The following is a 266,022-nucleotide window of genomic DNA, read 5'->3' on the forward strand; positions in this document are numbered from 1 at the left end:
ACATACAAACAAGAGTAATTTCTCCCCTCAAACATACTGTTCCAGGTTAAAATACACAGCGCTTCTGAACATAAACAAACCAGAGAGAACTGTGTATCCACGCAATCATAGATGTTCCCTTTAACTGGGTGCAATTGGCAGTGACCAAATAAGTGAAACTAAAATTAGACAAAAATATTAAAATTAATTGATAAAAAAGTCAAATAAAAAAAAATTCAGTCTGTTTATTCACCCCAAAAAAATGCCAGTAAACAGAAATTGTTACAGTTTTAACCAACTGTCTGTATACATATGGACTTTCCATGTACACAGCAAGAATTACTGTTTTTCAAACCCACTCCACAGAGTGGAGCAAAGCTCTGGATAAACCATCTGAGCCTCAAATGTGTGTAACCAGCAAATGGCCTGCTCAGAATAACTCTGTGATTTTGCCAAAGCTTTCAGGCTGGATGAGGATGAAGGAGGGCTGAGCTCACAGTGTTCTCGCCCAGAGTCCAGTTCTTCGCAGAGGGCTGTTGGTTTGGAGAGGCTGGAGAGCAGGAGGGTGCTGGACGCTGGCTGGTTAAGCCTGAGCTGCTGAGAGTGGCAGAAAGAGCAGCAGATGGCTCGGTCATGGCACAACACCAAACTGGCAAAGAGGAAACCATCCCATCACACAGCAAGAGCCCAGAGTGTCTTCTCTTGGATTCCTGCCTTCTGGAGTTTTAGCCTATGAGACAGAGCAGAGCTTTCAGCCTGTTTGAGTGTAGAACTGAGGAGTCTTAGGAGTCATGAAAGATTTGCACACAGGTTTAAAGTGTATCTTTCAACAAAAGATTTCGGCCTGATGCACAATCGTTTTATTATTGCAATTTGAATAGAAAATCTGAGGAATAAGAAATAGTAATAAATAGATAACAGATTCAAATAATTACTTATGGACACATAGTTCATAAAAAAGACATAAGCCTTGTTTTTCTTTTGTTCGTAATCTCATTTTCAGCAGGCATTTCCTGAGCAATTTATTATGAATATATTAATAAAATAAATTCAACAGGTTTCATAACTTTTTATACACACCTAGTACACAGAGGCACAAATACACATGTACATACCTTATATTATATTAAAAACACATTACTATGATGTGTGATTTCTTGCTTTAATCAATATCAGGATCGGAATAACTTTATTGGCCACTGTGCTTGCACACAGAGGAATTTGTTCTCTGCATTTAACCCAATTTGTGCACTGAAACACACTAGTGAACACTAGGGGGCAGTGAGCACTCATGCCTGGTGCAGTGGGCAGCCCTAGCCACGGCGCCCGGAGAGCAGTTGGGGATTAGACGTCTTGCTCAAGGGCACTTCAGTCATGACCTGCCAGCTCTGGGGATCGAACCAGCAACCTTCTGGTTACAAGTCCCTAACCACCAGGTCATGGCTTCCCACATGTAAACAGCTGCTTAGAACCCACTGAGAAACAAAGAAAATCATCTTGTGAATGCTTTACCTCCAAAATCAACATTATCTTATAACATTTTCTTTATTTTTATATTTATTAGTGTTACTTTTTACATTTAGCCATCAGCTACTTAACCTGTTGCTGAGGACTCCTACGAAATTCACACAATGGGAACCAAATTGGGAAGGTGAGACAAACACAGGCATCATCTGAGACCTGTGGAGACTACGGCCTCTTTTTGAACTCCTGCTCACACCTCACCACTGGACAGCTCAGCACTCTTGTAGAGGAACACTAATTGCCCAGTTCTGTAATGCCATTGCTGTTCCAGATACCCACACCGACTATTGCGCTGAGTGATGTGGGGAGAGGGAGGGCTATCCTTCTCACCGAGAGAGAGCGAGGCCAATTGTGCTGTCTTTGACTTCCAGATTTAGATAATGATGTTATAATAATATGACTGTGGTCCACTGAGTCCCTTCGGATTGGCATGCATGCTGTCCTCTGTACATACTTAGCGCTGTTAGCACAGCAGTCCATAAATCCGTATACTGCACATCTGCATAGTTTGTGCAAATGCTTATATTTTGCTTTGTTTATCTTTCTCAGTAACTCTCAGTAAATATTTTCAGACGCATAGTGTTGAGTTGTCATCTTAGAGTAGAAGAATAGAGTGTATTTCAGCACTGGAAATGAAGCAAATGAATGGATGTTCTCAGTTTGCACAGAATATGTAAAATAAATATTTTTGCCTTTTACAATTTTAAAAAGTGAAATGTAAAGTTTATGTCAGGAAATTCTGTCATTTTCAGGACATATATTTGTCCTAAAGGGTATGAAAACACACACACAAACACATCGTCATGATTAGAATCAGGGGATTATCTGTAATACATCAAATTGACAGCAAGCAGCCTGCTCACCTCTATACGATAGGGGAGAAAATCTAATCATTAGACATGCTAAAAATAACCCCTTCATCTTTCTCTCTCTCACTCACACACACACAGACACACACATATGCAGAATTCACTGCACTCTCTCTCTCCTTTTATCTGCTGCCTCACAGCGTATTGTCTCTTCCTGCCGCTTGCTTGAGCCACTGTTCTTCTTCAAGTCTCTGCCAGCAAATCTCTCTCTCTCTCTGTCTCCACCACAAACAACCACACAGACAAGTGTATGACCATAAATACAATTGATAACGCTGTCTATATATAGGTGACAGCGTCTAATGTAAAGATGGTTTTGATTACTAACCTTTCCACTTATTGCCACCTGTGAAATCTGCTGGTGCTTTTTAGACAGTAGGGGGCAACAGAGGTACAGACAATATCATGGTCAAACTCGCCTGTTTATCCTCCTTTTCTCAGTGTCAAGTTTCTTAAGTTCACCCTCAGCAACAGATGGTTCGTCCCTGTAGCCTTTTAACTTTGATCGATTTCCTTTCACATATGTGGCCACCGAAATCCCTGTCAGAACACCGACAGCTCACCGATGTGGCTTTTGTTTAAATGTACGGTCTGCAAATGACACAAGAAAGCTGTTTTGATGGCACCTTCACGTCTTTGTTGGCTTCAGTGCTCGGTGGATTGAGCGTGATATTTCTCAGAATTTCTCCATACTGAGTGAACAGCACTCTGACAGGTCCATTGAAATCTACACAGGCACTGGACCGTTACTGTTCCAGCAGAACAATGGGCTCCAATTATAGAAGACTCAGCATGTAGTGCGTTCAGGCTCAGCCCCATCTCACTTATTCCATGACAGCTATCATTATTTTCTTTCTCTCTCTCTCTCTCTCTCTCTCTCTCTTTAATGCTCCTGCTCTTCCACAACACGAGTCCTAGTATTTCAGAACAAAAATGTGTGTGTGTGTGTGTGTACACTTGTTGTCTGAAAAGGGTAAGGTGCACTGTGAGAAAACAGATGAGGAGAAAAAAAGAGATGAAAAAGAGAGAGAGTGCATGTCCCTATAGGCCCACGGGGCAAGGACACCACTCTCATCCCTCAGACAGATATTACCATACTCATAAATCATTCAAATCATTCAGCTGTGACACTCTGCTCAATAACACACACACACACACACACACACACACACACACACACACTGCCAACCATAGTACAGTGGCAGCACCCTTTTAAAATCCCACAAACTAAATGGGCATCAAAGCTAAAAAAATAAGCATTTAATGTCATTTACTAGTGCAGTCAGTCTGACTTGTTTGATAGAATTCACATGTTTTCCTCTGTCAGCTTTCACTACAAAACCTTTTATGCGTCACATAAATACATAACTGCACATCTTGACATGACACTGCTCAACAAAGTGTCCAAATCTTTTGTCTTTGCAGGCCAAAATGCAATATTTGTGGTATGTTTGTTAGTAAAACAACTCTTTATATAGTATGTGTGTTTATATGTGTTATTTTAGTAGGTTTATCTGGCAGGCCACACCCAAATCTGGAGGTTAATGAACAGGTCTGGGGTGATCTAGTAATATACAGCACAGAACTCAGTTGGCCACTAACTTTTTTTTCTACATTAAAACAATTATTCTTTCAAAAATATAGTTAGTAGTCAATCAGTAAATCCATAAAAACAACCTTAAGTCAAAGCAGTTGAAGGAACAATGTACACCCACCTTCGAGTCGCATCATCAAAGTTGTCAATTCACTTTACAGAAGAACACCTCAGTCTGCAGCGCCAATGTAGAACTGTTATTGATCTTAGAGCATTTTTACAGCACACGGATTCATTTTTCCGTTTGATTCTGAATGAAACCTATAACTGTTTTTATGCCAACACATAACTACATGTCAAATCTCATTATAGTTTCAGTTCATCATAAACTCCTGCAAAACGCTGTTTAAAAACAGACATAGCCTCTGGTTTAGAAATATACAGTGTGCAGTTTAAAGGAGAAATAAAGGGTTTTTATGTCTGTTTTAAGTCATTTTTAAGGGCGTAAATGCGTTTCAGTAGTTCGACATGAGCCCCCACTGCTATTAAGCTACTTTGTGGAGAAGGGGAGAGGAGGGGGCTGGTTGAGCTAGAGATTGTGCTTTTGTTTCACCACAGGGGGCGAAAAACTCTGTATAGAGCGGGAGAAGAGGGGAAAGAGGGAAGAGGAGGGAGAAGAGGGAGGAACAGTCAATGAGGATTTTTTTCCCCTGCTTCTCAGCTAGTCGCCTTACTTTTTCCTCAGTAAGGTGAAACCGCACGAAGGCACACGGAGCTCGTGTGTTTTGGACTAACTGCACTCTCTGGTTTTAGTTCGGACTTTGAGGCGAGGTCGACTTCGTCTAAAGGAGGAAAACTGAATATTCCTGGGGCGAAGAGGCGGAGTGGTTGGTGGGTCTCTCTCTCTCTCTCTCTCTCTCTCTCTCTCTCTCTCTCTCTCTCTCTCTCAGGTGTTTTAGGTATGTGCTTCTCTGAATGTACCTGTGTCGATATCCTCGTCATGTGATCTGTGCCTGAAGATTAGAGACTCGTTCAACTCACTGTAGTTCATTGAGTTTCTGTCTGCGAATTTAATTTACAAAACACAACCCCTCGGCTCCCGGAGACTGTTTTCTTTAAACCAGCAGCTTGTTTGGGAAGAAAGAATGATGTAAAGTTTATGTTTTTGTCTCGGAGTTTGGTGTGGTAGCTGTCTGAGGACATTTACGTCAACTTTAACTGAAGGTAAATCCTCGTTTAACTTGGACCTTTTCGCAGTGGTTCGCAAACGACTGTTACTTTACAAATCTCTCTCTCTCTCTCTCTCTCTCTCCTTTCAAAACGAGCCAAGTTTTCGCTTCAGTGACTTACCTCGTATCTCTCTGTTTCTTTGGTAACGTGCTCCTAATCCCCACGACGTATTTGTGTGAACGAGTTTTTGATTTGCTCATATGCAAAACAGCTGCTACGCTTTTCATTATCGTGGGCTACGTTTACATTGAACGCCACCCACAAACATGGCTTGTGTCCATGTTTTTTTAATTATCTTTAGTTATTTCTCTGTTTTTAAACCTGTGTGTCATGTGAAGCTGTATATCCTTAGTTTTTTCAAACTGCATAATTTTACACAAGGCTTTTGGCTAATTTGCTTACATTTTAAAACCGCTTCATATATGGATTTCAGAAAGCTTTTCAAAGGCTTTATTCCCCACGTTTTTCAGCTTAACTCCTGCTTGCATTCAGTTTCCAAGCTTTAGTTTCGGTTGGTTCATTTGTTTTAAGTGACAGTATCCTTAAAGAGCTATTGTCTTATTTTTTTATTTATGTTAATGTTTTTCTCTGAGATCTACTTGCAACGTTTGGGTACTAATGTAACAAAAACCTTCATCATAATTTCATAGTCATATTTCCAGTCTTATGTTGTGTCTTTGAAGGACATAAGCCTTTTTCCTTTTTGTAATCCTGATTTTACCTACAAAGTTCTGATTGCCTGGTATCAGAAAGTCTTTTTTTGGAGTCACAAAATGTAAGAATTAAAAACCGACTTTTTTGAGCCATAGTTTTCAAGCTACTGCCCTTACACACTGGGGAGGAACTTGTATGCGTAACAGTGTTCACATAAATATGTTTTAGTGAAAATCCACAAAATGATTATATCTTTGCCCATTATATGAACCTTTTCAACATTCCTCATTCTTTCTTTACTAGCTCAGCCATACTCTGAACCTCGTTTCAGTGATCCATGCCTTATTGTCCTCCGACCTTTTATGCTGTGTAATATATTCAGTCTGCATAGAGATGCTTTTATAATTAAAAATGAAATCTAATTAGGTTTTAATCACATTTATATTTATTGCGTAAGTGAGCATTAGCAGAATTGGTTTATGGTGGTCATATGAGATGTTTTTAGCTCTATGATTATAATTGTGAGTTAATGTCTTTTTACTGTCTACAGTGTAATATATTTGTTAGTGATATTCAAACTTTGTAAACAAATGTTTTATTTCCACCCTTGTGGGTGGCTAAGATGCACACTGAACTATATCTTGTTGTGAAGTGTTTTTATGTTGGGGCAAGTGGACACTGGAGACCTTCAGATATTTCAGATAATGTTTGCTTAAGCCAAACCTCATAATTTAAATTCTATCTCTAAATCCTGTCATATCTATGAAGAAGGCGGCACGGTGGTGCAGCAGGTAGTGAATGTGTGTGTCTCTGTGTTGCCCTGTGAAGGACTGGCACCCCCTCCAAGGTGTATTCCTGCCTTGTGCCCAATGATTCCAGGTAGGCTCTGGACCATCGCGACCCTGAACTGGATAAGCGGTTACAGATAATGAATGAATCTATGAAGAAGGGCAAAGGCCATTGGCCTAACTTTGGGCTAAATCATTTAAAGTTACATAATGGAAAACACCTGGTAAAACTGTGGTGGTATTAGCTTAGTTTGGACTTGAGCTTTAAAATCAGTTGAAGACATAAACATGCCGTTGTCTAGGTTGCTTCTTTAGTTTTACTTTCAGTTGTTTGCTTTGTTCAATTTTAGTTCAATGTTTTAACTTTAGGCTTTAGAAGGAATTAAGGACATTTTGGAAACAGAAACCATAAAACCACCTAGTTTAGGTAGTAACAATAGTTTAACATTTGGAAAAAAAAAGGTTTTATTCCACTGTAAATTGTTATTTCAGACAGATATTGTACAGCCCATACCCCACCTTCTTGGATTTAGGATTTCTATTGTATATTTTGTTTTGAAAAGGTACAAATAGGCACCTCTCCCCCTGGAAAATGGAATGTAGTGTAACCTTTCGGCTGCTCCACTGCACCTTAAGTCCATTGTTGTACTTTTTGAGGGACCATTTGCACGGCTTGTACATTTGAACCTGCAAGGTACCCTTTTTCCTGACAGTGTTGTGGATGTCTCTTGAGCTGGCTGCCCTTCAACAGTGTCCTTTAAAAAAAAAATTACAAGACTGAACACAGTACCTGATTGTGACTGATTGTGGCACTTTGGGGCACTGAACCCAAACAGCCTTAAGGAAAGTAGCTAATCCGAGAATGCAGTGGAAACATCTGTGGCGATTTGTCCAAGTATGGCCTGGGTGCCACTGCTCTGACAGAGATTCAGGAGAGATTGAGGAGAGGAAGTACTCGTCCCCCTTAAGGTCATAGAGCAGTGGTCCAGTGCTGAGACAGAGTGAGCTTTTCTCTTTTTTCCCCCTTTCTCTGTATCCCTTCATCTCTGGGAGAGATCATGAGTAATGCCTCTGTTTGTTTGTCTTTCATGCCGAGAAACATGAAGACCATGCACAGTGGCCCCATTCATGTGTTTCCTGTGGCTCTATGTGTGCGCGCTAAACTCCATTCTTTGCTCTGTTTGCAGCTGTTAAATATCTGCTTATTGTTTATATTGATTTTCCTGATGAACCAAAAGCTGTTTGGCCAGTAGGGTTTGCATGTTCATGCATGTTTGTGTGTTTTTCTTCCAAGCTGCTGGACCAGTGGGTCTCTTAGATAATCTATGGATTGGACGCTCCCTTTTTTATCAACAATCTCTGAGCAGCACATTCATGATGAGCTAATCCAAAGGCCTTTCTCAGCCCTTGGGACCCTTTTTGTAATGCTTATTTACAATGAAGAGTAGGCCTGATCTAGAGACTGATATCTATATGGGTGGTACTGATAGCAGAGTTGCTGTTCAATGTAAAATCATGTGTAATTAATATTTTATTAAATATTTTGTTGTTGGCTTGTGTTTATAGTTGAATTTTCTTATTGAAAAATCTTAATATGGAAAAGATTAATATGATATAATATACTGTGAATGTGAGAAGCATGATTATTTCTATCATGATCAATAAAATCGCACTGTGCCACCCTCACACCATTTTGCAATTAGCTTTTCTGAACACATTATGGTTGTTTTTAGTAATTATATTGGAACATTTTAAGTATCATCATCTACAGGTATGAAATTCAAACATTTGAATATTAGCTTTGTCCCAGTCCCATTATCTGTGACTCCCAGAGTGTAAGGTAGGTTGAAATGGAAATCAATGTTGCAAGCCAGTGTTCAGTCTTTGTTGAAGTTTGTTTTCTTACACTGATCTTGTTAACGTCCTAACAGAAGCCTAGTTGACAAACAGGCCCTCAGGCAATGTAGAAAACATTGGGTTTGCTCCCAAACACTGGCCCACCCTGTCCCCCCTGCATTCCAGCAGAATGACTCCTCCATGCCGCTCTCCTGTCAGCCAGTGACACTGCAGAAATCATCTTGTCACTGTGAAAAGAACTGGAAGCATTGAGTTCTTGTGTTCGGCAGCGGTAATGGCTCGCTGCGAGCTTTAATTCAGGCCTGTGTGAAGCAAATGGATATTCTGCTGGCGGATTGTGTTAAGCACAATGAGAAAGCAAACAAAAGGTCAGAGTCTGCTGAAGAGATGGCACTGCCACACAATGGGGAAGACAAGTGCAATTTTCTCCTCAAATTAAGTTAATTTCCTCCAGCACATAGTTTCTCTTCATAGCAGCTAATTGCGGAGGATGAGATGATGGTGAAGTGTGGGCTAGGGACATGTCTGGACATGCAGAGATGCAGCGGCGATATCTCTAATGGTTTGAGTTTGTTCAGTGCTACTAATATGGAAATGTCAATCAGTTTACCTCTGCTTGGTTTTTTTCTGACTGTTCATGACATAACACCTCACATTAATAACTAACCCACATTAACTTACTATGGTGTTGGATGCAATATTGACCCATAATAACCCATATATTGCTCAGTTTATAAGCAGTGGCACATTGGACAATGAAGTGTCCATTGTCACATTTAATTTGAGCTATTTCCAACTACCTATATAGGCATTCATATTTTGGGGAACCTGAAGTTAGGCTAGTTTTTTGGCCATGTCTTTGTTTTTTTTGCAGGAAAATGGGTGCTTTTCAGAAAACCTGACAGATAATACTAAAGAAAATACTGATACATATAGCAAACCTTAATTCTGATACTGATTTACTGATATATTTAACAATATATACTTTATATATATATTAAAATACACATAGATGTGATTTAAAACTGAAATGAGTGTGAGGTTTTGGAAGTGGATGATGTATAGTGCAGGGGAATTTAGGGTGTGTTCATTCTTGTAGTAAGGATTCCTAGGTCCAGACCAAACAAGAAAATGATTTTAGTGATTTTTGGTTTCTTAGCATTCACACTGACACATTTACAGATGACCCAGAATAACTGATGGGGAGGTGAATACCTAGTGGCATTTTTACTGACTGGAAACTGGAGTTGGTAAAATGGGTAAAAAAGTTAAAGTGCCAGACACTCTTCATTGCTTCAGGTTTGTCCTCGGTTGATTATTTGTTTTTAGGGCGCTGTTCTCTCGTGGCACATTTAGCGTTGCATCATGTGACTTCATGTCCTGCTTGGTTAGTTTTAGATCTTTTTTATACATGTTATGTTCATACTGGAAATTAATCACATTAGTTAAAAATGGACAAAGACAGGCCAACTCAGGAGGTCCCTGTCTGCTTGTTTGGTAAAAAAACAGAATGAACCACACTAACAGAGAAATGGAACCAAGGTGCGTTTTAACTGAGACAAAGCTGACAAGTGTAAACATACCCTTAGACTAACAAAGCAATGCTTAATTTGGTGTGCATTTTATGGTAAATCAGCAGTAAATATTGAGTCAAGGATAGTGAAGCAATTGGACTTAAGAAAAAAAAAAAAAATTCAAAACCATATGATCAGATTTCCCAGAAATGTATTAGCCTAAACGTTTGCTGATGGGCTGAATTGCAATATCATTGGTGACCCACTGTATGTGTCAATGGGAATGTTTGCTATGATGAAAAAGCTACACACTTGTCAGTTTGATAGTAGCAAACTGGCAGACTACAGAAGAACACCGTGGGTGGGCTGGGAGTTGAGGAGGTCAGCACGGTGTGAGACACAGTATTTTTACTGCCACCTAAATTGCTGAACCTTTTGGAACCAAACCACTCGATTGAATTTGTTCCAGATAGCAGCATATGTCCATGGATTTTGGCACCTACGTGTTTCCAAAGACATTGTGATAAACCTGTGGCTGCTGTTCTTTCTACATGAAGATATGTGACTTGTTCTACCTTGTCAGATTTCTTCCTTTTACAGCATAATCCTACTCGTAAAAACCTTCAGAACATTGTCTTTAAAATGCTCATTTAATGTTTCACTGTCATGCCCAAAGCAGTTTTGCAGTTGTCTGGTTTAAGTCTGGTTTCGATTGGGCTCATACTTGGTAAATGCTTTTGAGACTGTCCTTAAAACATAACATGAGTCAGTGTATGGGAATGTTTGTGAAGTTGTGGGTGGATGTTGTGTGTTTGGTGTCATTATGTCCTCTTCGCACTGTCAGCTCATGATTGAGTCACTATAGTAACAATGCTGGGCGCTGGGTACAGTCAGTGGAATCAATGAACCATTAGAAACACTCAGGCGTTACGTAAGTCTGGCCTTGTCTGTGGTGGACTTGTCTCATTCTCAGCTGCCCAACTGGTCATCTGATTCTGTTTTGTTGGTGGCATTGAGTTTGTCTCCTTATAAGTGATTGCTCTAAATGGCAATATTGAAGGTAGTGATTTAGTTGCATTAACTTGAGAATGATACATTTTGGGAAATGCTCAGTTTTTAATAAAATAAATCTAATTTTGGGATCTGATGATACATGTATCCCAAATATGAAACTCTGCATACATCCTTGTGTTAATACAAGGGTATAGAAATTAATCTGCTGTCTAGTATGGTTGAGCAGGTAACGATAATAACCATGGTATTTTAAAATGTGTACGGTATCTTAAAATGATGGTGGCATTTATGGCTTGTGTGTGGTGTGTCAAATTTTGGTTCTGTGTCTTTTAAAAGTCGGCTAAAATGTGCATGTGCATTTAAGAGAGCCACAGGGAGGGGGCACTGGGGGAGCTCAGTGACTGCTGATGTCACGGTGTGAAAATATTGGAGAAAAGTCCTTTAACCCACCGGGGGGGGGGGGGGTGTAAGTTTAGCACTGAGTTTGGGTTAAAAGAGAAAGGAATTAAGCTGTAAACAGCTATAATTCTCAGAAAATCCTTCACTCGACTTTGTGCTGCTCACCGGTATATGGCTTCATCCTCTAAATATGTGTGTTTTGAGCCTCAATTCGCTGAAAAATCTGCTGTGCTGAGCTAAACCACAAGTGCCCGTTAACGCCAGCTGTGCTTCTAAACAGTGTACACGTCATATTTCGCTTATTTTCTGGTCCTTCAGCACCAGTTGCTGAAATTTGCTTTCACTCAGAAACAGGTTTTTATCATCAACATGTGTGTCGGTGTGCACTGTTGGGCTGTGTTTAGCTAAAGTCACTCGACCTGGTGCTCAAAGATATAAGGCTCAGCATTGCATGACAGAACACCCCCCCCATCCCCATGGTAATACAGTATGCCGAGATAATATTTTCAGGTGGTATTACGGTATGAAAAATGTGGATACCGCCCATCCCTACTGTCTAGTTTTGTTCATCTTTCAGGTCCTAGTCCTTTAGTCTCAGCCACAGACGCTCCACCCCTAAGTTGATACTCTCAGTTTGTGAAGTTGGCCACAGTGCCAGTTGCGTTCTGATTGGCTGTCTGCCTCCTCTTATACGTCATGCCAAAATAACAGACATGTGATTGGTCCTTTTGCGTGTCAGTCAGATTTCTTTTCCTGTAGTAGTTGTCAGTTCTTGGTCACTTTAAGTGGCAAAAGGTACCAGACTCTCCCTCTAGAGAGTCTATCAATACGAAACTACAAACCGGATTCCAAAAAAGTTGGGACACTAAACAAATTGTGAATAAAAACTGAATGCAATGATGTGGAGATGGCAAATGTCAATATTTTATTCGTAATAGAACATAGATGACAGATCAAAAGTTTATTCTGAGTAAATGTAACATTTTAAAGGAAAAATATGTTGTTTCAAAATTTCATGGCGTCAACAAATCCCCAAAAAGTTGGGACAAGGCCATTTTTTACCACTGTGTAGCATCCCCCCCTTCTTACAACACTCAACAGACGTCTGGGGACAGAGGAGACCAGTTTCTGAAGTTTAGAAATAGGAATGCCCTCCCATTCATGTCTAATACAGGCCTCTAACTGTTCAATCGTCTTGGGCCTTCTTTGTCGCACCTTCCTCTTTATAATGTGCCAAATGTTTTCTATAGGTGAAAGATGTGGACTGCAGGCTGGCCATTTCAGTAACCAGATCCTTCTCCTACCTAGCCATGATGTTGTGATTGCTGCAGAATGTGGTCTGGCATTATCTTGTTGAAAAATGCAGGGTGTTCCCTGAAAGAGATGACATCTAGATGGGAGCATATGTTGTTCTAGAACCTGAACATAGTTCTCTGCATTAATGGTGCCTTTCCAGACATGCAAGCTGCCCATGCCACAAGCACTCATGCAACCCCATACCATCAGTGATGCAGGCTTCTGAACGGAGCGTTGATAACAACTTGGGTTATCCTTGTCCTCTCTGGTCCGGATGACATGGCGTCCCAGTGTTCCATAAAGAACTTCAAATCGTGACTCATCTGACCACAGAACAGTCTTCCATTTTGCCACACTCCATTTTAAAAGACTCCTGGCCCAGTGCAAACGCCTCAGCTTGTGGAGCTTGCTTAGAAATGGCTTCCTCTTTGCACTGTAGAGTTTCAGCTGGCAACGGCGGATGGCACGGTGGATTGTGTTTACTGACGATGCTTTCTGGAAGTATTCCTGAGCTCATTGTTATTTCCTTGACAGTGGCATTCCTGTTTGAGGTGCAGTGACGTTTAAGGGCCCAGAGATCACAAGCATCCAGTAGAGTTTTACGGCCTTGACCCTTACGCACAGCAATTGTTCCAGATTCTCTGAATCTTTTGATGATGTTATGCACGGTTGATGATGAAAACTTAAAAGTCTTTGCTCTTTTACGCTGAGTAACACCATTCTGATATTGCTGCACTATCTTTCTGCCCAACAATGGTGGAATTGGTGATCCTCTTACCATCTTGGCTTCAGAGAGACACTGACACTCTGAGAAGCTCTTTTTATACCCAATCATGTTGTCAATTGACCTAATTAGTGTTAATTGATCTTCCAGCAGTTCGTTATATGCTCAATTTCCTTTTTCCAGCCACTTATTGGTACAAATCCCCAACTTTTTTGGGATTTGTTGACACTGTGAAATTTTGAATCAACATATTATTCCTTTAAAATGTTACATTTACTCAGATTAAACTTTTGATCTGTCATCTATGTTCTATTACAAATAAAATATTGACATTTGCCATCTCCACATCATTGCTTTCAGTTTTTATTCCCTATTTGTTTAGTGTCCCAACTTTTTGGGAATCCGGTTTGTACTTTGGACTATATTGGACAATATTTTGGGGGTGGGAAGGAGCAGTACAAAAGTTTTCTAATATACTTCAACACAAGTGTTTGCAGAGTGTCCTGATTCCTGCAGACACACTGCCAGCACATGCCACACTGTGCATGCTTTATCTACTTAATTATTAACCCTGGCTCTTGCTGAGTGTTATCACAGGCAGAGATGAAGTGAATGACCTCTGTGGCCTGTTGAGAGAAAGTGGGAGAGCGAGAGAGAGGAGGGGCGAGGGGGTAGGTTGGTTTGCAGTGATATTCTGCGGACTGTGGGGTTGATTAGCAAGCTGTTTCTGCAGATACCTGAAGAGTGTTTGGTGCCAGCAGGTGACACAGGCCCATGCCTGTTAGTGTGTAGTGGATTATTAATGGTGTGTTTTGAGGTGTGTGTGTGGTGCTGAAGTGTGAGGAGGTGCTAGCGGTTTCTGTGCTAACAATCAACTGCAGGTGAGATTACACTTGTTCTCCTGTGTGTGAGTGACAGCTGTTCAGTTTCTCCCTGTCTCCTTTGCATTTGTGTATGTGTGTGTTTATAAATATATATCATTTTATATATATAATTTTTTTTCTCTCTGTCACTGTTTTCTCTCTCACACACTCCCTCTCCTCTCCCCTGTGTCACAAACAGTGGCACTCCCTCAATTCCCAGCTGTACCTTTGTCTGCTTTGTCTGTGTAATGTTCAGTATAGTTCTGCTTGTTTTGAATGATTAATAACGCCTAGGCAAATTACATCTGAACACATTCTTTATTTGATTTTGATCAAATGTGTTTGACCTAGCATTCTGCAAACTGATCTCTGTAAGTGGTATTGATGTGTGTGTGTGTATATAATGAAGAGCCATGGACAGAATTTTTGAGGTGTTTCTTAGTAATCAGACAGAAATTAGAAAACTCCCAGTTTACTTAAAATGGCATCAAGTGAGCTTTTGCTGTATTGCAGTTTATAAAGATTTATGTAAAACTGAACTTTTATAAAAGTATACAAGCACATGCAAACAGCATTTAGTTGTTTGTTCTTTCTTTTAGAAATGGTACAGTTTTACTGGTTTAATGGTACAGTACAAGTTTGCTTTTGACTTTGCTGAATTAGAATTTGTTTACTGTGGTATGTAAAGTTTGGGCTCCTAGTCAAATGACAAATGTGAAACTAAAAAGTAGGGAGGGAAAAAGAAGCTTTTATTACAACTGTACAGCAGTACAATGAGCATTGGGACTCCATATTTAACTCATTCATGGAAGTGAACAAAACACATTTGGACACATCCTCTCCTTAGTCATTGGTGGAATAGGGCTATTCACTGTATAGAACTGTGTACCAGCCCCTACCTCTGCACAAACCATAGTTTAATGTATTCCATATTCATTAATAATGTAGAAATTAATAATAATATTAAATAAGAAAAAATATTGAAGATGTGTCCACAACTGGTACTGTACATTCACAATATGTAAAAAATGGCCCAAAATAAGGAAACCCTTCCTGAGTGGGTGTGTCCAAACATTTGACTGTGACCAGGGAGCAGTTGGTGTTGCCCTTGCTAAAGGGCAGTTCAACCAGGGATGTTGAAGGAGGAGAAAGTATTAATTTTCTTCATTTGCTGGTGATCTTCCTGTCTTTAGATAATTTCTCTAATCTTTATGCTATGGCTACTCCCCAAACTACACATCCTCTACAGAGAAACCTCTGCACTTTTGAATGCAATTACTGTTTTTGCTGAATATAATATAGAAGCACATGTATGTTTATTTTTTTTATGTCATATAAAGCAAACATTTAAACTGCTGTATTATTTAGCACTACAAATCTAATCAAGGCACCTTCTAATACTATGTACCCAAGTAGATGTTCATTTTTGTCCACCACCTGTAATTGTTTTTTTAAAAAAAAGTCCAGTAGAACCGTTCCTCTCCAGTAGGTGTTCCTTTAAGGAAGATGCAGTGTGACAGGAGAGCTAGTGAAGGTAAGAGCCCCTGTTCAGCACTCCACTAATGTCACTCAAGTACTTTGGTTTGCAGCACTTCAAAGGAGCTTCGTTTAGCTCCATCTGATTTGGACATGGGCGCTTTGCATAGCAGTATGCTTCTTTAGAAACGGTCTACAGTTCAGACAAGTTGTTATGCATCAGTTACATAAACACTGCTCTGGGGGCCATGCAATACAAACCTCCACACCTCAGCTTTCCCTGAGACAATGAAGGCAAAGTATGATAAGAAGAGCAGAGCCATAGACTGCATTCATTATTTACAGCTCTGTGTTGTTACAGAGATTTCAGGTGAAAGTAAGCTTGATGCCGAGTTGGTCTGCAGTTATTTGGTTGGTGGCGTGAATTGTGGTGGTGGGTGATAATAGTAGCCCACAAGAGCCTATGGCGACATGTGTGTCACAAACCCTTTTATAAGGTCCCAATAGTTCCCTACACAGCTATACCCTTCACTTTAAATCATGGTGTCCTAGATGCAGTCACACAACAGTTTGGGAAATTGTTTATGTAACCGCCTTTACAGAATGATGGTGTGCTTGTTAAGTACATAGAGACCATAGAAATGCTTATTTTAAAAGCACATATTTCTTTCTAAAAGGTGTGTTCAAATGATTTCAGAACCTGTCCTTTGTTACATACAACCTATTCTGATTTCATTTCAAGAAGAAAATATTGGAATGCAAATTACAAATTTGTTGTTGTGATATTTCTGTAACATTGGTGTTTTAACCCATAATTAATTACAGAATTTGGCAAGAAATGTGAAAAAATTCCACATTTTTTCTTTGGTCTGTTTTAATTTTCTCAATTTTGGTTTATAGTGATTGTTAGTCTGAGCTCCTATAGGTTAGATTAATAATCACAATCTTATTTAGTTGCTGCAGTCAGTAGTCAGTGCAGCAGTTACCCATACAGCCATGGTGCAAAATAACAACAATAAACTTTTCTCATGGCAAACCATATCTCTACATCAAAAATCGTAATAGATAAAGATAGCTATCATCCACTAAACGTTCCACTTGAAGGTTGTAAGACGTTCATATTGTGTTATTTATGAGTTATTTAATTGGTATGTTGTTTCATATTGTATCATTCATTAAATCTTTAAACGGCATGATATCAGAGAAGCATGTTAGACTAGACCTCTGTGTGTTCTAATATTTGTGATTTCCAGTACACACTACTGGTACCTGCACATTCTTTTCTCCCCTATTTCCCCTTCAGGGCCCTTTATTAATTATGTTGAGCATTTTAACTTGGCATGTATGATTGTAAATCAGGATTTAAAAAAAAAAATTAATACCTTCCATTTTGAGTTTAATTCCTGTTATGCCTAGGTCTAACCTAAAATAAAGCTTAGACAATGTCCCCTTCATTATGCTGTGGATCAGACCTTTGTTTGTTTTGAACACTCTGAAATGTTTATCTACTTATTAATCTTATTTCCAGGCTGGATAAGCTGTGGAAAATTAGGATTGCTATGTACTTGTTTCTTGCTGAGATTTGAATAATCACCCATGTTGTGATTTCTTCATTGGTTGTGCACTTTGAACTAATCAGCTTTGAAATGTGTACTCTCATGGAATAAGAGAAAAGAAGGGCTTGCTGGCCTCTAGACATAAGTCCTTGTTTTTGGGTAAATACATATCAGTAGACTGTGCTTCCATTAAATGCACAAGTAGGACAGCGTGGATATAAAAAGAAAAAAAGCTAATATTCCCTTTCGTATACATAGCTATTTGACAGAACAGGCAATCACAGTGACTGGACTGGTCCACGCCGTGAGGGATGTTCCTTAGAACTTCACATGATTATTAGTATGCTTTTCCCCTGTGATTAACTGTGAATGACTGGGTTTGAGGCAGTAGTGCTGAAGGGGAGGCTATATCTGTAGCCTTTTACGAATAACTAAAGGCAAACGCCTGAATAATTATCTGTGAGGGCTTGACAAAAAGCATCCTTCATTAAGGATGTTGAGGACTAGAGGGGGATTCCCAGAGTCTTTTATTTTTATGTTGACCTCTGAAATACTAAGCATAGAAGACTTGTTCTGCATCATTAAGCCAATCAAATTGGTGGTCTTTACCTCAAAAAATTCTGCCCCATAGACGCAAATTGGCAGATGGCTAATTCATGGATTTCTACCACCGCTCAGGATTTTTAAAAATTTGAAGCTTCTTGTTGTGAGTGTTTTTTATTTATTAAAGTTCTTTTTCCCGTTCTGTCATCTGGCCGCTCTGGCTGTCTCCAGGTTATGAAGGATTTGACAAAAGCTGCTTAAGGTGTCTGCTGGGTGGCCTTTGTGTTGGGGATGTGTAACAAGGGCTTGCTGCTTGATTAAGATGCATTCAAGCAGGGGATTTAATTTGAGCACGAACATGAGCAACGTCGAAGCTAATCCTCAAAGAGCCCAATTTCTCCACATCTAAAAAGGCCGCTAATGTTTCATCCCGCACGCACTGTCAATAACCTTGTGGGATAAGGCCTTCTTTTGTCGCATTAAAAAGAGATAGGTGGGGTATTTTGTGAATGAAATATTAATTATGGACTTGTCACTGCTTGGCTCCAAATGAGGATAATATTTGTATAAATATGCGTTATTGAAGAGCTATGGAAATGGTTAAAGGTATTGAATTTTGAAGGGTTTTTCTCACAGGTTGGCAGTCAAGGTGTGCTCTGAGGGGGAGCTAATGTGGCAATATATTTTCACAATACATGCCTTTCTAAGCAGGGCTGTTGTCAGGAGACAAATACACTGATTGCATAAAAAGATCCTAATTAGCTCTATATTGTTGGTTTTTGTGCAGCACAGGATGTGATGTATTGAATAAAAATAATTGTATTCATAATACCTGTTAGATTTAATGTGGCATTATTTATCTGTTCCTACATATTACTCCCAAAAAAGCCATGCTGTGTTTTAAGGTATTATACTTTTCTGTTGCCCATAGTGATTAATACATTTCTATTGCCTGCTAGGGAGTGTAGGTAGAGGACCATTTTCAACAGTTGTACTTTGCTGTCTTTAATTGTTCTTTGGCCACTTTTACAACTCATCCTGTAAACTTGTTACGTTAAATGAATAAAAATATTCTGTAATAATATTACAGATGTCCCCTCCAGGGTGTATTCCCGCCTTGCGCCCAATGATTCCAGGTAGGCTCTGGACCCACCGTGACCCTGAAATCTGTTGAGGATTCTGCCTCTAAAACCCTGACTTCAGTTCTCCAGTGGTGTATTTAAGTTGTTGTCAGAAACCAGCCGGAAAAGACATTTTCTGCATATCACTTTTAACACTAGGGCTGGGCAATATGGCCAAAATTTATATCACGATATATTTCTGAATTTTAGTTGATACGATATAATTCTGATATCAATATAAACAGTATAAAATCTACTGAAAAAAATCTAAGAACAAACAAGGAACATGACCTCAACATCAAACACCTATTGGCTTTGCCAATGTTAAAATTTTTAAACCAAACTGAGTGTGCTGAACCGACAACAGTGCCCTGTAATGAATATCATGTGACGTATGCTGTAAATAACATATATTGAAAATGTTTTAAAACTATCACTGTTATTGAAACACTTTATATTATGATATGTATTGATATTGAATTATTGTCCAGACCTATTTAACACAACCTCACTGTGGCCTCAACAGGTATCTAATCAGATAGTAGTGTTGATCTATTTCTGTTACAATTTCCCTCATTTTGTGTGTGCGTTAGGGGTGGGCGATATTGCCTAAAATATTATCATGATATTTCAGGGTATTTTGGCAATAACGATATTCTTGGCAATAAAAAAAAATCCAGATTTCCAGAACACACAATAGCAACATGATAAATTATATTCATTCATTCATTATCTGTAACCGCTTATCCAGTTCAGGGTCACGGTGGGTCCAGAGCTTACCTGGAATCATTGGGCGCAAGGAGGGAATACACCCTGGAGGGGGCGCCAGTCCTTCACAGGGCAACACAGACACACACACACTCACACATTCACTCACACCTACGAACATTTTTGAGTTGCCAATTCACCTACCAACATGTGTTTTTGGACTGTGGTAGGAAACCAGAGCACCCGGAGGAAACGCGGACACGGGGAGAACACACCAACTCCTCACAGACAGTCACCCGGAGCGGGAATCGAACCCACCACCTCCAGGCCCCTGGAGCTGTGTGACTGCGACACTACCTGCTGCGCCACCGTGCCGCCCTATATATTATAATATATTATATTAAATAATTTAATATATTATATTAAATAAATTCAATTTATAATATATATATACTGCCCCGTGAAGGACTGGCGCCCCTTCCAGGGTGTATTTCTGCCTTGCGCCCAATGATTCCAGGTAGGCTCTGGACCCACCGCGATCCTGAACTGGATAAGCGGTTACAGATAATGAATGAATGAATGATATATATACTATCTTATTTAAATGATTTTGATATATATAACATTTTATTTTCATACAAATCTAACAATTTCCAACATTCAGAAGGAACAACAAATAAATGTGTAAACAAATTCAACTTACCAAGGTTCTGACACTGTATAAAATATATATAATATAATAGAATATAGATATTTTATTTCCAAACCACCTCCACATGACTGAAGTCGCTCATCTTTTGGAGCAAATTCTTTGAACGCAGAGCAATTTTCTGTGCCTAATCACTGTTCCTAAATAACTCATGTAATGAATGTATGCCACAGTATGTGGGAATATCAAAATAATCATGAGATATATATATATATATATATATATATCGTTTGAAAATATTTTGTGATATTATTGCACACCATACAATATGGCACAATCCTAGTGTGCACGCGTTTACTCATTCCCAAAGTTGTAATGGTGTAAGATATTAACTGGTCAGCCCCCTTGTGCCAGTTTCTGTGTTTAACTCTGAGTAAATCACTTTTCTGGTGCCTACTGAAAGCCCAAGGTCAGGAGTAAATGTCCAAGTGTGCTGGTGCATACATAGGCACACTGCGGGGTTTGTTTTACACATCACTGATAGACACACAAACAGATCTGTAAAAAAAAAAATAATAATAATAACAATAATAATAATAAAATGTAAGTAGTTAAACAATATTAATGAGTTGAAGAAAATGACAGTAACTATACATAATAATGCAGGTCACAGGGTTTTAAAAAAACCCAGACAGCTTATGTTTAGGTGGTGTTCAGCTTTGTTGAAAAAGTGTGTTGTTAGAAAATGGGACATTCCTGAGAGAGGTATTACTGGGGTTTTTGATGTTGACTTTGTGCTGCTATGGCTGGCTTCATGGAAGTTTTCTGAGTGACTTAATTATATTTGTATATACACACATGCATTCATTCTTGTAATGGCTCTGATGCACATCAATTTAAAGGAATTCCACATTTTGTTTCAAATTTTATGTAAAACAAGTCTTTCAGAGTGATTTATAGTGGTTGATTGTAGATAAACTGACATTTCTTTACTGTGGTGGTGAGAGGAGCTAGAGGCTACAGTGTCCATACCTCATGTATAGCTGTTTATTTACTTTAAAAAAAAACAAAAGCCGAAGCTACAGGTTATGTTGAAACTGAAAAGTAAATTTTTTTTGGGTACTACCTAGGCCTTACCATTTCCTCCATAAATATATTTTAGAAATTATATTTTGTGTGTTTTTTGAGAAGTAAAATTTTAAGACATTTTGTCAGATCAGTGAGATGATTGAACTTTGTAGACTTTCTGATCCCTTTGTATTTGTATATACGAGATGAAATGGAGAGCTGATGATATGGTTGGAACTGAACCTAAGCCAATTTTATGTCTAGATGCTCAATATAAACAGGATATTTTAATTAATGTGTGTGTATGTGAGAGAGAGCGAGAGAGAGCCCTTTGGCTGCTGGACTTAATTTCCTGTATATTGGCTTGCTGCCTTTCTTGATGCTTGCCATACTCACTCACTCACACACACACACACACACACACTCTCTCTCTCTCTCTCTTCTCATTCTGCAGCAATGAGTATAAAGCAGTCCCCATAAAACGGAAGTCGCTTTTTCCCCATGTTGTACAATATCACAACAGCATCAGTATGAAGTTCAAACCTCAAAGATTCAGTTAGTATTGGCACTTTTTAAACAGTGTCACTTTATGCTATTTTTCCATTGCATGGAACCTACCCGACTCTACTTGTCTCGGCACGGCTCTTTTGCTTTTCCACTGGTCAAATCTAGTCCTGGTCCCTGGAACCGAGTAGGATTTCAGTCTCGGCTCGCTCTGGGTTCCAACCGTGCCGAGTAAGTACTAAACGGTGATGTGTAAACCCTGCAGAGTGCTGAGTGGCCAGAGCCATGTCAATCACCACGAAATGCAGAGCTCATTCAAATCCAGCACAAACCACCACTCTTTAAATCTTTTAAGTTATAGCAGCTTTCACATTTATTTTGATTGGACTCACAACAGCTGCTCGTAACTTTACCTCAAGTTGTTTTTGAAGAGGTTTATAAGCTCCTCGGGCCGGTGGCTGACAAAAATTTCCAGTGAATGCCGAACGTGCAACAAGTAAAACTGATCTGTGGGAACGGGGGCGCAGAGCCGTGTTTATTCCATAAAACAACATGCGAATACACAATGAGTAAACAGTGCCTAAGTTCACCACCAAGGTTTTTGTGGTTTTCAAAACCAGTGATTCCTAGAGACGGGGTTTTGCAACGTCACCAGCTTCGTTTCGCGGGGGAGCCCTGCCAGTGGAAAAGCTACAAGCTTTAGGCATGTCGTGTCGAGTCATGTAGAGCCACATCCATCAGTGGAAAAGCACCATTACTGACCATGCCCACCGAATCAGAAGCACTTGTTGGAATAACTGGCATATGTCATTAAATACAGTAGGTCATCTGTTGCATTTGTCACTCTCTAATTTATCAGTGGGTAGAATCAGATTTGTGTATGGGTCAATAAATATCCAGCCACCACACACACACAAACCTGTCACTACAGTGCCCATGTCATTGTCCCTGCTGAGAATGATCCACCCAGTTAATAATTGCTGAGTGGTGGGATCCTGTGGATGCTTCTGACAAATTATGCAGATTTTAATGACAAACAGCATGCTTATAATACATTGAAGATAATTCTGTAATGTATTAATATGCTGTCACATGCTTTTAGTTGTTGTGTGGAGCACATTCATGTCATCTTCATATATCCAAAGACATTTATGGAAGACCACGATAGTCAATAAATGCTTCTCAAGCAGGACGTTGTGTCAATTTGCATATTCTGCACCTATTCACACCCATCTTGTCCACCACCATGGTGTTTTATTTGTTTGTTCAAAAGGATATGGACTCTTCAGTGCAAGTATAGTGAGATATAGAAGGAAGGGTCACTCCTCACCTCTGTCCACATTTTAAGATAAAATCTTCATTCTGAATTTAAATGGATGTCTCCCAACTTGGCACATAAATTCCTGACTATTATAGTAATTAGTCATATGGCGTTGGTTTATAACACTCTAGTGGAAAACCCCAATCTGCTGTGCCAGCACTTCTTTCTTCTTTAAAGAATGTCCCCACTTTCTTTTTACGCCATTACTGTCGATGCTCACACATACCTGGTTTTAGTGTTTTCCTGTGGATCACTGAAGCAGTCTTAATTTTATATCAGGTCATTAATAGCCCACATTGACACTGGGAGTTTTTTCAAGGCAATGTTTTCAGCTTCATTTCTGCAGACTTGCTGCTTTGCATGGTTTGTTTTTCCTGATCTAGCAGGCCTGATTCCGCTTATCAGGGCTTGATGAGTAAACCGTTTAATCTGCAGAGGTGAAGACAGTGAGAGCAGGGAAAACCACTGGGCTAAGCAGTGGGTCTATGTTTACAGAATTCTGTTTATAGGACTTCAGTAGTTTATTGCTGGTCGATTCTTACAGTGCTCAATATACTGTGGTCACTCTTCCAGCAAAACTGATCTTGATAGGCCTGAAAGCCAACTGATGAGATTAGTCATCCAATTTCTCAAAACCACTGTGGCTTTTAAGGGTCAATTCACCACCTTTCTGTCCAATAAAATCCAAATATCTCTGCTCTCTGAAAAGGCAACACAAACAACTTAAATTACTCCAGGAAATTAGATTTTCACAAACAACCGTCCTATGGCCTCCTTGAGGTATATCTGTGAAGCAGTTTCCATAATGCACTACATTCCTGAAAGATGTCACAATCAATAGGAACCAAAATAAGCACAGACAAATTAGGGAAATTAACAATAAATGTGGAATATCTGAGGTGTTTGCCCTTTTAGGTGCATGATGGACTGGGTAGGCGAGGGGTGTTGTAATGTTATTGTGTTTATAAATTATCTTTACTTTGTATGGAAGGTGTAGTTGATGTATCACATAAAGCTCACATGGAACTGGTGCCACTGGGGCTAGGTACATCCTTATTCACCATAAAGGCTATTGTGTATTTGCAGTTGTTAATAGTGCAAGCAGTTGGTGTGGTGTGTAAGTCCACATAGGTCTGGTAACACTGAGTACATATTAACAGTGCCAATGGGGCTTGGTATGCCTTGGGCATCAGTGAGGCTTTATTGGATCTGTATATGAGGATGGTATGTGTGTAAAGTGAGTCCGGATGGGATGGGTCAGGGACACCCGACCTCACTGTTGAGGGCTACGGAGGTGTCGTGGGCTTCATTAATTGAAACACAGATGAATAGAAGTACATACCTGATGATCACGATATTGTTGCTGGTAGGATGAGAGTTGGCTGGACCCCATGTGAAGCTGTAATTCTCTGACATAGGATGTTTTTTATGTTATACTGTTCATCATTTCAATGTGCTCTGCACCAACTAGGTACTTAGACACTACAGACATTTGTGATTTACTTGAATCTTTCATTGTGTGTGCACTAAGTAATAAATAAAAATAAATTGCAGTTCTCCTTGATTGGTGAATAACATAATTAACAACAGGTCTAATACGCCATTATTCAAAAATCTAAACACACATCCATCTTGTGTTATGTTAAATGTACTGGTCAATTTCACAATAGCGTTCATTTTGTAGATGAATAGTATTCCTTCTAAAAGTGGTGAATGACCACTTGTTCGTCCTTTTTTTATAAAGTCAATAGCTGCTAGGAGATAAATAAAGAATAAATATTGCAACAAATACATTGCACCTCTGCAGACATTGGTGAACAGCTACAGAGGAAACATCAAATTCTGTAAACTCACTACTTGTTTCCTCTGCTCTCAATTCTGATTCCCCACTTTCTGTCGAATTTCTTCAGGACTTTACATCCAGAAAGCTGTTAAAGCTGAGATACAGTTCTCCGAGGATCCTGTCAGAAGCTGTAGTCATGGTTTCTGGCATATATCCACTTTAAAGCAACAGTTTGAAGTGAAATCAATTCTAGACTGGTAAGTGTAGCTGGGAAGTTGAGTCATAGACATAAAGCAAGTTTTCATTAGTTTTCACTGGAACTACGTGGCTCATGTACCTAACAGGTAATAAACCAAAGTTATACTAATGTTTAGGCTTGAAGATGGTCACTACTTCTGTACTTTAGCTTTTTTTATTTATTTATTTATTTATTTTATGTTATTATTTCTTTAAAAAAAGTATATCATATACAATCAGAGAGTATTTTTCATTACTTTGCTTCATTGCTTCTGTTTGAGATGATTTAAGCATGCACTTTAGCAGTGGCAGCCTCACACCCCTGCTATGCTTTTGAATGTGAAAAGACAGAGAGTGCCAATAAACACCAGATCCAAATTTATTTTTACTCTCTACTCGCATGAATGAAATGAAATACAACCTTCAGCATCACTTAACACTCTTGCTATCAGTTTTCTACTGCTTCAGGTCTAGGATAGTAACATGGCCTTAGTATTTGTTTACCTAAAGACAGGCTGCCTTTCTCCAGTCACAGAACCTACTGTGGCTTTCTTTGGTCTCTAAATGGCGTTAAAGTGATGGAGTACTGTCAGAATGCTTTCTGCGTGTTATAGTACGTTGCACTACGGACTGAAGAGTCATACAACCCCTACGAGCATCAAGGGGCAATGCCAGTGCCAGCACTGGTTTGGTATGTTTGGGGTTGTGACTGGGTTTGTTACATTCAAATGTCTTTTTTAATTTTTATTTATTTATTTTAGAAGACTATACAACCTGTCAAACCTAACATAGCTATTTTAATCGAACATTCTCTCATCTCTCCCAGTATACATTGCTTCAAATTAAAAGCCCTCTGCAGGAGGTTGTATTTGGGATTTCCTGACATTGCATAATATTCTGAAGGGTTTAACATAGCTGCTGGCACTACAAAATAAATGTGGCGGAAACGCTACATTTTTTTTGTTTATTGTATTTAACCTGCCTACCTGCCAGATGTAGTGCATCCTGAATCCTGACCAGTGCACTAGTGGATTGCATTTACTTTTACAGCATTTAGCAGACACTCTTATCCAGAGGGACTCATAAAAGTGCTTAGCGATCAGACAGAATGTGTATCATAGCTAGAACAAATAGGTTAGGGTCCAAATTCCCTCTCAGACGCTTGTTAGAACAAGGGCCAGTGCTGATACCTAGAAAGAACAAAACATAGTAAGTGCAAAACACAGTACAATCTAGTCAGTGCTCAAACCTAGAAAGAAAGGAGTAAAGTACCGTAGAAGTGCTGGTCCATTCCTGGCTTTGTAGGCAAGCATGAGAGTTTTAAACCTGATGCGGGCAGCTACAGGAAGCCAGTGAAGAGAGTGCATCAGTGTAGTTATGGGGTGAACTTTGGAAAATTGAAGACAAGCCGTTCAGCTACATTCTGGATCAGCTGAAGGGGCCTGAGGAAGACCAGCCAGCAGGGAGTTGCAGTAGTCAAGTGTTGACATGACTAGAGACTGGACAAGCACCTGGGCAGCTTCCTGGTCCAAAAACGCACATTTGTAGGTGGATTGGCTCCACAAAAGTGAGTGAATGTGTGAGTGTGTTGCCCCGTGAAGGAGTGGTGCCCCCCCAAAGGGTGTGTTCCCACCTTGCACCCAGTGATTCCGGGTAGGCTCCAGACCCACCATGACCCTGAACTGGATAAACGCTTACAGACAATGAATGAATGAATGAATGAATTAAAGTAAATTGTACTAGTTCGAACATTAATTAAATTAATCTATTGGTCCTACTAGTAATACAGAGCCAGACAAATCTATATCCAAGAGAAGCATGCACACCTTTGTGAACAACCCCTCGGATACAACGTCAGTTTACTTTAGAGCCTTGTCTCCAGTGTCTATACCGCTGGTATATTCAGACTTATCAGCCATTCCACATTCCAGCACGATAAGACACCCAGCAGCTCCTATCAGCATGGAGTGTGTGCATGTGTGGGAGTGTGACTTAGTGTGGAAAATCACTTTTCGTCTGTTGCATGGCCTAGTTTAGCAGTGGCTTGTGTTTATTGGTTACGCAGACCTGGACTCTCCTGTGGCCAAAAGTTCACTGGCGGATTCAGAGCAGAACCACATAACCAGACTTTGGTTTAGAAGAGTAATGAACTGAAAAACATGCTTTCTTGGGGGGGTTTAAGTGATGTAGAAGCTGAACTCCAAATCCCATGAGTCGGTAGTTAGAGTATAACGAACATTCCTATTCATGTATGAGCTCTGGCATGCCTGTGTAACAAATGCAGTGTACAGACAACGTCAAACATTGCAGGGTTGTTCTGTGTAGCTGAAAGGAAATCCGGTTTATTGTCTTGGGAGCATTAGTGTGATATAGAAGCAACGGCCAATGTTTTGGGGCATTATATATATAAACAGAGATTTTTTGCAGAAACATGTTTTTTGCGGTTTCAGCCTTTTGTTCTTCTACTGATCTACTATTTTGAACAACAGTGTTTTTATAAATACAAAATAGTAAGTAACAACGTATAACTTAACTCAAAGCAAGAAGTCAAGATTTTTTTGTGTACATTGATATTTTTATAGATTTATTCTATTTATTTTTTATTTATTTATTATTCATTAATATTCATTCATTTTAGTCAATGTTAATGCCACATACTGCTCTGATTTTTAGTGTTACAAACCACCACCACCATGGAAAAGTTCATCAAAACTAGCAACATGCTAAAACAAAATCTGGTGAAAAACTTGATAAATAAAAAATGCCAAAAGTAATTATTAAATGTAAAACATTGATTTTTGGGGTTAATGAATGGGAGTAATGATTGTATTTTTTAAGCATTTAACCCTTATATCAATTTTTCTTGTGTGGTAATTGTGTGACAGAAACCAGCAGCTGCTTTTAGCTGGTATTATTTAAACAGACTCTGTTTAAACACCAGCTAAGGGCAGCTATTGGTTTCTGTCACACAATTTTTCACACAAGTTGTATGTCTGTGTCGGTCTGCATGTCCCATAACAAACTGTTACAAATATTTTTTCCTCTACCTTTACTGGCATGGCCTGAAAGATTGGGTATCACTGCAGCCTCTTGAATCCCTCATAACCCACTATGTGTTCTGATCAATAACGTAATTCTGGGGCAGGCGAGTACAGAGTGTGAATCCAATCTCACCTGCTCCGCCCTGGACTAACAAGGTTCTGCTGCCATGTCCTTGAGTGTGTGTGTGTGTGCGCGTGTGTGTGTGTCTTCTCCCTGTGAGAATGGAATGGCAGAATATCATTAGCAGGTGAGATAGAGGGGAGGATCCTGCGATGGGGCGATGGTCACAGATCTATGATTAAGGATGCAGTACTGCTCAACCATGAACAATCATTCACTCGCGTACACAGATACACACACACACACACACACACACACACACTCACTCCAAGCAGAACCTAAGAAATTCCTCTTATATTTCCCAAGGACAAGTTTTCTCGCTGCATTCTGATGTTATCTCAGTAGGAATATCCGAGGCTGAGTAATGCGCAGTAGTTTATGCAGGGGTTGACAGAGGGCACTCCATGACACTGCAGCCTTACCTGCTGCTCCCACTTCCAATTACTCACCATTACACCTCTCTGTGCACACTGGGGAAAAATAAAGGAAAATAACCTATAGTTTCATTAGCCTTTTATCCCTTAGTGTCTCTCTGAAGCACTTGTTTATCACTTTCTCTTTGTGTCACTTCTTGTGTAGGTGGTATGGAGTGTTATGTGAATTGATATGGATTGTTTTTGTATATAAATAAACGCTTTGTTTTCAGAACATTTTACATTATATTTACAATAATTACCCAATCTTCAGTTTCTTAAACAAAATGGTCTTAGACTAAATTTTATACTCTGAGAGTTCAAATTAGCTGTGAGCACTGTCATTCTTTAAACGTCACAGCATACAACAGGAATGTTAAGTATCACTGGTGCTTTTCTTAAGTGGGGCCCCATGATTTCAATGATGTGGAGAACACAGACATCAAGGAATTGTGAAATAAAAACAGAATTCAGATGTAAAGATGAAGATGCACAGAAACTGACAACAGAGAAAACAATATTCTTTGCAATAACGTTCACATATCAGACAAAACTATTTGTTACATTTTGCTATTGGTAAATTATAGCAGCAGTAGCCATAGCAGGTGTCATTTTTGTTATTGTTTGTACTCTCAGTATTGTCTTATATAAACAGAAATGGATTTATTAGGGCTAAAGTGTTCTGCCCCTGAACATGCAACCGCTTCTCCTATCATTTAAATGAAATGACTTATCAATACATCAAAGGCTGCAGCATTCTTTTATATGCATTCATTTAGTTAAAAAGGTTTTATTTTTCTTAAACTCAAAACTGAACTGTAAAAATAAGACGCGTATCCTGCTGATGAGGGTTCATATAGTTCTTTGGTTGGTTTGGTAATAACATCCAATTATGGAGAATTTATTAAACTATAACTTAAATGTTGTTGTTACAAGAAATTGTATACAATTTATTTTATATATTAATGAATGCCATTAGATGAATAAGTAAAAATCATGAAAAAGTAAATGGAAACATAAGTAATGGAAACTTTTTTTCAGGTTTGTAGTTATCCTGGTATGAGAGTGTGTACGTGTTAAATGAAGTGGTGTGTATGTAAATGAGTGGTACAGAACTGCTAAGCTGTCAAGTGCTGGAGAGGTATTTCACTGTGAGGATGATGTGGAGTTGTGTACTGTTAAACACACACGCACATGACTCTTGTCAAACACTTCAGTTTGATTTGTATTTTAAATGACATTTCACACATCAAAACAGGCAACACTTTGCACAGATGCAGCTGTCTTCTTTGACAGATGTTTTCTGAATGATATTATATGTAGTGTATGTAATCCGTTGACATCGCATAAACTGTATATAATCACATGCAAAATTTGAGTTCCCTGGATGATTTTCTTGATTTTCTAAGCGAGAATAACATATCAACTGCACAGTATGCACGTCTTTGTCTCGTCTAATTACTCAATTTACCATACAGGAAAAACAATAATGCATACATTTATAATAAATTTGACCTTTGTTAACTTATGGCACTGTATATTTTGTAAAAGTTTTTTTCTAATACGTTAAATAGATTCCCTGCCCATACCAGATAGAGAATGTCTTAATGTGTCTCTCTCTCTGTGTGAGAGTATCCATCCATGTGGGAGTTTGACGGTTGTGTAATATTTACAATATTGGGTCTGGGTCTGTGCTCTTCTGGACTGTGGGCAATAATTTTATTCCTAGAGTCTGTTGAAACACTTCTAGTTTATTGTTATATATCTGAGCACTGAGAGTGGGAGCTCTAAATGAACCAGAACTAATATGAAACATTTATAGTTTTCTGCTTTGGTCCAGGCCAGTGGAACCCAACCCCATGTATAAACCTGTTAGCTTTATTTCTTGTACAAAAAGCCAGGGTATCAAGAGTTGAATGAAAGCGACAACAGCTTTCAAGTCAAACTGGACCTGCTTCTTATATGACAGCTCCTGCTGCTCTGGAATGACGTGCTGTGAGTGTCCCCATGACAACAGTCCATTTTCCAGCTCCCAGCAGGGCTCTGGTTCTGCCCCTCTGCTCAGCAGGACTTCATCAGCCATCTCCGGCCTTTGCTGTCACTCCAACTGCAGTGACCACCTTTCTGTCCATAATTGCAGGGCTGTAGTCTGTAAACGCTGAGGGGAAGGAAGCTCCCAGTGTATTGCAGAGTTTGGAAGCAAGTATTTTTGTGCAGTGTACCTGAGCACCGTTGTGTGCTTTGAGGATTTGGAATTATTATTATTTTTATTTTGTGTGTGTGAGAGTTAACTAAGGCTTCACATCAACCTGAGCATAAAATCACATTTCCACAGAGTGAATGCAGCTACCAGTTGTCCGGCTTAAATGCAGCTCCTCCCAGATTGTAGCCTGTCACACTCACTCCCATTCATGCGGTTTGCGGACACTTGTTACATCTACATTTACAGCATTTGGTAGAAAGGCTTTTCCAAAGCAATGTTCTCTAGTCTAAATCTGTTACAGAGAGGCAATGTGTAAGAAGTCTAGTCCAATGACTCCTACTGGAATAGCTCACTATTCTGCAGAAGAAACTGAGTCCTAGTCTGCTGTTTGGAGGCAGCAGTGTTACCCAGTGCACTACACCAACCAGTGGAGGCTTTAGAACAAAAACACATTGATCAAATACAGTAGCAATGAAAAAAAATAAGTGCATATTCTCTACAGAGTGAAAGTACTGTCTCATGAAAAATGTATTTGCAACATAGGTAGAAAACAAACTAGCGTTGCACCGATACCGGCACGAAAACACAGTATCAGTATGAGCTACAGAGAGCACCGATAACATAGGTGTGTTTGAAAAGCCCCACAACTCACTATTCCCTACATGTAGTACACGGGGCACTTTTTGGGACACACTTCATGAAGCAGATACTGATGCGCATACACGCCGCTAGATGCCGCTTGAATTCAAGTCGGAGCAGATTGTAAACAAACTGGGTATTTCACACTACACGACCCCAAACTGCCCAACCAAACACACAACTCACGTTTCTTAGGAGACACATACATATGGACATACAAGTCTCTGTTGCTGCTGTTTGTATAGATTCACAAAGAAATAAACATGTAAAAATAGGTTGATGAAAATATCATGAAATATCGGTATGGGAAGGGAAAAAGTGGTATCGGTGCATCCCTAAAACAAACGTTGTTGAAAGTGTTATTTCAGATACCTTTTAAACAGTTGTACCACTGGACCACGGTTCAAATGGCAAAAAAATAGACTTCCACAATTTGACAGTGCACTACATTAGGCATATACTTAATAGTTGAGACCCTACTAATATACACTGTGTCATTTACAGATGAAAGGCTGTGAACACATTTTCTAGCAGCATCCTTCATTTTCTCATTACATTCTGCTGTTTCAGAGCCGTGGATAAACAGATTGTTTTTGATGTGAGAAGCAGTGAGATATTTCTTCTCTTGTGCCTGTGGGCAGTGCTGTTTTCTTTAGTAGTTTGTTTACTCTAGATTTGGCCAGGATTTTCTTGGTGAGTAGCCATATCCATTACTAGAACAATCTCAGTATCTAGTGGAAGTGCATTAAAGCATTTCAGTATTGGGACAGAGGCCCTTGCTTAGATAGTATGAGTATTCAGTATTATTTCCCTTATAGTGCATAGTGATACAGAGAAGATAACAATTGCCTATGGCCTAGATTCCACCTTCAATAGCCTGCTTCAAAACGTGTAGGATGGTTATTTTTTTATTTTTATTTTTTAGTTCTTTTCAGATTAGATCAGCTCCTGTATCTGTGGTGAAAATGAACTTTTAATATGAGCTAAGCTTATGATTTCCCTTTGAACAGGTAAAGACATTCAGTGAGTTATTTTTTTATATACTCTTCTATTTACTCCATTTCATTTAATGTTTAAATATTTTTTCCATTTAGAAAATGTAGATACATTAAGATTTATGCATATTTAACCACATATGCTACTTATTAATTATCATCATAATCTGATGATGAATGTGTACTATGGCTCATCTACGTTTGCAGTCATTCCAAAGTTTTGCGTAAGTAGATACAAACACATATGGAAGGAAATGAGGAAATGAATGTAGATTTATTGAATTCTGTGTTTGACCTGATTCTGTATTTTTTCTTGATTCAGAGCCAGCTCTCACCATTTGGAAATGGGCTTTTACCATGCATTTGAGAGGTATTTTCATATTAATAGTGGAACATTAATCAAAGAACTGAAATCGCTAAATAAAATGGTGAAACAATTTGTTTGTGATGAATATGGAATAGTGAATTATCTGAAATAAAGGGATATGGAATCTTATCCCTCCCTGTGCTCAGGTTTCTTACCACAGTCCAAAAACACATGTTGGCAGGTGGCCTGGTTATACAAAATTGTCCATAGGTGTGAGAGTGACTTGAGTGAGTGTCTGGTGCCCTGTGATGGACTGGCACCCCATTCAGGTTGTGTTCTTGCCTTGTGCCCAGTGATTCAGAGTAGGATCCACATCCACCACAAGCTTGGTCAGGATGTAGTTACAGAAGGTGAATGAATTCGATTTTAAAACATATGGAATGATTTGATTTGAGGGATGTTGTACAGGTGATTTGAGCCTTGAACATTGAGTGTAGTGTACTAGATTTTCATGAGCTTTATGCTATAAAGGTAGAAAGTTCCCCACTTAAAACACGACAGTGTTGAATCAAGTTGAAATGTAGGATTTAAACCAATTAATCATTCAGGTTCTGCAAAACAACCCCTTCTTCACAGGCTCCGAGTGCAAAGGGAGGCTGTAGCATGTGCCGCCGTGTGTGTAACAATGTGTGATTTGTGCCTTTCAAATATAATAACTATGTGAGTCATTTCAGCCTCATTATTTATTCTTTCTCTCCGTCTCTCAGACTCTCTTTCTCCCCTCTCTCTTCTCGTTCCTTAGATTACAGTACATGGCAGCAGTAGTGTGCTGGGCTCTGATTTAGAGGGCACTGTATTCTCTATGTGTTTGCAAGGGTATATCTTTAGCTTGTGGTTTTTGTCAGATGTTATGCTGCAATTAACAAGCTTTACTTAATCCACTATGACCTCTACGTGTTTACTGTGTGGTTTAATGCTGTCTTGGAAGGTTCCAGCTGCAGAAATCCTCTCTGCTGCGGTCGAGTACTACATCTGCTTTAAAAATTCATGGTTCTGATGACAATACAAAAGCGTGGGATTGTTTGTATTCTGAAGCTTTAAATTAGCAAGGACTAAGAGGACAGACTCCAGCTGCAGCTCATATTGCAATCTCAATGCAACAAAGGGAAGGCTTTCAGAGAGAGATGCTTTCTGTCGCAGTAAAATTTTATTTTATTCAATTAATTTTGATTTCATTTTGTTTTAAGTTATACATTGTTGATTGAAATACTGGACACGGCACAGAATTCTTAATCACGTACACTCAGTATGAACTTGTTTAAATTTACTTGACCACTGTTGTGTACTTTTGAAAGTGGATTAATTTGACTTATAATGATGCTGAAGTCCACTCTAATATCTCTGTCTCTGATATGTTTGTTTTTCCTGGACAGAAATGCAGAGAGCCGCTTTAGAAACTCAGCTCACTTCTGTTTCAAAGCCCTTTTACAGTGCTTTCTAAAAGCCAGGACATGGTGGGAGGAAAAGTATTGAACACAAATGTCTTAAAATGTCAGAACGTGGTTTGGCCGTGTCAAGAATAACAGTAATTTTAGGAGTTGTCCAGGGGTCATGCAGTTTTGGGCATTAAATGTCCATTGTAGTGGTATTCAGTCCAGCTGTCCCACTATTACAAGACTATTAAAGAGGAATACACCACTGACAGACTGGGCAGTGTGCCCAGTCTAGACATATGAGCGCTCCATAGTCCATCTTCAGCACCTCAGCGTGCCTTAATGACCATTTAATGACCCCCATGGCCATCATTACTGCCACCATCAACAGTTTGTAGCCCCAGGATTCCTTTCCCGATGATTGTTGCACTATCTTTCTGATTACCTTTTTTCCCGCTCTGTAATAGCGTCTGACCTCTTTTTCAGCCCCAGATGGAACGCAGTTCATGCATTCATATGAATAAATTACTCTTAAGTCCATTGATTTCTAGGTCATGTATTCTAGTCGACTCTCGAGAGGTCCTTAGCTTGTTCCTGTTGCACAGAACTCAACGAGTGGTCACAAACACAGCCAGCCACACAATATGTTTGATTGCGCCGATTGCAGTTTTATTAGAGGGATTTGTTACCATGGTTTCACCATCTCTTATGGAGGGCTGTTAAGGACGGATTCTTTTGGTGACCAGACTTGACGTTGTGTCGTCATGGTCTGTCTGGTGTATGTACACTGAACGATCACTGGATTAGGAACACCTACCTCGTACCAACACTCATTGTCAATTTTATCTGAACCCCCACAGGACCACCACAGAGCAGTTATGATTTGGGTGGTGGCTCATTCTCAGGTGGTGGTGGTGGTGATGTGTTACTGTGTGTTGTGCTGTGTCTGATTGTTGTGTTTTTTTGTTTTGTTTTTTTTTGTTTTTTTTGTTTCCCCTCCCCTCTTCTGAGTTGACCTGACCACGCCATTGTAAGCATTTGTATTGGGCTTTGGAATCTACGTCGCTCTGCGGTCACACCGTCAAAACACATCTCAAATCATACCTGCTCTGTGGGGGTCCTGAACATTGAAGAACATGGTGAAATGGGGATAAGAATGTATGCAGAACAACAGGTGGACTGTAATTGTAGAACTACAGAGTGCTCCTCTGTAGTCAGTGGAGCTGATAAAAAGAACAGTGAATGTGGATACAGTCCCAATCCAATGATCGTTCAGTGTATATTTAACCTCTTGTCCAAGTATCCAGAGAAAGAGGGTGGACCATATTCTTGAGAGAATACAAGTGGACATATTCTCACTGAACTCAGGAACCTACATAATAGACACTGAAAAAAAATTCTAAATGGTTTTAGTTTTTTGTGTGTGTCATTCCTGGAACACCCTATAACAGGACTTTAACAATATGTTCAGGGGAATTCCAATGGTTTTCAAATCTATTGCGTAATGACAGTGTGCACAATTGAATTCACAGTGATGAATTGTGAGATTCTTTGTAGAAAACCTTCATTACCTAATAATTGTATTACAATCATTTTGTGGTAATATTTTGAACGTAATTATTATTATTATTATTTTTAAACTATTGCTTAAAGATGCTGTATGTAATACTTGAGAATAACTTGATATTTGAACTGAAGAGCTAAAACAAGCACATCCAAATTCACGCATGCACTTTGCCAACATAAACACATTGATCTTGTGGGTTAAAAGAACCCCGCCCCCCAAACTGTTCATTGGTAGGAATAGTGCTTTTATTTTTATCGGCCTGAGACACGTTGTTTCCCATTTTCACAGCCACTGAAATCATATACAGTACCTTTAATGCTGGACAAGAAGTGTCATAATTTACCACTTTTACACCATTGTGAACCTTACATATTAGAAGACACAAATGTTCACTGATAATGTTTTGAGTATTAAACAAGAATATATTTAAAATATTATAAAATGTAAGTCTTTAATTGTCAGTAATAACTTTGGTTAAATCCAATGATCTAATAATGTTGAAATATTTTAAATAATTAAATAATAGGAACTGACCTTTGAAAAGGCTCTTGATATTCACACCCATTTATAGATTATTATTATTTTTATTTATTTATTTTTGTTTGTTTGTTTTAGAAAACCATCCATTGGAAGGTTATTAACAGAGTGGTTCTTCTATGGCATTGTTCCAGAAGTGGAACCTTCACTTTTGTGTGTGTGTGTGTGTATACACTCTTCTCTCCCAGATTTAATTAGTTTGTGGCCTGCCTGTCTCTGGATAGGAATGTGAGTTATTTTAATAAGATCCCAACAATCGCCTTCACTTCTGCTGGCCAGGGCACCAAATTTATTCAGCTATCCTTATGAACATCAGCATGTAAATTAACTCTGTTTATGTGAAAGTGTCAGAGGGAGAGAGAAATAGAGATGAAAACATACATACATAATGAGTATAATTTATATTTCAACACTTTTAATTCATGGTTTTCATACCTGTTCCCGCTGTAGTTTATTCTTGGGTTTTCTACATTCCGGTATGTTGTATATGTAAATCATTGCTTTTCTATGCTTAGAATGGTTAGAATGTATATTACTATACAGTATTTCCAGACCACTTAAAAACAGGCTGCATCATAACACCAGATTTAGACCAACTATAAAGGCCTGTAAACATCAAGAACAACAGTTACCAGTGAATAGTAAGTGCACAGACTGTACAGAGATAAACAGCTGACTGGATGCCAGCCTAGTATTCTGTTATTTTAACATCTTCTTTTCATTTATTTTCAGTGGTAGTTGATGTAATACTGTTTTGCATACCAACAGTTTGGCTTTGCCACTCAGTCTTTGGCTGACTAAGAGCTTTCCTCATGTCGGCCGGAGTGATGTTTTACTGCGAGGCTCAGAGCCCAGTCTTTTCTTCTAGCACTTCAATGCATACTGCAGTGATCTGAAGTGATTGAAATGTTGTGAGAATATGAGAACAGTGTCATAGTCAATGGCAATTAAATGATTGCCTTGTTCTACACTGAATTAACATAGAAGATATGAACATTCACATACAGATCTGTGTCATTAATTGAGTGTCATTTATTTTTTCATTCAATATTTGGAAAAACACTACTTTTTCAAATGGTGAATGGCAGTAAATATACACACACGCACAAGTGATTAGTGGCTGTGCTCTGACACCAATTTCTTCAATGTTTCCACCATTTTCTACAGAGTTGCTACTATTATCCACACAATGTAGTGTTGTTTGATGCTTTTCGGGCATAAAATAATATCAGTGTTGCCTGTGGCTTTGACAAAAAAACACTACCCAACCTCAAGTGTTTGTCTATATTAATTAAGATGTTGCATCAGGGCATTCACCAGCTTTTCTGGACACTTTTGCCTATTTGTGTAGTTTAAGTGCTGTATCTTGCAGGGCTCAAGGTTGCACTTGGTAAAGTGTGCAGACTGGTAATGAATGGATGGGGCAGAGAGAGTGGGACAATTGATGGATGGAGGGAAGAATAAATGGGAACAGAGTGTAGCGAATCTTATCTGGAGTGTCCTGGCCTTGGGCTAAACCATCTAGTATACACATTAGGGGAGGCAGGATGCCACTTTTTCTTTTCTGATACTAACACTGAAACCTTGAACATCAGTTGATGTGGTGTCATTTTGGTAGTTTTTTTTTTCTTTAAAAATGACTATACTCTTAAATTAGGGATAGGTGGTATCCACATTTTATCCACAAAATATTATCGCGGTATATGGTATTACTGTGGGGAGAGGGTGCTTTGTTGGGCTGCGCTGAGCCTTATATCTGTGAGCACGAAGTCAAGTGACACAGCCCAACAGTGCACACTGAGACACGTGTTGATGATAAAAACCCGTTACTGAGAGTGAGCAAATTTGGAGGAACAGAAAAGTTTGAAAGTAAGCAAAATAAGACGGTGTACACTGTTTAGAAGCACAGCACTTATGGTTTAGCACAACACAGCAGATTTTTCTGCAAACTGAGGCTCAAAACACACATATTTAGAGGATAAAGCCATATACCTGTGAGCAGCACAAAGTGGAGTGAAGGATTTTCTGAGAATTTTGTCTGTTTACTGTTTTCTTCCTCTCTCTTTTAACCCAAACTCGACGTTAAATATAGAACTGCTGTGGGTTACTGGGCTTGTGCTTTTCTCCACCGTTTTCAGGCCGTGACATCAGCAGTCATTGAGCTCCTACAGCGACCCCTCCCTGTGGCTCTCCTTAAATGCACCTGAACATTTTAGTTGACTTTTAAAGACACAACCGAAATTTGACACACCACACACAGAAGAAGATGAGAATAGAAAATAACTTTAACTCGGTGATAGTGACGGTAAAAAGATTTTATTCTGAGAACAGCAGCTGCTGTGTTCAAATGATGCAGTAAACTAACAACTGACAAAAATTTACATCTTTTTCTTTGGAAAGCAATGCTTTATTTTTTCTCCTCAGTAATGCCTTCTTAGAAGCATCTTTTCAAACCCATATGTTGTAGAGTGGTTTTCTCACTGGAGGAATACATAGAAACCCCAGTGGATTTATTCATAACAGGAGTGGAGCTCATTATATTTGTTTTTTGTTCCGAATTTTGCTTAAATGTGAAAGTTTTAAATACTGTTTGTCTAATGGTCTGGCTTTTTAAGTGGTTTGATGGGTCAGTTTAAGGATAGTTTTTTCCTCTATCTTTTGAACGCTCCTGTTAGCACACATTGCTGCTGTTCATTCTTATGCTTGTGGATTTTTTTGTATCTAAGCTCAGAAATATGAACATCTGCAAATTAATGGCTGTTTTGTTGGGGATGAATGTTGCTTCAGTCTTTTGAACACTAGTGCAGATCTGATATACGAACATGTGCTCGATTTATGAGGTGCATCTGTTTTATAGGTGGATGTACCTGTAGAGGTGAACAATCACAGACTGTAGCCCATCTGTTTTCATGCACAATTTGTCAGCCTCTTTCTATTCCATTCATCACTGGTCAGCTTCTGACCACAATTATGTTAGTATCTGTCAGTAATGTATTTCTCTTCCTCAGGTCTCTAGAGAACAGTGCTCTTTTTCTCCAGCACTGAGTGACAGCCTCTTTACTTAAGTACTAATAATCTGTCTTTGCTTTGAATCCTTTTCTGAAGTTTCTGAAGTGCAAAAGTCTTTGTTAGACATTTTATGCACTGTTTGAATCCAGGAGCCATTATTTTAAGACCTTAATAGTGGACTGGTAGCCATTTGAGGTTTGGCCTTTTTTTTTTTTTTTCCATTTTTCATTCAATTGGCTTTTTTAGCTCTGGCCTTACCTGACTCCTCCTACTGTTTTTAACCTGAAGTCACATCTAATTGGTTAGAAGTGATCGGACCTTTGGTTTGATTGACAGCTCTTTGAGGAAGTAGGTTGTGTAAAGATCTCCCCAACTCAGCACGAAGTGCCCGGCATTCAAAAGATCACACTGAGCATGGTCTCATTAAGAGTTCCCCTGGGCTTCGCTGAGCCAGACTAAGGACATATAAGGAGGGAGAAAAGAGCGAAAGAAGAATGAGAGTGAGTGAGGTAGGAGATGGAAGAAGATGAAGAAAGAGGGCAAGCAGAGAGGGGAAGAGCGTGTGAGAGGAGGAAATCCAGTGAAAGAGAGCTCAGCTGAAATCCCTAAAGAATCCCCTCAGTTGGAGATGGAGCTGATTCAGAGCTCTGGTGGGTTGGATTGACAGCCAAGGCCAGAGGGGTCTAATGCGTCTCTATCAGGCTTCAAATCTGCTGGATAACCACTCTCTTCCTCTCTAGACATCTGGGCCCATGTGACCCGCTATGGATATGAATAGATGTTGGAATGCTAGGCCTTAAGCATTCCCATGGCTCAGGACAGCGGGGCAATGTTGTGTAGTCAATGAGTTGACTAGGAAAGTCAGTTTGTTTACGTGACTGATTAAACCGACTCAAGTTATAAAATGTTTTTCTTCTGCTAAGTGGGAATATCACTACCAAATTTTACCTGGTGTGTAATTGTTCCATAATTACAATTAACAGTTTTATTCTTCTATGCATACTGTTGCTATCCAAAGAAAAACACGCATCTCCATTTTTGTCGATTTTAATTTACTGCATCATTTGAATGCAGCAGTTGTACCTCACACTGTGACAATTTCTTGATGAATGTACCAATAAAAATGCTCCAGAATTACTTGGAATTAAATCTATTTTTCATTGATTTCCATTGAAAGTTAAAAGTGTTTTGTTTCCTTCTTTGTAAACTATTTTGGAAACGAATGTTTTTCTTTGAACAATGGTGATATACGGCTATATTGGCTAATTAGCCATCTTACTTCCTAGCTACGTTTACATAACTGCTGAAGCCGGTTTATCCTCCCAAGGACAGCATTACAATGACTTTTACAACACTTTTGTGGCAATACACGCACTTTCAGGTACATCTTTACAGTTACTCACACTTGTGTAGATTCAAGCAATTGTGCAGTTGTGAAAATGTGATAAGCGCTTACAGTTGTGTAGTTATACTAGTTATACAGTGCTTTAAAATGTAATGGATTTCTAAATTATTCAAAACATGAGCGGCCCTAATGTGTTTGTTAAATAAAACAATCAGTTTACTACTATTTACAGTAAAACAATCAGTTTACTAGTATTTATGCTATTGGTAATGCTTTGGAGATCATATTATAGGAGCTTTACATTGTTTTCAGTAGTTATGTTCTGACATTGAATGGTTGCAGTACTGTTTTGCATCTCTTACAAATGTGTTTAAATTATTATCACTGTTTCTAGCTATAACGTATTCTTGCACTGTATTACATGTAGTATCTCATATATATTGCACACTACCTTTTTCATCTGTGCGTATTTCACAGGTTAGTAATAATTTAATATGTTCCTTTATCTCACACAGGTGGGCCTTTTATCCCAGTACATTTGTAATTTTATGTGGTTCGGCTGCACTAAGTAGTTTATACTGGTTATTGGTGTGTGTTTGTGTGTTTTCAACTTGCACTGTATGTTGGTCACTATGATAAAGACGAGAGCGTCCTGTTCTCTTAAAACAGCCCCTGCAATCAAACAACCCCCACTCATTAGTTTTTGTGTTTTTCCAGGAACCTTATCATATTATTATTCCTATTTTCTTTTAAATAAACTCCTAATTTGCATAATGCATTAACACATTATTAATTAGAGCTTCAGTTATGACTCCTAAAACTACAGAAAATTACACTTAGAGAGAAGAGAACCTTACTGTGCTCTCTCTAGTGATGTTTCAGCACTGCTCTTTTATCTACCATCTCAAAACACACAATTTTTTTCTTTTTTATTTTCTTATAGCCACAAGTGGACTCTAAGATATATCCGAATGTATGAGTTACCTTAATTAAGTAGCATGCGGTGTGATGTTTGAACGCAGGAAACACATGAATTAAAAAAAGAAAATAACACGAGTGAACAATATCCTGATTTTCGCACCAACAAGAACTCTGCAGTCATAGAAAATAGATTTGTAGCAAGTGGCCTGTATTAAAGTGGTTTTGATTTGTGTTTTTGTTTTGTCTTTTGTCCCCTCCCCCCACCCTTCAGTCAATACCTCCTTCCTCATCACCAGGGAAGGATAGCTAATGGGAGAGCCTGATTATTTCAGAAGTAGACTTTGACTTTTCTGCTTGAATCGAGTTGGTTGGGTGATTTCGCCATTCTCCCCAACACTCCTCAGACCGTGAGCTTGAGGGGAATACACACAAGCTGAAAAGTCCTTTTTTCCCACTAATCTAGAAACCAAGTTGTCTTTAGTAAAGATAAGATAAACTGCCAGAGCAGGTTTCAGATCACTGCCACAGCATTATTGCTTCCCACACAATGCTGAGTCAGTTCTCTTGCTTTGACTAGAGAGAGGAATTTGGGCTGAGTTCTCCACTGTTTACCTAAGTGAGGACATTCTACTATTTCTGGAACTTGAAGTGAGACCACTAGCCATTAAAGTTAATGAAAATGCTTTCTTTAATAGTTGATCATTGATCACAGTGATTTTAGACAGAGAGAAGATAGTAGAAAAGTGGTCAGTAATAGATATTGATAGTGGAGTTGGGGTCTGCATTTTTGGGGCTACAACCAGTGCAGCTGCTACACAACCCCTGGATCCTGGATTGGACTCTTACCTTAAGACACTGTCTATGAGGATTTTGGTGTGTTGTGGACTGTGGGAGGAAACCGGAGCACCCAGAGGAAACCCACACGGACACGGGGAGAACACACCACACTCCTCACAGACAGTCACCCGGAGTGGAACTTTAACCCACAACCTCCAGGTCCCTGAAGCTGTGTGACAGCGACACTACCTACTGCACCATGCTGTCCCATCAGTAAACATAAAAAAAAAAAAATGAAAGAACTGCAATTTCCACTGTTACTTTATCCCAAACTCACTCGATCCTCCTCTGTAGGCTATTTAAAACAATGCTCAGTAGTATAGAAAGTCAAGTGCAGTCGAGTATTTGATGCCACGAGTTCAACCATTTAGGGTTGAACCAAAACTGCGAAAGAGGAGCTGGTATATCTGAGCCACAGACGATTAGTAATGTTAGTAAATAGCAGAAATTAGTATATTCATTCATTTTTTTCTATCTACCAGCTGAACTGATAACATTCTGATATCAGATTCACAGTTCTACAAACAAAACTTACCAGGTTAATTGTATACAATATAACAGAACACAAACCTTGGGCGTTCATGTATGAACATGCCCTTAAACTGGGCTTAGCCTGGCCTGTTTTCTCTCCCCCAAAGCCTTTTTTTTTTTTTTAAAAAAGACACTGCTGGTATATTTTTGTGAAACGTAAAACAGCATATAGTGATATAGTGACTATAATTCCCTGCAAGTTCTAGCTTGACTTGCTACCCTCCGAATTGAGTGGCAACTAATTTTTTCCTTAGGTATTCTCTGTAGTAAACAATATTTGTATATTAAAGTAGAGTATTCATGCATTTTATTCCCTGTTTTTAGCAGTTTGTGTGATTGTGTTGAAGGTCATAGACCAGCTTACTCCTCCACTGCTCCACAATGAGCTAGCTGATCCACCATTGTGATAAAAGATGTGAGTGTTGCATGAGCTTCTTAACTGTTCTCTCGGTTCAGCAGAAAACACCTATGGGTCATGCAGGTGATCGGTGGTGTGGTGCTCTTGCTGGAGCATGTCAGGAGCCAGCACTGAGTCATTCAGCTTCAAGGGCTTTTCAAGTCACGTCAATATGTCTGTTACAGTAAAAGACCTCGCTGAGGATTCCCGCCTTTTCTCTGAGCCTCAGTGGCAAGGAATTGTGAATCATTGTGATTACAAGCTTTTACGGAAATTATCTCAAACACACAAGTGCTTTTCACTGCCTCCACCGAGCTTACATTTCCACTAGAAGTGCTGTTAATGAGGGGAAAATATGTATTACCTGCTCTAGCTCTATGATGGAGACATTTGATCATCCATTCTCCATTTTGTGAGGGGTCTGCGTGTGTAATTGTTTGTGTGTGGCGGTTCGGAGGTGCAGTTACAGTCTGGTGTGAAGGTGCTGGGGTTTGATTAGGCGACTGTGCAGATGGACTCTTGAGTCTGATTGCAGCTCCTTTCATTAGATTTCATCACATTGCTGCTTCTCGCTCAGCCCCCCTAGTTCCCCTTTCTCTCTCTCTCTCTCTCTCTCTCTCTCTCTCTCTCTGTCTCTGTCTGATTAATCACAGAGGGATAGCACCTGAAGGCTGTTGGAGGACACAGGAGACGTTAACTCTATTTGCAGGTGTCTCTGAGGTGAGGCTGGGACAATGACCGATTCAGAGACGTGATTAGGGTTGCCATCTTCAGGGCGGAAAAATTAGGGACATCTCCACAGCTCCTCTACTAAGAAAACGCAAAGAATGTTGAACTCATCCTGCTCCTTTTGTGTCACCTGCAGTGTTCCTATGAGCATTTGTCTGTTTAGAGGGGGTCTGAGTTTGTCTGATGTGTTAATGTATTCATATTAATGTTAATTAATGTTAATGCATGGGCCTTAGTCCAAAGATGTTATGATTAGGAAAAAAAATATTTTTATAATGGTACTGTATCTTCTGGAATCAGGTTTAAAGGTCTCTTCTTATTGAGTGAGAGGGAGAGAGGAGCCTGGTTTTGTATGAGTGGAAATAACTGCCGGGGGGTCTTTGCCAAGACGGCCTTTGACAGGATGGAATTAGCTCTAAAGACTTGAGCCTGAGCCCAGTTGTTTACTGCTTTCTAAGAATTTAGATTATAGATGTATACCACGCTGTCCAATTACTTTATATTTTATATATTCTCTGGCTGTATAGTGAATAACTTGTAGTGTTTGGCCCTGCAAACCACAGGCCAGGTGTGTATTCACATGCCCTGGAGGAATAACGTTTTGTTGCACTGAATACTTGTTATTCTGGTAAAGCACACAGCACTCTCCCTACAGAGGATAGGCACAACAACACAATCCCAACTCCGCACACATAAACATGCACTGAAACAGGAGGGGACTGGTAACACATACTGATACTGGTTTACACTTCCCCCAGTATTAGGCAAATTCCATAAATCACCCTTGCACCCAGTGGTCACCTAATGGACGTTTTTCAATGATTATTATTTTCTGTAGAGATCTGGACACTCAGTTTGTCTTGTGCCTCATGTGTTTTACAGGTGTGTTAATATGGAGTTTGTACCTCTTTACTGCCATAACAACCTTAGCTCTTCGAGAAAGGTTTTACCCCAGATGTTAGAACATTCTGCTGTGAAGATCTTGGGGCAGATACTGGTGTTGCCTGATAAACCCTGGATCACCAAGTGCATTATATCCCACTAGCTTTCAACTGGATTTGAGCATTATAACTTTAGACTGATTCACATCTGCTCATGAGTCCATTTTATTACTGTATTACTACTTTTTGTATATGTATATTTGGGGAAAGTCTTTGTCCCTTACGTTTGGAGGCAGTTTACTTGTATGTTTTTTTTTTCATGTACAGCTCAGATGTTTCCATAAAAGGCAGGTCTTTCAACCTGCAGGGGAAGAACTTTGTGGAAAAGAAGCCAAACAGGTTTTTTTTTCACTTGAACTGTTAGTGTGTTTAAGAGGGAGCATGGTTAATCACTTCAGTGAAGTTGTGGTGAAAGGTAAAACCTGTGTCTCAACAGGGTTCGCTAGTGTGATCCATTTACTTGCTTTTACATAAGGTAAATGAATTCTTTTTCTGTTTCGTATGATAAAGTCACGATTTTCTTTTTAGTGAGGTCCATGTCTTTACTGTAGCTTATTGCCATAAGCCATTATTACAGTGTTAACAAGCAAAGAGGCAGAGCAGCGGTAGGCCTAATTGAAGTACTGGACTTGCATGGTTTGTTAGTAGATATCAGGAGATATTAAGCTAGTTAGCATGTTGGTGTAATCAGAGGTTTGGTGTGCTACAGGACAGACATACATGTATATAGAAGTAGAAACATTCTGGCTTGTTTTTGTGTTAACATGGCCGTAAAGTTCTGCGAGGAATGCAGTTGTACATGTTCTACATGGTGTGCCATTCGTCAAATGATTTCTTTATGCAAATACCTTGTTGCATTGTACAGTTCACTACAGGCAGCAGAGACCTGAAGAGACTTTAAGCTGGACCTACACTACAAATTGCAGATGTTTAAAAGACTATCCTGGCTGATTATATTAAAGAACCATGAAACAAAAGACATTACTTTATCTGGTCTTTTGAGGATAGTTTTAGAAGAAAGGATTAAGCCTGATCTTCAGCAAATGAACTGTACAAATGGTGATTTCCCCATTGGCATTATTATAAAAATTTTTTCTGAAAACTGACTTATCTCCTTATATTTAAGCAAAAGTTATTTGCTTTTACTCAACAAAGGTGTATAATAAATAATTGCCCTAGTAATTTTCCTTCCAGTTCTGGACAAACATTTCCTTTCTGTATAAGTGCATTCACTGTGTCATGTCAATAATAATAACAACAAAAACAAAAAATTGGCTGTTTCAGTAAGGTAGAAAACTGCAGAAAGTGAAGAAATGAGGGCAGGGTAAATGTAATTGATTTGAAGTTTGATTGGTTTGATGTTTATTTTTTTTTACATTGAGATCTCTGTATAATCGTGAGGCCTGAATTATTACTTGTTGCTTATGTAGGTTTGTAGATAGATACTTGAATTTGCAACATTAATGGTGTGGCATTTTCTTTACATCAAGAAAAAAAAAAAAATATATATATATATATATATATATATATATATGTAAACAAAGTTTGTTCCATATCTCTTCTGCATGAAGCAAAATTGTATCTGCCCTTTTTTTTCCTATTACAATGTGCAGTTATTATCTTCTGGCTGAATATCAATACTTAATTAAACCTCAAATTGGAAATCGCATCAAAGCTAAAAAAAAAAAAAGATACAAGGCTCAGGCATTAATATTGATTTGAAAAAGGCAGAATGAGGAAATGATGAAAGCTTCACAAGCTCACCTTATCATTGTGTGTATGTAAAGAATCAAATCTGCTCTAAGTAAAATCACCCCTGTTGGATGATGAGAATGTTGATGGCTGTTCTGCTTTAGAAAGTAGATCCCTTGTTTTGGCTTTTAAGACCCTCATTAGAGGGACATCTGCATCTCACAAGTTCCTCTAAGCCCCACCAGTGAAATAATGGACTTCTCTCCCCTGAGCATGCTCAGCGCAGCTGTTGCTGCTGCTAAACTCAGCCCCTAAGACTCTCCTCTTGATGAGGAGGAGAATAAACAAACTCTTGGCTTTGTCATCATCTCGTTGCAAACTAGGACTCCTAGCGAATTGGTTTGTATTTCCTGAAGGAAGTTTCATTGGGTTGTCTAGGGCCACAGCAACTTGACATAAGTGAACAGTGTTTATTACTGAGGGGGAAATAGCTGACACGTTGATGCATGCATAATCTTTCACTCATAGGTATCTATGGCCACTGTGATTAGTCAACAGTATCAGCAAAACAGATTATTATTACGCAATGCTCCGTTTACCCCCCCCCCCCCCCCCCAAAAAAAAAATTAATAGTAGTAATAATTTTTATTATTTTTTAAATTTATTTTAAAACAGAAAAGAAAAAAACAAAGTATAAAATGTGGGATGTGCAAAATTTATAGGATATATTTGATTTATTTTTATTAAATATTATAGCAGGCAAGTAAATATTGCATATATCTTATAATAATTTTACCTATATTTTAGTATAAGGTGCTCTATAATGATTGTACAATGCATGTCAATATTCTGGCAGATTGTAGTACACTATAAGAAGCATAGGAGGTGATGTGGTTTTGAATGATGGTGGCACTGTGACAGTGCCGAATGAAACCAGGGATGACAGAATGGTTCAATTACACAATTAATTGGAGAGAAGTCATTAGATAAGTCCATTAGAAATGTAATCTGTATTAGCAGCACTTCTCTTGGCTGCTGTAATTTGAATGAATTTTTGCAGCAGTGGTATATGTAAATATTCCGGCTTTGATTAGTGCCACTGCAGCCTGTCAGAAAGCAGCTATGTGCTGTAATTAACACAGCCAGGTGCTTGGCCATGCGTCAGAAAACTGCTCCAAGTCATTGACCGCAGTGATCGCTAGGTGCAAGAGTGATTTATGGAAGCTGCTTTGCTCTGTGGACAGTGTAAAGCATTATCAGTGCCACTCCCCTCCAGTTTGAGTGTGTTTTTTTTTTGTGGGGACTATATGTTGTGTTCAGTGCTGTGTTCTATACCTTGACTTTTTGACACTTTGTTAAAACAATGGTAAATGATAACCAGGAACAAATAGTTTGCTGAAAAAGCCAAACCCTCCTGATTTCTGTGACAGTCTTACTTTGGTGTTTATTCTTACTATTGCCATTAGGCAAAACCAAAAAATCATTTTTATTTCCTTCGTTCATTGTCTGTAACCGCCAGTCCTTCACAGGGCAACACACACACACGCTCACACCTACGGACGATTTTGAGTCACCAATCCACCTACCAATGTGTTTTTGGACTGTGGGAGTAAACCCACGTGGACACAGGGAGAACACACCAAACTCCTCACAGAAAGTCACCCAGAGCGCAGGACTTGAACCCACAACCTCCAGGTCCCTGGAGCTGTGTGACTGCGACACTACCTGCTGCGCCACCGTGCCACCCAATAAATCATTTTGTGTAAAGTTTACTTTCCTCAAAGGACCAGTATGTTGAAGTATTCATTCATTCAGGTCCTGTAATCTGTATATCCCAATCATGCCTGTAGTGGGTATGGAGCCTACCTGGAATATTTTGGGTGCACTGCAGGAAAACACACACACATACATACATACATACATAAATATATCTGTGGACGATTTTACACGGCCAATTCACCAAACAGTGTGTTTTTGGACTGTGGGAGAATACCAGTGCACCCAGAGGAAACCCATGCAGAAACAAGGAGAGAACTTTTCCCAGGCAATGACCATAGGTGGCCCTAAAACCCCAGAACCCTGGCACTGTGTGGCAGTGACACTACCTGATACACCACCATACTACCTGCATTGAATTTTTACGCATTGTATATTTTATATTGAAGTATCGGAATCATAATATTTTTAATAATTTTATTTGCTTATGGTCAAGACAATCACACGCTGCGTCTGAGTCATGTGAAGCTACAGCTGAACTGTCTCCAATTAGAGTTAGTGTGATTGAACAGCTTAACATGCCTGTAGGAGATCAAAAACTGCACAGTTTGTTTTATGTTAAGTGACAGACACATGCAGTGTCTATCATCATACGTAGAGCGAGGGCCGTCATGTTCTCTTTGCATCTGATCTCTCGGCTGCATTCGGATGGCAGACCGAATTCAGCAATAAAATATGACTTATCCACCTATCATGACATTTCACAAGCAAAGACAGAGAGAGCACAGGGGATTTTGGGCGGTGGTGTTCACTTATGGGCAGGAAGTATCTTCTAGGTCAGTGTGGCTCCAATGTTTTTATAAGAGAAAATGGGAAGGAGAATGTCACCAACTTTTACACAGCATTTAAGAGCCAACTGGAAATTTGACTGATGCTAGCTTTCAGGGTCAAAAACAGGCTACAGCAAAGGTTCATTTTCAGAACTGTTCTCATGCTGCAGTTAAATCCTAAGATGCTCTGTACATGTTCCTTATACTATTTCCATTCCGTTTTAAATACATGAGTATTTAAAAGTATTTGTTCAAAGTAGGATAGTGTGGTTTTAATATAATAGCTGGGTTAATATATGGTTGGGTTTGGCCAGTCTGTTGGGTTCAGGTGGGGTTTCTGTTTTCTACAGCTGTTCTTCTTCCTCTCTGCCATAAGCTAGCAGGCTCTCTTCTTAGCCTTTACTTCTGGCTTGTGGCAGTCCAAATAAGAGGATAAAGTCATATCTCCCTGAGGTAGTGGAGCTGTCAGTGATACACACACACACACACTCACAGGCTGCAGAGGAGAAACCAGATGTTTAAACAACACTTCTACATCCCTCTGCAAGCTTGGGACTGTTTGGCCTTTACTGCTTTCCCCCTAAAGTGTAAACACACAGGCAGCGGGACGGCGAGCATGGAGGGAAGGTAGAGATGGAGACCGCAGACGACTTTAATGCAGCCCCTCCACTTCCTCCTCCGTCTGCCTTTCGAGGGCATCTTGATATTAGACCACACACACAAGCTATCTGCTCCTTACTCATGTACCCGTGTGCCGATGCATTTAAATGCAGCAATTTGTATTCATTTAGGCAGCAATAAAACCTCATAATAGAAAAGGTGAATAGCACCGGCACCGTTTGACAGCTGTCTAGTCTCCTTTTGACAGCAGCAAGCCAGACAGAATCATTTAAGTTACCTCTGCTGCAGAGTCATCTGCTGATTTGAAACATCATAATAAAAATGAATCTTCACAATGGCAAATTCTGCGGTTGGCTGAGTTGTGTAAATGTACAGTGGAAAAGTTCCAGTTACTGTCTTTTGTGGTTATTTATTTATTTATTTTTAGTTCCTTTTTAATTAAAAGACCTTTAGTAATGGCCTTTAAAAACAGCAGCTAATGATACAAGTGTCCTCAATATAGCGTGTCTCCTCCAGCCTTTCTTTTGGATCCAAATGTATTAACAGGGAATGTGTTCATTCCCCTTTACTGCAGTAAACACTTCTGCTAATTTCTGAAGGCTTTACACTATATATTGGAACACTGCTGTGCGTATTTGCTTGAACACTGCCACTAGAACTTTAGTGTGCTCAGGTACTGATGTTAGTTGAATAAATGCCACTCAAGCTGATCCTAGTGGTGTTACATAGTGTTCTATCACTCCAAAGATGACAGTTTCACTACTCCTCACACTTTCTGTGGGGACATTATGTTGAGCATGTGTAAATGATCTAGAACATCCCCATTTTGTGTTTTTCTATGGCGAGTGTGTGTACTCAAAATGCAAAACCCCATTGCTAAATTTCTAAAGCTAATCATGCAAGTTGATACAATTTTGCAAATGGAATTTTTGTGCTGTTGAGCTCCTCCTGTGGTCACCATTGCCTGATTCTCCTCTACTTTACACAATAGGAGATGGATCTAGACTGCAGGCAGATCAGTCAAGCAAACACATTCTATGAGGACTTGCATTGTCTTGCTGAAATAACCATGGACTTCCCACAAAAAGGCATGTCTTCTCAAAATCTCAACGATTTCCTCCAAATCAGGCGAAACTTCTCACACATGCATATCACCCATCCCACGGTCATTGATGCATTACCCATAACACGAGAGATGTTGGCTTTGGCACCTTTTGAAGATAAATACCTTGATGGTTCCTTTCGTCATAAACAAAGACATTAATTTTTTCATGAAAATAAGCTAAAACATGGACTCATCTGACTACAGCAGCTTTTTTGCCCCGTCCCATATTATTAGGTTTTGTAGGCATCAAATTCTAAATTTGTTTATATTTACAATATCAACTTTAGTTTTTCTGTGAAAACATTGGAATATATATATATATATATATATATATATATATATATATATATGTGTGTATGTATGTATGTATTTGTTTGTTTTCCTGGAAATGAGATTTATATGTTCAAATTAAATTCAGGTGTTTAATTTTGGATATATAGATATAGTTTTTCAGCTCTTTTTCTTGGATCCTAAAATGGTGTCCACTCCCCAAAGTTTCTCAACTTAATGTGTCCCACTTTTTTTCCTCATCAGAGTTTCTCATTGCATAAACTTGGCTTGCTATGATTTTGTCAGTTTGGGATTCCGTTTCATATTTACGCCTATGATAGCATCTCTGGCATTCAGAGAGCGTAGAGGGAAATGAGATATGACTCGTTTTGAAGAAAATACCCAGCAAAGGAGGTTGACCTTTGTAACCTCACCAAAGCCTAGTCAGCACACTCCGACAGAGCCAGGCTTAGCATCTCTGCCCCCTGAGGCTGAGGCTTTGCAGTTAGACCTGTACTTCTGATTAAAGGGCTTCCAGCCAGACATCATAAAGTTAATCTCAGTGGGGGGTTCACAAATTCTGCATCAGTGCTTCAGCTGGAGTCCGGCAATTCTTAACTTTTTAACAAGGTTTATGAATGTTAGAGCCACAGGTATGGAAGATGTTTCACAAACCTGTTAGACTGCAAAGATAGGTCTTGTTCTTTGACCCCTGGAAGTCTCAGTCTTCAAGTTGTAAATTATTTTTCAATCTTGGCTCATTCAGATAAGCGGAAATTCTGCAGAAATAGTGGAACAAGTATTCCTTCTTATTACCATGTGGTCAGAAGTAGAAGAGATGTTTTGAATTAATGTTTGAATTCTTTTTTGACACAGAATCAAGGGGAAATATTTAGAAATGAATACATAAACTAGTCAATTCTGAGTGGAAATCAAATAGAAAATTATGGAATTATTCACAAAAAATGATTAACTCTATAGTAATATTTTAATTATAATTATAGTATATTAGTACACTATTTGTACTTGATGCAGTTCAGTTTTATCTCCAACTGATACATATTTCAATGCAGTATGAATAAAGGGTGACAAAAAAAGTCTTCAATTAATGAATGTCTGCAACGTTATCTATGTAGCCTGCAATGTTTGAAACTGAAGCATTGCTTTATAATGCAAACAGTCACATGTTTTAGTCATAAGAAAACATCAGTCTTAGGCTAACATGCTAGTCTCAAATCTAATGCTGCATTCCATATGGACGTGAATGTTGGAATTTCCAAGTTCCAAGTAGGAAATTTCAACTGGAAATCCCCCACAAGTTGAAATTCCTACTTAGAAAGTCAGGGGCTGCCTCACCAACCCCGAGTTCAGAATATAAGATGGCTGCCCACATATTAACTGTGTGTAAAAGCATTGGCATCATACAGTTTTATTTTTATGTATTTGTGTCTCATTAAATTAATTGTACATGCATTATTGAAGAACTGCTACATGTAGATTTGTTTCCATGGAGATTAGATGCATATAATCTTACATATGCTGCAATTAACTGTTTTCCTTAAGAATGCTAACATGGAACAAGCTAACAAAGAAAACATAGGTATAGTGTTTTCTAAATTTTGAAATGGAATGCAGACAGCTCAGGTTTGAGGTCATGTCCAGCTCCAACATCCTACTTACAAGGTAAATGGAACGTAGCATAATTTATAATACACAATGTGCTGTGATACTGTTTGACTATGTGTTGTTGTATCTGCATTAATTATCTTTTAGTCATGAAGCACAGCTACATTTAATGAGGCTGAAATTTGTGCCACAGTTGGAATCCGCACTCAATATCCTTGAAATTCCACGAACCCTTGTAGCTAACTAATCTTATTAGGGATTTAAAATTGTTTATTTTTGCTCAGTAGCATGGGTGCACATTCATAAACAGTCTTTTTAAATGTGCTTCTGAATCACCCTGCCTTGTCGTAGTGCTTTAAACCCCCCTCAGTCGGCAGGTTAGACATGAGTTCAGGCTAAACGAATTCCTGTTCGTGGCACCAAAGGCTCTGAACAGCCCACGGAGGAATCTCAAACATCCTGAACATTACCAGATGTGTAACCTCAGCCCCTCATCTCTGCTCCACCCCCATCCTCCCACTATTCCTCTTCTGCTTTTTCTCCCCTCCTCTTCTGGACCAAGCTCAGCCTCCTTGCCTAGGCTGAAAGGTGCTGCTTCTGTTACCTTGCCATGTAAGTCAAGACCAGATGGAAATCTCTATAAATTACTATAACATTGCAACGGAAAGTGGTCCATCACTTTATCAGACCTTAACTGTGTTGAGATCAGTTAATTACCAATTAGTGAATGAAATCTCAAGGCAGGAATGACACTGGATGGTAATGGCTTCACTGTACTTCACTGTATCTTTTTTGGAATTCTGCTATTGTGTATGATTTCTAGTAATGTTCATCCACATTCTTCAAATAACAGGACCGCTCAGATTGCTTGCGCTCTCTCTCTTTCTCTCTCTCTCTCTCTCTCTCTCTCTCTCTCTCTCATATATTCCATTGACCTCATGTCAGGAATGTGTTTGCTTTGGCTTTTTACTGGTCTTTTATTTTCTCTTTCATGCACACTATCAGTTCATCTGTTTTTCCTTCCCCTCCCCCTGCTTCTCTCTGTCTCTGTCTCACTACCCCCCTGGTATTTGGTCATTGCATTGTTTGTTTGGGTCAGTGCTGCCCCCCCCCCATTCAGAATTCCTTAGAAGTCCAGCGGTGTTCTCTCTTAGGAAGTGCTCGTGACTCATCCCCTACAGGAGGTAGTTGATGTTTACAGCTCTCCGTATACATGTGAAAAACACATGCCAAACTGATTTATCTCTTGTTGATTGAGAAATGTGTTTGAGATTAGTTGGCATGCCAGTCTTTGCTGTCCTTTGGAATATGGCAAATATTAGGCGACATATATCTATTGAGCGATAAGTCAAGTCCAATGAGCTGTACGCTGGCATATCCCTAGTGTTTATTTTACTGCTTAATTCTACATGCAGCAGATATGTCTTCTCTCTGCAAGGCCCATTAATCATAACTGCACAGAAGTAGTGCAGACAAGGGTGGTGGCGACAGCTTCCACTCAGAGCCTGGTCAGACTCTGTATCTTGTGCTTTCACTTTTTTTTTAATTTTTTTTTCCTGAAGGCCTCCAGATGACCAGTAGGTCAGCCTATTCTTTGGCAACAGCCTTGAGAGGTCTTGACACTAATGAGCTAGGACCACTTGAGAAAGCTAATGTGCTCTCTCTGTCTTGCTCTCTCTCTTGCTCTCTGTCTCTCATATTTGTGTGTCTGTTTCAAATCCCGAAGTGTTTATTCTGAAGGCTGCAGTGGGGGAGGCTGAGAATGAGGAGGATGATGGTGAAGATGATGATGATGTGGGATATTCTGAACACTCTGAGCCGGAAACAGGCAGCTGTTGATTTGACGTCTCTATGGAATAGAGTTATTCGTCCGTCAGCCTCGAGACGAACCCGACTACCTTCCTGTCCCACAGAAAAAGTTAGATTAGTTTACATAAGGAGTGCTAAGTGGGAGAGCTGAGGAGGAAGGGAGTATTGCTTCTTTTATTTTATCCTTCCATTCTAGTCTTGAGCGTGTCGCTTGCTAATGTTGATGTTGGTTGTTTCCTATTTCCTGTTTTCCTACTTCAGTTTCTATCCAGCTGTGTTTCATCAAGCAGTTTATATAAGCAGATATGATTTTGTGTTTATTTTTCTGATTTGCATGTTAAACACTCTATCAGATTTATTGGATAGCTAAATTGTACTTTACTGACAGATGGGTTCAAAAAATAATAATACTAAAACCCACAAAAAGATGCAAAAAACAGATTTAGGGCAAAATGACCTAAATATTGCAAATATCGCCTGGAATTTTTTGCAGCTTTGTGCTCTGTTTATTACCCGTGCTTTATATTTACTGCTTGTCTTGCATTAGGCTGTGATAGAGAGATTTTTCATACTCTTAGTTCTAGATTAATTTAATGTTTCTTAGCAACACCACCACCAAAAACTGCTGTGATGATAAGAAAAAAATCACCAGTACCAATAGAAGCTTGTAATCAAAACCTGCATTACTCAATCACTTCAGAAACCTCTTTATAGGTTGGAATATAGTCAAAACTTTTCTTTATATTTCTTGTGTAATGTGTAAATTAGGTTTCTCCATGGTTAAATATGGGTAAATATGTAGCAGCACACTGCTGTTACATGTTGTACTTTGTATAACCATTAGGGCCCTTGCTAAAGATTTTCTTGCCATCTACACCTACATTTGTTGCAGAGTTTATGCTTGTGAAACAGTATGATCAGAAGGGTGTATAAAATTAAGTGTATTTTACAGAAGGTCCCATACTCCAGACAAAGATTCCATATCATGAACGGTCACCATTCCATAAATATCTGTCGATACAACCATAAAACACCTTTAAGGTACATTTCTACAATCAGGAGGCACCTGTAAGAAACAGTGTTTGCCCGCAACTTTAGCCAAGGGTTTTTGTCTGGCCAGAAATAGCAACTGGCAAAATTCAAGCAGTCTGCCAAAGCTGTGCCCCTGGGTGAGCAGGTGAGCTGACATGGACACAAGTGTCTGGAAAATGAAGAAGGCTGTGTAGCCAGGTGGTGCTGGCTCTTACTGCAGTCATCACAGAGAAGACAAAGCGTGAATAATCTGATGGCATTAGGATCCTGACTTCTGCTGACCTGTGCCAAGCTCCCTCCTGCCCCTTCTGATGTGGCTTCAAGCAGAGCAGCTTCTGTTCACTTCAGGCAGCAGCTCTATCGACCTGCTTTAGGCGAAGGTGGGACCGAGACCCAGAGATTCTGGCAACCTCAGTGACCACAATTCAGTTCTAATCCAGTCTCAGGCCAAGTATGAAGCAGAATGGAAAGACTTACGTTCTTGCACTGACACTTTAGCCAATTCAGTGTTCCTTTTCCAGTAGAGGTTCCTATTGTTTGGTCTGCTGCTGTACTGCTGGCTAGCCATGGCTTTGAGAAACCTGAAAAAAGAAGATGCGGTAATGGGCTAGATGACTGTACATTGTACATTTTATACCAGTTTGGTAATAACCTCTGTCTTGAGGGATTGTTTCAAATGTGGCCTGTGAGACCTTTAAAGCAATTTTCACTTGGCATTTCTTGTGCTGTGTGTCAGACAATATTGGACCATGCCCTTGCTTCTGTGCATAAATGGAGACAATTGGCAAATCTTCAAAAAGAAGTTTATTGGCTTTACTTTAATTAAAAAAAATATTTTCTAGCTAATATGATTCAGTATCTCAGTTATCACATATTAAAATCAAAAAAGCAACAGAAGTGGTCTATATAATAAATAATGCTGTTATAAGTGGGACAGAGCTAGTCCAAATTCTCTGACATTTTGGTTCCTGTTGATATTTGTTTTTTGTTTTTCATAGGTTTTAGTAGTTTTTATTTATTAATTTTTTCCGTGTGTGTGTTAGAACATTTCTCACATTAAGAGTTGGAATCGCATACTGTTTATGTTTCTGTAATACTAACTGGGATGGCATTTTGTGTTCTAATCCACTATTTAAATATCACCGCTCTCCAGTGAAAAACATGCATCTCCCAAAATAGTAAGTTTATAGGAGAAAGAAAACTTTCAGTGGCAGTCAGTGTTAGAAAGTTTTATTCCTTGTAATTTTTTAGCATTTCGAGCGTAGTCCACTCATCATGAAATATGAAGGACAGGTCCTTTGTTCAAATTACATAATGAATTAAAAATCCTCAGCGACTATATGTATTTGTGTAATTACTATAAAGTAACCAGTAATTATTGACTGATCTTGTCCACTGACTGATATATCAGTGGAATCTTACTTTGCATACATTTGGTCTGACTTTGTTATTGAGGTTAAGATAAGAATGAGGTTGAGGATTAGTCTTACATAGTGAATTATATACATATGGGTCACATCTACATTATTCCTTGTCCTCTCAGTGTTCTGTGTATATGTGTCTGTGACACACCTAGCATATTCTTGTTTTGTTTCTCTTTTTTCTTTCCTAGTCATGTTTGAAATCCTGAAGATGGATCAGAGATGACCAGGCTATTAGCTTCACACCTAAAATTCAAATACTTGGTGCTGTGTTAACTGAATGGGTTGACATAGAGCAAAACTCAGTAAACATCTCTGCCTCGTTAAAGGATGCTTTACTTATCACAAGCAAATCTGTTCTGTTGATATGTTTCATGAATCTTTTTAGAGGGGGATGTTAAGTGCTTTCCATCAGCGGCTCTGTGATCTTGTTTGGGGGTGCTCTACAAAATAGCTGCCGGACCCCTTTAAACATTATTGGTCCTAATGAGAATGAAGGAGGGACAGGAGTAAGGGTGGACACTATGATGTAAATTATCATCACAATGATAACACTCTCTTCTTGTTTTTACTCACCTGTTTCTTTGTCATTTATCACTGAGTGGGTGGTTTGTTACATTACAGGGCAGAAATCAGAGACCATCTTTTTGTTTAATTTGCTATTTTTTCAGCATCAGTGTGGAAATAAAGTAGTAGTTGTAGATTTACTGCTACTATTATGTATGTAAACCAGAATATATTCATGTTACTGCTGATACCCAGCACTCCAAGATGCCCAGAGACTTGCTGCACTGTGTGTGTGTGGTTGTATGGGTGTGCACGTGTGTCTGCAATATGGTCCCACTGTGTTGGATATGTCCATCACACAGCAGGACTCTGAACTGTGCCTTTGTCTGAGTGAGATGAGCTTCTGTTTCTCTCTCTCTCTCTCTCTCTCTCTCTCTCTCTCTCCCTCTCTCTCTCTCTGCCTCTAATTTTTCCCTCCGTCTCCTTCTGTGGTAAATCCTTGTACTCTGCTCCACTACTTAACCACTAAAATCACGAAATCACAAAAGCTTGTATCGACATTAAGGGAAACTAAAGGCACTGCAGTAATTAGTATATTGTGCACGTTAAGTGCTTTAGCTGAATCTGCTCAACAGTTCACTAAGTAATGAATCCGAAAGTGTCTGAGCTCTAAATTGGACACTATGCCTTTGAAATACTCCCTGTGCAGCTGCTAGATTATTGACAGACTGTGAATACGTATCGGCTAATGTAGAGCCACATCTCAAGAGCGGATAAAACATGTTACTTTGATCCCCCCATCCACCCCCACTACATGATCTCCCCATTCTGTATCTCCAGCGGTGCATCATTTATCAGAAAGAACCCGAAAATGTTCATTAAACTGGCTCACCTTGAAATAGCTGTGGACGAAGCTTTGATGCTTTTCAGGCCTATTTTGATAACAGTTTAGCATTTTCTGCCGCCTCGGTATATCCCAACATGCTTTTAGCGGAATGGTCACTACATTTAACAGATGTCCACATGAGATCAAACAAGCAGAATCCTCACTTTTAAAATCTGGTCTAATGGAGTAGTGGTTTTCAAGTAGGAGACTACCTGGGAGGACAAGGCCTGGATCACAATCAATACCAAGTGTACTTGTATCTTCTGGAGGAATGCCCAATGTTTGGTCATTTGAAAAATAATAACGCACTTTTTTTAGGGGCGGCACTGTGGGGCAACAGGGAGTGTCACTTTCACACAACTCCAGGTACCTGGGGGTTGTGGGTTCGAGCCTTGTTCTGAGTGACTGTCTGTGAGGAGTTTGGTGTGTTAACCTTCTGTCCACGTGGGTTTTCCTCCCACGGTCCAAAAAACACTTTGTACGTGAACTGGCTGTAGGTGTGTTCCCACATTGTGCCCAGTGATTCCAAACTTAGTTATTGCCAGTGATTTATTATATATTTGACAGTGTGTGGTACAGAAACTGGTTGGTGGTTTTTGTCTTTGCCAAATATACTTTGGTATAATTATAAGCAGTATCATTTGTTAGTGATAGGAATTAATTTACTAGTTCTAATAAAACAGTACATTCAAAAGCAACTGTAATAAATAGTTTGAAAACAGACAATGGAAGAACATAAATGAAAATGCAATGAACAACAAAAATGAGTGAAATTACAGATATTTAATTTCAGTAGATTCCATAATCACTGGTAATCTATGTGTAATGCTGTGTTGGCCATTTTGCTGTATGCCTATTTCTAAGTAAGAGTAAGTAAATGCACAGTAATTAGTGTTAAAACATTAAAATAGCACATCTTCATAATATAGTTAAACTAGTGGCTGTTATGACAGTTGGTTTGTAGGTGGGCAGTGCATAACCTAAGGTGAGGTTCAGCCAGAGCTAGAGTTGGATGACCTCAGGCTCGTAAACCAAGACCTGCTGGTCAGTAAACATGGTCACCGTCTGCGGGTCATTGCAGTATGCAGCCTTGATATTCCAACTAGAAAATTCAGCTCAACACAAGGGGACTTCTTCACTGATGAGAAAGGAAGGAGTGAAACCTCTATACTGGAGATTAGTTACGCTCCAAAAAATGCTCCCTGAACACTTAAGACTATAGAACACACCTTAAATGGGAGTCGACTGGCAATCCGATCCAGGTGGTCACGGCTTGTAACTTTTCTATCAAGTGATACTTTCTCCAGTGCACTTATACCCTGGTGTGTGTGTGAGTGTCTAACCCTTAGTTTAACAAGTTTGTTTTGCTCTGGTTATCATGGAATACATGTATTGAATGTATTCATATTGCAAGAAGCAAATCTATATTTCAGTGTTATATGTTCACCACACAGTTAAGCCTATATAGTAGCATAATCCAAAGGTGATGTGATGTTCCCATGGGACTGTAATGGATTTGGTAATGCATTTGGTAATATCGTCTTATAATTTATGTTGGTGTACAAAGGTGGTTGGGGCATAACTGTTAATATTTAAAAGCCTAACCGAGAAGTGCTTTAGGTATGCTACAATCTAGTGTTGACATTCCTATTCAGTGCTCATCAGCACTAAACTCTGGGTCCATATTTGGTGATTAAATGTTTTGTATTGGATTCTAATCTTGTCCGTTTCAAAAGTTAATTATGTAATTTAGGAAACTGTTTCTAAGATGCTAATCAATATTGGATCATTGCAGCTGTACACTCTTTTTTTGTAATTATGCTAGTTTTATCCAGAAATTGCATTGCTTGAACAATTCTGTTTTTTCTAATTCTGTTTTCAATCAGGCCCATCACACACACACAAAAAAACATGGCTGTTATTGTATATTTTGTATAATGTTTAGTGATGTCCCAATCAAGTTTTTTTTTTTTTTTTTTTTTTTTTTATGCCCTCAATCCTGATCTGAGTTTTAATATTCAGTATCTGCCCATACCAAGTCCCAATCCGATACTTAGACAGTGCACACTTCAAGTAAACTCAGCCCAGTGTATCTGCTTGAATTGAATATCTTGCATTAAGAAAGAATTTGCCTGCATCCAAGCTGCTGCTTATTTTTTTATAACCCAGTACACAAATGGTATCTTCACAAATTGCTCATAAATAATATTAAATAATTTTTAATCTTATATGAAACCATCTGATGTGATTTTTATTTATTTTATTTATTTTTATTATTATTTTTAATCTATAAAGGATTACTTCATCACAGATGTTTTGAGTGAGAAAAAAATGTTTTTTTTTAAGACACAGTGCTTTATTTATTTATTTATTTAGGACACTGGCCTCATTCTCTCAGCCAAGCCACAAAACAAACCTCTGTAGGCGGGACTGTGATTCCATTGGCTGCAGCACTAAATGATGGACAGCTAATTCTAGCTGCTAATTGGCTTAATGAAAGTGATGACCAATGAGAAGCGCATTCTCTGTTTAGGAGCCATGGAGTATTTGCCCCTCCCTCTGAGAGAGGGAGAGCAACGTCTCAAACAAATCATGGCCTCAACAGTCTCGCATCAAAAATATAGGATAAATGTATCCCATATGGCTCCAAAACACAACACGGCATTTTGTGTTCGAATTCGGGACGGTGGGCAACTCTAATCACGTCCCCTCACGCTCCAGCTCTGAATCCGATTTTTGGGAATGTGCATTTGTGCGAAACACTCAAAGAAGTGTGTCCTAGCAGAGTCAGATCACAACAACATTTACAAGGCTCGCTACATGGGGAGAAGGAGGAGGGAGTGTGAGATTGCCGCCTAAAGGAAACTAAGGTTCGGACTTAAGATTGAGCTCAATAAAGCTGATACAGATCAGTAAAATAATGCTATGATTGACCCTGACACCAATCTTTGAGATCGGATCAGGACATCTCTAGTTTAAGTGCTGTCAGTGCAGGAAAATACATCTGTCATGTAATGGTACACAACTTCCATACTAAAATAGGCCCTTTTGGAAAAAAGAGAGAAAAAACAAAAAGCTCAGAGGTGGATTGGGCTTAGGGTAGTTTTTACCAAGTCCATTAAACTCAAGACTTAATTAGCTCCAATCACTTGGATTGATCTAGGGTTCCTTGTCATACAATTACATGTATTTGTGTTTTTGTATATGCAGCATAGGCCTAAATACTAAAGAATTTGAATTAAACTTGTGGCTGAGAAAGTTTACTCTATTAGTGTGACTGTAGTAGTGTGACTTTTCTCCCTGAGCTTTTTCAGTTCTCTGCACTATAAAGCCACTCAGATGTGAGATATGAGTTATCATGGCTGTCATGTCATGTTTATTTTCTGTCTTTGGAAATGGATCAGATGGCAGGGCTGATTGCCGGCTTTAGGACCTTGTAAGGTGATGGCTGGTATTCGTAAAAACTCTCCCGTGACCAAAATCTAGCTGTACACTAGAGAGGAATCTGATTCCATAAGAGAAACCCCCCAGCCTCACCCTCAGATCCTTTACAAATGCATGGCCTCACAGTTTCAGGACCCTGGCACAAAGCTGACAGCCTAAACAGCTCCACTCTCCCATTTCAGATAATCAGCCTCTCAAATTAGAGCCATATCCAGCCCATTCCAGCTCATTTCAACTCGGCTTCATACCAAACTAAAGGAACAGCCTCCGTGTCAGGGTCCCAGACATCCTGCTAAACATGGCCAGGATAAGAAAGACCTATTAATCGCTAGAAGACCCAGTAAAAGCTTATCTGGATTAGGGTTTGGTATGAGTTTATCCTGCCTTATCGGAACCCAGATACAAAAAACAAATCTTTTGGCACAACACAAATAGTCTCCAAAAACATACTTCCCGAAATAAATGTTATTGCTAAACATGAGTAATATAACCAGTGTTTGTGATCCTTTTTTTGGTGTAAATCAGCGAAAGTATACTCTGGCTAAAGTGGGCTATGCAGTGTGAACAAAAACACATGGCCTGCCATCCTTTTTGCTGTTAACATATATGTGATGGAATAATAATAATAATAATGATGTAAAAATAGACACCAAATCGGTGATGCAAAGCTCTGCTCTCAGAAATCACCATACGCTTTATTAGTGATGTCCAGACTAATTCTTTATAGGGTGCAGACACAACAGTTTCAACTCTCCAGCACACCCCTCAACACACCTGATCCAGAGGTGTTGCTCGTGGGGGCATGACATTTTGATATTTATTGTGTGTAGCTTGTGCCATGAGGCAGCATGTGTGTCCTGACAGCATGGATCCATCATTGCTGTGACAAAGCACACCCTAATTTATAGTTGTCCTTGAGTTTTAAGGCAGAAGATTTAGGATAGATAGGGCCTGTATGGTTCTATGGGACAGAAGACTTGTTTTGCCCCACTTCCTGACCTATCATTGTCATATTGTCTGGAAAAAATGTATGTGGCACTTGTGTTATTCATGTATTTATTAATTTATTTTATACATTTTTTTATATATTTTTTAAAATTTTTAAAGGAGGCCTTTCATTTTCTTCATATGTGGACTAGGGCTGTGTCATATCGTATCATATGCAATAATATCACAAACTTTTCAAACGATAAAAAAAAATGTATTGTGAATATCGTGATATTCTGATATGTTAAGATAATGCAGTTACACATAATATTGCGTACATTCATTACGTGAGTCGTTTAGGTATGGTGGCCCACCTCTAATGTGGACATATTTCTCTCTATTAAAAACATGCACTTTTACACAGGTCACTTTACTGAAAATATTTGAGCTGGCAGATTTTTTTCTTATACATTTAAAAGCTCAAATTAAAGGCACAATATAACGTGCTTCGTTTAGTTCAGGGGGACATATTATGAAAATGGCGTTAGCACATTAATCTAGGGATCTGGAGTCTGCCAAACTGCTTACATTGAAACTATCTGGTTGGGTTTTGTGGTAAGATATCACAGGATAAAATGACCTGTTGAACTTTCATGCTGCTTCTTGCATACAGTGCAGAGACTTCAGAATAGTGCCGCCTCCTCCTCTGTGTCTCTCCAATCACACCATTGGACCCACATTTTATATGAGAGCACAAAATGAGGTTAAACAGAGCAAGACACACAAAAAAGAGTACCGAGAAATAAGCATGCTGTTTAAATGTCAGAAATGTGAACGGAAGAAAAAAGAGAATTGGGCAAAAATGGTTTACACTCCTTACTTCACTCCTGGACTCTGACACTGAGTTGTGGGTTTGTGGGCATTGGTGAATTCCCCTCCACTCAAGTTGAGCTCTAAAATGTAATACTTTTTTAATGTTTTAAAAGTTCATTAAATATTTGAAGTTCATTTATCTATATATTTCTTTCAGTGTGCAAACCTTTCAGAATGTCAAGTCCAAGGCTGGGGAGAGGTGTGTGCTGTGATTTTACACAGAGCTGTTTTATGGAGGTGTGTGTGTGTGTGTGTGTGAGAGTGAGAGTGAGAGAGAGAGAGAGTATGCGAGTATGCTATGGAAGGCAGACCGTGGGCAGTTAGTCTGGACAGTGAGCCGTGGCTGGGTGATGTCACTTAAACAAAGCACAGACACCTCAGCTCGTCTGCCAGCCCTCGACACTGCCATCTACCATTTTATGAGAAATGGGCAGTGAAATAGTTTTATATGAGCATTCGCCTTCTCTTTTTAGCACCTGCCCCAATTCACACGCTGTTTCTCACCCCCCTCCATATGCTCTCGCACACACGCTCTTTCATTCTCTGTGATGAGAAATGAAATTGCTTTCTCTCTGAAGCATTTCCTAAGTGCCAGCTTGACTTTTTTATGTTAGTTTCTGACACATGCGCCACAGCACACACACACAGCTTCTCTGTGTAGCGCTTCTCTGGAGCCTCGGTATGGAGAAAAGCCTGTTTTGTTGACCTCGGTTTTGGTTAGTAAATGAGCCCTTGCCCATGTGCTCTGGCTCTTGTCTGTCTTCTTTGTTTTGCTGCAGACTCAGGGCATGTTGTGTTATTGCGCTAAAGCATGGCCCTGCCTCAGAAGCAGTGAAGGAACACAGTGCTGTTGTGTTGAGCGTGTGTTGTTGAATGTGATGAACAGCACAGAACAGCAGCTCTGCTTTCTCTGCAACCTAGTCTTTTTTTTTTTGGGGGGGGGCTTGCTTTGTCTGTTTAACTATCACACACCACTGATTCTACTGAAGCTTCCAAGTTTAAAATGTCTCCATCCTGAAGGCTTTTTTAAAATGACTCATGCTCTGCCAAGGAAGGGTTTGCCAAAACATTTTGCTTTAACCCAGTTTCTCATTAATTTACCTCAGTTTCAGTTTCAAAATGTTTGTTTCCTTAGATTAGAGTTGCAGCTACAAGGCTAACATTGCTAACACATGCTAGACAGTTAATAATTATCAAAATCCATGTTGTAAAAGTTGTACAGACATGTAGGCGCAACAGAAGTTGTCTAAAATGAGTCTTTACAAAAATACAGTGTATTTACAAAAGATTTAAAGGTGACATTCACGATTTTAATCGAAAAACACTGTTTATAAAATTCTGAGGATGTTTCTAAACTATTTGCTGCTCTCCAGTTAGTTTACTTGATTGAAACCTGTTTAATGTGTTTACGAATCCCATGCCCCCCCCCCCTCTAAACATACCATTCCACATTAAAAGATGTGGCGCTTCTGAGCATAAACAAACCAAAGAGAACAGTATTTCCTCACAAGCTCTCTTTAATTGACTGTTGATGTGGTTTATTTGATGTTAGCATCATAGCTCCTGTGCTAAAATAATTGAGTTAAATTTAACCCCAAATGTGTTGCCCTATCGGTTACTACTGTGGTAAATGTAGTAAATATTCTGCATTTGAATTTACTAACTTTAACACTTTGTCAAAATATGTTCAGTCTGCTGATACTGTCAAACTATAAATACAGTTTTTTTGATGGGAAAACAGGGCTTGTAAGATATTTGTATTCCTCTTTAAAAAGGACCAACTTATTTAACTACAAAAATAGTTCGGCCTGAAGTTTTTCTAATTTTATAAATGGTAATGTCAGCGTTTTCAGGTGTGATTCATTTAGTGGTTTCATGTGGAACTCTATTTTGAGGAAATGCTCTGATTGCTTCATGGAGCTGCTGATGGGGAAACCACAAACCTACATGGGTTCTGATTTGTGTCACTGTTAAGAAATCTGACTTTTTAGTTTCAGTAGAACAAAGCCTTTCACATCAAACTACTCAGTGAATTGGTTTTCTCTTCCCCTTTTAAATCCTTTACCCAAGGAATGGTTTACTGAAGGCTCTTTCTTGCTTTCTTTCTCCTCTCTCGATTTTGCTTACAGAGTCACACTGCTAAGCTCTAACTCACACTGGCATGTTTTGATATCAATTTAAGAGTAATGTTTCCCACATTCCTTTTAGTGGGAGCTCGCCTCTGGACATTCTCTCACATTTGTTGTTTTTTTTTTTTTTTTGAAAACAAAGTAAAACAGTAATGGGGTGCAGTCTGTTACGGATCATTGCGTGTAAAAGCAGGGGTTGGTATCGGTCGCTGCTTTGTAAAGGCCCAGTGCCCGGTTAAGGGAACTGGATGTTTATTAAAGGAAAGCGGTGTAATAAAACGAAGGGATCATGAACCTCGTCTTCATAAAGCACTGCCAAACCACACATGTCCTGCCCTCTCTGACACATCAACTTCAGTTCTCTGTGTGTGTGTTGTACCTCCTCTCTTATCGCTGTCACACACACTCCCACCTGTAAAAACAAGTCCCTCAGCTGTGCAGAAGTTTTGCTGCAGTTGGACGCGCTCTCAGCCGCGAGTTCTGGAGGCCCAGAGCTGGAGCCGGAAGCCTCGCAGCTGGATTGAGTCGGGGGGCGTGCAGGAAGCTGGGATCTGGCCAGACGATTCACGAGAGGATTTACAGAGACTGGCGTATGGGAGTACTGCAGGATTTTTTTTGCTGGAGAACTGTTCTTTAAAGGAACAATAGTTTGGCAATAAAATCAAACACTTCTTACTCCCCTTACTCCACATGTAGTCAATCAGCCAAGACATGTTTGGTTTAACTAGCTACAAGGGTAAAGGGTTATACTGCACTCTCAGTCCGGCCTAGTTTATGCTGCTTGCTTTCAGTCATGATTTATACAAAGTCAAGAAGAGTGTAAGGTATACAGGATTGAGTCATAAACCAGTACTACTGAGTGGGATCTGGATCTATTGTAATGGTCTGTGAGGGTCAGTAGTTTTCTCTGATTACATGTTGTTAATCACCAGTGGAGGTCTAATATGCAAAATAAAGGCAAATGGTAAATTGGCCTGTTAAAATGGATAATAATCAGCTGTGCGCTTTCACAAGTGGTTTCTCTCAGCAGGATCCGATTGTGGTGCATGGATTTGATGTAAATGCACACAATTAAAAGAAAACTGGACACACATTTATTGACACTGTTAAAATGTAATTCACTAAAAGGACAAAAGTGCAAAATTAGCCTAGCTAAAAACTATTAGCAGTCGTTTAGCCTTAATTGTTATGAAACAACCGTGTAAGAAATTATTATTATTATTATTTAATAATTATTTAATTATTGGAGCAACAAGTAGTGTCAGTGTCCTATGGCCCCAGGGTCTTGGGGTTCTAACCTGGCCTCCCTGTGTCCGAGTGGGTTTTCTCTCATAGTCCAATAACACATTTATACTGACAGTGACTGTTAGTGTGTGGTGCCCTGTGGTGGACTGGTGTATCCTCTCGTTCTTCCTTCTGAACCCAGAATGAAAGAGTTACTGAAAAAGAATGAATGAATTTTAACTTAACAACACGTTCACATTTGAAAGCAATTTGTTTTTATTTCTTACTACATCCATAATTGTTTCTATTTTCTCTTCTTTAAAAAAATATGCCAAAGGTAGTGTGAGACTGCTCTGTGCACCATCCAGAGTGACAGAAGTTCTTGCTTGGACCTGTATAGATGAAATGAATGAATGAATACTTGCTGTTTGGCCACATAGACAACTGTCTGCGTTGTGAACGTAGCTGTTCAAATACTTTCCTGTGTGCTACTCTTGTAACTAGATGCTTCCACTAGAGGGCAGACCAGAGAAATATGTGTGTAATTGCAGATTTGGCTCAGACACAGCCTTATTTAAAACGTTCCGCATTGTGATGCTGTTGATTGCCTGCACTGCCCCCTACCATTTACATGTGTACTGCACCTTGCGTATGAATGGCATTTATTTTCTGAGGATGTGTACAACAAAAGCACCAGGCAGCTATGGTGCATATGCGAACGCATATTTAACAGCGAGTATATCTCTACCCTAACACTTTCCAAAAAGGGTACATTAATTAATGGTACTTTAAAGACTTGGCAGTATTAGTAAACGATTAAGTTATGGCGCAATTAATCATTAGGTAATGACAGAAACAAGAACAACCATTTTAGGGATTCATAAATTCCCAAAAAATGCTATTTAATACTTAATGATTAATTGTGACATTACCTCACTATTCAGTAAGGTGTATTAATGTCTTAATTATCTTGAATTATGTACACTTATAAAGTTTTACCAGTGATACCGAAGGGTCACCATGAGCGTTTGAACCAAATGCCACTCTTAAAAATAAAAGTCCAAAATGAGAACCAATGCATGAGCTAATTTATTTTCCCTAATATACTTTCAGTAAATGGTGTGAAAGGTGTGAGATTGTTCTTTAAACTTGTAAAACGTCCTCCACATAAACTTGTGCCTTATTTGTCTAGCCTGATTTTTAAGGGAGCCAATAAGCATTCTTTCACAGCCGTGGCCATCGTTAAACAAATCTTTTTTTCAGTTTCAGAGCCGTGTGGAATGTGTTAGGGGTGGTAATACAATCATGAACCTCTCCACCTTCTCACCCCTTCTCACTCTGCTGCACTTCATTCAGCATTGACCTGGCCCACACATGCTAACCTCACATGCCCCCCTGCTGCACATGTGGGAAAAAACAAAGGCGCAGGAGCACACCAGGCAGCTTGGTAGATCCATCAGATATTCCAGCATTTGTGTGTGTGTGTGTGTGTGTTTGTGAGAGTTATCATTACTTCCAGCAGTGTGTGTGTGTGTGTGTGTGTGTGTGTGTGTAGCACTCTTAGTCTGTGTTAAATTGAGGTTTGAATGGAGCAGTCAGGGAGGAGATTTTTGGTTCTTTTCCCAGCCTCACGTCACCCTCATATGTTTTTTTTTTTTTTTTTTTTTTTTTTTTTTGGTGGGCTAGCACTACAGTTCACATCACTCTTTCATTCACTCCTCCATTCTTTTGGACGGCTACATGGCGTCTTACTAACTGTAGAATGATAGAGAAAGGCCTTGTGAACCCTGACCTCATACGCACTTTCATTGCCAGTGGCATCCATCCACTGGTGGTAGAGAGGCATGGTTGTAATATGGGTGTTTGATGTGTGGTAACAGTAGTTTTGATGTGCCTGCCAGTTCTGGGTGGTGTGGGTTTTATTTTTTGAGGCTACTATTGTGCTATAAGCCAAAACCAGACCGATTTCATCTTTGGGACAGATTAATGGAGCAACCATGTGCTCCCTTCCCCCCAGACAGGTTTTATAAGCCGATTCAGGCCACCCTTGTCTCTTAAAGCATAAACCAGAAATCAATACCTTTTAGGTGCTGAAATAGCTCCCCGTAGCTCTGAATGGGAGTGCGTTCCCCATATAGTCAGCCTTTCTGCTTCACTTCCTCACTCTTGGAGTATAAAGCACCCCAATGCTGACTGCACTGTGTATGTCAGTGTGTAGGGTAGGTAAGTGTTCTTTTGGTGTTTGCATACAGTAAGTGTCTGTTTTTCTCACGTTTTACACTGAGGAAAAAAAAAAACCACGTGTTTTGTAATGAAGTGGCTTGATCTTATTTGCTGCCTCTGAAGCGTATGGTCATTATTATGGACTGTAAATTTAGACAGGTTTATTTGTGTGTAGTGAAATAAAAATCTGCTTTGTCGATACGCACAACTGAAGCCAATGAACCAATTTAGCACCTGCCAGTGGGCTACTGTTAGCAACTGAATCCAAATCAGTTTTATTTTCTCCATCTGTACAAGCGTATAATTGTCCATGATAATCAGCTGGTTGCCACAGGTTCAGTAGATGTGCTAGGGTTCATCTTGTAATGATTATAAAGTTAATGGCTAATGTGGATCTTTCTTTACTTTTCAGTGAAGCACCCTTTTAAGTAAATGGTAGTGGAACCAGCTGGACATGTTTTAAGGGGTTATAATAATAAAGCCCGGACACACCCTTATTAACAGTGCGTGTACAAAGCATTGTGTCCTCCTCTCTTTCCTCTGCCACCTTAAATAAACAATCAGCCGTGCTAAGTCTCTTTCCTCTTCATTCATTTTTCACTGTCACCATGGCAAACGTCCATGGCTGCGTGTCACTCTTGATCCCGTCCTGCTGAGAGGCACAGGACGCCTTCGGAAATCTGAGATGGAATCGAAAAGAAACGAGATTGAAAAGCTCCAAATACTTCTGTGGGTGTGTGCAGTGGAGAAAAGAGGAATGAAGGATCAGGATTCAGGAACACAACTATAAACATCTGTTTCTCATTGGTGGGACAAAAAAAGGGCCAAGTTCTGGGAATTGGCAACACACGTGTGTGTGCACTACATACAGACACACACACACTGGTGAATGCACACAAATGGAGAAGGTTCAGTTTGAGCTGAACAAGTAGTGAAGTTTGGAAACTAGCATGAACTTTCAAGCTCCCATTTAAACTTCTCGCCTCCAGTACTGAAGGTGTGACATCACTCAGCCCAGAGCAACTGCCCCACAGGTCATACACCTCAGTTCTCTCCATGCTACACACACACACACAATAGTTAGAGACAGGATCCCCTTTCACAGAGAAGGGTGTGGATGTATAGGGATTACGGGGGTGTGTGCATGTGTGAGCTCATCATATTAACAGAACGAGTGTTTGGAGAGAGCACAGTGACTTCTGGGACGCTCCCAATGAAAAATGTTATTCCAGAGCAGCTAAGAGAATAGCAGGGAATACTCCTGTGTGTGTGCAGTAGGACAGATGTAATCATTTATTTCTGGAATCTTTTTCTCTTGTCATTTTTGGTCACTTTACTCCAATACCATCATTCATTCCTTCAACACTCTCTCATCATTTAGCGGAGATGCGACGTTAGCTGCTACATTTGGTTGACACCACAGGTTTTCCCGATGGTTATATAATGTATTTACTGCATGCTGGGTAATGTAATAATAAAAAATTAATTAATAAAATTGTGAAAACTTTCAAAACAATGAGATCAGTGTGGGAAAACTCAGTAAATAATACATTAAAATAAAAACTCTTTGAACCAAAATGTCCCTTTAAGCTAATATGCCCCTTTTAAGGAAAATTGTGTGTGTGTGTGTGTGTGTGTGTGTGTGTGTGTACTCTAAAAGGGGCTCTTTGTTATCCCCACATGAGTGACATTTGCACTAATGAGCTGTGTCTGTCATTTAGCTCCATCATGCTGCGCGTGTTGGGTGGTACAGTGTGCAGCGGTGTGTCTGAGGGGGGTCTCCTCCAAAATAATCTCAATTTTACACTCCTAATCATAATCAGCCTGCGCTTTATTAGGAACCCCACGGTCAGGCTTTTATCCACACCCCACGTCGCTACGGCTCCCTCTCGCTCTGTGTCAGTGTCACACACTCGCTGTTCAGGGCCTGACTTTAATCTGAGAGAGGTGTGTGTGTGTTGTGTGGTTGTGATACAGCAAAACAGCTTGCCTTCAGAGACAAAGCTGTCCAAAAACAAGAAAAAAAAAAAGTAAAACCTAACAGAGATGCGGACAGAGAGAAAAAGAGATCAAGATGAACTCAATAACCTTTCTCTTTGTTTATGTACAATTCCACACCCATTGCTAAAAAATATGTATAAAAACATATGAACATGCATTCTGCACAGACAAACATTTGGTAGAAGAATGGATCATAAAGAAGAGTGCAGTGACTTTAAATATGGCAAAAAGTCTGTTACTGACATTTCTGCCCTGCTAGGTCTGCTATGGCCATCTCCAAGTGCTGTTATTGTGAAGTGGAAGCATCTAGTGCCAAGAGTAAAATTTGGCAGAGGAAGAATACCGATCTGGGTTACTTTTTGAGGATTTGGTTTTTTAGTTCCTGTAAAGGGGAAAGTTAATGCTACAGAATAGAAAAAAAACAGTAACTTTTTTTTATTTATACACTTACTGGCTTCCAACTTTTTAACGCCACTCTTGGGACAGCCCTACGATTGAGGGGAACTGCAGTTCTCTCTGGTTTGTTTACGTTCAGAAGCCCCACCTTTTTGAGGTTGAGCGGTAGGTTTGAGGGGAAAAAAACAACCGTTGTTTGTACGTGGCTGATGTTAGAACTTTTGCTCTGTTTACTTTCATGCTGTTAGCAGTCTCCCGAATTTAGAGTGGGTTCCTACCCAAGTTATCTGAAATAGAGAGAATAAGTCAATATTACCCACCTGTGGGACAGGAATAAAGCAATATCCTCATCCCTTTCATGATTTTCAATGTTTGGAGGGCTCTTTGCCATTTCTCTGCCATGAGCAGGGAGCAAGAGGAAGCCTAGCCTGTCTGACTGAGCCACTTTGTTTTTTACTTGTTTACTGACACTAAAGTTTCATAAACACATTAGAGGGGTTTCCAACACACACAAACAGACTGGAGAGCAGCAAATGGTGAGGAAACATCTGAATTTTATTTAAATAAATAAATGTTTTTTGGTTACAATCGTGAATGTTGCCTTTAACTTTTCCATGACTGTCCCAGTTCGCAAAGCAAAGCTTGTAAATGCATAGTGTTGAGGAACTGCAGTGGCCCCCAACTCCATATTAATGTCCGTGAGGTTGAAATTGGATGTTCACCAAGTTCATATGGTGTTGTCCACATACGTTTAATCATATAGTACAAAACAAACAAATAAGTAAATAAAATGTAAGCTTAATCTTCACTAGCTCCCTGTTAAATAGCTCATCCATTTTAAAGTCTTGTTGCTCATTTACAAAGCCTTAAATAAAGGTGCCCCTTCTTACTGGTCACCCTGCCACACCCTTAGACCTTCCAACTCCGGCCTACTATTCATTGCCTCTCTCTCATCTTCACAGCCTTGTCTCTCCATCTCTGGAACTCTTTCCCCCACAAATCCAGCAGTCAAACTACATTCTGTTTGAAATCTCAGCTTAAAATGCACCTATTTTTCCTTGCATTCAACCTCACAGTACCATAAATATTTGTTTAGTTGTTTTTCATTGCAGTGTTGTCTGCCTGCTTTTCTATTGTCTGTGTTACTTGTAAGCATTTTTGGGTTGTTTATAAATATAATAATTTAAGTGAGAGAGTGAGAATGAGTGTGTAATGTAATTTAGGAAAAAGAAACTTAACACTACATGTCTGTATATGAGTAGACAGGTAGAATAATGGAGAAAGAAATACAAAAGGACAAGCAGAAAGAGAATAAGGAAAGAAGGCACAAGATCAGTAGAAGTAAAGGTCAGCTGGATACAGAGAGAGGGATAGGGATGGACCACTTGTTCATTTTGTTGTTGAGTGGAGTAAGTGTGTACTTGGGCTGCAGAAGGAGAAATACATTCTTCAGTAGATGACTGCACACCTGTTACAAACTCACTCTTGTTCAGACATGTGGATGAACAGTGTGGCTTCCTAGAAATTTTCTTTTCTAGGAGAATTTTTTTTTTCTTTTTCTTTCACAACTACACTGTACAAAAGTTGAGCGACAGCCATTATAGCTTGTGAATTTGGCTACTTCAAGATGCACCTATTGTGGACAAAACTGTCATCTTACCATAATTATAACCTTAAATAATCTCCATAGGCGAACAATGATGCTATTTAAGACCAGCTACCATACTGTTCAGGAGTGTACCTACTATGATTTAATTGGCAACCTGGAGGGGGCGCCAGTCCTTCACAGGGCAACACACACACTCACACCTACGGACACTTTTGAGTCGCCAATCCACCTACCAACGTGTGTTTTTGGACTGTTGGAGGAAACCGGAGCACCCGGAGGAAACCTACACAGATACAGGGAGAACACACCAATTAATTAATTTAAAAAATGTATAGTAAAAGTAATTTTTATTACTTTTTTTTGTGAAGAGCAAAGTTTTTTCCAGTTATTCTCTTTGATCATATGGTTTTCATATTGTTACATCGTTAATTTAACAATTAAACATACTGAAATATTCATTAATCTTTAATGGGGTTAAAAGGGCTAAAATCAACACATTCTCAAACAGACTATTACTGCTTACTGCTAATAATGTGACTTGGTTTGTTCTAATATTAGTGTTTCGTAAAGAAACTCTAATAGATAACTTTTTAAATCTCATTTTCTCAGTATTGTGCATGTGAGGCCAATCTAACCAAGCACAATGCTGCTAATGTTCTCATGGCAGAATGCCATCTAAATCTGACACCAATCTTCAGACTTCTCCGAAGAGAAGAAGCTGTTACTGCAGCAATGTTTGGAATGGGCTTTCTCTTTTACCCTGAATTGCAGAACAAATGTTGGATGGGTGTCCATTTTCTTTTGAACATATAGTGACAGAGCTCAGGTTGTATCAAGATTGTGAGCTGTCATGTTCTGTTCATTTATTTGTAGTGTTCTCATTTCTTCTCATGTTTCTCTTTCAGTGTCTGCTGCCCTGTCTGAAAGTGCCACCAAAGAGAAGGAGCAATAAGGAGAGCAGGGGGAGGAGCACAAGTAAGTGAAGAACATGGAGTAATGCAGGAAATCATGGCTGCTCATTACAGCTGCAGGAGAATAGGAGGGTTATTCTGAGAGGCCTTAATTTAATAAAGAGAGCTTTTTACTGGAGAGTGAGAGCACGCAAGGGGAGATGGGTAATTACTCAGAGGGTTCCCTTAAACAGAGTTCCCAGCCTACCTTTACAAACTCCTTTCACCAAGTACACCACTGGCTGCCTCTGCTTCTGTTGTCTACACAAAGCCCACTGGCTGAATGCTCCAGTTTACTCCCCCCCCAAGCAGCTCAATGAAATATGAGGCCAGGGTCTGAAAGTAAAAGCAAAACATATTATTTTCTTTCATAAACACACAATCTTTCTTCACTTTTAGTCTCCCCCACTCTCCTTTGCCTCTCTCCCATTCACTTGCTGGTTGTTGTCCACCCTTTCTCCTCGTCTTGATTTCTGTCTCTTCCTTTCACTTGTCTTGCATTCTCTTTTGCATTCTCTCTATTTCTCCTCTGTCTTGTCTCTTTGGCACTCCTTGCACTCTCTCACTGTTTCTCTGTCTTTGTCTTGCATCATTTTCTTTCTTTTTCTTTCTTTCTTTCTTTGTTAATGTCTTTCACTCTTGTGCGCTCCTACTGAATTCATCTCTCTCTCTCTCTCTCTCTGTGTTGTGTTTTATATTGACAGTCAGGTGCTGTCTCATCAGTTTCCATAAAATAACAGAGTTGCTCTGTTAAGGAAATGATGATTGAAAGGCAGATTAAAAACACCCGACATTACAATGACTGATCTAATCTTGCCCAGAAATCACAGCACTGTAACCTTCCCTCCCTCTTTATTTATTTTATTTATTTATTTTATGGGGAGAGGACTCTCATTTCAGTGGTGGCTGAGGTGGGCTAGGAGGCTGAGTGCATTTTAAACAGAAATATTTATCTTTCTCCCATTTCGAGCTGCCAGGAGCAGACAGAGGCCTTGGTAAATGAATATTGTTTTGCCGTCCTGAAACTGCTTTTCATAAACTCCCTGTACGGTCTCATCCTGAGGCACTGACAGTGATTTATAGCTCCTGCCAATCACAGACTTTGTGTGTGTGTGTGGCTGTGTTGTGTTGTACTGTGATTCAGCAGTAGGAATATATATGGAGGTCATGGTGCAGTATATTAATGCAGGTTAAGTAAATGATACCAGAGCTTCCTCTGGTTAATACTTCCTTTCTTCCGGCTAGGATAATTAACAATATACAAACAGAATGTTTGACTGACAATACACGGAATTATGTTAATGTATGTGTTGTGTGTTGATTGTTTTCATTTTAAAGTAATAAGTTGGCAAATCTTCTAATACACACAGGTTCCTATTTTTACACAAAATGTTGTTCATCATTTTTGGTAAAGTTTGTTTCTTTAGAGTGTTTTTTTTTTTTTTTTTTTTTTTTTTTTTGTGCTAGTTACAAGGTTAATGCTTATTTTGCTTCATTTAGAGCAGTGCAAATAATTAGCAACATTAAAAGCTCTCTCCAGTGCTCCCTCTGCCTCCCAGCTCTAATTTTATTAGGTTTTATCACAACATAATTATAGTCATATTTTCTTAATTTGTATGTTGTTCAAAAGTATTGTGATCCCAGTATTGTTACTGATATCAATTCATGGTTTGATGTTATGGTTACACTCTTTTAGACTAATCTAGCTAATGTGTTCAGGGATAATCAAGTGTGTAAGGAAATATGACTCTGTTCTACATACTTGCTAGTAAACATTTTCTATGGCAACAAAATATAATGCATTTGAGCATGTTGCCAAGAATGAGCTGTGAAGGACGATCACCAAGGATGTGACTTGTGTTGGCATAGATTCCGTTGAGCTTTGGTGCCACATTAGCTTTAATACGGTTAATTCTCTAGCTGAAATTAGGTTCAGTATGAATGATAATACATTTCTCTGACAAAAATCTCATTTCAACAACAGCACGCTCTAACTAGAAACTGCGCGTGTGTTGTGGTGGCTGCAAAACTCCAAATGTTACACAGATACACCCTTAAGGCACACAGTTAGAAAAGCAAGAGCAGACTGTTAGGACCTAAGAATTATAATCCTGTTAAGTTTATAAGTTCTAGATTTAATGCTGTGGCCATAAAAATGTCTATGTCTAGCATGGTTACTAATAGCTGTATTATCACGATAAACTTTTCGGTATGTGTGAATCTGTGTGTATAAAAACCGCACACAGAATCACTTCAAAACACTTAACATTACAAATCTCAAGCACAGTGTGTAGGATCTGCTATCTCAACTTTAAAACTGCTAACTCAAGTTTAAATTAATTTCTAGGTGAAAACATAAGGATTTTATATGAAAATGTTAAGCTGAAAGGATGTTTACTCTGAGAATGAGTGGTGGTGATGAGGCTTACATTACATTTATTGAAAAAGAAAATGTGGAGGATGTTTAGCAATATTAGTCTGAAATTAGACATGGCTGGTCCTGCATGTCCAATATTCCTTTACTACTTTGATATATGCAACCATTTTTTCAAATCTTCTGATCTGTGGTTGAATTGTATAACAGTTTAACACTAGTGGTAAAAAGAGAAAGCCTGCGGCGCTACATTAATTTGGCTGAAGTCTGTTTTATAGCCTTTCCATTACCTGAACATCTGTTCTTTAACAAACAATCGGATATAAAAATCAGTAAGAATGCACATCCCTAGCAGCTAACCTCTTCTATTAGCATTGAGCAAACTGCATGCCTACATCACCACAAGCTTGCCTCAAACTGTGTGGTCCTGCTTATAAAGTGGCTTCTAACCCCTTTTTCATACTGTAGCTGTAAAAATCCAAACACAATGCCAATCAGAGACTAATGGTGGTTGTACTTTTTTTCCATTATATTTTCATACATTATTTGTTAGCCTAGTTTAATAGACTATGTTTAAGAGTTTATAGACCGTCTTTCATATAAAAGAAATAACAGGATGGGACCCTGTAATGCAGCTGCTCAGAGCTTAATGCCTAACATGGGCTAAAATATTCAGATATTTCTACATTAGGTATGTATTCGGTTTCTAACTTTGAGATTCTGATATTTTTGGATAAATGTGGTTATAGATAAAGGCAACACTCCACCACATTCAGACTCCAGCAGGTAAGCTCTCGCCACTCTGCCCGTATTCAGACTCATCAACATAAAAGTCTTTGTGAAAATGAAGCCATATTAAAACAGCCTAACCTGCGGGACAGCCCTAAAATCCTCCTAACTTTAGATGTGGAACACACAAACTGCTTTCTCTGGGGTGTTTTTTTTTTTTTTTTTTTTTTTTTTAATATAAATATTGTTTGTCACTCTTGCACCATCTGACTCTGAAATAATTTTTCATTTTTTTACGGGTTCAGCCACAGTACCTGGCCCGCTTGTGGCCTGCTAGTGGTTTACCGCAGGTTTAAGGGAACATAGAAGTGCAAAGCGTGTGTGGTTTCTCCCGTCAGTGGCTTGAGGTGAAGTGTTTCCCTTTTCTTTTGTCTTCAAATTTTCACTTCCTTTTTTTAAGTTCAAACCACAGGTCACCTCTCAGAGAGGATACCGACAGGTTTGTCTGGTTGTGCGTGGGTGTGCGTGTTATCTGATCTGAGACACATCCCTCTGTGAGCTGGATCAAACCTGGAGCTGTCAGTTCACTGGCTCGGATATAGGGGATTTAGAATTCTGGAGCTGTTTTGGAGGCTTGTGTTGGAGTTTACAGCTCCGAGCAGCTCATTAGAATACCACCCCGCTGTTTTCTGGTGTCTGTGGCACCCTGGAGGCGAGTAATGATCAATTTACATGAAATTAAATCCACTACATGGGACGCTGCTTCTCCTTCACACCCTAGAGAGAGAGACGCGCAAACACACACATTGATCTTTGATGAGTGAGTGATGGTGAGTGACAGGTCATGCTATGAGTTATGACATCACTCATATGCACAGGATTTGTTTCTGTATACAGAACAAAGTCAGTATAAAGTCGACAGTTTGATCTGACTTTTGCTGTATGCAATGGGATCTGAACCTACAATACAGACACGTCATGTTCCAATATTATCTTTTAAATTTATATGGTAATTTTTTTTTTTTACTTTACTGACTAATAATTGTGATTTGTTATTTCCTGAAAAATAATTGTTATTAACTGAAATTAGCAGCAGATTTTAGAACATTTCTGTAAGGGTTGGATAACGTTCTGCATACAGTTATTAAACAGGTCTTGTGCTGTTACTGAAAATTTGTTTGGAATTAGGTATGCACCAATATGGGACTTCTAGTCCGATGGCAGTATTCGATATTATTTTCGATTATACATTATAAACATATGTAACATCTGCATAGCACTACTTTTTAAACAAACTATGCAACTATGAAATCAAAGTTGTATCTTGAGAAAATTGTTAACCATATTCATAGTTCCCTTGTAGACATTTAGCAGTTTAAATGTTCCATAATGTAATATAAGCTTCAGCACTCAGAAGAAGAATCTGAGCCAAATTCATCATTCCAAAATAAATGCTTCAGCAATTACCAGTTTGAAATATTGGCAAAATCAAAGCATAGTTATCTTTTTTCAAAAAGTAATTATCTGCCGATACTGATATAAATACAATATCATTGTGCATCTCTGTTTGGAATCATCAACGCCACTACAACGCCTAAATTAGAATTACTTTGTTGGCCACTGCTTGCACACAGGGGAATTTGTTCTCTGTATTTAACCCAATCTGTGCAGTGAAACACACATTTACACACACTAGTGAACACTAGCGGGCAGTGAGCACACATGCCCTTAGCGGTGGGCAGCCCTAGCCACAGCACCCGGAGAGCATTTGTGGATTAGGTGCCTTGCTAAAGGGCATATCAGTCATGACTTGCTGGCCAATCCGTTTACAAGCCCAGTTCTGTAACCACCAGGCCATGGCTGCCTTTTGGATGTATTGGATAGAGCTCCAACACTCCAGAGAATCTAGTTCCACTGCTCAATACTCCAATACTTGGGGCCTTTGTACCCTTCTAGTTCACACTTGGTATTAGGGATGGTGATGTCAAGCTCATGTGCCACTGCTCCAAAGCATTCAATGCTATTAAATGGTCAATACACGAGCTGTAAATACACAATCAAACATCTGTGTCCACAGTTGGATCTAGAAGTGTTTACAGGTTTGTGTACCACTCCTCTGCAGTTCTATTAATCAGAAAGCCTAAATTTAATTTGCGTGTTGACTACAGTATCCTGCCATCTATAATTGCTGCACTTCTGTGACAGGACACATTCTGTGACACATTTCCATGGTGTCGTTTTCGTTAGGGACCATGCACAAGACAATCGGATATATGACCCTCTCCACAAAAAAGTATCGAACCTCTGCCAGCAGGAATAATGGGCCATTTCGCCTGTCCACTCAATCCACCTGGAGAGCCCTGAGAGAACCAGGGTGCTCAGAAGCCAGTCATATAAAGCCAACAGTAAAGCCTGAGGGGTGGTGAATGTCACTGACGACACATGTCCCTCCCTCCACTCCTTCACAGTCTAAGGCTGGAATACTCATTCCACAGTGATAGCTGCAATAATATTTCCTGATCTACAGTGTCTAATAAAGATGGGAGTATCCTACAACATTAAAAGAAATTAACAAAATCAAAAAATCAGTCATCAATGCACTGTAAAGCCTAGAAAGGACTTCGTTCCAATGTAATTTTAGTCCTTTAGGAAGGCTTTACACCAGATCTTCATGTTCATGTACTGATTTTGAATGATTAGTGCTGTATTGGAATGAGCTAAATCACTCCAGAGAACACAGCGACGTTGCACCACTGCAAAATACTTTTGATGCTTTTGAGATTTATGCAAGATGCACAAGCAACAGTGCTGGGTGATAAGACTTCAAATCTGAATCGCAATTGAACATTGTACCTCAGTTAAGATTATTGTATGATTATTTTGGTTTAATTGCTCTAAGGGTTGTCTATAAACTTTGCATTTGGGGAATATTCTCAAACCAGGAGTATCAGAATCCAGACTTTGAGAGCTACGACACTACAACACTGAAAAATATTGCAGTCTGCTGTTTATTGCAGATCTCATCCACTTTATCAGCCAAAAACAAAGGCCTTCGGGAGCTGAATTCAAAGTGTTTGTAGTGGGAAACCTCGCATACCTCCAGAACTGTGGTCCTCCAGGACGAGAATTTCACAAAGAAATAAGGATCACACACATCCTCATTTTCTAACTTTTTGCTGAACCTACCAAAACACATCAAACACCAAACAACATCAAATGTTTTCCCGTTACCAAGCAACATCAGTAGCAAAAGAACCTGAGAGGTTTAACATCCTGTCACTACTCTTGTTTGCACAGGCACAAAATAAAGGACAGGAATGTGCAAAAACACCTTCTGCTGAGGTCATTTGTGGGGTCAGTATGGTCTGTCCTGACTGCCCATGTGAAAACGTGTTCATCCTGTGTTTACTGTGTTTGCACTCTCGGTTTCTGCAGACTGTTGACTGGATGCATTTGAGTCGCTGAGCCGCTTAAACTAGAGTACACCCAGACTGAAATGAGAAAACACCCGCATGTCTAATATACTCCAACAGGCCTGAGGCTAGTCCGAGAGGCCGGAAATTAAAGTGTCATGTTAGTTTTCAGTGCTGACCATCAACTGTGCACCAAAGTGCAGACTAGGCTTTGTTAATGTTGGGTTAAAATTCCAGGACCACAAGAACATTAGATTTATTTAGACACAAGGAATCTAAAACTGTCCACTTCTTCACATGCCAGGCAGAGTTTATCTGATCCTAGTGGGAGAAAAAAGGGAAGGAATGCAGAGAGGGAGGTAGAAAGACATATTAGGGAGTGGAGAGAGGAACCGTAGTTGGTGATGGAGAAGGGTAATAAGGTGTGTGAGGTGTCTTGGTTAAGTACGGGCCTGCTGCTTGTGTTTAAGTTCGAGGCCCTGCTGTGCCACATACCTTCAGAAGCCAAAGGTACAACTGACAAGGAAAGGCTTCTCTCTACAGCCAAAATGTGACACCGCAGATTGAGGTTTCACATCTGTTTAGAGGTGTGTGTGCCAGATATTGATGTTTCACAGTGATATTGGATTTTAGATTTAGGTATGGGCTACATGATTGTGTTTTTGAAATAATCATATGGGACATGATCAACAGTTTCAGTTTCTGATTAAAACAAATGGCATTTATTTAGTTTATTTACAAAGATATTACAATAATCTGCATTTTCTACATTTGCTGGTGACTTTTGGTGGCAAAACTGTGTCTCTGTCAGGAACTGTGGTCATTGAATAACTCAACAATGGCAGAGGGAACATTTTAACAGTTGTTTAATCATCATATATATATATTGGTATTGCTATTGTTTATTGGAACTGAATAAGCTCAAAAGAGATCAGTGTAGTTTTTTGTTTCTTGTCACGCCATCTGGCTTCTGCTGGAGTCTTTCGTTGGCCACCAGTCCGAGGAGTGTTTGAACCCCTTCAAAAGACCATGACACATTTTATAAGCTGCTGTTGTTGGTCAGATAAAACAAATGTTGTCGCTACTCTAGCTTGAAGATTTTACGATAGGCTAGTTTATGCTGCATGTCTGCATCATGCCCATGGAGTGACAGTTCTCTCTAAAATTGCACGTTAAGTTTTGCCCCCAGTTTGGCTCTCTTGGGACCACCCGCGGGCAGAAGGAGGAGCAGAAAAGAAAGAAATCACAGAGCTCCAGGTATCAGGTACAAAATTTCAGAGTAGAATTAAATGGCCTACAATTGCTACCGTACAGTGGGAAAGCACCATAGGAGACCTGTTTGATTCCCCACATTCCCTTCACACTACTGCGCTTGTATTAACTGTGCGTTACCACTTTCACAATGACATAATTCTAGCACATCATGTATTTTAATTTGATTCAATATGTTATCTCAGCCGTGTTAAATGCAAGGATGAGAGAAGTAATTAATAGAACAGCTGTAGTGATCTTAGAGATTATTAGAACAAAGTGCGACATTTGTTGTGTGTTTCAGATGCTCAGTGGGGTGTGTTCAACAAATTTACTGTTCAAGGAAGGAATGAAAACAAGCTAAAAGAAAACAGCACAGTTTGGCTGTGAGCTTTTCTACAGTTGCTTCCAGTTTGAGTTAGAGATATGTGTGTTTGTAAGGGCTTATGCTGATGATGCTTAACATGATGATGCCCCAGCAGTGATCGTATTGAGGACCCACTTCATGTGCAAGTGCAGAGAGTGTGTTTATTTGCTGTGTCCAGCTTCTGAATTCAAGTGTTGTTACATATGTCCTTTCATGCATTCCCGCTGTTTTCGGAATCCTCTACATTTCAGTAAAGTTTCTGCCCGAAGGGTCACATGACCTCTCCCTCTGGGTAAACAGCCTCTCTTCCTGCCGTCACTCGGTCAGATGATGAAGCACTCGGAGGTCAGAGGTCATGAGAGCAGGCAGTGAGTGGACTCTCGTTAGTGGAGTGTGAGTGAGAGCGATGCACTCAGGGCTGTGCAGTGCTCTCTCTCTCTCTCTCTCTCTCTCTCTCTCAACACACATTTAATTGAGTCGTAAAGCTCCTTCACCGCTCGTCCATGGCTATTCATCCTGCCCTGAGGTCACCACAGGCCTTGTTCTGTGACAGACACTACTGCCCCCCCCGCCCCCACCTCTCTCTCTCTCTCTCTCTCTCTCTCTCTCTCTCTCACTCTCTCACACACACACACACACACAACTCTCACTAGCTCTACTCCTAATTCAGTTCATCTTATTTATTCATTAAGCTTTATTGATCTTTTTTTACCTTTGAAATTACTGAAATGGGCCTGGTCAAATGAACATGTCCAAGATTAATTTACAAAATGAATTCCTTCTTTCTGCCTCAATTTCTCTCCTCTGTTTGCTTTCATTGGTTTCCTTCTCTTTTCTTTTCTCTTTTCTGTCCATTTTTTTTACATGTTATTTTTCATTCTCTTTCTGTCTCACCCTATCTACTACCCCCTCTTCACCTCACTTCCTGTCTTTTTCTCTTGTTTTTTCCCCCCTCTGCTGTGTCTCTGAGACAGGTATGACACATCTGTAGCAATGACCTTTCTGAGTGTCACTCTGGATTTTGATGATAATACTCTCTGTGCTGCTCTCTCCTCACAGCTTTGCAAACAATTAGCTGTCAGTCTGCACCCTACAGCCGCCATGACGACAGGCACAGGGGCTTCGCGCTGACAGCACATTGATTTTTTTTTTCCCCTCCCCCTCCAAACCTTTCTCCTCCTCCTCTTTGCACTGATCTCCATACTCCATACAAACATATAAATATATATACACACACCTACTGCTTTTTCTGTCTTCAGAATAAAAAGTTAATTCTAAGTGCATCTGACTTTGTTTTCTTCTTTCTATCTCTCTATATATCTATCTCTCTATTTCTAGTGGGTGAAATTACTTTCCTTCAGGTGGTAATGCGTCATTGTATTCGATTATTGTATACAATAAATAATTGCACTGCTAGTGAGTGAAAAGGTGTACTACCGTAGACAAATGTTTAGGAACTAGAGGTGTACAAATGCCCAAAATATTTCCATAAAATAGGTCATTTTTTTTGTCAAAAATATAATATGAAATATAGGGTAAAAAATACAAAGAGCTTACGGAAGTACTTGAGCTCAATGGTGTAGTCGTGCGTGACATGTTTTCCTGCGCAGTGCCTGATAAATCATTGATTGTAATTACAATAAGAAAATAGAGATTGTTGCTTTTCCTTTCTTCTTGGATATTTTTATTAGAAATATCAGGTTATTAATCATATAGTTTTGACAACAATGAGAATTGTCTGGATGAATTGGAGGCAATATAGCTTTTTCATACAAAGTGTAGTCATTATTAAAGTCTAATCACAACAATGAAGGCAAGATTAACACTATAGGAGGACCTTCACAAATGTTATTATTTATATATTCTATGTACTCTGAGGATAAGCAGCAAACTTATACAAGATCCCAGTCATGCCAATGAATAAAAATACGTGAAAATGCTGTAATATACTGTGAAACAGCCATAAAACAAAAAAAAAATGCCATGATATACATATTTGGTCGTACCACCCAGTCCTACTTCACTGTATAGCTTTGGGTGAAATGATGAAAGGGAATATATTATATTGGGAGCTCCCACCAACCCACAAATTAAACTCTGAAATAACAAAACCCCAGGGAACTGTGGTAAGTTGTGGAAAAAGGGTATAATATGTACCCTTTATGTTCCATAAAGTTAAATGAGTTAAGTCTGGAAACACTCAAAGGAAAAATGATTTTTCCCACTCTCCCCCTCTATCTGGATAGAAACTGGTAAAGCTAGCTCTCCTATTGGTTAGGATGTCAGAAGTAGGACTGCAAGTCTTAGTGTCAGATCAACTACAAATATCCTAATCCTAAGAGGCTGTTAAATCATTCAGAACATTATGACTTTCACTGGGTAAGACAAGTTTTGAGAAGAAAGCAAGCGCAACTGTGTAGGAGGAGGCCTGTCCAGTGTGTTAATGTTAGGTGCTAAAAATGGAAAACAGTAGCTAAATCCCAGGACTCTTATGTGAACCTGCTACAAGGTAAAATAACCTATATTTTAATCAGTTACAAGCCTCAAATTGCATATGGAATTTCAATAACCAATTTGAAAAGTCCACATTTAATCTAGAACAACCAAAACAATCACCACTAGCTTTAATTTCTGTTAACACCCATGGAATTCTAATAATATGTTTACATTATCACAGAGTGGTGTTTTAACGTTTTTGGACCAAATTAAAGGCTTAAACTCAATAGTCAGTAAAGAACACAAATCCGAATCCCAGTGTTTTGTGTCCATGAATTATAGTACACCAAAATATTGCCTGCTTTTTTCAGTTGCTAAGTATAGCAAGCAGAGCTGAGTATAATTACCAGCTCATTTGAAAATAAACAAGCAATGCAATCTAAAAAATAAAGTTTGTCTACGTTGCTACTGGTTACTTTCTTAAGAATATACTTTGTATTACTTATCAGCAGAAGGTCTGAACTTTCACATCCCCATTAAGCTTTTTGTTCTCCAATTGTATTCTTCTGTAATGTGAAAAAGAGGAAATGTGTTGATCATAGTATTATTATTTTTGAAATAAGTGCTATGAGTAAATGGTGGTATGGAGCAGAATGAGCACATGATGCATACCACCATTAGTGCTATACCATCATTTATTTAAAAAATAATAAAGCTATGATCAGCACATTTCCATCTATCTATCTATCGTGCAAAGATTTTAGGCACCTTTTTATCTAAGCAGTAAGTTTTTATTTGCTAAAACAAATAGAAACAAATAACATCAAACATTAGAATAAAACTAAATAACATTATTCCAGTGAGTGTGATATTTTGTTTGTGAATGTGTTGGTTAAACTTTTTCCAAAGCTCTCCTTATTATTTTATTATTTGATGTTCTCATCCAATACCTAATTTTAACGGTTAATAATGTGTGCTGTTGATTTAACAAATTCGTGCGATCAAGGAGAATCTGAGCAAAACATTGTTCTTTATCACTCACAACAACTACTTTATAGATTATCTTATATTTCTTATTTGTTTTATTATAGTTTTTTTTTTTTTGTATTTTCTATGATTATATATAATTTTATACAAGCACCATGGTTACTGAGAAGGCATTAGTTAAAATCAGTGCTGTGTAGGAATATATACACACACAAACACACACACACACACTGATTATTTTAGGTAGCGACTGTATGGTGGAGGTCTGTAAATATATTGAGCAGTTAAATTAACTATGCAAAATGGCTGGCTGGCTACGTCTACACGTGGCTTTTGTGAAAATGCAGATGTACTACTAAATTTCATTCATTCGTTTAGTCTTGCTTACAACTTCCTATATATACAGCATTAAAGTGTCAAAGTGAGTGTAAAGCAGAATTTCAGGCAGAGTACACATTTACAGCTACCATATAACGGTAATGATTAATATGGAGGCATTTAACTTTTCACATATTGTTATCACCGTTGCTGTAAACAGTTGTGATTTTGCAAGTTTCTCTTGAATGGAAAATATTTTCAAACCACTCTGAATGTCTTTGGTTATACTGTAACCTTGTAATTATGTGGAAACTGTGAGAAATCAAGGGAATTCCCCTTCTACCTTTGGCAATACTGCAGTAGTTTTCACAGGAATGATTACCTGGTCAGACAGTCACTGACAGTCAGGTGACTGTGACTGTGTCTTAAACCAAACATTGAAAGACATCAGGATGATTTCCTTACAGATATTGGTTTTCTGTGATCTCAAATCAGAGCAGACCTAAAGTAGAGCTTGTGTATGTGTGTGTGTTTAGAGCAGTGTTGGCGTACACAGACTGAAGCTTAGTGCAGTCAAGTGAGGAAATGGATGCTTTTATCATACTTTTCCAGAAGCTGCATCTATATGTGTTTGTGTCTCCACAATGTTCCAGCTATCGCACTCTTTCACTTAGCAAAGCCGAAGGTGGATAAAAGGGAAAAACAACTGATCAAATTCAGACACAGGGAATTTCAAAATGGAAATAAACAGAGTTTTAATGTTTCAATAAAAAGTAAGAAGTTTGTTGTGAAAATGTTCTTTGTGTTCCCTAGGCACTGAAGTAATTGTGTGTGTGTGTGTGTGTGTGTGTGCGCTTTCAGACAAAAACTCCTACATTTTGTCCTGGAGTCTGGTGATTAAATGTGTGTGTTTGTGTGTGTGTGTGTGCTGTTGGTGATTACGGTGGTAGAGCAGGAGCAGTGTTAATGATGATTACCGTGCGGAATGAAAGAACACTGTGAAGGTTCGATCACCACTGACCAGACTGAACCTGAACTAGAGCTCATAATCTCTATGGCAACACCAGCTTTCCTTATTTCTTTCTTTCTCTCTCTTTTTCTCTCCCTCTCTTTCTCTGTCTTTTTCTCCCTTTCACTGTCATGCTCTCCTTTTCATGTACTCTTTTAGTCTCAGCCTCCTTCAGTCTGTCTTTCTTAAAGTTCTCGTTGTCTGTCACTTTTTCTATCTATTCCTATTATCTACTGCTTTTATTCAGTTCTCTTGGCTGTGAGTGGACTGTCAGATGTCCAAATATTCAGATTTTTCTTTTTACATAAAAAAAAAATCACTATTAAATGAACAAAATTGGCTTCAGGCCGCGTGCCGATGATCAGGGCTCATAGTGCTGTCACCTCTATCGTCTCCACATTTTTTGGAACCAGTTTTAAAAATGTTCAGTTTGTGTCGAATGAGCCGTGTTTCATGCTGTGGCTTCACGTATAATTTCTTGTACAGGTTGAGACAGTAATTGTCAAATCAAATGAATATCACATAGGAAAGTTCATTCTTCCAGTCACCCACACGCACACTTTCCCATTAACTGTGCACTCTGCACTTTCCTCTGAGCACTCATTCATTGTGTGTTGTAATGCAGATAATTCAGAGCAGTGATTTCCCCTGCCTGCTCACATGAACTACCATGGGATTCAAGCCCCAGACTTGAGTAACAGAAAATCTTTTTTAAACAATAAAAAAGTGTCTTTCCTTCTGTTTATAATAACAATACAGGCAGGTTCTGCTGATTTGCCTAATGGTTATTTAATGTATTTATAGCACGTTTTCCACAGATGTGTTGGTTTTTCTGCTTTCTGTTGAGCATAATTCCATTTCCCTTTCCCATTTGGTGAGTGGGGTGAAAGGATGAGTATAGGAAGTGAGTGAAACTGATTTCAGTGACAGGTTTACCTTTTCATGTTGTGTTATAATGTTCATGTTAGGTCTTTCTTGTTGTGATAACTGCTAAGTAACATGTTCACTGGACAAATTAAGAGCTAGCCATCTAGACAACTGGCACATTGCACTGTACAAATGAATCAGGAATCTAACTTGACAGTGTCAAGAGTTTTATTTCTGTGGTCACCTCATGTAGAAATACCACCAGTGACCACTAGATTCATTAAATTTCTCTTTATCTACATACAGTTTCTTTGGAGAGCTTTATCCAGGAGTTCATTATAAAGGTCTAATTTAATAAAGCAATTTTGCTTCTGTTTATAAACAATTAAATTGCCATTGTGTCACCCTCACAGATCTTTTAAAGAGAGACCAGCTTCATCACTACTCATAAAATTTGATACATTTTTCACTCCTCATTTATTCAATTATTCATCATCTGTAACCATTTATCCAGGAATCACTGGGCGCAAGGCAGGAACACACCCTGGAGGTGTGTCCTTCTTTTCACTCCTCAGTCTTAGACATTTTATTTTAGATGCAGAAGTTCCAGAATAAAGAGTATTGTGAAGTTTACAGAAGTCGTACTGACCAGATCTCTAGCTGCTCTCTCTCTTTCTACAGGGCTCTGGCTGCTCCAGGTATCCATATCAGTGCCCTGTTCACTATATTCTTCACTACATAGTGAGCAATACAGGGAATAGAACAGGGGGCCATTTGGAACACACCTCACCTTATATATGTATATGATGAAAGTATGTTGGGGCAAACCCTCCCAGAACCCACTGAGAATGTACTGAGAAGGCTCTACAGCTTGAAAAAAAAACAGTTTTAACGCAAGAATTTATGAGAGGTGTCTGGGGCAATTTTCCACCATCTTGAAATTGCCCAAAAAAGAGGCGGGACTGTACGGAAACTAAACCTAACACTGATTGAAGTGTGATACTTGGAGGCAGGATAAACCATCTGGCAGAGCTTGGGTAATACAGAGCCATTGGTTTTTACTGTAGAATGAAAGGGGAAAAAAAATTCCTCCCTTTTCCTTTTAGTGGTTCCCAAACTTGTTCTGATGTGCCCTGCCTTTGTAGATGAGAACACATTTAATCCCATCATCTCTTCAGTGACTGGTATGAGCTTGCTTTAAGATATGCCTCATCATATTTTCTTGTTCCCCAATTGGAAGCTGTGGCCTGAGAAAACTCGTCATGTTTCATACATCATGCTGCAAGTTTAGCTTTTACAAACTCGTCCATCCTTTGATATCAGTGCTCAAACGTGCGTAGCTCATTTGCCTTGCCCCCCCCCACTTTGGGAACCACTGCCCTAAGGAACAAACCACCACTGAAAAAAAAAATCAACAATAGTTGCTAATATAGGATATTTGTATTACAACAGCTGGTATTAATTTTTCAGGAGCCACACTACAGAATAAATTGTTCAGTACCAAGTATTTCTGTTCAGATTGCTGAATGTAAACAATTCGTGTAAAATTGTAATTGTGATGGTGTTACACTGTTTAAATGCAGTTATGTAACTGTACATAATTGCTTCATTATCCCTGCATTGACTAACATTCACACTTAAAATTTCTGTCGCTAGGCACAAGTTTGTGCTTCTGACCTTTTTAAAAACAAGTTTATAAGTTTGTTACCAGCAACTCTTCCAATGTACATTCTGAAATCAATTAATAGTTACATCCACACTTTTTTGCATCTTCTACTCTTCTAGTAAGACTGTGAGTATTTAAATACAATCAGCCACAAGCATTATGGTGCTTTTCCATTGCATGGTGCCAACTGGACCCAGCTAGCCGTGGTTTGACATGGCTCGACTTTTCAGCCCTGGACACTTTTGCATTAGCACAGCTTTAGCACATAATGTAGCTGGTTAAGTGAACCTCTTCAAAGACCATGGTGTAATTTCACAAGCTGCTGTTGTGAGTCAGAAAAAAAATATATATGTGTAATCCCTACTCTGCTCACTTTGAACTCAAAAAAGGTACTGGTTCCACATACTATGTACCAGATTTTGCCTAGTGGAAAAGCAATAAAAAGCCTAGATACCATGAAAAAGCACTATTAGTGAAGTGAGGTACTGCTATGAATGACTAGATTTAGAACTCTGAGCTGCCTCATGTCATAGTTATTGAATGCACTTCCATCACTGCAGAATGCAGGTCTGCTGCTCCACACCCCAGTGCCTTGGGGCTTTTACCTCTTCTAGTGTACTCTTAGCATTGTATATAGTGGCTGTATTAGTGAATGCTTTTCTTTGGAGATTATACAAACTGTGTTGGGACACTTGAGCATATGTCAGAAATGGGTGCTTATAGCAGTAGCTAAATTCTCTAGTCCGTGGTCTTTATTTGAAAGTAACAGTCCATGCATTGACAGGACCACTCTTATTTCAGTGAAGTGATAATTAATTTAAAACTTTACCATGCTTTATCACCAACTATAGCTGACTTTTATGGATTAAAGCAGTGCAGAAATCTCAAGGGTGAATCAGGAGCAGCCGATTAGAAATTACTTTTCAAAAACCTGATAAACCGAAGACAGCAAGGTGCACATTTATCTTTGTTTACACTGAGATGAGCACACAGTGAGTCACTAATTGTTTTATTCCTGTGAACTCATGACAGTGTCACGCTGTCGCCACTGTGGCTGGTATCTGATGTCACAAACTGCTGCTCTTCACCTCAGGTGCTCTCTTAGATAGTAATGATTAGCTTAAATGTCTTGACTGCTCTTGAAATTCCACCTATTCACAGACTAACTACACACTTCTACACACACACACACACACACACACACACACACACACACCCTTACAGATCTGCATTCTTAAAGAACTTACGTGACTTCCCAGTAAAAAACAAAAAAAGTCAATGTTCTTACTTCGTTTGCCCCCTTTCCCCCTGTGAAGGAACACCACAGAGCAGGTATGATTTGGGTGGTGAATCATTCTCAGCACTGCACTGACACTGACGTGGTGGTGTGTTATTGTGTGTTGTGCTGAAATTAATGGATCAGACAGCAGTGCTGCTGTCTGATCCATTAATTTTTTTAAGTTTTTAAACCCACGTGTCACTGCTGGGTGACCAACACACAATGTGTAGCAACAGAAGAGCTACTCTCTCTGACTGTACATCCAGTGGTGGACCAAAGTGGTAGAGGGTCTAACTCTAGATGCATTGCTGTGTCTGATCCACTCATACCTGCGCAACACACACAAACATACCACCACAATATATTTTGTCACTGCAGCACTGAGAATGATCCACCGCCCAAATCATACCTACTCTGTGGTGGTCCTCTATGTGACATGGGGATAGGTAAGTATGCAGAGAAAGAAAGTGAACTACAGCCTGTAATTTAAAAATAACGCCTTGTTGCACCCAATACCAATGTTGAATACAATCTGATCATTCCAGTATCAGATTTGTCAGGGTCATAGTTATCAGTAAATAACTGTGCATCTTTTATTGTTTACTTATACATTCATCTATTTACTTATTCTTTCCAGCATATAGTTTGTCAGAGCCCTGTCTTTTAGATATGAAGCGCACACTGTCACAGTGATATGGGCTGTTTGTGAAGGGAACAAGAATGAGAGAATGAATTTGGGAGATAAGAAAGAAAGAGAGCAAACCGGGGCGAGGGGAGTAAGAGCAAGGGGCTGTAACTCCTCTCAGGATGATGAAATGACTGTGTCATCTCGAGTGTGTGTGTTTGTGTGTTTTTATACCGGTTGTGTGTGTGTATGTGTGAGACTTATGAGGCTTTGTCATTTTGCAATAGAATGGGAAACCACAAGAGCAATACACATCCTATCTACTGTTAACAATAAGACAAGATAAAACACTCCCTTCACCATTCTTTTGCACATACACACACTCACAGCATGCTTACTGTAGCACATTTGACTTCTGAGATTTGCTATCAATCAGTGTGCATTCTTGATAAGCATGACACGCTGATGGAATACTGTTTGCAGTTTAAAATGGATATTTGTTTTATGTAAGGGTCAATGCCTTTAGAAATATCAAATGCAATGAATCAGTGATATTTATATGGGGATGACAATTGAAGTTTAATTACTTCATAGTCTTCAATACTGTAGACTATGAACAATGTTTGGTAAACAAAATTTCAATGCCAGAGGATAAACCATCTGGCAGAGCTTGGGTAATACAGAGCCATTGGTTTTTACTGTAGAATGAAAGGGGAAAAATATAATATATAAATATAAAATATAATGCGAAACAGAAAGGGAGGAGTTAGTAATGTCTGTAAAAATAAATAAATAAAATAAAATAAAAAATAAAATAAAATAGAATAAATAAATTAAAATTAATTGGGGAAAAACTATCCAACTGTCTCTAATTTGCTAATTTATTTTATGAATTATTTCTAATTTTAAACTACCAAACCTACACAGCTATGACTGGTATATAGTTATAGTGTCTGAACTATTAGTGTGGCACTCTGTGTAAGGTTTTCTCCTTCTGCATTGATCTGCTAGTGAGCAATGAGTGGTGAAAGGGGAGAAGTCAGAAACAACAGCTGTGTAAACAAATCACGTCTCAACTAAGACAGCCATACAGAGGTAAAACTGGCAGGTAAATATCTGTGTCACAAAAACGATGTTCAACTTGTGTGGTTATTTTACTGGGTAAAGCCATAGTCATGGAATGGTCTGTTAGTGAAAATTAAAAGAATTTTTTGGAACTTGTATCATAACTGAGCTATGTATATTGATATTGGTCAAACCATTCTGGAGATTTCCAGTCGTATCACTCTGCTAATAACAAGGTTTCTGAAAGTTGTAGCCAGTTGAGCTGTTATGGTGTTGTTGAACTGTGCAGAGTGTGATGGTAGCACAGCATGCTGAGCAGACCACATGGTCACACACAGCCCGAGATCACACAATTCCTTAACACTTCTGCTGCTCTGCCACTCCCAACCAGCATAATGTAGTCTGCACATTGTCAGTCCGATGAATAATGTTAAAGATTATGTACACTTTCTAATGGCCAGTGTCTAGGCAAGATGGTGATGTAGGAAATTGAAACATCCTGACTGGTGTGAACTGTAATAAGTTAAATTACTACGAGCAGTGAGAGGAAACATTACAAATTTTCCTATATTTTGCAGTGCTGGTGAATTCCTTTGGAACACAGGGAGCAGTTTTTAATGGTTTCAGTCATTATACCTTCAGGTCAGAGGGCATTTTGTGTTTTCTTACACACTTTCAGTTTGCACAGGACTTATGTATAGGAGGCTGTTCCATACTTAAGGTCAGTGGAGGGTATTTGGAGTCTCTGAGTGTTTTACTGACAGCCTAAGTGCTCCTGACCCGTGTGAGTTTTGAGTGTTTTTAGAGTAAAGCACTATAATCTATGGTAGTCAGCATGGTCAGCATAGTCACTGAACTGTGGTGCTGAGATGTCAGTCTGGAGTGCTTTTGGTCTTTTACGGTCTCAGCCAATTGCTAGTTGTGATCATGATTGTACTGCTCAGTGGAGAGGTCGCTAGTGGCTAATCAGCGTACACCTCACAGTGAGAGAAACAAATCTTTTTGACCAGTGATTCATTAATCTCAGTATGTCACTGAGCTAAAAGCAAGACCCCTGAAGTGCTTCAGTCTAATAACATTCAAAAGCTGTGACAAAGTCCTTTTAACTCATTTCACGTTCTCTGTTTCATAGACTCTCTGAAGCAAAATTCTGTGTGCATTCTGTGTAGAAGTCTGGTATCTAACACATGATACTGAACCCAATTGCAATTTCAGAAATGTTTCAGGAATTTTTCTTTTTTTTTTTTATACATGCAACATTCTGTCATACTGAAAAATAAAAAAAAAAATAAAACATTCTTCCCATTTGCAATGAGTATTGTTTAAAATTCCACAAAATTCCTCATGTCAAGGACTTCTTCATTGTGTAAAAAATAATGTTCACTGGTCGCTTGCATAAAACGTATTAAGTGAATTATGGGTTTGTTTGTTTGTTTTGCTTGTAACTTAAAGGAAAAGTCTAGGATTTTGAGGAAATGCAGTTCCCTCTGGTTGTCCATGTTCAGAAACTCATTATCTTTTAAGGTGGAATGGTGTGTTTAAAAGGGAAAGCAATGACTTTTGTTTAAATGTTTAAATAAAAGTTTGATTTATTGTTTAAATTACCACCAAAACTCATTTTAACTGGAGTTGTTTAGTTGTGTACCGTTTTCAGTAATGCAGTTGGCCGTCTCCTGAGTTTAAAGAAATGTCCACCTTAAGTGTTCCAAAACAGCAAAAATAAGTCAATATGTCCACCTAGGAGTAGAGCAATATCCTCACGTTGATTCATGCTTTTCAATCTTCTGAGTTTTCTTCCTCCAGATGCCTCTGCCATGAACCGAGAAAGAGAGAAAGCCTCTCTTTATATATATATTGCAATTAAGTCTGATGAAACTATTTTTCCCCACCCATAGCTTAGGCTGTATTGCCATGTGAACACTCATTATTTGCTGACTGTTTCACTGTAAATTCCTCTGCAGTGTGAGCAAGTCCAAATTTGTGGGTACAGGTCAAATTCAGGAATTCTCATACCGTGTTGGTTTAATATTGGGAAAGTGTGTGTATACAAGTCATGTTGTTGTTTGAGAATTGTGCATTCATAGCTTATCTGACCACTCCATCCTGTTGGTAGACATTACTGTCAAAGGGCCAGGAATACACAGTGAGAACCAGAGGTGTGGTCTGTTCATAGACTGTATGCAGTCTATGGGTCTGTACATGCAGGTCATGAGTTTAGTAGGCTACAGTAATCCATTCTCCAGGGAACGCGCACACAAGAGGAGAGGAGAGAGGGAGAGAAAGAGGGAGGGAGGGCAAATCTAACCTCCTTTCCAAATGAGCAGGATTTATTTCTTAAAGCCATTTACTTGTTAAATTGGTCACACACACTGTCAGCTGTAGCAGATTTGTATAGAGTGAATGTTTCAAACTGTAATTAGGAGATTTTTTCCATTTGTAAATGGTTTAATATCATCTCACTTATGCTTGGTATAATATTGTAATGTAAGTGTTATGGCCTGTGGCGGCTCTGACTGTGTGTAGTGGCTGTAGAATATGAAGGACATTTGTGGCACGTTTTACAGGCTGATACATGCCTCACTCTTCTGAAATATTTGTTAATCCTCCCATAATCCATCCTTTTCCTTCTGTTAATGCGCAGTGCCGTCTATGCTGTAGTGCCAGGTACTTAGCTAACAATAGGGCTGTGTATGAGCATGCATGTGAATATTGTATTTAAACATAATGGAAATGCACAGACATAACCCAAGTCAGCAGTAAGGCCTCTGGAAGGAGTTGCCCTTGTCCTACTCTTTAGGAGGCCCCACATAATTTCATGGTTGATATTGCAAAGTGGATAACATTGCTACCCTCCAGGCAGGCAGCAAGGGTTTAGTTCCCACCTGGTTTAGGAACACCTCACTACCCCAATAATTTTCTTAAGGGCATACCACTTATACTAACTCTGTAACCGGATCAAACATTACTGGATAAGAGCATAACGCTCTAAATATAAATACACTTCACCCAAAAACAGAAGCAGAAGTCTATGCTTTGTTATTCAGAGGTAAATGCTCTGCTTTGCTTGTTGTGGTGCTTTTTATTTTAACTTCAATTCATGGTTTGGAGCTTTAAGATTTTTTTTCCTGACAAAGATGATATAAAATGTGTTAAATTCTGATCAAGAAGTGATATGGCAATGTTATAAATGATAGACTGCATCATTGTATTTCCTTATTAACAACACTGAGAAGAATCCAAATTCATTCATTTATTTTTGTTTGAATTTCTTATTAAAACTTTGTCTTTACTGGAATTCTGTGAAGCTGCTTTGTGACAACATCAGTTGTAAAATGCACTATACAAATAAATTTGATTTGATTTGGGGCGGCACGGTGGCACAGCAGGTACCAGGATGTTGTGAGTTCCAGTCCCACTCCGGGTGACTGTCTGTGAGGAGTTGGTATGTTCTCCCTGTGTCCGCGTGGGTTTCCTCCCACAGTCCAAAAACACGTTGGTAGGTGGATTGGCGACTCAAAAGTGTCCGTAGGTGTGAGTGTGTCAGTGAATGTGTGAGTGTGTGTATCACCCTCCAGGGTGTATTCCCACATTGCGCCCAGTGATTCCAGTTAGGCTCTGGACCCACTGCGACCCTGAACTGGATAAGTGCTTACAGGCAATGAATGAATTATTTGATTTGAAATAGAAAGAGCTCGTCCCCCTCCAGGGTGTATTCCCGCCTTGCGCCCGATGATTCCAGGTAGGGTCTGGACCCCCCGCGACCCTAAAATTGGATAAGCGGTTACAGATATCGGATGGATGGATAGAAAGAGCTCACATTTTCTTTTATCTCTTAAGGTCAGCACGAAAAAAAAAACACGTCAGGTTTTGAAACCAAATGTATATTAACGGTGTCTTTCACACTGAGTGTGAAACTGACGGACAGTGACGTTGCATCAGATTGTGAATTAGAGGCTGTTCTATTTCCTGTGTTTGATGGATGCATTAAAAATCAGGCTGTGGGGGAGGGGGATGTTCAGTGTGGCATTTAGTTGCAGTGTTTACAGTAAAATGACAAATTCATCAGAGCACTGAGACAGAAAACACATCAGACTTGGTGTGAAGGTTCCACTACTTTTTAAAAACTCGTTTTTTTTTTTTACATGCGAAAAATCATACTTGGTGTGAAAAGGCCTTTAATCACATAAGTATTCTTTTTGTGACCCAACAGGTTCAGCTTAAAAAATATATATTATCAAAGCAAAAGTGACCAAATTAAGAGGCAGAGAGAGATTGAGGGATGAGAAAATGACCTTAAATGACATGTAAAACATCAGAGGAAGGATCAGGACAGTTCTGGTAATGAGGAAAATAAATGAGAGGCAGAAAGCTAGTAGGCCATAAATAGGGAGATGGAAACGAGGAAAAAATTACAGTGTAATATCTTACCACAAATTATATTTGTCCTACAGCAATATGTAAAGATTTGTTTTTAGCAAATAAGACAGGTCTCCTACTCTTTTGGCCCTTCCACTGCTCTCAGAGGTACTTTTTTTTTCATGTGTAAGCTTTGAAACCTGTGCCTTGTTTCATGTCTCTGACTCATCAGTTTCAGTTGTGTTCTTTATTCATAGGTGTTAGGAGAGTGATCTTCCACACTGCTCTTTCGCTTGCTGTTGTCAGCATTGATGAGGATATTAACCAGTGATATTAGACCTTGGGTGCTTACAGCACTGGTGTTTGGGAGCCTTAATTTTCAACTAAAACTGTAGGTAAGTTAGATTTCATCCTTGAGCTTAAGGGCTTCTCATTGGCTACACTGACTTTGTACTCAATCTGACAGTTATAGTCCTTGTAATGCTGAATGCTGGTGTATGATTCGAGTCCTCTTATCAGTAATATATTTCTGGGGTGTTTATACTTGTGGTTGACAGAGACCATAGACAATATACAGTGTAATGTAAGCCAGGCACCTTTAAGTCTTTTATCAGTAATTTTCCTGTCATTAACTTAAGTAAAAAGTTACACTATCATTTTCTGTTCATAATTTCTTGAGTTACCTGATTTGACCTTCATTTTTTTCCTCGATTATGTGGCATTTGTATTTTGTCCATATAGCACTTCTCTGTGCAGTGTGTCTGAGAGTCAGTTGTGTGCCTGCTTATTCACATCAGCCCGCAGGCGTCTACGCCCTGTCTAATTAAGCCCCAGTGTAATTTATTAAATACAATGTACAGTGGGTGAAACCGTTGGCTGCGTGTTTAAGTGAGAGCAATTAAGAATCACATCAAGCAGAAAGGATGCGTTATCACCGCAGTAGTCCCTCTAGCTGCCCTGAGGAAAAGCAAGGAGTGAGAGCGAGGGAGAAGAAGTGGAGAGAGTGAGAGTAATGAAAAGTGAGAAGGGGAGAAAGGACTTAAGCAGCTGATGGAGGGAAGAAAATTTATTTAAATCTATAATACGTTCTAAGACCACATGCGTCCTTATGCACATTCATCTCACTTCTATGACTCTTTTCTCTTATGTGCGCTGCTTGACTTAAACCAGAATCTTTTGAATTCAGGAGTGTAGATCTTGCCAGTGTTGATTATGATATTGTAGTCTTCACACCTGAAGCTTTGCTTTCCCCAAAGATCCCTGACAGGAATCTATAGCTTTGAACTGAATAGAGTGGAACCTGATTGCTTCAGAGTGCTCCCATCACTTCTAATCAGATTTAGACGTATAAACACATGCAGCTCTTCAATGATTCATTTGACCGTGAGACCCTGATAAAAATAAGTTTATGCTAACTACTGTTAAAAAGATTTAATTCACTTTTTTTCATAAATGTCTTGCGTTTACTTGTTTAAAAGGGCAATATTAAGATACTAGTACTCTACACCTTCAGGGGGTTCAACAACACAGTAGGAGCCTCCAGAGTGCAGCTACTGTAATAGCATTGGCTCACTCATTGGTACATTGTGAGTTCGATCCCTGCTGAGGCTTCAGGGACTGGGAATCTAAGAGGGCACAACTGGCCTTGCTCTCCATTTCTGCCACCATCACTCACTGAGATGCTACAATGTCTGTTAACAGAAATGTGTAGTTAGTGTTGACCTTCAAGCTTCTATTCAGCTGACCATTGCAGTAGCACTTCAAAAAAAAAAAAAAAAAAAAAAAAGCAGCATTAGCTGGATTCTCATGACTCAGAGGAAGCATGTATAAGCCTTCACCCTCCCAGCTCCTTGGAGTCTGGAGTCCAGAATGGTGAACAAAGACATAGATAATCCTAAACAGTTGAGAGTTAATTTATAACAATATTGAAGGTCCATAGAGTTTCTTGTGAAGCCAGCCACTTTTACTAACTGCTGCTTACCCAACATCATTGCTCAATATATTTGGAAGAGAACCCTAATTGCCTTGTAAGAATCCCAAGCTAACAAGCCCTGCATTGAATGATAGGATAGAGGGTAGGGGTCAACTGACCCACCCAGAGAGAGCAAGTCCTGTCGGGCCCTGTCCCGGTCATTAAGAAATTTTAATAGATTGGGTTTTTTTGAGGTGTTGAATGTAAAGCTACACGAGTGGTTCCCAAAGTGTGGTTTTGCAGGAGGTTGGTGTACACATATTTATTTTATCCATTCAGCTCTTTCTTTCATGACTTTCCCCTTGAGCTTGGAATCCTGTAGATCTCATCCTGCAGCACCAGTCTCTGCTCTTGTTCTTTCACAAGAGCTTATTTAGCTGCTTGGAAATTAGTGTACAAGTACAGCAGGGATGGGTGGCTGGTAATAGTGGAGTGTAGTGGAGTGGCAGTGTTGTCTTTCACTCTTGCCACAGAGCACAATCAACTCAGAACACACTTACAAAGAGAGCCTTGTTCGGCCTGCGCTGAGCCATGCCTGCCTTTCTTTTCTTCTGTTTTCTTTCTTCACCCTCTCCTCCTCTTCCAAAAGCTCTCCTTTAACACACCATGCTCGCGCTTTCACTTAAGCTGTGTGCTTCACAACTTGCCTGAGCACAGTTTGAGCTCTTTCTTTTCAGTTCAAATACTGACACAAGCCAAACCACATGCAGCGCAAAAGTTTGAACACCTCTGGCCAAATGACAGGATTTGCTGAATTTCTGAGTAAGGTTAACACTTACTGAACACAGAACTTAAACGTGAGGTTATTTCCTGGTAGTTTTAGTCATTACATGCTCTATGTACATGGCCATGACAGACCAGGCCACAGCTCCACTGACCCTACAGGGGTACCTTGTATTTCTACAGCTAGAAATAATAACCCTTCTGTTGTTCTGCATACTTTGTTTACACACTTTTAATCTGTTTTTCAATGCCCATGAGAGTGTGTATATTTATAGCAAATGCCTAATATTGGCTTTAATTGCAAGTACATTTGTGATGTTATCTTGAGGAGTAATTTCAGCAAATGATGCTTGTAGAAGGCATTTACATCTTTGGCATTTTTAAATCTTAGATCTTAGAAGAGAGAGGAACCATATTTGCCTAAAGCTGTGTTCCACTGCTAGACTCTCAAACTTGGCACACACTGTATGATGTTTAGACTTTAAACCCAATTTGGCGTTTTCCTAAACTAAACACCTCCCATTGTTTGACATGTTCTGTGTGGGAGAGTAGCGATGTCTGATTAACTGCCCAAATGGGCAGCAGATGAGTGGTCGAAGGTATGAGCGGATTTCTGTCAGTCACAGCTCCTGCAGTGTGAGCGTCTCAGGAGCAGATTCTCTGTCATATTTCACAAATATCTGTCTTTAGAAACATAACACACAAGCAAACTGGAAATAGTTTGGTATCTGCCCATTTAACATTTCAGCTGAAATGTTTTCAGGGGTAAATATGTAAATATTTGATATATCAGCAAAGATACATGCTTGCACAGCATTTCTAACACACGGGGTGCCATTCAGCACAGGATGGAGAGCTTTGCAACTGCCAAAAATACGCCTTTGTGGTGGTGTTTTGCACAGTGTGTGAGCACCTGTGTCGTATGATGTCCTCTAGACAGATTACATTCATGCAGTGGGAGCAAATTATTCAGGTCCATTGATCGTACATGACAGACAGTGTGTGTGTGTATGTATATATGTGTGTGTGTGTGTGTGTGGTCCAGTATGCTAGGCTTTCTCTCTATATGCTCATGGCAGAGAAATGGTATCTGGAGGTATTTAGATGGCTGAGAGACCTCCAAACATTTAAAAGCATGACCAGAGATAAGTTTGGTGTGGAATTCAGGAGAGGGCTAACTGCATACAATTAAACACAGACCAAAAGTTTCACAAAACTAAAGAACATGAGCTACAAATGAGTGTCTAGGGTAATTCAGACACGGAGGTTTTTTTATTTACTCCCTCAAAGTAAATAACACCTTAATTACACCTTAAAAGACGCTGAGCTTCTTAACATAAACAAATGAGAAAACAGCAGTTCCCCACAATTGTAGATGTTGCCTTTAAGGAATTTAGTATATAAGCATGGGCGGCACGGTGGCACAGCAGGTAGTGTCGCAGTCACACAGCTCCAGGGGCCTGGAGGTTGTGGGTTCGATTCCCGCTCCGGGTGACTGTCTGTGAGGAGTTGGTGTGTTCTCCCCGTGTCCGCGTGGGTTTCCTCCGGGTGCTCCGGTTTCCTCCCACAGTCCAAAAACACACGTTGCAGGTGGATTGGTGACTCGAAAGTGTCCGTAGGTGTGAGTGTGTGAGTGAATGTGTGTGTGTCTGTGTTGCCCTGTGAACCCTCCAGGGTGTATTCCCGCCTTGCGCCCGATGATCCCAGGTAGGCTCTGGACTCCCCGCGACCCTAAATTGGATAAGCGGTTACAGATAATGGATGGAGTATATAAGCATTCTTTGGGACTTATTTCATTACTTGCTTGCATTAAGTTATTATCTGCTTATTTCAACATACCAATAGGAGATAACATTGTTTTCTTGCATTTAGGTGTAGGGTTCTTCTGAAAGCGCTTTATCCTGTTCAGGGTTGTGGTGGGTCCAGAGTATTTGGATGCAAGGCAGGAACACACCCTCCATCACAGGACATCACATTGGCACCCAGACACACTCACACCTATTGTCATGTTTGTATATCCAGTCCACCTACAATGTGTTTTTGGACTGTGGGAGGAAATTGGACACACAGATGAAACCCATGCAGACACAACCCCAGGGCCCTGGAGCTACCTGTAGCTCCACCATGACGCCCACTTTGGATGTTGACACATAATTATAGTTTGAAGTGGAAGTGAGCATTCTCCACTTCTATTTAAAATGATTTTCAATCATACCCTACAACGCACAGGACAAAATCCTTCTGACCTTGAACTGAATGGGGCTCTTCACAGGGATTTGTGTTTTGTGTGTGGAGTTCTCCTGTATTTTATGACACTTGTGTATGTACAGGGGTTGTGCCCAGGGTCAGGTGTTCAGTAAACTGAACATTTGCTCACAGTGTTTAATGGCCTATAATCATATCCTTGGAAAAACACACACTCCCACAAGCTCAGACTCTCTAAAACAAGGGCCGGACGTATAACATATGGACACTTACTATAGTCATTAGTACACAAATGGACATTTAGTTACAGATTAAAGATTAAATCGAGTATAATCAATTGAGATAAATAATAAATACATGAATGATAATATGCCTTAGCTTTTGTAGAGGTACACCGTTCCCCAAAGTGTTGATTCAGTGTATAAAATGTGATAATTAAAACATGAAGAGGGGTAGTCTCTGTAGAGCGTATTTTCTCCAGTAGTGCCAAATCTTTTGCAGTTGCAGACATGTATATTATTATTAATGAGTCTATTGCCAGGTGTGTGTCTGTGTGCGTGCATGTTTCAGGTAAGGGGCTTTATAGAAGCGCTGTGTATTCCTACACTGCTGGAAGCACTGAAGCAGTGAGAGAATTATGAACTCAGCACAATGAAGAGTCAAATTCAATCAGTGTGCCTGCTGTTCCCCACAGCCCTCTGAGAGACCACAGTGTGTGTGTGTGTGTGTGTGCGTGCCTGTGCGTGAGAAGATGAGCTGAGTTTATTTTAAATGATAGAGACAGCAGAGAGGGTGCACACTTGTGTTTATGTAATATGCACATGTAAATGAGGATCTTTAGATCTGTAGTGATGAAGGATTTGAGAGGTGATGAAATTTAACGCTGAGTTTTAAAACAAAGCCATTTTTCTGTCGGTAAAGACATCTCTGCGCCGAGATCCTGACCTACACCCTCAGTGTTCTTTTCTCATTTTATCTGTCTTTCACACACACTGTCTGGCTCTTTCTCCGCCAGTATCTCTCTATCTCTCTGTGTGTGTTTTTCTCACTCTCTGTCCATTACTGTCTTTCTATCAGTCCCTGTGTCTTTTTCTCCATCTCTTTCTCTCATTCACCCAATTTCTCTCTCTCTCTCGTGCTCTCTCTCTCTCTCTGTGGGGTTAATGCAGGCAGCTCGCTTGGCAGCTCTGTAATTAACTGGCCTCGTGCTTAACGAGGAGAGACAGGAATACATTAGCATAACACAGCCTTTAATCAACCTCCGCCATGGCGTGTGTGGAGTAGGAGCTTAAAACATGCAACACACACACCCACGCATGCACGCAAGGGGCTTTGATCCTTCTCCACTTTTGCATAGCGGATGACATGTTACTGACAGATTGCATCATCAGAGGTTGGTGGTGAAGGGACGTTTCTGAATGACTGTGTTTTAGACGCTCGTGCCAAAGTAGGAACTGAAGCTCAAGTCCTGAGGTCTCAGTCTGAACTGATTTACCTCTGAACACTTCAGTCTCCTTTCACTCACTCTGCTCTCTCAAATACAGACTGGGAAGCCAGTCTAAGTTTCCAGCTGCTAAAAACAATAATTTCAAATTTAATATCTTCATAAGCAAACACTGACTTTTAACATCCTCATAGCGGCTATAGTCATCTTAAATAAATAAGAGCCTGACTAAGTGCTTGGCGAAGCCATCAACATGGCAGTACTTGATCACTGGTATCAATAGTAACTCAGTATGAACCTTATGCTTAATGCAATAAAATGCTGGAATTTGGTTAACTGACCTATATATATCATTATATGCTGTTAGCAATTTAAATTTACTGTTGCTGCAAAAGCAGTTTTGTGGTTTTAGATGCAAAGCAGTGTCCTGGAGGTTGTGGGTTCAAGTCCAGCTCCGGGTGACTGTCTGTTTTTGGTGTGGTCCAAAAACAAACATTCGTAGGTGGATTGGCTGCTGAAAAAGTGTCCCTAGGTGTGAATGTGTGTGTCGCACTGTGAAGGACTGGCGCCCCCTCCAGGGTGTGTTCCCACCTTGTGCCCAGTAGTCTCCGGACCCACCACGACCCTGAACTGGATAAGCGGTTACAGACAATGAATGAATCAATAAATAGAATAATAAAAATAATAAAAGGGTAGACAAAGTAATGCAATAAATAAATACATTTCAAATGTATTCTAAAACATTAAATATTAATGAATATTAATAAACAAACAATAAAATGTCTTATGAATGTTTATATGTTTGGAATATATTAGTAAAGCAACTCACAATATTACTGTACTTGTACTTGTATTTATAGTAACTGAATTTAAGCTAATGCATTACGTTACTTAATTCTGGAGAGAAACAATCACAACAACTACACACACACACACACACACACACACACACACACACACTGTGTAGTTATTTGGTATTTCTCCTACCACAAGCATAGGCACACAATCTGAACTCATTTATTTCCCAGCAAGAGTAATTACTTTAACCTTTGTTCCCTTCTTCTGCACGATTGGAACCAGCTGGAAGGCACACACGCGTGTGCGCAAACTCATGTAGGAGGACACATAGGGGACAGGGCCACTAAGGCCATTACCCTTAGCCAGTAAGTACCATTTAGCTTTTCTCAGTGGTAAACCCTTCTACACCCGAGTTCCATATTCCTCCGTCTGCTGGAGTCTGTTCATTATATTCACATTATTTTCAGGATCACACACGTGCACACAAACACTGAGACCATTGTGCTCATTCTATCAATGATCTGCTTTCAACCTTAATTAACCTGGTGCAACTGAACTGTCAGTCATTCTGAGTGGTCCTCAGAGAGAGTATCGTAATTAAAATAAAGAAACTGATAGAGAGCAAGGTGACCATTTAGGGACTGCAGGACCCCTAGCCTTACGCCTCTGTACTTAGCAAATCACTGCCTGCAGTTCAGATCTGTCTCCTACGGCATACCCAGAAAAGAAGAATCTGACAACATCTAACACAGACTGTTGAGCTGCAGAAAAATTTTAGTTGGTGGACTATTTTCAATACAGCAGTGACATTGAGGGGTTTAAAAAGTCCAGCAACACTGCTGTGTCTAATCCATTTGTAGCAGCACAACACACACTACTACATCAGTGTCACTGTAGTGCTGAGAAAACTACCCCAGCTTAAATCATACTTTCCTTCCTGTAATTGTACAACTAAAAAGAGAATGAGGAGTGAGTTAAGAAACCAGGAGGTTGTCATAATGTTATGGCAAATAGGTGTGTGCTTTTACAGTCAAAGTTTTTGTTGCTTCTGTGATTTAATGTTGTTTTGATTCTCCTTCTCTGTTTTTCTTTTTGAAAACGCCTGCTGTTGCTGATGAAGCATAGCTGTATGGTCTTACTCAAGATTTTCAAAACATTCCTCATCCTCCTCCTCTTCCTCCCTTCTTTGCCCTCTCCGCTGTGTGGAATTATGACTCTCATTACTGTACTGCCAGTGACGTTTAACTTCCTCCTTCAAAGGACATGTGTTTGGCAGTTTTTTCTGATGGCCATTGGAATGCAATGTACTTTTATCTTAGGCAAACGTGTGTCATACTTCCTAACAACACCCTCAGTCCCTTTTCTGTAAGAAGAGTACTGGGAGGGAGACATATTCCAACATTAGGTGCTGGTTGGCAGTCATTTGTTATTTATTAGGGTCACTAGACAGTCAGGGCATAATTTAAACATGTTGTGTCAATTCAGATTCTGTTGTACTGTCTTCCTGACTGAAATAATTGAAGAAAATGAAGAAATGAAGTGCTAGAGGCTGTTGGATATCAGCATGAGCATAATATATGTGGATTCTTTAAACTGTAATTTGAGTGCATAACATACATCAGATAGCAGTCAGAGAGTGTAGTGTGTGACACATTTATAAACTTGCGTAGAAAAGAGGATCAGCAAAACAATTTTTATAAACTAGCATATGGCAAACAAAATGTATGTGATTATTAAAAAGTGATTATTTGGGGGGGGGAAATGGCAATTTGCAAAATCAACTGTAAATCCCTCACAAAGTATGCCATTATTCAACTGTTAGCTAACTTTATCTGAGGCTTTGTATAGCCCAATATCATTCTTTTATTTGTTTGTTTGTTTGGTTTTTCCCCTGATTTCATGTTGGGGTTTAAAATATTAGCAAAATAAAAAAAAAAAGCTACAAATGCTAAATTTGCACAGTTCACTGTGAATGAATAGTTGCACTAAAAATATCAGACTAGGAGTTCATTTGGGCACAGAAACATCTTAATAGGTGCCATTTCTGTTTTCTAACAATTCTGTAGGTGATGAGTAATTCCATTAGAAAATTAGAGTTGTGTTTTGTAACTTAAGTAACAAGGGGAATTCCGCTGATATCTCACAGTCTAGTCATATAACAGTTGTATTCCAAATTCTTTTTCAGTTGTTTTCCAATATTAAGTAGTGAAAATAAATATTTTCATTACTGAAACATGGCTGGCAGCTTTGAGCTGAGTAGTAACCCCATGTTCCTGATATGACTGTATGTTTCTACACTCCCTGCTTAAATGTGCTTGTGTGGCTGAATTGCTGAAATAACTTGACAGTATAGTACGTTTTTTTTTTTTTTTTTTTTCTTCCCTTTAATTGAATTTATTCTGGGCACTTGGCCAAGCCCTCGAAGGCACTGAGTGTACGGTAGCGATAAGAGAAAAGCTTTGAGGTTACAATGTGTTTATTGTTAGAGAAGTGCCCTCTCTTCTGCCTTTGGAGTAGTCCAGGTAAAATGTTTTATGCACAGATGGTTTTACCAGATGAAGGGAATGCTCTCAAACCTCTCGTCCCAGCTGCTGGTGGTTTCTTGCTGATTAGGATGTGTTTTTATTCCATATGACCAAAATTCATATAGGATTTCAATATTTTAAAACTTGAACATTTATTTTGTAATAAATATATACAGAGTCCAGTCTTTCTGTCAAAGAAAAAGAACAGTTGCAGAAATTAATTTTGTGGGGCTACATTATACAAGCTGTAACGTGTTTGTTCAACTGTACGCTTCTCTCCTGGTCTAAACATTCCAGTGCAGGTCTAGAAGCTCTTTTCAATATTTTTTATTAAGTCTAATCTTTTATATGCTGTCTATGTGTCTGTTCTACACACTTTAACTCTGCCTTTGCCTAGGAGGCAGCATTAGTGAGAGCTCAGAGAGAATAGGAAAGCTCTTAGGGTGTGTTTGATGTGCACAGAAGAATGGTGTGTACAGACGGAGGGGATTTGTGTGTAAAGGACCTGTCATTGGGTAGAATGGAGAAAAGGTCACATGATTTACTTAGTCCTACCCTGTATAGCAAACAAATGATAAAGTCCGTCAGTGTCTCTGTGTGTGTGTATGTTCATGAGATTACAGTACTATTCATTCATAAGGAATGTGGCATTGTGCTGTTTGGGTTTTATTTTCGTCTTCTTCTTTTTTCAGTTTCCATTGTAATGTGTGTGTGCGTGTATGTGAGTGTGTGTGTGTAATTCCCAGAAGACTCCCACTGAGTCAACAGAAAAGTATCACTATACTTCATCTTATGAGAAGTGGTGACAAAACCTCCTTCTTCCTCTAATCTCACATAGTTGGACTTTGTACCACTTTAAACTTTCTAAACCTGACCAGCTTCTCAGAGGCTTCCAGTGAGAGGCCACTTTGTATTGTGTATGAGAATGCTATTTACAATGTGAGAGAGAGTTCTAACAGGTATTGATATGTGATTATAACAGATGGTTACAACAGGCCATTCTGAGGTGTTACAGTTATAGCTTTGACTTGTTCATTTTTCTGTAGTTTACTGCTGTGTAATGTGTGTGTGTGAATTTTCTTTCATTGGTGGGAGATGTGGTTGTATAGGAAAGCTGTTAGGGTGTGTGTGATTTGGGTGAATAGACGAATGGTGTGTACAGCAGTAGTTTATCTCTACATTGGAAAAGGAGTGCACTACAACAAGTGACTGACCAGCCACCATTTAGTTCAGTAAAGATTTTGTGACTGAATCACAGCGATGTTGGAATATCTCATGTAAAGCCTTTCCAGAGGAGTGTGAGCTTGTAACTTAGCAAAGGGAAACAAACTCCCTATTCTTGTTGGATGATCAGCTGTACAGGCTTTTGGCCTTATAGTACACACCTGGCTTGTGTATAATGTGTTGTATTCTGAAGATTGAAAGCACTCTAATAAAGTAATGCTCTCTGTGTTGGGAACTGACCAGCTTTTACTAAAAATATAAACAGACCAGAGGGCTCCAAGTGCCTTGTATATTTGTATTTACATCATTACATGTTCTAGGACTCGAAAGTAAGGAAACACGAGCTGGGGGAAGCCCGTTAGGCTGTGTCACCTCCCTGCTGGCCATCTTAATATTTTAGATTTAACCTTGGTGTTTACAGATAGGAAGCAGGTGTGTGACACACTAAACTGGTAGAGAATTTAATCAGAAGAACAGTGTTGTTCTTGTAGTCAATGTAACTTTTTAATTCTGAGCTTAAAATAGATTTTTTGTGAAAGGGGAAAATATACCATAGGGGCTACAGAATGTTTTGGAAATGCTGTCCAACTCAGTGCAGGCTTAAGGCTGTCCTTTTCTCCCATTCCTAAAGGACTTTCAACAAAGTATGAATGGCAGCATAGACCTCAACTCTTTAATCGATGCTGATGTCTATGGTCCTGAGATTACCACCACTGATTAAATAGCAATTTTTTCTACCAGTTTGTGGTGTCATAGAAGGTATGATTGTTCTAAGTTGTTCTGATGTTCTGCCCAAAACTATTGTTACATTATTATTATTTTTATTTATTTGTCTGTTGAATACCTTGGGCAGCCTTGGCCTAATGATTGAAGAAAAGGGCTTAGGACTGAAAGGTTCGACAGGGACAATGGAGTGCGGTGGGAGTGAAGGAACAGTACTGTCCTCCTCCCTCAATCCATGACTGCTGTGTTTACAGCCCCTGGTGTATTTGTGTGTGTGTATGTGTGTATGTGTGTATGTGTGTGTGTGTGTGTGTGTGTGTGTGTGTTTTCAAGGCTACAGATGTGGTAAATGTGGAAGACACATTTCATTGTATGTTGTTCAGTGACGCTGGTAGGTGGATTGGCGACTCAAAAGTGTCCATAGTTGTGAATGTGTGCTGTGAAGGACTGGTGCCCCCTCCAGGGTGTGTTCCCACCTTGCGCCAAGTGATTCTGGGTAGGCTCCGGGCCCATCGTGACCCTGAACTGGATAACGGTTACAGACAATTAATTAATTAATGTTTTGTTCTAATCAGAAACTTGCAGGGGATCCTAAAAACATATTCTCCAGAGAAGAGGTGACAAAATTATTTGATTCTTTCAGCTAATCCTCAGCTGAGCTCTCCTCAGTTTAATTTCTTTCCAAAGCATATTACTAAAATTTCAAGTTTTCTTGTTGTTATAAATCAGGGAAAGAAACCTGGATTAAATTCTTTGACCCGTCTGTTTACATTCCCCAAGCACCTCAAATTAAACCAGAAATGCTTTATTCTGAAAGTATATGAACCATTCCCCCATGATGCCATCTGTCTTTTCTTCCTACTTGCTGAGATGATGAGGCACCTGCAGACAGATTGACGTTTAAGCGGCATGAATTCTGATCTGACTGTTCAGTTGCACTGCTGCAAATCAGATATGGATCACATTTCAGTGCCACATGTGCACATTATCACATGAAGAAAAAAGATTGGCTCTGGGACTCATTTTCCTGCTGCGTGAACGTAGCCTTTGTGTCCTTGTTTTAAGTGCTGTTTACAGTCAACAGCCAAGCCAGTCGAAATTGAGTCTTTATTTTTTTTTCTTTTTCCTCAGAAATGTTGATGCTTTTTTCTTTGAAGTTGTGTACACACAAATTGGAGTCAAATGATGTCAGTGATCTTATTGCAGTCAGTTACAAAGTTGTGTATCCGTGTGTGTGTGTGTGTTAGTCTGGCAGAAGAACACAAGCTACAACAGTGGACCACCTGCATAATTTTATCAACCACTCTGTCTGAACCCACCATCTTTGTCAAATGGTGACCTGCACAGCTGTGAAGCTGTTATGAAGGATAATGAGGGTTGTTTACAGAAAGGAAGGGCAGGACCACTGCAGTATATTTTGTTTCACCCCACCTGCTGGGCATTTTCCCCAGCATCCACTGTGCCACCTTTTTCTTCCACTTTCACAGACAGCCCCTCTCAGTCCTTTGATGAGCACTTGACTTCCGTCCTGGTGTTTGAAAGCCACTGAAGTGGCGTGCGTATGGATGAAAGGAACAGGGAAAGAAAAGAATGCCAAAGAGATGGTCTTTGAAAATACCTGCTCTTTTATCAGCCCCTAAGATCATGCAGCAGTCTGCAGGCCAGTATCTCACTGAGGAGACAAGAGCAAAACAACTTATTTAACCTTTCCCATCCGTTCTTAATCTGTACCTAAAAGTACTTAACAGACGTGAATCTTAATTTAACATATTTTTATTTCTTTTCCTCTTTTGTTCTCTTTTTTGCGAGGTTTCATGATCACGTGAATGTGCCTCAGTTTTTAAACATTCCTGAGCACCTTATAATCTTGTTCATAATCTTGACCTGGAATTCATCAAGTCCCCCCCCCTTTAATCTTTTTAATAATTTTTTGAACTTCAGTTTCAGAATGTCACTTCAAGCGGATTATCTCATATCTAATTTTCACAGAATTGAATATCATAATTAATGGCCACTGGAAATTAAATTAAAAAAAAATCTGAATTTTGCACAGTGCTAAAATTACATTTTTAATTATGTAAGTAAAATTTTATTTATAGAGCACATTAAAAACCAAAGAAACCAAATTAATAATTACTTCTGCATTCAAATTGTTTTCTATCGACAGGTTCAAAACTGCCCTTCTAACTCTTTTATATAGTGTCCAGAATACACAGGATGTTGTATTTTATATATAAAAGCAGCCATAACATTATGGTACAAAGCAAATTCACCAGTATTAAATCAATGCAATTATAGTTAAATTAACATGGTGAGTGTTCATTTAACACTATCAGTGTTGATTTACCACTGGTGAATTTGCTGTGTAACTATACTACACTCACTCTCCATTCTCACAGCTCCGCTGACCACACAGGAGCATATTGTAGTTCTACAGTTACAGATTGTAGTCCATATACTTCTCTGCATACTTTGCTTGACCTCTTTCATCCTGTTCTTCAATGGTTAGGAGCCCCACAGAGCAGGTATGATTTGGGTGGTGGATCATTCTCAGTGCTCATTCGCATTTGCAGTGACATTGACATGTTGTGTGTTGTGCTGGTATGAGTGGATCAGATACGTCAGTGTTGCTGCAGTATTTTTAACCCTGTGGCATCACTGCTGGACTGAGAATAGTGTAACAAACGAAAAATATCCAGCTAAAAGTGTCCTGTGTCCACTGATGAAGGACTAGACTGCGACCAAGAAAACTGGTCAGCAACAGATGAGCTACTGTCTCTGACTTTATATCTACAAGGTGGATGTCAGGGTCTCTGCAGCATTGATAATGATCTACGTCCAAAATCATACATGCACCCTGTGGGTCCTGTTTGGGTCCTGATCGTTTGCAATATAGTGTACAGACAGTAATGGTATACCTTTTATTATATGTTATGGCTGAATGCTGTAGGGGTGATATATACATTTTCTTATTCACTGATCTGGTTGTTGATGAGAGGTAAATATATGCATACGGTCAATTAATTCAAATTTTCTCTCTCTCTCTCAGAAATGTTCTGGTGGGGCGTGGCGGCAGTGTTGACACTGCTGTGTGTGGGTCAGTCTCTCTCTGATCAGCAGTCACGTCCCCAGTTTTCTTCTCCCACCATAATTAACACAGTGGCTCAGGACCCTCGCACGGGTCGCATTTACCTGGGAGCGGTTAATGCCATCCACCAGCTGGATTCAGGGCTGCGGAAAGAGAGTATGTCCGTGACGGGTCCCAAGAAGGACAGCCCCACCTGCACCCCACCCATTATTAACCAGTGCCAAGAGGCAGTGGAGAGGAACAACATCAACAAACTCCTGCTGCCCAACCCTGCGAACGGCTCTCTGATAGTGTGCGGCAGCATCTATAGGGGCATCTGCTCTTTGCTGAACCTCAGCCACGTAGAGCAGAACATCTACTATAGTGACTCCAAGGGAGAGAAGACCTATGTGGCCACCACAGAGGAGTCAGTCTCCGTGGTAGGCGTGATTTCCAGCTTTCAGAAAGCAGAGCACAACCTGAGTGTATTCTTGGTGGGGAAAGGCTACGGGGGCTCAGACAGCTCGAAGCTGATCAGCACGAGGTTACTGCAAGACTTCGGTGACATGGACATGTTTGAGAACGTAGTGGAGGCGTCCAGCATGCAGGCCAGTCCCTTAGCCCAGCGCGCCCATGACTTCCGTCATGCCTTTAAAGATGGAGGCCACGTATACTTCCTGTTCTCACGCACGCAAATCGCCGGGGACAAGATCACCATAGTTGCACGACTATGTGACAGCGATGACCACTACTACTCCTACACTGAGCTGCAGGTCAACTGTAGCGTCAATGGGGAAAACTTTTACAATAAGGTACACTCTTCAGCACTCAACAAATGTGCAGAAATTACTCTTACTGGTCACTCATTGTCTGTTTTATCAACTCTACTTTCATATAGGAACACTTACACATTTTGGTGTATCTTTTGCTCTGCATACATTATCACGCCCCTGTTCACCCTGTTCTTCAATGGTCAGGAGCCCCCATAAGAACAAACAGGGGTGTGGTCCATGGCATGTTTCACGCATGATGTTTTGGTTCATATCAGACTTAAATGTCCAAAGGCCTGGAATAAACAATGTAGGTCTAAAACCCTAAGATTATACTGGATTTGTGAACATGCCAAAGGATATGACTAGGTTATCATGTCAGTTGAGCAGTCTCTAGCTGACAGTACCCAGTACAACACTGGATGGTGATGAGGACATGTCTTAGGCATGACATTTGACATTCAGAAGACAGTAATCAGAGTAGTTAGTCTAATCAGCACCAGAGCTGACTGGCTACCTCAGAAAATACATGATTATTCTAAGGCTGTTATTTGTTTGTGAAAATGTGTAATTCCTAGTTTATTCACCCATATATCTTCTTCGTCTTTCCTTGATGAATTAGGTACACTCTCAGAAAAACTCACTGTGGTGATACCTTCTGCTGTCTGGTACAATCAAGGGCACATTTCAGTACCTTCACTTAGGGAACATATTTGTACCATATCCTATAAATTGATTATTTTAAGTTTTAAGTGTTGATTTCATAAGCCTCATTTCATCTAAAGGACTTACGTTCTTTTATTTTACATAGTTCTGTAATGACAGATTACATATATTTACCTTCCTTTCTGGAGAAGAGAATATAATGTAGCGTTGGGGATACAGCTGAACTGTAAAACTACTGTTTTGTAAATTTAGTGACAATGTACATGTACCGTACCTTTTTTCTTTTCTTTTCCTCTAAATGTGTGCCTGAAAGTTGTTTTGAATAAGGGCAACTCAATTAAAAGTACTTGGTTAATTAGCGTACATCAGTAATATTCAGAAAGCCTTATATTTTTAAATTACATGGTAAGTTATTTGAGCACATAATTTATTTTTTTAATTAAAAGCATTATAAGAATTACTAACAACAAAGTTACCAAATTTAAAAAGGTTTTTCAGACAAGTTGTTATTGGAATCATTTAAAAATGTTCTGTTTTATTGCTTTGTTGTCTAATTAAGAAATAGAAAATACAGTTACGTTCCTGTCAGATTTTAAGTTGCCCATTTTCACCTAAAGAATTTTCTTAACTGAAGCTACAGTCATGTTATGATGCTGTTTCTATTATGGGGACAGTAATGCTTTGTTTAATTTTGTTCTTAAAGTTAAAGGTACACTGATTTTTTGTCTTCCCTTTTTGACATTTCCGGGCAATAAACCTACCTTTATTATTTTAAATATTATTATTTTTAAGGTGAAAGCAGCATACCTGGCCACACCTGGACCTATTCTGGCAAAGAACCTCAACTCCTCCAGTCCCAATGATAAGGTACTGTTTGCAGTATTCAGCTCGGACGTGGATAGCTCGAAGTCGGCCCTCTGTATGTACCCTCTCAGTAGCATCAACCAGAGACTAGAGGATGTAATAGAGTCCTGCTACACAGGAGAATCAGAGAGAGTCTACTCACCTTACTCCTCCAAACCAGAGTCCATCTGCAACTCAAAAAGAGAGGTATGCCACTGGGTGAAGTATTTTCTTTACCTTCAATTCAATTTCAAAATCACCAAACATTGTGGAAGTCTGACTTCTGAGGGACTTTTCTCACAAAGTTCAAATAGCTTATGGAGGTTTGCCAATAATGTTTCAGCTTTACAAAACAGATGTGAATAACCTACTAGTTACAATTTATTATTATAATATATAATTCATAAGACTACATTATTCATGTTTGACAAGTGACATAAACCTACGTTAACAACCATAAAGGCTTATTCCAACAAGCCTCATTTGGCATAAAGCCCTATTTATGCCTCTATGCTGAACCTATACTATTGCCAATTCATTAGCTGAACCCTACAGCATAGCCTGATGCACACCTCTCCAAAAATGCAACGACTGTGATTGGTAAAACAGTCTGACAAACATGGGGGAACATTTGAGGAGCAGGACTACATGGGAAAACATGCTGGTTTTTCTAATTGGTTCTTTCCTGGTGTAAAAAGACCCAAGCTCTTGTGCAGGCTACAATGTAGGCTCTGAATTGTGTCCGTGCAGAAGCATAAATCTGCCTTAACGTTTTATAGGCTGACAATAAAACACATTTTAGCGCATAATTAGTGTGCTTGTTAGAATATTTAAGAAAGTTTTTTTTTTTTTTGGTCAGTTGTCTTAAAGGGTTTATATAGGCCTCATGTAGCCTTTTAAAGAGTGTCTTACTAATGTGTTACCTATAATTTTCTGTTTAACCATGTGTAAAGTGCAAAAACCATGTGCAAAATCAAGTAAATTAAGTCTCTATGGAGAATTCCAGTTTAATTATCAAGTGTAAAGTTATTCATTATTCAAATGTTTACAAACTGTTCAGTGTTGGCCTTTTGTTGTCTTTTGTTTTTATAATTGCTTTAAAAAATGTTTCTGAAAGAAGCATTGGCCCAGACTGGTCCAAGCAGTGTATGTAATTCCTAACACAGTACTTGGACTGGATATACAATGCTTATTACTCTGTAGTGGTATTCAGTAAGGGCAGAATACTTCATTATAAACAAATGTTTGAACATGTCTTCATGTTTGTATCCACTGCAGAAAGGTATGATAAAAAATTATCCATGTGGAGCAGAATTCCTGCCATCTCCTCTGGCCAGTAAACCAGATTATGCTCTCACTGTCAACCACACATACTCCAGGAAAGGCATGCTGACTGCTGTGGCTGTCTCCGTGGAAAATGAACACACTGTGGCCTTCCTGGGCACCAGCAGTGGCGATGTGGTCAAGGTGAAAGCTTCTCACTAACAGTTTTGTGTTTTGCTTTGACATTTTGGGGGAAAAAAGCAATCAAGTCAAAATAACATGAAGCCGTGTGAATCTGGCCACTAAGCACTAATTTTTTTAACTTTATTTATATATTTAGTAACATGTTTAAATAATAATGTTTTAAATATCATATTATGACTGTCTACGTTATCATAGAAAAAGAGTATTTATTGAATTTATTATGCTATATATACACAGGCAGGGACAAGTTTGGATATTTTGCCATATGTACAGTGTTATCACGTTTCACATGTTACCTTTTTTTTTTTTTTTTTTTGAGGGTTAGGGGATGTTTAAAATACTAAATTCAGAGGAGGAGCCAAAAAACCTTACTTTTTAATTCAAATTAATAGAGAGAGTGCGCAAGACATTGAAAAGTTAAAGCTGTAATTATTTAACCTTTTGAATGTACCGTTTTATGTGAAATTTTATACCCATAAACAATCCTGTTGACTATGTGCTTAAACCTTATGCAGTGACTTTGCTTACTTAATTTGTTCTCTGATATTTCACATTGCAGGTGCATCTTGGTAAAAACATTGATGCGTATACTAAGGTTCAAGGAGAAGTCACTGATGGTCCAGTTAACAAAAACCTGTTTTTTGACAACAGCTTGGATAATATTTACATTACTACTGCCAAGAAGGTTGGTAACCTGTATACCGTTATGGACCTAAATCTTATATATACAAATTACTGCTTTCAAGCATTTAATGGTTTTAGACTTTTTTTAAATGTATTTATTTATTTTTATTGAACGTATTATTATTATTATCATTATTATTATTATTATTTTATGCCTTGTCCTTTTCATCGCAAAACAAATTCTATCAATGCATTGAGAAATCATGCTGTTAAAGGAGACAAGCATATTAATGAAATAAAGCCACAGAAATATCACGTGATTTCCATAGAACGAATGCCGTCGTCCAAGGAGTTCCAATGAGTGTTCATTTGTATATGCCATAAAAGTACACTTGACGCTTCTAACCCTTCTCTGATTCTCACATTCATTCATATAATTGGTCAGTTCCTATATGGAATTTCTGAAGGGTAACTTTCTTATTTGCTATTACTTCTTTTTAATTCACTGCTCATTGATTTTTACCATTGCTCTCCCACAAGGACTGCCAAGCGTAGTTTTCTCAATATATTTCTTTAAAAGCTGCATTTACTGGAATGTACAATAGCAATATAAGATAAACAAGCAGCTGTGCCTCAGAGAACACTAGAAATGCTGAAGAATCAATGGAAACTGCATAACATTCATAATTTATCATGTTGATGTTAATGTATTTGACATCATTAACATAGTTTAATGACATCATTAATATAAATAAAATATAACACCAAGCATAGAATATATTTTCTGTTTTATTTCTGTTCTCTGTTTTATTCCATTGATTAATGTGCCTTATTCAAATATTCAATTGAATGTGCTTTTTGAACACTTTGGATTTGTTATTTCTCTGTAGATCACTAAAGTTCCTGTGCAGGCATGTGAACAGAAGAAAGACTGTTTGTCATGTGTGACTCAGCGGGATCCATACTGTGGCTGGTGTGTGCTAGAGGGCCGGTGAGTGACCAAGGGTCCAACAAAAAGTAAAAGCTTGTCTTCAGTACACAGTAGTGTTTAAGGGTGTTTACATATGGTCAAAAGTTTGAGTGTTTACATATGGTCTATGTATTATCATGTAATGTTTACATGCCTGGTAAATAAAGGGTTTAAAGACAACAATGATTCTTAACTTTACACAGCTCCAATTGACATTTATATCAGTGTACAATAACGGTGTGGACCACTGGACTGTGAATTGACATAAATCAATATTTTTGGCTCATCCTACAACTGAAAGAGTGCCATTCCAGCTATTGGTGTTTAATGATGTGTACGTAATGATTAGTTCAGGTACAATGGTAAAGCTGCCCAAAGGCTCATTGATTCATTCATCCCCTGCTGTCTCACAGCTGCACTAGAAAGAAGGACTGCAGACGAGGAACAGAGAAGAACGCATGGTTGTGGAGCCCTAACCTGCAGTGTGTAACCATCCAGGCTTTCGATCCACCCAACATCAGCTGCAAGAAGAAACAGCAGGTCAGATTTGTTTATGGTTTTCTTTTTAAGCTTCACCTGTCTTATAAATAATATATAAATTAAGTTTTTAATATTTGCAACTGTTATCTGAGCATAGAGAGCATAGACTTCTATTAATGTAATTGGTAATTTAGAATGTGTCATATTTTTTAAAGGCCCTAAATCAGGATGTAAACTGGTAAATATGTAAAAACCGTATATTCTAATCTAAATCTAAACTAGCCTGCAGTTGATGTCGAAATTATCCCACATGACTCATTAGGTTTAATTGTCACTTTTGCATTTTAATGCTTTCACATTGCACAAGTCCGTCTCTAAAGCTAATCTTTGACTTTTATAAAGCATAAAAACATTGGTTGATATTGTTGTATAATAAATGATAATGTCACAGATAATCCATCTTTTTAAACCATGCGATGATTTTTAATTTGATTTATTTATCAATATTAATCATTTGTTTTGGATCATCACTTCCACCTCAAAGACCTTTTCTTAAATTACAAAACACCAAATATTACAGGCCCTATTTTAGCTCCTGAAATCACTGTCAGTTATAAAAAACTGATGTGGGTCAGACTTTATAAAAGTATCCATTGAGGGTGCTTCAAACTATTCAACCTCTTAAATGAATGAGTGGTTTAGAAAGCCCTCAGCTGAACTTCTGACGAGGCCACCAATTTTTGGAGCATTTCAATCTTCCCTTCTGCCTCTACTGACATCAGAATATGCTTCCGTTTTATTTATAAGTGTTAGGATTTCATTGGATGTAATAAGGCTAGGGCACCTGGTACCCTTGAATTAACTTCATGGGTCAGCTCTAATGAATGAGCTTCACTTATTCACACTTCTGTGCTGAATATCAATTTTCTTGCTGTCTTCTCTCCTTGAATTTTCCCCAATCCTGATTTAATTTCTTTTGACATTGCATTACCCATGAGCATTCTGGATTTCTGTTATGATTTCAAAACTAGCATTGTGATGCCAGCATACTATACGTGTCCTTGTGTAGGGTCATTGTAATTGTTTAATTTTTAACTTTCTTTTCAGGTGAAGATTGATGTCCCTGCACTGCCCAACATTTTACCCAGTGATAATCTGAAGTGTGTATATGATGGTGTCTATTATGGTGCTGTGATGAGTGAAGGCAAGGTTGTCTGCTCTCTTCCTTTGAACATCCCACCCACACCTGAAACCCAAGGTCAGTCTTGCTTCTCATGATAAACTATTACTGACTCTTCACCTGCTCACATCTCATATACCACTGTCCAGTCACTGCATAGGATCCAACAGTGAATATAACCAACTTCCAGCATGAAATTTGAAAATTCAATAAATATGAATGTAAACTAAAGATGTATGAGGGAGTTATTTTATATTTTCACAGATTGTTTTAATCATAAATGACAGCGCTAAACCACAATTCCTGTTTAGTCTGACTTTATCAAATATAGTAACTTGGATAAAGTGACCTTAAAGCAAGTAGAAGCAGCTTGTGCCTGTTTGATACTGAGTTGTGAGTCATTGATTAATCCAAATATGTTACAGCTTTAATAAAAAATAAAAACACCATTATACAGGGAACCAATGCTGATTAAATCCTGAAGTAAATAAGCTTTAGGTTACTATTAATTGCTAAATATATTATGTCCTTATAATTGAATTAATAATAATTTAATCATCTAGTTTATATCATGTCAGTCAGTAATGGGTTTAACAGGGAATTTGTCATGACTGTTGGAAGTTCATATTAATATTTACTCTGTGTTTTTGCAGACTTTGTATCTGTCCCTGTAAAGATCAACGTGAATAACATTGAAGTAGCAGCCAGTGAGTACAGGTTCTACAACTGTGCTGCGGTCGTGAAGAATTCAGCCAACACACCGTGAGTGTTAACAGAAACTAAATGCTGGTCTCCTGACCAATCAAGTGTCTTGTTTATAAAAACAGTCCAGCTGCAGTAAATAATTAATTTATCGTTACACTTATATAGCACTTTTCTAGATACCCAAGGACACTGTACAATCAACACGGCTCAGAACTCCATTCCATTCAACACTCAATCCACACACACACGGGCGAGAAGCAGCAGCCAAACACACACAGCGTACTCTCGACCAGGAACGACCTTCCATCTGGAGGACTGCATCAGGCATTAGGGTTTCACCCTGGATAGAGCGCCAATCCATATCTGGGCATACACACGTTCACTCACACATACAGACATTCATTGATATACACACTCATTCACTCACACAGCAGGACTGTTATTACAGTAGCCTCCATGTTTTTGAACTGTGGGAGGAAACCGGAGACCCCGGAGGAAACCAACGCAGACACGGGGAGAACATGGAAACTCCATCCTTTTAGGACTTGAACCCAAGATCCCAGCTCTGAGAGGCGAACGTGCTAACCGCCAAGCCATCGTGCCGCCAATAGGCAACCAATCAGTAGATTAATTTTATGAGGGAAAAAAATGATTATGTTCTTTAAAGTGTTCTAGACACTCATCATACATAATGAATCCAACGGCTTAGAGGTGCACTTGTCAGACATTCATGTGTTCACACATAGCTTGTATAACCGCCACACGTAATTATGAAACATAATTAGGTTCTATGGGACAGCAGCACATAAGCAAAAGCTCATGGGTCAAGCTTCTGCCAAGCATGGGATAAAGGGTTATAATGCCCTTATTGCCCTTATTATGTATTGTTGAGGAGTAGACCAACTCTGTTTACAACCAACTTTGTGTTGCTTTTTCTTCCCTCACTTGCCCCCCATCCTAATATTTTAGGTGCATCGACTGCGTGAACAGCAGGTGGGGCTGCCAGTGGAACACACAGGAGCACACCTGTAGCGATAAAAACGACTCTGTAGACAACCCCAACATAATAGGGCACAACGAGGTGAGGTTTTGTGATGAATTAAATGAGAGACAACAAGAGACTTCCCTTTACCCACCACTGTGAAGTGGCAGTAGATTAAACATTTAAAACATAAATAACAAATCCTGAGATTAGACCTTCTGGTGGTCCATTAGAGTGAAGGCAACCCCTCTAATGGATAGTAAATTATAATTTTATTACACAATGAGAATATTAAAGATTGTTGTTCTCTTGTTCTTGCAGCAGGGGAAGTGTCCTCAGTTTCAGAATCCAGAGCCTCAGCTCATTCCTGTGGACTTCCCAACCCCTATCACCTTTGAAGGCAAAAACCTGGAGAAGTACACGGTATTGAAACTCATTCCCTTCACACCCTCCAATGAGTTTTCTGTGGTTTAATTGCTAAAGTCATATTTTGAATGTTATGCTGTGTATGATTAATGTTGATATACTTAGTATGCAAAGAAGTGGTAGGGATAAATGGGCTTTAGGATTTTTTTGTTTATTTATTTATTTTTAATTAATCGCATTTTAAATGCCCTAATCCCCATAAAGCTTTCACAGCAGATATGTTTTGTCTGTCAGTAAAATCTTGTAAACACTTCTTATTTTCTGCCTCTCTCAGGGAAAAACCTTTCAGATTGGCACTGAGCTAATGCCGCACGTGGGTGAAGTGACCGTTGAGGGATCAAAGTTTAAATTTGAAGGATATAAGGTCAGTATCTAAGACTTTTCACATTCACCTATGCTCATACCTTAAAGGTAGTGGGTCTACATTGACATACTGTGTCCATCCTTCTTCAATTTGTTCTTTCATTCATTCATTCATTATATATTTTTTTCAGTCTTTCATTTAATCATTTATTCTTCCAGTCTTTCTTTCAGGCTCTCTTATATTATTTAGATTTTTTTTTCATCCTTTCTCTTTCTTCATCTCTGCTGTGTAAAGAGGCTGAGAGAAAACAATAAGGAAAGAAAACAGCCTGAATTTACTTAACTGATTACAACGTATAGCTTTGGTTTCAAGGTAACTTTGTCACCTTGGCATGCAGCATCACTGAAATTGAATCTGCCTTGCAATAATGGAAAATTGGAATTTAAAAATAGTGCTTTGCTGAAGTGAATAGCTGCTGAATAACTAGGTTGGGTAGAATTTTCTACACTGAGACAAATCAATTATGAGGCTTAACACCATTTTGTGACAGTCATTCACTGTGATGTCCCTGTTTTTCTTTTCCTAGTTTAAATATAATAAAACGCCAGAGCTGACTATGCCCTTCTATGTGAAAGATAAGGAGACAGACAAGAAGATTGACAGCACACTGCAAGGTAAGTATTATCAGAAACAAATATGACAAGAGAAATGTTATGTCAGTACTATGCTTCTGACAACCACTGCTAAACGTCATTGTATATTCATGATTAAACTTCTACTTGCTCCATGGTGTTTTTCTGTGTTCAGATGTAAGAATTTACCCTTAAATGCTTCCTGTGGTATTGTAATGTTTTACACAATTGTGTGTGTTCTTTTTTTTAACACTGACTAATAGAAATCCTTTCAGTGTTTGTGTAGTGTTTTGGAGCATTTTTTATGGAATTCTCACATGATGTGAAGGACAGCCGCTGTGTTCAAATGATGTACTAAACAAAAAAAATGGAGATACATGTTTTTAACTTGTATTTGTGAGTGCAGTGATGAATTTTGTCCAATGACAATGGTTTGGGAAGTGTTTCTGAACCCATGCAGTGATTTTCACTCCCAAATTGTGTCTGTTTTTAATGTAGTGCCATCTGAGGTCTTGATTCTGTTGAGGTCCAATCAGTGTGGATTTTGGGCCTTAACTCTTGCATTGATATAAATTTTGGTCATATCACCCAGCCCTATGTACTGTAGATGAAGAAAACTTCACATTCTTGCTATTTTATATTAAGAAATATGCATTTTTGACATGTTGCTGGTGACAAATTAACAATGGGCAAAAAACATATATATATTTGCACATCAATGTGTTCTATGTTTATTTACATTTTTCAGTGTCCCAATGTTTCTCATAATGGAGTTTCTGCTATCAAACCTATAATAGGACTAATTCACCCCAACTATTTCTTGCATGCTCTGTCTCTCTCTCCCTCTCTCAGTGGTGCTGTATAATTGTTCAGTGGGTCGTGAGGACTGCAGTTTGTGTAAGAACACCGATGTGAAGTACAGCTGCGCGTGGTGTGACTCCACAAAGTCCTGTGTCTACAGACAACTGTGTGACAGAGAGCTTGAGCAGTGCCCTGCACCCACCATCACAGATGTGAGACACACACACACACACACACACACACACACACACACACACACAGACTATATCATCCTACATTATAGGGATCACCCAATGTCCATTAGTATCAATGTATTCTTTGGCAGATGAATTAAACCAATTTGTAGTCAGTATACACACTAACATAATTTATCCTCTTTTATTCATACTACATTTTTCCTTCTTACTTCTCAAGAAGAAACTATTACTTTAGACTGTCCTCATTCTTTAGATATTGGATACAAGATAAATATACTCTTTTATTATTAACTTAGCTGTAGGCTCTTTTAATTAAAGTGCAAGTAGTGGAAAAGCCACCAAAACTATTCTAGACAGTTCAGGTGCAGGCTCAGAAGTGTTTCAAGGGAACCTCCTTTCATTTTACTACGGTACTATAGATTAATATATTTGTTTATTTGTGTAACTTCAGTGATATATATTTTTTTCATTTAGGCTTTTTTTCTTTTATTTGTGCTGAAACAATTATGGGACTTTGACATGTTCCTCTTGAACATCCGCTGAAATGTAATAGTAGGCATCTGCCATTTAAACCTGCACCACCTTCTTTATCTGGATGCACACTCATGCTGCTCTTCTGTTCTTTCTTAACCTAGCTAATTATGCTCTTCCTCCAGATTGTGCCACGGTATGGTCCTATGGAAGGCCAGATCATGGTAACTATAAAGGGCTCTAACCTGGGCATAAAAAAGGAGGACATCAAAAGAATCACAGTGGCTGGAGTACCGTGTGTACACCAGGCAGAAAAATACTCCATCTCCAATAGGTGACACATTCACAAATACTGACATGCTCTTTATTTTTATAAGCTATGGCAGAGACAAGTTTGAATTAGTCATTCCACATCAGTTAATCATATTTAAAAATGTTTCTTGTACAACTCAATTTATATATACATAGATCATTCTTATATGTATGTGGGAGAACAAATAATACTGTTTGCCTCAAACTGAAGATGACATTTTGTATTCTCTTTTTCTGTCTGGCTGTATTTATATTGTATACTCTTGTGTCCGTGTCAGTGTTGTGTGTAAGATCGGAAAGTGGGAGAGGCGTCCTATGGATGTCGGAGACCCTGGTACTGCGGGGCCAGTGGAAGTAGAGTTGGATGGACGACCCAGTGAGCCTGGAAAATCAATATTGGACTTTACATACAGGGTAACTTTCTCTGCACACACACGAGTGCACACAAATAAGCAGGCAGCACAGTGGGGCAGCATGTAGTGTCACGGTCACACAGCTTCAGGATCCTGGGGTTGTGGATTCATGTTCCGCTCTGGGTTGGTGTGTTCTCCTTGTGTCTGCGTGGGTTTCCTGCTACGGTCCAAAAACACATGTTGGTAGGTGGATTGGCGACTCAAAAGTGTTCATAGGTGTGAGTGTGTGTGTTGCCCTGTGAAGGACTGACGTCCCCTCCAGGGTGTGTTCCTGCCTTGCGCCCAGTGATTCCGGGAAGGCTCTGGACCCACCACAACCCTAAAATGGATGAGCGGTTACAGACAATGAATGAATGAATAATTACATGTGTAAAATAAGACAAATTAAACCAATCAGGTCATGTTGCACCTTTTTTACCTTTTGCTTGATTAAGAAAAGAAAAACTTGCAGTCTTGACATTTTCCGATCAAAAAGAAAAGTCTGACATAGCTTAAGTCTCTGAGTTACATTTCTGTATGCACAGAGCTAACTGGTACTGGTAAGTGATATGCAGGCTCTGCATGCACAGCAAAACAACAGTCACTATGGATTTGGAACTGGGTTTATTTGCAGCTGTAGTGTGTGCTGTGCTTACTTTCGGATTAAACTGAGATTTCTGTGCTGTGAGGTAATGATTAGCATTTTGCAGAAAACGATGAATTCCCCACACTTGCAGGTTCACACAGGTTTGTTAAATACTGATAGGGCACTTTGGTTTTTAAAATGGAATGATTATGGCAAATGCTGTCCTCTCTGGTTTGTTTACGTATGTTTAGGGGAAATTAATGATTTTTGTTTGTACACGGCTGAAGTTTAATTTCACAGAAACTCATTTGTAATTCGAGTTGTTTTGTTTTTTAGCACATTCAGTAATGCAGTTAGCCATCTCCCGAATTTGGACCTGAATTCCTGAATTTCCACATTAAGAAATTCGAATCCTATGAAGCAGGAATGGAGCCATATCCTCAACTAACTTCATGCTTTTTAAGAACTGAGAAGAAGCCTAGAGTACTTGACTGAGACAATTTATTTTTAAAATAACCATTTACTGACTCCAGGGCTTCATTCTTACCTATCTTAAAAATGTTGTACATCTTGTAAACACTAAATGTGGTAAGATACGTCAACTCTCTCAAATTAGGTGCAAGTAACTACAAGAATGGGAAAGTTATTGAAGGAATATTTACAGGTAAACCAAGGATGATATAGCATCAGGGTGGAAATGCCAAACCGAAATGCATAGCGCAGATGTCAGATTTGTTCTGATATTTTTTTTTCCAGGACCCAGTTCCTGAGACAGTTCAACCCACCAGTGGACCAGCCGATGGGGGCACTGTCATCACCATCTCAGGAACGTACCTGGACACAGCCACCAAAGAAGACGTCAAGGTTTATGTGGGAGGAGTGCCCTGCAAAGTGTGAGTAACAATAAAATGTGCAGAAAACATACCTTTATGTTCTCACCCGTAGCTGATGGGATAGTTATATGAAGATGCTTTTCAATGCCTTGTGCCCAGTGATTCCGGGTAGGCTCCGGACCCTCCATGACCCTGAACTGAATAAGCGGTTACAGACAACGAACGAATGAATGCTCTTCAATATATAATAATAATAATAAGAAGAAGAAGAACCTGAACCTGATCCTTGGGAGTGTATCTCATGCTCCTCTTTTTTCCCTCTTCTTTTCTATATATGTTTCTCTAGGCTTACCTTCGGTACCAGTATCACATGTGAAACAGGTCGTTCTGATGGTCCATCCGGTCCATTGAAAGTCACTGTGAAATATGGCAGCAACACCTCTAAAGATGTGTCTCAGAGTACCTTCATGTTCGCACCCAACCCACAGGTCAAAGCCTACAGTCCTAAAGAGAGCTTTATATGGTTAGTACATAGCATGTACACTGTCAAGTCCGGGAAAGTCCGGGAAAACTTTAAATAATGTTCATGCAGTTTGTCGCTGTGCATTAACTTAACATATTACTTCAGCATTATATCTTTCCAAGATTCCTAATGAGAGAAACCCCATTTTCAGGAAGGTTGGAATGCTGTGCACTATGTACTTAAAAAATTAAATTCAATGACTTTCAAAATATTTAAGCCCTATATTTATTTGGAATTATTATAATGCCAATATTTCCAGTGTTTAAACAAAGAATATATATACCACCAAGCACTGGTCTATATATATATTATTTTAAATATATACACATTTTAAATTTGATGCCAGGAGGTATATTTCTTTTAATTTTGCTGAGTAAAACTTTAAAAGAGAGTTTCAGCATCGGATACAGGAGCTTTAATGGAAGAAATTAAAGCTCAAACATGAGTGAGGTTACAGACATTACAGAAGCTGTGTGCACATGTCTCTGTGTGTGTATAAGAGAGAGTGGAGGCAGGGTAAGCGTGAGATTTAGTTATTATATTTAATGCATATTTTACCAAAACTAAAATGTAATCTACCATAAGATTCAATAGTGATCAACAGTGATCTGATGTTATATGGCTTTATCCTTCACTTCCAGTATTGTTCCCATCCTCTCATTTCCGTTGAGAAGATGGACAATAGGTTATGGAGCACCACAGTGTGTAATGTGAATAGTAAATTGGAAAATGAGCTCAGTATTGGGGTGCAGGTACAGAGTTTGAAAAGGTCAACTGTAAACGTGCTGTATTTTGATTGGACGATGATCTGATCGTGATGATTGGGTGCTAATACCAAGTGTAACCAGGGCCATAGTCTTGGACGAAACAGCAATATCAATAATGACCCAGTTTGTCCAAACTTAACCTGAGTCTGGGAAAGCAGCCCATATTGAAAGGCAGATCTGCTAAAGAGATGGATTGTTGGGGAAGAAGAGGAAACTCGGTGCCATTGAGTGATTAATTCTCCTGGGTTAAATCAGTTGCAAGAGACTCTATTGCATAAAACTACAATGTGGATAGAGATCTTTCAGGAGGGTTGAGGTGGCTCATTTTTTTAAAGGGCAGGGCAGTGTTGCTGTCCCTACCTGGAGTTCATGAAGAGAATTGCACCTTTTTTCCTCAACACTCAGTAAATCTGATTCATCTTGAGTACGCAACACAGACTGCATTTAAATTAAAATCCATCTTTTTACAAAAAACGAATGGCCTTTTTAAAGCTTATCTACAAATTTTCATGTTACATGTTAGATAGTTAGCTCTGTAATATAAATGACACTGAGCTCATAACAAAAGTATTAAATGGAGCAAGTTAACCCCAGAGAACACAAATACTTCATAGACCAGTGCTTGGTGTTTTCTAATGGCTGTCATTGAGCATAATGATTAGCCTTATGTGCAGCTGCTCCAGAACATTTCTGTTTATTTACAAACTAGAGATTATGCAAGCTGTGTGAACACCTGTGGCAGAAGTAATTGAACCATCACACATCTAAATTCACTGTTTATAATACAGGTCTGGAAACTATTGGATGTTAGTTTAAATAAAACTTGAGCGGTACATGTATTCTGTCTCCAACTGAAGAGCGCAACATGCAAGCACATGAGAACACACCCATAAACTGGTCTGACTGCATTGTTTTCTGTGTTGTGTTGCAGTGGAGGCAGGACAATCACAGTAGTGGGGACGGGGTTTGACTTGGTTCAGCGTGCAGTCATACAAGTGCTGCCCTCTACTGACGAGTTCCACTCGGAACCCAGCAATATTGTGGTGAGCTGCTTTCTCATTTAATTAAGTAGATATCTACAAATTATAGCAAATTTAACAATAGTGCTAACAGCTGTCTCGTAGCTTGAATTGCTATTTCTTTATAGAAGAGTATGTTAGAAAACAGATAAGGAATTCTGAGAATGTAACAGTCTGACTTTGTTTAAGGAAAATAAAAATGTTGTGTGAAACTGAATTTTTCTAAAAAAAAAAAAAAAAAAAAAATTATATCAAATTAAAACATTAAATAAATGTAGGATAATTGAACATTACCATATGGGCTACAGTCCTTATTTCTCTCCTATAGGAATTGCCAAGCAAAGCAATGAATATCATTCATTTCCACATTAAATTGTGCTGCAATTACATTCTTGTGAATTTTCCATTGCACCCTAAATAGTGCAGCAGTTACATTTTGGACATTTAAATAAAAAAATAAATAGTAAACATTATTTTAATTTAATTTTTCATTCTTTTAAACAAATATTTACAGATGAAAATCCCTGGAAATAATGCTTTCATTAGATACTGGATTGTGGTCATACCATTTTACTGCACCTTAGTCGACTATATTTAGTCACATAACACATTTGATGCACATATTCATATTCATGCACATATTCTGTTTCTAACATCTAGACGCAAGTTAATAAGTCTTTTCCTCCTAGTTTTCGCAGCATGGCAACATTACTAACGGAACTGTGCTGCAGTTCCTCTCTCCTTGGGTGAATCAAACACTTGAGAGCCAATCTTTTAAGACCATTCTTCAGTTGGACAATGTCCAGGTGAACCTGACAGATTTTGAGTACCACCCGGACCCCAAGTTCCAACGACTCTCCAACAGGGCCATCACTGCAGGCGGCATCATCATAGTCAATGTAAGCAAGCAAATAATTCAACATCTCTCTGTTTATCTATCTGTTTTGTAGGGAAACATTCTTAATCAGGTGTTTTATTCTGTCCCATTGCCACAGGTGTATAATATCAAGCCCAGATACATGAAGTCTGCCTTTACAATTATTTGTGAAAGAATAGTTCACTCAAAAGAGCTCTTTGAATATGAGAACTGTGAATTAGAATTTTCTTTTATTTTTATGAATTTCCTTTTATCTATGATAAAATGTATTAAACTTTTCATAAACAAATTTAAAACTAAACAATGTGAAAGACTGATAGATGTACCCCTTGTCCTGGCTCTGAGTTTAAAACAGTGTCAGTTCTGTCAGTGTGGTGAAGTGCGTTCACATTTCACTTTTCTGCTAAGATGACTCTAGAACCCCACTCTGAAATCATTTTACAAACAACACAAAGGGCACAGCTTGGTATCTGCCACAGTGTCCCAAGATTATGGGGAAAGAATGTTTTTTCTTAAAGAGTGTGAAGAGATTTTGATCTAAAGTAGTTTGAGTCAACTCTGTTTCTAGTGCATGTTGTGCTGTTACGAGTGGATCAGACAGAGCAGTGCTGCTGGATATTTAAACATTGTCCACTCTGTGAGACACACCTCCCTCGTTGGTCCACCTTGTAGGTATAAAGTCAGAAACAATAGCTGCAAGGTTTGTGTTGGTCGTCCTCTAGTCCCTCATCAGTGGACACAGGATGCCGCTGGAGGCTGGAAATTTTTGGTTGATGGACTATTCTCATAAACGCAGTGTCCTGCAGTGACACTGAAGGCTTAATAATCTCTAGCAGCACTGCTGTGTCCACGCACCAGTGTAACCACACACTAACACCACCACCACCAGGTCAGTATCAATGAAGCACTGAGAATGATCCACCACCCATATCACACCTGCTCTATGGGGGTCCTGACCATTAGAAGGACAGTGTGAAATGGGGATAAGAAAGTATGCAGAGAAACAGGTGGACTACAGTCTAATTATAGAACTACAAAATGCTAAATGTGGTTAGTTGAGCTGATAAAATGGGCTATGAGTGTAGATACAGGTAGGCGTCCCTAATCCAGTGACAGTTCATTGTATATATAATAAATTATTGAAATTGTAGAGAAGTATACAATGGTTGCAAATAACAAGTACATTTACATTGATTAATGCTTTTTGCTAGGTATATAGTCCACTAGAGGTATGCATATGTATTATATCTCAAAAGCTCAAAAGGTTATCAGATATGTAATGTTCTCTGTGTGTCACAGGGTGAGGGTCTGTCCAAGGCTATGACAGCTCAGGAGGCTCAGGCATTTGTTGGGGACAAGCCATGCACAGTGACCTTTCTGCATGAAGATAAGCTGATTCTGACGGCTCCCTCCACTCCCCCTAAAGCACGCTCCAGACGCCAGCGCAGGGACACCAGCTCAGAGACCATGGATCTAGTGGTGAGGAAATGGAAGAGATGACAACAACTCAAACTCCTGCTCCTTTAACTTCTAAAAACAACACTTCTCATGTTTTATACAGTGTCTCTACTGATTTTCCTTCTGCATATGTTTCTTCATTTTATGTTTCTCAATGTTTTAATTTATTTTCCCTATTCCTTCACTCTGTTTTTATTTCTCTGTCTCTTTCCCATTCCCCCTTATTGTGATTTTTTTGTCTGTTTCTCTTTGTTTTCTCAATTATTCTTTATTTAACTTTCTTTTTTCTTCCTCACATTTATGCTTTAATTTTCTTTATCCCCCATCCCTCAGATTAAGTTTGGCCATGGAGAATGGTGTGTGGATTCTGTTTACTTTGAGAAGAAGCCTGTGGTACCTCTCGCCATCATCATTCCTGCGGTCATCCTCCCTATGCTGCTCTTCATTGCTGTGTCGGTCTACTGTTACAGGTCAATAAGGTTTAACTAATTAGTGCTTTCATTTAGCCACTTGTCTTAAATGTAATTAAATCCAAACCTCGATGTCTTTGAGGTAGCACTGATGCTACACAAGAGTGAGCTTATAACAGTTTTGTTGGTATTCAAAATGTGTCTGTGTGGGGTTGTGTGTATGTAGGAGGAAGAGTCAGCAGGCAGAGAGAGAATATGAAAAGGTAAAGCAGCAGTTGGAGAGTCTGGAGGAGAGTGTACGTGATCGATGTAAAAAAGAATTCACAGGTATGTGGATAAATAAAAACATCAGTTCAGTCCTTACTGTTTCAAACAAAATACATAATGCAGAATATAATTCAAAACAATTGTTTTTCTATTACTCTCTCAGATCTAATGATTGAGATGGAGGACCACACAAGTGATTTGAGCGAGGCTCGTATTCCATTCTTGGACTATAAGAACTACACAGACCGAGTCTTCTTCTTGCCCTCTAAAGATGGTGCCAATGACGTCATGATCACAGGCAAACGGAACATCCCTGAAAACCGCAGGGTCATTGTAGACCAGGCCCTCAACCAGTTTTCCAACCTGCTCAACAGCAAGACCTTTCTTATCAATGTGAGTCATTGCTTCAATTCCTTAATTTATTTATTTATTTATTTATTTATTTGGTAAGCTCATAAAAAAAGACATATCAATGTCTTTTCAACGCCCAAAACTCCTTAATCCACACCCTACCCACTTCCTTGATGTGGTGGTAGGTCACACAATCAAACAGTCAAACAAAGAAGCGCACACGTATTGAAGGCAAATAAATAATTTAAATAAACAAAAAAATAAATACCATAATAAATTAATGAAAATATATAAACAAAAACGTAAAATGAAGAAAACCTTATAAAACTAAAGAAAAGATAATGTTCTAGGATGAGAGCAACAGAGATTTTACAGAATGCTATCTTCCATGATTCAATGGTTTCTGACCTTTGCCTGGCCTCTTTGCCTAGCATCTTCCAGTATGTAATGGTATCAATTATTGCTGGGATCACTGCTGACAGTGAACTAGAAGAGTCCTGTGATATGAAGATGTCAATTTGTCTGTGCTGCAGTTTATCCGTACTCTAGAGGGTCGGCAGGAGTTCAATGCCAGGAGTAAGGTGTACTTTGCTTCCCTGCTGACTGTGGCCTTACACGGGAAGTTGGAGTACTACACAGACATCATGAGAACCCTGCTGCTGGAGCTGATGGAGGAGTATGTTCACAGCAAGAACCCCAAACTAATGCTGCGCAGGTAAAGGATGACCACTCTTTTTACTCATCTTTCTCCCAGGTGTCTATTCTTCATAGTTTTAGTATTGAGTTTCTGACCCAAAAAAGCAAAAACATAATCATTTCCTCTGGGTAAGTAAAAGACTTCTGATCTCAGAGCTACATCATGCTGAGGAGAGAAAAAGCTTTACAATAGTATTTAATTGTATGAGAAAATCATGGAGTCCTTTCTACACTGATATATTGCTGTTAGATTTTTGAAAAGAACTGTACAGCTAAACTTGCACATTTCTTATGTAAGTATGATCTAGCGCAGAGGTGGTTGGGATCAGTCGGATGAAAAAGACTAAAGCTATCTGTGAGATTGGGAAAATCCAAGTGCTGTTTTCCAGAGAGAGATTTCAGAAACAGGAGAAAATTGGGAAGTTTCAAATAGGAACAGAGGAGAACATATTTAGAATATATATTTTCTTTCAAGATGTAACACCTTCAGTTTATTGGATGGTATGTTTATGTTCATTACATAAATAAATCCTTTCACGTTTGCAATTACTGCAGATTTTATATAAAAATAAAATGTGTTTTATATAGAAATAGGCCATGTCTTTATTTGAAAAGTATGAAGAAATTGGTTCAAGCGGCACGTTTATCATCAGAGTTCGACTTTTGTGATGTAATCTGTATAAACATGGTTGTATTTAAATAATTTTTCTGGACACAAATTTACTTTTAATCATATGAAAATAAATGAAAAATGTGTAATCTGTTGTAAGTTGTTGTGAGAAGTCAGGGATTTTATACCCAATCACATATGGCTACAATATGAAATGTATTAAAAGCTTGCTATATATATTGTCTGTTATGCAAAATGTGAATAAAGGGTAAAATAATATACATTATTATCAGTTTACATAAAAAGTAATAGATTTGGAGAGAGAGCTGGAATGTTACTGATGTTGTTCTGTGTTTGTGTCCTGTCTTCAGATCAGAGACAGTGGTGGAGAGGATGCTGTGTAATTGGATGTCTATTTGCTTGTACCAGTTCCTAAAGGTAAAGCTACATTATCTCCCATTTCAGCACCCTTCATTAACCTAGTGTGTTGAGCATCTATTTTCTGAGCAGGAAACGAGCTGAGTCTGTGTGTTCGCTGTGCTTTTAGGACACAGCCGGTGAGCCTCTCTACAAGCTTTTTAAAGCTATAAAGCACCAGGTGGAGAAAGGACCAGTGGATGCTAAGATGAAGAAGGCCAAATACACTCTGAATGACACAGGGCTTTTGGGGGATGATGTGGAGTACACTGTACTGGTGAGTGAATCCTTTACACCACACTGCATATCAGACCTGAATTCATCCATTTTCTCATCATGTCAGTGTGACCTGATTGATAGCGAGTCATTCAACTACATCCTTTTGCTTCTATATACAGTTACGCAACAAAGACATTTAGAGACATTCTGAGTTATTGTATCTATTACTTTCTGCAGTGAGTTCCATGTAGCTTGAGTGTATTTTCTACCATTCAAGGATTTTAAAGTAAAGAGGTAAACAATTTTACTATTAGCTGCTAGTTGCCTTTTCACTTATTTTATACAGTGGACTGCCAACTTCTCCTGTTGCGGGGTGTCTGGTAGTTTCAGTAGAGAATCTCAGGCTTTGGATCACCTCTCCTGATAAACTAACAAACTGTGAAAATGTGTTAGTGGCACTAAATAATTAAGCATGTTACCAAATTAACTTTGATACACTTCGTTTTCCACTCTTTTATAATAGTGACACTGAACATGCGAAAATACACTTCCTGAAAAAGGGGATACTTATTTATTTATTCATTCATTCATTCATTCAATCGATCGATCTTGAGGTACTGAAAAAATATTTTGAACATTCTAACATTAGAATGAACACAAATATGCAGGCATTACATTTCATGTGATGCGTTTTTGAGTCTGTGCATTTCCAAAGTTCTCTGTTCAAGGAATTTATACTCCCAGTCCAATACCAGCTTCAATAAATCAGTTTTTAAATCAGTTGCTACTGATTGAATTTAACAAATCCACTCAGAGACTGGAGTAAACAGAAATCTAAAAAACTGGAATTTCTCTGAATATTTTAAACAATAATAGTAGCAGTCAACTAATTTCAATCTAAATATATAGTTAGAGTAAAGGCATCATGAGTCACATGAATGTGCACTGTGATCTGCTCTCAGTTTTCATAGCCTGATCAGCCACTCATGCACATTATTATTGGACACTCACAGTGGCTTGATGGTTAGCATGTTTGCCTCCCAGCTCTGGGATCTTGTGCTCAAATCCCATCTGGGTGTAGCTGGCATGTTTATAAACCCATGTCTGTGTGGGTTTTCTCCGGGGTCTCTGGTTTCCTCCCACAGTCCAGTAACATGGTTAGGTGAATTGGCTTTGTATGACTCTTTATGTGAATTCATGTGTATGGGTGTATTCCCAGATAGGAGTACACACATGCTGAACGAAGGGTTGAATCCCTTAGTGCCCGCTGCAGTCCTCCAGGTGGATGGTTGTCCCTTTTGGAGAGTACGCTTTGAGAGTTTGGCTGCTGCTTCTTTTGTGTGTGTGTATGTGCGTGTGTGTGGATTGAGTGTTGAATGGCGTTCTGTGCAGTGTTGATTGCAAAGCATCCTTGGGTAGCTAGAAAGGTGCTATGTAAGTGTAACAAACAAACAAACAAACAATAAATAAGTAAATTTCCTGCATGGTGGATATTCTGGCCTTCAAAATTTTAAGTGAATATGAATCTCCAAATATTCCTCTACCTAAAAATTTCTTCAGCAAAAAATCCTCTGAGAATGAACAAGGCAAGAATCAACACAGGCAGCATGAAGAACACTAAGAGCTGCCGAAGGCCTCCAATGTAACTCTGAATTCTAACTCTCTGTTGTGTTCACGTGTTTAGCAATGTTTGTCTTTTAAAGTAAAGAAAATGCTTAATGTGGCTCAGTATATCAAAGGACCTAGGAACACCCAACTTCTCTCACTTTTTGCTGCTTAAAAGTACTTGCTACTGTTGAAATGATAATACATTTCATGTCAAGCTTTTTCCTTCCCTATTAGACCCATTATAATTTAAATCTTAAAACTAGTGTGTAGTTTAGGGCTGAAAAAGCATTAGGCCACTAATCATTCTATGCACACAAATAACCATTATTTCAGTTGTCAACATGTGTCAGTTCATGTGTCAACAAGCTGTTAAATCTGTAAATAAATTATTTTATTTGGTTTGCTTTTTGCTCTGTCAGACCCTGCAGGTACTGGTGCATGGCGAGGGTCCTGATGTGACTCCTGTGAAGGTGCTGAACTGTGACACTATCTCTCAGGTGAAGGAGAAAATCATTGAGCAGGTTTACCGAAACCTCCCCTACTCTCAAAGACCCATAGTAGAAAGTGTCGCTTTAGGTGAGTCCTCACCCTCCTGTTGATAAAGTGGATCACTACATGGTGTGATTTAACACACATTAGACACAAATGATCTACACTATTTATGTATCCAGGCTTACGATGTCAGTTTAAAACAATATTATAATACACTATACATTTGTCTGGGGATATAAAAAAAATTAATAAAACAAAGAGTTTGGGTGATGATATTTGAAATATAATTTTTGCTTCCCACAGAGTGGCGTCCTGGCTCAACGGGGCAGATTCTGTCTGACTTGGACCTGACATCACAGAAGGAGGGCAGGTGGAAACGTCTCAATACTTTGGCACACTACAATGTAAGTACTAAACCTGTACCAACCAATATATGACACTTGGAAACTGCCTCTGTGTGTGGTTCTTGGAAACATGTTAAATTGATATAATCTAATTTTGAAGTAAAATTGTTATACCTTTATAAACTAACACAGCCCAGATAGCAAAGTATGTTTGGCCCGAATGTGGCCCACCTCTGCTGTTCTCGTTTGGCCCTGGGAGGGTTTGGCTGCCTCAGCTCAGCCACATGTTTACCTTATAGGGGCCAGATGTCGACATTTGGCCCATGTGTGGCCCACACAACGTGCTATAACTTAAATCAAACCCAGCTCATGACATTTGGCCCAAACAACACTTGCCAATGCCATAACTGAGCAGTACGTGTGGCTGCTATCTGGGATCGTATTTAGAGAAATTGTTTTTCGCATTTATAAAAAATTATTCACTGTAAGATTCCTTAACAATTAAAATGAGGTTCTTGTATGGAATCATTCTAAATTATCCTTTTTTCATTTAGTGTTACTGATTAAAACTAATTGTTTTCAAGTAGTAAAAAAAAAAAGCAGTATTTATTTATCTTTCCTTTGCTTTTCTTACACTATGGACAATCACATTTAGAATGCAGGTAGACTGCATCACTGCAAGAAGACGTAAATCATCACTTATTTTGTGATTTTTTTTTTAAATGGGTTTTTAACTAAAGGACTATGTCGTTTTAGGTGAGAGACAATGCCACTCTAGTCCTGTCCAGAGTTCTGCACACTCAACCATCATTCGACCAGAACCAGGACAACCATGAAGAGAGTGGGTTTTCTTTCTTTGTTTCTTTTGTTTTGGTATGCAAGGTTACAAATCATAATCCATTTATTTCACCAAGTAACACACATGCACATACGTACAAGAAACTTTTTGGTTTGGTGAGTTTACACATGTATAACATAAAGCACTGAACAAGAACAACAGGTACACATCCTTTATAATTTTCAAGAAAGATGAACTAAAAAAGGTAGAGTAAATATAGATAAAAGCATATTTTAAAAATTCAGTTGAAGTACTGGTATAAAACACACATGCAAAAAATGCTGTGGAACAAAGTGGGGATGGAGGCAGTGTAGATTATAGTTTGACATTGAATGACATGAACACTATGCTTGGCACAGAGATGCCTTTGTGGAGGTCTAGGCTCCAGTGAGAGAAGTGTTAGAGTTCTTTTAAAGTGTACAGTGTCCACAGCAGTTCATGAGCCCACACCTCTGGGGAAGCAGCTGTTTGACTGTCTGGCTGTGCTAGCTTTCATGGCCCTGAGCTGCCTTCTAGAGGGAAGAGGCAGAAAGAGCTGATGTCCAAGGTGAGAGGGTTCAGTTCAAATCTTGCCAATGTTTTTCAATGTGGCCTTGTTTTTGTTGATGTCCTGTAGCTCTGGCAGACTGCACTTTCCTGAAATTTTATCTTAGACCCATGACATCTATTTATGCACTATGCCCATTCCTTTATTTATATACATCAGCCGCACATGTAAAACACCCACATTTTTGAAAAGTCAATATGTAGCTGGGAAAGCTAGCCATTGGGATCAGCACAACTAACTGGTCAGATTGTATAATTTTTATCAGGTGATTGTGTAATAATTTTGACAGGCCTAAATTTCAGTATGGCTCCACTTTGGGTCGGGCGCTATAACCATAATACCATATACAACGGTGTTTAAAAGCGTGAATGAAATCTCAAAAATGAGGGCAGTATTTCAAAATTATGATATGTGTGGTGTGATTTCTGTTCTGTGTCTGGCTAAGGCCAGTACAAAGCCAATTAATTTATGTGCATTTAAGAGAGTCAGAGGGAAGGCCAGTAGACCCACACTGCTGTGAGTTTAGCATTGAGATTATTAGATGGATAGGATGGGAGCTGAAAACAGGTAAATGTATCTGTTGTGCTGTGCTAAAAACCACAAATGCCTATTAGTTGGCCAGCTAAACTTTTCTGTTCCTCCAGTACCAGTCACTTACGTTTGTTCTCTCAGAAACGGGTTTTTACCATCTACATGTGTCTGTGTGCACTGCCAGGCTGTGTTATGTGTAATACTGTGTATTGTGTTAGTATTTTGAGACTATGAAAACATTGCTACTGTCCATCCCTAGCTCTACTGATGTTTATATATGTGTCATATTTTTGTGTCACTGTTCATAATTGTCAGTGGGTCATACAGAGGTAGAAACTAGACACAAGACTCTTTTACTTAATACCTTTAACTTTATTCAGAATGAGTGACATGGGGAAGGATGTAAGTGTGAAATTGGCTGATACTAACTGCTGGGGAATAAGCCTCCATTACTTTTTAAACTACCTTAGCCTCCAGTGTTTTAAGAAAAAAAAATAATTTAGATGCCAAACATGTCTTGGCTGACAGATTATTGGAACTGAGGCGAACATTTTGTAAATTAGATTTCATTGAACTAAGCACTTAAAAGAATTAAAGAAGTTTGGAGTAGGCTCTGAGGGCTTTGATGTTTAGCTGTTGCTAAAGTGATGCAATGCTAGGGCTCTGTTAACTGTGTCCCTTGTGAAACAGGGCATTGGTGCCAAAGCTGTCAGGGGTCCCTGCAGCCCCTTGAGTTCTGCAGCTGTACAAAAACACACTGCTTCTTCATCTCAGAAACAAACAGAAACCCCAGAGTGCTGTGCAAAGGCAGGAAAGTCCTGAGTGTGCAGTAGTCTAGGGGGAGCAAAGTCCATGCTGGTAATCTCAGGGAAGCCACATTTATGGTGTTCGACTAAGCATGAGATTGATTGATTACAGATTAGAAGCCGAGTGGGTGGAATGAAAGCTTGCAGGTGTGAGTACAGCACTAGGCTTTAGATTGCATTACTGATTAAAATTTGTATCAGGTAATCCATAATGGGATCCATCTTGAAAAAGAATATTCCAAATCCAACATGAAATGTGGCACATTTTAAACATGAAATACTCTAATGCCAGGAAATTGATATTAATTAGTTGTCAGCTATTAGGAAAGTTTAATGAAAGATGGTAATTACACCACTCACATTATGAAACAGTTTGCAGATTGCTGGATCCAATAGTGTAAATTATTTATATATAAATCTACAGCCCTATGTAATTTCATTAATATTACATACCAGTAGCACATTTTTGTTTTATATACTTATTAATTTTAGATATTTAAATTAAACCCATCGTTTTGTTTTTGTCTGCTATGTCAGTGTTTATTATTATGCAGATGGTTCATTTATGAGGCAAGATGGAAAAATCCAGTGCTTTGGGTTTACTTTTTGGTTATTCATAATTGAAGAATGATTAATTCCTTTCATAAACAAAAGAAATAAAGAACAACAAACCAGACTGCAATAATAATGAGCAGCTCATATATTCACACTGCTTTTGCTGTTTGCTCCAAGGAGACAGCAGGAAATCACAGTAGCCATTATAGTGTGTATTTATGTTAATAAAGTGAGTTCTGTATGCCAAGTATGTTCTTTGCCATAGAGGATGGATGAAGCTGGGCCTACTTTAAGGCACTTTAGGGGTGAATTCACGGTGTGATGCATTTTTGCTCAAAGTTTCTTAAGCTTTTATCTTGGTGCCAGGGTTTTATCTGTTGTTCTTTGTGAATTATTGGAGAACTGTTAAACAAACAGGCTTTTCATTAAGACCTCAGTTCAGAAATGATTTTGAACTGCAGTCGAACATACAGAATAAATCAGTTTGTATCAGTGACTCTGCACCTCCATTCCAAATGGCTGTTTCCACAGTCTCACATCTGCCAAGGTTAAGTGGAACATTGTCTCTAGTGGTGAGCAATGAACTGGAGAAATAGCCAATTAATGAATATTAATTATACATACCAGTATGATAGATGTTCTGAGCGTAATGCAACACTGAACAGGATGAAGCATTTACAGAAGATGAATGAATAACTTTACCTAACAATTGTAAATTCCTCAGGGTAGGAGCAAATCATGAATTTGTTTCCTTCCTTTGTGTAATTTCACAAATATGTGTTGGCGATAGCTAGTTTCAGCAGTGTCAACATGCAAAAAAATTAAATAGATATAATTGAGAATTTAGTTGTTTTTTTTTTCTTTTTTTTTGTATAATATAACAAGCCAAAGGTACATTAACAAAACTTGAATGTTAGAAAATTTTACACTTTCCTGAAAACAATTAAGTTAAAAGTACTAAATTGTGATAACATATTTATATTTAAAATGATAAAAACATATCAAGTGTCATGATATCATATATAAAGCCTTTATTGATGCCCATTCTTAATTGTGTCTATAAAATCCTACATGCTCTGTAGTCTTAAGCAGTAATAGGTACATTGTTCATCTTTATGAGCAATGTTATGACAACGTTACGTATTTAATATTGTGCATGTAAGCTATAATTGAGTTGTCATTAGTATGTGTATGCAGACTTGTAGGATCAGTTTCTGTAAGCTGTTATGTGTGCGTGATATAAAAGGTAATGGTGAAGTGTGCTGTGTTTTCCAGGAAGTGCTCTGCTGGAAGATGACAAAGTGTTTCACCTGGTGAGGCCAGCCGATGAGCTGGAGGATGTTAAGTCCAAGAGAGGAAGCATGAAAGACAAAGCCACTACAAAAGCAATCACAGAGATCTACCTGACCAGGCTGCTCTCTATGAAGGTATAATAATAATAACCTGTAATAGCTGTAGAAGCACAAGAATACATAGACCGGTGGTTGGTGACTGATGATTCTTGATATGTAGATATATAATACACTATATGGGAAGAAAGTCTGTGGATATCTGTTCCTCCTGTAATCCTTCAAGAAGGGTTTGAGCCTCTTTTGATGCAGCAACAGCTTCTGTTCTTCTAAGAAGGCTTTACACTAGCCATAATAGGTACATTAGTTCTGGATCAAGCTCCAACTCTCCAGAGAATCCTAATGCTAGGGATCTTTATACCTCTCTAGTAGTGCTGGGCGATATGAGCGCAAATCAATATCATTTTTGTTTTTGTATTTTGGACTCTCATAGTTCAGTGATGAGACTTGTACTGTAAATATGCTCCAGTATTAAATATGGGACATCTTTTTTTTTATGTTGATGGGAGCTTGTTCCTCTCAATTTTTCTCAGTGTTTACATTTGATTTGTTTTTGTTTAGTGTCGTCTTAATTAAAGTCAAAACACAGCACGTCCAAAACACAGACGCTGTGTTTTTCTTTGGTACAAGCTCCTCCAACACTTGGTCAGCCTCAGTATTTAGGTTTCTTCCATGTGGCAGATAGGGGGCAGAATGACGACTGGACATGAACACACAGTGGGGACATAACATTATAAAAATAATCAATATAATTGTTATAGACAAGGTTATTGTCGACTACTCTCTAGGCAATGAGTAACACTGGGCGTGGTGAACTTTTTGAGCTCACACAAATTTTATTAAACCCCTGGTGCTATGAAAGGGATGAATCAGACTTTGTAATTTGTTTGTTTCTGTCTCTGTATGTTACAGGGCACGCTGCAGCAGTTTGTGGATGATTTCTTCCGCAGTGTGTTGTGTTCAGGCACAGTGGTTCCTCCGGCCGTGAAGTATTTCTTTGACTTCCTGGATGAACAAGCACACAAACATGACAATGTTGATGAAGAGACCATCCACATATGGAAAACCAACAGGTCAGTTTCATGGCTTTAACACGGCACCGAACATTAACCAACAAAGCTTGTTTACAATAGTGTATTTATAAGTTATAAGTGCTGTGTTTCTAAACAAGAGAGAGAGCTTTGTTCTCAAGCCTGCAAATATTCTAAGGAAATGTCTGTGAATATGTGCTAACAGCACGACATCTGAGTCTATTTCCAGCATGCAGAGGAGAAAGGTACAGCACAGTAAATACTGACTGAGACTCATTGTAATTCAGTATTCTATATTTTAAACCTAAGCTAGAGACTGAAGAGCCTCTTCATCAATATTCATTTCTCCCAGTGCATTTCTGCACTGTAGGAAATATTGTAGTACTACAACTAATCTTTCTTCAAAACATTTTCAGACAAACTCAGAAACACACAATTTGAAAATGTGTGGGCTTAATTTGCACTTGGTTTGGATGAGTATTTTTGCTTTGATGATTTTTGCTCTGGGTTTAATGAACGTTCTTACAGCCAATGACAACTATAATCCTCATACTTTTGAACTTACGTACATTATGTGTTACCAATGTCCAAAAAAAAAAATATATATATATATATATATATATAAATTACCATGAAAACCTGCAAGAGTTTAATGTAATTAAATAACTTCAAATAACAAACCAGCTACAAATTAACTTTTTGACTGGAAGTACACCTGCTGTGAATCGATCTACTTCCACTAGTGCTGACCATAGAGACTGATCACACTGAACCTCTATCACTGATTCTCTTAGCGCTTGACCAAAAACTCATCTTGTGATGCACCTCAAATCTCACCCAGCCTATCTAAACCCGGCTCAGAAAGAGACGGCCTTCCAGCCGAAGAGACGTGAGCGGAAGAGTTCTCTGAACCCAGTCCAGATTGAATTATTCAGGCTCAAGCGAGTGCAGATGAAATCTTCACGCCGTGTCTTGTTTAGTAAGCGCTGTGGAGATTGACAGGCAGCTTCTCCATCAGCTCACCGGAGTGTGCCCTTCACCAAAACACACACTTCTGTTCCGCTTCTGTCTTGTCTTCTTTTGAATCAGGTGCAGCTGGTGGCTGCTTTAACTAAATCTCCGCATCAATGAGCTCGCAGAACAAAAGAAAGATAATTGCATCCCTTGTTAATGCATTTGGCTGAAGCTGAAGCTGGGGCTCAGAGATGAGCGGTATGAGGTGGATTCACTCCAGCTCAGGACTTGGGCGGGTAGATTTGGCATCAGCCTATAAATTCTTAAATAGCTTGGCCAGGGTTAACCTCCAGCAGCGGCTCATTAGGAATTCACATCCAGCTTTGTGCTGCAGTCCAATGTGGTCATCGCTATTTCTGTGTGATGAGAAAACAGCAAGAGAACCAGAGATGGGCGGTTTTGATGGAGAAGAGATTATATAATGAAATTAAAAAGTCAAAGTGGTGGAGAAGATGAATGATTCAGCACAGGACTACTGCACTCGTGTATGTACAGCCTGTTTAAAACTTAACATTTAACTTTGCAGTCACTGAAGAAACATTACCTGAAAAGCAATTTAAAAAATAAAGCATTTTATCCAACTGACGTTTGCCAAAATCACCTTTACACAATGTCACTGAGGCAGTAACGCAAAGGAAAAACACTGAGAGAGAAATTTCCCATTCTCCATTCCATTTTCTACATGGACCCTGGGTCCTCCATGTTTGTTTTCGGTTGAAGGCTTTTCGTAGGAGGTGCTCAGTCACAAAACCAGGAGACCTCGGTCAATAGCATTCGACATGTGCCTAAAGAGTCTTCTGATTGGTTAGAAAAATTCTACAGGTTTGCAACTCCTGAAGAGATTTTCCCTGTGACTTCTAATTTACTGATACACTTGTGACTATTGTCTACAACTACAAATCTCACTGTCACAGGTGCTCAGGGGTTTTGCTCCAAACATACCTCCATATTACAGGTCTATCATGTCATGTTAAGAGCTATGCTTTATTGTAAAGTGTTATCTCTTATTCTAAGAGTATGTAAAAGCTTGTGTCGTGTATTTGACTGTGCTGTGATGTGTTGCAGTCTGCCACTGCGATTCTGGGTGAACATCTTGAAGAACCCGCATTTCATCTTTGATGTCCACGTGACTGAGGTAGTGGATGCTTCACTGTCTGTTATTGCCCAGACCTTCATGGACGCCTGCACCAAGTCTGAGCACAAACTTTCCCGCGTGAGTATTAGCACAAGATACACGCGTTCTGGAAACCTGTCGTAAAGTAGAAAACAACCCCCCCCCCAAGTCTCTTCTGTAATCCAGGATATTAATAATTGGGGAAGACTTTGCCCCACATGTTGGAACATTACTGTGTGGATTTGATTAAGTTAAGCCTTAAGCGCATTAGTGAGGTCAGATAATGGTTAGTTTTGGATCAGAGACATGAGTCCAGCTTATCCCAAGGTATGGATGGAATTCCATCATTTCGGGAAATAACATGGTCTCAGATTCCAATTCTGTCTGTCCAAGTAGGCTACTAAGCGTGGTGTTCTCAGGCTCTTGTGCAGAGCTCCAGAATGTACACAATGACACCCGTTTAATGAATGTTTACTTTTGCATATATTCCATGTACTTCCATGTTGAGCTGTCTTATTCTTATTATCTCAGATCTCTTATTTTTAACCTTTCCCCACCTTGTTTTTTTTTTTCTTAGGAGTCCCCAAGCAACAAGCTCCTCTATGCCAAGGAGATATCAACATATAAGAAGATGGTGGATGAGTGAGTTTCTCTAGTTGTAAACTTTGTTCTAGGTAACTGACTGGTCCAGAATTCTTAACTGACATGTGAGTACATGTGCATAATTATAGCCATGTATTAAACTATAGCAAAATAGGAACTGAACATTCTCCCTAAGGACTGTAAAAGTGTAATGAAGAAAGGGTTTGGATGAGGAAGGCAGATTGAGGAGGGCTTGTTGGTAAATCAGTTGCATATTTGTTTTGGGTTAGTTAACTTTCATAACGTGGTCAGCTTCTTGTTTCCTGGACAGGCAGGGATTAATTATGCTGCCACTGTGCAACACTACTGCAGCTCTCATAAATACTACAGAAGTTGCTTTATTTAAAAGATGTGTAGACAGCTTTAGTGACAAATATTGTGATTCTTATTGCACTGACCTCTCTTTTCATCTCTGTCTCTCAGTTATTATAAGGGTATTCGGCAGATGGTGCCTGTCAGTGACCAGGACATGAACACATACCTGGCTGAAATCTCAAGGGTGAGTGAAAGCATTAGGGATTGAGTATGTGTGTATTTGTATGTATGTGATCCTGTGAGAACTTATGGCAGTAGTAGCACTGAAATGAAATGTGACGTATGTGCTAATGTTTATTTGTCTTCGTACAACATAAAACAAAAGGCGTCTTCCACATTTAACACATTAGTGGCTGTGAACACACACACACAAACTAGGAGCAGTGAAAACACACCCAGAGCGGCAGGCAGCCAATTTCTGGTGCCCAGGGAGCAGTTAGGGTTTAGGTGCTTTTCTCAAGTGCACTTAATCCATGGAATGAGGGAGGAAAACAGTGCTGTTCCTTCACTCCCACTGTTCCCAGATTCCCTGCCAGTCATGGGAAGTAAACTGGCAACATTACAGTCCCAAACCTGGCCATAAATATTTGCAAATTTGGCTGTGAAACAATTGAAACCATAAAGCTTCATGACCAATGCGTGCTTAGAACATACCAAATGAGCCCTGCTGTAAGCCAATTCAGAACATGCTCAGTAGGCTTGTTTTCTGTTTTTCTGTTGTTTTAGAAGCACGGAGTAAGAAAGTGTGTGTGTGTGTGTGTGCGTGGGCATGCACATCCGCGTCCAACGAAGAGCATGTTGCTGGTGTCTGTCAGATGAAATAACTCATTCCTCTGTTGCTTCAGTCCCATACAGATAAGTTGAACACCCAGATCGCATTGCACCAGCTTTATCAGTATGCCAGCAAATACTACGATGGAGTAAGTAAATCTGCACCCCTCTTTCTCTCTCTTAATTCTCACACTTAAAGTTCACATTATAGTGATATCATAAGCACAGCAATGAAAACTCCACATGTATTAAGATTTAATAATACTAAGATTTGATCAACATTTCTGAAACATCTCTCAGCGCTGTGCAGTTTTTTCACAGTCATCTACAACTAATAATGAACTTGTTTACTCATTTTATTTTTACCTACTCATTATTTGAGACCTGTGATGTTACACAAGACTCGCATACTAATCATCTATTGTAATTACTTGTTTTTATCTTTCTAAAAACATTGAATAAATGTTCTCTGAGTTTGAACTTTGAACAGGTGTATAACTTTGTGCTTGCTCCACAGATCATCTCTTCACTGGAGGAGGATCCTGCAGCTCAGAGTAAGCAGCTGACTCTCAGACTGCAGCAGATTGCAGCAGCGCTGGAGAATAAAGTCACAGATCTTTAGTGTGGAGCTTCAGAGGCTGGCTGGAGAGCAGCTCGCTTCAGCCCAGGACTAAACAGCACTCTCCAGGACTCTCAAACTGAACTAAAAGTCCTCACCTCTCTCAGAGGATGTGGATGAAATGGAGCCCCTATTCTGGATGAAAACAGACAGAAGTCTTGTGCCACGTTAATATGCGTTATAACACATTTTTATCAATATCTTTCCAGCTTGTATTTTTCTTCTCTCTTCTGAACAATCAGTACAGATTGAATGAGCTGAAGGATACAGTAACATACAGTAAAAGACCGTGGAGGGCAAAGGCTTAACTCGTTACGGTACTTGGCCGAACTTCGCTGTGATCAGGAAATCCAGCGGCCATTTCGCAGCTCCCCTTATTATTAGATGTTTATTCTTCTTGTGTGGATGGAATCAGATAGTATTATATGTAAATATATTTTTACATTAAAGGTTGCGTGCAGGAGCCATCATTAAAATTGATTTATTATTGTTCTTGTTGAAGGCCATTACATTCATCTATTTTATTTTTTTATTTTTTTTGTCTTTCCTTGGTAAAGCACAAAACTGTGGAGCAATGTTGTCAGCTGCATACCTTCCTGTGCTATGAGGTCACTTCCTGTGGGATTTTTGTTGCTATTGTCATATCGTTTAACTGTGGGGCGACCATGTGCGTAATCAGGCCTTCAACAAAAATGTGTCATTGCTTTTATGTTCCTCATTTATGTCGCCTTTGATGTTGATTTCCATATGAGCATATATTTTGTCCAATCAGAACTGTCCACAGCTAGTTTACATTCAGAGACTATGTAAGGAATACGACAGAATTCGGACCAGGCTTTCTCCTGCTTCTTTGGTTAAAGGTACTCAAGTAATGTCCTGTGTCTGTTGATTATTGGCTGATGGCATGGCGTGACCAAACATAGGAAGTAGCCAGTGTGGCTGCCCTGCCCACCGCAGAAAAAAGGCACTGTCCCAACTGGGGGTCATCTCTTAGAACATTCCATAAATGTTCAAACGTTTCTTTTTTCTTTCCTCATTCCTCATCACACACCTGTAACTGAAGAGCTTATTTTCACTCAGTAAGCAGATTTTTATACGTTTTATAACATCAGAGCTTTTTATTCATGTATCACAGCACATGGCTTGCCTTACACTTTTTTGGAACATTAGTGATTTTTATATTTTGGAGTCACCGATGTGAGACTTGATGGACTACACTGAGAAAATGATATCATGGCGGGAGTAAACAACTTAAATTGATATAAGATTTTTATTATTTTATTTTAAATCTAGTAAAGATGCTATTTTATTGTTAGAACCATTATTCCTTATTCCTTGTAAGAAGCAAAATCATGTATATAATTTATGACAGTTGAATGGTGAATATTCTTTCAACCATCTTGTAATGAGGAATATGTCATATCCACTACATTTAAGTTGTTATTCACTTGCCAAGCTATTATTTTTTTGGAGTGCAGTGTCATATAGAGCATCAGAGAACTCATTTTGCACATCATGACCTTTGATTGTGTCAGCGAAGTTTGAATGTTATGTTTTTCACCGTCTGCTCTTGTTGAGGCTGATTACAAATAGCTCTGATTGCGAGGCACTGCCAACTGTAATTTGGGTGGAGGAAGAGGAAGTCACTGATTAAACGCATAAAAGGACTCTTAATTCAGTTGAACAATGCCTTCCATTGTGAAGACCTTGCAGTCCTCAGAACTCTCACTGTGGACATGTATGTTGATTGTTGAGCTTACCAAAGTTTAGAGATGTCTTGATCTGTGTGCTTGAGCTTTTTTAGTTCTTCTTAAAGATTTATCATTTTCCTTCTGTGAATTTGTTTGCAACATGCTCAAATAAAACATGATTCCAAATGATCATGATGTAGCTCACAAAGACTGAGTAAAGGTAAATGGAGCTGTAACTGATGACCTGTATTTTGCCTTTTAATTGATGGTACTATATTTTACATACGATGTTCCATGCACTACACATATCAATAAATGTCCATGCTGGGTTTTTTTTTTTTTTTTTTTAACAACGACACAAGACATTACCTCTCTCCATGCCTCCCTTTGATCCCTCACATTCTTCCCATTTTGGCAAATACATTGGCATATCATGAAGCTTCTGTTCTGCCTTTATCTGCCAGGAAGTGCCTTAAAGAAAAACAAGTAATAATAATCAGACCTGTGGTGATTGTGGATGTATTGAATATTGCAATAGTGACTAGGTTTTTGTACAATATGACATTTTATGTATGTGCTCATTGTGAAAACCTTACGAAGAAGTGCCACTTCGGTTTGCTTAATGCAGATAAATATGTTTAAAATTGTGGAGAAAATATGTATTAAAAGTATGTACTTGGCTTTCATATTATGTTTCATCACTGACTAGACACAACACTTCAGCAACAGAGAACAACAGCACATGTATTTCAGCTTTTGAAGAAATAAACTTAGACCTCATACTAATTTACATAGAATTATTTTCCATTCTGTATGTGTGAGAAATCTGTGCTACGTTAAGTAATTTGAAACTCTAGTCCTGGTTTTACATCATTATACACATGCAATAGTAAACTACAACTATAAACTGTATCTTGCATTAATATTTCCTGTTTAATATGTAGTTTATTAAAAGGGAATAGAGGGGGAATTTTTTTTTATGAATTTGCTCTGACTGATATTTTATTAAACAAGTGTTTCACTATGTAGTAACTTCAACAAGGATTCTAGGCCATTTGTCTTTGGTTAACAGCCCATTTTACTAAATATTTCATCAGTGGCTCACACAGGAGCTCTGCAGCAGTACAACCATAACTTCAGAAGTAACTTGTATGGTGTCATTGTTTATTAAAATACTAAACTTAGGCTCTGTAAAAAGTCCTTGGAGTTTTGGAAACTAGATACTGTAAAAGGCAATAGAAGCATTTTAAATAATGAAAATGTTGATATTTATTGTTGTCCTTAAGTCATTTTTCCAAATAACTTGCCATTGGAGCTATTTCTAAACATTTACAAGCTCACTGTAGTGTATTGCTGTTTACTCAGTTAAAGACTTGATGGATTTGTGTGTGTGCGGGCGTGTGCTGAACTGAGAAATAAGGGAATTAAGAGCCATGGGAAATTGTAAGCAGATACCAAAATAGCTTGAGTGGACTGCAGATATCCAAACTCACCCTCACCTTAACATTCAGTTATGATGCTGCTTGACTTGTACGACTGGCTTTGAAAACAAGTTTGAATGAGTGGAAATGTATCACACTTGTGTAATGCACAGTAATTTTATTTTTCTTAGATTTTGCTTTAAACAACGAAATTGATAACTAAATACCAAAATGTCAACAAAAAAGGTTGGCATTTAGGCTTGAGTTGGTGTACAGTATTGAGCAGACCCCACCCAGCTATTGTTCTTAAATTTTAACACCAGTAAAGCCCATTGGAATAGAGTAATAAACATAGGAAACTTGGAAACCTGTCGCCCCCTCCAGGGTGTGTTCCTGCCTTGCACACAGTGATTCTGGGTAGGCTGTTTGGCCATGGAAACCAATTCCAAAAAGCTCTCTATGCACTGTTCTTGAGCTAATCTAAAGGCCACAAGAAGCGTCAAGCTCTCTAAAGATTGACTCGACTGAAAGTTTTTGACCTCTGCACCACCACTATGCACCTCAGCACTCGCTGACGCTGCTCTGTCATTTTATGTGGTCTACCACTTTGTGGCTGAGTTGCTGTTCCTGAATTCCCCCCGTTTTTTCACAAATGTTTGTAGAAGCGGTCTGCTTAGTTTGATACACATGTGGCCACTGAGGTGATTGGAACACCTGGATTCAATGATTTGGAGAGTGTGAGTAAATACATTTGGCAATATAGTGTAAGTGCTTGATAAATCTGGATATGGAAGTCGCTCTGGAAAGTCTACCTCTTTGGTCCACCTTGTAGATGTAAAGTCAGAGACAGTAGCTCATCTGTCGCTGCACAGTGTGTGTTGGTCGTCCTCTAGTCCAGCAAATGTTTTTTTTTTAAATAACTTTCAACAAAAACGTAGAAATCTTAGTATATAATATTGTGAAACAATCCAGAGAAATCTCAGTCCATGTTGGGCATGACCAGAATCCATTGTTGAACGTGCTGTGAACTTTGAGCTCTCAAACAGCATTGCATGAGAAGCCACCATGCTACTGTGATAAATACTGCAATTCGGAAAACTGTTGTCCTCTGATACACGCTAAGAAATACAGCTTAAACTTTTATTATGTAAGAAGAAAGCCATAGGTCAACTTTATGCAGATGATCGGAAAAACAGTGGGAAACGTGTGATGCAGTCACATTGTGAAAAACAGATAATAAAAGGTGAAAAAGCCAACATCTGCCATGGAGTGAGGGGGTGGAGGTTAGAGGGACATATGCTGCCGTCAAGGTAACATATTTTCCTAGGAAGTTCATGGCTATTTCACACACAATCAGGCCTAATTCTGGACATGCTAAACACAGATGGCGTGTGCATGACTTGGCCTCCCTGCACTCTGAAAGTCATCTTATGGGTCATTATGAAGAGTAGAATCAGTCCACTATTACCACAGACTGCTGAGCAGCTGAAGATACAGTATTTAACAAGTCACTTGAACTCTTGAACAGTCAAACCACCTACAGTAGGCACAATATATTGAACCCATATTATATACTGTATGTAACTTTGTATGGAAATGGGGTTGTTTATACAAAACATGGCTACATATTTGAGTAATTTATTAAGTAGCAAAATGCAGAACCAGTATTTATTTGATTTTTTTATGTGTCTTGTAATGGTGGAGGCCATGTTTGATCCTACAATATAAAACGTTTCTTTCATCTCCAGTATCTGATTTGGTTTTTGGCAGTAAATTAACGAACATGGCGATGCTGCCCTCTGCTGTTCAAAACTGGGATTTACATCTCCCACTCCTAATATAGTGACTTCTGAGAGTAGCATTCACAGTCGCTACGGTGTCCCTCAGCTCTTCCTGGTATTGCGGACATGGCCTGAATGAACCTTGGTGCAAGCAACAGATAAAAAATCCAGTCCCACTCCAGTACTCACAATAACAATAACTGAGATTTCAATCAAACAGTTCGGCCTTTAAATAACCAGACCATTGGAGTCCATTAGTGTTGCAGAATGTTGATCTGTGTGAGTGAATGTGGCTGATTATATGGCAGGTTGTCTGGGCAAAGCGGCAGAGTGCTGGGAAAAGGCCATGAGCGTGAGTCACAGTTCTGCTGAGAGACAGAAAAACAGCAGTAGCTGAATGTTTCTGACTGTCCAGTACAGGTTTCTGAAGAAATGCAGCATTATATCCCGGAACAGGGGCGCCGCTAGAAATCATGTGCTATATGAAAGATGCGCTTGCCTATACAAAGCAATACAGTTAAAATAATATTAATAGCCCTCAAAGGCCCCCCCTGTCAGTGCCAGTCCATTTTATCAGCTCCACTTTCCATACACGAACACTCTGTAGTTCTGTTTCTGTACCTACTTTCTTATGCCCATTTCACCCTGCACTTTGATGATCAGGAAGGACCCCCACAGATCAGGTATGATTTGGGTGGTGGATCATTCTCAGTGCTGCAGTGGTTTGTTGTGTGTGTTGTTCTGGCACAAGTGGATCAGACACAGCAGTGCTGTTGGAGTTTAAAACCTGTGTCCACTCACTGCCCACTCTGTTAGAGACACACCTACCTCGTCTATCCACCTTGTAGATGTAAAGTCAAAGACAGTAGCTCATCTGTCACTGCACAATTTGTGTTGGTCGTCCTCTAGTCCTTCATCAGTGGACACAGGATTATATTGGCTGGATATAAAATAAAAAAAATGGACAGATAGGTCTTTAAAAACTCTAGCAGCATTGTTGTGTCTGATCCACTCATACCTTTTATATTGCTTGTTTACTTCTTCCCAAGTCATTTCTGGCAGTCAGAGCAGACAAACATGGAGGACTAGGTATAGTTTTATTGGTTTATATCACAGTAGTTGAACATCTCTGCCCAGCGTGGTCATCGCTTCCTGTTGGTTAAAAACTAATTACATTTATTCTGCTTCAAAGGCAGTGCTGCCTTCAGATCCATTTTGAGTAGTGATTTTTGCACACGAGCTGTTCACAATGGTTGCAACTTAGTGGCTGAAGTGCCATTAGTTCCTCATATCAATTTCTAACATCTACAGTAAAATATTTCTAGAAGATTAGAGGCTGTTACAGCAGCAAAGGGGGAAATCACCTATGATAACTCTTCACTTCAGAAGATGTTTTGGGTATAATCTCAAGTGCTTTTGACCATATAATCTCATGCTGAGAGTTCTGATGTAGTATATTTTATTAACATAGAAATGATGCACACATTTGATTGATGTAAACACAGTGCCTCTGTGTTTCAGAGTATAAATCAGTGACAGTAGTTTTGGGGAGATAAAGCTGGCCCTTAACAGTCAGTTAAATTCATTGTAATCAGCAGAAATTCAATGAGTGCTACTGGTGTTCATTGAGCTCTGGGGATTTAGCCATGTAGGTCAATATAAAGCTGCAGGAAGTCTGGTCTATGTGAGCAGGTGCAGCTGCTGTGCATTGCTCATGACTGTGAACAAAGAGGAAACTAGATTCATATGCATGTGTGCTTCAGAAACAGAAAGCCGTTTAGCGACCAGCTCTCCTAGTCCACACAGTAAAGTTGATCAGGGTAGGCATGACTAACACTGATCAGAGACCAGCAACCTGTATCATGCTGTTATAGCAGGTGAGCTGGAAACACGGCCAGTATTATATTTACCACTTGTGTATAAGCATGTATGTACTTATCATACAATTCCTGAACAAAAAATATCCTGTTTCAATAAATGGCATAATATTTTGCATATGTTTCATGCAACATTTCATGTGGCCTTGCTTGATAACGGACACATGGCTTTTCCTTAGAACCTGAAAATGTTTTACTTGTTTATAAAAAAATTTATTTTTCTTTGGACAACAGTAACCATCTGTAATAGCAACCTCCATATTGTGGAACAGTGTAAAAAGAGTGTGAGTGTGCTGTGACTGAAGTGGGCAGTATAGTTTTCTAATGCCTGTGTGTACTGCCCTGGTTTGTGTATTGGTCATTACTCCATCTCCTTTCGTAAAAACAGTCACGTTTCTTGGAATCAGGCTCTTGCTAGAGACTTATTCCTGTAACTGCTCAAACCTATGGATTCCCTGTAATGAATCTGTTTTTTTAAAAACCCCAACTTCATTTTAAAAGGCTCCAAGATATTTCTAAACAATGCCTGCATTCTATCTGTAGCTCTGTAAAAAGAATTCCTCACTATAGTCCGCCCTCATCACACACATATACATACACACATGCTGACTCTGTTACCTGGGCAACCTAACCAGGGTGGAGGAATACCACTTTCCACCTACATCCCTATTACCCTGTTTCTCCTCCCTCCTGCTCTCTCTCTCTCTCTCTCTCTCTCTCTCTCTCTCTCTCTCTCTCTCTCTCTCTCTCTCTCTCTCTCTCTCTCTCTCTCCCCCCCCTGAAACACACACTGACTCCGAGAGGCTCACTTCTTCTGTCCTCTCCTTTTCTTGTATTTTTTTTTCATGCCTCTTCAGGTCTTTGCCTCTTATGCCTTGCTTTACAGCCCTTTAGTCCCCCTCCCACACACACACACACTTCATCTTTTCTTTCTATCCTCAGTTCAACATCGCTACATATTTTATTTCTTTTCACTCTTGGTGCTCTGTGGGATGGGCTGTGGGAATTCCACAACAACCAGCACTGCTGAAGGTGAGTGACCCTCTCTGGCTTTATGACTGTTTGTTTGTTTGTGTTTTTGTGTGTGTGTGTGTGTGTGTGTGTGTGTGTGTGTGTGTGTTCATGGCCTCAAACTGTTTTAGATGTCATGTTTTATGAATGGCTGTCTCCATGCAGCTGTAGTGAATTTTGTGAGAGGTGGATTTTGCTCATGAATGATCCATACGCTCCAGTCTGAGTGACTGGAATAATTTCTGTGAGGAGCTGCTATAAATGAATTGCTGATAGATAGCTTTTTCCTGCAAGTGCATTTTTTACAAACTAAAGTAATTGTCCTGGAGCCAGATCCTGTCAGAGATGTCAGCTGATGATGTCATGCAAGTGACATTTCTTTTTGTTTTGTGTTTGAGCCTGGTTGTGTGTGTGTGTGTGTGTTGTCCAGTAGCTCTGTCACTCTAGAAGAGTTTGACAACAACCTGAGCAGTGCTTTAGTATGACTCATCCAGTGACATGTACACACAGACACACACACACACACAGAGGGGGGAAAAAGCATGAATGTGTCTGAATCAATATGCATACTTTTTACATTCACCTTTGTACTTGTCCTGACAAATTCAACCTCAATGGATGAGGTCCAAGGAGAAATCCATTATTTACAAACTGGTACAAAACAGAAAGACTAAGGTTTACAAACTACATGGAGCACAATGTTGTGTGGTCAGTTGAAAGTAAAATGAACGGAATCAGATGGTATTCAATGTGTTTGATGTGGACCTGGCTTAGACTAACACAGTAACTGCACAGTGCCAACAATGAAACATGGTCAGGGGTGGCAAGTTCAGGTCCGGAAAGTAAAAATCCTTCCCAGAATTTTGATTCAAATACCCTGACATGTTTGAGGCCCTGTCCAAGCATATCCAGATATATTTTTTTTATTTTAAAGAGAGGACCCACCCCATAAATGTTTTTTGAAAATATACCTGTTACACAAAAATGGCAAAAAAGGAAAAAGAAAGAAAGAAAAAAATCCTTAAAAGACAAACGCAAGCATGCCCGGCCACTCAAAGATATGAAAGATGCCCTTGACATTTGAAAATCGTCTTCCTGCTCTTCAGCAATAACAACAGCTGACACTTTGAACAGGCCTGGTCCAAATTCACAGCTTACAGTAAAGTTTATACCTTTAGGTATGGGAACTGGTTGGAAAATACTGAATGCACCTTCTCACTCCAGTGGCTCGCCTTGTTAGTTTGGATGCAGGTTTCAACTGAGGTTTCAAAAATCTTTCCCCTGGACAGTGTTCTTGAAAAGCTCCCCACGTAGGATGTGGATATGTGCTGCTTGTAATAAGTGGAGTACATATTAAAAATGATAATTTGGTTCACATCACAATACAGATCTGGCCCACATCTGGGAAACACATGGCTTTGCTGGCCATGGAAAACTGGATGTGAGACTAAAGTGGCCCAAAAAAAAGACTTTGGCAACATGTCCCTAATTTGGTGTTTATGTGGGCCTCGAAAATGGGAGACGTGTTCCAGGCCAGATTTTTCTTTCTGTCTGCATCTCTTTTTGGTTTCCTCAGTTGCCATTTTTGTGCACAGAGGCCAAAATGCAGATTAAAAATAAAAAGAATACGGTTGATGAGACATGAAAGTGCTTGAGACGATCAGAAAAGCTAGACAGTCAGAATGAACTAAAGTTCAAGAGAGTGCTTTTTACTTTTGCCCCATCTGAAGATGCTGGAAGTAGTGTGCTTGTGTGGGATGTATGAATTCAGCACGTGTGGAGGAGATAAATGTCAGTGTATACCATTTTATTGAAAGTATGTTCCAATGACCCTAAATACAGAGTGAAAAACACACAACAATTGTTATGAATAAGAAAGTGAAAACCTGGCCAAATATACAGAAGATCTTTTGGAAATAACAGAGCCAAAATAGAAGAGTCTCAGCCTTTCTCAGGCTTGTGCACTATCTGCTTAGTTACATCGTAGGTCTTCTGGTTTAGGTGAACCCACAAGGTTCATAGCAGTGAACATGTTTTTACCTCACCATGTGGCCAATTACCCAGCCTAACAACAGCCGCACACTCTATTATCACATACTAGGTCGTGCTGCAAATTGCCTGTCAACAAGATAGGAATCCAACTTCTACTTGACAACCTATAATAATACTTATTTATTTAAGAAGTTGGATTCTGGTATGTAATTCTCTTTCATTTACCAGCTCAGTGAAGTGGATTAATTACTGTGAATTTCTTTGAAAGTGATTAGAAACAGCAGATTAGAACAGCAAGTTGTGAAAAACAAGCTATCTAAATGTTTATTCAAATTAATAATGCAAATTAATAATGTGTCAAAATGTATTCTAGGACTTTTAAGTAAATATGTGATTTAGTAAGTTTCTATACAATTAACTGTTTAATATTAAGGACTATTTTAAATTTAAAAATAATTTTGCACATCGAGATTATATGACTTTTGTACAATAGGTTGGATTTTCAATTAACTATCAAGAAAAGCAAAAAGTGCTTTGCTTTTAAGCACTGACTCAGTAACATGCACAGTCGTGTTATATGTTATGGCCTGTAGACAAAACTGAACAGCAACGAGATGAGGTAACCTTTAATTACCTTTGTCCACCAAAACCACACACACACACAGAGGCTGTTTGATGACTCATCGTTATGTTGATATAATGTGGACTGGCATAGTGTATGATCTGTCCACAGACTCCATATCTGCCTGACAACAGTTCCCATCACACTGCCAACTGTCATACTATGCCCATACAGTATATTATGCAGAAGTACACATTACATTATTTAGGTAAACAGTACTTTTTTATTCATCATTTGTCATAACCTATACTTTTCTTATTATTGTTAGGATGTTTTTTTTTTTTTTAACTCAATACATTATTCAATTTCAGTGTAACGTTCCAACTGTGTAACTTTCTAAGTGGTGGCACTCTGATCTGGAGATTGTGAGTTTGATTCCAATTTATGCCTCAGCAATCCAAGACCAAGGGTCCAAGAGAGCATAAAAAGCAGCACGCACTTTCTGGTAGTAACAAATTATGATTGTCCACCCTCCCCTACCATGTCACACATAGCATTATGCTAGCTGGCATGGGTGATAGTTAGTATTAGCTGACATAAAATGTTTAGGAAGAAGAATGTGCTGGCCTTGTGGGATTAGCTGAGCCTTAGATAGTGCACGAAATTGGCAACTACTCAAATCTGGGGCAAAAAATACTATATTTTCTCTAATACCTTAGAAAAAAATAATTTCTATGGAGAAAATGTATAACTTCTTAGTGCTATTTAATATTGAAGCACTGAATAATGATGTCATACCCTGCAGAATTGCTTTTAGCACATGCACTTATTTAGGCTATAAAAGTGATGTAATGTTTGTTTTTTAATCTTTCCACAGGTCCAGCTGAAGCTTCCAAAGATGAGTGAGTAGAATTCAAACACACATAAAAGTCCAAGTGTTTGTTAGCCATAGTCTCTCTTAAAGAGAGTGAAAAAAGGCGCATTGGGCAGAGGAGGGAGACATTTCTAGAAGTGGTGTCAATCAATGCCCACAATGGAGCTGAAAACAGTAGGGGTAACAGGGGGTTGTCATTTTCCAAGCAATTCCTAGAATCAGTCCAGACTTCACCCCCCACAGCCCACACAGCCACACACTTCCACACACCCCCAATCTCACTTGTCTCCAACCTTGATGAGGCCCTTAAAGTGTGTGACATGCAGCACTCATCAACCACTGCATTCTGGACCAGTGCTCTCCCATACACCAGACAACAGCCAATCATAGCTCTCCATGGGAGCATTGCAGCCGTCAGCCCAGTGACTTTCAAAACAAGTTCTAACAAATCAAGCACCGCTTGACCTCAGCAACACCTATAATCAGCTGGAGGAAATGGTCTTCACAGCTTTTGGTCGAGCAAACAGTATTTAAAGAGATATTTTACCTAAAACTGGAGTTAACGATGCTTTCTGTATGCATTTGTTTTCAAGTTTTAACCAATAGTACCCATACGTTTCAGATAAGTCAAGCCCAAACTAGCTTTTACTGTGATTTTACTGTGACTGCTGTTTGAGTAATCCATGAGGTCCACCTCGCGTGACTGTCTGTGATTTGGTGTGTTCTCCCACAGTCCAAGAACACGTTAGGTGGACTGGCAGTGACATTGAAAATGTCAATAGGTGTGAGTGTGTGTTGCCCTGTGATGGATGGGACCCCCCTCCAAGGTGTGTCCCTGCCTTGAACTAAATAAGCAGTTACAGACAATGAATGAATGAATGAATAAAGCATTCTCTGTATGAAATTTGCTTATTACTGCCATGCTACTTGTCTTTCTTCTGCATTATTATTATAATAACCTGACCCCAAAAATCCACCTGAAAAAAAAAAAGAACCAATCCACTGCAACATCAGTGTAGCATGTAAGGACACATATTTAGAAAGGATATAATGAATGTTTAAAAAAAATCATGTAATCCTTTAACTGACCCTGTTGTTTATTTGATAGATTACATGCATTGGTTTTGTCTCTGGTTCAGGATTGAAGAGCCATCTCCGGAGGATGAGAAGAGGAAGAACTATGGAGGCGTTTATGTGGGCTTACCTGCTGATCTTATCGGTGTGACTGTAGCTGAAACTTCATCCTCACTTAAAGGTCAGACTGCTATTTCTTCCCGTGACATAAACAACAGCTGTGTGTAAATTACCATTTTCAATAACCTGGAACAAAGACAGAACAGAGCCTTTTCATTTTGTCTTATATTTTTACTGATTATTATATTACACACTTGGGGGCTCATGTTTCTTGCATCCTGCTGGACTGATTCCATCATTGCCAATGAACAGTCCTGTAGACTAGTCTGTACACAAGTATGCACAGTTAAAATACCTGAATGTGATCTTAATAGAGCCCAGACACCCAAAGGCACTGTCAGGGTGTGACCAAAGACAAGACTAAGAGGCACATTGAGGAGTCATGTCTGGACATTTATTAACTCTTGCAAACAGCTACATCTTACAGCCTGTGAGATTGGGGGTTTGGAATTAAAACTCATCATTGACAGCACAATCAGTCCTCTTTTAACACTATGGATCAAACTATTTAATATTCAAGGTGCATTCCCCAGTAACAGTGAATGTGAAGAACTCGACTTAGATGGACAACACTACCACGTTCAATCTCACACTTTACATTACCCATCACGATCTTTCAATATCAAATATCAATGGAGAAATGTTGTAAAATGCCCAGTTAGCTCGTTGTACAACATTGTTTACCCCTTAGAAAGGTTTCTAGTAGTACAGCCCAGATTACCCAGAATTCCAGGCATCTCTATAAAGACAAGCTCAGTAAGCCCACACTTTCTCTAAACCACCACCCACTGAGCCACGCTGCAGATATGGCTCCTGGGATATAGACAAAGTCGTCACCAGAAATATTATGGTGAGATCAATAAAAATGTTAAAACGGTCCCATCCCATGATGTGGCTCTAGTTTACTAGAGTGCACAACTAGTATAGAAAGGATAAGTTTAAAAGATGTTAAATTATTGACCATTTACATAAAATATATGATTTGAACAAAGATTTCAAACTTTTATGAGCTAATCACTTTAAAGGGTTTTAATGAGAAACATTATTAACTATAAAATGAAAAACATAACCAATGTATTCATTCTGGGCTTAGAATCTTAAAATCAGAGCTAGATCTATTACTGCAGTGCACCTAACACAATTAACAATGTACTCTGGACTTGTGCTGAACAAATTAAACTTCATACTTCAATCCGCAAACATACTGCAGCCCTTATTCTTACATGTGGGGATCTTAATGGGCCATCACAGGCACTTTTTGGTGACAGTCTCATAATTCATTGCAAAAGTTGACGAAATAAGACAGACCCATATCAGTCATGGAACAACTACATTACAAAAGCAAAGACAATGGCCCCTATTTTGTTCTGTAAGCAGAGCCGGTCCAGACTTTCCTTGGGCCCCAAGCAAAATTTTGATAAGGGGTCTTCGTACCTGAACTCTGTGAGCCAAAATGTAACCATTTTTTGAGAGTTGCAACTGGCTCTCCACTGGTGTTCTCTCTGCTTCTTTGGTTTAAGAATAAACAGCTATATACAAAACAAAATGGTGTAAACAAATTAAATTCATAAAAAAAACAATGGAAATAAACAGCTGCAGCACTTAAGTGGAATAGAAGAAAAAGAAAATATTTTTGTTCTCCAGCTTTTGTCACAGCTGCAGGGAGACGATGAGGTGGACGTACATGCAAGAGATAATGTTTATTAACAAAACAAAAGCAAACAACAAACAGTGAAAACAAATAAAAGCAGGGACACTAGAAATTAAATAGAATATACTGAACAGTAACAGAACAGAAACAAAACAACCATGAGCTGGTGGTGACATATGTGAACCAGAAACACACATCTCTCCCACACAAGACCAGACAAGGGAGCACTGAAACCAAGGGGTATATATACACAAGGAACACCTGAAAAGAACAACAAGAGGGCCGATTACAAAGGAGATACAGGTGGAACCACTAATGACAAGGCTGGACTAAGGCAGGACTAGGGCGGAGACAAGGCAGGAGTCAGGAAAAAAAAAAAAACGAGTCATATGCTCCTTAGTACATGGCAACAAGGGAACAACAAAGCAGGAACATGCAAGACAGTGCAAAAGCATGACACTTGCAGTTTGGGTCACCTTAAATGATTCAATAATTTTGTCCAGGCACCTGTAAGTTCTTTATTGTTTGAGGTGTAATGAAAACGTCAAATATGCCGGGGTTAGTGTGATTATGTGAATATTGCAGCAGCATTTAAGGTGGAACTGAAATTTCAAAAAACTCAACTTAGCACTTTGAAGTAACTATACATTCATTCATTCATTATCTGTAAGCGCTTATCCAGTTCAGGGTCACGGTGGGTCCAGAGCCTACCTGGAATCATTGGGCGCAAGGTGGGAATACACCCTGGAGGGGGCGCCAATCCTTCACAGGGCGACATACACACTCACACATACGGACACTTTTGAGTTGCCAATCCACCTACCAACGTTTGTTTTTGGACTGTGGGGGGAAACCGGAGCACCCAGAGGAAACCGGAGCACCCAGAGGAAACCGACACGGAAACAGGGAGAACACACCAACTCCTCACAGACAGTCAGCCGGAGTGGGAATCGAACCCACAATCGATCCCTGGAGCTGTGTGACTGCTGCTCCACCGTGCCGCCCATACTTTGTAGTAACTATGTCATTTTAAAATGTGGAATGGAATAGGAAGGACATTTAGATTGTACTGGTGTGTTTGGGGAAGTTTAAACAAGTACTAGACAGTATAAAACATCAATATATGTTCATGCTTCAAACTTTTCTTCTTCAATGTTTGGTTCATGACAGTGTGGCACTACAATGCTTTTAAGTGTGTTTAGTGGGTCTTCTAGAACGGCTCGCCATATGTCATGGCTACTTCAGTCTGATCTGAGATGAAACTCTTGCCTGTCTGCTGATCTTAAAGCCACACTTACCCTGAAACTTATCATTTTTTTGACACAAATGTTTGGTGTTCTGCCAGTAACATCTGTCTTCTGGGTTCCTGTTCTTTGTTCAAGTTCTTGTAGGTCCTATTATGCAAAGTTGCTTGGTACTGACAAACATCACCAGACTGAAATATCATAGTGTGTTTAAGCCAAATTATGCTTATTGTAATCAGCATTTTAATCTTGAATGTAAATCACTGAACTTCAAATAATTAAACAGCAATGCAAGTGGACTTTTAAAAAAATCATACAACGTCATGAAGCTAAGGTTTTGTTGTTTGGATCATCTATGACTGTTGATGAGTAATCTCTGAAAGAAGTTACTGAGTAGCATTTGGTTTAGTCAAGTTCCATGATGTCAATGATTTCTAAAAAAAAAAAAAAATTGGATCTATCCATAACTACCCCACACATGATTGTGTCATACAGAGTTACATAGCGTAACTTAACACAGAATCTAGAAGTGGAGAAAAAAGAGACTAAGCTAATATAGCTGCTGGTGTTGTTCTTTAAATACAGTTACAGTTTTTATGAAACAGATTGCTGATTTATAAAATCTTAATTTTGCTATAAATAATTGAGTAAATTATTTTTGTAAGATGCAGAGTGTATGTACACGTCTTATTTATAAAGTAGTGGAATATTCAGTAAGTTTATTATGTTTTAAAGTGCATGCATTACCTGTAATTATAATATTATGTTCTTGTGTGTGCAGAACATGTGTGCCCATTTTTCCTGTGAGGTTTTCGCTGATGGGACTGAGATATGATAATTGCATAAGTCTCTTTCCATAGGGAGATTACAAATTGCTAAGCAGAAGCATAATTAATCTCTATTTCTCTCAACAGATTAATGATGACTTGGCTGCTGGCTGCAGCACATGTACAGGTTAGTATACATTCAGCCCTTTTAAAAATATCATTAGGTTTTTCTAACAGAAAATATTTGGTGTATATGCTTTGTCCATCAAATGAGTATGTTTTCTACTATGCTTAAACATTACTGGCTAAATTGTAAAATTGAAGGAACAACTGAAAAAAGCCCTACATTTTGATTAATGCTAAACTAAAGTTATTTTACCTTCCTCATATATTGTCAACACTTATAAGCAGGTTAACGTTTGGTCACATAATTATTATAATAGATTTCAGTTTTGGTAGAGTGTCTTTAATATACACATCCAGAATCTTCTACTTAAACTCTTAACAAACTAAATATTCAGTTTAATTCTGTTGGTTTTTATTCCACCAGAGGCATTGCCAGAATGTGGCTACAGAAAGGGGTCAGTCATTTAAAAGACAGTGGGCCTCATTCACCAAGCATTCTTAAGGAGAATTTTCTTCAATAGTTTTTACAAAGATTCTGACATTCACCAATGTTTTCTTATTTGAGGTTTGTCCTTAGGTAAGAACAGAATCTACAAAAACTCAAGAGAACAAAGTTGCAAACAGTTCTGCAGTTTACGAACATGTCATGTATCTGACATTCTTTTTTAGGACATTTTTCAAGAGAAAACTTGAAAAGGACAATATAAGTGAGAGAAACTAATTCATACTAAAGTATAACACATTCATGAACATGATATTTCATGATCATTGGATCTGAAATCAAGTTATTTCAGAACAAGAAAGTCTTACCGAATGTTGGACAGGCATTGCATATACATCAACCCCGAGCACTAACTGTATTCTTTTTACACACACAAACAAACACACACAGGTCTGTCCATTGGGACTTTAGACTAAGAAATGCTGCCTCATGATATCAGCAAAAAAACATCTCGCTGATGGAACAGGACAAAATCCACTGGGAGCCAATCATCTCATCCTTTCTCAGGGGACCACATAATCAGGCCAGTTGAGGTCAAAGGGCATGCCAAGATACAGCCCACAGTTGTGGAACGACACTGTCTTGCTGTTTCTTGCTTTAGATCCAGACTGTACTCTTACACTGACCAAATCTACTGCCGTCTGAACCATTGTGTGGCTGAGAGCAAGTTGTTACTGTGAGCCGAAGAAATGTTTCAAAATTACTTAAAATAAAATTGTATGTACATTACACTTACAACTCCCCCTTTCTCCTATCAAGATACCATTTTAGAATTAGTTATTTCAGCACAGTGGCAATGTGCAAAACTGATCACCCAGGAATGGCCAACCAACACTATCTCAGGACTTTAATCAGAAGTGACTGACCACACACCCTCACACACAAGGAGTAATGAAAATTTAAGCAACTGGGAGCTTCCACCCGTAACTGTCAACGGGCTGGATGTTCTGCCTTCTCCGGTTCCTTAAAGATGCTGCCTTCATTCACTGCCTGAAACAGCTTGTCCAGTGTGATAGGATGTGATTACTGCCACTGCCTTTTCCATGAAAGAACATAAACTCTGTAACTAGGACGCAACAGGCACATGTCAACATCAGGTCACTAAGGACTCTCAGCCCTTCCTCATTTTCTCATTTTTGTAGGTGGGATAGAGTGGAAAATAAAATAATGAGAGAGAAATCTGCTGATTTTAATGCCACATTTACCCTGAAACTTTTCATTTGACACAAGTGTTTGGTGTCTGAAGTTTAATATGTTTGTTTGGTGCTGGAGGTTACTACTACTATAAAAAGGATAACAATCGAACAGTTTGCAGACTGCATTAATAAGTGATTATGCAGTTATCTAAAACTGCACTGAGGTAAAACAATCTGTGTAAGCCATCATAGGTTTGCTAACAGAGGTTACATCATAGGTTTTGCTATGAATTAGTGTCAAATCACGACTATAGATTTAGAGCTTCAGTTCATGCTGTTCGTTTTAAAACCTGTTAAAAACTGAGGAAAAAAAACCCAGCCAATGCTAATATTTAATACAACAATGCTAATATTTAATATCATCCTTTTAAACAGCTCTAAATTCAATGCAGTCACAGGTTGTTCGTGGTTCACCAGTATAAACACTTTCACCATGATTTGTTTAAAGCTTGTAGCAGACATTAATACAGTTTACCTTGTTTACAGTGATTTCTTTTAGGAAAGAGGCATGGCTGCAACTTTTGTTTTTCCACCTCAAACATCCCATCTACTGGAAATCAAACATAATTTCACTTAATGATGAATTCAAGTTACTATTCAATCTGACCTGCCATTCTAGGCAGTCAGATCCACTCCTGAAGTGCTGAAGAAGAAACTTTGCTCAACTGTGCCTGTGTCTAAGGGAGCCATTTTAAAGTGAGCCTGGCCACATCCTCTTGCTGCCATTATTTTGAAAACATAACTGCTAAATGATAGAGGGTGCCCACAAGTTTGTGAACAGAACTAAACAGCCAAAAATAAGCAAACAAACTTGTCATTCCTCAAGGATTTGGGCAAAGATTGTGCATTCCGTTAAAACTGAAAAAAAAGGAACTCTCGGTTCGTAAAGCAATTTGTGTTCACCGTTGTATTCACACAGCCCAGCACCTTTTTCCTTTTGACAACTACTTTTACTTTCGTCCCTGTTGGTTTATTTTAAAAGTGTGTTGGGTGTACAGTGGGGCTGTGGCTCATGCTTCACTGATGTTGATGCTTTATATTTTGTGTGATTACTTAGGCATGTATTTAGCAAACGGGGATTGGTGTGGTACAAACATTCATTAATTACATTTACATCCAGCACAAAACTAAAGAAGCCAACTTCAGGCACCAAACATGTCTTGGCCATTCAGTTTTGGTAAAGGGTAAATAGATTGTATGCCACATTCCTTTAACCATTAGTGTGTTACCTTTTCTGTTGTTTACTATCTCTCAATATCACACTAGAATTGTAATACTTTTGCTATAACACGTTCTCAGATACTCTCACCACTAAGAACATTAATATCTGGCCAGCCAGCAGAGCTCACTCTATTTAGGTGTATATGAAGTGATGAAGTCTGCTTTGCAGAGGTTTTAGAAGAATACCGTTTGATCTCATAGTATATTTATGTCCTGAAAACTTTCAAAATATGTTTTATGAGATGAAATGACATGCTGAAAGGGTACAGCTTTAGCAATCATGTCAGTAGCTGCTACAGGCTACTTTCAGGTAAAAATTCCTGTTTTGTAGGACCAAGAAATGTTGACATACTGGTTCTGAAATGGCTCTGAGATGCATCAGGTGACTGGTGAAAAAAAAATGTATGGCTCAGTTTATGATTTGCACAAATAATGATGACAAGCTCTTTCATTTTATTTTCCGTTTTTAACATGCCTGTTTCTGTGCTTAAATATCCATTTGAATGTGTACTCAGGTAACATTTCTTCTATTGAATTTATCAATTTGTTGGCAGCAATAGATGGCAATTCTTTTAAATGTAGACAGTAGCCCTTATTCTTTTAAATTCCAAATAAATATTTTGAACTGCTATTTATGCTGTTCATAAAACATTAAATTGATTTGAATCCATCAGTGTGCTACTCCTTCATACAGGTGGCTCAAGAGCCAATTCATGCCCTATTTGAAAAAATGTTTCAGTCACAGCATACAGCCATTACACAAGAAAATCTCAAACATTTGTCCTTTATATTCATTACTAATCTTAAAGACTAATGAATGGTTAAAAATGCAAGTCTGCAAATTAAAAATTTGCAAATGGCATTACCAGTTTTCAACCTGAATTCCCTACGACTGTAATAATGTACATTTTTATGTTTTTTTTGTTTTTACATGTATTATTTACATACTGATTTATTTTATTGAATCACATATACAATTTTCATTGCTGAAACATGCAAAATATGAATGTGATAAATAACAAAACTGTGCAACTTGTTTATGCTGTTTTTTTGTTCATGTTTTTCGACAAAACCAATTGTAACTAAGAGCCAGTGTGTCAGGAGTAGTGAGGTCTGGAGTGTGTTTTTTGGGGAAACTACATAGATCCATTGAACTCTTGCTCCAAAGTGGTAATATTGGTTTTAACCACAGTTTGATTATAAAGAGTGCATTTGTTTATGATGTGTTTTTATTAATTTATTTTTCCATGTGCTCATATCCCTTTGGAAAAAAAATACCAGTGAGGACTAGTGAGTTCAACAGAAAGGAAAGAACAGAATAATGTTTTCTTAATTTGGGGGAGATGTGGTTTAAGTAAAAGTGAATTTTCTCCAGAGAATCTGTGTGAATTAGAAATCAAAAGGAAACTATACTGAATGTAAATTTGTGCTTTATATTCAGCTGTATTAATGTAGGTATTTTTTTTCATTCACTGATAGATCTATAGGCCCCTCCAGGGTGTATTCCCACATTAGGCCCAATGATTCCAGGTAGGCCCTGGACCCACCGTGACCCTGAACTGGATAAGCAGTTACAGATAATGAATGAATGAATGAATGAATGAATGAATGAATGAATGATAGATTTATATATGGCTCCATGTGACCTAATGAATAATACATTTTTATGTGCATACATTTAGCTTGATTTTGGACATGATACTCTAGAAGGGTGTGGTGGTTACTGTATGTTAGTGTGAAATATGTGTATTCAAGGCTGTTTGTAAAAAACTATGGGCAATGTACGGTGTCTTGAATAACAAAATCACATTTTTAATAACAATCACTGACACAATCACAGAACCATAGCTAGAACATGGCATGAACTGTCATGGAACATCTTAGTCTCGGTTTTTCAAACATGTCTTATTATGTAAAATGTCTCAAAACTGCGATGTTACAATCAATTAAAATTATTTTTCACTCAAACATTTTTCATATCTCACTTTATACCATTTAAAAAGTTAAAGGTTTTGCTTTTAAAAATGATTAATACCTTGATTTTCTGATTGAGAATGTTTGGAGACAGAGATGTGAAATGCTGAGTGCTAGGTAATTGCTCTATATCAGATCACTTACTTTACATTTACATATACAAATGTAGTTACATCTGCATTTCTTGCTTCCTACCACATAGGAACATCCTCTCTTTCTACCACAACAATTTACACAGATTATCTACAGGGTTGACACACATTCACTCACACCTATGGACACTTTTTTTTTTTTTGAGTCGCCTGTCAACCTACCAACATGTGTTTTTGGACTGTGGGAGGAAACCGGAGCACCCTGAAGAAACCCACATGGACATGGGGAGAATACACCAAACTCCTCACAGACAGTCAACCTCTCGACTTGAACCCACAACCTCCAGGTCCCTGGAGCTGTGTGAGAGCGACACTACCTCTTGCACCACTGTAGAATGTGAATGAGAATGAAAAATGTGTGAGGTGCTTGTTTCCATAGTTGCTGTGGATGAATTCAGTGCTAGCACCGGGATGTATCATTGTTTACACTGAAGAATATACTTCTTCCAGCTGGGAACAAAATTTTGTTTCGGGAACCAATTTATGTTGTTGGAAACATTGTTGTTGGCTGAATGGTTATAAATGATGTTGGTGAGTGGGAGCCACACTGTTTCCATTTTGTTGCAAAAGGACTAACCATCTTTGCTGTGGCACATGACAGCAGTTAACAGTGACTGCATGCACAGACCAGGCTCCTCTTGGCTCACAGGCATTAATACCCAGAATTTTGTTAATGTAATAGAACACAAATAGTAACTCCATTTGACATAAACAAGGAAAAAAGATGTAAAAACAAAGGCTTTTAACTTAACATTAAATACATTAAGAACATTCTGAATGGGATATGTGTGGCATGGTGTCGCTGCAGGTAGTGTTGCTGTCATGCAGCTGCAGGGCCCTGTGGGTTTGAGCCCCGCTCCAGGTGACTCTCTGTGAAGAGTTTGTATATTTGGTTGTTGGGGATAGCAGATATCTTTAAATATTCTGATTGAATGTCCCAGAAAGCACCCCTTCAGCCATAAGCACTCTTTTAACCTGTCCCCCACCCGAGTCCATAGAGTGAGTGATATCGAGGATATCAAAATATCTGACCCGCTGCGTCCAGCAGCGCCCCTGCCCCGGGTAATGGACCCCTGGAGCGCCGCTCACAGCCCGCAGCCTAAACACCTTAAGTTTTAAATTCACGAATGACTTTACATAAAAACCTTTTGTTGCCATGCACTAGGAGAAGATATGAAACCTCGAGCAACTGAATATGGAGCATTACCAATGTTTTAGTAGCTTTTCACTGGTGCAATGCCTGTAAGTGATTTTTTTAAGACAGAACGGATCTCATTAGTCAGACAACGACTGTTGTAATTCTGTTAAACCAAAAAGGAAGCGCTCAGATGAGATGTTAAAAATGTAAACTGATTTGTTATTTATTACAAAAATGACCACTAAATATACTTAAACAAATGAAACCCAGTTTAAGGTTTTTCCTTAAAGCCCAGATATATTTGGTCTCACTGCTTTGGACTTTGAAAAGGGGTTTCAGTATAAACTCATGGGGTGTTGGGAGATGTAGTTCTCTTATTGGCTTTGTTTGTGTGTATGTATTTACGTAACTAATTAACCAACCAAACCTGGCTTTGCCTAATTTTTAGTCAATCATTGCTTCCTCCAAGATACAACCACTTTTGGCTGAGGCCTCACCTGAATCAAATGTTCTTCCAGAAATAGGATTAGTGCTTAGACCTCGGGCCACTTGAGAACCTAAATGTGTCTTTTAATGAAATCAGGTGCAAATAAAATTATATAGGAGGGTTATTTTTAGAACCAAGCTTGGCTTCATTTTGTAAGATATAAGGGTAGAAACTACATAAGTTGACTTTAACTCAGAACAATAAAAGGGGAGACACATTTGGTTATATGCTTGCATTATAATGACACACAACCCTCACATAATCAACTGATATGGAATATGAAAATTCCTACCAAAAAAGGGAACCAGATAGTGGCCCACAAAACATTTGTGCTATGATTCATACAACTTGATTATCTGCCATTGGCCTCATAGGCTCATAGGATTTGTAACTAACAAATACTAGTGTGGTCCGTAGTAATACAGACCACACTTGTAATTAAAAAAGAAAAAAATGTTTAGTCTTAACAGTGTAAGATGTCACAGAAAATTGCAATCTCAAACCACAAGATGGAACCCTTGCTCCTTTTGTTGGCGAGAGCTTGTATTCTCACTGTAGTTCTTTCTTGATGAGCTTTTTCTTCGTGTCAGTTTACTTGTTACTAAAAGCAATCTCATGTTTAGGTTAGTAACTAGAAACCTCCCCGAAATAAAGGTAAAAAAACTAACTTAAAAAGGCAGTTATGCCCATTTGAATGCATTCTAGGCCAAAAATTTTCAGCCTCACATGCTGCATTGCTTCCACTGAGGTCCCCAGCTGTTTTACATATTCACATAGAGTGGACTGAAAACAAGGCCATGGGCTAGGGCACATATCACCTCTAGTTTATGGTTGGCCCATTTTATCTTCTAACACACATGCGCAGCGACAACCATAAGGGAGAGCCATGTCCTCCTAATAGACACCCAGAAGCTAATATAGGTTTCCAGGCTACCCGCTCCTGTAGAGAATATGCCTCTGAAGAGACGTTGATGAAAATAGACAGAAAATCTGGCCTATTAGCCTAAATATGGAGCCATGCTGCAAGCAATAATATTTCGTTTATTCACAGTCATCATCAGAACTGTAAATTAAGAAAGCGACTCAGGAAACCACGGTCACCATATATTTTAGATAAATGTCTAAACCAAACAAAATGCAGACCCAAGGGCTAGAAATTAGTCTGAATGTTGATGGGGTTGCCAAGTCATTAAAATTATTGTATATTAAGGTTTCATTCATATTGAACAAGGATCCATAAGTCCACACCTGGATAGTCTGTCCAGCATGGTTTGGTTGTTCGATACTCAAACATATCCAGTTGAATCCGATGTGTAGGTAAGTATGTGTTGGACATTGGCTAACCAGCTCTGGCCTGCTCTTTTAGGTTAAGAATATATTGTCTATTTTTTGTCTATGGAGATTATACTACGTTTTTGTGTTCACAACTGAACTACATTGCCATTAATCTATGAATATTCATATTCCTAAAATCATTCATTAGGAAAGGTGATTATATCCATTGGGCGTATATTAAATCCTAATGTACAGTTCATGTAATTCCACCTATAGGTAACCAATAGGTAAAATGTTTTTGTTGGTTTGTTTTTGTTTTTTTTTCTTTTTCTTTTTAAACAGCTGTGGCAATAAAGGGTATGGCTTATAATCTTATAAGGGTTAACAAGAAGCTTGACCTCTGGACCTATTGTTCAGCAGGAAATAGTAGATTATGGACTATTAGGAAATATTCTGGCTCATTCTAGACGCTCTTGCAAAAATATCTCTCGCATATTCCTTGCCCAGTTTGACTCCTGAGTGTCAAATATTTATATTTCCCCTTTGGTACTGAAAACCCTTATTTTCAGAGAGAGATAAAAAACAAAAAAAAAAACAAAATGTACAATGAAGCATCTGTGTTCTGACATAATGGTCTGCATATTTATTTCATCAGTGGAACAGTGTGAGCACTCCAAAAATAAACTTGCAAACCAGAAATGTGGATAGTTTTTGTATATAACATTAGGAATAAATTTCTTTAAAAAAAAAAAACCCTCAGGATTGTAGGGTAAGTAGTGCATGTGATGAAGATGAGGAGCACACGTGATTGTTTACAATAGCTCATCTCACTATTTAGGCTTTAATCTACTGAGCTCATCAGGGATCTCCAGGTGAGACAGATGAGCCCCTCTGTTTACACTCACACACAAGCTTTAAACATCTTACTTCCATGCTGTGATGCGAGGAACATTATATAACCAGCTTTGAAATTTCCCTAAACTGTGTGTTTTTTTTCCCCAGTGCAGTTGTTGCTTGGTTCAGGTGCGTAAGGAGCCAAGGTTGAATAAAAATATGACACGTGGGAGTTTCCAAGCCCTGAATTTGGAAGCTCTGTTCACTTACAATTACAGATTTTAAAACCTAGTCTTCCATCAGTCCAAAAATACTGTTTACTATATGGACTAAGTTAAATGATTTTAAATATGCTGTTTTTAATGTGTCATTTAAGGATGCACTGATGATTTGTCAAAAGTGTGAAGCAGTCCTTCAATATAACTTGGCCAATTAACAGTGAAACTGAGATCTCCAAATTTAAGATCTCAATCCCATAACCCTTTAATAAATTGCAATTGTGTTTTTCATCCAAATGTAATGTCAGTACCTGACCTTAATGTATTTCCGACTGAAGGTAATTAGATTGTCAGAGTAGTGGGTGTCCTGTTCATTAGGGAAATGGGTCAATGTCATACACAACATGAGGCATGTTCCAAATGGCCCCCTCCTCTAAATCGTTACTCTCCAATGAAAAACATGTATGTTCTTTTTTTGTCAGCTTTAATTTACTGCATCATAACACGACAGCTGTCTTTCACATTGTGTAAAAATTAATGAGGAATGGACCAAGGAATGAAAACATTTAATGTTGACTTCCAGTGAAAGAAGTCAAGAAGGTTCTTTTCCTTCTCCTGTAAAGTTACTATTTATGAAAGGCATGTTTTTCATTAGACAGCAACAATACAGTGAATATGGCACTGATTAATTTCAGGCTAAACTCTGTACAGATAGCTTCACAATTGATACTCTTAATTCTGGATCTCCTGCCTCTAAAATAAAATGTTATCTGAAGGATGAAAAACGTATAGAATTGAATATGAGTAAAGATAAAGCTGGTCTGTCTTCAAAATATTTGTGAGGGCAACTCAATGATAATTTATTTATGACCAGAGTTGATTGTTCAGTCACTGTAAAAGCTAAGTTACTTTATTAAGTAAGACCTTTATAAGGAAATCCATTCTATAGCTATCCAAAATTCTGTGCAGTATTTAGATAAAGAGAAACTTTGTTTTAGCTTTATGAATCTCGTTGTTACTGGCTGTATTTCTACATGATGTGACCACAGAAGTAAAACTCTGCAGTTCAAGATAGTTTCCTAATTTCACAGTGCAATATGCCAGTTGTTTAGAAGGCTAGCCCTTAGTTTACCCAGTGAACATGCCGTCATTTCTACCATTGATAGCAACCCCCTCCCACCCCTGGAGACATCTGTCAGAAGCAACCACTGCTCACAACAATGGTCCAAAATCTATTAGCAAAGAATTACAAACTATCTTAGCATGTGTTTGAATTCTGAAGTTGGCCAAGAAGTGTTTACAAAGTTTTGGGTTTATAATGTATTTCATGGGAATTCTTTTTTCTGTGTTTTTGAAATAGTTCCATTATAGGCAGAAGACGTGTACAATATTGTTTAAAAATAGAACAGTTTTCACTGCTGAAATGTGCTTGCAGCTAATCTGATCAAACTGATCTGCAGCTCAGCTGTGATTGGACTCTTTACAACCCCCAGAAAACCTCAGTAAAGCTCTTCTGGCTTATCATTAGCTGGTATCAGGTGAAAAGTATCTAAACTCTGTGCCAACCCAGTATACGAGGCAATAAAATAGAATTCATTGGACCAGATACTCTCAATAGCATTAAAAACTATACTTCAGATGTGAAGCCTGAGCAGGTTGTTAGTCAAAGGCCAGCTTTATGCCTTATGTTGTAGTGCTTTTTTTTAGGCGCATGTGTTATAGAGCATTGATTAGACTAAAATATCTCACAGTTTGTACTGTAAATAAACAAATGAAAGTATTAGAAAATCAAGAGTGCCTGTTGCTAATGATATCTTGTATTTTTAATAGTTTTATGCAAAGGTTTGTGTACACATTATTATTATTAGTTTTTTGTTTGTTTGTTTTTTACTGACACATTCTCTATAGAAGAAACGCTATGTCATATTTAAATGCACAAGGGGTGGAATTGTATCATCCACCTTCTGAGTATCTCCAAAAACATTGTCAGAGCTGCTTTTTCGCAGATCTGGAGCAAAAGGCCGGTTTAAAACTGTGCAAGACAAAATGAGGTGCCAAGGAATAATAGAACGGCAGGCCAATTTTACCAGTTATATTATATATTATTATACAAATGCATTATACCATAGTTGGGAATCCCTCTTGTGCTTGTTCCTATTTTCCAGCTAAAATTAGTGTAACAGCGTTACATCCTTACTATGAAGTCAAAATGTGAAGTAAATGCCAATTAATACCATTTGAGAAAAAAGGCCTTTATTATGGATTTTAAATTAAACTCTATGTACAGCGTAAAATCCAACTGATTGCATAAAATCATAGGCTAATATATAGATTTGATGTATGTGTACAAAATATGGACTGTCAAAGATACAGTTTCTAAGATTAAAATCATATGATTGATTGAAAGTATGTCTTTCAATTAATTAAACTGTTGAAATAGTTTTGAAATTTATGTTCAATTTAGAGTGGTATATTGTTCTTGTTATATTTATACTTGGTCAATTTGTAAGCAGTTAAATTTTTTATAAGGCACATTTCACAACATAATGAGGCAAATTTAGCATAATAATATTACAGCTCACTACAAACACCTGGTTTGCAGCATAGTTGTGTGCACATTTCAGTTAAATTCCTTGCATGGAATTTGCAAGTAATTTTACCCCATCTGTAAGGGGGTCCTTTTAATTCAATTTAAAATGTATTTTCATTTAAATACAATTTAATATCCCTTAGATATATATGTGGACTTTTTAAAAGTTTACAAGTGGTATATATTTTTTCTTTATAATTATTGAACTTGATTTGTATATTGCTTTATTAGATTCTGCCAAAAAAAGAATTTTTGATTTTCCAATCCACTGAAATAAAGACAATGATATTTCTTTATTTTATTCCTGTAATTCTGTTCACCTTGACCTGTTGTTGCACTATGTGGGTAATATATAGATAATACATCGGCTTTATTTGACTCTGGTTGGTGCACTGGGCTTAAAGGAGTCTGTTGCTCATTAAGTTGGATGATTTTTAATAGAACCTGCATGAGAACTCTCTGAGTATTATCCTTTAACTATGTTCTGCAAACATTCCAAAGTCATTTTCTTGTTAAATGTAAATTCTTGGAAGGAACCCCCCAAGGCTGCAAATAGGGTGGTCCTTTGAGATTCCTTCCTGTAGAACATTACCTGAATCACATCCTCTACAGTCCATTCCACTGGCTCAGGTCCATGTCATACCAGATCTCTCTGACCAGTGCACCACACCACAGTCTGACCCTAAGCAGGAATTTGCGTCATGGTCGGGGTTTGTCGTCAGACTGGAATAGTGGCCTTCTGTCTACGCAGACTGTGCTGTTTGACCTTTGAAAGTGGATGGACAACCACCCCCGCCCCACCCCCTCCCCTCACATACACACAAGCTGTCTGCAGATTCTAGCACTAAAGTGATGTGTGTGTGTGTTTGCGGGTGTGTGCTACTGACGTAAACTGGCCTTCCCTGGTCAGAACATTGAGGGTGTAGGGAAAGGGGATGCTTCACACAGGCTGATTTCCTGACTGCTGCCTCATGAAGGGATTTCATCAACACTTCAGTGAGGGATAGAGGATGTAGGGAGGAACTGACATTTCACACTTGCACTCAACTGAGAATTCTTGTATAGGTTTTGTGAGACTTGTATATACAATGGATAAGTGCAGAAGAACTGAATACAGCAAAGTGTTTTGCTGTTTTATGTTATATTAAAGCGGAAACTGTTTTTTATTTTTTCAAAATTTTCAATGATCTTTAATGATCAGCAGGTATAATTTGGTTGGTGGAACATTCTCAGCACTGCATAGACCCTGATGTGGTGGTAGGGTTAGTGTATGTTGTACTGGTACAAGTGGATCAGACACAGCAGTGCTGCTGGTGTTTTTAAACACTGTCGTAGGTCCACCTTGAAGATGTAAGTAGCCCATCTGTTGCTGCACAGTTTGTGTTGATCATCCTGTAGTCCTACATCACAGGACGCTGTAAGCTGGATGTATTTGGCTGATGGACTATTGTGTACTGCAGTGCAACACACATACTAACACACGGCCACAATATCAGTGTCTCTGCAGAGCTGAGAATAATCCACCATGCAAATTATACAGGCTCTGTGGTGGTCCTGTAATTGTAGAACTACAAAGTAATCCTCTATGGTTAGTGGAGCTGAGAGAATAGGCAGAGAGTGTAGAAACAGGGTTGTGGTGTTATTGTAATTGTTGATAAGTGTATACACACACACACACCAGTACTAGCTATTTGAGTGCTGATGATGGATGATAAGTTCATAACAAACACCAACATTTTGACAGCTGTGTGCTTTATAACTCTCTAGCCCAGCTTTGCAATGGGCAAAGTGACCCTAGAAACTTGTGATCCAGTGTCCTGTTTTATTTTTCAGTGCTTTGTATGAAGAGTATTCAAGCATAAAGTTGTGAAAATTACTCATTAGAAAAGACGTTTACTAACATTTGAAATCGTAGCGTATGAGTTAGAGAGTTAATCGAAATCGTAGAGAGTTATAGAGAGTTTGTGAAAGTGTGACAAATGCTGAGATGGAGAGACAGAACGATGGTCAAATTGAACTTGTGTGGGCAAAAGACTAAGTATCAAAGAGAAAGAAAGTGAGAGTTTTTTTTCCCTGTCATTCTGTCAGGAGTGTGTTCCAGCTGAGTGGTGCGGAGTGTAAAGTCCGGCAGCTCTGAGGGAGGCCAGCTGCCTGGGAGGTCTTTCTAAACCACACACACACATATATACTGGACTGCACACAGCAGATCATTTAACTGAGCAGAGAAAGAAAAGGATGGGGTGAGGGAGAGCTAATGGAAGGAAGCAGAAAGAGCTTGAGTGAGGTAAGGGTGTGGGAAAGTCAGCCTGTGAAGTAAGTGTCCTGTGCAGGGAGATTGATGTGTTTCATAGCTCTTGCATAGCTCAGCCCCCATAATTCACCAGTTGCTCCAGTTTACAGACATGAAGGACATGGGGAGGCCTGAATGTCTGCATCTCTGAGCCTCAAGTTCACCCTCAGGGTTGTGTGAACAAGCGGTCTGTGTGTGTGTTGGAAGGCATTCAGTCAGCAGACCTCCTCATTGTCATTACTCATCTACTCACCTTGACAAGGGCAATAACACCCAAGAGAAAATGACCCTGGAGATATACTGAACATCAGGCTGGGGCAGCCCTTCAAATAGAAAGACTTACTGAAGTTTCCCAGCACTATATACTGCAGTGTTCTCCACACTACACTTTATCTGCTGCATCTGTACTGTCCAGTCATTACCACGTTCAATCATTCTACTGGTATTCACTTTTAATAGAACCTGATTACGAAGGTCTAATATACACACAAACATACTCATTCAAAATTCTGAACTCCAGTAAGGAATATATTCCTCCTTTGCTGCAGTAACAGATTCTGCTGTTCTTGGAAGTCAAGAACAAGAACACTAAATGTCAGAACATTGCCTAACACTTTAATGAGAGCCCTCAAATTACATAGGAAGTATGGAGTAAGTATATATTAAGTAATGTGTAAGAAAAAAGAAAGTAAAGGGTAGGAGAGTAGATGTGGACATCTATTATACTTCTAAGCATAATTATAGATTACAAGAAATACTCAAAGTATAATAGTAGAAGTAAGTGATAACTGGGTTCTAAAAATTTGTATAAATAAGGATTGCAAGGTTTTGAATTCTTTGAATTTATACATGCAATTACCCTTAAGATTACCTGCAACACACATCCAGGAAAGGCCAGCTTTTGTCATTACAGGCACTACAAGAGATGTTGCCTAGTGCATTTGCTAACATACGTTTAAGTAATTTTTTAAATCAATTATTACATACAGTTGATTCAGAATCATAGTTCATTCATCATCTTTTCCGCTTGTCCATTTCAGGGTCGTCCCAGAGATATTTCATCACTCCAGGAAACACTGTTACACTCTTCTACAGTCCAGTGCTCAGGGGCTTTACACTTCTCTAACCCTCACTTGGCGTGGGGACCTTAGGCTCCAGAGTGTCTCATTTGATTTAATGCTTTTCTGTGGAGATTAAGCTGCACATGCACAAAGTTGGACAATGTAGTTAACCTTGTACAGTTCTATATCATCTATAATTCAGCTCAGTCTTAACATGATTCATAAACATTGTATGAAAGAGGTGTGTGTGTGTGTGTGTGTGTGTGTGTGTGTGTGTGTGTGTGTGTGTGTTTTCTATGAATATATAATGTTTTGAGGACTAAAACTGTTTCCTTTCCTTGTCAGAGTTATTGTTAATGTTCTGCTAAGTGTAATGGTTAGGGTTACATGAATTCTCTAGAGTAATCATGCTGCAAAATGAACTATGATGCAGGGTTTTTTTCATGCCTCAGTTAATGTCTATTCACTGTTTCAAATGGCATATCAACAAACAGCATAAGTATGTAAATCATTGGATGAGTGACAGATGCTGTACTTTTGAACTGAGGGGCACACGGTCTAAAACGTCCAAAAACTTAAAAAGAGCCTTGATAATAAGTGAATACAGGTACTATAAAATGCTACATTATGCATGCACTGCTTGTGTAATCTTCAAAGTAAAGCATTACATGAAAAGGAACACACAGGAGAACTAGCAAATAGAATGAGGAATCATCTACTGAATATTATAAAAGGTGTTGTTTTGTTTTAAAACTTACAACCGCAGACATTCCCTTTAAGGCAAGGCAAAGCAAGGTAAGTTAAGGTTATTCAAAATGCTTAATGGTCATTTGCAGTTGTTCCACTGAGAAAGTTGTTCCACTGTTTACTGGGAAACGGGTCTAATGTGTTTACAAAGCCCCAGTGTCTTTGCCCAAAAGAAAAAAAAAAACTAAGTGGCTCAGTCAGACATGCTAGGCTTCCTCTCGCTCTCTGCTGACAGGAAAAAAATGGCAAAGGGCCCTCATACATCAAAATCTTGAAAAAATATGAGGATATTGTATTATTCCTGCTCGATAGGTGGGTAATATTAACTTATTTTTGCTGTTTCAGCAAATTACTTTCTGTGGTAATTCAAACAGTGAATTTGCTAATACGGACCATGCCCATAGAGGCTAAAACAGGGAGGTGAACTCAGAAGTCTTTGGGGAGGAGTTCAGGGTGGCTTATGAATGCGTAAGAAGCCGGACCCCCTGCTGAATAAATGAATATGAGAAAAGGGTGGAGGTGGGAGCAGGGTTAAAACAGGAGGCTTGGTGAGCTTGATAATGGCCGAACACAACTCCGAATATGGGGATAAGCAGGAATGACCCAGCGCGGAGGAGCGAGCTGATGTAGTGAAACAGTCGAGTCGACTGAACTAAACAAAGCAAGTTTGTCTGAGGTGGAAATGACGTGAAGGCGTGGTCCTACACCCAAAATTATGTTATTACATAACTTCAATAAAAATGTACAAATTAAACTTTAGCCATGTACAGACAACAGTTGATTTTCGTCCTCAAACGGATTGTTCCACAATAAAAACCAGAGAACTGCATGTCCTTACAATCATAGACATTGCCGTTAAGGCTACCTTGCTAAATTCCTAGTGCTGTCCCTTGGCCCTAGCATTGGCCAGTGGGGCTCAATCCAGTACCTCTGGGATGAGTTGAAATGCTGTATATGAATGAAAACTAAACATCCAGTATCAGTGCCTGACATCACTAATCAAATTCCCACATAAATTCCAAAAATAGTGGAAGCTCTCACTGCAGCAAAGCGGGGGATAACTCCCATATATATTGTGCTGCCAGACATGACAGTGGTGTTACTGAGTTAGTTGGCATGAGTCATTTTTGAACAATGTGTTCAAGTTGTGCCTGTGTGTAAGTCCCCAAAACACAGCACATGTATTTCATTTTTACGTTTACGAATGCCGGAATTGCACAGCGCAAAGAGAACTTGTGGTCACGCTAGCTCAGATGTTCATTTCCAAGAAGCAGAGTTTGTATTTACCCTGATCACTGGCAGACTTTGGACACAAAAACACCATTCCTCTTTAATGTAATTAAAACATAGGTCGTTTTAATGGCTCCATAGATTTTGTTAGTGTCATTTCAGTGTGTGTGTGTGTGTGTGTGTGCATGCGTGCAGCGTGTTCGTGTGCATTTGCACTGATATAGGCCTGAACTTGAGACCTGCCCTGTTTCACATGCCCAGCTTTCAGAGGTAAAGCAGTTAAACAAACAGATGTAAGAGAAAATGGATTACTTCAGGACCACCAAGAGAGCCTTTCTCAAAATTAGCTTTCCCATTCAAGGGCTTTCTCTTGTTAGTGGGATTTCTGACTTCACTGAAGTGTAACACTTCATTTGCACAGTCCATTTTTGACGCTAAGTCAGTGCAATGTCTTATATTAAACATCAACTTCTACTACCACAAGTATCAAATTACATCTTGTAGATGACTGAGAGCATGAATGGATTGACAGTCCAGTCTCAGCCACATGTAGCAAACTTTTTTAAAAATTTGTATGTTCACTATATAGCATTTAGGTTGGCATTTTTTATTATTATTAAATCCCTACTGTATTTGGACCATTCAAGTATAGGAAATACAGACCATCCTAACATTTTCATGTTAGCTGCATGTCAGATTATTTTCTTTACCCCATCTCTAACACTAACATTTTGTTCACCATATAGGGTTAATGTGGATTATATAATGATCAATGTTACACATTGATAAATAGCTAAATAATAGTGAAAGCGAGTAACAACAAAAAAGCAAGCAAAAGCTAAGCACACTTTTTAATATAACTCGAGTGAAATAATAAGGTGGGGGGGGGGGGGTGGGGAGAAGGATCATGACTAATATTACTGTTATCAGTCTGATGCTGAGTTTGTCTAAACTATCTTCTGAGGGTTCTGTTTCATTCATACACACACCACACAACCAAGGTCCAACCTTGTTTTTATTAAAAAATAAAATTTCAGTACAAACCGAATTCCAAAAAAGTTGGGACACTAAACAAATTGTAAATAAAAACTGAATGCAATGATGTGGAGATCGCAACATCTAATATTTTATTCAGAATAGAACACAAAATTTAAACTGAGAGAATGTATCATTTTAAGGGAAAAAATTATGTTGTTTCAAAATTTCATGGCGTCAACAAATCCCAAAAAAGTTGGGACAAGGCCATTTTTTACCACTGTGTGGCATCCCCCCTTCTTCTTACAACACTCAACAGACATCTGGGGACAGAGGAGACCAGTTTCTCAAGTTTAGAAATAGGAATGCTCTCCCATTCATGTCTAATACAGGCCTCTAACTGTTCAATCGTCTTGGGCCTTCTTTGTCGCAAATTCCTCTTTATGATGTGCCAAATGTTCTCTACAGGTGAAAGATGTGGACTGCAGGCTGGCCATTTCAGTACCCGGATCCTTCTCCTACGTATTCATGATGTTGTGATTGCTGCAGAATGTGGTCTGGCATTATCTTGTTGAAGAATGCAGGGTCTTCCCTGAAAGAGATGACGTCTAGATGGGAGCATATGTTGTTCTAGAACCTGAACATAGTTCTCTGCATTAATGGTGCCTTTCCAGATATGCAAGCTGCCCATGCCACAAGCACTCATGCAACCCCATACCATCAGTGATGCAGGCTTCTGAACGGAGCGTTGATAACAACTTGGGTTATCCTTGTGGTCCGGATGACATAGCGTCCCAGTGTTCCATAAAGAACTTCAAATCGTGACTCATCTGACCACAGAACAGTCTTCCATTTTGCCACACTCCATTTTAAAATACCGCTGGCCCAGTGCAAACGTCTCAGCTTGTGGAGCTTGCTTAGAAATGGCTTCCTCTTTGCACTGTAGAGTTTCAGCTGGCAACGGCGGACGGCACGGTGGATTGTGTTCACTGACAATGCTTTCTGGAAGTATTCCTGAGCCCATTCTGTTATTTCCTTGACAGTGGCATTCCTGTTTGAGGTGCAGTGACGTTTAAGGGCCTAGAGATCAAGAGCATCCAGTAGAGTTTTACGGCCTTGACCCTTATGCACAGCAATTGTTCCAGATTCTCTGAATCTTTTGATGATGTTATGCACGGTTGATGATGAAAACTTAAAAGTCTTTGTATTTTATGCTGGGTAACACCAGTCTGGTATTGCTGCACTATCTTTCTGTGCAACAATGGTGGAACTGGTAATCCTCTTACCATCTTGGCTTCAGAGAGACACTGACACTCTGAGAAGCTCTTTTTATACCCAATCATGTTGTCAATTGACCTAATTAGTGTTAATTGGTCTTCCAGCTGTTCGCTATATGCTCAATTTCCTTTTTCCAGCCACTTATTGGTACTTGTCCCAACTTTTTTGGGATTTGTTGACGCCATGACATTTTGAATCAACATATTTTTCCTTTAAAATGTTACATTTACTCAGATTAAACTTTGATCTGTCATCTATGTTTTATTACGAATAAAATATTGACATTTGCCATCTCCACATCATTGCATTCAGTTTTTATTCACAATTTGTTTAGTGTCCCATCTTTTTGGGAATCCGGTTTGTACAACTACTTAGTTTTGTATTTAAAGAATCATTAAATTATTATTATTATTTTTATTTTATTATTATTATTATTACACATATGAGGAGAAAATATTTAAACATTTATTTGTGGTTTCATAGTGTGTTATCATCATTGTCATGCTGGAACCTTGCCTGCCAGTTGTGTGGGGAATTGTTTTTACTTCAGAATTTGGTGTACAACACTTGATTGCTTGGTCAGGTCCATGCAAGCACGACGTCTCTTATATAACTCTTATATCTTATTAAACTTGGATCCATCTGACTAGAGATCTTGCTGCCAGTATGCATCATGTATCTTTTCATGTTTGCACATCCTGCAGTTTGTTAACTTAGACGTAATGCATTGCCCAGTGTTATATTAAGGAGTTAACCAGTGCTCTTGTAGCCTTTTCATCTTTGGGCATAATTGCTTCTATTAGGTTTTATAATTTTTCAGGCAATCCCATGCTGTGTGGAGCCAGACCGAATTACACACAGGACTTAAGAGACCAAAATTGAGAAAATGCTGGTGTTAACAGCTTGTTTTGTCTTGTAAACAAACAGGCAGTCTGCCAGTCATAAATACCTTAGTTTCGTAAAAGGGTGTAACAAAAATGAAGTAGTTAGTCTTTATTGGAAACGTGTGCACACTTTGTTTCACAGAAGTGCTGCAAAGAAGTCTGTAATTTCAATATTGGTATTTCAAATTTCAAACCACTAAGGAATGTATTCTGTTGTTCAAATTAAAAATGTATGTTGTCATTTAAATGCAGAAGTATTAAAAATGGTTTAACATTGTTGAAATACTAAACAGGGCTGAATTTAATTTGTTCTTCGCATTAAAATAGAAATCTCACTTTGCTTTTTCCATTAGCGTTTCTCGACCTTCTGCCTGATTACAATTATACTGAACTGCTCCTCCCTAACCACTGGGTGAAGTTACTAAAACATGCTGTGAGGTGAAATATTTGTGCTTAGTGATAAAGAGCAGGATCTAGTTGTGAACTGTCTGCAATTCAAGCCTCTTCATCAAACCACAGCCTGCTGATTTACTGTGAGAGAATGTGTGAGAGTGTGTGTCAGTGTGTGTGTGTGTGTGTTTGTGCGCGCGCATGCACACATGTGTTTGATAGACAGGTCCAGACAGCAGTTTTTATCCGCTCCGGGAATCCTATAAATACTGAAAGTCACCCAGATAGCTATGTGCAATTAGCACAAATTAAACCAGTCAGCTGTCAAGTAACGTTTATTGAAAACACTGTCCAACTCTATCCTTACACCTCATCCTAAACCTAACCCTACTGCTTACACTAAACCTGACTTTAACTAATTTTCCCTTTGCTACCATAACACGCTCTACTATTTGGGAAGGCTTTACCGTAGAATTCAGATCACTGACGTCAGTATTTGACTGCATTCAGTCATAAAAACATTAGTGAAGTCAGGTACCGGAAGGTATTGGTTTTATCACTTCAGAGAACACAGTTGTACTTCTTAACAGCAACATCGATGACTCTGGAACTGTTCTTCTCTCTGGTTTGTTTACATTCAGAACCACAGCGCCTTAATGATGGTCTTAATATTTGAGGTAAGAATAAAAACAAAAAACTGTTGTTTTTTACATGACTGTGTAACTTGTTTAACCTGTTTGTAGGTTTTTATTCACTGTCTGAATTACCTTAGAATAGCATTTGTAACTCATTATTTAGTGTTGTAGAACTTTTGGTCTGTTAATCATGCAGTTAGTAGTCCCCTGAATTTAGGGTCAGTTCAACATTTAGTCATCTGTAACAGCCAAAATAAGTCAATATTAGTCGCTTATGGGGAAGGAATAAGGCAATTTGCTCTTCTTGGTTCACCTCCAGATGCAGTTTCTCTGACATGAGCAGAGAGAGGGAGAAAGCCTAGCATACCGGACCTAGACACTTTGTTTATTTTTCTTTTTATAGACACTGGGGATTTGTAAACATATTGAATCAGTTTTAAACAAGCAAACAGACTGCAGAGCAGTAAGTGGGGAGAAAACATCCTCAGAATTGTATAAAAAGTGTTTTTTGATTAAAATCATGAGTATCACATTTAACACGCAAGTGCTCGAAGCGTTTGTATCCTGCTAGCCCCCATAACCCACTGGTTATGATGTATGGGTCTAAATCAGTGACATGGGTATTTGGATATGAATTTTGAATTTTTTATTATATTTATTTGAATTATATTTACTTAAAAATGTAATTTTTTATTATTTATGTATGGCTTTAGAGATGATAAAATGTTCCCATTTTAAAAATGCAAATTCCAAATAAATGCAAATCAGCCAGCTTCTCAAAAGAAACTTCCACAGAGAGAAATGAATAGCAGTGTTTAACTGGACAAATCTGGCTGCTTCAGTGTACACTAAAACAGGCCAAATATCAGAATACCACAACCCCAGAGCTAGGTTGGGTTGTGGGTATGTTTTTTTTTTTTTTGAGACTGCTCTGTAGTTGGCGGCTGTGACAAGAGAGCTCTGTGATAGGTTAATCCTGCGTTCGATCACTCTGTTGGAGTTTACTTTTTCTGCCAAACCTGCTGGTTGACCTCTGGCCTAGATTCGTATTTTAGGGTTTGAATTTTAAAAATGAAATATTTCACTACCTCAAATTTTCAAGTTTAACAAATGGCACGCAAACATAATTCTATTATAAAATATTCAGATAAATGTAATTCAATTACATTTACAAATATATTTCAAATGTTCAAAATTCAGACAAAAATAATTCAACAATTCAAAATTGAGATTCAAATACTTATGCTATTGATTTAGCTCCATGATGTTGAACTTAGATATATGTATTTATACAGCAAAGCAATTATGCACTTGTACATGAATTGTGGAACAAATATCTGTCAAAACTCAGCATCTGTTTGATGTCAGTAGTTTTTAGATGTAAAGAATCTCTTTGAAATTGCTTGTATTTTCTTTGCTCACTGCTTCAGGCTGTTCAGCAGACTGAAGGTGCTCCACATACGGCTGCTGTTGGCACCAAAGAAATGTGGGTATTGTGCTTCAGTGACATGGTAATATCAATAGTATAAATTAGTGATGTGCTAGTGGTTTTTCCCCCCTATGTAATGTGTTTATGGTGATATGCATGTATTATGCTATAATGCTATTTACTGTTTTTGGTGGAAAGTAGGTGCTTGCTGATGAGTTGCTGAAGTTTTAAATAATCGCCTTGGGTGTTTTTTTTTCCACAGTGCAGAAGACTGCAGGATAAATGTGTATTTTATGGACTTCTACAATAGCTGAAGTTTTTTGGAACTGGGGGGTGAGTAAATCTCAAATAGATGGAGTTAAAAAAATTATTGGTCTAGACAAAACCTGGATGACTACCCCAGGGTCTGAGTGAGTCTGTGGATGTGGTGTGTGTGTGTGTGTGTTCATAAGAACCGACTTTCAGATAAGCATCAGCTTTCTGTCTCTCACCCAGATTTATTGTTGGCCTACATGGTTGCAGCAATGTGTGTGTGTGCGTGTGTGTGTGCGTGTGTGTGTAGACTCTGTCTGAGGGCAAGCATGTCTGCGGCTCCTTAGGTGGGGCAGCAGTGATTCATAGCCTTTCTCAACCTTCTGCTCATCCCTTCTCTTCTGCCTCTATTTTTTACTCTCTGTTCTTCTTTTTGCTCTCTGTCATTTTGTTCTCCTTGATTTGGCTTTTCAGCTAAATCTGCCACATTAAAAGGCACTTAAAACATGTGCACATCCTCTGACACGTAATCCGGTGTCTGTCTGCCCTGGGTTTAACCTTGCCACCCAGGTATAGATACTGAGTAATGCTCAAAATAACACCTCTGACACACGCACAGAAAAATACACAGTGTGTAAAGAGACTTCTGGACAAACTGGCACATCTTTCACTGGCTTGATGAGTGCATATGTCTCATTGTTACTCATTTTGTGTGCTTCGTTTTAATGAGTGTCGGTGCTAGTGTAAATACCTATCTATTTCATGTTTATCAATCAAGAATAGAACTCCTAAGTTGAGTTTTAAATGTAGGAAACAACCAAGAAACAAGAAACAACCAAGAATTTTTTTAAAACCAAGTATTCAGTCTTTTTATTCTGTTAGCAGTGGTGGGCAGTGTGCTATAAATAAAAGAGAATGATAATATTTGTTCCTATAAGTGACACAACTGTCAATCCATGTGTCTGTAAGCTAAAATAATAAAATGGGACAGTTAGTGTTATCCAAGCCTGCTGAGCTTTCCAATGATACTGCATTACAAAAAATTATAAATAATTAAATAATAATAACAAAAACAATAATAATATAGATTATTGTAAATTTGTGTCAGTCAGTTGAGTTCATTCATTCATTCATTATTTGTATCTAGTTCAGGGTCGCGGTGGGTCCAGATCCTACTCAGATTCACTGGGCGCAAGGTGGGAACGTACCCTAAAGGGGGCACCAGTCCTTCACAGGGCAACACACACTCACCCATATGGACACTTCTGAGTCGCCAATCCACCTACCAATGTGTGTTTTTGGACCGTGAGAGGAAAATGGAGCACCCGGAGGAAACTCACACGGACATGGGGAGAACACACCAAACTCCTCACAGAGGGTCACCCGGAGTGAGACTTGAACCCACAACCTCCAGGTCCCTGGAGCTGTGTGACTGCGACACTACCTGCTGCGCCACTGTGCCACACAGTCAGTTGAGTTATATATAAAAAAAAAATAGAAAAAGAAGAAATGTACCAGAAAGGCCTTATCAATTACAGTTACTGTCCACATATGAATGTCACCATTTGATACGATTTGACCAACTAGCTAAGGAGGGGCAAAAGGGGAAATATTTCACACTGAATCATTTCATTTGAGCTAGTGTCAGTGCTGTTTTTTTTTTTTTTCTTTTTTCAAAATTCAGATTTGGTTCTGAAATTACTCTTGGCACAAGTGGCCGAAAGTGGTAATGTGATCAATAACAAGATTGAGGCAGGAAGTAGAAAAGCCATGACACACTTTCTCTCTCTCTCTCTGCTTCTCTTTTTCTGAGAGTAGTGCTATTCATTTCATCGGTACAAATTTGAGAAGCTCCTCACAAAGCCAGAGTAAGCTTGGCCAGTTACTGATACTGATTGGCACGTTTTAGAGCACTGCTAGAATCTAGTGTGGCTCTCTGGTCTGTCTTCATTCAGGGCTTGGGAATTTTCCATTCGGACAGTGGGAGATTCCATCAGGTGGATAGGGGCGGAGGTCATGGCCTCTCGTGCATGGAGAGATAACACCTCACCTGTTAGCCCTGGATTGTGTCCCACTCTCTCTGAGCCATGGAGACATACCACTCATTCCACACAGACAGCAAACACAGTTAGAGAAGGATTAGGGAGGCACTGAGGCCTGGATGTGCTGAGTGACGTTCAGCCAGTTGACACGCTATGGATTGTGAATGGCAGCATAATGATTTCACTTGTTTACAATAGGACTTTATTTTTCCCTGCTTTCCACAGAGTCAAGTAGAGCAATTCTTTTCTCTCCTCTAATAGTTATGTTGTAATAGTGTGTAATCAGGATTTCTCTTAAAAGTGAAGTTTATGACTATAATCAAAAAACACTTTCATAAAATTCAGAAAAGAAAAAAGGAAAAAAAAAAAAAAAAGTGGCTCCTCAGACATGCTAAGATGTCTGTCCCCTTACTTACGGCAGTAAGACAGCAACGAGCCCTGCAAACGCTGAAAATCATGAAAAGAGATGAGGTTATTACTTTATTCCTTGTTCATAGGTGTGAAATATTGATTATTTTTGATGTTTCAGATTATTTAGGTAGGAACCCATCCTAAGTTCAGGTGACCTCTGGGACTGAATTGAGCTTTGCCCTTATTAAATGAAATTATCATCACTAGGTTATCTATTTATTCCATCCACCAAACTGCTCAGCTAGCGCACAGTAAAAACAGTGAATAAATTATTAGATGAATGTCAGTTAGACTGGACAGTGATACATCACACAGCCACTTAGTGAGGTAAAACACTGAACACATGAGCCCCATTGAAAACTTGGAAATGTATGCTGTTGTGTCCGTAGTGAGGGGAGACACCGTTGACTTATTTGCTATGTCATTTGTTTGTTTTTGTTAGCATTTGGTCATCAGTAAAAAGACAGAGCTGATTTCTTGCTGAATCTGTTTGTAAAATCAATCAGCTCCATTTTGGAAGTATAATATTGCCATACCCACACTGACCCCTAACTCTGCCACTCTAACTCTTTTTTTCCCCTCAGTGTGTCTAACCAGTTATTCTCCCCAGCTGCGACATCAAGGGGTGGTTAGAATGTGAAGTAATAAGTCAAAAGAACAATCTAGGTGTTGGGTGGTCAGAAGATTTTACTGGGTGGGCACATAAGAGTGGATAAAATCAGCACAATGGATTTATTTATTTATTTATTTGTTTATTTATTTATTTATTTATTTTTAAGAGCACGGCCCTGATCTCTTAACTACAGAAATTACAAAACTGTTTTTCAAAGGAAATAATCTATTTATGTCAATATTGCACTGAAATTCTGATAGACACAAACTACCACTGTTTACTCTTACATACAGTTACGGTACAAAGACTTTCAGAGATGCTGTGAGTCACTGTTTTGTGGAGCAAGCTCAGTGTAGGTTGAAAGCAGCTTTTATTACTAAAAGACTGTAAAAGTCTGATTGCAGCCTAGTTTACAAATTTTTACTTTTACAGAGAATTATGTGTTGTGTTGGTAATATACTGTTGCCAGGTTTCTCACCACAGTCACTCATCTAACAAAACCTTATTTTATTCTGATATAGTGTTGACATACGCCAAAACTTAAAGGCCCTTTGCTTTGGGCTGTGTATTTTGAGGTGAAAGGTGCTAGATGTTTCCATCGTTATGCGAGACTTTGATGCTAAATTAGAGGCCTCTCCCAGGAAACTAATTTATTCCAGTTTACAGATATAGCTGTATTTTTTATAAAGAAAAAAAAGCTGAGCACAAACCAACCCTGCAACCATCATACAAAAAAAAAAATGTTTGATGTTAGACTGCCCATGAGCCATGTGTGTGAGAGACAGAGGGCCTCAGTTTCTGAAACCTCAAAACCCCAACATGACCTCACTCCCAGCAGGGCACAGACAGAGTGAATAAAGTTATTTTTCTGCCTCTAATGAGGAGTGAGAAGAGCATTTGATCTGATCAACCACTTCACGTGAAGCCTACTCACAGGGACTGTCCAAATATTAATGGATGCTGGTTTTAATTTGAGACTTGCCATGCAAAATCCATAATGAGATGTGTGATTATGTCTTAATGTGAAGTAGGTTTACTAGAGAATTTAACAGCTGGAATGGATTCATGCCAATCTGTAGATGGATAAAATGCACTGGCAGTGAATTAATGGTCATATGACTTGATGACATATCTTCTATATTAGTTAGTGACTGTATGATGAGTGTGACTAGTAGGAGTTTTATTCCCTGACATTTCAGCTTCTGTGTTTCTATGTACACTGTATGCTGTACTATACAATACATCTAGATACTCAGCAGCCCTTCACACTGAGATGCACACATTCATGATACAGGTGAATCTGTATGTACATTGCACACAAACCCACACATTCACACATACAGTATTGTAATCCCAATACTAAAACTTTGCCTATAGAATTTTATGTTCTAGAACACATGACCCTAGGGTCCCCGTAATGCTTACTTGTATGTTTTGCTTGAAATTGAACTGAACTGACATCCTTGTGTAACACCCTGCTTTTTTGTTTTCTTTTGTGCTCAATCTTGCAGAGAACTTTCACCTGGACATTGCCCAACAAACACCCTCCACTCTCCCGGGAGAAGCAGAATGAGCTTTTATTCTCTGGCCTGGGTGAGATCATGAGCGGTGTGCTGGAGAGGGTTCACCCTCAGATTAATGGACCTTGTCCAAATGGATAGATTTGGCAGAGTTTTGTAAATCTGTGTGTGTGTGTGTGTGTGTGTGTGCACGTCATTAGTATTCCACTACATGCCATGCACTCTTAGGGCCAGGCAAAAGAGCATGCAGTGTGATTAAGTATTTAAAGACTCCCTCCATTGAAAATCCAGTGTTTTATATTAACTGATCCATGCTGTGGTGTTTATAAGCCAGAAGACATTTTATGTTTGCAGTTGATGCAATGGCTGAACATTTCTACTTTGAAAGACAAAACAAACTCAAACAGGTGGGTTCAGACAGCCAGGGATTCCTACATCATAACCCTAAGCAGTCAACTTGTGCTTTCCCGCTACAGGCGAGTGATGGAGGAGTGGGTAGAGAGAGAGAAAGGCAGGGACTACTTGCTTATTCATGGATTAGTGTGTAATGAATTAAGGTGAATGTGTAGCATTACATCTAAGTCCCTTATATGGCTTTAGGCTTCTTTTTTTCTTTGTAATAACTCTTACAACTATCATTTTGATGAACTGAGATGAGTTTTTATTAATCTCAAGAGGGACTCAAATGATGGCATTTCACTCTACACCCGGCATTATATCCCTCAAAAGTATCTCCAGGGCACACTTATGAAAGGGCACTTAATACAGGTAGTACAAATACCATCTCAGATTCTTGTACATTTACTGTCAAACAGAACTATCCCACAAGGTATGGACACAACCTCTAATGCTGGGATCTGACTACACAATATTTTTGTTTTTCAAGATGGTCAATTTGTCCAGAGTCTATTAATTTGGGTCTTAATTCAGGAGACTGGAAACAATACACCTTTAACATGGACCATTCTACGTTTGCGTCATTGCATGAGTTCAGAGGTACCTGGCGAGGCGGGTCAAGAAATTGTCAATCATTGGTACAGAAGCACGGTGTGTGATGCTGGCAGGAAAAAACAGGAAACAGGAAATTTGTTGGATATGACAAAATCATGCCAAAATTGGGCTAAATTCCTGATCCCAGTATAAACAAATGTTTGACGGGAAAAAAATCTAGGCATTAATTTACTCCTCTTTTCAGTTTACACCAAACATTTGTTCATTCTTTCATTAACACACTTGGAGGAAACCCATGCAGACACAGGGAGAACCAACCAAATCCCTCACAGGCAATCACCCGAGGCTTTGATTTCACACATGACCTCAGAGCCCTGGATCTGTCAGCGACTCTGTTGCACCACGCTGGTGCTCCTGATCAAAACGTGCTGGTCATATTGATGTCAGTGGACAGTGAAATCACTCTAAAATCAGTTAAAGTTGATTTAAAGGCTTTTATTTGCATTAATGACTTAAGAGAGGACTTGCTGTTCTGCAGTGTTCCAGCATAAACCAGAGGTGAAGAAAGAGGCCAGTCTCTGTTTGTACACATGAACCCGGGTGATGTGAGTGAAGAGAAGTAGAAAAAATATGTTAGTGATTCACTGTCAGGGGTAGAAAATTACAAAGGAAGACGAAAGCACCTCTGCTTGTTGTGTTTGTCGCCACATAGTGTGTACTCTTCTCATGTTTTCCATGGCCACAGAACATAATGCAATAAGGAAGAAGGGAAGAAAGGATATTTACTTTCTTCCTGAGCACTGATCTCAGGGGGATGCTATGAGGCTCAGTCTGTACCAAAAGAATGAAAAACAATGCACCTTGGAAAGAAGCTACATAGCTATTACACAACATCATACATTGTGTGTGTGTGTGTGTGTGTGGGTGTGTGTGTGTGTGTGTGTGTTTCAAATATTTCTGAGCTGATTTCACTCCTCAGGGGTAGTAATAATGCAACACTTAAACATGAACAGATGTCAAATGCTAGATCTATGCTTAGATTTGTGCAAACAAATCAACATATGCAAACGTCCAAATGTTTCACTGTGTCGTCATGTACTTTTGGATTACATAATTATTTACTTTCTTTTACACATAATGCTTCTTTTGTGCACAGTAATGGAGGGTTTAAAGTCACCATGCCCAATGCCAGTTATCAGCTAGAGAAGTATAAGCCCCCCAGCATTGGATTTTGTAGCAGTAAGACTCTGGAAACATGGATCTATATTCAATATATTTGAGATGGGCTGAAGTGCTGTTATCATTTAATCTTATTTCAGTAATGATATTGTGGCTGAAAACAATCAGATTCTCACAGACATTTAGACATAATATCTAATCTTAAGCCTTACCTAAGGAGAACATGGTATTACAGCAAACAGAGACAAATTTACATATTAAAAAAAACACATTTATATGTAATTCTAACAGCTCAAGAAGTTCATTCTAACAGCTACAAGCAAATCAATTTCTTCTTTTTCAATTTTCAGGTGCTCTCTCTGTGCATCACCGGGTGCAGCCAAGAACCATCATCTGGAGGCATTTGGACAGCGGAGAGACCTCTGAACATTGACAAGCATTAAAAGAGATGATGTTGCTCCCTAGGTGTGTAATACAGAAAATACGAAAGTGCTACAAAGTTAAACAAATCATTTTCTGTGGTAATTCCAACAGTGAGTGAATAACAAACACGTTACAGTCTGCTTCTTACTTCAACACACCTTTCCACCTTAAAACATGTGGAGCGTCTAACCAGTAGATCCAGCAAACAGCTGTCTATATGTCGTGGTTCTATGATCTTCCTGAGGAACCTGTTCTAATCTGTAACCACATTCATATGGAAGTGCCACTTTATGCTTTGTGTACGATTAACAGCTTTATGTCTGTAATGGTCTGTGTTGGCAGTGAAGAAGCTGCAGGACTGAAATGGGCATAGACTGCTTATGTACTTAACGAACCATTTACACTCTGTGTATGTGTGTGTGTCTTTCTCTCTACACTACTCATCACTCTCTAATATGTACCCTGCAGCTGACAGCAGCGTTCCTGCTTCCTGTCAGTCAGAGATGGAATGCCACCCTTTTATTCCAGAGATTTATTCACTTTGGGTGACAGACATGTTTTGACAAAACACGCATAAAATCATGTGCGAACGTTTGGACACCTCTAGCCATATGACATGTTTTGCTGAAACTCCTGTGCAGAACATATTTTTACACAGTTTAATGCACTATACTTGACAGAACTTACAAAAGTCATGTGATATTGTAACATGTATATTGGATATTATAATGTTTTTCACTCATTCATTCACACACTCGATCACTTATTCACAGTAATCAAAATTCTGCTCCAAGAACTCTTTTTTTCCCCTCCTGTTTTATCAAATCCAGCCTAATTTGGTTGTCAGCATCATTTAATTTCCCACCTGTTTCCTACGATTCTCCCAGTCACACAACTTGCTACCAGTTTGAGAGAGACAAACAGGCCTTATTGAAAACTCTAAACAAGATAACAAAGAGAAATGTATGAGAATAGTTACAACCTCTGCAAAATTGTCAAACCAGGAACAGGGACCCCACAGACCAAGAGCTACACCTTAAGTATTTATCAGCCTTGAAACAACACAAAGTCAGAGATAGAAAGGACCCATTCCTGGGATATGTGGAAACCATTAAATAAAGACAAAATTATTAGGCATATTAAGGGTTATTAAGCATATGAATCAGAAATATCTGGAAAACATACTTTGAATATTTTTATGAAAATCCTAAATGTAAATATCTCAACCAAACAGAGACAGATGAAAATTGTAAAATTTTCCCAGAAAAATTAGAGACAGGAGCAACAAAACCTGTCATCACACCCACTTGTGCACTAGGGGAGCGGTTGGGGGTTAGGTGCCTTGCTCAAGGGCCTCTCAGCCATGGATTGATTGAGGACAGCACATTTCCTTCACTCCCTCCTCCCTCATGTTCCTGCTTGTTGAGGTGATCACACAGACGATCAAATTGTTTCAATGGTCAGGACCGTGAGAGGACCAGCAGGAGCAAGAAGGTGGTGGGGCGTAAGTGTCAAGCTGCTCCTTAATGATGTTGTGATTCAAAGGGTCCAGGATGTTTGGGAGAAACATATCTGAACTCTTAGTGGATCTGGTTCAGAGCAGCTTTGCTTCTCCATCATTCACTTGTATTACAGAGCAGGAATTCCTTATATGGGCATGACACTCACTACAGAACATTGAGGACCTCAGTGTTCCAAGTGCTCTGATGTCATAAACATCAGAGGAAGAACATCCAGAGAAATGGAGAATAGAGCAGAAAATAAAACTAAATATTCATATAGAGGATGGAAAAAGAACACGGCCCTGTTTCATAAAACACCTTAATGTAAGTATAAACCTTAAGAGAAAATGTTCTCTTACTTAAAGGAATAATCTAAATGTGTTTCATACAAACCGGATTCCAAAAAAGTTGGGACACTAAACAAATTGTGAATAAAAACTGAATGCAATGATGTGGAGATGGCAAATATCAATATTTTATTCGTAATAGAACATAGATGACAGATCAAAAGTTTAATCTGAGTAAATGTAACATTTTAAAGGAACAATATGTTGATTCAAAATTTCACAATGTCAGCAAATCCCCAAAAAGTTGGGACAAGTAGCAATAAGTGGCTGGAAAAAGGAAATTGAGCATATAACGAACAGCTGGAAGACCAATGAACATTAATTAGGTCAATTGACAACATGATTGGGTATAAAAAGAGCTTCTCAGAGTGTCAGTGTTTCTCTGAACCCAAGATGCTAAGAGGATCACCAATTCCACCATTGTTGTGCAGCAATACCAGAATGGTGTTATCCAGCGTAAAATAGCAAAGACCTTTAAGTTATCATCATCAACCGTGCATAACATCATCAAAAGATTCAGAGAATCTGGAACAATTGCTGTGCGTAAGGGTCAAGGCCTTAAAACTCCACTGGATGCTTGTGATCTCCGGGCCCTTAAACGTCACTGCACCTCAAACTGGAATGCCACTGTCAAGGAAATAACAGAATGGGCTCAGGAATACTTCCAGAAAGCATTGTCAGTGAACACAATCCACCGTGCCATCCGCCGTTGCCAGCTGAAACTCTACAGTGCAAAGAGGAAGCCATTTCTAAGCAAGCTCCACAAGCTCAGACGTTTGCACTGGGCCAGGAGTCTTTTAAAATGGAGTGTGGCAAAATGGAAGACTGTTCTGTGGTCAGATGAGTCACGATTTGAAGTTCTTTATGGAACACTGGGACGCTATGTCATCCGGACCAGAGAGGACAAGGATAACCCAAGTTGTTATCAACGCTCCATTCAGAAGCCTGCATCACTGATGGTATGGGGTTGCATGAGTGCTTGTGGCATGGGCAGCTTGCATGTCTGAAAAGCAAATGTTTTGTACCGTTTAGAATTTGGCTTTATTTACGACCACGGCGTTAAAAAAAAAAAAAAAAAAAAGATCCAGAGAATAAAGATTCTGAGAATGTTCTCAGAATAATTCTGAGGAAAAAGTCTCGGAATAATTTTTTCTCTGAATTATTCCGAGATTTCTCCGATTTCTGACTTTAATCTCAGAATCTTGTTTTTTTCTTTTCTTTTTTTTCAACGCCGTGGCCCTAAAACTCCGTTGTAGGTATTTGAGTCATCAGTAACTACTATTCATTCACGGTTTACGGTTCTGTAAATGTCACAAATCACTCACAGAGGGTGAGAGTCAGTTGGAGATTTATTGAGCACAGTACATGAAGCGAGGTCAAAAATCAGTACAGAGAGATAAACAAGTCCAAAAGACAAAAAGACAGAAAATTACACAGCAAATGTTAAATCAACACTATTAGTGTTAAATTAACACTGTTATTGTAACAATTTAACTCTCTCAGTGTTAACACTAATAGCGTTGATTTACCACTGGTGAATTTGCTGTGTAGCCTGTTTAAGACACAAGTGTTTCAGAATTGCAGAAATAGCTCAAACCATGCTCTACAACTAAATAGACAAAACAGAGTGTTTACAGAAACACTATGTAATAATTTTACATTAAAATTACAGCTTCAAAATCATTGTGATCCTTCACTGATCTGTAATAGGGAGAAAAGAGCCTCTGCCGTTGCTACCCTCTGCTCATCACTGCAGAAACTGCACTATGTAACTTTTGGTGGAAGCCACCATTTCACTCCCTCTCCCTGACAATTTCAGTACAGTGCTGTAAAAGTAAATTGAAGTAGGGGGAGCCGAATGAGCTGAAACAAAACCCCAACTTTTACATAGTGTTCCAAAGTGAGTAAAAAAAACTAAAGGCCAATTTATGCTTTTGTGTTGACTCAATGCAGAGCCTATGCTGCAACAAGTTACATTTCTGGAGAGGCACGCATCAGGCCACGCTGCCTACAGCGAAGGTACAACACAGAAGCATAAATTGGGTTTAATACTCAGGAGAGCGCGACCTCTGTTGGTTTGGAGGGGCAGTACCTTGGGTGTATGTAATAGTTGATATAATTGTTGATACATCGTATTTAATCTTTAGCCATTTCTGCTGTGTTCATCCAAGTCAGACTAATTAATGACATTCTATTAAAAGACTGGGAAACCAAGAGTGACACTAGAGTCTTTTCACTTGGGTTAAGCAAGAGTCTTGTTACAGAAATTTAACTTTTACTTTCAGTACTTATGTACAATACATTATGTACTAGTATGTAAATACTTTTTGTACTTTTACTCATGTGGAGATCTACAATGTGGATTTCTATCTTGACTGGAGTAATATTTTACCTTGAGTATCTGTACTTTTACTATGGTTTGTGTACTTTGTCCACCACTGGTTTTGTGACTGTGAATGTCTACGGTTATAATAATAATAACAGCTTAGGAAAATGTGTTCACTGAACAGCAAAGAATGTAGCGAAGAATAGGAAAAGGGGGTCTCATAAAAAAAAAAAATACATTTAAAGTGATTAGCTCATAAAAGGTTAAAATCTTTGTTCAAATCCTATATTTCATGTAAATGGTCAATAATTTAACATCTTTTAAACTTATCCTTTAAACTTACTGAACATGTCTTTGTAGAGATGCCTGGAATTCTGGGTAATCTGGACTGTACTACTAGAAACCTTTCTAGGGGGTAAACAATGCTTGTACAACGAGCTAACTGGGCATTTTATAACATTTCTCCATTGATATTTGATATAGAAAGAATGTGAGATTGAATGTGGTAGTGTTGTCCATCTAATTGGAGTTCTTCACATTCACTGCTACTGGGGAATGTACCTTGAATATTAAATACTTTGATTCATAGTGTTAAAAGAGGACTGATTGTGCTGTCAATGATGAGTTTTAATTCCAAACCCCCAAACTCACAGGCTGTAAGCTGTAGCTGTTATAAAGTCTAACATTCTAAATTTGCAAGAGTTAATAAATGTCCAGACATGACTCCTCAATGTGCCTCTTAGTCCTGTCTTTGGTCACACCCTGACACATCTAAAGAGAAAATGGCTTTATACACCAACATACGATCACACGTGTGTTCAGCTGGGGCAGCTCCACTCTGATCAGCCTGTGAGATCAGTCCAGTTGTCCTCTCTGAGACTCTTGGTCTTGGAAGGTGTCCTTGCCTTTCTAATATGTTAAATTTAGCAAATAGATAAAACTGTATTTAAAAATGGGAGAGAGGAAAAAAAAAAGACATTTCAGAGTGTTCCTTTTAGAGGATGTGTTAAATTTTTTTTACTTGGAAAAAACACCATGTAATTTGACCAGGGTTCTCCAGACTTTTGCTACAGCTGTGTAAGTGAAGACTGTTCATGTTTTTTATACCCTGCCTCTATTATCTGAGCCTTAGTGATGGAAGGCTATGGACCAATGACTGCAAGCAGTGTATGTTATTGTGGTGGATTGAGTGAAAGAGAACCCAAGCGTGTGTAAGTGCAGAAAACAGGTATTTGGCTTTGCCTTTCATGGCCGGCGGGCACTAGCTGCAGAAGTGTTAGTGTAACGCTAGGGTAAAAATAGCATGTGTTGAAAAATGTGCATTCCAATGCCTTGACTTTCACCCGACTAGCAGAACTATGGCTATTATTTTGACAAGACAGTCAAAACAGTCAATGTTTGACCATTGTAATCCTGAATGCAGTGGCAGTCATCAGATATTTGTCAGAATTTTTAAATATAACCATTGTAAAGACGTGATTTATGACATCTATCATATGATGTTTCTATCAGTAGATGGCTTCACTGTAAACGTTTCAGGGAAATATTCTTGAAAGTTTTCTTTTTCTTTGCATGAAATGTTCTTGAATTGTCTGTGCTTCCTCAACAAATGCGCTCTGTCTGTCTTTCCTCTAAAATCTGTTAGCTACAACATAATTCATCTTGTTAGTGTAACACTTTAAATGAGAGATTAAATATTACTCAGTAACTGAAAACAAATATTATAAATGTGAATAATTTGCAAATATAATGTGTATACCAAAGCTTGAGCCTGCTCTTGCCACAAATGCAATTCCATAGCCAATGTTTCCAGATTGGACAGTTTTACAAAACACTGGCAAAAGCCAATATGATGATAAACTCAAGCACACATCCTGACCTCTTAATATGTAAAACACATTTGTTTCTCATAATAAAAGAACTTTATTCTTTCCAACCTGAGTAGTTACATCCATTAATATCCAGATTGCTAGCACCGCATTTAAAAATGGTCTTGCATAATGAGAATAAGTGCTACAAATTCCTCTTTTTAATGTGCTTTTGTAATTAAACCAAATGCATATTTTAAAATACGATTGTGCTGTTGAATCCTGCACCACATTTGATATTTCATTCATTCATTCATTCATTCATTCATTATCTGTAACCGCTTATCCAATTCAGGGTCGCGGTGGGTCCAGAGCCTACCTGGAATCATTGGGCGCAAGGCGGGAATACACCCTGGAGGGGGCGCCAGTCCTTCACAGGGCAACACACACACAGTCACTGTCACTCACACACTCACACCTACGGACGCTTTTGAGGGTGAACACACCAACTCCTCACAGACATTTAGTAGTGTGTATCCACTAATTTAGTAGTGTGTATCCACAACAGAAAGAATGTTTGGATTCTCGTTTACCTGCTCTCACCCATTGTAGCAAGGGACAAACGATGGCCGTAGTGTTTTGACAACTCTAAATCCACTTTACCCTCCAGTCCACAGGAAATGGAGTAGAAGCAGAGATAACAGAGTAGGACGCATAGGCCTCGTAACAGAAGTATTTACTCTGACCTCTTTATCAGTAGATTTTGATCTTTCTCTAAATCCCTCTTTCTCTTTAAAATGTCAGACTATTGGAGTGACCCATACACTGGTCAAAAGAGAATGTCTGGAATTTGTTTTCCCTCTCTGATCGCTGCAGGGCTGCATGGATGGTTTGGGAATTTTGGGTCAACTCCCATACATCCTGTGCTATCTTTGGACGTCTTGGAAATTTGGTCACCCCCCCCCCACCCACCCCCAGTTCTACATGTCCTCAGACCTGCCAGGAATGCACGAGGTTCTTTATCCTGCCTCAGCTCCAGTGCCCATATTAGGAACATAAGCACCATTTAACTGTTAGTGCCACTGATTTCAGAGGCCAAGAATTCTGGTCTTTTGTTATTTTTGGCCACATTTAGGTTAAAATATCAATTGGAACACATTAGCTCCCTGGAGCCGAATGAGCAGCTCTTAAAGGTGAAGACTGCCCAATAAAATAAAGCAAAAGGAAAAGGGAGGAGGGTGGAAGCACGCGTGAAAGAGTTTTGGAGGGTTGGCAGAAAGAGGGAAGTTTTTTCTTTGTTGGACGTTTATTTTATCCTTTTGATTCCCTACAATATTGTGAGACTGAAACACACAAGCATTGTTAAAAACACTTGCTCTCCAAATTCTAACACCCTCCACTGAACAGCCTGTTAAACAAGGAACTGCGAATCCCAGAGCAAGGCAGTAGCTTCAGTCTAAAATTGGCAGTGCTCTTATGTATTAGCAGAGCTGAGGTCTCCATTCTCACAGTGATAAATTTTCATTTTTTGTTATTGCTACTGCATTAAAAACATTTGGCAAATACTAGAAAACATCCAGTCTGTGATATCTGCAGAATTCTATCACAAGGCTTAGAATTGTAAGTTACAAACTTGCTGTTAACTGTGTAAATGTTGAATAAAATGCTTTGCTGCTTGTGTTGCAAACCTAATTTCCCTTGTGTGGACAATATAAAGTACAAAGTCAAAGTGAATGTTAGTATTGAAAACAGGCCTTCAGATTTAGACAACAATAATAATTACCAGTTAAATTGTTAAAATGAAAAGATACTGTTCATTTCTACAGGTGTCTAAATGGGATTTATAGTTGCATATTAAAATGGTACGTTTCATGATGCAGTTTTACAGTGATTCTTTCAGTAATTTACAACTGATTAAAAGTTTTGAAACAATTTGTTTTCCCTGCTAGAATTTAACAATTAAATATTTAGCATTCTAGATATGTATTTTTAAAGTCATGTGACTTAAAAGCATAGAAGGTTCTAAAACATTGTTTTATTTATTTATTTATTTTTGTGTGTGTGCATGCTTTATACTCTGGACAAGGCTGTGATATTTTGAATATGTGCACTGGCAAAAATGCAGTGAAAGTCCTTTGTCTTCTACTCACACAGCAGTGGCTTTGTCTTCACTCTCTCTGATTAAGTTAAGTTCACTGTTATTAGAGCTGAAGAGTCTCTTTACATGTTTAAATACCATTGAAGAGGGAAGGGCATGACTCCTCGACTCCTTTCTTCACAAGTCATTATCCTGTGAATCTTTCTTTTACTGAGAGAGAGTGTGTGTCTGTGTATGTGTGCCTGTGTGCATGAGCAGTGAAGGTCAACGCAGTGTTGGCTCCTCACGTGCAGACAACCCAAACACTTGTGTGTGTGCTATGTGTGTTTGATCTCATCTCACCTGCTGCTGTGCTGTCACTCATTCCACAGTCCTATGATAATGTTCATTAAATCACACCTGCCCAGAACCACTGTCCCTGACACACCCAGCCACAAGATTATACACCACCTGCTTACACCATCCCACACTTAGACAGCTTTTACTCCATAAACTGAGCTCTTTCTCTTCAACAGAACACCTTGTACGAGCTGAGCATTTGCTACTGAACATTTATGTACAATCTTGGTAGAAAAGCATTGTCCAGTCGAATGGAAGGCTCTGCAGAAGCTGCACATGAGTCTGGAGTCACCATTACCTAGACTAGAGGGTTATACAACCACTCCTAGTGGTGTAATATTCTTTTGAGTGATAGAGTCACTCATAGTTTAATGCAATCAAACCATCACAGGAATCTTCCAAAACTTTCCCAGGGAGCAGAAGCTGCTGCTGCAGATATTGTCAATACTCGTACTTATACTTATACGCACTTATACAATACTGATACTTCGTGTCAGAAGAATCATTAGACAAGCAGGAGTCCACAAATATTAGGCTATATAGTGTTGAGCTGATTAAAGGAATGCCATATATATATATTTGATCACTGATGGGACAGAGGGCCTTAGTTTGATAGATGCAAAGGCAAGATGTATTGAAACATTCAGAAATGAAAGTTCTAATAGCAATAGCCATCTTCTGTGACCCTTGCACCAATCCACTCTAGTTTTGAACAATTTCAGTGAGTGGAATGCACTGCATTCAGAGAATTTGAACACATTTTTCCTGCTGAAGAAAAACTAGTCCATGCTATTTCACTCCTGACTGTTCCTCGCTAATCCATTTCAAATACTTTAGTAATCTCAGGAATAAAGAAGAGAGTGAGGACCTCTACATCTAACTCTTATTTACTTTTTCTTTACTGTTTATTACACATTTTTCATGCCAGTTTTGTTATAATGAAAATAGTTTCTACTGTAAGAATTTACATATAGTGTTGTACAAGGATTAAGGTTTAAAAGTATAGTTTGGGTGTGGGTTCACTTTTTAGAAAAATACAGTTCACTGTAGCCCTCTCTATATATTTGTTATAACTGATTATTAGTTATTTCTAGGGTGTTTACGACCTAATTAATAATCATAGCTAATCTGATGATTTTAAACCATTTATAAACCATGATTATCTGCTGAGTTTATAATATTAGAAAAAGCTTCTCCATACAGGCCAATAATTTTTTATTTACTTACTTACCAAATTTGAGGGATATGAGAATTGCTAATATTACATTTTGTCTGAAGTATTATTTAGTCTGTAGCCTACCTTTGCTACAACAACAGCTTCTGCTTCTTTTTTTCAGGGCTTTCGACTAGATATAGGAGAACTGTGAGAATCTACGTGAGAGCATTTGTGAGGTGAGGTCTGGAACCTATACGGTTGATTAGTTTTGGATCATAAATGCCACTCCAAATCATCTCAAAGGTATTTGAAATAGCAAAGCATTGCTGCTTTGCAGACAGATACTAGGGGCTTTAAACAACTCTATCCCGTGCTTGGGATTGAGTACAATGACTCATGTGCATCTGCTCCAGTGTGTCCCATTCTGTGGAGAACTGAGATTGTACACATTGTGTTCACAGTTACACCTGTGTCCTTAATGGGTGTAGAGCATAGTCACTCAACTGTGAAACACTCATTTAAAGGTGCATTAAACATTTGGATATGGTGTATTGTAACAAAGGCTTCAAAGAAGGCAAGGAAAACAACAATTTAACACACATCAACCTTTACAAAAGCTCACTGTGTGTAAGAACACTGCAGAATATGTGGAGGGTAAAACCAGGAAATTAGATGCATGAGGAAGTCTAAGACAAACAACCACAAATAATAAATCACTATAAATAGCAACTATACACACAACAACAGCAATTTGCAACAAATAAGCCCTTTACTGGGGATGGCTGCAGGGCTTTCATGGAGCCATTTTATTTAACTCATTATTGACATGTGGGATCCATGGCTGAAGCCACATTAGATACAAAACTAAATTAGCCCCTGTCTCCCACCTGAAGATTAATGGACCTGATGCTTCATTCTCTACGTATTTATTTATTTATTTATGTTTTTTTTTTTTTTTTTTTTTTTTTTTCATTTCAGTGAAAACATAATGACCGGGGGAATGTTAGCGATTTTCCGGAGGGAAAGCAAAACTGTTGATAGAAGACTAAGAGGAGGAGGCGGAGGAGGAGAAATATTTGAAGAGGGGGAGTTGTCAGGGGATGTGGAGTGGGATGGCAGCACTTATGCTGTCTCTCCAGTGTCTGTCTCACCTAAGAGGAGATTGCCCTTTAAGCTGTTCGATAAGAGCTGGCTCACATTATAAAACATGCAAGAGGGTGCTTAGACCATCAGCACTAAACTCACAAACACTCTAAAATACACTCAATGTCCAATATGGACATAGATTTAAGCCAAAACTATACACATTCACAAAGTGTGCATTGACTTTAAATATTGTTCTTACTGTCAGAAGAAAAGCCTGTGGTGTCCTAAACCAAAAATCAACAAAATTGGAGATACTATACAGCAGGTGTCCATTACATTGTGTGAAATTTTCTTAATGAAAATACTTAAAAAAATCTTTTTACATTAATGTCATTTGAAAGTTAAGAATGTTTTTTTCTTCTCAAATAAAGTTATTATTTTGGAAATGAATGTTATTTTTTGGAAAGCGATGTTATAAAAAGAGGTTTGCGTCTGTAATTGTGGGCTGCTTGTGCATTCCGTTGTGTTTACACATTTTCAAATTTGCAACTGTATTTCACTTTGTAAATGAAACAGTAAAAGTGTAGATTTAAGCTGTATTCATCCTTCAGCTTTTATTAGTTTTTCTCTGTTCTTTGGTTCTTACAACTAAATAGAACTTAAAGTTTGCACATCCAAAACTAGTGATCCAACACCAGTGCCTGACCTAACTAATGGCTGAATGCCATAAAAATCCTCACAGAAATGCTCCAGCATTCAGCATAAACCCTTCCCAGAAGAGAAGAAGCTGTTACTTCAGCAAAGGGAAACACCTCCAGTGGGCTGAGGAGAAGCAGAACTGTGTTCTCTGGAGTGATGGAGCTCCATATAATACAGTTTACATGTTTAGATGGAGTGGAGATTGTGTTCCCAAACTAATCATCCATCACCGGTGCCTAACCTCACTAATGTTTATGAAGCTGTTGCATAACAATAATCAAATCCTCACAGCAGTATTCCAGCATCTAGTTTACAGCCTTTCCAGAAGAGTAGAGTCTGTTACTATAATAAAGTCTACCCCTTATCCAAGTCCAGGTCACGGGGGAAGCAGTCCGAATAAAGAAACCAAGACCTCCCTCTCCCTAGCTACCACTTCTAGCTCTTCTGGAGCGATACCAAGCTATTCCCAGGCCAGTCAGGGCATATAATCTCTCCAGTGTTTCACAACCAGGATAGAATCTGCATTGTTCCTCCTGGATCTGAGGTTCAACTATCAGCCGAACTCTCTTCTCCAGTACCCCCGCAGACCTTACCGGGGAGGCTGAGGAGTGTGATTCTCTGTAGATGGAACACACCCTCTGGGCTCTCTTCTTAAAAAGGGGAACCACCACCCATCTGTCAATCCAGAGGCACTGCCCCGATGTCCATGCAATGTTGCAAAGATGTCAGTCAGTACACTTCATATGAGAAAAAAAATGTGTATGAGTAGGTGTCTGCAAACTCTTGGTCATGAAGTATATTCAGCTGTGAGGTATTTTTTTTAATATTTTTTTTTTTAAAGTGTAATTTCAGCTTTATGAAGTGGCTGACAAGCTCGGGAGGTGGTGGTCAAGTTGAATGAAGACCAGATGCACTGGAGGTTCTTTGTAGAGTCAGAGAGAGGCAAAGCTGCTGTTTCAGAATCACTGTTGCAAGGACAACACAAATCCTTTCAGCCTGGAGTTGTTCAGGTTGGGTGGCTCAGACATAAACCTAAACACATGCACATTGGCACTAAAAAGAGAGAAAACATCTCGTCTTCTCGTCTCCGTGCTCTGTGAGTAGAGGAGCTGGGCTGAGGTCATTGATCTGAAAGAAGCTGTGACATCAGCGAGCTGACTGGAAGCCCTGTCACCTCTTTTGTCTGGACTAACTCTCTCTGCTTGATTCTCTTTTCTCCGTTTCAGGGCTTTGTAGCGGTTGTTGTGAGGAGGCCAGGCATTCTTGCAAGGCCAGAAGGCCTGATTTCCAGAGAAGTGCGTAACTGCACAGCCAAGAATGACATCAACATGGAGGGCAGTCGGGGTGTGTGCATGTGTGTTTATTTTCTTACATTTTGAGTTCAAACTTGTTTAGATTTTTTTTTAAAATTAGAGAATGTAGACTGGGGCTAAGTAAAATGACCCTGAACTTGTGAAGTGTTTTGGTCAAAGCTACACACCACTTATTCAGGACTTGTCACTTAACAGACTTTTTCAGAATGGTTCAGGGTTTTCTTCTTTTTACCATGCTTGGGTGCTTTCCGAGGTATGTTTGGGGTCGTTATCATGCTGAGGGACCTTTTTAATCTGTGAGTGAGACACAACTTTCCAACACTAGTGTGTTTTACTTGAAAATACCTTGATATTGTTTTCATTTCATCATGAAGCAAGACTCCAGGCACTGGCAATGTTTTGAATCCTCCCAAACACTGTCAGTGATGTTGAGGTCTGGCAGTAATGTTATTGATTAATTAATTAACTCTTTAGGTAACATAATAATGTATGTATATGGTTACCTATGGTCCCTCTAGGTTGGATATGTATGAAAATGTGTGAAAAAGTCTTCCCTTTAAAACGTAATGATTTACATTATGGACCAGCTGATGGTCCGCAAAAGAAAGACCAAATTGTGAATGTTTGAACAGGTTTTGATCCCAGCAACATGGTGTATTCCGGGTATACACACACACATACACAATGTACACACATTCAGCACTGCTTGTTTCATACTCCTGTATTTATTTTTCCAGTCTCATAAAGAAACAGCTCTGCATTCTCTCCAGAACCCACTCAGTGCTGTAAACTGTGTATGGGCTGCTTGAATTTCCCCTCTTTAACATTTCTTTAACAGCTGTGTGTTTTCAGGCCCTCTTTACGTCCCTATAAATTGATATTTAATGGTCACTGCTTAGCTTCTCATTGTTTACAATCCTGTCACGAGGAGAGAACACACACGTGCCAAAGGGATGACACTGCTGTGTGACAGATCTGCTAATGTAGCATCATGTTTCGTGCAGGCTGTTCTGATAGTGAAAACAAATGACTGCATAGCCCTACACAGCACAATTTTAAGGCACGCTGAGTACACACACAACACGTTCCACACACAGACTTTTATTAGAAGCCGTAGTGTCTTGGATTGAACATGGACTTTGTGGTCCTTATACATCATTTACTTTCACTCACAGCAAATGACACAGAAGCTGTTTGGTCATATAGGTTACATACATCTTATTAAACATCATATTTACTTATTATTTTAACACTATAAACCCATAAATGTTCAACTACTAATCATAATATGGACAATCTTTTGTCAAAGAAGGCACAAACAATACATTCATAGGCTCATGGTTAACAAGTTCAATGGAAACAGCAATAATAGAAATACCCTTAAAAATAATGTACAGATTAAATAACTACATTTAAATACATATAAATACATAGAGAATATCCAGTTAATTATTGCGATATGAAAGTTACACTAGAGGATAAATACGCAATAAAGTTGTTTCCAGTTTAGCAGATATAGAAGCATGGACTTTTTCCAATACTTGTATTCAGTCAGGTCATTCCCTGCCGTCTGCTTCTTTCTGCAGCCTGTCATCTGTAAAGCACATTTGTTTTGAGCTTGTAAAATATCCAACTGCCTAATTATTAAGCCAACACACTCCCACCCATTTGGATATTTAAACCCAAAAGTAAAAACAAAAACAACAATACTAACATAGTATAACATTTACCACTGTGGATCCAGTTAAAGATAGTATTCCATTATCTGATAAGCAGGAAAAAAAGACACGGCACAAGCACAATATTCAGAGCATCTATTGTACGTCATGTAAGGCCTGGAGCCTTAGTGTCCATTCCTGTCCTTGACCTTTTTAGAAGTCATTTACTGGATTAAAAAAAACACTTTTCATGACCTGCCACCTTTAGACTGCAGACCATTTAATAGTGCTTGTATTCAGTAAGAATGGTTTGGCCCGTTTTGAAAGGCTGCTGCTGTTAAAACCCAGGGTGTTCCTGCGCTGGATTTTTCTGAAGGTTACACCCTGTCCACCCACCACAAAGAGTACATTTAAAACATGTGGAGTACAAGCAGCTGTGCTCGTGCCATGTTTAACGTCCTAATGACTTTCAATAGCACTGACACCACCTCTGACCTCCCTGTGTGGCTTCTGTATGTATGAAAGTAAAACCAAGCGCATGTGAGGCTGACCCTGTGAATTGTAGTTTTGCGTTTCTATATATGCTCTCCTCCCAATACTAAACCCGCAGTCTTTTCACTACTGAATATTTACTAAATATGCTCCTCAGTTGTCTGCTCAATCATATGAGGGTTCTGTTTCGGGTCCATCAGACAACTTTTTCCTATATGATCAGATTTACGTAGTATTCGTATTCATTTGTTTGGCTTCTGGATGTAAAACATATTCTATCCAAGAACAGCCTTCACATTTGATTTGTAGGCTGCACTATACTCAAGTTCTAGACATGGTACGTCACTTTGTTTCACCACATATTTATATTTCTTGGGTGCAGTTTCCTTATGCAGCTAGTGTTATGACCTGTACAGAGGCTGATTTTGACCATATTACCATATAACTGAAACATTAGTGAGTAATAAATAGTTTGTAATAGTCTACCGAATTCAGTTTGAGTACTCTCTTTTTGTAATAACAGTCATACACAGACATATTGGTGAGGAAACCGTGTTAATAAGGTGCTTGTTTCATTCTTTGTTGTCACTGAGTCGAAATTGAGAACATCAGGAATATTTACCATCAACGCATGTCGACATAAAGCTTCAGATTTCCCTTCTTTCAGTGTGTAAACATATTGCAGTAAAACATCAGTGACTGAATGAATGATCCATCGGTCTCAACTGTTCACGATGCCCTTTCATGTACGTTCACTTGATGTTCACTTGTGGGTCAGAAATGCTCACAGGAAAGGGAACAGCCCATGCCCTCTCAGATGGACTCTCTCAGACTCCTACTGTCCTCCTCTAGCTCAGCTGGTTGCTTATGTTTAGGGCTTGCTGGTATACTTGGGTCACATCGTCTAGGTCCCCGAGCAGTGAGAAGCTTCCATTGTCTCCAGGAGATCCTGGGGGGCTGCGTTTCACCTTTGTCCCATGGAGTGGAGCGACTGTCTGAAGAGCCCTGAAGCCAGCCATCTGTAGCAGGTCCTCGGCTGAGAGGCAGCCCCTTATGTTTGATTTTGAAGAAGAATGTGACCAGTCCACTCCTATAGAGAGCCCTATGTCCTCACTCACGATGCTGGAGGGTCGGCTCTGACTCCGAGAAAGGCCTGAGTCTGGTAAGGGACCGTCACTATGAATGCCAACGCTTGGGAGGGGGCTGTGAGTGGAGTACTTGCCATTCCTCTTCAGGATGCCCTTTCTAGCCACTCTTTTAGGTGGTGAACCATTTGGTGGGAGTACCACACTGCCCCCGAGCAGTTCAGAGGACTCGCTACGCTCAGGGGATGAGTAATAGCCAGACTCGCGATGCTGGCTGTTCTTCAGGATGCCCTTTTTGGGCAGGGAGGGCATTATTTTGGCTGGTGAGCCACCTAGAGTGTCCTCCCTCTCTGGACTGGAGGCTGATTCCACATCCTGGTAGCAGATGGAACGGCGCAGTTCCACTTCACATAGGCTCTGTGAGCGCTGGTCTCCGCTGCTGGCCCGTGTCTTGAGAATGCCTTTGGGCCTCTTCAGGCCCGGTTTCTCGTCCTGAACAGCCCTCGTGCCCCCGTCATTCTCCTTAGAAGATTTCCGTAGGCGCCGGGCTGGAGTGAGTCCAGTGGAGCTGGCAACAGGCTCAATTTGAGCTGCTTTGCTGGGCTGGGTCTCAGTGCGGTTTTGCCAGTCAATAAAACGGGCCAGCATAGGTGAGCTGTTCTCTCTCGGAGTCTGACAGTCACACACACTTGTTTTCCAGCCCCAGTTCACCCACCAGTGGTTGGCGATGTCCTCAACTGTGGCTCGACGATCTGGGTTTACCATGAGCATCCACCGAATCAGGCCACGTGCATCTGATACACAGATAGAAACAAATTTTAAATGAAATCTCTGCATAGTTCAAGCATGTAAAGTTGTCTGCCTGATGTTTTTACAACAGAGCCATCCTTAGCTGGATGGTTTGTTAATCATTAACTGACACAGCTGTTAGTTATAAACATCACCAATGTACCATGTTTACTAACATGCTGATGTGTCTTATTACGATATGAAAGGATCATCCTTGTCCGTCCAATATCAGATGAATAACACCAATATCGGATCAGATCAGACCCATCTCTAGTAAATATATGTTGGTAGGCAACACCCACCTGAAGACTGTGGTGGTTCCCTGTACTCCCCATTGCTGATTTGCCGTATGAGTCTTTTGTGATCTCCCCCATCGAAAGGCATTGTGCCATACACCAGTGTGTATAGCAACACTCCAAGAGCCCAGCTGTCAACCTGCCCACACACAGAAAAACACACCATATAAGTTCATCTTTATGGAGTAAAAGACTGGACCCCAGGTATATAAACCCAAAGGCTGTTTAGTTTCCGTATCTTAGTTTTCGTAGTAAAAGTGCTGGATAACTCCCCACTCTCTAAGGCATATGCACAAATTCCATGTTTCTCACTATTGGAAAATGTGCTTAATCCTTTAAATGCAAGCTTTTATTACATCCCTACGCATAATTGACACAATTAACCACAATTCTTGTTTTAAAGAGCAACACCCGCCGTATTTTATGGCTTAAGGGTTTTTGTTAGGGAGGTCTGTCTTTTGTCTATCCCCCGCTGGCCCCGCACTGATTAGTCAGAGAACAGTTCAGCAATCAGTTGGTGTTAAAAGGAACAATAGCTGATTAGAGCTCAGGAAGGTCCACTCCCATGACTGCTGACCTGTCTGACCCAGAGGAGATGAGAGGACCTCTGTGATTTTTGGCCTAGATCCACTGATCCCAGAGAGGGGACGATAGTAGGACACAACCTTTCCCATAGACAAACGAGACTGTTATGTAAGGACCACTTAAGGGCCAGAGGCATGTAATGAGGGAGAGAGAGAATGAGAGTTGAATGGAATGTGTGTTTTGTACAGGTCTACAGGATGTTAGAGTGTGAATGTGCGTGTCTTTTTTGTCTGTCTGAAATAAGATAAGAAACACTGAGAATTCTGATCTCTTTTGGATGCTCTCCTGTGCTTAGACAAGCCTTTTCTTGGGTGCTGCATTACTGCTGATATCCTGAAAACAGTTGGGCCATTAGTCCTTATTCCAACTGGCAAACACCCTGATTGCCTAAAGTACAGGAAACTGATCCCTGGCAGCGCCCTTAGACGAACCCTCTGCCTCCTTGACCAAGGAAGTAGCGCAAGTATGAGTGTGTACACTTCCACTGGGACACTGCCAAGGAACAAACTTGTTGATTTGTTGTTCTTTCGTTTTTGCTCTTATCTCTCTTGTTAATGTACAATAATTTATGTCAAATTAAGGTTTCCCCTTCTGACTGGAAGTGTTGGAATGTGGTTGGGATTTCTTATCTCTGTGTTGTTTGTTTTGATGTCCATTTTTAGAAGAGGCCAACTAATTGTTTGGTTTGAAAATAGCAATCTTATTTTCATTAAAACATGCTCATGGTTCCTTAATTAAACATAAGTGTTCAGTGCAGTTTTGATGAAGCATGGCTCACCTCTGGTCCTCGATATGGCCGCCCATTCACAATTTCAGGTGAAGCATACAGGGGGCTACCACAGAAGGTTTGTAGAAGCTTGTCTTTGTGGTAAAGGTTGGACAATCCAAAATCAGCAATCTGCCAAATAGAAACAGATATTTTTTAATTAAAACATCTCTGCACTCTAATGTATAGGTTTATATGTGAAATAATTATTCCAAACCTACCTTTATATTACAGTTTTCATCAAGAAGCACATTTTCCAGTTTCAGATCCCTGTGCACCACTCCATTCTGAAAGGCATCAATGGCATTTCAAACCATTAAAAAAGTGTTTATATTTCCATATAAAAACCTGTCAAATATCTGACCGGACATAATTCAGACCATGCATTACACCATCTTTGAGATATACTTGACATATTTACTTTTCATATAGAATTTTCAAAATGCATGTCCTCCATTAATCATACATTTTTGTCCGGATGCTCATTTCTAAATCTGGAGTGAATCTCTGAATACACTGTAGAACTTCACTGTGTCCCAATGGAAACGTCAGGCAGACGTTTGGTGTTTTGCGTGGGAAAGAGGAAAGATGAATTTTGGCTGTTTAGCAACACTTGGTGTGTTTCAAATCAATTCACCAGGGTGACAGCATGTGACTGTACGAGCATGCGCACACGTAGACACGCACTCCCTTTCCCACACTTGCACATATGCGAGATCACTCGAGTCCTAGCTTGCACATCCTCCCGTCCTGCATAAAAACTGCTCTTCCTTGGCCATCCGTCCGCCACCCTAGTGACCTCTCGGCCTGGTCAGTTCAGCTGTGGTCAGCAGGGCCACTGCTGGAATCCCCCAGCTGATGAGTTGATGACATCATCTGCCCAGCTGTGCTGCCGGAAAGAGCTTCTATGTTAGCCTGCGTGGACCTGCTGCAGTCCAGCAGACGTGGCATTTATATGCTTGACTTTAATCTACAACTTAGGACAACATAGGACTAGTAGTCTAGCATCTAACTTCTACATATGCCTTGCTGCTTGCCATGTGCCACTGAAATATAATACGATCTCACACACTGCAGTGAAATAAGATGGCGTCCTTGAGGTCTAGTATGCCTCTGAAGCCTTGGGCCTGCAATAGCTGCTCCAGCTAAATTCTCCACAATTTCTGGGTTACTTAACAATACGTAATGATACATTAGAGTTAGGTGAGTGGGGCACCATGTCCACTTCTCTAGCGCTATAATCTAGAGCTAGACAATAAAACAATACTCATAACTAACAAAATAAAACATTTTCCCTTAATGATGTCACACTTTGTAGTATTCCATATACAATGTGCATATATAACTCTGAAGTGTCAATTTTATTTTGCTTTTCCACTTCAACAACTTAAATTGTATATTACCTTACATATATTTCTACCAATAATGCCCAGTTCTCTACTGAATATTATTTCAAAACACAACCTCATGTGTACAAAATGATTCTCAGATCTTTAAAATGTTTCTCAGATCATATCTACTGGTCCATTTGTTAGGAAATACCATACAATACCATTACATTTTTTTTGTTTGTTTAAATGTTTGTACCTGACAATTGAATAGTAGCATATTCTGTATCAGTAGGAAGAAAAGTAGTTTGTAGATGACCGAGCACAAAAGTCAGGTGACAGAGACAGACAGTATAGGCATAGTCTAACTGCTTACCTTGTGACAGTGGTGTACTGCTGAGACAATCTGTCTGAAGAAATGTCTCGTCTCTCTCTCGCTGAGCTTCCGCCGCTCGCTGATGTAGTCATACAGCTCCCCTTTGCTGGCATACTCCATGACAATCACAATCTTATCCTTGTTTTCAAACACTGCACATGCAGAGACACAGAGAGAGAAAACACACACACTACGATTACACTGCTTACATTCTTTACGCTCGATTATCATGGTAATCCATTTCCAGCAGTGAAGCTGAGTTAAATACCAGACATGGGGAGTCAGCCCTGGGCAGCCTTGTTTAAATGGGCCAGCTCCAGCCTTCATTACCATTTCTAGCTGACTGTCTACTATCGTGGCTCATTTTAATTGATTCTGTGCTGGGTTTAAAGCGGCATGTTTTTCGCTTCCTGTCATGGCTCCGGGCCATGCTGCTGATGTGCCAGTGTGTGTGGTGGCAGAGCTCCAGCCGCTCTGGCTTCAGTCATGGTCACACCGATTAGGAGCGGCCTCGGGCCTCGCGAGCTGCCAGCGTTAACAGGTGTGAGATGCAGAGTGGGTGTGCATGTGTGAGAGACTAATGAAAGTGGCTGTAGAGTGATAAGGACTTATGTAAGTTTTCCCTGGGACAAGAGTTTTGTTTCAAGTGTACCACTAGACCATCACAAAATCACATCTGCTTGCATCAAGACACATTCACAAACACATGCACGCACGCGCACACACTGTTTTCCTTACATTATACGTCACAGTATACATTTGAAATTAAATTCTATTATATCAGATTGTGCCTTGTTCCATAAAAATAAAAGTATGTCAATTTCCACAAGCAAGAGTGGAGTCAGAGAGTGGAATCAATTTACACAAATGAGGGGAGCCCAAAAATGACCATTGCCAGAAGAAAACTCCACTCTAGGAAATATTAAAGACTTAATGCTGTATTTTCACACTGAAGTAAGATCATCTCCATAGTGACCCTCTTTTGTTTACTGCTCGTGGGAAGGTTTCCATGGCAGCGCGTTTTTGGAGTGAATGGACAATTGCTGATGGGGTAGGCTTCCTTAAACCTAGCACTAGTTGTCATTGTGCAAATATCCAGCCAGCAGAGAATTTCACCATTACACAGCTACCTTGCTTCACACTGTGAAGACTTGAGTACCGTTGGCCACTTAACAATCACATGATATTTTGGATCTGGACAACCCACTGTAGTGGTCACTAAGCTCATTCACTTCTTGAATTAATTCAGTTGACACCAGTACAGGTCAGCTGAAGACCACCTATTTTGTTTAGCATTTGGTAACCCATTGTGTCAAAGGCAAATTGTGTAAGCCTTTGTATGCCCTGAAGGTTATACATGGTATAAAAACCCAGAATTCAATTACTAAAATTCAGTTTTGGATTTTTTACCAACTACAATGTACAATTATTCAATATCTGCTATGACAATGTGGAAGCTGTCCAGCCCCTCCACTACACAGCGATTACCTCACTCCAGCTAATCTGTTTTAGACACGGATGAGTGGGTGCTCTGTTTCGGCACCATCTCCTCCAGTGTCTCCGACTGACGCCAGATCAGTATAATGGCCTCTGACTGTGGGCACGGTGGGAATCCGCAGCCACTTCGTCTCTCTGCCCTTTGGCAGTGTGGCAGAGGGAGGCTTCAGCTAGGCTTTTTCTTGACAGATTCTACAGTGAATGCCATCATTCTACAGGCTGCAGCTTCATTAGGCATGCCATCCTACCTCACCCGTTTCAAAATGACCTAAATTAGATGAAGGAAATATTTGCCAGAGAAGATATACTGGCCTCTTAGGTTTTGAGTGGTTTGCTCTTGTGAAGGTCAAGACTGGGTCATGTGCAATGGGGGCTTGATTTATGATTTACCATCATGCCCTTTTTTAAACATGCTGACGGCTACAAGGTCTTAATGGGCCCCTGTCTCTATTTCTGCCTGTTTTCTGTAAAGCTGCTTTGCAACACCATCAGGTAGTAAAAAGCCCTATGCAAATAAATTTGACTTGACTTGACATTTCACTCCCGCAGGACCTTTACACCCTCCGTTTTGACTTTTCTGGATGATTGATCAGGCCAGTGGGCTCTCAGGCCTTTCTAAGACACAGACTTGAAAGAAAAACTAACAACATAGAGACAGACGGTTTGCGAAAGAGAAATAGTGGCTTGCTTTAGACAGAGCAACATACACTGGTTTTATAAACTGATAACTTTAGTATGTTTTCATTTCAATTTTATTTTAGAACAACATTCAGTCCGTCTTTAGAAGATCTTCCATCTCATTATCTGTTAGTGATGAAGGCAGGTGGAGTATTAAAATTTCACCAACACCAATTAGACCCTCAGCAGAACAGAAGTGTCCTTTGTTCAGTCCACTATGTAGCGCGTTAGAAATGCAAGGACGACTTTCACTTCATAGAACTCAAAGAAGCAAAATTAATCTCCATAATATTATGTTAGCAGTACAACAGCGAGAATTCTACTGTTGAAGAGAGGCCACACTGCCTCTCACTGGTCACTGTTGATAGAAATTGGTTCATTTAATGGAAATAAAATGGTTCTGAGTTCACTCTTCATTTTTGTGATGGCAATTATGTAACTTAATTAATTAACGTATAAAAAACACTGACAAACAGTACTTTTTCCATTCATATAGTTACAACATGTCGCTTATACATGGAAAACCTACCTTTATGGTTAGATTTCAGCTAATAATTCAAATAAACTAACTGCCAATACCAACAATTAAATGTGATCAATCACAGTGGATTGCCAGATGTACTTTAAATTATAGAAGAACACATTCTCACACAAACCTTCGTATATTGAGATAATGTGCGGGTGCCGTAGGGAAGACATGATCTCAATCTCTCTACGTATGTGTACCATATCCTGTTCGTCTTTGATCTTCTCCTTACGAATGGACTTAATTGCCACCTAAAAAAGATCAGAAAACAAAAGAGAAACAAACAGCTTTAGCTTTTTTTGTTGTGCAAGCCTACGTTGCAATACATTGGACACTTTTCTACTGGTGTTTTGGTCAATCCAGATCTCATGTAATGATATAGATTATTCACTTCTGCTGCGCTGACAATCCAGCTGCCTTCTTCTGTTGATTAGATATTGACTGGTCTTTAAAGTAGGGCCTGATGGATCAGCTTCACAGATGTGATGTATAGAGTGATATTGATTACACCACAAATGTTTAAACATTTCTCATGAAAGATGTATATGTTTGAGGGTTTTCCCAGCTGAAGAGCACAGGGGTTATGGATTAAAGGGAAAAGCCTCCTCCATTACTGTTAGGGCAGAGGCAGGAAGAGTGAGGTAAGGCCTTCCTGTCTCTAAACACCCTATTGGGTGACTCACTGGCTTTTGTCTTGCTTGGAATGCACCACTCTCAACAGTTCAAGCTAGACAATGCTGGGAGTCTGTGTTAAGCCAGATCACATATCATAGATATGGAATGCTAACATTGCTAGCTTGGGTGACTCTGTGTTTGAATAAGTGCTTTGTAATCTTTTCTAAATGTAGCAAACCAGTATCCTTAAATAGCCTCTGGAGCTGAAGTTTTGAAGATGTAGCGAGTGTCTCTAACCTTGAGTGAAAGTAGGTTCCTGAAAGGACGAATAGGAATCTCAGGAGACAGAGTGGTTATTATTAGCTACTCCATTTCCACACTCCCCAAACTGAGGCTAACACAGATCCGCATACAGCTAGAATTTAGTGCTTCAGCCTCATGCTCCTGGGGCTGTTTGCATATAACTTAATATTAATACTTTTGCCGTGGCTTGTAAGTGTGATTAAGTGCAGGGAAATTAAAGTTTTTAGCAGCACATTTTAAGAAAAAATTCAGTTCAGATTAAGTGTTCTTTTAAATGATGAAACTTAAACTTGCACATAAAGTTCTTCTCATTTTCCACTATTTCAATGAAGTGACTTTATGGATGTTGAAAAAGCCAAATTTTACTTCACTTAAACTCTCACTTTGTCTGTTTATGGAACAATGTTAAATACTTGATGCTATAAAGACCTGTGCTTTACTGAGTTTTAAGGGAGAATTTCGGTTTCATCAAGACAAAGAGGGAATTTGGTGAGCCAGCGATTAATTCTACTGGAAGTTGACTGCATGTTCCTACACTGACTCATAAAATAGACAGAGGGAAGTGGCATTCAGAGCACAGCTTCCTCTCTGGGCAGCGTTGTTCACGACACCCCACCACAACCAGCCTTTTAGGGGCAAGATTAGCACAGCTGACCAATGCCCACAAAAATGTTATTCTTTGGTAAAAGAACTGCAGCTTGAGCCATTATTACCAGTCCATTCACAATGTTCTGCATTCCTCAGATTATGAGTAATCGGCTATGTAATTTTTTAAGGCTTATCAACAGATAATTTACCTCTCCTTTCGGAAACAGAAGTTGAGATAAGTTTTAAGATCAACACCCTAGTGGCAAAAGAAGATTCTGCAAAACAATGTTTATTGATTATTTTATTGTACTGAAGAACACGAAAATAAACTAGGCAGCATGCATTATAAGAATTTAACAATTAACTGAATATATCACTACATTTGATATGTATGATTGCCTAGTAAATAGTTCAATTGCGTAACATAAAATCATTCGCCACAGAAATTTAAGATACATGAGCCAAATATGAGTCAAGATTAATTACATGTTAAAGCTTCCATATTAATGAAATTATCCCTAGCACCATTCTAGATCTCAATTTGCCCTTCATTCCTTTCAGGTCTGAACTTGTAACATCATATTAAAATCATTATATACATGTATCACCAACATAATTTGAATACACTTATTGAAAACTCCTGAATGGTAATGCATGTGGTTCCAAACCATAGCTGTATGTACTGTGGCAGAATAACTGTCCCTTTTAGACGTGACCCTAATTATAGTGAAAGCAGCAGACCCAGACACGCCCGTGCAGGGCTGTTAGACTGGGCTAGCCAAGGCTACGGATCATTAAGCAGGCCTGCGTTTGATGCACATGCCAGCTGGCTTGAGGCTTCTCCCAGGTCTGAGCCCTGTCTCGAGGAAGGTACTATCACTCTTGCACAAACAGACTAGAGCATTGTTTAAGACAACAGGTGTGCTGTTTTTATCTGAGTGGCAGTAAAGGAGAAAGACTATACACTAAAGCAGCAGCCCATGCAGGAGAAGTGAATTAGGCTTAGGGCAACCACGTCACACAAAATTACACACAATACATCTCCAGTCTGGATGTACAGAAAAGAATGGTCTCATTCTCTGTCTCTCAAATGCATGGAGGCACAAGTATTGGGAGGAGCCGTTCACAATTATGTTTAAGGCATGGGCAATATACCAATTAGACATTGTCATCATCTAGTATTTTGCCCTGTTATTCAAAGTTCAAATCTTGAACATTTTAGAAGTTAATAATGGCACTAAGTGGTTCCGTTTAAAGTTCTACATCTCATAAAACTGCAACAGAAATAAAAAATATTTGCACCCAGTTTTTTATAAATGTGGGGGTACTAGAGCAGTGTGTCCATGACAGCTTATAAATGAAATATCAAAACATCTCTTGTCAAATATTGTTTTATCTTTTGCAGTACTGTCCACTACTATGTTTGTTTACATGTATGTCATTGGTGTTGTCAGTATCTTCTTTTCATCTCACATGAAACACACACACTTAGTCGTCAACAAGTACTTAGTGATATTATTATTCCTATTAATCCATTTTAGTCAGGAGTATGTTAAGTTGAAACAGGCTATAGTGTAATGACGGGAAGAACACATTAATTGTCTGAGAATGTTGTGTCTGTGGCCTCAGTTCAGTGCGTCTACTTTGTTTCTGCATGTGTATGTTTTTTTTTGTGTTTGTATTTGTGTTCTATCACCTGCCCTCTTCTACAAAGCCATCCTAATCATATTACACCAAAGAGCTCCTAAGTGTGAGACACAACAGATGTTTATTGGAGCATTCAACTCACAATTGCTCTATTATCTCGTGATTCTCTCTCTATCTCTCTCTGGTGTTATCTCTCTCTCAAACTTCTTAGCACATGGACGCTAGACAGACAGAAGCCTCTCAGACCTAATACGTTTGCAGTTCCCCCAGCATTCTAAATATGTGAAAAGTTTCCCTCAGTTTCACCATGCCAGCCCTAAGGGTGGACATGAATAACAATAGAAATGTGGGCTTGTTGCCTTCAAAAGGTAAACATCAATAAACTACAGGCGTCTCTCACAGAGTGAGGGATGGAGAAGTTGAACTAGGTTATCTGTCTGCACTTACAATGCTCTCTAACATGTCTGTGTAGTCACGACATACAATAAACACAATACGCAAAGAACAACTGCTGGCCACTAGTTTGAAGGTCTTTTGGCTTCCTTGTTTTCAGTGTAAAAGTTAAGGAAGAGCCCAGACTTAAGCAAGCTAAAAAATAAAGAGCTGTGCTTCCCAAGACCCAGGCCTTTTCTTTAGGATTAGTGTACTGACCTACTTTCACTAAAGCCGAAGTGTGTTATCCCAGTTTTTGACCTATTCGCGCTTATGTCATTCCGCAGGAGGCCTGTGCTGGACTACAAAATCAGCCTGAAGTGAAAGCAGTAGGTCTATGCCATGAACTTTTTGTGGGGGGCTCAGAACCCTTAGCTACCAAACACACATGTAATTGCCATTAAAATATTTAGCATGCTTCACATAAGAACCTTTGAACCCTCCTGTAAAACACATTGGTTCCCTGACCCCTGCTCTACGAGGATGGAAGGGCTCTTGCCCCATGTAACTGCGCGTGTAAGTGCAGTCATTAAACCATCCATAACACCATCCCGTGTGGACCTGACCTGCATGCTGTCCCCTGCACCAGTTCTTGACCCTAATCTTTGACTACCCCTGAGGGGTACTTTGTGATTTGTTTCCCCCATGATCTAACACATTTACATAGCCAGGAATGAATAAATTATAAAAGTCCCGAAAGTCTTGCAGTTTGTACAAATACTATGTAACTAAATGTCACAGCAGATTTCTTTCTTTTTTAACTAAAACATTTCTGAAAACTATTTTGAGTTAAACAACGTATCCAGTTCAGGGCTGCGGTGAGGCTGGGGCCTACCTGGAATCACTGGACACAAGGCAGGTACACACCCGTGATGGGGGCTGTGTGAAACATCTTAAGAAAATAAAGTTTTGTCTTATCTTAAAGGATACATTTATACCTAAAAATGTTAAATATGGCACACATTATTTTGATCAAATTCCACTTAAACATCTGCCCCAAGAGATTTTTTATAACTCATTTAAGATATTTGTAGCCAGATTCACTTGAGGACAGTTCTTCACATCGCACAGTTTAGAGTTCTACCTGCTCAAACACACCCACCTTCTCCTCTCGAGGAATGAACGAGATGGGTCAACTGTGCTGGAAGCCACATTCTCCCATTGTCTCAGTAACCCACGATTGGATATACACATACAAGTGCTTTTCCGGGCAGCCACTGTAAATACGAAATGGATCCTAACAGCTCGCCTGATTATAGGTTAAATAAAATAAGATATGCTGTGGTAATTACATGTAGCCTACTACTTAAAGAATGGAGAAAACAAACTAAATTAACTTGAGGCACTGTATAGTTTTGACCTGACAGATTCCAGTCCCGGGCTCCTCACGCCGTGAACTCACCACTCTCCCCGTGTGTTTCTCCACGGCTTTCTTCACTTTCCCATACGTGCCTTTGCCCAGTGTCTCCAGCAGCTCGTAGCGGTGTTTCAGGTTGTGTTTGTGATGGTGTTTCTTCACGCTGGAGCCTCTTCTCATCGCGAGCGAAGGCGGCATTTCTCCCGAGGGGAAGTCCACGGGCAGCAGCGCGTCCCGCAGCTCTCCACAGCTCGCCTCCATCTCTCCACAAAAACTCCCAACACAGTCTCAAATATCAGCACACACACTCTGCCCCCTGTTCTCGCACAAACACACTGCGCTCTTGTGTGGAAAATCTCCGCCAATCTCTGGAAACACCGGCTACAACCCTGTTTAAAAACTCTCACTTACTCTCAAAGCCGCGTTAACCGTCCACGCTCGCGCACAAAGAGCGGCACGTGCAGAGCTCAGATTTACCTCACGGCTCTGAGCCCGAAGTCTAGCTAAACCGTATCTATCTCAATCGTAGTTGTGCCGAGAGTGTAAAGTCCTCGTTCTATGTTAGGTGAAGCGTCGAGGGGTCTCGGAGTGTTCGCATGTGGACAGAAACAGTGGCTCACTGAGTACATCAACACTACCGGCCCCAGCCCCCTTCCCTTACACTCCACTCCTCCACCATACTGTCCAATGTAAATGTGAGGAATGCAGGCTGAAGGCGGGTTTCACTGTCCACACGTTACCAGTGTGTGTGTGTGTGTGTGTGTGTTTCACCAGTTAACTGCATCAACAGAGGTCCTCGGCTTTTTGCTAATGTAATGCTACATAAACGTAGACTACAGATATTTAAAATAGTGTTATGAATTTATGACCAGATGCCAAATAAGGAGCTCAGTATTGCCCCTGTGACTGCATTTACAACCAGTGCTTTTTTTTGCTCCTAATACAACTGTAAAATCTAAGTAACTCAGCCAAGACTCCGGGGAAAAAATAATAATGTGGACCTCCACAAGTCTGGTTCATTCTTAGAAAAAATTTCATAATAAATAAAGCTACCACAAGCAACTGTACAATAGTATAAAAATCATAAGCCTTTTGGATGATACAAACATTACTTTGTTCAGGAAGGGGCACAAGTCCCAGTGCTCAAGGAATTTTGAAACCAAATGAAGCTGGAGGCATCAAGTGCCAGAGTGTATACACCCTCTATTAAGAGGGCATCACCTTAGGATGAAAGGTTGCTTTGCAAAAAAGAAGCCCCTACTCCAATATCAGCATAATAAAAGCCAGACTGAAAGTGAATGGTTTGAATATAATTATCAGGACTATCAGGAGGAAAAAATTGTAAAGCATGGGGTTATCTGCCTCATGTTATGGGGCTGTTTTATGGGAATGGTAGGCTACTGGAGCATGTCTGAAAGTACATGGCATCAACAACAAAGGGTATTTATAAATACTGAAAAAATACCTCAAGACTTATGCCATAAAGATTAAACTTGATTGCCAATGGGTTTTCCAGTAGATCAATGATCCTAAGTATTCCTCCAAAATTGTGACAGGATGGCATAAGGACAACAAGGTGAATGTTTTGGAATCCAGCAGATAATTTGTGAGATGAGCTGTAAAACATGTTCATGCAAGAAGGCCAACAAAATTACTGAATTATACCAGTTACGTCAGGAGGAGTGAGCTAACGTTCCAGAAAAATATTGTTGGGAGCTTGTACAAATTTGATTTGTGTTTGATTCAAGTTAAAATACTAAATGTATGCCAATATTTAATCATTGATCATCTTTTTTTTTTTTTGCGTGAAAATGAAATGCATACCTTTATTAAACTAATCACTAAATGAAATGTAGGGAGATATAACTTGATGTGAGTTTGAAAGTCTTGTGCCTACACACTTACAAATGATGGTTCTAAAAGGGTTATTTATTAAAGGAAATGATTGTATATTGAACTCTGAACAATTATAGAACGTTTTGCATGATTAAAGGGTACTCTGCACCATGAAAGGTTTCTTCAAATTGATGGAGAATGTTCTATAAATGGTTCTATATAGCACCTTATAGAAAAGGGTTCTATATTGCACCATAAACGGTTCTTCTATTGTAACAAGCCAGACATCGTAATAACAGAGGATCCCTTTTTTGGTGTCATATAAGGAATTGAACCCTCGACCTTCAGGTATCAAGTCCTTCTCTAACCATTCTGTAAGTACAAATAGTATAGTATAATATATAATAATATATCAAAAATAACTGTAGTTAACATAAAGAATTGTATTTAGGCTTTATGCAATCTCTGTAATAGGAATAGCTTGTGTTTAAGGTTAATTTCAAATTAATATATATTTTTTTTGTGTGTGTGTGTGTGTGATTGTGTGAGAGTGTGAAGTGAGGACTTTAGGGTAGCCATGGCCTTGAGGTTAAAGAAGCAAGCTTGAGGCCGGAGGGTCACTGGTTCAATTCCTGGGACCGGCAAGGAAAAATTAACGTGCCCTTGAGCAAGTCACCTAACCTCAAAACTGCTCTGTGGTTGACGAGGTTGTAGGCATTGCCCTGCTATGATTGTGTGTGTTCACTGCCCCTAGATGGTGGGGAAGAATTGCTCACTAGTGTGTGTTTGTTTGTTCACTACCGCGGATGGGTCAAATGCAGAGAAGTAATCTCCCCAAGGGGATCAATAAAGGGGGTTCTTCTTCTTCACAGAAGAAATGGCCCAAATGTGGCCCAAGAAACATTTGGCCTTGAATAATGACATAGACTCCAGTTGAGTACATCAAATCAGCCATAGGTCCACCGTGTTCATTTGTATAAAGTGTGTAAGTTAATGTCACAAACAGAACAAGAACTTGTCGGTCTAGTTTTTTCTTTGGCCTGTAGTTTGATGCAGTGGTTTGATGCATGGATGAGAAGCCTGTGCCCTCTGAGAATGGTACTGTGTTGCAGATACTTTTAGTGGAGTGGCCTACTTAGGAAAGGGAAATCAGCCACTGCTCTGTTATGAAGAAATGAAAAATGTATCAATATTTATTTTAAAGGAGTACTACTGCAACCCTGAAATGGATTAAGCGGCAAAGATGATAATGATGATAATGATAAAGGAGTACTTTAACCTGACCCCACACAACATTTTTCAGCTTTTAAAAAAAGTTGTACCCACTGCCCTTTAGCCATATATTGTGGTCACCTGCTGATTCAACATTTCTTCCTGAAGGACACTGATAGGGGTTTAGTTTCCATTTGCTATAGTAAAAGCTTAAGACTTCAAGATGGAACATTACTATGAAGAGTTGATTGCATTCACATCATCAAGCACATTGGTGAAGACAGGGATTGATATTGACTGATAGTTCTGAATCATGAACCACAGTCCAACTCATCCCTGTGCTGTTGGAGGGTGCTCCATTAATTCAAGAATGCAGTAACATTGCTCCCCAGCCCAATGCATCAAAGGGTGTGTGCATATGTCCCCACTTGCCTGTTCTTGGCATTGGACATGGTGTTAGTCATATATGCATATAGTTGCTCAAGAATGTCCCATTATATGCTTTTTTTACAAGCTGTGTATGCACAGTTGAACATCTTGTGCACAATGGCACATTTGGGGGAATCCCATTTCACCCCTTGCCCCTAAAACTTAGCCCTATTTTCTGCTTTGCCTAGAGTTAGGGTGTTAATTTTTGTTGGGATAAGAGGGTAGGGCGAAGGGTTAAGGAGACATGACCGGTCAAACTGATTTTTTTCAGAAGCACACTGCAAATGGAGTGTAATGAATGGCTTGTGAATAACATGCAAAATGGCAGAGCGACAAAATAAACCTACATGCAAGTATTTTATCTTTTAATAACTGATATACTTGTTATCTTAGATTAATGTAGTTTCTTCATGACAAGCATACAACACTGGTTGTAATATGTGGATGTCTCTGTAGTTATCAAGATGCTGAAGCAAATGCATGGTGGATCCAAACACTACTGTATCATTTAAGGAGCATCCAAAAGATTTGAACAAGAAGCTGCATATTAAGCTGAATTCAGCTTCATATCACATCAGTATTGGTGAGAATGTATAATTGTTTATTGTTTATAATTATAAATTATATATAATTTATTTTATTGTGGAACACTTCTCAAATCTAAATTTAACTCCAGCAGTCCAGCAGTGCTCCTCTGACATTACTGCAGACTGACAGGGCTTCCTACAAAGCACAACTTGCAGTCTGATAATGAAATACTGTTCTTGTGTGTGTGTGTGTGTGTGTGTGTAATCTGATGATGTATCAGGCACCTGAAGAGTGGTCCCATTTCATAGGGGAAGACTTTAACCACTGCACCCTGTAACTTAGTTCCAAGGGTCAAGATAACACACGAAAAAGTAGATGGTAGGTGCAAGAAAACAAGAAAAGGGATTCACCATTGAACTGCTGAATTTACTCATTATAAACTTCGTTGCTTATTTTTTTGGCTGACCCATGACTACTTAACATCCAGCCACCTTTATGAACATGTCATTATTTTTTCCAGCTGAACTTGACCCCATAAAGAGACCATTTCTGAAGAAATGCTCATTATATCACAGTGCCCTCAAGTTGCTCACCTGCTTTACGTTTCCTCAGAATGTAGTCCAGCAGCGTAGGAACTGACCTCACATCCTCAGTTTTTTCCATGTTCCCTGTCTGGTTCTAGTTCTTCTGCTTGTTCTACAATTAGTTAAGTGTTTTGATGGTTAAGCATGTTTGTGACCATGGTGAAGTAAACAGTGAATGGTGAAACGATCTCACACAACTGCTCAACAGTATCATCTGGTGAGTTCACAATAATTTCGCACAGCTTCATCATCTTGCTGTACACTAACATAATAAATATACAGCCATAGAATGTAGATATGACTATACTGCCATCCTGTGGGGAATCTAAAGCAATACATATGCTTCCAGTACCAGAGCCTGCTGTAGGTACGTTTATAGGCCTTAAATATTGCAGTCTGATGTTGAGACTTGTTTAACACCTATAGCATCAGATTTACTATATGGCCAAGAGCTGGTGTAAAATGGCTCCTCAATTCTTCTGAAATGAAGAGTATTCAGAACTAGCTTGCTTCCTCTGACTGAGTAAAATTTCTGCTCTACTGGGAAGACCTTAGGCTAGATGTTGGAACATTTCAGTGAGGATCTGATTGCATTAAAAAAAGCAGAGCTTTTACACAGTTACTGATGCTGGATAACTTTGAACATACAGTGTACTTTTCTGCTTTACTTCTTAATACAGTCACAGATTTCCACCTTCCTTTCACTGAGAGGTCATAAGTTGGTACTGATTAGTGTGCGATAACAGTGGTCAATGAGCTGTATAGCATTGTTTATTGAGAGTCAGGGACAATGCCCAGCAATCAGTGCAAGTAATTGTGCCGGTTAACTGGTTAGTTTTCAGCTTTTGTCCCTGGGCATTGATATTATTACCTCAAATAAAATGAAAAATGTACCCATAAATAAGGCTAACAATCTCTAAATTATGAATACACAAGTTAAGGTAAATAAATAAAAAAGACACATTTTAAATGCAAGTTAGAATAAGCGTTGAAGTATTGATATCTTGACTATATATTTAAACAATTAGCACTTGCATTGTGTTGGGGTCTGTGGGACGTACTCAGAGTTTAATTATACATCAGTAGCCTACAGTAGGCTTGTCTAAGCGGCTCAATTACATGCTTTAAAAAAACACGCTTATAAAATAACGCCACATTTAATTTAGTGCCATATACAGCGAAGAATTTACATTGATTTTACAGCCTCTAGATGTCTCTATTTAGCTGTTATCTTTCCAGTTCATAGGAGTTCCCTTGCCACAACGGTTTAAAAGAGTAAACAGGCATTGCTGATGCCTGTGTTCATACTTCAAAAGAAACATTTCAAGAAATTAAGAAATTTTAAGATGTTTTGAACAATTAGTGGTCAAACACTTAATAAAAAAGACGAGTTTTTACCCTGCATTTGAAAACTGTTAGAGACTGTGCAGTTCAGACGGTCAGTGGAAGTTCAGTCCACCATCTGGCAACCAGGACAGACAAGAGTCTTGAGGCTGGCCTCCCACGTGACTTGAATGATGATAATTCCAGCCAAGCCGTATTTGAGACACTCGAGGTACAAACGGCACCCTCTTTATGTGTATGCCGTTTCTTTAAATAATATTCGGTTGTAGTGTTTCATGTTGTTATGACTAATATTTAAGTACGTTTACGTACTAGTAATCCGGAAATATACCATAAGTTATAAAATATATTTTATAGTGTTGAGTTTTCATGAGTGGCTTCATGCAAAGGAGTTAAATCTTTACAGTCTCTTCTTTTTATATATAAAATATAGACTGGTTAAAGGAAAAAAGTAATATTACAAGTTTTTTTTTCTTTATAATGCAAACCACAAGAGTGAGAAAACACAAACAAATATGTGTATTTATTGAAATGCAGGCACTGTCTATCTCCCAGCCTCATAAAGCTCATGTGCAGCTGCTCCAGAGCATCCTATTACATTTGATGCTTTTCAGTGAAGACTATACACAACTGAATATCTGTGTCCTTAACAGGTGCAGCATTTAATTACAAACTGACTCTGACTGTCATCATGTCTGCCCTTTATATGTCTTTAGAAGTGTCTGAAGTACACCACCTCCTGCTGACCAAATAACTGTCTCCTTGTTTAAAAGTCAAGATGGAAAGTGCAGATACGCTGCCATTGACTGTTAAAAGCATCTCGCCTGACGAAATGCGTCATCTCCAGTGATAATAATTTGGCTCTCTTGGGTGACATGCATTCCAAATTTAACTCACAAAGCCCAAAGCACCCAACTTTGACAAGATAGCTTTGATAGCTAAGCAGAGCCTGCCTAGAGTTTTCACAGATTCTTTTTATTCATGGTTTGGAACAAAATCATATAAGGGGTGTCAAATGCATTTGTAAACTGCTTGTACTGGTGTACATGCAGAATTTAGATGGGCACAGCTTTACTCATCTGCTTGCCAAACAGTTGTAGGGGCAGAGCTGTGCATCTAGTTAAAAGCCTGTTACATAGATGAATTGATTTAGCACTAACACAGCTATGGATGAGAAATTGAGAAATTAATTCAATTGCATTGAGCCTTAGCTGCTCAGGCTTTTGGAAGTCTCTGGGGCATTATGGGAACAGTAGTGTCTGTAGTGAAATTTCCTGGCATAGTTCATCAATCCAATTAATTATACACAAGATAAGATGTGGGGCGTCACGGTGGTGCAGCAGGTAGTGTCGCAGTCACACAGCTCCAGGGACCTGGAGGTTGTGGGTTCGATTCTTCTGGGTTTGACTGTCTGTGAAGAGTTTGGTGTGTTCTCCCTGTGTCTGTGTGGGTTTCCTCCGGGTGCTCCGGTTTCCTCCCACAGTCCAAAAAAATACATTGGGAGGTGGATTGGCGACTCCAAAGTGTCCGTAGGTGTGAGTGAATGTGTGACTGTGTGTGTTGCCCTGTGAAGGACTGGCGCCCCCTCCAGAGTGTATTCCTGCCTTGCGCCCAATTATTCCAGGTAGGCTGGACCCACCGCCACACTGAATTGGATAAGCGGTTACAGATAATGAATGAATGAAGATGTCTTATGATAATCCATTAGAGCTTCATATAGGGCCCACCTCACTCTCTTCCTACCTGCATCCACCAAAATTCCTGTTGAATCATCCACCTCAACACCTAGGGTGTTGTGGCCGTTTATGATCCAATCAACAACCTGCTGTCCTTAACAACTACAGTTACTCATTGAGCCCAGCCATGAGTACCCAAACCAGCCACTGTATCACTAGCTCTTCACAGGGGTTATCAGGATATAGTTTATTTTTATTGCTGTAATTTTATTGGGGATTGTGACAATATACAATTTACTGTGTAATAAGTGTGTAATGATTTTAGACTTTTGGTCACCTTTAGGCTTTTATGTAATACGATGATATGCAGTGTCTTTTCTCAAATATTAGCCCAACAATGTTTAAATAAATTATCTTCAACTAATAGCATCCAAACTGCACTCTTTTCTGCAGTCAGTCTTTGGATTGTATTAGGTGTGTTTATACACTACACGACGACCCTGGGCAGAAAGTATCATTGGCAGTACCTCAGAGTATCTCTAAATGTCTTTGAAGTATAACGCTATGTAGGAGAAAATAGCTATTACTTGTGTCCATCAGTATTTATTTTTACAGCAGAAACATCAGGTGTGTAAAAGCATGTTAGTAGTTCAAACTCTGGAAAATACACCCATTATCAATGAACAACAAGAAAACAATCCCAAGCATACTGCTAAATTAGCAAAAGTGATTTTCAAAACTAAAATGGGAAGACTCATTCTCTGAAAGAGTGAATTATATATATTTTACCTAAATATTTACAGACGGAAATGAGCAAATGGTTAATGACATCAGTTGTGTGAGTGTTTGGAGTAAACAGGTGTTTACTCTATACTCAGCTCATGATAATGTATTGAAATTCTTGCCTGTGGTTATCAGCCATGTGCTACAGACACAGCAGACAGAGATGAGGTAGAAAACTGCTTGAATATTCCTTGAAGCCACTAATGTTCTGAATGAATAGGCAGAACATGTTCAGACTGTGAGAGTCTGGAGGAGAGTGCCCCATACTCAGCATGTTAGCACTGAGTCAAAGTGACAGGAAATGACTAGGGTCATACGTCTGCAAGCAGAAAGTGCGCAATTCATACGCATTGTCCTACCTCAGCACCCCACACGTGCCAAACACACATGCGCCACAATCATACACACACTCACACACACACCCTGGAGCAATCTTAAAACAGATTTGCTGCAGAGACTTTTTTATACAAATAAGAGGAAAGTATATAAATAAGAGGAAAGAATTCAAGGCATTCAATAAATAAAATGTAATATTAGCATACACAATTATTTTATGGCAAATTTCTGTTTGCTTTCTTAATTTATATATATATATATATATGATTGCAGGAGAGAAACACTGAAACCTGTTTCTCCTGCATGCCGTATGCTGCAAAGTAGCATTTTCTTTGCAGAAACAATATAGAATTTAGTTTTCGTGCTGAATGTACAATCTAGGCCAAAACACATACCGACAAACATTTGGATTTTAAATTGTCACAGCATTTAAAGAGTTCATACCTTGACTTTGTACACTTAATGAGTTAACTTAACTCAGTTTTATATTGTTGAATCATTTACAAACTAAATGCTGTGCTTAATTTTGGACAACAGTGGTTTTTGATGCAATATATTGATAAAAAAAAATTAGGTATTAATACTATATTAGTAATAATATTATTGGTATTATTACGGGAAAAGGCAGGGCAAACAGAAACCTTTTGCTTCGACATCACGTCTTGTGTGAAATAACAAGCATCACGAAATTCAGCATTACAGTCATGTGCATTATTTAAAAAATAAACAAATAAATAATACACATCTATACAAAACTGCACATTATAATTTACTATCATGGTGTATATCTTGGTTTTAACATTGAAACAAAATAAAATAAAATGTAGTTTGTTCAGAATCACATTGTTTTATTTGATTTCAAATATGTTAAACTTAGATGTGTTAAAACAAGAATATTAACCATTAAACCAATCAATATTCCCTTTGATTAATATTAATCAATCATTTTTTTAATATTAATATTAAAAAATCAATATCAATATTGTCATTTGACCAAAGGTGCTCCTGTTTCTCTTGTTATAAAGACACAAAATGAGTGGCTCTGCACTTGTTGTTGTGGTGGAAGTACTGTACACGTGAAGCTTTGAGAAATGTTAAAGGTTCAGTCGGAGCAGACTGGTCGTTTGACCAATGCCTTAGGCCTCAGATGAACTGCATTTCAATGTCTCTTTTCTTTACTGGACTTTTCCAGATAAAGGCCACACAGCACCACAATCAGAATTTCAAATATAACCAAACCCTCCTTACATTTCTTTTCAGTACATTTCTTTCACACACCATCAATTATTTAATTCTTAGACATAGATTATAAAATGATGGAAAGTTCTGTAAAAATATGGACAAAAAATACACATTGAAAGAAATGTTTATGCTGAACACTTTTATTTGCTTGATTTTCAGTGCATTTTTATTGTCATAGATAATATAATAATAATAAATAATAAATAAATAAATAATAATGACAAAAAGCTATGTTCTCTTTAAGCTTGTGCCATTTCAATCAGGTCCTTCTCTGATTTTTTTCAGCCCTTTTTTAAACTCCACTTGTATTCCTCAGGATTCTTCAGTGTGCTGAGGTGATTTGTCTCAAGGAAGTTAAAAAGGAACTATAGTGAATAAAAAGTTGGATTCATTTTACTTGGGAAATATTTAAAGTTAAGTGACATCTTAGGACAGAGAAACAAAACAAAACAATCTATATTGTCCAGAACACACACACACACAAAAAATATCCCAGAAACACTATAATGGAATCAAAACATTGTTGTAACTTAGCACAAGCAGCTTGTTTTGCAGGTGTTGTGAGGACAAGACTAATATAACATTTCCCAAATGATTAGAACAAAATTAAGCACAAACAAGGGCATCAGCTTTATTCCACAGAAGAAAAATAGTTGTTTCCTTATGGACTTATTAGTGGTTAGTTTGTTATAAACCATTATTGTGAAATGTAAAAGAACTCCACATAACAAAAAAACAGTTAAAGTGTCATTACTCGTGTCATTACTGCATCGAACAAACTTGCTCTCACCTCCACCCCGTCTCCAACCTTTTCTCGTATTTATTTATCCAGCAGAGTGGATCCTGCTTCATATGCATTCATAAGCCAAACTGAACTCCTCCCCAAAGACTTCTGAGTTCACCTCCCCATTTCAGCTTCTACGGGCGTGGTCCGTACTAGCAAATTATTGGTTTGCAATGCTGTTGGGTTTGCATTGATCTATACATGTATGAACCACAGGCTATGGACTTTTACTGTTATTTTGATTGTGGATATTACAAAATAAACAATTTAGTCAAGAAGTTAGCCAGCAGGTTTGATATCTTTTTGTTTAGTGCTGAATGTTTAAAATAGCATTTTCTGCCTTTTTTTTTTGACTGATTAGTAATAATTGTGTCATATAATGCTGATGTCTACATCTAGACTGGAACATTTCAAGGTGAATGATTGTAATTTAAGGAAAGTTTGCGAATACCAGCCAGTAAAATTATTAACATGTTACAGTGATTCCCAAGGCAAAATGAATCTATTTCAAGTACTTTAGATCAGTGTTTTCAACTCTAGTTCTGGGAGCCCAATTATTTTCTGTACCGACCTGATCCTCTTCAGCTCATTGGCAAGTTACATCATGAATCAGGTGTTTTGGGGTTAAGGAATAACTGAAATTGTGGAGAGCATTGGCATCACAGCACTAGAGTTCAAAACCACTGCTTTAAATTCTCATATAAGAGAATGGAGCCTTCAAAAATTCCCAGATTCCTTCCACTGATTTTGGAGAACCATATGTCAGTATAACTGGTGGAAGATCAAGAAAGGACGTGATGTATAATGTGCACTAAACATGTCATACAGTCCATCAGTGCAATGGTCATCAGCAGCCGTGCTCAGGTACAATTCTGCATTTAAGGATCTTCAAGTAGTTCTGGACTTTGTCAGAATCGCGGCGGAAGCAGAAAAGGAGCTCATAGTCGCTCATGGCCTCTGCACTCTCAGAGGAAGGAATCAAAGCTTCAGAAGACGAGAGGCCATTCACAGAATTACTAATCATCCCCAGCAGCTGCATCTGTGTGTGAAATTGCAGATTTACAGTTAATAGATTCATACATAAACTTTACAAGTCCCAAGCATAGATATATAAATTGGAGTATCATATGTTATCAGAGACTATTTTGGTTTCCAAGGGAAGACAAGTATACATTCTCTGAGAACACATATTGTACAATTACAGTTACTGCTTTCGCTAAACATATTTGGTTTTAATTTTTTGTAACATATTAAACTAACAGATTCATTTAACTATGTTTCACTTAGAAAACCAACAAAACCTGTGATTTGATCATGGGTGTTAAAATATTTACAAACAAGGATTTATGTACGCACATACATATTTTCTCAAACAAGAACAATCATAACCTAGAGCAGAGCTGTTTCATGCTATTGCAGTATAGGTCTGCAGGTCCCCCAAGCCACCAGAGGGACCCAAGTGTTTAGTATATTCATATTATGTATATATTTCATGTATATGCCTATTTATTTGTATCATGTCTTCATAGCAGTAATGAATATTTTCTGATGAAACTGAATGAATTATTGTTTGGGGTGAGTGTTTTGGCAAAACAATGGCAAGATAACCAATATGATACATTTAATATCTATGATGCACTTATCCTTCTAACCAACAATAACCAGACTTTTTGCTCTGTGTTATAAATTTAACCAAATACTTTGTCTATATGGAGGCACGGTGGCGCAGCAGGTAGTGTCACACAGCTCCTGGAGGTTGTGGGTTCGATTCCCGCTCCGGGTGACTGTCTGTGAGGAGTTGGTGTGTTGTCCGCGTGGGTTTCCTCCGGGTGCTCCGGTTTCCTCCCACAGTCCAAAAACACATGTTGCAGGTGGATTGGCGACTCAAAAAAGTGTCCGTAGGTGTGAATGTGTGTGTGTCTGTGTTGCCCTGTGAAGGACTGGCGTCCCCTCCGTGGTGTATTCCCACCTTGCACCCGATGATTCCAGGTAGGCTCTGGACCCCCCGCAACCCTAAATTGGATAAGCGGTTACAGATAATGGATGGATGGATGGACTTTGTCTATATTTTGAATGGCAAATATCTCTTTAAAGTAGAGAAGTAGTTGTTTTATTACTGTTGACTGTAAGAGCTGCAATGTTCATTTGATTTCATACACAGAACACTATCCTGACTTTATAAATAGGAATTCCAATTGAGCATGATTTATTTAATTACTCAGATCAGAGATAGAATATTATAAATTGTGTCTTTTTATAAAAGTTGTTTTATCTTTATATATGCTACATCTGAGTAGCAACAACATGATTCGCTTGTAAATTTACTAGCGTGCATTCATTCATTCATTCATTATCTGTAACCATTTATCCAGTTCAGGGTCGCGGTGGGTCCAGAGCCTACCTGGAATCAATGGGCATAAGGCGGGAATACACCCTGGAGGGGGTGCATGTCCTTCACAGGGCAACACACACTCACACATTCACTCACACCTACGGACACTTTTGAGTCACCAGTCCACTTACCAACATGTGTTTTTGGACTGTGGGAGGAAACCGGAGCACCCGTAGGAAACCCACACAGACACAGGGAGAACACACCAACTCCTCACAGACAGTCACCCGGAGCGGGAATCGAACCCAAAACCTCCAGGTCTCTGGAGCTGTGTGACTACGACACTACCTGCTACGCCACCAAAATTAAAACTAAAACATTCACAACATCCATTAATATGCTTATTCCGACCCTACAGGAACACTTAGCAATGCCATAATAGGGTGGTGTTAAAATGTACAGTTTACAAGGCAAATATCTTGACATTTTATCTCGGTTTGGCTCCTATCCTCTTAAACCCTGCAAATCTACTGAGGTACTCAAAAGTACTGAGGCAAAAGTTATGTTAATGCTAGCCTGATTTTCCTTTTTTTTCTCTCTTCAACTGGTTGGAATTCCCTGTGATGTAATGCATGCAGAGTACGGAAGTGAGTAAACACTATACAAATGTTCAGGCTGTCAAACTAATAATACCTCAAATGGTATACCTCAAATAACATAATATATCTTAAGTTTTAGTCCAAAATACCATTATTTTATTCATGCATCTGCAACAACATGATTTATATTTTTGAAAACAGTGAAGAAGTAATGAGGCTGTGGTTAGTCTCATACCTTTTCTGTAACTTTCTCCACTCCTTTCCTGAGGTCATGCACCATGTCACTCATCTCCAGTGCTTTGTTGCTGCTGAAGCTGTTGAAGTCCTGTTGATGGGCCATGCTCTGGTGCAGCTGCGACAGTGGGTCTCTCCACGCTGTTAGCAGCTTCAGTATAACCTCCGTTAACTCCTCACGCTGAGAGAGAGAGAGAGAGAGACAGAGCTCATCTTGAGACACAACAAATTCATGACTCACATTAATACAAACTGTCTGGGTGAAAAAAATACAACAAAGACAGAGAAGAGATATCTGAAGAGTGAACTCACAGCCAGTTTCTGTGCATTCTCCTTGCCATTAGGAGTCAGTATGCTGGAAGTGTGGCACTTGCGATAGACTTTGCCAATGTGGTTTTTGCTGGGCAGGAAGTACTGTTCCTTAACAGTTCACATGTAAGAGAAATAAGGCCAAGTTAAAGTTTATCTTGCAACCCAGAAGCTAGAAAAGAATTGAATTTGAATTGAGATTCAGACACATGACTAGAGTAATTCTAGTATGTGGCTAATATTTCAGTGTTTCTCAATCACATTTCTAGAAAGCTGAAAAAGGAAAACATTTTTAATGATAATGATGTTGTAGAAAGGCTGTATAACATAAAAACCAACAATTAAATAACTAATTACAAGAATTCTCCATAATCCATAAAAGAGACTAAATCTTATTAATCAAATAGCTGTATCCATTGTTCTTCAGACAGCAAACCAGCTAAATAAACAAATGCATAATATTTAACTATTAGAAAGATTCACAGTATCATTCATTAAAAACTGTTATGTTCAGATTTGTTTCAGTCAACAATGAGTATCAATCTGCATTTCATCTCAATAAATGTGAGGAATCTCAACACCTGTCCTTCACACAAAATATCCCAGACACTTTTATAATTTGGATTGATTGCATTTGAAGTGCCAAGCTTAATAACAAAATCCTCTTAATTATTATCTATTGGTAAAAGGCCATTCAAAATCTTTCAAAGAAAAGAGCTTGGATACTTACAAACTCTGAATGCAAGTCACTGGAGAGGCCGTGCATTCTGGCCGAGTGCTGGATGACCCTGTCGAAGAGATCGGCCAGGGACAGGACGTGGCAGCTGCTGTGTCCATGGGGACAGATCGGTGCAGAGCCCACACGAGAACGCAGATCCAGGAACAGCAGCGCCACAAAGAGCATGGCTGACAGATAAGAGGAAGAAAAAGATTGGAGAAAAAGAGACGAGAGAGGTGAGTCCCTCTCGAGGTTACAGAAATGAGGAAAGAGAGAGAGGACTAGTAACATTTAGATAATGTAATCTGAAGGAAAGGACAGATGTAAGATGGGTGGAGAAAATGAAAATCCTCCGGAGATTCCAGAGATGGACATAGATTAGGAAGAAGGAAAAGGTGAGAGTGAGATGAAAAAGTTCAGAAAATGGAGGGTGTGAAAAGAACAAGAAGAGAAAAGTGAAGAAAAATTTCCAAGGCTAACAGAAAAGAAGTAACATGCATCCATAGGTTCCCTTGCACTGCCCTGAATTGCATGCTCAGTCTGTTCTTAGAAGTACCTTGCTTTCGGTTCCTAGACATTCTGAAAACAGTGTGGCGGTTGTGGTGCAGCAGAGGGTTGGGCAGCCCTTTAAAGTGACCAGAGTTTAAAGCAAGCGACCCTCTGTGGTGACTCTGGTCATTAAAGATTCTCTGGGGGCAGATGTCGACAGGGGTTGGGCAGAAAACGCATGCATGATCCTGTGGTTGTCACAATCTGATCTGTCTAATTCTTGAATCAGCTTGTGACTACTGTTTCTTCCACACCCATCAGCTTCATGCTGGAAGGCATCACCATCATTTCACCAACACTCAGACCTCTGCCCCGGAACATCTTTTGCATCACAGTAACATGTATGATATCCACTGGGGATGACATCTGTCACGACCCACAGCTATCACCATCCAGGCTCATACTAGAGATTGATCTGGTCCAACCATTTACATTGCAACAGGCTTATCAGACAAGATGCCACATTTGTAATGTTTTATAGTAAAGGGCTTTGTGTGAAAGTGTATCACATTGTGATTGAGAAGATGGTGAATAGTCAAGAACTACATGAGTAATTTCCAGTCATTATGTTCTATCTATTTAGTCTTTAGCATCATGAAACAACAACAGAATATCCCCAGTTGAGCAAACATTTTTTTATATAAGATTATATAAAAAGTATAATCTATAAAAAAGTATATACCAATACTCATTATATATATATATATATATATATATATATATATATATATATATATAGTAAATAGCTATCTAAAAGTCCATGGTTAAAATCAATCTTAGTTATGGATTATTTCTTTATAAAAATAGTAATAAAATAATAATAAAATGGCTTATGCAAACATTCGCATTACCGTACACATATGGTAAAAATAATCAGCATATTAATGCTCAATAATGTTTGATGTATGAAATTGCAATAAAATCACACAAAAACACATAAGACATTTAATTGTTTATTGTTAGATATTATGTGGCTCACAGCTGGCTATCAAGATAAAACTGTAACTTTAATGTAAGTTTAACATAACAAAGCAGCACACTTGAAAGGAAGGGCCTTTGCCATTTTAAAGCAGCATTGTAAATTCTACAGTTATTGGGCATTTTTAATTAATTTGTGTCAAAGAAAACCTCCACCAAAGCAGCCTTCACAGTTATAACTTGGTATGTCATAGCTAGATATACCTGTGTCTTCATAGTTAAATCACGTCATATTTCATCACATTTGGTTTGTAAGAAATAAGTGTGTGAGTGCTTGTGTGTGTTTGTGTCCATGCGTATATATTTTTTACTATCTTGCCAAACTCATACTAGTAAGATTAGGGTACCATTTTAGAATAAGTTTTTTACACTTATAATGGTCTATACACAGTTTAAAATCAGTTTGTTAATGGTTTACAGGGCAACAGTGACCTATTTTTTGCCAAAGGTCTATCTACACTGTTAGACCTTAGATGGGTAGCTTACATACAAAAGAACTAAATTAACATTCTCAGATCTCAGCATATTCTTTCTTTACTTTGACATTTTTAGTAAATAATCAGACATTTTCACTATTGCACAAACACTAGCTCATTGTTGTCCTTTCTATGTATGTGCTACAAATGATTATTAAAGATAGTTAAGGTGTTTACCACCTAATTGACAACCATTTATAAATATTTATATGTGTAGTCTCATGTAGTCTCATAAAATGGTACTTAGTATATAATCTGTAGTATTAGTGTGTATTACACAATTGGGATGCAGTGGTTGTCTTTTACCCTCATGTTTCTCTTGGCCATGCTCTGCACCTGAGGGCTGGCATGTGTCTGTAACACACAGATGTATCCCTGTGTGTTGTATGTGTTGTGGTTCATTGTAGTTGTTTCAGCTGTTGTGACTGTTGTCTTTGACTAAATCTGTAAGTTTAGTGTTCTCTGGTTTGGTCTTGTCTGGGTTCCTGGCTAAAGCAAAAGCACTTAGTGAGGACACCTGTGCACTCTGTGGGTACGCACAAGACAGTTAAAAGTTATACATCCAAATATTAAAATGCTTTTAAATGTCAGTGGCCAAAGTGCAAAGCATAATCGAAGAGTACATGGAGTCCCGAAATGTGAAAAATCTCAAAAGGTTTGGTAGGAAGCCAAAAGTCACACTTTTACTGGCTACCGGAATGCTAGTGTGAGAGGTCAAGAAGAATCCATTTATCACTACAAAGTCCATCCTGACCAATCTAAACAGTCCTGGATAACATCTTGTAGATGCCCAGCCAGAGTCCAGACCTGAATTCCATTGAGTGAACTTGGATCAAGGACTAAAAACCAGACTGATGGCAAGAAAGCCTTCTAACCCTCAAGACGTCTAGATCATCACAAAAGTGGAATGGTTCAAAATCTCAGTGGAGAAATGTAAAAAAGCTTTTTAGACATTATAAGTGTTTGATTGATGTGATGGGCGGCACGGTGGCGCAGCAGGTAGTGTCGCAGTCACACAGCTCCAGGAACCTGGAGGTTGTGGGTTCGATTCCTGCTCCGGGTGACTGTCTGTGAGGAGTTGGTGTGTTCTCCCCGTGTCCGCGTAGGTTTCCTCCCACAGTCCAAAAACACACATTGCAGGTGGATTGGCGACTCGAAAGTGTCCATGTGTCTGTGTTGCCCTGTGAAGGACTGGCGTCCCCTCCAGGGTGTATTCCTGCCTTGCGCCCGATGATTCCAGGTAGGCTCTGGACCCCCCGCGACCCTAAATTGGATAAGCGGTTACAGATAATGGATGGATGGATGGATTGATGTGATAGAAAATAAGGGTTTTAACTCATACTCAGAAAGGGTATGAATATTTTGGATAGCAAAATTCTTTTAAATGAGGGAACACCTCAAACCCTGTGAAATTAACATTTCTAGTCTCCATCACCTTTGTTGCCTACTAGTTATGAACTTTATACCCTTTCATTTTAGCCAGCATCCAAATATTTTCCATGTGTGTTGGGATGTGTTGGCATTGCTTTTATAATCCAAAATTAAAAACCCTACATCATTACTGGACCTCACAGAGCACATGGCACTTGAATACAATAAAATCCTTACAGCAATGTTTCAAAATCAAATATAAAAAACATAGATGTTTAGTGCAGCAAATTAGAGAGGAAATGTAACAGTTTACAATAAGGGTATGTTAATTAATGATACTTAAGACAGATTAAAGTATTATGACATTAATAAGTATAATAATATGTGTTACAAAATGAATAAGTATAGTTAATCATTAATTAATGACAGTAATATGAACAGATTTTTTGGATTTCATCAAATTTTATAATTGTGACATTACCACACCATTGACCACACATTAATGTAAAGTGTTTCCAAATGTACATCAAGTGTGAAGACTTGGGCAGGAGCTGCAGTAAAAGCCAAAAAAGTCTTCAATAATATCCCTGATTTCTGATTAAATGTTGGACGAGCAGGTGTCCAGAAATCTTTGGCCATAAAGTCTATATATGGTTCCCAAGTATTTAAAAGGAGTTATAAAAGTTATACTTTCTTTTTTGATTTCAAGTGAAAAAATATTTCCATCTCCAATCATTTCAATCATGTTGAATAACCTAAACATAGAGACAGAATAAGAGTGTTTTCTGACAAAGGGTCTAAGTGTCGTGAACCATGCCATCTTTGGCCTATGACGTGTAGTGCCGGCGTCACTGAATGTGCGTGTGCATGATCTTTTTTTTTTTTGTGTGTATGTCCCCAGGACTCTGTGTGGGTGTCTACTTTACACATCTCTTCTATTTGCTGTTTCATGTATGTGCCAGAATGAGGATTGGGGTATATGTGCTCAGTTTACCCCCATATTCTGCACATGAAAGGCCACATCAGTATAGCTGTGGCCTTGATATAGAACAGATATGGGTCATGCAATCCACTCCAAAATTATTGGCACTTCTGGAATGATAAGTAATAAGGGGGAAAGAAAATTCCCTTTTTGTTGAGTTAGCTTTTCCTTACACAAAACTATTGGCAAAATTATCTACAATTATTGGCACAGCTGCATTTGATAATTTATTCAACATTCCCATGCCAATAAAACAGCACTAGGTCTACTTGCATGACAGATTGGAGAAATCAGAGCTGGGAATTTGAGACCATTTCTCTTTACACAATCATTCCAGACCTTCCAGCCTCCTAGGTCCTCTGCTCACCTCTTCAGTTCTTTCCACATGTTTTCTCTGGAGTTTAGATCAGGGGACTTGAATGGCTATGGGTGGGTTTCCTCCGGGTGCTCCAGTTTTTGTCCGACAGTCCAAAAACACACGTTGGTAGGTGGACTGGCGACTCAAAAGTGCCCATAGGTGTGAGTGTGTGAGTAAATGTGTGACTGTGTGTTGCCCTGTGAAGGACTGGCGCCCCCTCCAGGGTGTGTTCCCGCCTTGCACCCTAGTGATTCTGGGTAGGCTCCGGACACTGCACAACCCTGAACTGGATAAGTATTTACAGATAATGAATGAATAAATGAGTTCGACATTTGGACACACTTTTGCCACAATATATCACTGAACCGAAGTGAGTGGGACTTTGTACATTCTTTCAGCTGTACCTCAAACAAATAAAGCCCACTTGAGCCCAAATTTGATAGACATATGTAGGGCCTTACTATAAAGAAGCATGTCCATTATGACCAAAATCCACCCACAGGGGGTGCTAAGATGGGACAATTACTATTTTTTTTATGATATAGCACCATCTAGGAATACAGTTGCATCCCAATTTAATCATGTCAGCTGATCCTCACATTTATCAAGCATGGGAATTTTTGTACATTTTGGGGAAAGCATTTACAGCAGTTACAGCTGTATTTGTGAGATTTGTCGAATGTTTGCTTGTCCCCTTTTGGTGAGAGGGCCTGGAAATCACAAATTGTTTTGATAATTATTAAAGTTCAGGTTCTTAGGATTCTGCTGATACCTCATATATTCATATTAGGTAAATACCCACAGACTACTATGCGCTCATACATTTGTGTGTCTGCATTTCTAACCTGAATGGCTGTAACAGGTCGGAAATATTAATTAAGGTTATGGCAAAATATTTTGTAGCCAGATATTACAGTTAAATGCATTTCTTAACAGAATGGCTATAAAAGATTTGTGGCTGTAATTGATGTTGTTTTTAGCAACTTGTGTTAATCTGGACATGTTTGCAGTTATTGATATGGTATTTACAAACCTTCCAAAAATGTGGAATAACTCATGTGTAAATATATTTTTGTCTCTTGAAGTGACAGATGTATTTAAACCTAGTTTCATATAGTGACATAAAATGTCAGCTGTCCTGTGTTTAAATCTCACTATGTTTAGAACAATGGAAAGGCTCAAAAGATAAAGTGTTTTTCCATTAACTTCTATAAAGATTAGAGGTCAGAATAGTTTTCTTTCTTCTCGGCCGTCTTGTGACGGCAGCTTAATGTAATATTTGGAGTCATGTTGTAGGTGTCGTGGTAGAATGCTCCACGTGATGCTTTAGCAGAAACAATGTGACTCAGTTCTGTCCCTACAATCTAAAACGTGGAATGTGAATAAATGGGCTGCTTTAAATACCTTCTAGCACTTGCTGCACCAAACACATATTATGCAATATTCTCTCTCTCCCTCTCTGGCACATGGCATTTTACAAATTAGCCTCTAGTTGAAGCTGAAGCTTAAGGTCCTACAGATACTGGACCATGTTTTTTAATCTCACATGTCTTGAGAGTTTTGCTAACAACTCAGTTAAGCCCTACAGATATATAAAAGTAACACATCATCTGCTGAGAATAAAATATGTTGTCTGCCAGACTCAATTATGTAGTATGCAGCTTAGCAAACTATTCATAACAAATACAGTTCAGATACACAGAGTTTTACATTTATAGCATTTGGTGAACAACAATTGTATTTTTGTAAATATAAACAAATTTAGAATAAGACTGTTGCAGCACACTCCCCAAAAAAAATTGGAACAGATTCTTTTAATTAAAGTTTTTTGCAGTTTTGCAAGCGAAATTCCTTTACGCATTTAAGTAGAAACAAATTGCAGTGTGACTATATGAAGTTTTAAAAATGATATATATATATATATATATATATAGTAAATCTCAGAAGGCACATATAGGTCTACTGGTTGTTCTGAATACAGGGGGTATTTGTGCACTATTGTAGGAAATATTTATTTGTTCTGTTTGCAACTTGTACCTGTCCTATGTATTTGTTTTATCAGGAAAAACAGCTTTGTGAAAGAACAGGGTGACACTTCTGCTTTGTGAGGCATTAGAACATGAGTAGCACTGAAGCCATGTCTTATTTAAGAGTGGGAGGAAAGAGACATTGGACCATTGATCCCTCAGATGCCCAATGTCATGGTAAAACAGGCAGCGGAGTCTGAAAGTGTAATTCACTCAGACAGGAGGTGAGTTCCAGGCAGAGTGTGTGTGCACATGCCTGTTTGTGAGCTCAGTGCCACTTGTTTAACTTTGTTGGAAGGACTACAGATCTGCATAACTGCTCACTTTGTGGGTGCCCTGATCAGTATTCTACATTATTTATTTTGTATAACACCAATTCCAATGAAGTTGGGACATTGTGTAAAAAAGTAAAAGCAAAGTAAGATGATTTACACACTTTTTGTATTTGAGGCCTGCAACACATTCTAAAAGGGTTGAGAAAAAGACTGAAAGTTGATGAAGGTTTTAAAAAACACTTCAGAAATCCATTGTCAGTGAACACAGTTTCTTGCTCCATCAACAAGTGCAAGTTAAAACTCTACCTTGCAAAGACATATATCAACACCCAGAAACACCACCAGCTTCTCTGGGCCTGAGCTCATCTGAGACGGACTGACGCAAAGTGGAAAAGTGTCCTGTGGTCTGACAAGTCCAAATTTCAAATTGTTTTTGGAAATCATGGACGTTATGTCCTCTGGGCCAAAGAGGTAAAGGACTGTCTGGATTGTATTCAGCACAAAGTTCAAAAGCCAGCATCTCTGATGTTATGGGGTGCATTAGTGCCCATGGCACGGGTAACTTGCACATCTGTGAAGGCACCATTAATGCTGAAAGGTACATACAGGTTTTGGAGCAACATATGCTGCCATCCAAGCAACGCCTTTTTCAGCAAGACAATGCCAAGCCACATTCTGAACATGATACAACAGCATGGCTTCTTAGTAAGAGTGCAGGTACTAGACTGACTGTCTGCAGTCCAGACCTGTCTCCCATTGAAAGTGTGTAGTGCATTATGAAGCACAAGATACAACAGAGACCCCAGACTGTTGAGCAAGAATGGGAAAGAATTCCACCCACAAAGCTTCAACAATTCGTGTCCTCAGTTCCCAAACACTTATTGGATGTTGTTAAAAGGAAAGGTGAAGTAACAGTGGTAAACATGCCCCTGTCCCAACTCTTTTGGAACATGTTGTAGGCCTCAACTTGTGACTTCAAAATGAGTGATTTGCAAAGAATAAATAAATAAAAAGTAAATATTGTCTTTGTAGTGTGCTCAATTGAATATAGGTTGAAAAGAATTTGCAAATCATTGTATTTTGTTTTACACAACGTCCCAAATTTATTAGAATTGGGGTTGTATATTAGGACATATTAAAAAAGTTCATGGGAAAAAAAAACACCTGATTGTCTCCCTTGCTAAAATCAGTTAGGTAAACTTTACTAAAAAGTAGAAATTGTTGATTGAGGTATTAAACCACCAAGAAAGACTAACAAACTGACAGAAGTAAACAGCTCAAGACTAGAAAATAAACTAACATACCTGAAGAAAGGATACCTGGGAACTAAGCTTAATATAGAGAACAGACAGGAACACAAAAGAGGTAAACAAGAAACAGTAAAACTACACAGAACTAAAACAAAAGGGACTGACCAAAAAGGGCTAAATACTAACAAACAAAGACACAAAGAATAAATAAAACTAGGTCACATTCAACTAAAATCTAACAAAAGAGTTAGACAGGGGTACTCAAGAATAACATGCAGAGCTAGTGCTAAGCAAACATAGTTAAGAATAAACAAACAGCGCTAGGGCTAACACATAGCTGTAAGGCTAACATAAGAACATATACAAAAACATGGGAACTGGTACAGGAGCATCAAGAGCAGACCAAAGAAAGGGAAAAAAATACACACTGAGAACACCAGGAACTTAAAGCACAAAAAACAAACAAAAGACCAAGATATGAACTCCACACAAAAGACAACACTGAAACAGGAAGCTTTTATGCAAGAACACAGACAAGAAACACCTGGGAAGGATGACGAGAGAGCAGGACCACAGAGGAGACATGGATACCTAGGCGAGACTACTTAAGGCAGGGCAAAGGCAGAGACCAGGACAAAACAAACACAGAGCCATGTGCTCCTTTAGCACATAGCAGACAAGGAAAAAAAACCAAAGCAGAAAAACATGTAACAAGGCACCATATAGACAATATATATTTACGCAATAATACACAAGAGGGTGTGCCAATATCTCACGTTATAGCACAAAACTCGCGTGTAATATTGCGATTATACCACTGTTCATTATTATCACTGTTCATTTATTATTAGGTTTTAAGATAAAGAAAACCGTGAAAATGTGTTTGTTTGTTTATTAACCAAAGAAATAGAGCTCCAATCTGTCACACATTCCTTTTTGCTCTTTCCAACAAACTATGGAACTTTAACTTGTGCGATGTTAAACCCTTCTAAATCAGGACAGAAGCAGAGATTAATGCATCAAGTCAATAAAATGTCATGGTTTAAACATTGTTTACAGCAGATTCAGAACGTAGTGATTTCATACGCTGAACAATGCCAAATTCTCTCTGTTTAAGTTGAAAGAGTATTTTGGAGTATATATATATATGTATATATAGTCCACTGTGCCATAACTCTTTACTCTGTTCAAAATAAGGTGCGTGAACAGAAAATGAGTCGGTTCCCCATTGGGTAAAAAGGTCCAGGGCACAGCTCTGTCTTCGCTGGTGTCATTGCTAGGTTACATGTATTTTGCAGAGTGATACCTGAAGAGTTTCAGTCAGAGTGCCATTATCGTGTGATATTGGCACTCCTGGAACATCTCTCAGCCAATCACATTGCAGGGTCGAAACTAACTGTGGTATATATATACCATTTTTTCTTTTGTCAGAAAGACAGCGAGTCTAGTTGGTTTTGGATGTAAGATGTCAGAGTTTAACATGATATAACTCACGGGAAATGTCTAGGACTTCTGCTGAATTATCTTGTCTCCACCCTGAATGTATATACTATATCTTTATATCTGCAGAAGTCCTAGACATTTCCAGTGTGTTATACCACATGTTAACCTCTGACATCGTACATCCACAACCAACTAGACTCACTCTTTTTTACACACACACACACACACACACACACACACGTGCCAGATGAAATGCTCATGCCCGGTTTGCATGACTATGCTTGAGAGGCCTTGAGGCTGCGGTGGGAATATGTTTCTGCTACATTAAAGATAGATAAATATCCTTCACTTTCTATTTTCATCTCTCTCTCTCTCTCTCTCTCTCTCTCTCTCTCTCTCTCACACACACACACACACACTCACACTCCCATGAGCCTGAAAGACTGGAAAACATGCATATGATGGGTATTACTGCCGATTATAATGAGATATGGCATTGAACTTGGTAAAGAACACAGCCATCTTTAATTAGGAATGTAATTAAATTATTCCTGGAACAGTGACACACACAGGTCATACTGTGTGAGACACATTTTAAGCTGATGGAAAGCATGCTGTATTTTGGAAAGAGGTCAATTTTTCATGTCTCTGAAAAATGATGGGTCAGATATGAGATGGAATAATAAACAAAATCCGTTCAGATTCTTTAAAGATCAATCGGAATAACACTAAACCTTAAGTTCACCTTAGTTTCATCTGATCAGAGAATGTGTTTGTTGTGTGTAATCCACCTTGTACACTTGTGTGTACAAGCACAACATGCCATCACAACATCAGTGTCACTAACTGCAGTGAGAACTCCTGGTGACTGTCTGTGAGGAGTTGATGCGTTCTCCACGTGTCCGCATGGGTTTCCTCCGTGTGCTCCGGTTTCTCAGACGGTCCAAAAGAACACATTGTTAGGTGGATTGACCACTGAAAAGTGTCCATGTGTGTGTGTGTGTGTGTGTGTGTGTGTGTGTGTGTGTGTGCTATCCTGTGAAGGACTGGTGCCCCCTCTAGGGTGTGTCCCTTCCTTGCACCCAGTGATTTCAGGTAGGCTCCGGACCCACCACGGCCCTGAACTGGATAAGTGGTTACAATGAATGAATGTTTAAAATCTTCCCCTGTGAAATGGGAAAACCCTTCAGCATTGTATGCTTGTTATGAAGTAAAGGGACAAAATGCTTTGAACTTAAATTGAACTACGTTAATACACTGGTTATCATAGTTAATACTGACATTGTGGCTTTCTTTGGTCATTTGCACCGCGATACTGCCGTTGATTCACAAGGCATTTATAGTCCTTTGTTTGAAGTGTGCCTCTAAAAAATCACCATTTTTTTAAGATTTGGGCATGATACTGCAGTGGAGATATTGGTAATATGATCACAGGACCATGTAACATTGATCTGTTCATATTTCTGACTAAATCCGAAAACAGAAAATCATTATATCACTTTTTCATCTGGTATATTAAAAATATATATTCATTTTTAACATTGCGGTGGCGGACAAAGCAATTGTTGCGATAACTGCTAAGTAACATGTTCACTGGACAAATTAAGAGCTATCCATCTAGACAATTGGCACATTGCAATGTACAAATGAATCAGGAATCTAACTTGACAGTGTCAAGAGTTTTATTTCTGTGGTCACCTCATGTAGAAATATCACCAGTGACCACTAGATTAATAAAGTTTCTCTTTATCTACACAAAGTATCTTTGGAGAGCTTTATCCAGGAGTTCATTATAAAGGTCTTCATTAATAAAGCTATTTTGCCTCTAGAGCAAATCAACAGTCAACTATGTTTATAAACAATTAAATTGCCATTGTGTCACCCTCAGAGATCTTTTGAGGAGAGACCAGCTTCATCACTACTCATAAAATTTGATACATTTTTCATTCTTCAGTCTTAGATATTTTATTTTAGATGCAGAAGTTCCAGAATAAAGAGTATTGTGAAGTTTACAGAAGTCGTACTGACCAGATCACTAGCTGCTCTCTCTCTCTCTATATATATATAGGGCTCTGGCTGCTCCGGGTATCCATATAAAGCTGTGCACAAAATTAATCAGTGCCTTATTCACTATATACTTCACTACATAGGACAGGGGGCCATTTGGAACACGCCTCACCTTATATATGTATATGATGAAAGTATGTTGGGGCGAACCCTCCCGGAACCCACTGAGAATGTACTGAAGGCTCTACAGCTTGAAAAAAAGAGCCTTAACATGAGAATTTATGAGAGGTGTCTGGGGCAATTTTCCACCATCTTGAAAAACTAAACCTAACACTGATTGAAGTGTGATACTTAGAGGTGGGATAAACCATCTGGTCGAGGATGGGTAATACAGAGCCATTGGTTTTTACTGTAGTAGAATGAAAGGAAAAACATTTCCTTCCTTTCCCTTCAGGTGGTGCGTCACCCCATTGCCTTAAGAAACAATCCGCCCCTGCACTATTCCCTGAGTTACTCACTGTATTGTGCACTAATACAGGGATCTGAACTAGTGGAATTGCTACATGAGGTGACCAGAGGCACAATGTTAAGTTTCAGTGTCAGGTTGATACCTGGCAATATGACAGTTGTCTAGATGTCTAACTCTTAATTTACACATTGAGCAAGTTTCCACTGCCATGTTTGCAACAACTGCCCAAACAGACCCTCCCAACTCCCAAGAGACTGCAACTGCGATCTAATTCAGTAAAGTTGGTTTGTTTTAGTTTTATAATAAATGCAAAATATTTCAAAATTATTGTTCATGTGACAATTGATTTGATTTGATTGGATTTGATTGGTTGGTTAATAATAGACCTGATTATTTTATACATTAATTTGAATTTCTGGAGGAAAATATTGAATAATTGCTCTAGCTACTGCTTGGCCTGTATGTGCATCTGCTCTGGAGCATATAATAATTTAATTTCATGTTTTGCTCTTTAGATGATGCAAGCTGCATGTGCACAAATGGACGTCAATGTCTACAGTATGTGCTAAATTCTTTAGTGGCTACAAACATTTGGAAACCCGCTTTTACTTTTTCATTATTCTCATTTGGATGTATGTTTTATAGATTGGACATGCATGTCTATTTGTAATGACAGAGCTTCACCACAAGATGACAATATTGGGCTTTTTTATTGTGTTTCTGTAGCTCCACTTTCATTTCTCTTATCCGTGTTCTTTGCTCACTGGAAAAATCCCATGGACTACAGATGTGATCTTGTCATGCATTCGCTATCACAGTGACCTCCTGCTAATATCACCAGCTGGATATGAATGAGGTTGTTCTTGATGACTATTTACATTTAAAATATTTAACAATTGCTTTCCCCCCTATTTCAGTTAAATATTTACATTTCTTAACAGTTCTTAGAAATGCTCTAGAACACTTGTCTGATTCCTGGTCTAAAAACACAGCTTTGATTGTAAAACTTAATAGGCCTTCAATATTTGTGAATTTCAGCTGTGAAGTCAAGTAAAATGGTTTCAAATTAAACCCTGACTAAGAATAAACCTAGTGTGTGTGACCAGTTGTATATACCATTAGAGCCTATAAATCATAAGCCCTTCCTTTACTGATAATACTTTACCTGATTTGATATTGATTTGTATTTAAGTGTCTTTTATGCCTCCTCCTTGGATCACCACCTTAACGTGGTGGAGGGGTTTGCGTGCCTGCGTGAGCCTAGGAGCTATGTTGTCGGGGGCAATAGCCCCCGGTAGGGTCTCCCAAGGCAAATTGGTCCTAGGTGATGGGCCAGACAAAGAGTGATCCATAAAGACACAGATGAAAAAGACAACGAGGACACAGCCTCCCTTGCCCGGAGCAGGGTTACCGGGGCCTCACCCTGGAGCCAGGCCTGGGGGAGGGGCTCCTTGGCGAGCGCCTGGTGGCCGGACTTTCACCTATGGAGTCCGGCCGGGCTTAGCCCGAAGGGGATACATGGGTCCACTCTCCCATGGGCCCACCACCTGTGGGAGAGGTAGTAATCCGGGTCTGGTGCATTGTGGATCGGGTGGTGGTCGGGGTCGGGGGCCCTGGCGTTCCGATCCTCGGTTACTGAAACTGGCTTTTGGAACATGGAACGTAACCTCTCTGGTGGGAAAAGAGCCTGAGCTGGTGCGCGAGGTTGAGAGGTACCGACTAGATATAGTTGGGCTCACCTCGACACACAGTATGGGCTCTGGAACCAATCTCCTCGAGAGGGGCTGGATGCTCTTTCACTCTGGAGTTGCCCAGGGTGAGAGGCGTAAGGCAGGTGTGGGCTTACTCATAGCCCCCCGGCTTAGCGCCTGTACGTTGGGGTTTACCCCAGTGGACGAGAGGGTAATTTCCCTGCGCCTTCGGGTTGGGGAAAGGGCTCTGACTGTTCTTTGTGCTTATGCACCGAACAGCAGTTCAGAGTACCATGCCTTCTTGGGGACCCTAGAGGGAGTGCTGGAGAACACTCATTCTGGGGACTCCATTGTTCTGCTGGGGGACTTCAATGCTCACGTGGGTAATGACAGTGAGACCTGGAGGGGCGTGATTGGGAGGAACGGCCCCGCTGATCTGAACCCGAGTGGTGTTCAGTTATTGGATTTCTGTGCTCGTCACAGTTTGTCCATTACGAACACCATGTTCGAACATAAGGGTGTCCACAAGTACACCTGGCATCAGGACACCCTAGGCCGCATTTCGATGATCGATTTTATAGTCGTATCATCTGACCTGCGGCCATATGTTCTGGACACTCGGGTGAAGAGAGGCGCTGAGCTGTCAACTGATCACTACCTTGTGGTGTGTTGGATCAGATGGCGGGGGAGGATGCCGGACAGACCTGGCAGGCCCAAACGTGTGTTGAGGGTTTGCTGGGAACGTTTGGCAGAGGAACCTGTCAGAAAGATCTTCAACTCCCACATCCGGCAGAGCTTCGACTGCATCCCGGGGGAGGCTGGTAACATTGAGTCCGAGTGGGCCATGTTCCGGACCTCCATTGTTGAGGCGGCTGAACGGAGCTGTGGCTGCAAGGTTGTCGGTGCCTGTCGGGGTGGCAATCCCCGCACTCGGTGGTGGACACCCCGGGTGAGGGGGGCTGTCAAGCTGAAGAAAGAGTCCTATCGAGCCTGGTTGGCTCAGGGGACTCCGGAGGCAGCCGACAGATACCGAGGAGCCAAGCGGCTCGCAGCCTCGGCAGTCGCTGAGGCAAAAACTCGGGTGTGGGAGGAGTTCGGTGAGAACATGGAAAACGACTTTCGGTCGGCTCCGAGAAGTTTCTGGCAAACCGTCAGGCGACTCAGGAGGGGAAAGCAGTTTTCCACCAACACTGTATATGGTGGGGGTGGGGAACTGTTGACCTCGACTGGGGACGTCACCAGACGGTGGAAGGAATACTTCGAGGATCTTCTCAATCCCACCGGCACGTCTTCCGCAGAGGAAGCAGAGCTTGGGGACCCCGGGGGGGGCTCGTCTATCACTGGGGCTGAAGTGGCCAAGGTGGTAGGGAAACTCCTTGGCGGTAGGGCCCCGGGGGTGGATGAGGTTCACCCCGGGTTCCTCAAGGCTCTGGATGTTGTGGGGCTGTCCTGGTTGACACGTCTTTGCAACATCGCGTGGACATCGGGGGCAGTGCCTCTGGACTGGCAGACTGGGGTGGTGGTTCCCCTTTTTAAAAAGGGGGATCGGAGGGTGTGTTCCAACTATAGGGGGATCACACTCCTCAGCCTCCCCGGTAAGGTCTATGCGGGGGTACTGGAGAAGAGAGTCCGACCGTTGAACCTCGGATCCAGGAGGAACAATGCGGATTCCGCCCCGGTTGTGGAACACAGGACCAGCTCTTTACCCTCGCTAGGATCCTGGAGGGTGCATGGGAGTTTGCTCAACCAGTCTACATGTGTTTTGTGGATCTGGAGAAGGCATTCGACCGTGTCCCTCGGGGTATTCTGTGGGGGGTGCTCAGGGAGTATGGGGTACTGGGCTCTTTGTTACGAGCTATCCAGTCCCTGTACAAACAGAGCAGGAGTCTGGTTCGTATGGCTGGCAGTAAGTCCGACTGGTTTCCAGTCGGAGTTGGACTCCGTCAGGGCTGCCCGTTGTCACCGGTTCTGTTCACAATTTTTATGGACAGAATTTCTCGGCGTAGCCAAGTGGCGGAGGGTGTCCGGTTTGGTGGTCTCAGGATCCCATGTCTGCTTTTTGCAGATGATGTGGTCTTGTTGGCTTCATCGAGCAGGGACCTCCAGCTCTTGCTGGACCAGTTTGCAGCCGAGTGTGAAGTGGTAGGGATGAGGATCAGTACCTCCAAGTCCGAGTCCATGGTACTCAGTCGGAAAAGGGTGGAGTGCTCTCTCCAGGTTGGAAGTGAGATCCTGCCTCAAGTGGAGGAGTTTAAATACCTCGGGGTCTTGTTCACAAGTGAGGGAAAGATGGAGCGTGAGATTGACAGGCGGATCGGTGCAGCGTCAGCAGTAATGCGGGCTCTGTACCGGTCCGTTGTGGTGAAGAAAGAGCTGAGCAGAAAAGCAAAGCTCTCGATTTACCGGTCAATCTACGTCCCAACCCTCACCTATGGTCACGAGCTTTGGGTAGTGACCGAAAGAACGAGATCGCGGGTACAAGCGGCTGAAATGAGTTTTCTCCGCAGGATGTCTGGACTCTCCCTTAGAGACAGGGTTAGGAGCTCGGACATCCGGGAGAGACTCGGAGTGGAGCCGCTGCTCCTCCACGTCGAGAGGAGCCAGTTGAGATGGTTCGGGCATCTGGTTCGGATGCCTCCTGGACGCTTTCCTGGAGAGGTGTTCCGGGCATGTCCAACGGGGAGGAGGCCCCGGTGCAGACCAAGAACACGCTGGAGAGACTATATGTCTCGACTGGCCTGGGAACGCCTCGGTATACCCCCGGAGGAGCTGGCGTCGGTGGCTGGGGAGAGGGAGGTCTGGGTTTCTTTGCTCCGACTGCTTCCCCCGCGACCCGGACCCGGATAAGCGGTGGATAATGGATGGATGGATGGATGGATGTCTTTTATGCTCTTTTTTTATATACTCGTTTTATGAGCCATCTAAAATAGACACAGACACTGGATTCAGCATTTCTTCTATAATCAAGACATCCCCCTTTGCTGCAATAAGTCTCTACATTTTGCATTAAATGTTGATCACAAACACCATTCCTCCTCACCCCAAAGGAACTGAATGGTGCTCCATCACACCAGGGAATGCTATTGTACTACTCCACAGTGCAGTTCTGGGGAGGTGCAGACACCTTTAACCAATGCTTGGCAGTTGGGATGGTGACCTTTGGCTTGTGTGCAGCTTTTTGGAGTGTCTTTTTCTATTAACCATGCTTTTTCTATGGAGATTATACAAACTCCCAGGTACATTATTTTGGTTTTCTTCTAGGTACTTAGGTTTTCTCCCACAGTGCAAAACCACAAGTTAGTAGGTGGATTGTCTATTCAGAAGTGTCCTTAGGTGTGATTGGGTGAGTGTGTGATGTCCTTCAATGAACTGAGGTCCTGTCCAGAGTTTGTTCCTGCTCTGTACCCATCGAATCTGTGTAGGCTGAGGACACACAGAAATCCTGAATAGAATAGAGCAGTTACAGAGAATGAATAAATAAATGAATGAATGTTGATCTTGTGCAAATTGATTTAACGCTCTGTAATTCTCTTTAAATTTGCAAAAATCTGGCTTATATTCTCTTTTTAAAATGTGATCAGGGACGGTCACAGGGAAGGATTCTAAAGGCTTGTGGCTGACAGGGGCCTTAAAAAACTCATTGTGTTCAGGGTCAGAGAAGTGCTGGAAATGAAACACTAGACACAAGCCTGCCGTCTTGTTCTGCTGATAGTGCACTGTCTATTCAAATAGACATACAGACATCATACTGGATTTTAGTTATCAAGATTTCAGTGCATGTTTAACCCTGCTCTGACTCATTATAAAAGTTAAAACAATCAGGTGGTCCTTTGGACCTGCCTCCTGACCAGCTCCACCACCACAGAGTCAGCTGCATTTGCTACTCACTCTCCCACTGTGATACAAAGCTTCACTTGACTGTGCCATTCACCCTTTTGCTAAACCAGAAAGCCTTGCCTGGGGGCACCTTTCACTCTCCCGATGAGACTGGCAGCCTTCAGATTTGGATAAGACTGAAAGCCTCAGTGGGTTTTCATGGAGACTTTGATAAACTGAACTGAATCCAAACATTTAATTCTTATAATTACTACAATTAGTTAGATAACTCTTACAGGCTCCTAATATATTAGTCAGTGTGTTTTATGAGTTCATTTGAATTCTGTTTAATGACTAGCCTTACCACAAAGAACCCTAGCTATTTTGGAGTTTGCTGTTCCATTTTTTTTTTGTCATTGCCTCTTTCACTTGCATTTAAACAGTAATTATGTAAAATATGCTGTATTCAATATGTTGTTTTCTTTTCTAAAGACCCTTGGCTACTCAAATATGTAATCACTTGAGGTTTAAATAGTGGTATTAGATATTTGCTTGAAATTGGTCATGTTTTCATAAACATTTTATCAAGGGCCAATATGGACAATATCCCAACTAATGAAAATAATTTTGGTACATTGGCAATTTACTCAGCTGCTTATAATAATAATAATAATAATAATAATAATAATAATAATAATAATAATAATCTTTTTAAAATTTTGATGAAATAATACTTATATAATAATATTTAGAATAAACACAATGAAAAAATATTTAAGCTTTTTAATTTATATTTGGTGATCCAAATATAATCCAATGTTATTTTATGTGAAACCTTATACAAAAACTTTGAAAAACTATAAATAAATAATATAAGTATAAATAAAAAGAACTGCATGTTTTTGCTAAATGGCCCATTTTTGTTTTTGTATTTGGGTCTTAAAACCACACTGAAAGTAAACATCGTTTACATGTTTTAGCAAAAAAATAAAGAGAGAGAGTTAATAGCAGAATAAAAAAAAGCATTTTGTAGGTGTTTTTTCACATCTTTTTGGATTACTCCCAGAGTCTCCACGATATGTGAAGAACATGCCATGAGGCATTCATGAGTTATAAAGTTAAGAATTTAAATTGTGCTTTTACCCCACAAAATGCGGGATTCGGGTCCAGTACTTTGTCTTTATGCAGAACAGTCTTATAACTCTGAATGTTTTCCAGTGTTGACCAAAGGAGCATGGTTTAATATTTTAGGCTTCTTTCTCATGTTCTAAGGTAGTTTTCTTTGCAGTGGCCACCACAGCAATGCTGTATTCCATTATCTTCTATAGGAAATTTTAATATCTATACATTTCCTTGACAAAGCATAGAAAAAATAGAAAAACAAAATAAAAGTCTGTAATTGAAATGGGAGTTTTGAAATCAATTCAACTACAATGGTTAAAGTTAAATGTTATAAATGTTCCCAAAATAAAGGTGGTAGTACATATCATTGTGATAGATTTTCCTGAATGTAGAATCAACTGAAAATATAAAACTTTTTATTTACCATTGTTTTCTTTTTGAATCGGGTTTGAATTCAGCTGTTTGAATTCATTTATTTATTTTTGTTTTTTGTTTTTTTGCTCTTTTAAAGGTCATTTTTGACCAACCTACATTTAGGTGAACACAACATAGTGCAAGAGATACACGTTAAGAGGAGAAATGCATTTTTAACATATTTGTTCAATTGATTGTTTGTCTAAAAATTAGCATTTAAGATTATATAAGTTTACACTTGATTGATTTTGACACTTAATATGCCATCAACATTGTCCAGTTTCCAAAAAACTTGCCATTCTCAAATATTAAAATGTAGCAATGAATCTGATGTCACACCTGCAGGTTCAGATTCCTCATATCACAGAGTACCCTCAGAAAAGAGAGGCAAGCTTCCCGCTTAGACTCGCATACACAGAGGGCTGTGATGATGCTGGTCTTTAAACTCATGATCTCCTGAAGACCATGCAGTTAGACAGATGTGCCACAAAGAAACCCCAAAATTCACAAAACATAAATGAAATAACAAACCTGCTTCTTTTATAGACGTTTTGTGTATCCAGAGTAGCACTTGACTCCTATTTATTTAATTCTCCTATGACAGTTTCACACATAAAATAGTGAAAAGATGCATTGAGCAGCTTTTGCAGCCACCTCTGTGTCTGGGGAGTTGTTGGGGTATAGGGTCTTACTCAAGGAAACCACTGTTCCTTCAATCCCCCAACCATTTATTTCCTGCCACTCCAGCAGACTGACCAGCAAACTTTTTGGTCCCAAGTCCACTTATCTAATCTTTTATGCCACCACTGCACCATAAAAATGTGCAGCTAGTTGACTTTAATTTTTTCTTCCTTTTTTTTGCAGTATGTTAAGGGACTGTGACAGCACCTGTTGTAAAGAGCCCTATACTAATCACTTCTTATTGTGCTGGCTGAATACAGGGAGCTGAATATGAGAACATGGCAGAAAGGAATTAAGGCAGGTTTAGAAGCTCAGGGAATAGACTGAGAATTAATATTGGTGATGGCATTCACTAAGCAGGTGTGTAGGAGACCTTATTTCTCTTCTCTTTTGACTTTAGTTTGGGGAAGAGCCACAAATACATCTCTCCTTATATTGGTTGGGGGAAAACCAGTGATTCTGATTCTGATTGATTCTTTTTTCTATAATCGCACGAAAGGTTGTGGATTTCAGAAATGCAAATGTTTTGTTTATATATATATATATATAAGGTTTCCTGACTCGCTCCTCCAAAACACCCCAAAGTGGCTCAATAATATGCACTGTGCAGGCCATGGGAGATGTTCAACTTCACTTTCATGTTCATCAAAGCAATCTTTCACCAGTCTTGCTGTGTGTATTGGTGCATTGTCATCCTGATACACGGCACCGCCTTCAGGATACAATGTTTGAACCATTGGATGCACATGGTCCTCCAGAATGGTTCGGAAGTCCTTGGCAGTGACACACATATCTAGCACAAGTATTGGGCCAAGGGAATGCCATGATATGACAGCCCAAACCATCCCTGATCCACCTCCATGCTTCACTCTGGGCATGCGACAGTCTGGGTGGTGCGCTTCTTTGGGGCTTCTCCACACCGTAACTCTCCCGGATGTGGGGAAAACAGTAAAGGTGGACTCATCAGAGAACAATACATGGTTCACATTGTCCACAGCCCAAGATTTGCGCTCCTTGCACCATTGAAACCGACGTTTGCATTGGCATGAGTGACCAAAGGTTTGGCTATAGCAGCCCGGCCGTGTATATTGATCCTGTGGGGCTCCCGACGGACAGTTCTGGTGGAAACAGGGGAGTTGAGGTGCACATTTATTTCTGCCGTGATTTGGGCAGCCGTGTTTTTATGTTTTTTGGATACAATCCGGGTTATCACCCGAACATCCCTTTCAGACAGCTTCCTCTTGCGTCCACAGTTAATCCTGTTGGATGTGTTTCGTCCTTCTTGGTGGTATGCTGACATTACCCTGGATACTGTGACTCTTGATACATCACAAATACTTGTTGTGTTGGTCACAGATGCCCATAATGTTGTGTGCATTGCAATATTTTGAGCAAAACTGTGCTCTTACCCTCTGCTAATTGAACCTTCACACTCTGCTCTTACGGGTGCAATGTGCAATTAAAGAGGATTGGCCACCAGGCTGGTCCAATTTAGCCATGAAACCTCCCACACTAAAATGACAGGTGTTTCAGTTTCATTGTTCAACCCCTGTATATATCACTCTTATCACTGTTCAGCAGTGCTCAGTACAGAAACCTTAGCCTTCTGATGTTCTTTAAAGCAGGACATGTTTGTTTATGCTGTTATGCATAGGCTGTGTGTGTGGGTTTGTGAGGGGGGTGTTTCTGTGTGAGTGTGTAAGGAGGATGCTTGTTAGATAAGAGACATGCTGTCTTCTTCAGCAGGTGGTGAAGTGGAGAAGCCATCAAATAGATTAATTAAAACCACAGACAAGCCACTGAAGCCTTTGCAATTGTGTCAGCAGTCACCTCCTGCTGTTCCAAAAGACCAGGAGAATTCAACGTAATCCATGTTCATTGTAACATAATATAGAACAGACAGACAGACAAGCACGAATCAGTCTGTTTTACCCACTGATCAAGGCATTAAACCCAGTAACATGTAAAAAGATGAAGCCTTTCATGTCCAACAACTAAATTTAATAATGATTAGTGCTAGCCAAAGTGTGGCCCTGGGTTAAAGTGAATATTCACATCTGTTACCACAACCAGCTTTGCCCCTACAGCCAGAATTGCACCTTTCCCCACGTTGCCCCATACACAACCCTGCATCCGATACCGAAACCTGCCCAATAAGCAAATATGCCCATACACAAAGCCACAGTCATGCTAAACTGTCCCCATACTCAAACTCCTGACACTATGAAAACTTACCCCTAAACAATTCTTACTCAAACCTACCCCAAAACTATTCAAATCTATATCAACTTCTAAATCTGCCCCATTCCCATACCTGCCACAACACAAAAAGTTGAAGCTTAAAAATACATATATACCTTATGCAAGAATTTTAATTAATCAGTTAATTTCTAGGTGAAAAATAAAATTATTGTTGACTAATATTGATTTGGGTGGCACGGCAGTGCAGCAGGTAGTGCCACAGTCACACAGCTCCAGGGATCTGTGAGGAGTTTGGTGTGTTCTCCCCGTGTCAGCGTGGGTTTCCTCCGGGTGCTCCGGTTTCCTCCCACGTTCCAAAACACACATTGGTAGGTGGATTGGTGACTCAAAAATGTCCATAGGTGTGAATGTGTGAGTGTGTGTCGCCCTGTGGAGGACTTGCGCCCCCTCTAGGGTGTGTTCCCGCCTTGCGCACAATGATTCCAGGTATAGGTTACAGATAATGAATGAATGAATAATAATGATTCACTGCTCAGAAATTATACACAACTCTAAGCTACAGGTGAGATGTAATTCATATAAACTTCACCATGCTTTTGTTGCTGCTGGTGATTACTGATTAGTAAATATTAGGCTGTTAAAACTAGAGAAGATACAACAGCAATAACTGGAGGCCTGTGTGTAGAGTTGTTGTGCAGTTGCACATCACAGTGAGCCTGTCTTTCTTTAGTCTGAGCTCACAGAGCTATAGAGCCGTTTCTGAAGAGCTGAATGGCTGGAGTCAGGGCAGAGTACATGCTCCCTCTGGACTCAGTTTATGTTGCCATCTGTCTGACTGCAGTGCCTCCAGCTATAATGGCACAAGCTGGAGGGAATGCACCAATAACACCAGTGATTAGAGATCAGCACAACTCCCTCTCTCTCTCGCTCTCAGAAAATCACTTTCCAATAAGATCTCTCTTGCCATTTTAGGAACAAGTAAAATCATTTGGATCAGAATCCAGGCTGTAGGTTGGAGGACTCATGTTATGGAATCAACAGTCGTGCTCAAATTTCATCAATAATATACTTGTGTTACTCATAATGGTTTGATTTTCTTAGAGATTGCAAATGATACTAATGTCAAAATGAACTGATGTTTTCTTTATACACTCTCACAAACCCTCAGAACCAGTGAGAGGGTCATGAGCACCCAAGGCTCAATAATGCGTGTGGGGAGGGAAGGCTAGGTCATATGATCCTACAGAAGAGCTACTGATTAAAAAGAAAAAAAAAACATTGAAAAGGTTAACGCTGGCTCTGAAAGAGATGTGCCAGTATACACAGTGCATTACAGTTTGCTATGTATGTGGCTGCACAGTTGCAGACCAGTCAGCTGACCCCTTTTTACTGCTGAAAGCACCTACACATGGCAGATGGGTATCAGTACTGGAACATGGCTCACTGGAAGATGGTTGCTTGGTCTGATCGATCACGTTTTCTTTTAAGTAATGTGGACGGTTGAGTGCATGTGTGTTGCTTACCTGGGGAAGAGATGGCACTGGGATGCACTGTGGGAAGAAGGCAAGCTGGCAGAAGCAGTGTGATGAAAATTTATCTGGATGTTACTTTTACACGTATACCCAACCTAAACACTGCTGAAGACCTTCATGGCAATGGTTTTCCCGCATGGCCTCTAAATTCTCCAGATCTCTATGTGATCATGCATCTGTACAATGTCTTGGAAAAACAAATCCATGGAGGCCCTACATTACATTATACATGACTTAAAGGATCTACTGCTAATATCATGGTGCAATACATATACATACTTGGTGACAGAATATATATATACGTGTAGTGCTTGTGCAGGAGCCATAATGTTTTTCTAGAGAAATGTTCTGTTATGTGTTTTTATTGCCTGCCAGAGAGTGTGCATCACCCCATTTATTTAACGACGTCCTAACCCAGATATGGAACTGATGGCGCCTCAGCATATTACAAAACGTTTAGACCTAATGCTTGAATATATGCGATCTATTTAAGGATGTGGCATAATTGCTGATTATAATACAGGATGTAATGCCTTTTTCCAGTCCACATGTTTATTCTATCACATGACGTTGTTTGTCACATAGCTTAATAACTCAACTGTGTTCTCTAGGGGTCTATTTTCATCGCTCTGTGCAGGTCAGGAGTGGATGGATATCGTAATTACTGTGTGAGAGGGGTCAAGGGGTGGGGCAAAGCTCTACCGCCCTCATCCATCACACCTCTGGAGGCCTTGTGGGTGAATTGTTGAGTTGTTTGGAGGAACAAGCTGTGTATATGAGTGTGTGTGTGTGTGTGTGTCTGTGTGTGTGTGTGTGTGTGTGTGTGTGTGTGTGTGTTTCCTTTGGAATGCCAATGAGTCTGGTGTGGTACCGCTGCAAGATCATCAGCAGGTAACAGATGTGAGCTTAATGCCATCTGACAGTGCTGGAAGCCGACAGTCGAGCAATGTATTAGATCTTCTTTAGATTGGGTTGGGGCTTCATCAATCAAGCAGTTCATGTGGAAGATATGGATGCCTACATTAATGACTTTTTGCTATGCACTAAAGATCTGCTGCAAGGCTTCAGGGAGCAAAGGTCATGACCATCAGAGCAAGGACGTATCATATATAATGTCAGATAATAGCAGAGGGTTCCTGTTATGATCCCTAGTCAAATCATACATTCTCTGTCTCTCTGTTTACAACTAAATTGAGGGCACTATTGTTCAGTATCACAAAATTATTAAAGAGGAAATATTCTACCCCCTTTTCCACAACTTAACACAGTTCTCTAGGGTCTTACTGAAATGTCTGTAACAACACAGCACTGTTCTCCCCTGCCTAAACCGTCACATTCAGAACGTCTCTTTTTTTGCGCCTGTTCCTTTAACTGAGAATGAGATATAGCTCAGTTCAGCACAAGAGACTAGGAGTGAGGAGCAGAAGCTCTGGTTCCCTTTCTTCCTCTTAATTTCTCCACAATCTTTTTGTTTCTTTTGCTCAAATTAACCTTATGTTTATTTCACAGTTTCTCTGAATTAACCTTAGTTTAGTCCAATCTCTACGTTATTTTTTCATAAATTCTTTAAAATAAAATTAGATTTCAGTGAAAACATTTAGGGGCGGCACGGTGGTGCAGCAGGTAGTGTCACAGTCACACAGCACCAGAGACCTGGAGGTTGTGGGTTCGATTCCCGCTCCGGGTGACTGTCTGTGAGGAGTTTGGTGTGTTCTCCCCGTGTCCGCGTGGGTTTCCTCCAGGTGCTCCGGTTTCCTCCCACGGTACAAAAACACACGTTGGACCAATTCACACGGTGAATTGGTGACTCAAAAGTGTCCGTAGGTGTGAGTGAATCTGTGTGTTGCCCTGTAAAGGACTTGCGCCCCCTCCAGGGTGTATTCCTGCCTTGCGCTCAGTGATTCCAGGTAGGCTCTGGACCCACCATGACCCTGAATTGGATAAGTGGTTACAGATAATGAATGAATGAAAACATTTAATTTGATAAACTGGTTAAATGCTGAATGTTTGGATAAATAAAACCTCATAAGACCTGACACTTCTGTGCAGAAGTTTTCTTGTTGTCCTATTTTCACTTATGACTTAATTACTTTAGCTCAGTTATAGCCTTTCATTTCAATGTAGGCTTGTCTGACTGTTTGCTTGCAAGGCAAAACAAGCTTTTAACACCAGAAGATTCTCATAGAGTGACATGATATTTTAAAATGTTGAGGAGTACAAAAGTGCTGGTGAACTAATAATAAATACAAGCAGGAACACAGATGCAGCAGTGATTATAACTGGAAGAGCCACATTACTGGGAAACAAACGCGCATCAGTAATCCTCAAATGACGCCAAAGTACACAGTTCACTGTACACAATCTTGCACTGAAAAACAGACGGGTCAGAGTTTCCAGCTTGGCACTCTAATACATTTTAGAAACTGGCCTCTCAGTGAATGTCAAGACAGCATCTACAGACAAGGGGCAAGTAACAGATTGGTGCAAAACGTCAAGATTAAAGTCTGAAAAAAAAGAAAATCCCAATGAAATAAAAGAACACATGAATCCTGATCAGTACTGGAATATTTATTCCAATGTCAGATAAATCTAAGATTAATTGATTGAATCAGATAGCAGGTTTAGTGTGTTTGGTGCCAAGACTATGCCAGAGGCTGCATAGTGCCAACAGTGAAGCATAGTGGACATAGTGTTATGATAAGGCTGTTCATTTAATTTTCCCCACTTTTATGTTTATATAGAATATTGGTCAGGTTCCCAGGCATGGATTAAGGCTAGTCCAGACTTGGACTAAACATCAGTGACAGTGGTCAATGATCACTGAACTTAAGCTCAGATTTCTGCGCATCCTGATTTTTTTTGTCTGAAAACAAGTATTTTTTAAAGGGCACTCATACTTTTTTTAATTTAGTCACACACTGTTCTGTGAAAAAGCTGTAGACAAAATTTTGGGGCATTGCTGTGAGAATTTAATTGCAGTCAGTCACAAGTGGCAGTGATGCTGGGGACTGATGTTAGATTGTTGATTAGTTCTACATCACAAACACCACTCTAACCCACACCAATGGTTTAGATTGCCAGAGCTTTACAGCTAAATGCCCTTCTAGCTGACTCTATGCATTGGGCTTTTGACGTTAGAGAAAATGCGTGTAAAGTTTATGCTGTACATTTGTATGGTTGGACCCTTGGTTTTAAAACATTCAAAACTTACGTTAACTCTTTGGCTCTGACTCTTCTAATATGCCTTCCATATGGGCACACTAGACATCTGATACCACGGCAACATCAGCCCTTGAGCAGCATCCGCCCCTGAGTGCTTTTTGAAGGGCATCTTATCAGCACATGGAGTCTACAGCAACAACACATGGACCCTTTCTCTTACTGTGAGATTCAATAGCGCAAATTATCATTATTGACACGCCTATGTGCGTCATCTGCCAAATTGCTCTTTTTTAGTGCTTTGCATTTAAAATGGAGTCTGTTATGGAACATCAGAGCTTGTATGACCCTAGAACAGGGAATCACATTTCCTGTCAATTTAAAGTGAATAGTGTATTTTACTGTGGAAAATTGGCATATTTAAGTGGCTTCACTTGCACTCCACACTCTGCAATTCTTTCTGTATTTTTATTACATGCATTAGCTTTTTATTTTAGAGGAAGGATTGTGAGCATCAAGGTAGTAATGTGGATTTTTGTTCTGACTACACACACCTACACCTTCCACTGTTTACTACAGCACTCTCAATAGGAGATACATGTGTTACGAACAGTGTTGGCAAAATGAAAATCTCCTCCAGGATTTCAGTCCAGCTGCCTGGCTTCTCTAATCATTTTAAACCAGGCTCGACATGTCATTCTGGGATAGATTTTTACAATTCTTCGGACTTGAAGTTGCCACCTCTGGTTATAAATCCAGATAAGATTATCCAATGACTTTAGCTCTTTAAGAGCTTCCTGTGCTTTAATATATGGGTTATTATTTCAGAAGGGATATCTTCCCATTTTTCCTAATGTTTAAATAGATAGTTGGACATTAAATGACACATTGAGAAGACACATACTCACTGATTTCTTTAACATGGGATAAATAACCAATTATTGTGAGCATGAATAGCATTTTAATTTTTTTTATCCAAATTAACAAGTGAATATTCTTTCTAACTAGGGAGTTATAAGCTAAAGACAGTAGGGAGAGGGTTGCCATTCCAAAATGGCTTTCTGCATTCCTTTCATAATTCCTTGGTAAAGGAGACATTTTTGTTGTTGTTTGATGTTGATGTTGTTTTGTTATGGATGAGTACTGTGTACTGCATTTATTTTGTGGTGTTTTGAGTAGAAGGTATGAGTTCAGTGGGCAATTAACATAACCACCAAACCATTGTACTCACACCACTTAAGGATATTGGTAACCCACTGTTTGAGCACATTATTTTTGCATCATGGTCTCTGGATCACCTTCATCCCAAAACATTAATATATGATAATGATAACATGGTGGTAAGGGGAAAAAAACAACCTTTTTTCAGGGTACTGTTTGTGTGTGTGTGTGTGTGTGTGTGTGTGTGTGTGATACGTTGATGGACTAGTTCATTAAAGTTCATGAACAAACTTTGAATTTGTCTTGTCACATATTGCTAGCATCATTGCAACATTAGCTAATTCAGCTATTTTATTTAGGATTCCACCTTAAGTAGTTGACCACTTCGTAGAAAGAGTCACATTAAAATAAATAATGTCTCATTAAAAATGTCTCCCATTATAATTTGCTGGCACATTAAAAAATTCCACATTAAATATTAACCATTTTATGTAGGCTAAATTTGGGACCGTTTGGCGCATTTCCACATAAACTGGTTTGCAAACAAGAAAAGTTTGTTCCCAACTGGAACCAAAGAAAAGTTTAGATGAAGTAAGTGACTTACTTAAAGTGGAAATCTAAATAAAATGGCTGAATTTTTTAGGTGGATTTTTTTAATGTGTCGCAGCAGGTAGTGTCGCAGTCACACAGCTCCAGGGGCCTGGAGGTTGTGGGTTCAATTCCCGCTCCGGGTGACTGTCTGTGAGGAGTTGGTGCGTTCTCCCCGTGTCCGCATGGGTTTCCTCTGGGTGCTCCGGTTTCCTCCCACAGTCCAAAAACACACGTTGCAGGTGGATTGGCGACTCAAAAGTATCCGTAGGTGTGAGTGAATGTGTGTGTGTGTCTGTGTTGCCCTGTGAAGGACTGACGCCCCCTCCAGGGTGTATTCCTGCCTTGCGCCCAATGATTCCAGGTAGGCTCTGGACCCACCGTGACCCTGAATTGGATAAGCGGTTACAGATAATAAATGAATGAATGGCCTGCAAAATATAGGGAGACTTCTTAAGGTGGTATTTATTTTAATGTGACTGTTTCTATGAAGTGGTCAATTACTTAATGTTGAAGTCTAGATAAAACGAATGACTTATTTAGTGTGGATTTTTAAAAAGGTGGCAGGCAAAATATAATTTAATAATTTTTAAGGCAGTTTTTTAAATGGGAATTTACTTAAATTACAGTAAAGTAAAAGTTGGAAGTCTAAATCAAATGGCTGTTTTTTTAAGTTGGTGTTCAATACATTTTGGCATTGTTTTTAGGTTTTTAAGATGGTATTTGAAGTGATCATTTATTAAAGTTGTCTATTTTAAATAACCTTTTTTAAGTAGATTTTTTTTAAATGTGGCAGTAAAAATATATTGGTAATTTTTTAAGATATTAAGAAGTTGTTTGAAGTGGTGTTTTATTTAATGTGGAAATCCAAATGATAGGCCTTTTTTTAAGGTTGGGGTCCAAATATATTTGATGTACTTTAAGATTTTAAAGTTTATTTGAAGTGGTCATTTTTTAATGTGGAGGTCCAAATAAATTGGTCTTTTCTTAAGGTGGAAATTTTTAAATGTGGTAATCAAAATATCTTGGCAGTCTTTTATAATACTTTAAGTGTTATTTGTATTGGATGTATATTTAATGTGGATATTTAAATTAAGTGAAGTTATGTAATAACATAATTTAGGGAGTAGGACCACGCCCGAACTCCTCCTCCCAGCCCTATATATACCCTGCAAAGTCACGTCATTTCTGTGTCGGACAAACTCGCCTCATTTAGTTCAGGAGATGGATCTCGACTCGATTGCTTCACGACGTCAGCTCGCTCCTCCGCGCTGGGTCATTCCTGCTGATCCCCATATTCGGAGCCGTGTTCGGCCTTTATCAAGCCCACTGAGCCTCCTGTTTTAAACTCGCTCCCGCCTCCACCCCTTCTCCACCCTTTTCCCTTTTCTCATATTTATTTATCCAATGGGGGGTTCTGGCTTCATACGCATTCATAAGCCGCCCTGAACTCTTCCCCAAAAGACTGAGTTCACCTCCCCGTTTCAGCCTCTACGGGCGCGGTCCATACTAGCAAAATGGCCATATGCTTAAGGTAGATGTCAAAATAACCTTTTTTAAGGTTTTAAGAGTTATTTGAAGTTTTCATTTAATTTGGATGCCTAAATGAAAATGCTTATTTTTATGGTTTTAAAGTTTTTTTAAATGTTCATTTATTTTAAGTTGAACTCTAAATAAAATGGGCATATTTTTAATGTGGAATTTTTATTAATATGTGGCCGTCCAAATATATTGACAGTCTTTTTAAGCTGACAGTATTTTATAGCATTGGATTGATTGTTCTACAAACTGTGCAATTAAGCAGTACATAAGCTAAAATTACAATGATGTTAGCAATATGTGACAAGCCAAATTCTAAGTCTGTTCATGAAGTTCCCCCCTCTAGAAGATGACACTAAAAAAGTCAGATATTTGACCTCTGGCCCTCTGGAAGATGTTTGAGTGTTTCTGAATGGGTCATGTGGGTCAAGTTTCTTTTTTTTTCTTTCTTTTCTTACCATGAATGAGGAGACTAAACATCTGAGCTAAGTTTATATTTAAGAAACTGAATCATTTATATTTTTAATCAGGATGTTGTGGTGATTACTGACATATTGGTTATGCTTGTGGTGGTTTATGTTATTCTAGAAATGAAACTAAAGTTCTTAAACGCCCACATTTTTCAAAAATAATGGGGGAACCCTGGAGAAGCAAAAGGTTGCATACATTCCCCCAGGGGAAAGAACACAAGGAGAATGAAGTGTACCTCTAAAGGGGGAGCACCACACTAATCCCCTGGAGAAGGAATAGGCTCAGACTGATGAGCTCAGCTTTTAGAAAATGGTTGAAAAAAGTAGTCTATGTTTTCTGCTGATACTTAATCTGTGGAATTAGTTTTCTCTATCATGGTAGAATTTTCTTAAACATCTGCCTTTTTTTAATTCACCATAATTGAGGCATTTGATAGGAAACTTTATCTTATTATATTTGGATGCAAGACAATCTGCCTCTTTCTCAGAGTGTGATTTGGTTGAGCCTTCTGCCTGCATGTTTTAAGTGGGCACGGCCAGTGGGACTACCCACTGCTAGTATGCTCTGTCTCCTTTTGCCGGAGAGGCTAGCAAATGGGTAATTTTCCCACCATTTATAGTTCAAATGAAGTTTATAGGTGAAAGTATAAGGATTTTAGAAGAAACGTTTAGCCAAAAAAGGCAGTTTCAGTGGAAGGGATGGAATCCAGACTGGTCATAGCTTGAAAATTGACTGAGTTAGAGCACTAAGTGAGTTGAGGATGAGACCCAAATTACGAAAAAGGGAAAAAGGAGATACAAAAGGACACCAGGGCAGAGTGACAGGCTTTAGTTAAAGATGAAGGAAGAGGGTCTAGTGAACAGGTTGTAGCTTTAGATTCCATTACGATATTTGCAATGAAAAAGGAGTTGACAGTATGAAAAGCAGAAAGAGAAAAGGAGGATGATAGAATGTATGAACACATTCCCTTAAATTAGAAGGGAAAGTAATGAGAACAAAATTGCAAATAATGT

The 266,022-nt window shown here is 39.2% G+C and overlaps 4 protein-coding genes across 5 annotated transcripts; 2 read left to right on the forward strand and 2 right to left on the reverse strand.

The window, feature by feature from the left end:
- Positions 1-4,591: 4,591 nt before the first annotated feature.
- plxnb2a.1 (plexin b2a, tandem duplicate 1) lies at positions 4,592-148,374 on the forward strand. Of its 2 annotated transcripts, none has more exons than XM_066666921.1 (38): positions 4,592-4,797; positions 74,424-74,493; positions 111,874-112,703; positions 114,120-114,377; positions 115,449-115,637; positions 116,197-116,322; positions 117,152-117,252; positions 117,645-117,771; positions 118,819-118,969; positions 119,545-119,653; positions 120,566-120,677; positions 120,900-121,001; positions 121,279-121,368; positions 121,895-121,982; positions 122,793-122,953; positions 123,595-123,743; positions 124,000-124,135; positions 125,456-125,592; positions 125,879-126,055; positions 127,754-127,865; positions 128,531-128,740; positions 130,018-130,197; positions 130,510-130,646; positions 130,813-130,913; positions 131,017-131,246; positions 131,738-131,919; positions 132,882-132,948; positions 133,058-133,204; positions 135,174-135,330; positions 135,550-135,650; positions 136,347-136,431; positions 140,143-140,294; positions 141,129-141,289; positions 143,327-143,474; positions 143,953-144,017; positions 144,441-144,516; positions 145,178-145,252; positions 145,621-148,374. In XM_066666921.1, exons 3-38 carry the CDS (start codon positions 111,876-111,878, stop codon positions 145,723-145,725), a joined length of 5,532 nt encoding a protein of 1,843 aa, XP_066523018.1. In that variant the 5' UTR covers positions 4,592-4,797; positions 74,424-74,493; positions 111,874-111,875; the 3' UTR covers positions 145,726-148,374. The 2 variants fall into 2 exon arrangements, with proteins under 2 accessions (XP_066523018.1, XP_066523019.1); XM_066666922.1 differs by lacking the exon at positions 4,592-4,797 and adding an exon at positions 4,924-5,130.
- A 5,110-nt stretch (positions 148,375-153,484) lies between these two features.
- Positions 153,485-162,012, forward strand: si:dkey-261e22.4 (overexpressed in colon carcinoma 1 protein homolog). Its single transcript, XM_066666968.1, has 4 exons — positions 153,485-153,524; positions 156,935-156,959; positions 158,071-158,186; positions 161,935-162,012. Exons 1-4 carry the CDS (start codon positions 153,485-153,487, stop codon positions 161,937-161,939), a joined length of 186 nt encoding a protein of 61 aa, XP_066523065.1. The 3' UTR covers positions 161,940-162,012.
- A 43,465-nt stretch (positions 162,013-205,477) lies between these two features.
- On the reverse strand, positions 205,478-220,092 carry nuak1a (NUAK family, SNF1-like kinase, 1a). Its single transcript, XM_066668548.1, has 7 exons — positions 219,548-220,092; positions 214,691-214,811; positions 211,860-212,011; positions 210,377-210,442; positions 210,168-210,287; positions 208,811-208,943; positions 205,478-208,513 (listed from the first exon to the last, which is right to left on the reverse strand). Exons 1-7 carry the CDS (start codon positions 219,761-219,763, stop codon positions 207,483-207,485), a joined length of 1,839 nt encoding a protein of 612 aa, XP_066524645.1. The 5' UTR covers positions 219,764-220,092; the 3' UTR covers positions 205,478-207,482.
- Positions 220,093-231,103: 11,011 nt separating this feature from the next.
- prl2 (prolactin 2) lies at positions 231,104-235,026 on the reverse strand. Its single transcript, XM_066669979.1, has 5 exons — positions 235,005-235,026; positions 234,461-234,636; positions 233,734-233,841; positions 233,423-233,602; positions 231,104-231,295 (listed from the first exon to the last, which is right to left on the reverse strand). The coding sequence occupies exons 1-5, from the start codon at positions 235,024-235,026 to the stop codon at positions 231,104-231,106; spliced, it is 678 nt and encodes a 225-aa protein (XP_066526076.1).
- Between the last annotated feature and the right edge of the window lie 30,996 nt (positions 235,027-266,022).

This window comes from Hoplias malabaricus, chromosome 4, assembly GCF_029633855.1.
Source record: "Hoplias malabaricus isolate fHopMal1 chromosome 4, fHopMal1.hap1, whole genome shotgun sequence".
In the NCBI taxonomy this organism is placed as follows: Eukaryota; Metazoa; Chordata; class Actinopteri; order Characiformes; family Erythrinidae; genus Hoplias; species Hoplias malabaricus.

Bases quoted from the DNA above. Each gene is read 5' to 3' on its own strand.
- plxnb2a.1 (XM_066666921.1), top strand. From the start codon at position 111,876: ATGTTCTGGTGGGGCGTGGCGGCAGTGTTGACACTGCTGTGTGTGGGT. The intron at 126,056-127,753 runs GTTAGTACATAG...GTTGTGTTGCAG, and splicing joins CCTAAAGAGAGCTTTATATG to TGGAGGCAGGACAATCACAG. The intron at 136,432-140,142 runs GTGGGTTTTCTT...TGTGTTTTCCAG, and splicing joins CCAGGACAACCATGAAGAGA to GAAGTGCTCTGCTGGAAGAT.
- nuak1a (XM_066668548.1), bottom strand. From the start codon at position 219,763: ATGGAGGCGAGCTGTGGAGAGCTGCGGGACGCGCTGCTGCCCGTGGAC. The intron at 212,012-214,690 runs GTTTGTGTGAGA...CTGCATGTGCAG, and splicing joins CATTATCTCAATATACGAAG to TGTTTGAAAACAAGGATAAG. The intron at 210,288-210,376 runs GTAGGTTTGGAA...TCTATTTGGCAG, and splicing joins ATGAAAACTGTAATATAAAG to ATTGCTGATTTTGGATTGTC.
- prl2 (XM_066669979.1), bottom strand. From the start codon at position 235,026: ATGTCTAGGAACCGAAAGCAAG. The intron at 234,637-235,004 runs GTACTTCTAAGA...CTTATCTGTCAG, and splicing joins GTCTAGGAACCGAAAGCAAG to CCATGCTCTTTGTGGCGCTG. The intron at 233,603-233,733 runs GTGAGTTCACTC...TCTCTCTCTCAG, and splicing joins AGAATGCACAGAAACTGGCT to CGTGAGGAGTTAACGGAGGT.
- si:dkey-261e22.4 (XM_066666968.1), top strand. From the start codon at position 153,485: ATGGGCTGTGGGAATTCCACAACAACCAGCACTGCTGAAG. The intron at 153,525-156,934 runs GTGAGTGACCCT...ATCTTTCCACAG, and splicing joins AACAACCAGCACTGCTGAAG to GTCCAGCTGAAGCTTCCAAA. The intron at 156,960-158,070 runs GTGAGTAGAATT...TCTCTGGTTCAG, and splicing joins GCTGAAGCTTCCAAAGATGA to GATTGAAGAGCCATCTCCGG.